A 217,110-nucleotide genomic window follows, 5' to 3' on the forward strand; every position below is an offset into this window, starting at 1 on the left:
CCATGCTGAAACATGAGGTGATGGCAGCAGATGCAAGGCATGAAAATGGGCCTCAGGATCTCATCATGGTATCTCTGTGCATTCAAATTTCCATCAATAAATGCAGTTGTGTTCATTGTCCGTAGCTTATACCTGCCCATACCAAAACCCCACCACCACCATAAGGCACTTTGTTCACTACGTAGACATCAGCAAACTGCTCAACCACAGGACGCCATACACGTTGTCTGTCATCTGCCGGTACAGTTGAAACCGGGATTCATCCGCGAAGAGCACACTTCTCAAGCGTGACAGTGGCCATCAATGGTGAGAATTTGCCCACTGTAGTTGGTTACGAAGCCAAACTGCAGTCAGGTCAAGATCCTGGTGAGGAAGACGAGCGCACAGATGAGCTTCCCTGAGACGGTTTCTGACAGTTTGTGCAAACTAACAGTTTCATCAATTGTCCGGGTGGCTGGGCTCAGACAAAGCAGCCGGATGTGGAGGTCCTAGGTTAGCATGGTTACACGTGGTCTGCGGTTGTGAAGTAAGTTGAGCGTACTGCCAACTTCTCTAAAACAACGTTGGAGCTTATGGTAGGGAAATTAACATTCAATTCTCTGGCAACAGCTCTGGTGGACATTTTAGACATCTGTGGTATTGTTTTTTGTGACAAAACTGCACATTTTAGAGTGGGCTTTTATTGTCCCCAGCACAAGGTGCACTTGTGTAATGATCGTGCTGTTTAATCAGCTTCTTGATATGCCTCACCTGTCAGGTGGATGGGTTATATTGGCAAAGGACAACTTTTCACTAACAGGGTTGTAAATCAAATTTGTACACAAATAAAATGTTGTGTGTGTACAGAACGCAGTAATTGCAGAATAACTGCAGTAAAAAAACAGTGTTATTTTGGATGCCGTATTTGCAGCATACTGCAAATGGATGTCGATTAAGGCAGCCCTCCACACCTCTCTGATTCAGAGGGGTTGGGTTAAATGCAGAAGAGACATTTCAGTTGAATGCATTCAGATGTACAACTAACTAGGTGTCCCCCGTTCCCTTATACTGCGCTCTGACTGCAATCTTTTTTCGTAAGGGCATGTGCACATTTGTTAATATTCTTTGCCAGTTAGCGAGTTAATAGGACAGCTATAGATAGGTATAGATCAGCAATGGGTAGTTATTGCTTCCTACAAGAGCACAAAACATGTAGGCTACATTTCGAGCTGTCTTTGAAAAGCCAGTCAGGTAAAAAGTGTATGTCTTAATTAAAGGGCCAGATCGTTCTTCAAGATGTTGAAACGTTTATAGATTATAGACCAGAAGAGTCAAATAATAGAGGGTGCAACAGGTCAGCACCCCGGGAGTAAATGAGAGAGAGAGAGAGAGAGAGAGAGAGAGATCCTGAGTCCTCTTGAAAAAATATAGAGTTGGATAAATGTAGATAAACTACCATTTTTTTCACAAGGAATTATAAAGAGTATTTCTTAATTAAAGGGGCAGTGTTGTATTTTGAGACAGGTTTGAATATGTAAATAACCCAATAGGCAGAGTGGTAGCCTATGTTGTCTAATTCTCTGTATGGTAATAATAAAACTTTAAGTGTACAGCCTGTGTTCACTGTAAACGCCCATGAAATTCTCAGAATGTTCAAGTGTCCTCTCACAAGACTTGGCCATTAAGGCCAGATCGTCCTTCAAGATGTTGAAATGTTTATAGATTACCAGAAAGGTCAAATAATAGAGGGTGCAAAATTTCAGCACCCCGGGAGTAAATGAGAGAGAGAAAAAGCTAGAGAGAGAGAGAGAAATACATTTTTTCACAAGGATTTATGCAGGATACTAACCTCAACTTCAAATCACAATTCCAGACCTTAAAGCTTGATTTTGGACTATTACTACCAAAACCTGCAAAAGAAACAGCAAAACCTGGAAATACCATCCGCAACAAAACTGAGTGAGCAATATTCAGTCTGCACCTACTTCTGAAGACTAAAAGCAAAAGACAATAATCTCTAGGGAATTATGTTATATAAAGTTTGATAAATAAATTTCCAAAGCACCAAGCTGCTAGGAAAGAAACTGACCTGATCAATTAGCACTGAAGTGTGAAGAGAGAAGTGTGAACAATCTTGAGCCTAACAATGGCAGGAGATTTAAAAAAAGAACCTCAAGGACAATCCAGAGACACTGCTTGCTGACAGCTACAAAGAGGGGAATGTAAGCAATTTCATTTTCCACACAGACCATTCCCTGGCATGGCACAGTGCTATAAGAGCACACTACCCCTATGTCAAGAGAGAGGGTATTGGCCCAGGGTGGAAACTCAGAACACTAGACATTGAGGAAATTGAAACAACCTATGTCAACCTCTACAAGTCTGGGACAGTAATGGTGCAGGGCATCTTCATGCAGTTCCAGCAGGATTTTTATGGGATCAAAGACAGAAAACAGCAGGAAAAGATCTCTTTCTGTGACAACTCCTCCATCCTGAGTGAGTCTGATCACACCTCTTCAACCTGAACTGCAGACGAGGATCGCCCCCCCAGCACTGAACACAACCAGGTCCACAACTGCCCTGCTCCTCCATCATAGAGAGGGATACATTCACAGAGCTGGAGAGAGACTTGGTGGAGCTCAGAGAGCTAGTCCACACAATACAGAGAGAACAAACCCACAAAACAGACCAGCACAACAAACCCCCACAAGACCCGGAGGGCAGAGGGTGGAGATGGACGGCTGTCTGAGAGAGCTGGCTCCTCTACGGACTGAGGTGAGAGAACTTAAAGAGGCGCACATGGCACTGAAGGAGGAGGTAACAACGCTGAGGTGTGACAGAGAGCAGGACACTCCCCCAGAGAAGCCAGCAGAACAGCCCACCCGGACCCGGACCCCAACAAAACAATGGGACTGGACCCACCAACCCAACTGACACCACCCCCTCCTAACAGCCCCCCTGTCAGCTCCTCTGATGGCTCTCTTGACAAACCCCACACATCTACTGAGGACACAAAAAAGCCAGAGGTTGTGCTCCTCATTGACTCAAATGGCAAATACATTCAAGAGGAAAAACTTTTTCCCAAACACAAAGTGGCTAAACTCTGGTGCCCAAACACTAGGCATGCCCTGGAGCTGTTGTCATACGACAAACTAGGGTCCCTCAGCCACATCATAATTCACACAGGCACAAATGACCTGAGGGCCCACTAGGAAAGGGCGGCCACAGCACTCAAGGGAGTGCTTGAAAAAGCTTCTTCCACTTTCCCCAACACACAAGTGGTTATCTCCACCCTGCTACCATGAACATACATTCATTTCGCAAGACTGTGCCCCAAAACCTAATGTCTACCTGGCCCACCACTCCACCCTGGACTTAAACAGCCTTTACGACCAGGTTCACCTCTACAAGGCAGAAATCCCAACTTTTGCCAAGACCCTAAAGGATGTCACCCTCAATTGTAGCCCCAGCACCTCACACAGGAGCAACAGAGCAACGGACACACCGCCCAGACCAGCGAGACACCCTCCCAGACCTGCAAGACCCCCTCCTGAAGGACCTGCACCGAGAGAACCCACGCCAAGAGAACCTACACCCAGACCACAGCATCACCAGCCACACCCCAACCAGCTAAGACCACCCCAAGAAAACCCTGGCCACACCCTATATAGGCCCCCCCATATCAGACTATGCCCCTTCTGCCTACCCCATGCCCCCTGCCCCTGTGGCAAGGACCTCAACATGACAGCGGGACATATGCCCAGGCTGTGAGTAGAGCAACAGGCCCAACCCCCACTATTATACCCACCCAAGCCCCATCCTGAGACCTAAGAGGTATGTATCAGATGCTCAACATGCTCTGTTCACACCTTCTGTGATGGTCCGGACCTAAACCACACAAAAACAACACTAGACAATATGGAGGTCATCTGTCTTTGGCCTAAAGAGCAGGAACTCAAACTTCATCAAATAAATTGGAAATGCAGACATTGTCATCCGACAAGAAACCTGGTATAGAGGAGACGGACCCCTGGTTGCCCTCTAGATTACAGAGAGCTGGTAGTCCCATCCACAAAACTACCAGGTGTGAAACAGGGAAGAAACTCAGGGGGTATTCTCATTTGGTATAGAGCAGACCTAACTCACTCCATTACATTTATCAAAACAGGAGCATTTTACATTTGGCTGGAAATGATCTCAACAGAGACACATGTCCTCATGTGTGCTACCTATATCACCCCAATAGAATCCCCATACTTAAAAGATGACAGCTTCTCCATCCTATCAGGGGAGATCAACAATTTCCAGGCACAGGGACATGTACTAGTCTGTGGCGACCTAAATGCCAGAACTGGACAAGAACTTGACACACTCAGCACACAGAGGGACAAACACCTACCTGGATTGGACAGCATTCTGTCCTCCCCGTATGCCCCCCTAGGCACAACTACGACAACATAACCAACAAAAAACGTTTCACAACTCCTGCAGCTCTGTCGCACGCTGGGTATGTACATAATCTATGGTAGGCTTTGAGGGGACTTTTATGGTAGTTACACACATAGTTAATCTCTTGGCATTAGTACTGTAGACTACTTTATCACTGACCTCAACCTAGAGTCTCTCAGAGCATTCACAGTCAGTCCACTGACACCCCTATCAGATCACAGCAAAATAAAACTACTTGAACAGAGCATTGATCAATCATCAGGCATCAAAGCCAAAGGAGCTGAATAATATTAAGAAATGCTATAGATGGAAGGAGAGTAGAGTGGAAATCTACCTAAAAACAATTGGGCAACAACACATTCAATCCCTTCTAGACGATTTCCTGGACAAAATGTTTTACTGTAATAGTGAAGGTGTAAACCTGGCAGTAGAAAAGTATATTTGACCTCCCAGCTTCCCTATCAAATCTAAACATTTCAAACAGAAACCGAAGAATACAACAGAATGCAAAAACCTAAGAAAGAAATTGAGAAACCTGTCCAACCAAAAACATAGAGACCCAGAAAACCTGAGTCTACACCTTCACTATGGTGAATCACTAAAACAGTACAGAAATACACTACGGAAAAAGAAGGAGCAGCACATCAGGAATCAGCTCAACATAATTGAAAAATCTGTAGACTCTAACCACGTCTGGGAAAATTGGAAAACACTAAACGAATAACAACATGAAGAATTACAGTGCCTTGCGAAAGTATTCGGCCCCCTTGAACTTTGTGACCTTTTGCCACATTTCAGGCTTCAAACATAAAGATATAAAACTGTATTTTTTTGTGAAGAATCAACAACAAGTGGGACACAATCATGAAGTGGAACGACATTTATTGGATATTTCAAACTTTTTTAACAAATCAAAAACTGAAAAATTGGGCGTGCAAAATTATTCAGCCCCCTTAAGTTAATAGTTTATAGCGCCACCTTTTGCTGCGATTACAGCTGTAAGTCGCTTGGGGTATGTCTCTATCAGTTTTGCACATCGAGAGACTGAAATTTTTTCCCATTCCTCCTTGCAACACAGCTCGAGCTCAGTGAGGTTAGATGGAGAGCATTTGTGAACAGCAGTTTTCAGTTCTTTCCACAGATTCTCGATTGGATTCAGGTCTGGACTTTGACTTGGTCATTCTACCACCTGGATATGTTTATTTTTGAACCATTCCATTGTAGATTTTGCTTTATGTTTTGGATCATTGTCTTGTTGGAAGACAAATCTCCGTCCCAGTCTCAGGTCTTTTGCAGACTCCATCAGGTTTTCTTCCAGAATGGTCCTGTATTTGGCTCCATCCATCTTCCCATCATTTTTAACCATCTTCCATGTCCCTGCAGAAGAAAATCAGGCCCAAACCATGATGCTGCCACCACCATGTTTGACAGTGGGTATGGTGTGTTCAGGGTGATGAGCTGTGTTGCTTTTACGCCAAACATAACGTTTTGCATTGTTGCCAAAAAGTTCCATTTTGGTTTCATCTGACCAGAGCACCTTCTTCCACATGTTTGGTGTGTCTCCCAGGTGGCTTGTGGCAAACTTTAAAACGACACCTTTTATGTATATCTTTAAGAAATGGCTTTCTTCTTGCCACTCTTCCATAAAGGCCAGATTTGTGCAATATACGACTGATTGTTGTCCTATGGACAGAGTCTCCCACCTCAGCTGTAGATCTCTGCAGTTCATCCAGAGTGATCATGGGCCTCTTGGCTGCATCTCTGATCAGTCTTCTCCTTGTATGAGCTGAAAGTTTAGAGGGACGGCCAGGTCTTGGTAGATTTGCAGTGGTCTGATACTCCTTCCATTTCAATATTATCGCTTGCACAGTGCTCCTTGGGATGTTTAAAGCTTGGGAAATCTTTTTGTATCCAAATCCGTCTTTAAACTTCTTCACAACAGTATCTAGGACCTGCCTGGTGTGTTCCTTGTTCTTCATGATGCTCTCTGCGCTTTTAACGGACCTCTGAGACTATCACAGTGCAGGTGCATTTATACGGAGACTTGATTACACACAGGTGGATTGTATTTATCATCATTAGTCATTTAGGTCAACATTGGATCATTCAGAGATCCTCACTGAACTTCTGGAGAGAGTTTGCTGCACTGAAAGTAAAGGGGCTGAATAATTTTGCACGCCCATTTTTTCAGTTTTTGATTTGTTAAAAAAGTTTGAAATATCCAATAAATGTCGTTCCACTTGTTGTTGATTCTTCACAAAAAAATACAGTTTTATATCTTTATGTTTGAAGCCTGAAATGTGGCAAAAGGTCGCAAAGTTCAAGGGGGCCGAATACTTTCGCAAGGCACTGTATCTATTCAAATGGAGATGTAAACCACTTCTCCAATCTTCTTGGCTCTATAACGATCAAACAGCAAAAACATATACATGATCAAATACAAATCTTAGAATCAACTATTAAAGACTATCAGAACCCACTGGATTCTCCAATTACCTTGAACTACAGGACAAAATAAAAACCCTCCAACCCAAAAAGGCCTGTGGTGTTGATGGTATCCTCAATGAAATTATCAAAAATACAGCCAACAAATTCCAATTGGCTATACTAAAACTCTTTAACATCATCCTTAGCTCTGGCATCTTCCCTGCTCTGGCATCTTCCCAAATATTTGGAACCAAGGACTGATCACCCCAATCCACAAGAGTGGAGAAAAATTTGAACCCAATAACTACATTGGGATATGCGTCAACAGCAAACTTGGGAAATCCTCCACATTATCATTAACAGCAGCCTCGTACATTTCCTCAGTGAAAACAATGTACTGAGCAAATGTCAAATTGCCTTTTTACCAAATGTTCGTACGACAGACCACGTATTCACCCTGCACACCCTAATTGACAAACAAGCAAACCAAAACAAAGGCGTCTCATAATTTGTTGATTTCATAAAAGCTTTCGACTCAATTTGGCATGAGGGTCTGCTATACAAATTGATGGAAAGTGGTGTTGGGGAAAAACATACGGCATTATAAGATCCATGTACACAAACAACAAGTGTGCAGTTAAAATAGGAAAATGGCCATGGGGTGAGACAGGGATACAGCTTAAGCCCCACCCTCTTCATCACATATATCAACGAATTGGTGAGGGCACTAGAACAGTCTGCATCACCCGGCCTCACCCTGCTAGATCCTGAAGTCAAATGTCTACTGCTGATGATCTGGTGCTTCTGTCACCAACCAAGGAGGACCTACAACAGCACCTAGATCTTCTGCACAGATTCTGCCAGACCTGGGCACTGACAGTAAATCTCAGTAAGACCAAAATAATGGTGTTCCAAAAAAGGTCCACTTTTGCCCTAGAGCACACAAAAAATGACACATACCTAAACATCAACTCCACAGGTAACGACCATATTCGAAACACATATTTCCCTCAGATTACACAGATACACAAAGAATTTGAAAACAAAACCGATTCTGATGAACTCCCATATCTACTGGGTGAAATACCACAGTATGCCAACACAACAGCAATATTTGTGACCCGTTGCCAAAAGAAAAGAGCAACCGGTGAAGAACAAACACCATTGTAAATACAACCCATGTTTATTTTTTCCCCTTTTGTACTTTAACCATTTGCACATTGTTACAACACTGTAAATACTGTTTACATAATATGACATTTGTCATGTCTTTATTCTTTGGGAACTTCTATGAGTGTAATGTTTACTGTTCATTTTTATTGTTTATATCACTTTTGTGTATTATCTACTTCACTTGCTTTGGTAATGTTAACATGTGTTTCCCATGCCAATAAAGCCCATTGAGTTGGAGAGAGAGAGAGAGAGAGAGAGAGAGAGAGAGAGAGAGAGAGAGAGAGAGAGAGAGAGAGAGAGAGAGAGAAAGAGTCCTGAGTCCTCTTGACAAAATGTACACAGATGGTCTGGGACATGGTAGACTAATTTGATCACTCTTTTGTTGCTGAGAATGCATATGAGCTTTGTGATTGACCTAAATTCATTGAAAAACCAACACTAACACATGGTTATATTAACAGTATTGCATTTTTCATGTAGCCTACTTTTGGCCAACTAACAACCTAACCACCAATCCAGCAACAATATTTGCTAAATGTTCAGAATTATTTAGCTGTGACAATATAGATCAATACCACCTCACTGTATTGTGATAACATTCAAAGCTATTGAAGTCAATGCTTTCACCTTTGAATGTGAGTGCCTCAAGCAGGTCCTCTGTTGTAACACAGCTGGATCACCCTGTGTGTGCTGGTATTGCATCACACTGTAATCATCGTCACTGACCTGCAATAAAAAGGTGACTATACGTGGCAATCACCTTATACAGACTTATACTGTAGGAGTACATTGTATGTACTGTCTATGGGTATTGATTCATTGAGGTAAGTGATGGTGACTGATGAACATCTATGGCATAATGATAATGTAATATGCTTTCTATTGTAGGCCACCAGGATTCAGCATCACATGCTTTTGTCCCAAATGGCAACTGATTCCCTACTTAGTACACTACTTTTGACCAGGACCCATAGGGAATAGGGTGTCATTTGAGACACAGCATGTCTTGTGATGAGTCATGGGTTCCTCCAAAGAGGTCATTGTGATGTCAGAGCGCTCTGACAGTCAGGGCAAGTTCACACACGTTGCCGATCACCTGGCTTTGGTCTACGTCCGTGATCTATCTCTGAGTTGTTGCTCTGGGCTAGGAAACAACTGTCAATTGGTCGAGGGGGTGATAGGTTGCAGAGAAGACATACAACTTTGCTTACATCACAGGTTGAATCATGTGATTAAAAGAAAGGAGGACTTGCCCTTGGGTATGTATTTTTGATGGGAAAATCCAAATCTGGGCTATACAGATGCATAATGTTGGGTGATCTTGTTTGATTGTACAGCTTGGTTCTAAAGAGTGGATACTAAATGATGAAAGATAACGATATCAACTTCAGAAATAAGTCTAGCTGTCATTCATGCCAAATCAAATCAAATTGTATTGGTCACATACACATGGTTAGCAGATGTTAATGCGAGTGTAGCAAAATGTGCTTGTGCTTCTAGTTCAGACAATGCAGTAATATGTAACAAGTAATCTAACAATTTCACAACAACTACCTTATACACACATGTGTAAAGGAATGAATAAGAATATTTACATACATATAAATATATGGATGAGCGATGGCCGAACGGCATAGGCAAGATGTAGTAGATGGCACAGAGTACAGTACATACATATACGATGAGTAGCGTAGTTTATGTAAACATTATATCAAGTGGCATTGTTTAAAGTGACTATTGATATATATATTACAACCAATTTTTAATGATTAAAGTGGCTAGAGATTTGAGTCAGTATGTTGGCAGCAGCCACTCAATGTTAGTGATGACTGTTGAACAGTCTGATGGCCTTGAGATAGAAGCTGTTTTGAGAGTGAGGTTATTTTCCTGACACCACACTCCGAGAGCCCTCACCTCCTCCCTGTAGGCCATCTCGATGTTGATGGTAAGCAAGCCTACCATTGTAGTGTCGTCTGCAAACTTGATGATTGAGTTGTAGGTGTGCATGGCCACGCAGTCATGGGTGAACAGGGAGTACAGGAGAGGGATGAGAACACACCCTTGTGGGGCCCCAGTGTTGAGGATCAGCGGGGTGGAGATGTTTCCTACCCTCACCACCTGGGGTGGCCCGTCAGAAAGTCCAGGACCCAGTTGCACAGGGCAGGGTTGAGAACCATGAACAGCATTCTTACATAGGTATTCCTCTTGTCCAGATGGGTTAGGGCAGTGTGCAGTGTGATTGCGATTATGTTTTCTGTTGACCTATTGGGGCGGTAAGCAAATTGGAGTGGGTCTAGGGTGTCAGGTAGGGTGGAGGTGATATGATCCTTGACAAATCTCTCAAAGCACTTCATGATGACGGAAGTGAGTGCTATGGGGCGATTGTCATTTAGCTCATTTACCTTAGCTTTCTTGGGAACAGGAACAATGGTGGCCCTCTTGAAGCATGTGGGAACAGCAGACTGTTATAAGGATTGATTGTATATGTCCGTAAACACACCAGCCAGCTGGTCTGTTCATGCTCTGAGGACGCAGCTGGGGATGCCGTTTGGGCCGACAGCCTTGCGAGGGTTGACATGTTGAAATGTTTTACTCACGTTGGCTGCGGTGAAGGAGAGTCCGTAGGTTTTGGTAACGGGCCGTGTCGGTGGCACTGTATTGTTCTCAAAGTGTTCAAAGAAGTTGTTTAGTTTGTCTGGGAGCAAGACATCGTGGTCAGCGACGGGGCTGGTTTTCTTTTTGTAGTCCGTGATTGACTGTAGACCCTGCCACATACCTCTCGTGTCTGATCCGTTGAATTGCCACTCTACTTTGTCTCTATACTGACGCTTAGCTTGTTTTATTGCCTTGTATAGCGAATAGCTACACGGTTTGTATTCGGTCATGTTTCCGGTTGCCTTGCCCTGATTAAAAAGCAGTGCTTTCAGTTTTGTGTGAATGATGCCATCAATCCACGGTTTCTGGTTGGGGAAGGTTTTAATTGTCGCCGTGGATACAACATCACAGATGCACTTGATAATTAACTCGCTCACAGAATCAGCATATACATCAATGTTGTTGTTCAACGCTATCCGGAACATATCCAAGTCCACGTGATCGAAGCAATCTTGAAGAGTGAGATGAGATTGGTCGGACCAGCGTTGAACAGACCTGAGCACGGGCGTTTCCTGTTTTAGTTTCTGTCTGTAGGCTATATGTTGGTTGCATATATGATGGTTGCATATAGGCTGACCGAAAATAGTATCGACACAGGGACCAGTTACACTGCATCTCACCTTACCGTTGGAAGGATTAAATAGTTATTTTACACATACACACACACAGTCTTATGCAATTAACCTTGTGGGGACACACAATTCAATCCCATTCAAAATCCTATCTGCCCTAACCCTAACCCTAACCCATACCCTTACCCTAACCCGAAAACCTAACCCTAGCACTAAACCTAATTCTAACCCTAACACTAACTCTAACCTTAAGCCTAAAAATAGCATTGACCTTGTTGGGACCAACACATTTTTTTTGTTGGTTTTACTATTCTTGTGGGCACTTCTGGTCCCCAAAAGTATCATTAAACATGTCCACACAAACACACACACACAGTGCCCCCAACAAAATTATAATGAAAGATACTGCACTTTTGTCATTGAACCATATGTGACTGTATTAGATTACATCTCTAGGCTGTGGTGGAAGAGAGTATGACCTTTCCAAAGTCTCTGTGGCTGCATGAGTTTCATAAAAGTTATATGAGCAGTGGTATGAAACTGGATATGGACTGGACTGTGGGCATTGAGCATTCATGTCAGCTACCTCTAACACTGGGTGTGTCCCAAATTACAACCTAATCCCTATAAAGTGCACTACTTTTGACCGGCTCTGGTCAAAAGTAGTGCACTAAATAGGGAATGGGGTGCCATTTGGGAAGTAACCACTGACAGAATTTACCACTGTTTTATGACAATGATATTCCATTCCAAACAATTCAAATGTAGTTCCACCATTCAGGCATTCAATTCAGGCCAAATTAGGAAAGTATCTAGAATGTATCAAGGCACAAGGTGAGTCCCAGATGCAGACACAGGAGGCAGATGGTTGGAGCCTTACAATGTTTAATAATCCAAAGGGGTAGGCAAGAGGTCAAAACCAGAGATTGAATCCAGGAGGTACAGAGTGGCAGACAGGCTTGTGGTCAGAAAGGCGGGTACAGATTCCAGAACAGGCAAGGGTCAAAACCGGGAGGACTGGAAAAAGGAGAATAGCGAAAGGACTCCGGGGAAAACCACACTGGTTGACTTGACTAAACATACAAGACAAACTGGCACAGAGAGACAGGAAACACAGGGATAAATACACTGGGGAAAATAAGCGACACCTGGAGGGGGTGGAGACAATCACAGGAACAGGTGAAATAGATCAGGGGGTGACAGAATGTCAATGTATACTGAAACTGTAGCCTGGTCACAGATGTATTTTGTAATGTATAGCCAACTCCTAATGTTGCTGTCATGTTGTCATGTTTGGCATGAAAGGACCATAGAAGTTGGCAAGACAGCACAAAACAGATCTGGGATCAGGCCATTGAACCTGTATCAGATTCACCCACAACTCACCCTACTAAACACATGTAATCTCTCTATCTCACTCTCTCTCTCCCTCCTAGGCATACAGCAGTGACAACAATAAACAAGCTCTATCCACTGTGATATGATGTGATATGAGCATCTTGTTGCCACTGAAACACCCCCATTGAGGGAGGTTGAAAAGAGTAGCCAATGCTAGCTCACCTATGACCTCTGGCTTTCACAGAGGGAATATCCTACAGTACCTGGGAATACTATTCCACCATTGGCAGAGAGAGGAGGAGCTGGCATACTGTACAGTACCAACTACATCATGTTGTATACCAACAACACACCAGCAGAGAGAGGAGGAGCAGGCATACTGTACAGTATCAACTACATAATTTTGTATACCAACAACACACCAGCAGGCATACTGTACAGTATCAACTACATCATGTAGTATACCAACAACACACCAGCAGAGGGAGGGGGAGCAGGCATACTGTACAGTATCAACTACATCATGTTGTATACCAACAACACACCAGCAGAGGGAGGGGGAGCAGGCATACTGTACAGTATCAACTACATCATGTTGTATACCAACAACACACCAGCAGAGGGAGGGGGAGCAGGCATACTGTACCAACAACACACAGCAGAGGGAGGGGGACAGTACTGTACCAACTACATCATGTTGTATACCAACAACACACCAGCAGAGGGAGGGGGAGCAGGCATACTGTACAGTACCAACTACATCATGTTGTATACCAACAACACACCAGCAGAGGGAGGGGGAGCAGACATACTGTACAGTATCAACTACATCATACATTGTATACCAACAACACACCAGCAGAGGGAGGGGGAGCAGGCATACTGTACAGTATCAACTACATCATGTTGTATACCAACAACACACCAGCAGAGGGAGGGGGAGCAGGCATACTGTACAGTACCAACTACATCATGTTGTATACCAACAACACACCAGCAGAGGGAGGGGGAGCAGGCATACTGTACAGTATCAACTACATCATGTTGTATACCAACAACTCACCATTTCTCTGTTCAGCATTTCACAAAAACATCAACTATACAACTGAGTCAGCTTTCGAGACAGTCAAATTACAGCTCTGTGATATAACGCCTGAAATAAGTGTTGCCTTTTGTCAGTTTTCCCTCCTCTCAGTCTGAGTATAGTGGAGTATAGTCTATAGGCTGTGCTGACCACGGGAGAGGTCAACAAGTCACTTCTGGAGTAATTTTGGAGAATATTTTCTGAGGGGCAACATTACCAAGATTTACGAGGGATTTTGTGTGTGTCTGCACTTCTTAGCATTCCGTCCTGATATTTAGCAGTTTTATTTTTATAGTCTAGACCAGGCCTGAACAAAGGCAGGCCCGGAGGCCGTAGGCGGCCTGCGACCTAATTCAATACAACCCGCGGAATAATGCTCAGATCACACAAAGAATTTGTGATAGTAAAGTTTTGAAAAACATATTTGTTATTCAAATGAAAAGCCCAATGAATACTCACCTTTGTGTAATGATTTAACTTCCACCGCCTGTGGGACATTTATTTTGAAGGCACGTATAAATAACAACTGCACAAGGACAGACAGTGACTGACAATCTTTTTCAAAGATTTCTAAGAAAAGGAAAGTAAACAAAGAATGTAGGGTGTTCCAGCAAGAGTGGACATCGACATATTTCTTTATTGATTTATCAGGGAAAGCTGTGTGCTTAGGGTGCAAAGAAAACATCGCTGTCTTGAAAGACTACAACTTGTCCCGACACTTACAGTCGAAGCAGAGAAACATAGGAATATGTCTTCTGAGCAGAGGGAAAGTGCATCGAGAGAGTTTTTCTCAGTTATAAAAGCAGAAAGGACTTTTGACAAAACTGCATTCAGTGAACGACCGAAACGCAAGAGCTAGCTAGATATGTACTGTCTCACAAGATTGCTAAACATAGCAAGCCATTCACTGAGGGCAAATTCATGAAATAATGTTTAATTGACTCTGCAGCAATACTTTTCCCCAACAAGAAAGAGTTGTTTGATGTCACACATCGCACAGAATATGGAACAAGGTAAAGGATTGCACCTATTTCTCCTTGGCCCTGGATGAGAGCAGTGATGCACGTGACACGGCCGAAGTTGTGGATATCTATCAAAATCTGTAAACATAGATATCATCCTGACCAACCTGCCCTTTAAATACACCTCTGCTGTCTTCAACCAGGATCTCAGCGATCACTGCCTCATTGCCTGCGTCTGCGGTCAAATGACCAGCCCTCATCACTGTCAAACGCTCCCCAAAACACTTCAGCAAGCAGGCCTTTCTAATCAACCTGGCCTGTGTATCCTGGAAGGATATTGACCTCATTCAGTCAGTAGAGGATGCCTGGTTGTTCTTTAGAAGTGCTTTCCTTACCATCTTAAATAAGCATACCCCATTCAAAAAATGTAGAACCAGGAACAGATATAGCCCTTGGTTCACTCCAGACCTAACTGCCCTTGATCAGCACAAAAACATCCTGTGGTGTACTGCATTAGCATCGATTAGCCCCCACGATATGCAACTTTTCAGGGAAGTTTAGGAACCAATATACACAGGCAGTTAGGAAAGCAAAGGCTATTTTTTTCAAACAGAAATTTGCATCCTGTAGCACAAACTCCAAAAAGTTCTGGGACACTGTAAAGTCCATGGAGAATAAGAGCACCTCCTCCCAGCTGCCCACTGCACTGAGGCTAGGAAACACTGTCACCACCGATAAATCCACGATAATTGAAAATTTCAATAAGCATTTTTCTACGGCTGGCCATGCTTTCCACCTGGCTAACCCTACCCTGGTCAACAGTCATGCACCCTCAACAGCAACTTGCCCAAACCTCCCCCATTTCTCCTTCACCCAAATCCAGATAGCTGATCTTCTGAAAGAGTTGCAAAATCTGTACCCCTTAAAATCAGCCGGGCTAGACCATCTGGAACATCTCTTTCTAAAATTATCCGCCAAAATTGTTCCAACCCCTATTACCAGCCTGTTCAACCTCTCTCAATCTCTCTTTCTAAGGTCTTCGAAAGCCAAGTTTGCAAACAGATCACCGAGCATTTTGAATCCCAAGTTTCCGAGCTGGTCATGGGTGCACCTCAGCCACGCTTAAGGTCCTAAACAATATCATAACTGCCATCGATAAAAGACATTACTGTGCAGCCGTATTTATCGACCTTGCCAAGCCTTTCGACTCTGTCAATCACCACATTCTTATTGGCAGACTCAGCAGCCTTGGTTTCTCAGTTGACTTCCTCGCCTGGTTCACCAACAACTTCTCAGACAGAGATCAGTGTGTCAAATGGGAGGGCCTGTTGTCCGGACCTCTGGCAGTCTCTATGGGGGTGCCACTGGGTTCAATTCTCGGGCCGACTATTTTCTCTGTAAACATCAATGATATCGCTCTTGCTGCTGGTGATGCTCTGATCCACCTCTACGCAGATGACACCATTCTGTATACTTCTGGCCCTTCTTGGACACTGTGTTAACTAACCTCCAGACAAGCTTCAATGCCATACAACTCTCCTTCCGTGGCCTCCAACTGCTCTTAAATTCAAGTAAAACTAAATGCATGCTCTTCAACCGATCTCTGCCCGCACCTGCCCAGCATCACTACTCTAGACGGTTCTGACTTAGAATATGTGGACAATTACAAAAATCTAGGTGTCTGGTTAGACTGTAAACTCTCCTTCCAGACTCACATTAATTATCTCCAATCCAAAAATTAAATCTAGAATCGGCTTCCTACTTCGCAACAAAGCATCCTACACTCATGCTGCCAAACATGCCCTCGTAAAACTAACTATCCTACCGATCCTCGACTTCGGCGATGTCATTTACAAAATAGCTTCCAACACTCTACTCAGCAAATTGGATGCAGTCTATCACAGTGGCATCCTTTTTGTCACCAAAGCCTCATATACTACCCACCACTGCGACTTGTATGCTCTCGTTGGCTGGCCCTCGCTACATATTCGTCGCCAAACCCACTGGCTCCAGGTCATCTATAAGTCTTTGCTAGGTAAAGCCCCGCCTTATCTCAGCTCACTGGTAGCAGCACCAACCCTTAGCATGTGCTCCATTAGGTATATTTCACTGGTCACCCCCAAAGCCAATTCCTCCTTTGGCAGCCTTTCCTTCCAGTTCTCTGCTGCCAATGACTGGAAAGAATTGCAAAAATCACTGAAGCTGGAGACTCATATCTCCCTCACCAATTTTAAACATCAGCTGTCAGAGCAGCTCACAGATCATTTCACCTGTGCATAGTCTGTATATAGCCCATCCAACTACCTCATCCCCATAATGTTGTTTATATTTTTTGCTCCTTTGCACCCCAGTATCTCTACTTGCACATTCATCTTCTGCACATCTATCACCCCGGTGTTTAATTGCTAAATTGTAATTACTTCACCACTACAGCCTATTTATTGCCTTAACTCCCTAATCTTACCCCATTTGCACACACTGAATATAGATTTTTTCTATTGTGTTATTGACTGTACATTTGTTTATTCCATGTGTATCTCTGTGTTGTTGTTTGTGTCGCACTGCTTTGCTTTATCCTGGCCAGGTCAAGTTGTAAATGAGAACTTGTTCTCAACTGGCCTACCTGGTTAAATAAAGGTGAAATAAATAAAAAACATTTTTTAAACTTGACCAGATTTTTGTTTTTGAAAAGGACGCAAGATCAAGCAGCTGAGCTGAACCCAGATCAGAGAAGTATTTTCCTGCATTGCATTATTCATCAGGAGGTCCTCTGTAAAAGTGTTCTGAAAATGAGCCATGTTGTGGATACAGTCACTAAATTGGTAAACATCATAAGAGGAAAATCTATAAACCACAGGCAGTTTGTCTCACTGTTGGAAGAGACAGAGTCGGGTCATGCAGATCTCCCCTACCATACAAATGTGAGATGGCTGAGTTTGGGGAAGGTGCTGAAAGGGTGTGGGACCTGAAGTCGGAGATTGCTAATGAAAGAAAGATATGTGGATTTCCTCAACTGCAATATAAAGAATGGTTGGCTGATTTTGCCTTCACCATGGACATCATGGCCCTCATGAATGAACTGAATTCCAAACTACAAGGGAAGGGCCTTTTAGCACATCAGATGTACAGCCTTGTCAAAATTACTCCTCCTGACCCGCCAAGTAGAAGCCAACCATCTCACCCACCTTCCGACACTACTAGTCTGTTCCCTATCAGATGACCAGCAGGAGAAGTATACATTGCTGCTGCGTGCTTTGAACACTGACTTTTCTCGCGTCTTGAGGATTTCAAAGTGTAAAAGTGAAAATGACATGCTGTTGGTTTCCTCTCCTTTCACCTTCAATGTGGATAACGCTTCCACTGACCTGCAACTTGAACTTATCGATCTTAAGTCTGATGCAGTGATTGGAGAACTATTCAAAACAATGTCACTGTTACGCACGCCTCTATGAAGAGGGAACGCAACACCCTGCTCTCCGAGAAGTGAAAAAGGTATGGACTGTAGGTGCAAGAAAGAATGACAACAGGCAGAATGTGGTACCGTTTACCAGGACTTTATTCATTCACACTGTAATATGGGGAAAAGGGGCTGGACGGAACCAAAGCAAAGAAAGTAAATCTCAAAGCCTCTCCTGTCTCACCTGCCTACCCACTACTTACCTAATTTAGGTAACCAAAATACAAGGGGGTGGTCCGCCCAGGTCTTACCTAGTGTGTAACAATCTATCTGAGCAACAAACTCACAAAACATACCAACTCTCAGCCCAGCAAAATCTCTAGCAAAATCTCTCTAGCAAAATCTCTCTAGCAAAATCTCTCTAGCAAAATCTCTCTAGCAAAATCTCCCAGCAAATCTCTCTCTCCTGAACAGAACACTGGCATTTATATAGCTTCAGAATGAATGGGTAATTGGAGACAGCTGCGTCTTGACGAGGGGGTGGGGTCAGCTCTCCAATTAGCCATGAGTCGACCAATCAGCTGCTTGAGGGATTTCAGGAAGCCATTTCCTAAAATAAACACATGCAAATACACAAACTACAACACATAAACTGGGGAACGTAACACGCCCACCACAAAAATTGCAAACCTAGTTTTGCAATAACAAAAGCCAACGCATCCCCAGTTAGTAAACCCGTGATAGAGAGTCAGCAACTACATTCGCCGAGCCCTTCACATAAGCTATCTGTACATTATGTTAGTAGGAACTGGTTACCTGACCTGGTTTTCGGCAATGGACCTACACAATCAATTATCACTCTTTCAAACGGTTCCCCCACCACAGGAATCGGGCAGAGCGGCGCTCGTGGAACTGTTTGATTCACTTTCCCAGTGAGTTGACATATGTGACATGTTTTACAAAATTGGACCACGTCAGACTTCAAACCTGGCCAGAAGAAATGATGAAGGACCCGGTTATAATTCTTTGTGATCCCCAAATGTCCAGACCACGCCTGGTCATGGGCGAGTGACAGCACCTGCTGTCGGAACAGTGTAGGAACAACCACTTGACACACTTCACTCCAGTCATTAATGGTGTCATGAGATGCCCATTTCCGCATCAAAACTCCTGCTTCCATAAAGTAGGCGGTCTCTCTAGTTTTAGCTTCCTCAATGGAAATTACCGAAGCAAAACACTTGCGAAGACTGGTGTCTTCTTTTTGACATTCAATCACCTTCTCGGGGGTGACAGACAAAAGAATGTCATGTAATTGGGGCGCGATTTCGTTTTCCCCTGCCTTAGTTTTTACGGGGGTAAAAACTGTCGGCATTGCAGAAGGCATACTCGGGGCATTGTCTTCTACCTCAACGTTCTCAAAAATGGAACTAGCCAAATCCACCACATCTCCTAGCTTGCGAGATTGTGCCCTCGTTAACACACAAGCAGGAAAAACATGTGGAAATGCTTGAACCAATTTCTCATCTGTAGTTCTGATTTCTGGGTTGTCTACTACCTCTAACACAGGAGTGACATTACCACCAGCAATATCATTCCCTAGTAGCAATTTGACTCCTGATACTGGCAGTGTAGACACTACACCAACACGGAAACGTCCTGATACCAAGTCTGACACTAAGTGGACCCAGTGTAATGGTACAGGTACGGTTTGTCTCTCTATCCCCTGTAATATGACATGCGAGCCACAATAGGTTTCAGGAGACCAGGGTAAAGCATCAGTAACAATAACTGACTGCGCCGCCCCGTTGTCTCGTAGGACTTGTCTGGGCTTTTGATCAGCTTGTTCTCCTGTTAAGGAAACACAACCGGCAGAGATAAACGGAGCATAGACAGGATCCGGTTTCTCAAATGCTGAATCAATAACTCGATCCAAGGGACGAGCCAAAGACTTGACTAAACCCAAACTTTTCATTTTTGGGGACGGTGACTGGGACTGTTGCGGTTTATTTTTCAAAACTGGGCAGTCCGCAATCATGTGACCCTTTTGGTGACAGTAAAAACATTCACGGATTTCATGAAAAGGCTTAGGGTTGTTAGAGGAAAAGCGACCTGAACGAGGAACTGATGACGTAATCGTCCGGCCTTCAAAACGTGGTGCATCAAAGACAGTCTTGTGTGTCAAAGCGTACTCATCTGCCAACACTGCTGCTTGGGCCAATGTCGCCACTTTCTGTTCATTTAAATGAACTACAATTCTATCTGGGAGGTTGCTTTTAAAGTCCTCCAACAGCACCAACTCCCGAATATCAGCAAAGGTGTTAGCTGCCTATAAGCTTCAGGCACCAACTCATAAGCCCGCAACACGGTAGTTTTAACTGTATCGTAGTGTAAACTGTCTTCCAGGGAGAGAGCAGCTACTACTTCCTGGGCTTTCCCAGACAATTTACATTGTAACAGGAGCGGCCAAACCTCAAGTGGCCAATGCAGCACAGTGGCCACACGCTCAAACGCAGAGAAATAAGAATCAACTTCCGAATCTCGGAATGGAGTGACTAAAGCTATGTTTTTACTCACATCGAAGTGGGCTTGATGATGAGCAGCTTGTGGAGTCGCACTGGAGGCAGCGTCTAGCTCCAGTTGTCGGATCCTCACCTCCTTGTCAGCTTCTATTTTCCTAATTACAAGTTCAAAATTCATCTGTCTCTCTTTATCTTTTTGCTCCATTTCTAACCGAGCCAGCCTCACCTTCAGCCTAGCAGTCCCATCTGAACGACCCGAAGCAGAAGATAAAGGATCAAATCGGGGCAATGTAAAAGGCGTACGAGGAACCCCTTCCTCCGCCCTGTCCTCCGACTTGGCATCAGATGGTCTACCATCTCCTCTCCTTGCAATGAGAGAATCCGTTCTCTCACTAAACCCTCCCTGACTAGCACCAAAAGCTCAGCCTTTAGGGCTTTCTCAGGGACAACAAATCCATAATGGTTAGCTATAGCTATAAGATCTACTTTACGAAACCTCACCAAACAATCAATAGAGGGCGCTTCAAAAAACTGAGGCAGCCATCTTATACAATGCAGTCTCCTGAACACACTAACTAAACAAGTCATCCAAACTCACAACCTACCATCACACCTCAATCACTAACCACAGAGAGCTCAGAGCAGCAGGGTTCGGTGGGTTTAATGGAAAAATCCCGGATGAGCCCCCCATTATGTTATGCACGCCTCTATGAAGAGGGAACGCAACACCCTGCTACAACTAAACTCTCCGTGAAGTGAAAAAGGTATGGACTGTAGGTGCAAGAAAGAATGACAACAGGCAGAATGTGAGACAGCTGCGTCTTGACAAGGGGGTGGGGTCAGCTCTCCAATTAGCCATGGAGTCGACCAATCAGCTGCTTGAGGGATTTCAGGAAGCCATTTCCTAAAATAAACACATGCAAATACACAAACTACAACACATAAACTGGGGAACGTAACAGTCACTGACGAGGTTCTATGCATCTGTCACATATACTCCCTCTCCGGACTCTAGGTCATCAGGCTGCTGATTATCCCACACACCTGTCACCATTGTCTCGCGCACCTGCACCTCATGACACTCACCTGGACTCCATCACCTCCTTTATATCTGTCCCTCCCCTTGGTTCATTCCTCAGGTGTTAACGACTCTGTTTTCATGTTGGTGCATTGTTTGTGTTTGGTGTTCATTGTTTCTTTTATATATTAAAACACTCACTCCTTGAACTTGCTTCCCAACTCATTACAGAATAACACCTCACCTAAGGGAAGCATCAGGGAGTTTTTTTATTTTATGTGTCAGATTAATGACGTTGGGTCCGGGAACTGCTACAGGCTCTCATGCCTCAACCAGATTGCCAGGCTTCCCTGCCTCAGCCGGCTCGCCAGGCTCAGTCGGCTCGTTGGGCTTTCATGCCTCCACCGGATCGCCAGGCTCCCTTGCTTCCACCGGCTCGTCAGGTTCTCATGCCTCAGCCGGATCGCCAGGCTCCCCTGCTTCCACCGGCTCGTCAGGTTCTCATGCCTCAGCCAGATCGCCAGGCTCCCATGCCTCAACCGATCTGGCAGGTTCCTGCCCCCCAGCTGACTCAACAGGTTTACATGCCTCTGCTGGCGTGACAGGTTCTCGCACATCAGCAGGGGTGATCGGTCCGCTCCTGATCTCTGGGTTCGTCCCCTTTGTTGACGTTCTGCGACTGGAGCCACGCGTCGGGGAGGGGGTACTGTCATGTATACTCCCTCTCCAGCCTCTAGGTTATCAGGCTGCTGATTATCCCACACACCTGTCACCATCGTCTCGCGCACCTGCGCCTCATGATACTCACCAGGACTCCATCACCTTCCCTATATCTGTCACTCCCATTGGTTCTTTCCTCAGGTGTAATTGACTAGGTATTCATGTCGGTGCGTGTTTTGTGTTTATTTTATTTATTCAAACATTCACTTCCTGAACTTGCTTCCCGACTCTCAGCGCACTCGTTACAGCATCTCTCGATGAAAAAACCTTCCCAAGATTAGACGTCGTGCTCAGAAGATGTTTGTACTGTTTGGGTCAACCTATGAAGGTGAACATGTTCAGTGATGAAATATAACAAGTCAAGGCACAGATCATCTCTTACTGACTCTCACCTCTCAGTAATCCTGCGCATAGCGACATCAGAAACTATACCTGACTTCACTGCTCTAGTCAATGCCTATCAGAGACTTCACTCCTCACACTGACTAAGTAGTTCAAATGTAATGTTGAGCTCTCTCTCTTTCTTGTGTTTTTGTGCATACCTGTTATGTTCTGTCCATGGTGCTGGATGCACAGTGTACTTTTCCCTCTGTGTAGTTCATTGCATGTTTAATTATGAAAATACCTTCCAAAAGGAGAACATAGATGTAGTTTATTTCTGTGCATGTTGAAAATGTCAAATAAGTAGCTAATCTGGACGTGATTTATAATGTATAATCCTGTTAAATGATTCTGGCTTGTGATGGCAAAAATATATTCTAATGTGGTCCTCCATGGAAAATAATTCCCCAGGCCTGGTCTAGGCCATAGTGCCTTAGTGCCTCCTAACATGAGGTAAGAAGTGTGTGTTAATTCTTAATGCACACCATAACATGAGGTAAGAAGTGTGCGGTAATTCTTAATGCACACCCTAACATGAGGTAAGAAGTGTGCGGTAATTCTTAATGCACACCATAACATGAGGTAAGAAGTGTGCGGTAATTCTTAATGCACACCATAACATGAGGTAAGAAGTGTGCGGTAATTCTTAATGCACACCCTAACATGAGGTAATGTAATTCTTAATGCACACCTAACATGAGGTAAGAAGTGTGCGGTAATTCTTAATGCACACCATAACATGAGGTAAGAAGTGTGCGGTAATTCTTAATGCACACCTAACTAAGAAGTGTGCGGTAATTCTTAATGCACACCCTAACATGAGGTAAGAAGTGTGCGGTAATTCTTAATGCACACCTAACATGAGGTAAGAAGTGTGCGGTAATTCTTAATGCACACCCTAACATGAGGTAAGAAGTGTGCGGTAATTCTTAATGCACACCCTAACATGAGGTAAGAAGTGTGCGGTAATTCTTAATGCACACCCTAACATGAGGTAAGAAGTGTGCGGTAATTCTTAATGCACACCCTAACATGAGGTAAGAAGTGTGCGGTAATTCTTAATGCACACCATAACATGCGTTATTGCTAACACGCCGAAATGTGACTCAGGATCATTGTGGGGTGGCAGGTAGACTTGTTTGTTGGAGAGGCGAGCCAGCAACCGGAGGGTTGCCAATTTGAATCCGTGGTCTGTCGGGAAGTGAGCTTGTAATTGGAGGGTTGTTGGTATAAAATCCTAGATGCCATTTCATGCTGTTTTGCTCTTGAGCAAGGCTCTAAACCCCCCACAACAACAGTTCCCAGAGTGCCTAGTATGGCAGCTCCACACGCCTCTCTCCAAAAGCTGTATGTGTTTGTAAATTCAAATGTAAAATGTGTATGCATGTGTCTTTCGGAGAGGTTGGGTTCAAATCGACAATCCCATTTTGGTTGTACCTTGTGTGCAATTGACCTATAATTGTTTTATTTTACCTTTATTTAACCAGGCAAGTCAGTTAAGAACAAATTCTTATTTTCAATGACGGCCTAGGAACAGTGGGTTAACTGCCTGTTCAGGGGCAGAACGACAGATTTGTACCTTGTCAGCTCGGGGGTTTTGAATTCGCAAACTTCCGGTTAAGATCAATAAAATGATCTTAATCTGAAATTGCAGATCAGAAGATCAGAACAGGCTGCCTGTGTGAACACAGCCTAAGTGCCTCTTTTTGCACTTTTTCTGAGATGGTGTCTGGGGTTAAATGGCTTTAAGGCCCAGAGTGCTCTTCATGCACATGGCTTATGATTATTTATAGGGTTTGTGTTTATGTTTATCTATAGGGTAAGCATGACAGACACTGAACTGGTCCTCAGGATCCTCAGACATCCTCACCTCTGGAAGCTTCTAGAAGCCAGCCTCAGTCACCTCACTGTTGGGTCAGAGGTCAACCATGTAACCTGACCTTGTCATGACAGGAGCGATTCTTTGGGACCATCCTGAGGAGAAATAATCCTCCAACACTCTTTTTTAGTATATCCCCACCCTACCCCAGCCTGTGTACAGGTGTTGTGATGTTAGGGCCATTAGGTACAGGGTATTATTGTAAAGAGTAGGAGTAAAGGCCTATGTGAGTTTGTGAGGACTGAGACTGTATTGGGCTAGTGAGACTAAGATGGGGGCATATGAACAGAACAGCAGAAAGAGAAGTGAAGCCTAGTAAGAGAGTGGAAAAGACAGGTATTGTAGATACTAGGGCTAAAGAGCAGCAGTATAAGCCTAGGGAGAGAGCGGGATATTGTAGTCCTGTCCTGGTCTACCCCCCAGCAGTTGGTCATGGGTATGAAATGGGCTGCTGCATGGCAGAATTGGCAAGGTTGGCTGTCATGAGGGCGCTCCATTTGTGATTGGACTGGGAACAGAGGCATAGCGTGCAAGACTGCCGCAGGCAGCCAGGGAGGGAGCACACTCCACACAAAACAACCAGTGCAGCACAAATGGCCCCGAAGCTGTGAAATATCTAAGGCCTGGCACCCTTCTCTCATGTAAAAAAAGAATCCTCAGTGTGCCAAAAGGCAAGCCGAGAAAATAAACAAAACACCCAAAGCCTTTCTCTCCAGCTCTGGGTTTGAGTTTACTACCTACAGGTTTAGATGATACTGGAGATACTGAGGAGTCCAAAACCTGAGCTGGTAAAGCAGCAGACATTAAAAAAAGCAAAAGCGAACTTGACAGGTAGCAAGGGGAGGTTCTGGTTAAGTTAGTGGCGGTGTAGAGGGGAAGACACAGCAGTCAGCTAAATTTTACTGCCTTGTGAGGAAATGTAAAACCTTTTATTGGCATTTAAAAGGAGATAGCACAAATGAGGGCCTATTGTGAGTGCCCCTATGGAAGGGTTGGGGGGTGGGAGGGGGATTGTGCACAGCTCAGTTGGCTTTGGAACCCAGGGATTTGGGATCAGCCCGCCCGGCAGCTATAAAAAACATGAAGGCCAAAGCCTGTTTTTTTCCACCGTTAAAACAGCTAGTTGCAAAGCACTGTTTATTCAAATACCTGTTATTCAAAGTTACCGAACTAGTACTGATGATATCATGAAAGTCCAAGAATTATAAAAAAAAAAATCTGCTTATAAATTGCATGGTCCTAAATGTTAACTTTTAGTGTGCTGCCACTGCCAGGCTGAATAACAGCAGAAGGATTTTAAAGCTGTTGTTTATGAGTTAGACTATAAAAATAAATCTGCTTAATATCAGGACGGAATGCTCAGAAGTGCAGACACACACAACATCCCTCGTAAATCTTGGTAATGTTACCACTCAGAAAATATTCCTCAAAACGATTCCAGAAGTGAATTGTTGACCTCACTCTTGGTCAACACAGCCTACAGACTATACTCAGACTGAGTCCTTGGGCAGAGGGGATAAAATTGCCAAAAGGAAACAGCTATTTCAGGCTTCAAATCCCAATGCTGTGATTATGTCCGTCTCAAAGGCTGACTCAGCTGTACAGTTATGTGACGGTTAATGTTTTTGCCAAAGGCCTAAAGTATAGTATAGTTGTCTAATGATACTTATTTAGGCTACACATTCCATAGGTAGACTATCTTTGGTTAACTTAGAACTCACATGTGAAACTACTTTATCATATAACGTTAGTCAAGCCTTGTACTGGACATATGTACATATTTACATTCACAATCCCTGATAACGGAAACTGATAACTCTTGAGCCTGAAATAAAACCTGTGTGAGTGACTTGTCCTATAGCTTATAAGATAAAAATGACATTTATCAACTCTTGCCACTTACTGCCTCCACAATCATGTGCCAGAGCAGGAAAATGCTACTGTATAGCCCCAAAGACTGGGTATGCAATGTGCTCCTAATCTATAGCTTGTAGATAACCATTGTTGTGTCCAAGGACAGTGTTACTATTAATCTAAACTTGTTTTATTTAAAAAAACAATATAACATTATGCAATATATAATATACCCAGGATTAAGCTGTACTTTACAGGTTTGAGACTGCAACTATTTCGTTTCAACTTCTTTCATTTTCTAAAGCATTGTCTAATATTATGTAATAGGTATATCAAATGTAACATAAGAATCATTGTTTGTGCTGGCTGGTATAGCTCAATATACTGTATGTGTAGCTGTATAGTCCAGAGAGAAGCTGTCCTTCTGCAGGTCATAGAATCAGAGAGTGGGCTGGGAAACTGAAGACCTTGAAGCATCCACACCGTAACGTTACTCCCTAACGCAACAGACAGCCCTGGCCGCCTCTCTCTCCCTATTGGTGCTTGGTTACTATCTTTTGGATACTTTTTGCTCGAGCTGATTACAAGAAAACAGGAAACAGTGAATAATAACATTTTCCATGGGATTTCACTTGCAACTACCTCTGAGAAAACAAATCAATACTTGCCAGCTTGTCATCTATATTTTCAACTATCAGTGTTGACAGAGATGGGCAGTATTTCAGTATTACATGTATTTGAAAAACGTATTTGAATTATTTTTAATTACACTGGGCTGAATTACACTCCAATGTATTGTGTATTTGTTATTTTCAAAATACAAAATACTTTTCTATATCATTGTCACGCCCTGATCTGTTTCACCTGTCCTTGTGCTTGTCTCCACCCCCCTCGAGGTGTCGCTTATTATTCCTGGTGTATTTATCCCTGTGTTTCCTGTCTCTCTGTGCCAGTTTGTCTTATTTTGTCAAGTCAACCAGAGTTTTTCCTAGCTCCTTTTTCCCAGTCTCTATTTTTTCTTAGCACTCCTGGTTTTGAACCTTGTCTGTCCTGATTCCAAACCCGTCTGCCTGACCAGCCTGCCTTGATCTCGAGCCTGATCTCACTTGGTACTGTTTGGACTCTGATCTGGTTTATGAACTCTCACCTGTCCCCGACCTGCATTTTGCCTACCCCTTTTGTTATATTAAATATCGGAGGTCAACCATCTGCCTGCTGTGTCTGCATTTGGGTCTCGCCTTGTGCCCTTATAATCATTTTTATAGCGGTTCACATTTTGTGACCCCCTTTCACAGTACATTGGTATCAGATGTCTGATATCAGGTGTGATAAGAGTGTCTGCTAAGTGATCTAAATGGAAATGTGTATTTAAAAAATAAACAATTGCAAATGATGAGCTCTGCCCTTGAAACAAGGCCAATAATAATACCCACTGTGCTTTGCAATTCATTTTGGTATGTTCATTTTCACATATACATTTACATTTTGGTAATTTAGCAGACATTATTATCCAGAGTTGTTCAGGCTGGCTACTGTAATTTAAAATACAAAATACATGCATTTTAATTCAATAGTTTATGTTGATACATTCATTTATCTTTATGGTATTTTGTATCTGTCTTTAACAATTTCATTTGAAAATGTTGCCCATCCCTGAGTGCTGCTAGTGTTAAACCATAATTCAGTGAGAGGCATGCAGCACCCAACATATTAAAGGCAATATCTGTCCAAGCTTGTGTGACTGCATGCTTTAACTCTCTTTCCCCCGTTTACAGTATAATCAGGGTGACTGCCAGGCAGGAGTGGCCAGTACAGAGTACGGACAGGGCAAGTATGGGCCACAGCTGGGACTGTTCACTGCTTAAGGCTAGTCAGCTACCCCAATACACTTAAACAGAGAGGAACTGCCAGGAACCAGGACACAACTTCAAAGGCAACGGATACATTTCAACTGCTTTCAGGAAGTAAACCAATTGTGATGCAGCCATTCCAAATTCCATAAACAAGTACCATGTTCCTTTCCTGGGTCATATGTTGCATGGGCTTTAGGCAGGAATGGGAAGCAGAAGAAGCACAATTTATGGTAACACAAGTCTCTGCCTGTGACTGGGAGAGAATTCATGCCAGTAGTCTGCTGCCTGGTGCCAATGTCTTGGTGAGTTTTGGTGTCTTGGAGATATTTTATAAAGTATTTTACAGAGAAATCCGTAACAAACCCAGTAAGCAAAATTATGTTGAAAATATATTTTTTGGATGTCTTTTCAGAAGTTGATGTCACGTGCATTTCAGGTGCTGAATGAAAGGTGAAAATATGTATTTTCCAGACATTGAAAATACCTATTTTCCAAACATTGAAAATATGTAATTTCCAGATGTTGAAAATACATATTTTTTGGTCATTGATTCTATGGGCAAATGTCAGTTGCTATACATTCTCAATTACAGTAAGTAAGCATTATATCACAATAATAATTGTTCACACCTCTTAATAAAAGAGGAGCCAACTGAAGACTGGAACAAAAAATGTATTATTTCTATTTCTATCACATCCACTTCTGTTGGCTTCTTCAAAAGCTTTAAAACTGGCAGCAATGATGTTCAAGGAGACTAGCATACAGAATAAACCAACAGACCACCAACTACATTAACATTCTGAGTAACGGTTACAGTTGAATGCACTGACTGTCGGTCAATATGGATAAGAGTGTTTGCTGAATGACCAAAATGTAAATGTATAAACAAACACTGGCAAAGCATGCTGGGTATTATTCAAATGAGCTCTGCAGGTTTTATTCTAATGAATCATAGACGTCTAGGCTATGTTTCACAAATTTGAACATCCCAGTACAGTACGGCACAGTTTAGTACAGTAGAGCACAGTAGAACACAGAAGAGTAGTACAGTACAATACGGTACGTTATGGTATCATACAGGACAGTAGAGTTTTATTCAGTATATTACAGTACAGTACGGTCCAGTACAGAATACAGTAGAGTACAGTAAAGTACAGTACAGTAGAGTAAAGTACAGTACGGACCAAAAATCTACATCTGTGGATGTTGAAATCAAAGCTGGTCTGAACTGCACCAAAGAAAACACCCAAAAAAGACAGAGGACCAAATGTTTAGTGGGAACTAAGAATTCAACCCAACGTGTTGAGAAAGCTGGACCTGAAGGGCATTCCATATACCGTAGAGTATCTGGAAGAGTCAGCCAAAGTTACGTTGCATTTACACTGAAACCCTGACAGAAACCATCACAGTAAGATTACCGTGAAAGAGTCTCTTTAACCTCTACACGATAGGTGTCCCCCCCGCACGGGACAGTTGATCTAACGTAGGCTAATGTGATTAGCATGAGGTTGTAAGTAACAAGAACATTTCCCAGGACATAGACATAGCTGATAATGGCAGAACGCTTCAATTATTCACAAATTATTGCTAATCTAACTACACTGTCCAATTTACAGAAGCTATTACAGTGAAAGAATACCATGCTATTGTTTGAGGAGAGTACACAGTTATTGTCATGCCCTGACCTTAGTTATCTTTGTTTTCTTTATTATTTTGGTTAGGTCAGGGTGTGACGAGGGTGATATATGTGTTTTGTCCTGTCTAGGGTTTTTGTATGTTTATGGGGGTTTTCCAGTCTAGGTGTTTTTATGTCTGTTTATAGCTGTTTATCGTTGTCTCTGATTGGGGAACATATTTAGGTAGCCATATGCCTTGGACAGTTTGTGGGTTATTGTCTATGTGGAGTTGCCTGTGTCTGCACTCATTGTTCATAAGGGCACGGTTGTTTTAGTGTTCTTCGTTTATTAAAAGAAGAATTTATTCTCATCACGCTGCGCCTTGGTCTCCTCACTATGACGAACGTGACAGAATAACCCACCAAACCAGGACCAAGCAGCGTGAAAAGGAGGAACAGCGATTAATGGGGAAATGAACCTAGGAGGAGGACCCTGGACACAGCTGGGAGAGTATCACCGTCCTATGAAGGAATTAGAGGCAGCGAAAGCGGAACGGCGATACTACGAGGAGAAATACAGGAGAATAGAGGAACAGCGACGATATGAAGGTACACGGCTAGCACGGAAGCCCGAAAGGCAGCTCCAAGATAGTTTTTGGGGGGGCACACGAGGAGATTGGCTGAGTCAGGTAGGAGACCTGAGCCAACTCCTCGTGCTTACCGTGGGGAGCGTGTAACTGGTGTGCTTACCGTGGGGAGCGTGTAACTGGTCAGGCACCGTGTTATGCAGAGATACGCACAGTGTCTCCAGTGCACTTTTCTAGCCCGGTGCGCTCTATTCCAGCTCCTCTCATTTGCCGGGCTAGATTGGGCATCCAGCCAGGACGTATTGAGCCAGCTCTATGTTCTGGATCTCCAATGAGTCTCCAAGGTCCAGTGTATACTGTGCCTCCTCCCCGCATTCACCCTGAGGTGTGTGTCACCAGCCCAGTACCACCAGTGCCAACACCACTCACCAGGCCTCCAGTGCGCCTCCAGGGTCCAGTACGCCCTGTTCCTGCTCCTCGCACTCGCCCTGAGGTGCGTGTCCCCAGCCCGGTACCACCAGTGCCGGCACCACACACCAGGCCTACAGTGCACCTCGGCAGTCCAGTACGCCCTATTCCTACTCCCCGCACTCGCCCTGAGGTGCGTGTCACCAGCCCAGTACCACCAGTGCCGGCACCACGCACCAGGCTTCCAGTGCGGCTCCAGGCAGTCCAGTACGCCCTGTTCCTGCTCCTCGCATTCGCCCTGAGATGCGTGTCCCCAGCCCGGTACCACCAGTGCCGGCACCACGCACCGCCTCGGCAGTCCAGAGCTTCCGGCGACAGTACCCAGTCCAGAGCGACCGGCGACAGTACACAGACCTCCAACCTCCAACGACGGGCCACAGTCCGGAACCTCAAACGACGGTCCCCAGCCTGGAGCCTCCAACGACGGGCCACAGCCAGGAACCTCCAACGACGGGCCCCAGCCTGGGGTATCCAGCGACAGTCCCCAGCCCGGGGTCTACAGCGACGGTCCCCAGTCCAGAACATTCAGTGATGATCCACGCAGCGAGGGTCCCCACGAAGATCTGCAGTCCAGAGCCTCCGACGATGATCCATGGGTCGGTGCTACAAGAGCGGACTCGGAGTAAAGAAGGGGGGCGGCGTCCAGAACCAGAGCCGCCACCGAGGTTAGATGCCCACCCAGACCATTTCATATAGGTTTAGGTTTGCGGCCGGGAATCCGCACCTTTGGGGGGGGGGGGGGGTACTGTCACGCCCTGACCTTAGTTATATTTGTTTTCTTTATGATTTTGTTTAGGTCAGGGTGTGACCTGTGTTTTTGTCCTGTCTAGGGTTTTTGTATGTTTATGGGGTTTTTCCAGTCTAGGTGTTTTTATGTCTATTGTTGCCTAGATTGGTTCTCAATCAGAGACAGCTGTTTATTGTTGTCTCTGATTGGGGACCATATTTAGGTAGCCATATGCCTTGGATAGTTTGTGGGTTATTGTCTATGTGTAGTTGCCTGTGTCTGCACCCGTTGTTCACAGCTTCACGTTCGTTTTGTTGTTTTGGTTAGTTTGTTTTAGTGTTCTTCGTTTTATTAAAAGAAGAATGTATTCTCATCACGCTGCGCCCTGGTCTCCTCACTATGACAAACATGACAGTTATGAACGTGAAAATGTATTAATAAAACAATTAGGCACATTTGGGCAGTCTTGATGCAACATTTTGAGCAGAAATACAATGGTTCATTGGATCAGTTGAAAACTTTGCACATACACTGTTGCCATCTAGTGGCCAAAATCAGAATTGCGAGCTAACCTGGAATATCTAATGTGTTATTCTCCTACATTCATTTCACATTTCCACAAACTTCAAAGTGTTTCCTTTCAAATGATATCAGTAATATGCATATCCTTGCTTCTGGTCCTGAGCTACAGGCAGTTAGATTTGGGTATGTCATTTTAGGCGGAAATTGAAAAAAAGGGGACTGATCCTTAAGATTAAGGAGCTGGAAGCCCCCCAAGCCAAATCACTGTAGCTCTTTGGGAGAAACCAGAGAAATGGCAAATCCCACGAGAACAGACACTGAGCCAGAGATGCAAAGACACCCTGGCTATTGCCTACTTACACTTCAACAAGAAAAAAAACCCATTGGAAATAACTTGAATATTCTTCATCCAAAATTAAAGAGATTTTAAAGATAAACATGGCTCATGATTTAATTACTGTAATGTATCACATTAAGAACACACATCAGGACACAGAAACAAAATACAAGACCCTAATTCAGCAAATAAAATACAATTGTAGTTATCCAACTGCTACATCAGAATGTGTCTTCTGCACGACTGAATCTCAACACCCTCACATGTAACTTGTTGAAGAGAGCCATTAGCACAATGAGTGGTCCCTGTGCTTTATACTGAGTTGGAGCACCAGTTTACCGTGGAGAACGTTTGTGTTGTGACATGGTCTAAAGGCTCTCCTGCCTGCTTCCAGTGTCCCGCTATTCTTCAGGAGAGAGAGAGACCTCAGTGGTCTAACCTCACTGGCCCCACTGCTCACCCCACACTCCCCTCTGAGCAGAGAATCATACATAAATGAATATTCATATTTACACAGACTAACTTTCTTCCTTCTTTTCTACCTGTGTCTGTCTCTCTGTCTCTGTTTCTCTCTGTCTCTCTCTGTCAATTCAATTCAAGGACTTTAGTGGCATGGGAAACACATGTTAACATTGCCAAAGCAAGTTAAGTAGATAATAAACAAAGTGAAATAAACAATACAAATGAACAGTAAACAATACACACACAGAAATTTCAAAAGAAAAAAAGAAATTTCAAATGTCATATTATGTTTATATACAGTGTGGTAACGATGTGCAAATAGTTAAAGTACACAAGGGAAAATAAATAAACATAAATATGGGTTGTATTTACAATGATGTTTGTTCTTCACTGGTTGCCCTTTTCTTGAGGCAACAGGTAATAAATATTGCTGCTGTGATGGCACACTGGAATTTCACCTAATAGATATAGGAGTTTATCAAAATTGGATTTGTTTTCAAATTCTTTGTGGATCTGTGTAATCTGAGGGAAATATGTGTCTCTAATATGGTCATACATTTGGCAGGAGGTTAGGAAGTGCAGCCCAGGTCTGCCTACGGCAGCCTTTCTCAATGGTCTGTAAATAGTCAAAGTTGTCCTTAAGTTTGGGTCAGTCACAGTGGTGAGGTATTCTGCTACTGTGTACTCTCTGTTTTGGGCCAAACAGAATTCTAGTTTGCTCAGTTTGTTGGTTAATTCCTTCCAATTTGTTGAGTAATTATCTTTTTGTTTTCTCATGATTTGGTTGGGTCTAATTGTGTTGCTGTCCTGGGCTCTGTGGGGTCTGTTTGTATTTGTGAACAGCGCCCCAGGAACAGCTTGCTTAGGGGACTCCTCTCCAGGTTAGTCTCTCTGTAGGTGATGGCTTTGTCATGGAAGGTTTGTGAATTGCTTCCTTTTAGGTGATTGTAGAAGTTAACAACTATTTTCTGGATTGTGATCATTATCGGGTATCGGCCTAATTCTTTTCTGCATGCATTATTAGGTGTTTTACGTTGTACATAAAATATATTTTTTGCAGAATTCTGCATGCAGAGTCTCAATTTGGTGTTTGTCCCATTTTGTGAATTCTTGGTTGATGAGCGAACCACAAACCTCACAAGTATAAAGGGCAATGGGTTCTATAACTGATTCAAGTATTTTTAGCCAGATCCTAATTGGTATGTCGAATTTTATGTTCCTTTTGGTGGCATAGAAGTTCCTTGCTCATTTCTGATGACTGCATTTCTGTGCATCTTTAAATTAAAGTTTGTATGTGGGGGGTGTAATTTTGGGGATGGGGGGGTATGGGGGAGGAAGGGGAGTTGCCACAGCACAGTGGGCTTAGTGGCAGCTGCTTGGAGTGACTGCAGGAGTGGGAAGGGGGAGAGGGAGGGAGCGAAGGGAGGTACGGCTGGCAGGAGGGCGGGTGGGAAAATGGAATGGAGGGTGGGATGGATGGTGGGAACGCGGAAGAGGGAAGGGGAGAGGATGGGAGGGAGGGTGCGCAGGGAGGGAGGGAGGACGGGCTGGAAAAGGGAGCAAGAGGGTGCAGGAGGGAGTGCAGGAGCGAGTATGTGGCGTTAGGGAAGGAGGCTAATGAGGGATTGAGCATGGAGAGTGGGAGTGCAGAAGCGGAAGGGAGAGGGTGGAAAGAAGTATTGCAAGTGCAGGAGCAAATACGGAGCGGTAGAGATGGAGGCTAGCGAGGGAGTGTGGGGGAGGGAGCGCAGGGGAGGGAGGGCTGGAGGAGTGGGTATGTGGTGTGCGAGCTAGGGCCCCAGCTGCCTGAGTGTCAGGGTTAGTGAGTCTTGAGCCGTAAAGATAATCAGCTTTATTAGCACTGCCTGCCACTAAAACCAATTTACCAACAGACTGAGGGATCAGACGGACCAGCTGGCCGGGCCATCGCCTCCCCTACGGCGGGCACACACACACACACACACACACACACACACACACACACACACACACACACACACACACACACACACACTCTCCACCCTACACTCTAGCCCACCACACAAAATCCCACAAAAAACAGCATTAGTTGTCATTTAACCAAATCATTAAGTACATGTTACGGTAGATACCAAACACAAACACTAGTAATGATAATTACACATATCAATTTATTTGAATGATGGCGATTTACTTGTAGAGTTTTGAATATAGTGTTCCTCAAATTCATTGTCATGCGACACGTTTCATTGTTATTTCATTGAATATGTATGTAAATCATGAATTTATAGCCTATATTCAATTGTCATTATGAAGTGAGTCATGGCCATCACCAATAATATGTTTGGGAATAATAGATAGCCTTGTCTTCATTCAAGCCCCCTCGCTGCCACTAAGTGATTCTAGGTCCATGCAGTGCTCCCTTTTGACCAAAAAAACAAACACAAACACCTAAAGGTAATAAGCCCATGATCCTGACAGTTGCCCCACGTGGGATGACCTCACATTGTTTCCTTGAGCGCTCCCAGCCACGTAACACCACAGTGGAGAAAGGAGGCTAACCCCATATTGGAGAGAGAGCCCGGTAGGTAGACAATACGACAGTGGCCCAGAACTTTCCTGTCTGAGAGAGAGAGAAGGAGAGAGAGAGAGGCAGAGAGAGAGACAGGGAGCGAGAGACATAGAGAGAGAGACAGAGAGAGAGAGAGAGAGAGAGGGAGAGGGAAAGAGAGAGAGAGAGGCAGAGAGAGAGGCAGAGAGAGAGACAGAGAGAGAGAGAGGCAGAGAGAGAGACAGGGAGCGAGAGACATAGAGAGAGAGACAGGGAGAGAGAGAGAAGGAGAGAGAGAGAAGGAGAGAGAGAGAGAGGAAGAGAGAGAGACAGGGAGCGAGAGACATAGAGAGAGAGACAGGGAGAGGGAGAGAGAGAGAGAGAGAGAAGGAGAGAGAGAGAGGCAGAGAGAGAGACAGGGAGCGAGAGACATAGAGAGAGAGACAGGGAGAGGGAGAGAGAGAGAGAGAGAGAGAGACATAGAGAGAGAGAGAAGGAGAGAGAGAGAGGCAGAGAGAGAGACAGGGAGCGAGAGACATAGAGAGAGAGACAGGGAGAGGGAGAGAGAGAGAGAACAATTATTCAAGGTTTCAAAGACCTCTCTGATGAGGATAGGCTACTCGTCCTATTGGGGGAGGACGCAGAGAGCTGTGGGTTGGCAGCGCACTACATTGCTGCCTGCCATAAATTGAGGGACAGAGTCTGAGAGACCAATCAACCTGCACATGTACTCTACTGTATGCTTATTGTTATTGTTGAATGTATGGTTATTTTGACCCTTGTTTATTGTTGTTCCTGTTGTCCCGTTGACAATTTTGATTCTCATTTTTATTTATTTTTATATTGTATATATCCAAAATAAGCTTTGGCAATATGTACATTGTTAAGTCATGCAAATAAAGCGAATTGAATTGAATTGAAAGAGAGAGAGAGAGAGAGAGAGAGAGAGAGAGAGAGAGAGAGACAGAGAGAGAGAGAGACAGAGAGAGAGAGAAAGAGATTAATCTCTCTTACTGCTGCTCTGCTACCTCAGCTTCAGCCTCAACATTCAGATACAGACCTCTCCTCTCCCTACTGGGCTGCAAGGCCAGATTAGCGAGAAAGGCCACACATGATCATTCTGTAATGGACTGTCTGGGACGTCTCAGATAGTGTGTCTGGACTCTCACCCTGAAGTTTCAATTTGTTATGATTCTATTTTGTCAAAATATAATCCACATTTTAAGGACATCAAGTTCCCAACCCCAACTTTGTGAAGCAGTATACTGTTGCAAATCTTGAATGCATTCCTGCACAGCTCTGTGTGTGTGTGTGTGCGCTCATGTGCCTGCGCGTGTGTGTGCATACAGGTCATGTCAGGATTAGACGTCGATTCACGTGGATCCATGAGGACGTTAGAAGATGACGTAAAAACTGGACACTAGGGGCAACAGTGAGCACTGTTATCTTCAAGCAGGTTTCAGTTTTGCTAGAGCGTTGTGAAGGAGGATGTTTGCTAGGGCGTTGTGCAGGAGGATGTTCGCTAGGGCGTTGTGCAGGAGGATGTTTGCTAGGGTGTTGTGCAGGAGGATGTTTGCTAGGGCGTTGTGCAGGAGGATGTTTGCTAGGGTGTTGTGCAGGAGGATGTTTGCTAGGGCGTTGTGCAGGAGGATGTTTGCTAGGGCGTTGTGCAGGAGGATGTTTGCTGGGGCGTTGTGCAGGAGGATGTTTGCTAGAGCATTGTGCAGGAAGGTGTTTGCTAGGGCGTTGTGCAGGAGGATGGTTGCTAGGGCATTGTGCAGGAGATGTTTGCTAGGGAATTGTGCAAGAGTATGTTTTCTAGGGCGTTGTGCAGGAGGATGTTCGCTAGGGCGTTGTGAAGGAGGATGTTCGCTAGGGCATTGTGCAGGAGGATGTTTGCTAGAGCGTTGTGCAGGAAGATGTTTGCTAGGGCGTTGTGCAGGAGGATGTTTGCTAGGGCGTTGTGCAGGAGATGTTTGCTAGGGCGTTGTGCAAGAGGATGTTTGCTAGAGCGTTGTGCAGGAAGATGTTTGCTAGAGCGTTGTGCAGGAAGGTGTTTGCTAGGGCGTTGTGCAGGAAGGTGTTTGCTAGGGTGTTGTGCAGGAGGATGTTTGCTAGGGCGTTGTGCAGGAGGATGTTTGCTAGGGCGTTGTGCAGGAAGATGTTTGCTAGAGCGTTGTGCAGGAAGATGTTTGCTAGGGCGTTGTGCAGGAGGATGTTTGCTAGGGTGTTGTGCAGGAGGATGTTTTCTAGGGCGTTGTGCAGGAGGATGTTTGCTAGGGCGTTGTGCAGGAGGATGTTTTCTAGGGCGTTGTGCAGGAGGATGTTTGCTAGGGCGTTGTGCAGGAGGATGTTTGCTAGGGCGTTGTGCAGGAGGATGTTTGCTAGGGCGTTGTGCAGGAGGATGTTTGCTAGGGCGTTGTGCAGGAGGATGTTTGCTAGGGCGTTGTGCAAGAGGATGTTTGCTAGAGCGTTGTGCAAGAGGATGTTTGCTAGGGTGTTGTGCAGGAGGATGTTTGCTAGGGCGTTGTGCAGGAGGATGTTTGCTAGGGTGTTGTGCAGGAGGATGTTCGCTAGAGCGTTGTGCAAGAGGATGTTTGCTAGGGTGTTGTGCAGGAGGATGTTCGCTAGAGCGTTGTGCAAGAGGATGTTTGCTAGGGTGTTGTGCAGGAGGATGTTCGCTAGAGCGTTGTGCAAGAGGATGTTTGCTAGGGTGTTGTGCAGGAGGATGTTTGCTAGGGCGTTGTGCAGGAGGATGTTCGCTAGGGCATTGTGCAGGAGGATGTTTGCTAGGGCGTTGTGCAGGAGGATGTTTGCTAGGGCGTTGTGCAGGAGGATGTTTGCTAGGGCGTTGTGCAGGAGGATGTTTGCTAGGGTGTTGTGAAGGAGGATGTTTGCTAGAGCGTTGTGCAGGAGGATGTTTGCTAGGGTGTTGTGAAGGAGGATGTTTGCTAGGGCGTTATGGACGGGGATGGTAGGTGATGTTTGAGAAACATGGGTGAACGTCTAATTCTGACGTAAGACCGTGAGAGCTTGTAGTTGTGTGTATGCGAGGATACACATATGTGTGTGTGTGTGTATGTGTGTGTGTGTGTGTGTGTGTGTGTGTGTGTGTAAAAACCCTCGCAGACAAGGCTCTAACTGCAGAACAGAGATCCTTTAGGTCTTGTGGAGACCAGATCCCACTTAATCCACAGTTCACGGCTGTTTAAACAACCTCCATAAATGTTAACTGGGCTGACTAGGACTGTTTCAATGGGAGGCATTTAGTTCATGCAAAAACAGGCCATGTGTGAGAGCCTCGGGGGTCTTTGAGAGGGGCATTTAACGTATGTAAGAAGTCAGCCATTATCAGCAAGAGCACAATGGCACAATTCACACTGCAGCCACACTGGCTTCTGTTATCCCAGTTGGTTCACATCAGCACCAGTCTATGTGCTGCTTGCTGATGGATATCCCAAAGTTTTCCAGTCAGATGAACACTGTATGTGCACAATATGTGAGCACAAAAAGAGAAATGTTTGTGTGTGTTTGTGTGCATGTGTGCATGTGTGGATGCGTGTGTGCGTGCGTGTGCTTGCGTGTGCGCAGGTGGGTGCGTGTGTGTGTGTGCGTGTAAACAAGCTCTCACAGTCTCACTGCAGAATCAGATGTTCAAACCCTTGTCCATGAACGTTGGTGTGTGTGTGAGTGTGTGTGTGTGTGTCTGCGTGTTACTCACTAACCCACTCAGAACAACCCTCTGTGTCTACCATCCTGGCGCTGTGTGGGGTCCAACCATGACAGCAGCTAGGCCTTGTCTACCATCCTGATGCAGTGTGGGGTCCAACCATGGCAGCAGCTAGGCCTTGTCTACCATCCTGGTGCTGTGTGGGGTCCAACCATGGCAGCAGCTAGGCCTTGTCTACCATCCTGGTGCAGCGTGGGGTCCAACCATGGCAGCAGCTAGGCCTTGGAGGAGACCAGAAGGAATGACTGCAGCCATAGCAGACACATTAACACATGGGGGAGCAAACACAACACTCTAATAGTCTGTAACAGACACACACATAAAATGAAACGCACACACACAGGGCTGGACAGACAGACACACACGCGTACACACTGTGTAACAGGGCAGGGCTGACTGCTAGTTTACAGCGCTCATGGGAACAGAGTGATTTAGTGTTCCTCTCAGCTACATTATAAACACCAGGCCTGATTTAATGAGCCAACGACATGCTGCATGTTCCTACAGTGTTTTCCTTTATTTCAGGAACAGAACTCACTGATTGCTGCACATTAAGAGAACATTCACACTCGCATGAACACAAACACACCCTCAGCCCCTCAGCCTCACACACACACACACACACACACACACACACACACACACACACACACACACACACACACACACACACACACACACACACACACACACACACACACACACACACACACACACACACACATTCGCTCTCAGCCCTCTCAATCAGGTAGTAGGGTGAATTCGTGGGACACTTTTTGCATTTCTGTCTTCTTTAACCTCTTTCAACATCTATCCAACATATTAGCCCAACCAACACATGACACATTTCTGAAGTTCTCAAAATGTTTCCTAATCACACATGAAAAAACAAATGTTGATTTCATATTCACAGGAGTCAAAACAATATTTAGTTCACATTTGGTAGATGGACAGCAGGTTAGATAAACTGGGACACCATTATTATAGACAATTCTATTCAATTTTGTGTGATTTAGAAACATCTGAAGATTTCAGAAATGTATCATGTGCTGGGCTAATACACTGAGTGTACAAAACATTTGGAACAACTTCCTAATATTGAGTTGCACCACCTTTTGCCCTCAGAACAGCCTCAATTTGTTGGGGCCATGGACTTTACAAGGTGTAGAAAGCCTCAGGGACGCTGGCCCATGTTGACTTCCAATGCTTCCCACAGTTGTGTCAAGTTGGCTGGATTAATGAATTTTGTCAGCTGGTTATTGTCATGCAAAAGCAGCTGGTCTTAGTAATTGACCATTATTAACATAAACATGTTTAGCATCTCCAGGCCTCCACACATACAGGCCATACAAATCAAATCAAATCAAATTTTATTTGTCACATACACATGGTTAGCAGATGTTAATGCGAGTGTAGCGAAATGCTTGTGCTTCTAGTTCCGACAATGCAGTAATAACCAACAAGTAATCTAACTAACAATTCCTAAACTACTGTCTTATACACAGTGTAAGGGGATAAAGAATATGTACATAAGGATATATGAATGAGTGATGGTACAGAGCAGCATAGGCAAGATACAGTAGATGGTATCGAGTACAGTATATACATATGAGATGAGTATGTAAACAAAGTGGCATAGTTAAAGTGGCTAGTGATACATGTATTACATAAGGATGCAGTCGATGATAGAGTACAGTATATACGTATGCATATGAGATTCATAATGTAGGGTAAGTAACATTATATAAGGTAGCATTGTTTAAAGTGGCTAGTGATATATTTACATCATTTCCCATCAATTCCCATTATTAAAGTGGCTGGAGTTGAGTCAGTGTCAGTGTGTTGGCTGCAGCCACTCAATGTTAGTGGTGGCTGTTTAACAGTCTGATGGCCTTGAGATAGAAGCTGTTTTTCAGTCTCTCGGTCCCAGCTTTGATGCACCTGTACTGACCTCGCCTTCTGGATGATAGCGGGGTGAACAGGCAGTGGCTCGGGTGGTTGATGTCCTTGATGATCTTTATGGCCTTCCTGTAACATCGGGTGGTGTAGGTGTCCTGGAGGGCAGGTAGTTTGCCCCTGGTGATACGTTGTGCAGACCTCACTACCCTCTGGAGAGCCTTACGGTTGAGGGCGGAGCAGTTGCCGTACCAGGCGGTGATACAGCCCGCCAGGATGCTCTCGATTGTGCATCTGTAGAAGTTTGTGAGTGCTTTTGGTGACAAGCCGAATTTCTTCAGCCTCCTGAGGTTGAAGAGGCGCTGCTGCGCCTTCTTCACGATGCTGTCTGTGTGAGTGGACCAATTCAGTTTGTCTGTGATGTGTATGCCGAGGAACTTAACACTTGCAAGCCACTGATGCATGCCTTTGGAAAATCTACACGTTAAAAAAGTCTAATAAATCAATTGAATATAAACCATCACAATAAATCCATGATTTATTTTAGTCAGATCTAAAGAAACATTATGATATAAAGAAAAATGTATTTCAGAAGAACAGAATATGAGTTGGCCTACTGTATGTTATCTGGCTAAGTGCCATTCCATAGGCTGTAGGCTTGTTCATTTAGCAGACAAGATATGCTTATAAGTCCCAAGCCATTATTTTATATTAGATGATTTTATAGTAAGAACAATATAATTGAACTTAGCTGAATAAAATAGAAAGGATTTTTTCCCCATTCCAATGTTGAGGTAAGTGTTATCATTTGAGACAGGTCCTAAATGCTAGATTTATACTTATTCTGCAACTGTAGTAGTGAATGATAAACACCTTAGAACACCTTAGAAATCAAAATAATTGGGGGAAAGAAATGGGCCGCATGATGCGACTAAAGGCTATTGAAGATTTGAGAAAGTTGCAAAAAAAAATCTGTTCCTTGCCTCAAGCTGCACACGCGGATCATATTTTCACCCATCAGACTATTCTCAATTTAATCTTGTCTTTACTAATATGTAAGATGAGTTGATATTTTGAATGGCCATTATCAAACGGGCAGGATCAGGGGCAAGACAAAAAAGACACTGGAATAGGGAATGGAGGCCACTTTCCCGCAGGAACATTTATCACTCATGTAAAGTAGGCTACTCCGGTAATTTCGCTGTTTTCTTTAGGCGAAGGAGAGTCGGACCAAAATGCAGCGTGGCTATTTAGATTCATGTTTAATAAAACAACTAAACACTACAAAACAAGAAACGTACCATGAAAACCAAACCAGCCTAAACTGGTGCAAACTAACACATGAACAGGAACAATAACCCACAACACACTCAAAGAATATGGCTGCCTAAATATGGTTCCCAATCAGAGACAATGATAAACACCTGCCTCTGATTGAGAACCACTTCAGACAGCCATAGACTAAGCTAGAAAACCCCACTAAGCCACAATCCCAAAACCCATGTCACACCCTGGCCTGACCAAATAAATAAAGAAAACACAAAATACTAAGACCAGGGCATGACACATCATCTCTATGGGTGTTTTGAATTAATCATAAACCTTAGAATTTGCTGTCCATTTTGTTGTGTTAGGCTTTGAAACGACATCCACAAATACCATGTTTTCAACCTGTTGTTGAAGTTCTTTCTTCAAATTTATCTATGACAGTGAGGTGAGTTTTAAAGCATATACTGTTTTGATGAAAAGTGTTTGATGTGATTTTAGATTGTATTTGCGTTGATGTCAGAGTGGTTAGATGAACAATAGAGCCCTGAGTACCAGGCCATTAAGTCCTGATGGTCGTTAGTGAGTTTGGGTACTACTAACACATGTCCAGAATGCATAAAAAGAGAATGCATCTTTATTTAGAATTTTACCACGGTCATGCCTCATGACTTTGGTGTGGTGGTAATACACCACAATAGCTCTAGCCTGGATGTATTTTGGGTGGTGTACTATTCATGATACACACAGGAAACTGTTGAGTGTGAAAATCCCATCAGCGTTGCAGTTCTTGTCACAGTCAAACCGGTGCGCCTGGCACATACTACCATACCCTGTTCAAAGGAACTTACAGTAAAGATTTTGTCTTGCCCTGTCACGCCCTGGTCTGTTTCACCTGTTCCTGTGATTGTCTCCACCCCCTCCAGGTGTCGCTTATTTTCCCCAGTGTATTTATCCCTGTGTTTCCTGTCTCTCTGTGCCAGTTCGTCTTGTATGTTTAGTCAAGTCAACCAGCGTGTTTTTCCCGTACCTCTTTTGCTATTCTCCTTTTTCTAGTCCTCCTGGTTTTGACCTTTCCTGTTTCTGGACTCTGTACCTGCCTGCCTGATCATTCTGCCTGCCTTGACCACGGACCTGCCTGTCACTCTGTACCTGCCTGCCTGACCATTCTGCCTGCCTTGACCACGGACCTGCCTGCCTGACCACTCTGCCTGCCTGACCACTCTGCCTGCCTTGACCACGGACCTGCCTGTCACTCTGTACCTGCCTGCCTGATCATTCTGCCTGCCTTGACCATGAACCTGCCTGCCTGACCATTCTGCCTGCCTTGACCATGAACCTGCCTGCCGGACCATTCTGCCTGCCTTGACCATGAACCTGCCTGCCGGACCATTCTGCCTGCCTTGACCATGAACCTGCCTGCCTGACCATTCTGCCTGCCTTGACCATGAACCTGTCTGCTCATTCACCCTCTGAATGGCACACATACACAATCCATGTCTCAATTGCCTCAAGGCTTAAAAATCCTTCTTTAACCATCTACACTGATTGAAGTAGATTTAACAAGTGACATCAATAAGGTATCATAGCTTTCACCTGGATTCACCTGATCAATCTATTACATGGAAAGAGCAGGTGTTCCTAATATTTTCTACACTAAGTGTATGTTGGATACATGTCTGAAGAGGTTACCTGAGACGGAAATTCCAAAAGTGTCCCACATTTTCTGAATTCCTAGCCACCGTGCTTCTACACCTGCATTGCTTGCTGTTTGGGGTTTTAGGCTGCGTTTCTGTACAGCACTTTGAGATATCAGCTGATGTACGAAGGGCTTTATAAATACATTTGATTTGATTTGAATAATGGTACTAACTACAGTACCACAATAAAACAAGTTAACAGGACATACAGTAATACTACAAGAATCAGAGCCCTGCCTAACCTAAGTACAGGGGTCCCTAATGTAAACTGGATCTTTTTCCGCCATTGGAAAAGCCTATAAGACTGTCCCACTTTAGCTACTACTTCTTGTCCTCTTTTTAACTAGCTATGGTTGGTAAAGCAGGTTAACAGCAAAAATTACTGAATTACAACATTTAAACATAATATGGCAATATTTATATGTATTTTGATGCACCATTACATAATATGCACATTTAAATCACAATTTGGCACAGTGCATTGTTTATGACAGTTTTATAACATTCATATTAAAACAGAAAACAAGCTATGTAACTGATCTTACCGTGTGCTTCGCAGTGTGAGCTTCCTGTTTGAAGCTTGCCCTGCCCCCTCTATGATGTCACACCAATGAAATGCTGTGATTTTGATAATGTGGTTTCTCTGTAAAGGCTATATTACACTGCCAAGAAATAAAAGGCTCAGGATTAAGCCGTCCCAGTTTCTATGATGTCTCAGTCTATCCGAATTCACCCTACGTAAGCACCTGCTGCTGCTCAACCAGGTTGTAAACACACAAGCATCCACACACACATACACAAACACACACACACATACACAAACACACACATACACAAGCACACGCATACACACAAATGCACGCAGGCATGCACACATATATATGAACACACAAACTCACTTATGTATAGCAGTTGAATTATACCGTTCCATATGCCCAAGCATTTCAGAGCTTTAGTAAGGTATGCACACTCACCCTAAGCAGGTGATCAGATCCTGCCGACAGCCACTCAGATTCATTTGTCAGATGCAATAAATCTTAAATACCCTTCCATAAAATCCCATCCCTGTAATACCAGGAACATATAGGGAACGTATTGGTAGCTCTAGCATGTACAGTACATCCAGTCCATGCAGCACGTCCAGTGTTGGTGAGTTACTTAGGTGACTGACAGCTTTCAACAGCTCCACAGCCGACACTGAACGGCTACCCAGCTGCACACTGGTTGCATCTGGACCAATGGGACACGGTGGAAACCCAGACTGGGTTGGCTCCGTCGAAGACGGCCCTTAGATGGACCAGACCAGAAGGTCCCAGTCGGAGTGTTCCAGTTTCCTGTCTATCTGGACTGCAGTGACCGGGTAGTCTGCAGGCACGTCATACACCTCAGTCTCAGTCAACCAAGGCTGGATTACTACCACCAATTAGGTTTATTGAAGTACATTGAAGGCATAGAAACACAACACTGATAACAGTATGCAGCATACAGCACAGACACATAATACAGTAAAGAGTCCACACTATTCAGGGTGTCAGTGGGCAAGACCAAATCAAATCAAATCAAATGTATTTGTCACATACACATGGTTAGCAGATGTTAATGGGAGTGTTGCGAAATGTTTGTGCTTCTAGTTCCGACAATGCAGTAATAACCAACAAGTAATCTAAGCTAACAATTCCAAAACTACTACCTTATACACACAAGTGTAAAGGGATAAACAATATGTACATAAAGATATGAATGAGTGATGGTACAGAACGGCATAGGCAAGATGCAGTAGATGGTATCGAGTTCAGTATATACATATGAGATGAGTAATGTAGGGTATGTAAACATTATATTAAGTAGCATTGTTTAAAGTGGCTAGTGATATATTTTACATCAATTTCCATCAATTTCCATTATTAAAGTGGCTGGAGTTGAGTCAGTATGTTGACAGCAGCCACTCAATGTTAGTGATGGCTGTTTAACAGTCTGATGACCTTGAGATAGAAGCTGTTTTTCAGTCTCTCGGTCCCTGCTTTGATACACCTGTACTGACCTCGCCTTCTGGATGATAGCGGGTGAACAGGCAGTGGCTCGGGTGGTTGTTGTCCTTGATGATCTCTATGGCCTTCCTGTGACATCGGGTGGTGTAGGTGTCCTGGAGGGCAGGTAGTTTGCCCCCGGTGATGCGTTGTGCAGACCTCACTACCCTCTGGAGAGCCTTACGAATGTGGGCGGAGCAGTTGCCGTACCAGGCGGTGATACAACCCGACAGGATGATCTCGATTTGGTGACAAGCCAAATTTCTTCAGCCTCCTGAGGTTGAAGAGGCGCCGCTGCTCCTTCTTCACGATGCTGTCTGTGTGGGTGGACCAATTCAGTTTGTCTGTGATGTGTACGCCGAGGAACTTAAAACTTACTACCCTCTCCACTACTGTCCCGTCGATGTGGATAGGGTGGTGCTCCCTCTGCTGTTTCCTGAAGTCCACAATCATCTGCTTTGTTTTGTTGACATTGAGTGTGAGGTTATTTTCCTGACACCACACTCCGAGGGCCCTCACCTCCTCCCTGTAGGCCGTCTCATCATTGTTGGTAATCAAGCCTACCACTGTAGTGTCGTCCGCAAACTTGATGACTGAGTTGGAGGCGTGCATGGCCACACAGTCGTGGGTGAACAGGGAGTACAGGAGAGGGCTCAGAACACACCCTTGTGGGGCCCCAGTGTTGCGGATCAGCGGGGTGGAGATGTTGTTACCTACCCTCACCACCTGGGGGCGGCCCGTCAGGAAGTCCAGTACCCAGTTACACAGGGCGGGGTCGAGACCCAGGGTCTCGAACTTGATGACGAGTTTGGAGGGTACTATGGTGTTAAATGCTGAGCTGCAGTCGATGAACAGCCTTCTCACATAGGTATTCCTCTTGTCCAGATGGGTTAGGGCAGTGTGCAGTGTGGTTGCGATTGCGTCTTCTGTGGACCTATTTGGGCGGTAAGCAAATTGGAGTGGGTCTAGGGTGTCAGGTAGGATGGAGGTGATATGATCCTTGACTAGTCTCTCAAAGCACTTCATGATGACGGAAGTGAGTGCTACGGGACGGTAGTCGTTTAGCTCAGTTACCTTAGCTTTCTTGGTAACAGGGACAATGGTGGCCCTCTTGAAGCATGTGGGAACAGCAGACTGGGATAAGGATTGATTGAATATGTCCGTAAACACACCAGCCAGCTGGTCTGCGCATGCTCTGAGGACGCGACTGGGGATGCCGTCTGGTCCTGCAGCCTTGCGAGAGTTAACACGTTTAAATGTTTTACTGACATCTGACATCGGCTGCAGTGAAGGAGAGTCCGCAGGTTTTGGTTGCGGGCCGTGTCAGTGGCACTGTATTGTCCTCAAAGCGGGCAAAAAAGTGATTTAGTCTGTCTGGGAGCAAGACATCCTGGTCCGCGACGGGGCTGCTTTTCTTTTTGTAATCCGTGATTGACTGTAGACCCTGCCTCATACCTCTTGTGTCTGAGCCGTTGAATTGCGACCCTACTTTGGCTCTATACTGGCGCTTAGCTTGTTTGATTGCCTTGCGGAGGGAATAGCTACACTGTTTGTATTCGGTCCTGTTTCCGGTCACCTTGCCCTGGTTAAAAGTGGTTTGGGCTTTCAGTTTCACTCGAATGCTGCCATCAATCCACAGTTTCTGGTTTGGGAATGTTTTAATCGTTGCTATGGGTACGACATCGTCAATGCACTTTCTAATGAACTCACTCACCGAATCAATATTGTTGTTGGACGCAATACAGAACATATCCCAATCCACATGATTGAAGAAGTCTTGAAGCGTGGAATCAGATTGGTCGGACCAGCGTTGAACAGACCTGAGCGCGGGAGCTTCTTGTTTTAGTTTCTGTCTGTAGGCAGTGAGCAACAAAATAGAGTCATGGTCAGCTTTTCTGGAAGGAGGGCGGGAGAGGGCCTTATATGCATTATATGATCCAGGGTTTTACCAGCCCTGGTTGCGCAATCGATATGCTGATACAATTTAGGGAGTCTTGTTTTCAGATTAGCTTTGTGAAAATCCTCAGCTACAATGAATGCAGCCTCAGGATATGTGGTTTCCAGTTTGCATAGAGTCAAATAAAGTTTGTTCAGGGCCATCGATGTGTCTGCTTGGGGGGGAATATATACGGCTGTGATTATAATCAAAGATAATTTCCTTGGTAGGTAATGCGGTCAACATTTGATTGTGAGGACTTCTAAGTCAGGTGAACAGAAGGACTTGAGTTCCTGTATGTTGTTGTGATCACACTACGTCTCGTTAATCATAAGGCAAACCCCCTCGCCCCTCTTCTTACCAGAAAGATGCTTGTTTCTATTGGCGCGATGTGTGAAGAAACCAGCTGGCTGCACCGACTCTGTTAGCGTCTCTCGAGTGAGCCATGTTTCTGTGAAGCAAGGAACGTTACAGTCTCTGATGTCTCTCTGGAATGCTACCCTTGCTCGGATTTCATCAACCTTGTTGTCAAGAGACTGGACATTGGCGAGTAGTATGCTAGGCGCGATGTGGCCGTCTCCGGAGCCTGACCAGAAGATCGCCTCGTTTGCCTCTTTTACAACGTCGTTGTTTTGGGTCGCCGGCTGGCATCCAATCCGTTGTCCTGGGTGGAAGGCAGAACACAGGATCCGCTTCGGGAAAGTCATATTCCTGGTCGTAATGATGGTGAGTTGCTCTTATATTTAGAAGTTCCTCCCGACTGCATGTAATAAAACCTAAGATTACCTGGGGTACCAATGTAAGAAATAACACGTAAAAAAACAAAATACTGCATAGTTTCCTAGGAATGCGAAGCAAGGCGGCCATCTCTGTTTATATCTTACAGATATGGATCTTCTGATGTCCCCATAAGATAACCTTTTTGGTTCCAGGTAGAACCCTTTTGGGTTCCATGTTGAACTCTCTGCGGAAAGAGTTCTATATGGAACCCAAAAGGGTTCGACATGGAACCAATTTAGTTCTACTTGGAACCAAAAATAGTTATTCAAAGGGTTCTTCTATGAGGATAGCCGAAGAACCCTTCTAGGTTCTAGATTTTCTAGACCTTTTTTTTCTAAGATTGCATAACTGACCGGCAGTATATATTATGTGACTGATGCATCTGTCCACAGCTCTCCCTTCACCCCAGCCTGTCCTACATCTGGCAGTATATGTTGACTATGCATCTTTTCCCTTCACCCCAGCCTGTCCTACATCTGGCAGTATATGTTATGTGACTGATGCATTTTCTCCCTTCACCCCAGCCTGATCTGTATTCAGTATGTTAACTGATGACTGTCCACAGCTCTCCCTTCACCCCAGCCTGTCCTACATATATTATGTGACTGATGCATCTGTCCACAGCTCTCCCTTCACCCCAGCCTGTCCTACATCTGGCAGTATATGTTATGTGACTGATGCATCTGTCCACAGCTCTCCCTTCACCCCAGCCTGTCCCACATCTGGCAGTATTCAGTATGTTATGTGACTGATGCATCTGTCCACAGCTCTCCCTTCACCCAGCCTGTCACACATCTTTCTCATACGAAGGGCCAAGTTGGACACATGAGTGACAGGTAGGCTATAGTACACTGCCAAGAAATAAAAGGCTCAGGGTTAAGCTGTCCCAGTTTATATGATGTCCCAGTCTATCTGAATTCACCCTGCGTAAGCACCTTTATAGGGTTTTTCTCTGCCTCTTGTTCTCATTACACAACAAGTGAGATTTCCTGCTTACCAGGTAATAAGGGTTTGGTCAAGTTTCCCATTATAATAACTTTGTAAAGGGATGAGAGTGTAGCCTATATAAAGCTGAATGAAAGACAAGTGACCCATTCCATTCACAGATGGCACAGTCTCAGGCTCCTCTTCTCTCCTGCACCAAGAGATCGATGTCAACAACATTAGCCCACAATGGGAGTCCACCCCATTGTATAACACTGTTTCCTGAACACTCTCTGCATCCCAAATGTCACCCTATTCCTTATATAATGCACTACTTTTGACCAGAGCCGTATTGGCCCATAGGGCTCTGGTCAAAATATAGAACTATATGTAGTGCACTTTACAGGGAATAGGGTGCCATTTGGGAAGCAAACACTGTTTCGTGGATAGAAGGTGACCTGTGCTGTGTCAACTCAGTCTTGTGTTTGTGTGTAAAGTGATACCCCCATGTCCTCGGGGAGGTAACACACACTAGCATGACACATCTCTCTGAGGAGTTGCGGAGTTATTGAAATCTGAAATATGCAGCGTGTCATAAGTAAAACGCGGGACAATATGTTTATAACTCACATGTTATCGATACGACAGGGGAACACAATGGGATGAGAGGCCAAATCACAATATACGGGACACAGTATAAGCTGGTTCTCTGCAGGGAACACTTTTGGCCTCTTGTACCATTGGAGTAGAGCAGAGAAAGAACACAGTTACTAGAACATTTTCACTTTTTTTTCCACTTGATAATTTCTTAGAACCTCTTGGGGGCAGAGAAGTCAAACTGCCTATGGCTACACTTTAATTGATCTCCCTGTTGTGGATGTGAAACACAAAAAAACACAGAAACAGTGTAGCTGTACCCCACTATCAATGACAGGGTTAATAGATGGCAGGTGAGATGGAGCTCTCAACATTGCAATAAGAGCCCACTTCTGGAAGCTGGTCAGATCCCTCTCTTCAGTCCCCACTCTGCAAATAAATTGGTGATACTTTAGTACTCTGCAATGCAAACACTACGGGCATCTGGAAAATGATCGAGGGCCAGGGATACCCCTCCGGTCTGTTATCAGCTGTCAATTGTTTTAAAAGAGTTTTGATGAACAGCAAACTCATAAACATGTAAAGACAATGAATATAAATACTTTAGGCCTACTTGTTATGTTGTGAGATATTTTGGCTACAACTTCTGACTGCCTCTGTAGCCTATATCACCATGCCTTATTAGTGCTGTCAGTGCTTCATTTATTCACTCTTATTTTACCAGGTAAGTTGACTGAGAACATATAATCTTTTATAGCAATGACCTGGGGAAGAGTAACAGTGGGGAGGAGAGGGGATGAACAAGCTAATTGGAAGCTGGGGATTGAGAATTTAACTACAACACCAGGTTTAAGTGCAACGGGATCTTTAGTAACCAGGTCACCCATTCTAAAGTCCCATCTGAAAGATGGCATCATTCGCAGGGAAATGTCCCCTTCACTGCCCTGGGATCTCCAACACCTCTTCCAGCAGCATCAGGTCTTCCATCCAGAAGCCGACCAGGACGGAACATGCTTAGCTTCAGAGGCAAGCCAGCAGTGGAATGCAGGGTGATATGCTGATGTCATGAGAACCATTTTAGAGTGCTCTCAAATGAGTACCGTTGTGTACTTCTTTGTGCAGGGGTTCATAGGTGAAAGTTTAAAAAAATATTATTTGTAAATGTTGGAATTAAGGGAGTATCCATGAACAATTATGTTTGTTGAAAATAGCAAGGTAGAGTTACATTTCAACCTATTTCTGAGTTCCTAGGTCAAGCCATGTTGTAACTAGCATCTTAATTTGCATTGGGGGGTTGGGTTGTCACATGGAATGGTTATCACTATCAACTCCACTATAATCCCAAACTCTTTTGTTCTTCTGCTATTAGGAGTTCCCTTTGTTGCCTCACTCACACACACATTTTCTTCTGTCACACACCCACACACGCATGTGCAAACACACGCATACACAAAAAAACTGTCATATGTTATTCTCACAGCATAAAATGCTGAATTGTGTTAGGAATATTGTTGGATCATTTCCTGTTACAAAATAAATAAGCTACTAAGAAACATTGTGATATCCAACTGTACGATGGGTCTGGTTGTCACAAGTGAACAGAGTGTGTTTGATGGCTTATGCTGCCATGTTGGAATAAGATCTGAGGATAAAATGGGGTTCCCATTTCAACCCAAGACCTTGTAAGATATAGGAAAGCCTAGTCAGTCAACTGAAAAGTGTCTTTCGCATTTAACCCTCTGAATCAGAGAGGTGCGGGGGCTGCCTTAATCCACGTCATCGGCGACAGTTGTTGTGGGTTAACTGCCTTACTCAAGAGCAGAAAAGCAGATTTTTCCACCTTTCAAGCTTAACCGCTAGGCTACCTGCCACTGGTGCTGAGAAATACACACAAGAATAAAAAGACATCCAACACTGGTATCCCCTACCTTTACAGATGAGATCATTGTTTGTGGTCATCATGAGGACAGCACCATTGCCCTCAGTTTGGAGGCACAAACATGTTCTATTTAATCCTCATATTCCTGTCTGGAACATAGTCTTCCTCATAAACCAGACTCTACTTTTCATACAAATCAATCAGCTTTGCTCAGAAACAAGGGCCGGGAACACAGAAAAATGAAAGTGCAACTAAATCCAGTAAATAAACAAGGCAGGGCGTACACACATAAATACCAGAATATGAAACAGCTTAGCAGACTTCCAGTCTTTCATAGTATTTTTAGAAAGATTACAAATCCCTGTCCGGCCGGCAGCAGGCTGACGTTCCGCACAGATTATAGCAGTGATTTTATTTTTGTGGGATTAAGCGTTGGATGGCGTTGAAACTGTTGTTTGTGTGAGTGGTGAGCAGTCACACACAAACACACACGAGTGAAGGCACCCACACACACACATGTAGAGAGATCACTAAGTCTGTCTAGACTCTGGTACTGCTATAATGGGATTTACTGTCACTAATAAAGTACTTATGATAAAGGGCTACTCTATCTGGGCAGCTTGGTCAACAGTATAAACGTTTCATTTCTTCCAACAGGAACCAAGACATCGGTTGTGTCCAAAATGGCACCCTATTTCCTATATTTCCCGATATAGTACAGTATATTAATATAAACTACATGACCAAATGTATGAGGACACCTGCATCTCATTCCAAAATCATGAGCATTCATATGGAGTTGGTCCCCCCTTTGCTGCTATAACAGCCTCCACTCTTCTGGGAAGGCTTTCCACTAGATGTTGGAACATTTCTGCGGGGACTTGCTTCCATTCAGCCACAAGAGCATTAGTGAGGTCTGGCACTCATGTTGGACAATTAGGCAGCTGGCTCGCAGTCGGCGTTCCAATTTATCCCAAAGGTGTTCGATGGAGTTGAGCTCAGGTTTCTGATGCAGGACTGTCAAGTTCTTCCACAACGATCTCGACAAATCATTTCTGTATAGACCTCGCTTTGTGCATGGGGGGGCATTGTCATGCTGAAACATGACAATGTTGCATCAAAGTTGAAAGCACAGAATCGTCTAGAATGTCATTGTACGCTGAAGCATTAACATTTCCCTTCACTGGAACTAAGGGGCCCAGCCCGAACCATGAAAAACCTCCCTAGACCATTATTCCTCCTCCACCAAACTTTACAGGAGCAGGTGCAAAGCTGTCATCATGGCAAAGGGTGGCTACTTGAAGAATCTCAAATATAAAATATATTTAGATTTGTTTAACACTTTTTTGGTTACTACATGATTCCATATGTGTTATTTCATAGTTTTGATGTATTCACTAATATTCAACAATGTAGAGAATTTTTAGAATAAAGAAAACCCTTGAATGAGACGGTGTGTCCAATCTTTTGACTGGTACTGTATATCGTTTTGTTAATCCATCTAGTGTCTAAATGACAGCACAGGTTTCAAGTATCATGCAAGCTTGACTTGGGTGTCAACCTGGGATAAGTTACAGGAGAGACGGGTGGCACAAAAGTAACACAATATAAACTGATGACCTGGAATATATTTTTTAACAAAAATTAAGCACAGGCCATTTGTCTCTTTTATTTAATATTGCTTTTATAATGTTGGCAAAAAATCAACAAGTGACTGAATGATTGGAAATGATATATAACATAGTTAGAATGATGCCTTAATCAATTGAATTGATGGATCAGCTTCTCACAAGCTTTTATCAACAGATTAGTTGGTTTAAAAAATATATATATATTTATGATTCTGGTGGACAATTATATTATGTCAAGCCATGGAAATGTGAAAAGTATGATGAGTTTGCCATTTGTGAAGAGAATAAAGCTGGTTATTCTTTCAAGACACGAGGTGCGCGCATGACAATGACAGCTTGATTGCACCTGATTGGTAGGGCTAAGTATGAATAGTCATTGAATATGGTGAAAAACAAATCCTACAACATTCCCATTAAAGTGATATGAGAAAATTATCCTTAATATAGTTATTATGTGATCCATTTAAGTAATAATGATAGACAAAATAATTTTGTTGTGCAACATTGCGATGTTGACCCATGGTTCATTTTCAGAAATTACAAACATATAGCATTAATTGTGTCAAATCGACACAAACACGTAATTATGTCTGATAGTACATTTGTTGAAAGTAACGAGCATTACAAACCAGAAACATGGAGATAAGACAGATATTGTGCACTTTTCGCCAGCTATTACTTCCGTCTCAAGGCTGTGTTACTCCCGCCCCGCTGGCAGGTAAAAAAAGTAATGTTGTGGTATTTCAATTAATTTACCCGAGAAATGAAATCACAGTTGGAAGAGGACATGTATAAGTTGTTTGTCATAAAATATGGTGTTTCTATTGATCTCAGAGAAATGAGTAAAAAACAAAAAGTGTTACTTTCGTCTCGGTTCTCCCCTACTTTTGACCAGGGCCCATATGAGGTTCTAGAGGGTTGGGAATGGAATTAATTATATTATTTTTCTTCCGGGGGGTGGGGGGGTGGGGCTATGGAAGCGGTCTCGAATAGTTGAGGGACAGCTATTGGGGAACAGTGGGGTGATCTTGGAGGGTTCGGGTTTCACAGGATTGTGATCATGAAAAAGAAAACTCTGACATATATTTTATATCACATGCACAAGCACACTCACACATGAGGATGGATCTGTTGCAGAAAGACTGATACATGTTTGATAGTGTCTTGATGCTGTATTGTTTGTCCTTCATGTTCTAATACTTTAACATTACCCCTTCCTTGTGTTTTTTTGTAATCAATAATTATAAAAAAATATATTTTTTAAAGAAATATATATATATATATTATAATATTACAAAATCATTAAAATCAATGTTGACAGCATGGCATGGCGATGGCTTCTCGAGTAGAGGGGTTAAATAAATTCCTGCTGTGTTTGATCCTTACAACAGGATGTCACCATGAGCCACTGAGTTGATCTTAGAGCACCAGAACGTGTGTGAAAGAAAGTGTGTGGCTGACATGTACAGTTAAAGTCAGAAGTTTACATACACCTTAGCCAAATACATTTTAACTCACTTTTTTTACAATTCCTGACATTTAATCCTAGCACAAATTCCCTGTCTTCGGTCTGTTAGGATCACCACTTTATTTTAATACTTTGAAGTGTCAGAATAATAGTAGAGAGAATTATTTATTTCAGCTTTTATTTCTTTCATCACATTCCCAGTGGTTCAGAAATGTACATACACTCAATTAGTATTTGGTAGCATTGCCTTTAAATTGTTTAACTTGGGTCAAACTTTTCAGGTAGCCTTCCACAACCTTCCCACAATAAGTTGGGTGAATTTTGGCCCATTCCTCCTGACAGAGCTGGTGTAACTGAATCAGGTTTGTAGGCCTCCTTGCTCGCACAGTTCTGCCCACACATTTTCTATAGGATTGAGGTCAGGGTTTTGTGATGGCCACTCCAATGCCTTGACTTTGTTGTCCTTAAGCCATTTTTCCACAACTTTGGAAGTATGCTTGGGGTCATTGTCCTGATTTATGTCTTGAGATGTTGCTTTAATATCTCTACATCATTTTCCATCCTCATGTTGCCATCTATTTTGTGAAGTGCACCAGTCCCTCCTGCAGCAAAGCACCCCCACAACTTGATGCTGCCACCCCCGTGCTTCACGGTTGGGATGGTGTTCCTCGGCTTGCAAACCTCCCCCTTTTTCCTCCAAGCATAGCAATGGTCATTATGGCCAAAAATTCTATTTTTGTTTCATCAGACCAGAGGACATTTCTCCAAAAAGTACGATCTTTGTCCCCATGTTCAGTTGCAAACCGTAGTGTGGCTTTTTTTATGGCCGTTTTGGAGCAGTAGCTTCTTTCTTTCTGGGCGGCCTTTCAGATTATGTCGATATAGGACCCGTTTTACTGTGGATATGGATACTTTTGTACAAGTTTCCTCCAGAATCCTCACAAGGTCCTTTGCTGTTGTTCTGTGATTGATTTGCACTTTTCTCACCAAAGTATATTAATCTCTAGGAGACGCGTCTCCATCCTGGTCAGTATGACAGATGAACGTGGTATCTTCAGGCGTTTGGAAATTGCATCCAAGGATGAACAAGACCTGTGGAGGTCTACAATTTTATTTCCGGGGTCTTGACTGACTTCTTTTGATTTTCCCATGATGTCAGGCAAAGAGGCACTGAGTTTGAAGGTAGGCCTTGAAATACATCCACAGGTACACCTCCAATTGACTCAAATGATGTCAATTAGCCTATCAGACGCTTCAAAATCGATTACATAATTTTTTTGAATTTTCCAAGCTGTTTAAAGGCACAGTCAACTTAGTGTGTGAAAACGTCTGACCCATTGGAATTGTGATACAATGAATTATAAGTGAAATAATCTGTCTGTAAACAATTGTTGGAAAAATTACTTGTGTCATGCACAAAGTAGATGTCCTAACCGACTTGCCAAAACTATAGTTTGTTAAAAATAAATTTGTAGAGTGGTTGAAAAACGAGTTTTAATGACTCCAACCTAAGTGTATGTAATATTCTGACTTCAACTGTATGTTGTGGTGTGTGAGAGTCATTTAGTCAGTTTCAATGGCTCCCTTACACTAAAGATCTCTTCAAAGGCTAAATATTACGCCAATCTTTTCAAAGGAATTGTTTCACGTCTAAAAAAGAAAAAAGCTTCTTTGTCCTCTTTTTGTCCATCAACTACCCAGTTACACACAAAGCAAAAACAGGCAGGCAGCATGTGTACTGAGGTAACCAGATAGGTAGGGTTCCTGTTGTTTTCTGTGGGTATGTATATCAGATATCCATGGGGACAACTACCTCAATTACTACTTGTAAATCTACTAGATTCATCAATCAGAACAAGCCCTGAAGATGTTTTTCCACCTAGAAGTGACAAAGGAGACATCAATCATGTAACAATGTTACATGGAATAGTGGAATTAAAGCACAAGCACAGCACGGACATCTGGGGATTCAATCCCATACAAAGTCTTAAATGCATTCTAGGAAGCAAAGCTCTTTATTGTACGTTCAAAACAATTCAAGACAAAAGAGACTTATATATCTTGAAAACTTGATTGCTGACATGCAAAACATTTTGGGACAATATCAACAATAGACTAATTAAACAAACATCAAATGATAGCTTGTTTGAAGATTTTCTTTCAGGAAGGTGGGTGGGTTCTAAGATATGGCAACTGGATCATATCCGAGAGAGTGAATACAACAGGATACTCTCAGGACCTTACACACTTGGGCTCTCTGATGAAAAAATAACGGGACACAGAGTCAGTCTCAATTCCTCATCTGTCGCAGACAAAGGCTTTCAAGACGTATCGCAGGCTAATATAATGACAGGAGATGGAGGGAGCAGGATAGCCAGGTATGTCTAAGGGGAAATGCCTTGATCCTTAACATCTGCATAATGTTGTTTTGGTAACACTTTACTTGACACCCAGTGTCATAACCATATCTTAAGAGCTGACATAACTTGTCAAAACCGCTCATAATATGGTCATAACACTGTCATGACCTATAACACTGTCATGACCTATAAGGTGGTCATGACACTGGGCTCTCCTTCTCTGTGGCCAACGTGAGTAAGACATTTAAGCGTCTTAACCCTCGCAATGCTGCCGGCCCAGAAGGCATCCCTAGCCGCGTCCTCAGAGCATGCGCAGACCAGCTGGCTGGAGTGTGTACAGACATATTCCCTATCCCAGTCTGCTGTCCCCACATGCTTCAAGATGTCTGCCATTGTTCCTGTATCCAAGAAAGCTAAGGTAACTGAATTAAATGACTATTGCCCCGTAGCACTCACTTCTGTCATCATGAAGTGCTTTGAGAGATTAGCAAGGATCATATCACCTCCACCCTACCTGATACCCTAGACCCACTCCAATTTGCTTACCGCCCCAATATATTTACAGACGATGCAATCACCATCGCACTGCACACTGCACAAACCCATCTGGACAAGAGGAATATCTATGTAAGAATGCTGTTCATTGACTATAGGTCAGCATTCAACAGCATAGTACCCTCCATGCTCATGATTAAGCTAGGGGCCTTGGGTCGGAACCCTGCCCTGTGCAACTGCCTCCTGGACTTCCTGACGGGCCGCCCCCAGGTGGTGAAGGTGGGAAACAACACCTCCACTTCACTGATCCTCACACTGGGGCCCCACAAGGGTGCGTGCTCAGCCCCCTCCTCTACTCCCTGTTCACCCATGACTGCGTGGCCACTCACACGCCTCCAAATCAATCATTAAGTTTGCAGACGACACAACAGTATTAGGCCTGATTACCAACAACGATGAGACAGTCTGGAAGTGTGGTGCCAGGAAAATAACTTCTCACTCAATGTCAACAAAACAAAGGAGCTGATCGTGGACTTCAGGAAACAGCAGAGGGAGCACCCCCCCATCCACATCAACAGGACCGCAGTGGCGAAGGTGGAAAGCTTCAAGATCCTCGCCGTACACATCACTGACAAACTGAAATTATCCACCCACACAGACAGTGTGGTGAAGAAGGCTCAACAGTGCCTCTTCAACCTCAGGTGGCTGAAGAAATTTGGCTTGGCACCTAAAACCCTCACAAACTTTTACAGATGCACAATTGAGAGCATCCTGTTGGGCTGGGGATGCGTTGGGCCCAACGCATCCCCAGAGGCAAACTACCTGTTCTCCAGGACACCTACAGCACCCGATGTCACAGGAAGGCCAAAAAGATCATCAAGGACAACAACCACCCGAGCCACTGCCTGTTCACCCTGCTATCATCCAGAAGGTGAGATCAGTACAGGTGAATCAAAGCTGGGACCGAGAGACTGAGAAACAGCTTTTATCTCAAAGCCATCAGACTGTTAAATAGCCATCACTAGCACCTTAGAGGCTGCTGCATAAACTTGAAATCACTGGCCAATTTAATAATGGAGCACGAGTCACTTTAACAATGTTTACATATTTTGCATTACTCATCTCATATGTCTGTACTGTATTCTATTATACAGTATTTTAGTCTATGCCACTCTGACATTGCCAGTCCAAATAGTTATATAGTCTTAATCCCATTCTTTTACTTCAGATTTGTGTGTATTCTGTGTATTGATGTGAAATTGTTAGATGTTACTTGTTAGATGTTACTGCACTGTTGGAGCTAGAAAAACAAGCATTTCATTACGCCCGCAGTAACATCTGCTAAACATGTGTATGTGACCAATAAAACTTGATTTGATATTTACTCCTCTTGTGACATGTATTGCATTATTTTATAGCTGGTTAGGACACCTACATAAGAGAGTCAAAACCCACATTTATTCAAATAATTTTTGTCCCTGTTTCTAAATCATTTGTTGTTGTTCTAATGAATTCTCTACAGTCAGGTTTTTTTAAATAAATTGTACAAAATGCACTTTATGTCACTGTCATGAAGCATTATGCCCATCCTGTGTCACTTTAATTGGACTTAGAAAATACACTTTATGTCACTGTCAAGAAGCATTATGACCATCATAATCATGTAAGCTAGATAGGCCTCTCACGTTCATGCCCTTATGATAGTCATCAGTCAAAACATGGTGTCTTGTCCTGCTCCTAAAATCTGCTCCTACATTCATCCCAGTCATCAGCAACAGAGCATTGGGATACAGTAGGTGAGTGTCTGATATCCACGTGTGCGCAATTACAATGATTAAATATGGTAAATGTAATATATATATATATATATATATAACATAAACACACTGTTGACACATAGGCTATGGTGTATGGAAAGTTTCTCCTTATGTGGAGGTTATGTGGGTTTTCACACTCTTATGTAGGTGTCATAACCAGCCATAAAATAATGCAATATATGTCACAACAGGTCTAAATATATGTATCATGACAGCGGTATGACCATATTAAAACAGGTTATGACAAGTTATATCAGCTGTTATGACATATTATGACATGGTTATGACTGTGTCATAACGTGCTATGACGCTAGGTGTCAAGTAAAGTGTTACCGCTGTTTTAAACTGACCCAGAGTCAGACATGTATGCAGGTATCTACAGACATAGTGACCAACAAACAACTGAACAGGACTAAGGATGTTTAGTAAGAGATTGAAGGAGGGAAAAAAGGAAGACATCAATGATCATTAAATAAAAATGTCTTGCATTTCTTAATTCATTTTGACAGAAGAGCTTTTTACTCTGAAGGGAGAGAGAGGGAGAGAGAGAGAGAGAGAGAGAGAGAGAGAGAGAGAGAGAGAGAGAGAGAGAGAGAGAGAGAGAGAGAGAGAGAGAGAGAGAGAGAGAGAGAGACAGAGAGAGGCAGAGAGACCCGAGAGAGAGTATACAGGAGAGTTGGGAGGGAGAAAGGTACGCAAAACTTACACTCAGTGTTAGAACCACCTTGAGAGAGGGAGAGCGAGGGAAGGTTTTCCTCTCCATAGACCTGCTAGCGATGTATATTAGTATGTATCTGCCAGGGATGGCTATCGAGATGGAGCTCTCCTAGGGGTTCCTCTAGCTTTCCCCAGTGTTTGGGTCTGCTTCAAAGATACCAGATAGTATCCAAAGTGCCATGACAAGTGAGTGACACTAAGTCGCTGCTCTTTATCTCGGCAACAGCAGCTGGGAGTGTGGCTCTAACACATGCCCATTGGCTCATAGCTGTAGGACTCACAATATTGGCCACATAACCTCATCACATAATCTCACCTTACGCACCGTATTACTGAAGACATACAGTAGGTCAATGAATGGGGACTCAATAAGATCTGTATATTTCTAGAGTGAGAAACTTGATATGGGTTTGAAATACTAGCAACAAAAATGATTTAGACTTTTCATGAAGGACAACAAAGAGACATATCAAGTGTGAGCCAATGCATGTCATTGAGAGAGAAAAGTTTAGTTTGGAAATACTAGAAAGAAATATCCAGACTTTGCTATCCAAGTCTAGACCCTAGACTTTTTGTCCTTGAACAACAAATACATCATGCTCTTTCGGGATTTACAGTAAATTACATTCAAATTGAAAATGTACTTTATGAGAAGCCCTTGCCCTGAGGTAGTCAGCTGATTACATGAATTGTCTTAATGTGTTTAAGTGGTTAAGAAGATAATTTCAAACAGATCTGCAGTTAGAAAACAGGATACATGCAATAATTGAGCCCTGGCCGACTAAAGGGTATTTTCCTGTGGTAAGGTAGTATCGGGCTCTTTGTGCATGCGACCACTAAGGATATTGGGTGAACGTTGCTCTGAGGGCTTTCCTGCTCTCCTCTGACAGAGAGAGATTGATAGAGAGAGAAAGGGAGACTGAAAGAGAGAGGGGGGACTAAAAGAGAGAGAGAGAGAGGGAGACTGAAAGAGAGAGAGAGACTGAAAGAGAGAGAGGGAGACTAAAAGAGAGAGAGAGAGAGAGAGGGAGAGAGAGAGAGAGAGAGAGGGAGACTGAAAGAGAGAGAGAGAGAGAGAGAGAGAGAGGGAGAGAGAGAGAGAGAAAGGGAGACTGAAAGAGAGAGGGGGAGACTAAAAGAGAGAGAGAGGGAGAGGGAGACTGAAAGAGAGAGAGAGAGAGATAGAGAGAGGGAGAGAAAGTGAGAGAGAGAGGGAGAGAGAGAGAGAGAGAGAGAGGGAGGGAGAGAGCGAGAGCGAGACAGAGAGAGAGATAGAGAGAGAGAGAGAGAGAGAGAGAGAGAGAGAGAGAGAGAGAGAGAGAGAGAGAGAGAGAGGGGGAGAGAGAAGGGGGAGAGAGAAGGGGACTGAAAGAGAGAGAGAGAGGGAGAGAGAGAGAGAGAGAGAGAGAGAGCGAGAGAGAGAGACTGCGAGACAGAAAGAGAGAGAGAGGGAGAGAGAGAGAGGGGGGAGACAGAGAGAGAGAGAGGGAGACTGAGAGAGAGAGAGAGCGAGAGAGAGGGAGAGCGAGAGAGAGAGAGAGGGAGACAGAGACAGAAAGAGAGAGAGAGAGAGAGAGAGAGAGAGAGAGAGAGAGAGAGAGAGAGAGAGAGAGAGAGAGAGAGAGGGAGAGAGCGAGAGCAAGAGAGGGAGACTGAGAGAGAGAGGGAGATTCCTCTGACATAGCAAGTCTCAGAGAATAAAAGTCGACGTGAGCAAGATGCAGAAGGAATGGGTTAGGATAGGCTGTAGCATCGGCTGTGGTTATCCCATTCTCTCTCTTGCAGTCTCCCCATTTTCTTAACATTGTGCCCATTTCTAACTAGTTTTCAACCTTTAATAAGCTGTGTTGAGAGAAGAGAGAATGCCCCTCTTAAAGAATCCTATGCAATACTGAGGAACAGGTAGGTTCTATTTTGGGCCTGAGGGGAGATGGAGTCAAAGGTTAGGGGCGTGACACACACACGCACACATGCATGCCAGAGGAGAATGCTTCCCATACAGGGTGAGGAGGAGGTAGGGGGGTGTAATCATGAGGGCAGGAGGGCTTGTTGTAACTCGCACACCTGTCAGGGGGTGAGCAAGGAGGAGGTACAGGCCATGCAATCTGTTCAGCTGTAGTTCGGTTTCCGACAATACTGGGTCAAGGTGCAAGGCCGTTTCCCTTTTTGTGACAGTCAGCTCTCTGCCCTGCTCTGTCTGTCTGTCTGTCTGTCTGTCTGTCTGTCTGTCTGTCTGTCTGTCTGTCTGTCTGTCTGTCTGTCTGTCTGTCTGTCTGTCTGTCTGTCTGTCTGTCTGTCTGTCTGCCTGCCTGCCTGCCTGCCTGCCTGCCTGCCTGCCTGCCTGCCTGCCTGCCTGTCTGTCTGTCTGTCTGTCTGCCTGCGTGCGTGTGTGTGTGTGTCTGTGTGTCATCAGATATTTATTAGATGATCAACTATCATCTATCAAAAATGAAAAGCAGTCAGTTTGATCAGAGTAAATCAAAACAACAGAAAAAGTGTACTTGTATGACAATGATAGGCCTCTAAGTATCAAACAACTCATTGCTGCCACCTGGTGTTTTTTACCAGACTACCAACACACTTGTTGACCTCTGTTGACAATGAATCAGTGGATATCTAACTTTGGCAACAAAGCAATAAAACATCATTACCATCACAGCTCTAAAAACAACCATGATTCAAAAGCCAACCCCTAATGATGCCATGCTTTACTGGAACGCAGGGTACAGTTTACTGGTTCATTGCCAGACTTCACAGAGTTCTGTATAGACTTCTCTCTCCTCTCAGAAAGACCCGGTTGGTCATTAGTGGGGAGGATGTATGGTCACGTCTCATAATGTTACATGGGTCTGTAGAAAGGCTCTGCACGATACCAGGGGGCAATAACAGATGATTAGGATGTGAGTCAGCGAGAGAGAAAGAAAGAGAGGCAGAGACAGAAAGAGCTAGAGCGAGAGAGAGAGAGAGAGACAGAGAGAAAGAGCTAGAGAGAGAGACAAAAAGAGAGACAGTGACAGAAAGAGCTAGAGAGAGAGAGAGAGAGAGAGAGAGAGAGGAAAAAAAGATAGAGACAGAAAGAGGTAGAGAGAGAGACAGAGACAAAGAGCTAGAGAGAGAGAAAGAGAGACAGAAAGAGATATATAGAGAGAGACAAAGAGCTAGAGAGAGACAGAGACAGAAAGAGCTAGAGAGAGAGACAGAGAGTGACAGAAAGAGCTAGAGAGAGAGAGAGAGAGAGAGAGAGACAAATAGCTAGAGAGAGAGACAGACAAATAGCTAGAGAGAGAGAGAAAGACAGACAGAAAGAGGTAGAGAGAGAGACAGAGAGAAAGAGCTAGAGAGAGACAAAAAGAGAGACAGTGACAGAAAGAGCTAGAGAGAGAGAGAGAGAGAGAGAGAGGAAAAAAGATAGAGACAGAAAGAGGTGGAGAGAGAGAGCTAGAGACAAAGAGCTAGAGAGAGAGAAAGAGAGACAGAAAGAGATATAGAGAGAGAGACAAAGAGCTAGAGAGAGACAGAGACAGAAAGAGCTAGAGAGAGAGACAGAGAGTGACAGAAAGAGCTAGAGAGAGAGAGAGAGAGAGACAGAGACAAATAGCTAGAGAGAGAGACAGACAAATAGCTAGAGAGAGAGAGAAAGACAGACAGAAAGAGGTAGAGAGAGAGACAGAGACAGAGAGCTAGAGACAGAGACAGAAAGAGGTAGAGATAGAGACAGAGATAGAGAGCTAGAGAGACAGAGACAGAAAGAGCTAGAGAGAGAGAGATAGAGAGACAGAAAGAGCTGGAGAGAGAGAGACAAATAGCTAGAGAGAGAGAGAGAGAGAGAAACAAAGAGCTAGAGAAAGAGAGAGAGAAAAAGACAGAGACAGAAAGAGGTAGAGAGAGAGACAGAGACAGAGAGCTAGAGAGACAGAGACAGAAAGAGGTAGAGATAGAGACAGAGACAGAGAGAGAGAGAGAGAGAGAGAGAGAGGGGAGAGAGAGAGAGAGATAGAGCGTTACCTTTGCCAGCTCAATTCATCCCAAGATGACTCTAGGACCCAGTTGCAGGGTGACTGCTACTGTTATTGTACTGAACCTGCAGTGTTGGCAGCATGCGGCCGGCTGACTGGGTCTTCAATCCCCACATGACTAGGCTAAGGGGGGAGAGAAGGGGGATAAAAGGGAGTGTCACATCCTGCTCCTTATTTAGTAGATGGTGAGTCAACTGAGGGGACAACACCCTCCCTCCATCTTCTCTCCCTCCATCCCTCCCTTTGAAGTGGTGGCAGTCCACAAACAACATAAACTCTTCCCACGATAAACGCTGTGATTTTCCACCTGCAGCAAGGATCCAGGAAATGGCCTCAAACCCTGTTAAGTCTAGTTCATTCCACTCAGTTTATTGGAGCGTTTCGTAGCACTCTCTTTTGTGATAGTAGCTTAAATCCTCAGTTTGAAATAAACTGGTCTTTCAAATGTTCATTTGAAGGCTTCATGTAATATAACGGACCCTTACCACCAGCCAAAGGAGGTTAAAGGCAGGCATGCAAAAATGTCTTTAAGGTCAAAAATCAAGGCCACTGGCCACTTAGCCACTAAGCAACATAAGAGTTGATTGTTAGGAACTCAATTGGGGTCTAAACTTACTGTTGAGAGTTAGAATGGTAGAATACGTAAGGTGCAATTTCGAAATGTTGTTTGTTCATCAGCAGTTTTTCTCTTGTTATGTCAATGACAGTCAAAAAAACTAAATTAGCCCATGTCAGATAATAGTTTTTAAAGTGGTAAGTTAGCTGGCTAGACTATCTAAACTTGTTGTAATCTTGGCCAAATTACTGACCGGGCACACAGGCACATGCCCAGGGGCCTTGACCTCCAGGAGGCCCCCATTGATTTTGTTAGTCATTCTCACTCAGATATCATATTAACATGGCATAAGCCATAGCAAAATGTGTAGAATTGCTGGAAAGCAGCTTTAAAACTGCCAAAATGTCTCTCCACCCCAAAACAAAATGGGTAGAATTGCAGTAAATTGGAATTGGCTACAGCCATCTGGGAGAGAGGAGAGGAAGAGCCTGAGTCTTATGAGGGGTTCATGGCTCTATTTTAAATGTATTTTCGATCATCCCGCGGAGGGCAGAGAGGGAGGTGAGCGTCTGCTTCAGCTCCAGCAGGGAAATCAGACGGCTGCTGAGTTACTTACCTTCCGGACAGTAGCAGCTTCCAGTGGCTGGAATGAGCCTGGTCCAGATGGAACTGTCCTGCCGAGATGACAACCTCACCCTGGACGCACTCGTTGCGATGGCCATCTGTCTGGATAACCTCCTCCGGGAGCGTCGGCATCTACATCGCATCTCTCCCTCCTTCGGCGAGTGTTCGGGATCAGAGCCTGAACCCGTAGATTTAGGGGTCACACGCAGACGGATGCAGCTGGGGCTCTGTCTTTACTGTGGCCACAAGCGCCAGCGGTGTCCATTACTTCAGAATCCGGGATCAACTAGAGCAAATGGACGGTCACGTGATGTTACATCCCCTGGACCAGGAGTGATTATTCCATCTAGTGCTCTTCCTGTTACTCTTTTTAGTACCCATCACTCTGGCTGACTGTCCCTCATGCCCCGTGTCTACAGCTTTAGAGGATTCCGGCACCGCGGGGAACTTTATGGATCAGACCCTTTCCTCCTATCTCAATATTACTACCTACCCGCTCTCCTCTCCTTTTCCGGTTCAAGGTCTCGACTGCCTCTAGGATCGGGAACCATCACACACATCACCAAACCACTCACCCTCACTGTGGAGCCCAATCACCAGGAAAACATCCCCTTCTTCTTCACCAGTGCACAAGTTCACAAGATCATCCTTGGTCTACCTTGGCTTCAGCGCCATAACCCTACCATCTCATGGTCGAGGGTGTGAATCCTCGACTGGTCACCTGAATGCCAGAAGACCTGCTTTCCTGTCCTCTGTGGTTCCACGTCAGTTGAGAGTCCTGTGGTTTCCTTCCAGCCCGGAGGAATATTAGGATCTAAGGGAGATATTCTCAGAGACCTGCACTATCTGTCTCCCTCCTCATCGCCCCTGGGACTGTGCCATTTACCTGTTTTCCGGTGCTACACCTCTGTGCAGACGCATCTACCTTCTGTCAGTGGCTGAGACACAGACCATGGAGGACTACATTCAAGAGGCGCTCCAACAGTGTTTCATCCGCAGGTCCATGTCTCCTGCGTCAGCTGGTTTCTTCTTTGTGGCCAAGAAGGAGGGAGGATTATGCCCTTGTATCGATTTATCGTGGACTCAATGACATCACCACAAAGTATCGGTACCCTCTCCTGCTGGTACCGTCAGCCATCGAGCAGCTCCGCGGGGCCCGGTTCTTCACCAAACTGGACCTGAGGCGTGCCTACAATCTCATTCACATCCGGAAGTTGGATGAGTGGAAGATGGTGATCAGCACAATGTCTGGTCACTACAAGTACTTGGTTATGCCCTTTGGCTTAGCCAATGCTCTGTCAGTTTTCCAGGCATTCAACAACAAGTTGTTCAGGGACATGCTCGGACGTCAGGTGATTGTGTACATCGATGACATCCTGATCTTCTCGACCAACCTGGAGGATCACATCACTCACATTCAAACAGTCCTGGAACGCCTCTTGGCTAACCACCTGTTCGCCAAGGCAGTGAAGTACCAATTCCACCAGAGGGCTGTCTCCTTCTTGGGCTACCAAATCAGCCCGCAGGGAGTGGGGATGGAAGACAAGAAGGTAGATGTGGTAAGGTCATGGCCAGTTCCAACCACCATCAAGGGGTTACAACAGTTTTTGGAGTTAGACAACTTTTACCGCTGCTTCATCAGGAACTTCAGTGCAGTCACCACCCCTCTCACCTCCCTCCTCAAGGGTGGGCCTCGTAGGTTGGTTTGGTCTCCAGCGGCCGACGAGGCCTTTTGTCTCCTCAAGAGGCTTTTCACATCTGCCCCCTTACTAAAACACCCAGATCCCCGCTACCTTTTGTGGTTGAGGTAGACGCATCAGAGGTGGGTGTGGGGGCAGTTTTGTCACAAAGACAGGTGGACCCACTAAAATTGTATCCTTGTACTTTCTTCTCCAAGAAACTGTCCCCCGCAGAGAGGAATTATAACATCGGCGATCGGGAGCTCTTGGTGGTGATGTTGTCATTAGAGGAGTGAAGACACTGGTTGGAGGGTGCCAAGGAACTTTCCATCATCCTCATCGACCATCGGGACCTTGAGTACATACAGCGAGGAGTGGGCCCTCTTCTTCACTAGGTTCGACTTCATACTGACCTATAGCCCAGGTTCTAAGAAACATCAAGGCCGATGCCCTGTCCTGTATCAACGATTCGGGAGAGGCTACTGTCCAGAGGGCACCCATAATCCCATCCTACCGAGCCGTGGGTTCAGTGGTTTGGGACGTAGATGTGGACATCCGCCAGGCTCTAGAGAGGGAGCCCGCACCCCGGAATTGTCCTCCTGCGCGCATCTATGTTCCCACAGGGTTAAGGGATCGGCTACTGACCTGGGCACACACATCTATGTTCCCACAGGGTTAAGGGATCGGCTGCTGACCTGGGCACACACATCTATGTTCCCACAGGGTTAAGGGATCGGCTGCTGACCTGGGCACACACATCTATGTTCCCACAGGGTTAAGGGATCGGCTGCTGACCTGGGCACACACACATCTATGTTCCCACAGGGTTAAGGGATCGGCTGCTGACCTGGGCACACACATATGTGTTCCCACAGGGTTAAGGGATCAGCTGCTGACCTGGGCACACACATCTATGTTCCCACAGGGATAAGGGATCGGCTGCTGACCTGGACACACACATCTATGTTCCCACAGGGTTGAGGGATCGGCTGCTGACCTGGGCACACACATCTACGTTCCCACAGGGTTAAGGGATCGGCTGCTGACCTGGGCACACAGCTGTCATCGCTGGACATCCAGGTATTTCTCACACCATCCATTTCCATTACTGAGAACCAAGGTGGTCCACCTGGTGCAGGATGTTACACAGTGTGCCAACAACTGTTCCGTGTGTGCTCAAAACAAGCCCCCCCGGAATGCTCCAGCAGGGAAGCTCCTGCTGCTTCTCGTGCCTCAGCGACCTTGGTCCCATCTTGGTCCCATCCATTAACTTTGTTACTGATCTGCCCCCTTCTGATGGTTTCACCACCATTCTGGTGGTAGTGGATAGATTCTCCAAGTCAAATCAAATCAAATTTATTTATATAGCCCTTCGTACATCAGCTGATATCTCAAAGTGCTGTACAGAAACCCAGCCTAAAACCCCAAACAGCAAGCAATGCAGGTGTAGATGCACGGTGGCTAGGAAAAACTCCATAGAAAGGCCAAAACCTAGGAAGAAACCTAGAGAGGAACCAGGCTATGTGGGGTGGCCAGTCCTCTTCTGGCTGTGCAGGGTGGAGATTATAACAGAACATGGCCAAGATGTTCAAATGTTTATAAATGACCATCATGGTCAAATAATAATAATCACAGGCAGAACAGTTGAAACTGGAGCAGCAGCACGGCCAGGTGGACTGGGGACAGCAATGAGTCATCATGTCAGGTAGTCCTGAGGCATGGTCCTCGGGCTCATGTCCTCCGAGAGAGAAAGAAAGAAAGAAATAAAGAAAGAAAGAAAGAAAGAAAGAAAGAAAGAAAGAAAGAAAGAAAGAAAGAAAGAGAATTAGAGAGAGCATACTTAAATTCACACAGGACACTGGATAGGACAGGAGAAGTACTCCAGATATAACAAACTGACCCTAGCCCCCCGACACATAAACTACTGCAGCATAAATACTGGAGGCTGAGACAGGAGGGGTCAGGAGACACTGTGGGCCCATCCGATGACACCCCCGGACAGGGCCAAACACAGCCCCCACACCACTAGAGGGATGTCTTCAACCACCAACTTACCAAGGCCGAGTATAGCCCACAAAGATCTCCGCCACGGCACAACCCAAGGGGGGGCGCCAACCCAGACAGAAACTTCACATCAGTGACTCAACCCACTCAAATGACGCACCCCTCCTCGGGACAGTTTGAAAGAGCCCTAGTAAGCCAGTGACTCAGCCCCTGTAATAGGGTTAGAGGCAGAGAATCCCAGTGGAAAGAGGGGAACCAGCCAGGCAGAGACAGCAAGGGTGGTTCGTTGCTCCAGAGCCTTTCTGTTCACCTTCACACTCCTGGGCCAGACTACACTCAATCATATGACCCACTGAAGAGATGAGTCTTCAGTAAAGACTTAAAGGTTGAGACCGAGTTTGCGTCTCTCACATGGGTAGGCAGACCATTCCATAAAAATGGAGCTCTATAGGAGAAAGCCCTGCCTCCAGCTGTTTGCTTAGAAATTCTAGGGACAATTAGGAGGCCTGTGTCTTGTGACCGTAGCGTACGTGTAGCTATGTACGGCAGGACCAAATCAGAGAGACAGGTAGGAGCAAGCCCATGTAATGCTTTGTAGGTTAGCAGTAAAACCTTGAAATCAGCCCTTGCCTTGACAGGAAGCCAGTGTAAGGAGGCTAGCACTGGAGTAATATGATCAAATTTTTTGGTTCTTGTCAGGATTCTAGCAGCCGTATTTAGCACAAACTGAAGTTTATTTAGTGCTTTATCCGGGTAGCCGGAAAGTAGAGCATTGCAGTAGTCTAACCAAGAAGTGACAGAAGCATGGATTAATTTTTCTGCATCATTTTTGGACAGAAAGTTTCTGATTTTTGCAATGTTACGTAGATGGAAAAAAGCTGTCCTTGAAACGGTCCAGAGTAACGCCGAGGTCCTTCGCAGTTTTATTTGAGACGACTGTACAACCATTAAGATTGATTGTCAGATTCAACAGAAGATCTCTTTGTTCCGACTCACCAACCCATCATTACAATGTTTCAACTTAATATTCATAATCTCCAGCACCACCCCAACATCAACATACAATATATGAAAATGGTGTGTATCTATGTTTTGTAGTAAAAAAGAGAAAGATAAGTGTTTCCAATGATATCCTCAACTAATTAGTAGTAATTGGTTATAAATCACATGATGCATACCAATGATGTCATTGGAAACACTTATATTACTCTTTTTTTACTACAAAACATAACGTTGCAACTTTCATATACATTGGGGTGGTGCTGGAGTCTAACAAACTTTTCGCAGGCAGGCCTCAGTATTTCAATGATAAACATTTAATCATTAACAGGAATCCTCCATTTCCAGGAAATATTTAGACCTTAAGTATTCATATTTAGCAACACACACATTAATAAACATAGGCTAATTGAATCTTTGGCAAAATGCTATTCCCAATGAACTTCACTACCAATAATAATGTGTACCTCTGGCCAAGGACGCTGTTTGACCGAGCGCTTCATGACAGTGACATAAAGTGTATTTTCTAAATCCAAGTAAAGTGACACAGGGAGGTCATAATGCTTCATGACAGTGACATAAAGTGTATTTTCTAAATCCAAGTAAAGTGACACAGGGTGGGCATAATGCTTCATGACAGTGACATAAAGTGTATTTTCTAAATCCAAGTAAAGTGACACAGGGAGGTCATAATGCTTCATGACAGTGACATAAAGTGTATTTTCTAAATCCAAGTAAAGTGACACAGGGTGGGCATAATGCTTCATGACAGTGACATAATGTGTATTTTCTTAGTCCAATTAAAGTGACACAGGATGGGCATAATGCTTCATGACAGTGTCATAAAGTGTATTTTCTTAGTCCAGGTAAAGTAACACAGGGAGGTCATAATGCTTCTTGACAGTGACATAAAGTGTATTTTCTAAATCCAAGTAAAGTGACACAGGGTGGGCATAATGCTTCATGACAGTGACATAAAGTGTATTTTCTTAGTCCAAGTAAAGTGACACAGGATGGGCATAATGCTTCATGACAGTGTCATAAAGTGTATTTTCTTAGTCCAAGTAAAGTGACACAGGATGGGCATAATGCTACATGACAGTGTCATAAAGTGTATTTTCTTAGTCCAGGTAAAGTGACACAGGGAGGTCATAATGCTTCTTGACAGTGACATAAAGTGTAATTTCTTAGTCCAGGTAAAGTGACACAGGGAGGTCATAATGCTGCTTGAAAGTGTCATAAAGCACATTTTCTACAATTCTACAGAATGTTCTTGGCAGGAAAAAACACATTTGAATAAATGTGGGTTTGTCACACTTATGTAGGTATCATAACCAGCCATAAAATAACACGATATATGTCACAACAGTGGCAAGAAAACAACAATAGACAAAGATAATGTGCTTAAACTAATAACACACAAATTATTGTATTTTTCTTGAAATCATAATTTAAACATTTACAGTGTAGATTGGAAAAAGTATGTGAACTCCTAGGCTAATGACTAGCAACACACAAAATCTAATTGGAGTCAGGAGTCAGCTAACCTGGAGTCCAATCAATGAGACGAGATTGGAGATTTTGGTTAGAGTTGCCTTGCCCTATAAAACACTCACAATATCAGGTGTGAAGGTAAGAACCAGATGCAGACACGTCGAATTAACAGTGGTTTAATAATCCAACAGGGGTTATTAATCCAGCAATAGACATGTCAAGGCAGGCAGGGGTCAGTCAGTAAACCAGAGGTGGGGCAACGGTACCGGACGGCAGGCAGGCTCAGGGTCAGGGCAGGCAGAGGTCAATAATCCAGAGGTGGGTCAAAGGTACAGGTCGGCAGGCAGGCTCAGGGTCCGGTGCAGGCAGAGTGGTCAGGCAGGCAGGCTCAGAGTCAGGACAGGCAAGGGTCAAAACCAGGAGGGCGAGAAAAAGTGTGATAACCCTCCCAGTCAACCAGGTACTGGAAACTCCTGCTCCGTGGTCGAACACTCAGGAGGCGTCTCACCGTGCACACCAGATGGCCATCGATGACATGGGGAGGAGGGGTGAGCCTGTGAGACAGGCTTAATCCTAGACATATGAAAAGTAGGGTGAATACGGAGGGTACGGGGTAACAAAAGATGAACAGCAGTGGGGATAATGACTCTAGAGATGGGGAAAAGGCAGATGAAATCGGGGGAAAGTTTACAGGACTCCACACGGAAGGGTAGGTCCTGGGTGGAGGGCCATTCCCTCTGCCCGAGCTGATTTCCTCTGCCCAAGCGATTCGCTTGACGCCTATACCTGGAAGTGGTCTTCAACAGAGCAGCCTGGGCTCTCCTCCAGGTATGGCAACAGTGGCGGATGAACATCTGGGCAGAGGGATTGCTGACTTCCTCCTCTTGCTCGGGGAAGAGCAGAGGCTGATATCCCAAGGAACACTTCAAGGGCGAGAGACCCGTTGTGGAGCAAGGAAGGGTGTTGTGGACGTACTCAACCCATACCAGTTGCTGACTCCAGGTGGTAGGGTTGGTGGAAACTAGGCAGCGAAGAGATGTCTCTAAGTCCTGTTGGCTCGCTCCGACTGTCTGTTGGACTGGGGGTGGAATCCGGAGGACAGACTGGCCGACGACCCAATGAGCGTGCAGAACGCATTCCAGAACCGGGACGAGAACTGCGGACCCTGGTCGGAGACCATGTCCACCGGGAGTCCATGAATCCGGAAGACGTGCTGCACCATAAGCTGGGCCGTCTCCTTGGCTGAGGATAGTTTGGGGAGAGGAATGAAGTGGGCGGCTTTGGAAAACCGGTCGACCATCGCCAGGATGGCGGTGTTGCCCTCAGACAGGGGGAGACCCATGGCGAAATCCAGGGATACATGGGACCAGGGACAGTGAGGGACAGGCAGTGGTTGGAGAAGACCAGCCGGAGCTTGCCGAGGAGTCTTGTTTTGTGTGCAGACCGTGCAGGCGGTGAAAAATGTGGTAACATCCAGAACCATAGTAGGCCACCAAAAGTGTTGTCGCACGAAGGCCAGGGTCCAATGGGAGTCCGGGTGACAGGCTAGCCTGGAGGAGTGGGCCCACTCCAGGACCACAGAGCAGACAGCGTCAGGCACAAACCTCCGGTTATCTGGGCCCACCCAAGGGTTTGGTTGGGACTGCTGCGCCTCCCAGACATGTTTCCCTATACCCCAGCTGAGTTCTGTTGCCAGGCACGAGGTGGGAAGGATGGTCTCAGGCTCCGGGGAGGTAACCATGAGGTTATATTGGCGGGACAGGGCATCCAGCTTGATGTTCTTGGACCCGAGCCAGTAGGAGAGGGAAACGTTTAACCAGGTAAACAAGAGGGCCCATCTCGCTTGCCTGGAGTTGAGGTGCTTGGCGGTGCGGAGATACTCCAGGTTTTTGTGGTCGGCCCACACAATGAACGGATGTTCTGCCCCTTCTAGCCAGTGCCTCAATTCCTCCAATGTCATCTTCACCGCGAGGAGCTCCCGATTCCTCACATCGTAGTTCCTCTCCATGGTGTTGAGGCGGTGTGAGAAGAAGGCACAGGGATGCAGCTTAAGGTCCAGGGCAGAACGTTGGGACAGGACAGCTCCCACTCCGACATCTGAAGCATCGACCTTCACCACGAACTGACAGGAAGGGCCAGGATAGGAGTAGCGGTGAAGCTGTGTTTAAGGTCCCGGAGCGCCAGGTCAGTGGCAGATGACCACATGAACAGAACCTTGGTAGAGGTGAGTATAGACAAGGGGGAGGCCAGGGTGCTGTAACTCCGGACGAAGCGCCAATAAAAGTTGGCGAACCCCAGGATGTGCACAATGGACGTAGGCTAAGGCCAATCTACCACCTTCTCTGGATCCATCTGGACACTCCCAGCAGAGATGATGGGAGATGATCACGTGTTCTTGGGGGGAGCGGGAGAAGATGAGGATGTCATCAATGTAGACGAAGACGAACCGGTTCAACATATCGCGGAGAACATCATTCACCAGAGCCTGGAACAAGGCAGGGGCATTGGCAAGGCCAAAGGGCATGACCAGATATTTGTAGTGGCCGCCTCTCATATCTGAACCATTGTGGTAGACCTTTCGTAGATCCAGCTTAGAGAACACAGTGACCCCCTGGAGCGGCTTGAAGGCTGAGGAAATGAGTGGTAGCGGATAACGATTTTTCACTGTAACGCAGGGTCTTGTCCTTTATCTCCACAAAGAAGAACCCTCTGCCAGTGGGAGAGGAAGAGGGACGGATCAATCCTGTAGCTAGGGAGTCCCCAATGTAGGTCTCCTTAGCCTTGGTCTCTGGTGCTAGGGAGAATGTCAATCCCACAGTCATAAATCTAGCAATACAGACAGCTCCTTGTGTTGATCATATGTTGCCATTCCACTGGCAACAGCCCAGCTCTGCCTAGTTGCATAGGCTCATGAAACAGTGCCTGGGTCATCTTCAGTGACTCTCAAGGAAGGTCTGGACACCTCGGGTGCTCTCAGCAACGGGACCGTCGGGGACTTCCAGGATGACTCGGAGGCGAGGTGGAATCCCTGGACGTGCAAGCGAAATCGAATTTCCTCTCCATCCGTCATTCCCGAAATCGTCCATCGATGCGGATGGTCAAAGCGTTGAGGGAGTTTAAACCTCTTAAGGATCCACCCATTTTTTACAATTTTCTCCTAAAATGACATACCCCAATCTAACTGCATGTAGCTCAGGCCCTGAAGCAAAGATATGCATATTCTTGGTACCATTTGAAAGGAAACCCTTTGAAGTTTGTGGAAATGTGAAAGGAATGTAGGAACAATAGATCTGGTAAAAGATAACACAAAGATATTTTTTTTGTACCATCATCTCTGAAATGCAAGAGAAAGGTCATAGTTTATTATTCCAGCCCAGGTGCTATTTAGATTTCGGCCACTAGATAGCAGCAGTGTAATAAAAGGTTTTAGACTGATCCAATGAACCATTGCATTACTGTTCAAATATTTTGTATATAATATTTTGTGTCCAGACTGCCCTAATGTGCCTTATTTGTTTATTAATAACTTTTCATGTTCAAAATTGTGCACTCTCCTCAAACAATAGCATGGTATTATTTCACTGTAATAGCTACTGTAAATTGGACAGTGCAGTTAGATTAACAAGAATTTAACCTTTCTGCCAAAATCAGATATGTCTATGTGCTGGGAAATGTTCTTGTTACTTACAACCTCATGCTAATTGCATTAGCCTATGTTTGCTCAGCCATCCCATGGAAGGGACACCAATCCCTACGAAGTTGTAAAGATTTGTGGGTAACTCCCAAGCAGCAAGCTTGTCCTTAACCTCCTCCGAGACGCTGTGCTGGAACATGTCGAACAGTGCTTCCTGGTTCTACGCACTCTCCGCTGCCAACGTGCAGAAATCCACCGCATACTCGGTCACTCAGCGGGGGTCCTGCCGGAGTTGGATTAGCTTCCGGGCAGCTTCTCCACTCACACACATGGCTGGGCTGTTGTTCCCATACAGCGGTAGCCCAGATGAGAGCCCTCCCAGACAACAGAGTGATGAGGTAGGCTATCTGAAGCTCAAAATCGAGGGCATACTGAGCTAAAAATAGGTGCTCGGTTCTCAGGTGCTCGGCTCTCCATTAAAGAGTTCCGGGGGAGGTAACCAGGGCTCCTGGGAAGGTGGAGTGGCCGGTTGGGCGGCGCTGCTAACTGCCGAGTTACTAAGGGGCGGTGAGGTTACCACCGTGGCAGGCTGCCCCCCAGACAACCCGCGGAATTGCTAAAGCAGCATGTCCAACGCCCGGCCATGGCGCTCAACCAATGTTTGGACCCCCTTCATAAGACCACGAAGCAATTCCTCGTGCCTACCAATGGAGGCTCCTTGGGAGGAGATGGTGTTGCGCAGCTGGTCCGGGTCTGCTGGGTCAGTCATGGCCAGTTCGTACTATCAGGTGTGAAGGTGAGACCCAGATGCAGACAGGTCGAATTAACAATGGCTTAATAATCCAACAGTGGCAGGCAATAGACAGGTCAAGGCAGCCAGGGGTCCGTAAACCAGGGGTGGGGCAACGGTACCGGACGGCAAGCAGGCTCAGGGTAGGCAGAAGGTCAATAATCCAGAGGTGGGGCAAAGGTACAGTTCAACAGGCAGGCTCAGGGTCAGGCAGAATGGTCAGGCAGACAGGCTCAGAGTCAGGACAGGCAACGGTCAAAACCAGGAGGGTGAGAAAAAGGGACTGAATAAAGAAGACAAACTGGCAACAGACAAACAGAGAACACTGTAAAATGGGCGGCACCTGGAAGGGGGTGGAGACAATCACAAAGACAGATGAAACAGATCAGGGTGTGACACACAAAACTTGAGTTTGCTATTCACAAGAAGCATTGCCTGATGTGAACCATGCCTCGAACAAAAGAGATCTCAGAAGACCTCAAATTAAGAATTGTTGACTTGCATAAATCTGGAAAGGGTTACAAAAGTATGTCTAAAGGCATTGATGTTCATCGGTCCATGGATAAGACAAATTGTCTATAAATGAAGAAAGTTCAGCAATGTTGCTACTCTCCCTAGGAGTGGCCATCCTGCAAAGATAACTGCAAGAGCACAGCGCAGAATGCTCAATGAGGTTAAGAAGAATCCTGGAGTGACAGCGGAAGACTTATAGAAATCAGTTTTTGATTTGTTAAAAAAGTTTGAAATATCCAATAAATGTCGTTCCACTTCATGATTGTGTCCCACTTGTTGTTGATTCTTCACTAAAAAATACAGTTTTATATCTTTATGTTTGAAGCCTGAAATGTGGCAAAAGGTCGCAAAGTTCTAGGGGGCTGAATACTTTCGCAAGGCACTGTATGTCACTCACAGTGGAAGTCGAAGAAAGCGTCCTCTGGCAATGGGGGTCTCCATTGGGATGTTGAGCCCAGAACAGACACAGACCAGAAACAGCTTTGCCGCCCTAGATCCAGAGGTTCTGACGCCTTCTTCCTTGGTGGCTTCCCAATCCAGATCGGATCCAGATCGGATCCGGAGGTACCTGCATCTTCGTCCTCGGTTATGTCTCCCTCTCCGGTGGCTTCTAGCTCGGGTTCAGATCCTCGGAACTCTCAGCCTCACCAGCTCTCATCATAGGCAGCTCTATGGTGAGAAACATCTCGGTCCCCAAGGCAAAAACCCTGTGCTACCCAGGAGCACGAGTACAGGACATAACAAGGCTGCTTCTGTGTGTTCTAACACAGATGCCGGGAAATGACACTGTCATAGTCCATGTGGGGTCAAACGACATCAGGAGGGCTAGCTCGGAACATTTGAAAATGGAATTTAATTAAGTGATTTTAGCATTAAAAGACTCCAAAAATGGCCAATAATTTCAGGTCCAGTATCATCGTTGGGTGTGAAAGATTCAGCAGACTGCTGGAATTACACATCTGGCTAAAATACTACTGTAGCTCTGCTGGAGTCACTTTTATTGATAACTTTGACACATTCTGGAAACATAAGATACTCTACAAGAATGACGGAGTCCATCCAAATCATCTTGGCTCCTGGACTCTGTCCTCGCATTTCAAGGCTGCGTTGAAACAATGACTGGTAAATGACCCAAGACCAGCTCAGTTAATCCCTACCATTGTGACAATGAGTCGTCATAATGCTGCATCAAATGCACATGATCTTAGGGGCATTGGCAAACACAATGCAAGTAACTTAATTTATGTACCCCTAATTGCACCGAATTCCTCTGTTTATCCTACAGCTATTGTATGCAGTAATCATGAGCCTATGAACCAGAGTTACACTGTTATCATTGAGATGGTGTACAATAGTAGGAAGATCACTTTATGCAGCTCACCCTGCACTATCAGCTCCAATATAAATAACATAAGCAAGTCTACCTCTGATAAGCTTCCCAGAAAAGCATTAAAAACAATCAAGCATCCCAGAAAAGTGCTAAAAGATTGCCCATATTAACATATGTAGCCTAAGAAACAAGTTCCATGAAGTCAGTAACTTGCTTGTAAACAGATGATATTCATATTCTGACTATCTCTGAAACTCACTCAGATAATACCTTTGATGATACACTAGTAGCAATACATGGTTATAACATCTTCCCGAAAAGACAGAAATGCCAACAGAGGCCGTGTTGCCGTCTATATTCAGAACCTTATTCCTGTAAAGCTTAGAGACGATCTAATATTAAATACTGTTGAAGTAATATGGCTACAGGTTCATCTGCCTCACCTAAAGCCCATTCTTGTGGGAAGCTGCTATAGACCACCAAGTGCTAACAGTCAGAATCTGGATAATATGTGGGAAATGCTTGAAAATATATGTGATATCAACAGAGAGGTATATTTTCTGAGTGATTTAAATATTGACTGGCTATCATCAAGTTGCCCACTCAGGAAAAAACTTATGTAACCAGTGCCTGCAACCTGGATCAGGTAATCAGTCAACCTACCAGGGTAATTACAAACAGATCAGGAATTAAATCATCAACATGTATTGATCACATTTTTACTAATGCTGCAGATATTTGCTTTAAACCAGTATCCAAATCCATATGATGTAGTGATCGCAATATAATAGCCATATCTATGAAAACCAGAGTTCCAAAGGCTGGGCCTAATATAGTGTATAAGAGGTTGTCATGACGTTGGCCTGGGGATAGGTTTATGACAGTCATAAATACCTCTTCCCCCATTTTCCTCTCTCTACCCTACTGATGTGAAATTTGCAAAACCCTTGGTTAACATAGAGATTCTGGGAACATCAGAAGGTGGGGGGAAAATAACTATACTCTGGTAATCCGACCAATTGAACATATGCGGTGGTACTTAATGAATATGATGTCAGTTCGGTTGTCATTTGAGACATTCTCATCAATGATAATATGACATAAACTCTACAGTGGAAAGTCTACACAGAGATATCGGATTCACATGGAATTGTTGTTCAATTTAAATGTTTGAATATGAAATTATTCATGATGGGATGAAATGTGATTTTAGCTTCTAAAATTTGAGATTTGGGCTCTGCTCAATCAGTGGCCCGCCCCTGTGAAGGGACATGGGCTATAAAACTGGGCTATAAAATTGAGCGTCTATGTATGAGGATGACTCAACACTATACACGTCAGCTACTACAGCAACTGAAATGACTGCAACACTCAACAAAGAGCTGCAGTTAGTTCCAGAGTGGGTGGCAAGGAATACGTTAGCCCTAAATATTTCTAAAGGTAAAAGCATTGTATTTGGAACAAAACATTCACTAAACCCTAAAACTCAACGAAAGTTGAGATGACTAAACTGCTTTGTCACGGCTTTTGTTGTGGGAAGGAGGAGCGGACCAAAATGCAGCGTAGTTGTGATTCATTTTATTAAATAAGGAAACTATACACGACAAACTAACAAAATAACAAACGTACGAAAACCGAAACAGCCCTATCTGGTGCAAAACACAGAGACAGGAACAATCACCCACGAAACACTCAAAGAATATGGCTGCCTAAATATGGTTCCCAATCAGAGACAATGATAATCACCTGACTCTGATTGAGAACCGCCTTAGGCAGCCATAGACTATGCTAGACACCCCACAAAACCCCAAGACAAAAACACACCACAATAACCCATGTCACACCCTGGCCTGACCAAATAAATGAAGATAAACATAATATATTTCGACCAGGGCATGACAGAACCCCACCCCCCCTAAGGTGCGGACTCCCGGACGCACATCAAAACAATAGGGAGGGTCCGGGGGGGTATCTGTCCATGGTGGCGGCTCCGGTGCTGGACGTGGCCCCCACTTCGCCGTAGTCCTCCCCACCTTGTCCGCTTCCATGACCTCCTAGCCACGGCAACCCTGCTAAATAAAACGGGACAGAGGGGCAGCTCGGGACAGAGGGGCAGCTCGGGACAGAGGGGCTCCTCAGACTCCGGCAGCAGCGCCGGACAGGCGGGAGACTCTGGCAGCAGCGCCGGACAGGCGGGAGACTCCGGCAGCAGCGCCGGACAGGCGGGAGACTCCGGCAGCAGCGCCGGACAGGCGGGAGACTCCGGCAGCAGTGGAGAGGAGGAAGGCTCTGGCAGATCCTAGCTGACTGGCGGATCTGGAAGAGTCTGGCTGACTGGCAGATCTGGAAGAGTCTGGCTGACTGGCAGATCTGGAAGAGTCTGGCTGACTGGCAGATCTGGAAGAGTCTGGTTGACTGGCAGATCTGGAAGAGTCTGGCTGACTGGCAGATCTGGAAGACTCTGGCTGACTGGCAGATCTGGAAGACTCTGGCTGACTGGCAGATCTGGAAGACTCTGGCTGACTGGCAGATCTGGAAGACTCTGGCTGACTGGCAGATCTGGCTGACTGGCAGATCTGGAAGAGTCTGGCTGACTGGCAGATCTGGAAGAGTCTGGCTGACTGGCAGATCTGGAAGAGTCTGGCTGACTGGCAGATCTAGAAGAGTCTGGCTGACTGGCAGATCTGGAAGAGTCTGGCTGACTGGCAGATCTAGAAGAGTCTGATTGACTGGCAGATCTGGACGAGTCTGGCTGACTGGCAGATCTGGAAGAGTCTGGCTGACTGGCAGATCTGGAAGAGTCTGGTTGACTGGCAGATCTGGAAGAGTATGGCTGACTGGCAGATCTGGAAGAGTCTGGTTGACTGGCAGATCTGGAAGAGTCTGGCAGATCTAGAAGAGTCTGATTGACTGGCAGATCTGGACGAGTCTGGCTGACTGGCAGATCTGGAAGAGTCTGGCTGACTGGCAGATCTGGAAGAGTCTGGCTGACTGGCAGATCTGGAAGAGTCTGGCTGACTGGCAGATCTGGAAGAGTCTGGCTGACTGGCAGATCTGGAAGAGTCTGGCTGACTGGCGGATCTGGACAGACTGACGGCTCTGGCTGCTCCAAGCTGACTGGCAGCTCTGGCTGCTCCATGCACAATGACAGCTCTTTGCAGACTGGCAGCTCCTTGCAGACTGGCAGCTCCTTGCAGACTGGCAGCTCCTTGCAGACTGGCAGCTCCTTGCAGACTGGCAGCTCCTTGCAGACTGGCAGCTCCTTGCAGACTGGCAGATCCGGCTGCTCCATGCAGACTGACAGCTCTGGCTGCTCCATGCAGACTGACAGCTCTGGCTGCTTCATGCAGACTGGCAGCTCTGGCTGCTTCATGCAGACTGGCAGCTCTGGCTGCTTCATGCAGACTGGCAGCTCTGGCTGCTCCATGCAGGCTGGCAGCTCTGGCTGCGCTAAACAGTCAGGAGACTCCGGCAACGCTGTAGAGGCGGAAGGCTCTAGCAGCGCTAAACAGGCGGGAGACTCCAGCAGCACAGGAGAGGAGGAAGGCTCTGGCTGCGCTGAACAGGCGGGAGACTCTGTCAGCGCTGTAGAGGAGGAAGGCTCTGACTGCGCTGAACAGGCGGGAGACTCCGGCAGCGCAGGAGAGGAGGAAGGCTCCGGCAGCGCTGGAGAGGCAAGGCGCACTGTAGGCCTGATGAGTGGTGCTGGCACTGGTGGTACTGGGCCGAGGACACGCACAGGAAGCCTGGTGCGGGGAGCTGCCATCGGAGGGCTGGTGTGTGGAGGTGGCACAGGATGGGCTAAACCGTGAAGGCGTACTGGAGATCTTGAAAGCAGTGCTGGCACAGGACATGCAAGGCTAGGGAGGTGCACAGGAGGCCTGGTGCGTGAGGCTGGCACCAACGTCACCAGCCGACAAGCACGCACCTCAGGACGAGTATGGAGGGCTGACCCAGGTGTCATCAAATCCCCGACACACTCCTTCGGGCGAATTCCATATTTAAAGCACCAACACAGCAACTCCCTCATTACTCTCTCCTCCAATTTCACCATTAACTCCTTCACAGTCTCTGTTTTGCTCACCTCCAACACCGGCTCTGGTTCTGGTCTCCTCCTTTGCTCCTCACGATAAACAGGAAGAGTGGACTCAGGTCTGACTCCTGACTCTGCCACACAATTGGCTCCCTGAGCCCCCCAATACATGTCAATTTTGGGGCTGACTCTCTGGCTTCCATCCTAAACTACTGGTACACGCTCGTGCTGCCTCCTCATACCAGGCGCCTCTCCATGACTACATTCTCGCCTCCAGTTCTTCCTTGGGGTGGCGATATTCTCCAGCCTGAGCCCAGGGTCCTTCTCCATCTAATTCGTCCTCCCATGTCCAATCCTTCCTTTGTTGCTCCTGCTGTTTCTTTTGCCTGTTACCACGCCGCTTTGTCCTGTTGTGGTGGGTGATTCTGTCATGGCTTTCGTTGTGGGAAGGAGGAGCGGACCAAAATGCAGCGTAGTTGTGATTCATTTTATTAAATATGGAAACTATACACGACAAACTAACAAAATAACAAACGTAGGTAAACCGAAACATCCCTATCTGGTGCAAAACACAGAGACAGGAACAATCACCCACAAAACACTCAAAGAATATGGCTGCCTAAATATGGTTCCCAATCAGAGACAATGATAATCACCTGACTCTGATTGAGAACCGCCTCAGGCAGCCATAGACTATGCTAGACACCCCACAAAACCCCAAGACAAAAACACACCACAATAACCCATGTCACACCCTGGCCTGACCAAATAAATGAAGATAAACATAATATATTTCGACCAGGGCGTGACATGCTTAGAGTAACCCTAGATTGTAAACTGTCATGGTCAAAACATATTGATGCAGTAGTAGCTAAGGTGGGGAGAAGTCTGTCTATAATAAAGCGATGCTCTGTTTTAACAACACTATAAACAAGGCAGGTCCTACAGGTCCTAGTTTTGTCGCACCTTGACTACTGTTCAGTCGAGTGGTCAGGTGCCACAAAAGAGGACTTCGGAAAATTGCAATTGGCTCAGAACAGGGCAGCACGGCTGGCTCTTGGATGTACACTGAGAGCTAATATTAATAATATGCATGTCAATCTCTCCTGGGTGAAATTGGAGGAGAGATTAACTTCATCACTACTTTTATTTATGAGAGGTACTGACATGTTGAATGCACCGAACTGTCTGTCTAAACTACTGGTACACAGCTCGGACACCCATACATACCCCACAAGACATGCCAGAAGAGGTCTCTTCACAGTCCCAAAGTCCAGAACAGACTATGGGAGACACACAGTACTACATTGAGCCATGACTACATGGGACTCCATTCCACAACATGTAACAGACGCAAGCAGTAAAATTAGATTTAAAACACCTTATGGAACAGAGGGACTGTGAAGCAACACAAACATTGGCACAGACACATGCATACACACACACACAATAACATATACACTATGCATACACATGTAGATATGTGGTATGTGGTGGAGGAGGGGCCTGAGGGCACACAGTGTGTTGTGAAATCTGTGAATGTATTGTAACATTTTTTAAATTGTATTAACTGCCTTAATTTTGCTGGACCACAGGAAGAGTAGCTGTTTCCAAGGAGATCCATAATAAATACAAAAATACAAACATCAAAAAACCTCATTCCAGCTGTAAAGTATGGTGGTGGGAGCAACATGGTTTAGAGCTGCTTTGCTGCCTGAGGACCTGGACAGCTTGCTATCATCAACGGAAAAATTAATTCCCAAGTTTATCAAGACATTTTGCAGGAGAATATCTGTCCACCAATTGAAGCTCAACAGAAGTTGGGTGATGCAACAGGACAACGACCCAAAACACAGAAGTAAATCAACAGAATGGCTTCAACAGAAGAAAATACACTTTCTGGAGTATATGGGTCATGACAGTGTTATGACCATATTATGACAGGTTATGACAAGTTATGTCAGCTGTTATGACATATTATGACATGTTTATGACCGTGCCATAATGTGTTAGGATGCTGGGTGTCAAGTAAAGTGTTAACCAGTTGTGATAGCTTGGATTGACAACAAAATGTGTGTGTGTGTGTGTGTGCGTGTGTGTGCGTGTGTGTGTGTGTGTGCATGTGTGTGTGTGTGTGTGCATGTGTGTGTGTGTCCGTGACTGTCCTTGGGTCTGTTTAAGAGACACAAGCCGCTGTTTTCCTTCAACTTGACCATAAAGATAGAGCAGCCAGAGGGGTGAGTATCCTCAGTTTATAATGCATTGTAAACTGCTTTGTACAGGCCAATACCCTGGTGATAAGAACCAACACTGTGATGCCACTTTACACCACTTGATGGAAGTGTTTTCATACAAATTAACTTTTGCCAGCAAGCGTCTCAAATTCTTTCAAAGTTTACGCCTACAGAACAATTTCATCCAGAGTAAGTATTCTACATCAAGTACACCAGATAAGAGTATGGAGTTGGTGTGCAATTTGTTTAATCATGTTGCTTTTCAATACTGTAAGGTGCAAGTGTGTGTGTGCGTGGGTGTGTGTTTTTTGGTTTTGGATACACAGTGGACCCCAGAGATGATTTGGAGATAATCTGAAAACACAGGATATATACTCCAGCAGAAGGCGAACTAACTGGACAAACTGAGTCATCACACAGAGAGGGTTGACCTCACACGCCAGGTCAGGGATGGGATATAACAAATGTATGCTTTCAGACACGTCTTGTCGGTCCTCAGTTGTAAATACAAAGAATCATACTGTGAACAAAACACAGTAAACTGTCGTTCATATGCAAACTTTCTGTAGCATGTAGGCTATAGCAGCCAGCACCATCCCTACTGTCCTGTTATTAAATAGATCAACAGAACAGAAAAATGGATAGGTGGTAATTTATTGTTGTAGATTTAATTAAATGAGGAAAGACTATATCAATAACTTGGAAAAACAATGAATACTTGATTCATAGCCAAAAACATAAACCAGCACAAACACTTTTGATTGATTATGTTTTGGTTAGATCTGCACCTTGAGGTGAGGGTTGTGTAATGCTGAAAGTATGCATGAGATCATGTGACCAGGTCGTAAGCAACAGGTGATCTCACTCACTATCAAAACTGCTGTAGTCTCATTTGTGAAGCATCTAAATTGTGCTTATGAACGTTTTGTTATGAAGCATCTACATAGTGCTTTTGAAGACTTTATGAAGGATCTAGGTAGTGCTTTTGAAGACTTTATGAAGGATCTAGGTAGTGCTTTTGAAGACTTTATGAAGGATCTAGGTAGTGCTTATGAAGACTTTATGAAGCATCTAGGTAATGCTTATGAAGACTTTATGAAGCATCTAGGTAATGCTTATGAAGACTTTATGAAGGATCTAGGTAGTGCTTTTGAAGACTTTATGAAGGATCTAGGTAGTAGTGCTTTATGAAGACTTTATGAAGCATCTAGGTAGTGCTTATGAAGACTTTATGAAGCATCTAGGTAGTGCTTATGAAGACTTTATGAAGCATCTAGGTATGCTTATGAAGACTTTATGAAGACTTATGAAGATGAAGCATCTAGGTAATGCTTATGAAGCATCTAGGACTTTATGAAGCATCTAGGTAATGCTTATGAAGACTTTATGAAGCATCTAGGTAATGCTTATGAAGACTTTATGAAGCATCTAGGTAGTGCTTATGAAGACTTTATGAAGCATCTAGGTAATGCTTATGAAGACTTTATGAAGGATCTAAGCATCTTTATGAAGGATCTAGGTAGTGCTTATGAAGACTTTATGAAGCATCTAGGTAATGCTTATGAAGACTTTATGAAGCATCTAGGTAATGCTTATGAAGACTTTATGAAGCATCTAGGTAATGCTTATGAAGACTTTATGAAGCATCTAGGTAAGGTGACTTTATGAAGGTAATGCTTATGAAGACTTTATGAAGCATCTAGGTAATGTTGCATCTTATGAAGACTTTATGAAGCATCTAGGTAGTGCTTATGAAGACTTTATGAAGCATCTAGGTAGTGCTTATGAAGACTTTATGAAGCATCTAGGTAATGCTTATGAAGACTTTATGAATGGTCTCTCTTCCTTGCCTCGCTCCTGTTTTGCTCCTGAAATCAGAAACCCAACATGCTCATTAAAATTCCAGGCTGTAGGATCCGCTGGCAGAAGAGAAATGCAAACGGCCTGACACTGGCGTTCACCCCCTTTTATACAGACAAGCAGAGGCACAGAGTGGGCTCATGTGCACGGCCTGGTTTTGAGAGGGGGCATCCAGGCATGCTATGCCCACAGAGAGATTAACAATAGGTGGATGCAGCCAGGCCTGACACTCTCTTTCTCCCTCATTTTCTCTTGCATTCTTTCTCTGTTTCTGTCTCTCTCTCGCCCCCCACTATTTGTCTCCCCCTCTTTCTACCCACCTCTCTCTCTTCATGTTCCTCCCTCTGTCTTTATCTCTCTTTCACATACACACACAACCTATGAATGAACGCAACGGTTGTATCTCGATGTCCACAAGAAGTCACTGTTTCCCTCAATATCCGCTGAATTGGTGATCATGGGTCAAATCCAAACTCCAAGATGTTTCAAAGGTTAAAAGTTGTCACATGCACAGGATACAGCAGGAGTAAAACAGTTCAGTGAAATGCTTAACTTGTGAGCTCTTTCCCAATAATGCAGAATAAACATAATATTATATAGATGTTTTTTTAAACACACAAGGAGTGAGAGAAGAAAAAAACGCGGGTAAACAACACGAACACAAGCTTTTGAGTAGTTGTCTGATAAATAGGTAAAGACTGTCATGACTATTCTGTTATTTTTCTTTTTGAGAATCATGAGACTTTTACTGACGACACAAAACAGAGGTACCTTCAAATAGTCCAGAAAACAGCTTTTGTTTGGACTACTCTATTATCCACACAAACCGTTATTCAACTCACAGACCTCATGTTGCTCAGATACATTAATCAGAAAGGCCTGATATACATATACCCACATCCGCATTCCAAGTGTTAAAGTCTGACACATCCTGTAACTTGCTAGTACCAGGCACTGTTGATAATGGCGGAAAGTATGCCTGATGATGTGCTTTGTGTAGGCTATGTGGAAGGCTCCAAATTGATTTCATCAGTGTTGCTGCTGTGAGGATATGCCAAGACAAATGGAGACGGGGAAGAAGATATCAATTCCCAAAAAATATGTTATGGCCAAAAAATACCTTTATATGGGAGGGGGGGGGGGATTTCCTAGTCAGTTGCAATGATGCTCCTATTATCAATTGAATAGCCCATGTGTATCTGACAAAATTATCTCCCAGTAACGTTCCTGCCTGAAGTCTGTGAAATCGAACAATAATTAAACTTTATCTAACTTGTACCTGAGTCCAACTGCTGGAATGAGTTAGTCCGGCCCATCTGGAGCAGCAAATGGCTCAACTCAACAGGGAGCACGGAGGAGGTGGAGGGTAGAGAGGGGGAGAGAAAGAGGGGATCGGATTGAAAACAGATCAGCTTGAAGATCTCACCACCGCATGTCTAGAACAACTTTCGATTAAAATCTAGTTTTAGTTTACATTTTCAGCCACGTATTCTGGCGAAAACATGTCATGCGCTTTCTTATGTAAAAACTCAAAGGTGAGTGAGAAAACGTTACCGCTTGAAGATGGTGGATTGTAAAAGTTAGATGCGAGTAATTGCGCTCCTCCGTGTTAAATGAGTTATCCGAGGGATGCCGTAGAGTAGACTTTCAAACTTGTCTTAAAGTACATAGCCGGCCTCGGCTGTTTTCATTGAACAAGTACACTTAAGCCTAATTCTCGAAATACTTGCAGAGTCGTCGGACAAAGTGAGAAAAAAACAGCATCGGGGTCTAAAGAGAAACTATTCAAGGTAAGGAAAGTTTTTGTTGTGGTGTAGACTAGCCTAGATGACAAGCTTGGAGACATTTTAAAACAAATAATTAATTTCTTATTTGAAACCTCTTGATGCTGAATGTAATAGACAAGCTATATCTTTTTAAATGTAAACCACTATCCTGCAGTCACATTGAATAATCTTGCGCGTCAAGGACAGATGGGGTTTGGGTAACTCCACATCACATTTGCACTTTGAACTTAACTGACATTGGAATCCAAAACATTCTGTCTTGCAACTTGATCCATATGCGAAGAGATGTGATCCGAAAGCCGCGGCGTCAACTCTTCTACTGACTTCCAAATAGCCAGCAGAGTAGTAGCCTAGACCTATCGTGATTCACTGCATCTTTAAATATGATCCTAAAAATGTGTGCAAAGTTCGATGTAAACAGTAACTTTTATTTTTCAATACATTTTGTGCAATATTTCTGGAAGTTTTAACTTCTATAGAAGGTTTAGTGACATGTTGTTGTCTTGTCTATCATCATTTTGAATGGTTTCAGATTGACACATTTCATAGGCTACATTCCAATTTAATTGTGCTTTTCACACTAACGTTTGTGGCAGACTGGCTGTAGGCCTATACACAGTGGCTACAAGTTGACGTAAAAGAAAGTGATTGGTGCTCAAGTGTGCACTCACTTCACTCCATGTACTGATTATTTCAAGATCCCTCTCATTTAAAAACTTGCAATAAATGTTTGAAGTGCTTGACATGCTGTGGAATTAAGGGCACCTCCTTGAATCTCCTATGTCAGTAGGAGTTGTGTACTTATTGTTGACAAATTCTCAGTTGTTTGCGTGTTTGCACTGTAGCCTGAGTAATCAACAAACACTTGATGCTTTTGTGCAGGTAAAAACAGCTGTATTTACTGTTGGCTTTTACCCATCTAGAGTGTGTTAATAATCCCTCACGCCTGAACTAATAATATCGACAACATTTTCATCCTCGTTTTGGTCTCAGATCAGTTATAGAACTACAAATAAAAAAAGAATAGACATGGTTTTAGGATTGTATATCAATTCAAAGGATATAGTTTAAATGTCAAACGCATTCCTTAAATCAGTGATATTCATCAACTCAAATGTAAAACTGATGAAAGGAATGGTTCAAGTTATTTGATGTCATGGGCTTACTGAAGAATGTTAAAACGGCAGGATTTTACAAAGGAACAATAGTATGTTCTCTAGAGAATAAAGTGAAAAGAAAACAGTGAAAAGAAAGAAATGAAAAGTAAGAATAGACAAATGCTCAAGGAAAAAGCTCTGACTCTTGCAAAAAAGCCTCCGTGGTGGTATGCATTTCTGTGTTGCGCATGGTGGATACATCTCTGTGTCCACCATGAGTGTGATTTTAATTTAATGCGTTGATGCCCATGCAGTTGCGGGAACATTAGCATAAGAAAAAAGTTTTAGTGCATTTGCCATTGTGCTCAATGAAGAGTTCCAGCAGTCAGGCCTGGGGAGAGTGAAAGAATGTAAAGAAATGATGGGGCTATTCAGCCTATTCAAGCTCTGCTTGGGGTTCTTTTCTCTAGGCTCTGAAACCCATGGTGGCGATGTCACTTTCATCTCCCAAGCCAGAGCCAGCCTCTCTCTCTTTTCTATGTTCCCCTTACCCTCTGTTTCTCTCTTTCACACATCCCTCCACAGCTCTCCCTACTTTATTGATCTGGCGTTTTTCTTCTCTGGAAGTCTGCAGAAATGTAATGAACCGAATACTGGAAAAGGGAAAGGAGGAGAGGTGGGGGGACTTAAAAACACACATTCTGATGAGGTCCAGTATGCAGGAGGGTCAGTTTGAATGACTCTGAGAAGGACAGGATGAGGACAGACCTCCCCCTATAGAGAGGACAACATTTTTTTGAAAAGAACAGCGTTTTCTTCTCGCTCACTCTTTCTCTCTCTCCTCTCACACCTCAGTGAGCTAAGATAATATACTGTTCTGATAAAGCCATTTACTACAGCATGGCATTCCTAGATTGCAGTCCCTTTAAGCTCTGTCCCCTTAAACTGCTCAGAGATTCTACCAGGAGAAAAGCCAATGTTGCGGGTATACAGTTGAGAAAGTTGTGTTTAGAAATCTACTTGATGTAAAAGAAAGAACTACAGCTGCTGTATCTCTATAGTTTACATGTTTCCCAGAACGGCTGATTTCCCACAGTTATGTTTCTGTTCTGATGGCCGTATTACGTGGTTATATTAGGCCATTATGATTACAAACCACACCGTTTTAATATAGGTAAATTGTTGATGGTTGAATCATATCCAAAATGCCCTAGAGCGCATTTAAACTATATTTTCATATTTCCATTGCTGTAAAAGAAAATTAACATGTCACCTTCCCACCAGTGTTGTTAAGCCTGCTGTATGTTTTGCAACACGTTGTTGAGCACAACACTGTTTATCTACTATCTAGATGACGTATACCTCTGACGTTGTGTACAACGAGTGGTTGCCATCGAGTGAAAAGAGCATTATCATTCTGGACCCGTCGGAGACACCACTTTGAGAGTGTTTGACAATACTGGGTGTCTAGCAGGACCTTGCAGCCTTCCTTCAGCGCAGGCCGGGGGGAGCTGTGTGGGGGTGGAGGGTGGCTGAAGTACACTCATGTCTGGAGCTCAATTGATGGGCATTTAATGGCCATTTAGGGAGCTGTAAAAAGACATCTATGTGTTGAACTATTCTAGTCCGCCACGGCGCTCTCTTCTTACAGCGAGGCTGTACTTGAGATGAGGGGGAAGGTGGAGGGAAGGGGAAAACACAGGGACCAGTGAAGTGACGGCAGTCGGCAGAGAAGCTACATTCATTTGTTTTCAGGGTCCCTCTTTGAGTTTCTCTCTGCATTGGCTTGGGATGGCAAGTGGACACAATCAAGGCTTTTTAGTGTCTGTTATACCATACCCTCGAGGCATCTGGCTCATTCTCTTTCAAGTGTCTGGGGTTAAATAGGATCACATCATATCCGGTCTGGAAGAGGGAGAGTAGCAACCTGCCCTGCCTGGCCTTGTCCCCTCTCATTCCCCACTCCATCATTCCCCACTCCATCTCTCACAGGGCCAGCTAGGCCTAGGAGTGAGTACTTAGACCCCACCTCACCCCCCTCTCCATCTCTCACAGGGCCAGCTAGGCCTAGGAGTGAGTACTTAGACCCCACCTCACCCCCCTCTCCATCTCTCACAGGGCCAGCTAGGCTTAGGAGTGAGTACTTAGACCCCACCTCACCCCCCTCTCCATCTCTCACAAGGCCAGCTAGGCCTAGGAGTGAGTACTTAGACCCCACCTCACCCCCCTCTCCATCTCTCACAGGGCCAGCCACGAGAACGAGTCCTTACTAAGACACACAGTGCCATGGAATGTGAGGTTGAGAGAATTTACATCTGTTGTTATCGAAAGAAAATGGGAAACCATGTATGGCCTCCTCTGTAAAAAAACACGTAATTGTAAAAGTAAAGGAGAGAGTCCAATGTGGTTTTAACTAGCCATTTAAGCGCTGTATGGTAAAATCACTGACAACCTCATTACATCATGATTGATGTCATCAATCTTTGGAGGCGGGAGGCACAGTGAGTCGCCCTCATCAAAAAGCAAGAAGCTAGGCTACAATTACGGAGGACATGGTTTCTCTCGAGGAAACACTATTTCCAGGTTTCTGTAAGTCACGCAACAACGCCTAATGATCTATTTCCTCTAGACCTACCCATTTATTTAACAAAATTCTCCCAGTCAGTCACAATCACAGGCACCAAAGTGGGGATATTTTGGGGGCCTTGGACTCCAGGGTTGTATCCGGAATGACACCTTATTCTCTTTATAGTGCATTCGTTTTAACAATGGTCCGAATCAAAAGAAGTGCACTACATAGGGAGTAGGGTACGACTTTGGGGCCTCTGGACTTCATAACTCTGTAGTCCCAGCCTGCCTTCACACTGTTCTCTGAGGGAGGAAGGAATGAAACTTCAACAGATTAAATCATGTATACAATTTACATTGTGTTATATATGATGTGTCAACACCATGACATCTTGAAACGATACCCAGCCCCACGGCCAGAGTTCTCCAAACACAGGCTTTTAGCAGTGATTCTATAGGTCAAAGCAAGTTAGCCAGTTGGAGTGGTGGACACAACATTTATTTCATTACTTCACCCTAAAATAAACCATTGGGTTTAAGCTGCAGAGCTCTGTGCTAACACAGAGATAACCACAACTGGACCGGCCCACTTTGCTCAACCAGCTAAATGCCTTGAGAAAAAAACATGGGTTGTGTTTGGTTTCCAGTACACTACCAGTCAAGCTTTTCCAGTCCACTGGCACCAAGATATATATATATATATATATATATATATATATATATATATATATATATATATATATATATATATATATATATAATTAATAATATATAGCCAAATGTAGCCAAACCATGTGCCTGGTTCTCCTTACTTCTTGTTTGTCCTAACGCTCTGAACCAACACCAAGCCTGGCGGACACTGGAGAGATCTGAGCTCAGCATGTGGTTAATCTGAGAGGGTTGCCTTGATCCTACTGCTAATCACCTCCTATAGCGGGTTAGCCAGGGTAACAAGATGATCTGCGGTTCCATCACGGAAACTTTCCTTTCACAGCAGCTGGCAGCAGCCCAGACAGAGTATCATTATTAACACCACTGTGTCTTCTCCTATCTTACTCACCATTGTCAATGAATGACCAGATTCACTGTGTTGGTTGTTCCTAAGACTGACATGGACTCCCAGACAATGGTTTATTGTCTTCAGTGTTTGCCGTGGGCTTTAATCTGATGCAGAGCGTCAGGTCTATAGAGAGGCCGCTTGCAGAACACGCAGCATATTCAACAGTGTGTGTGTGAGTGTGTGTGGCGTGTGTGCATGCTCTGTTTGTGCTTCCAACACTGGGGTTTTGAGAAAGGGGAGAGGCCTCAGATGTAAGTTATGATTTATCCAAAGGCCTCCCGTAGCTACAAAGCAAAGTTGACTTGCTGACTTGCCCATAGGGGCTGAATGTAATCGTATTCCATTCCATATGATGAGAAATATTAAGTGCCTTACTTTGTGCCAGGCCACAGACTCCTCTGTGTTAGACTAGGAGACGAGGGGAGCGCATTGAAAGCATTTAGCTGCTTGCAAAGAAACCATTTGGTTCTTCTACACCAGGGCTGTCCAACCCTGTTCATGGAGAGCTACGCTCCTGTAGGTTTTTCTTTCAACCCCAGTTGTAACTAACTTGATTCAGCTTATCAACCAGCTAATTATTAGAATCAGGTGTGCTAGATTAGGGTTGGAGCTAAAACCTACATTGAGGTGGTTTGTTTTGGAATCCTCTCATTAGATGGGAGAACCTGGCGGGACGAGGATCGTATGTGGATGCATGCTGCATTTGTCTTCTCTGAGTAACTTGAACCATGTAAGACTTTTCAAATATAATGCAACAAATATGTTGCGCAATGTGTGTTCAGAGTAGAATCGGCATGAATGCGGTCATGGCAGAACTGTAACAGTATCCCCAAGCTCCTTATCCTCAGTGTTGAGAAAAGTGTGGAACTTCCTTAAAAGAGACAGATTGGAAAAGACCATTAAGAACTCTTGTGGTTTTAACGTACCTATTACTAACATCTCATGTGTGGGTGGCCGGTCTTTACACCTTTTGTTATCATTCTCAGAGTCGCTAGGTGTCAATGCTTCTGAATCATCGCTTGTAAAAGACGGACATGTTCCAACAATTGAAGTACAGGCTAGGCTGATTGCTTAACCAGGCATATTTGGCTCAGTGTGGCTTCCAGGTTGTCATCGCACCTCTTGGTGTGCTTGCGGCAGCTGGTAGGACATTGACCCCCCACACACAAGGGCCTCAGACAACAGCTAGGGCTGTCCCCTTGTCACCAAGGCGTCCGAGCTGAGGAACAGCTGACAGACTGCCGGCACACACACACACACACACACACACACACACACACACACACACACACACACACACACACACACACACACACACACACACACACACACACACACACACACACACACACACACACACACATCAGAGATAAAGTCTGCTTTCAAAAGCACTTGTATTAGAATGATAATCTCTTGTAATATCAATGTGGATGTGTCATCATGAAATAGATAAACTTGGAAGAACAAATGACAACTGTAGATTATTGCCTTTGATTCAAAGGGATGCACACATATGTGCACACCATACCACCCACACCACCCGCTGTTGCCTAAGGGGCCTGGTGAGGATATTGACAGCTGTTACTGTTGAGAATGAGTTGTAACAACACATTTAGGATAAATGGCCCCAAATGCTACTGAAAGAACGAAGCCGACTCTGCAATGTGGCACAAATGACAGCTGATCTGAGCTGAGAGTTTCTCCCATATGATCATCTATAGGTTCTCCTCTCCTGAGCAGATGGCAACTTATTTGACCATACATGCCATAACTTGATCAAGTGCTTGTATGATTTTCGTTTTTAGCACCATGATTTGCTTGTTACTGCACGGACATAACATAACAAAACTCCCCAACACACAAACCCCTATGTATTACATAGTAAGAAATTGAAATGATCACAGTTAGAACATTTATATATGTGGATGTGTATGTATGACTTTTTACACATTTTGTTAGGTTACAGCCTTATTTTAAAATTGATTTTTTCCCCTCATCAATCTACACATAATACCCCATAATGACAAAGCAGAAACAGGTTTTTAGAATTGTTTGCTAATTTATTACAAATAAAAACAGAAATATTACATTTACATAAGTATTCAGACCCTTTACTCAGTACTTTGTTGAAGCTCCTTTGGCAGCAGTTACAGCCTTGAGTCTTCTTGGGTATGACACTACAAGCTTGGCACACCTGTATTTGGGGAGTTTCTCCCATTCTTCTCTGCAGAGCCCCTCAAGCTCTGTCAGGTTGTATGGGGAGCGTTGCTGCACAACTATTTTCAGGTCTCTCCAGAGATGTTCAATCTGGCCACTCAAGGACATTCAGAGACTTGTCCCGGAGCCATTCCTGCGTTTTCTTGCTGTGTGCTTAGGGTCGTTGTCCTGTTAGGGTCGTTGTCCAGTCTGAAGTTCCTGAGCACTCTGGGGCAGGCTTTCATTAAGAGTCTCTCTGTACTTTTTTCCATTCATCTTTCCCTCGATCCTGACTAGTCTCCCAGTCCCTGCTGCTGAAAAACACCCCCACAGCATGATGCTGCCACCACCATGCTTCACCGTAGGGATGGTGCCATGTTTCCTCTAGACATGACGCTTGGTATTCAGGCCAAAGAGTTCAATCTTTGTTTCATCAGACCAGAGAATCTTGTTTCTCATGGTCTGTCCTTTATGTGCCTTTTGGCAAACTCCAAGCGGGCTGTCATGTGCCTTTTACTGAGGAGTGGCTTTCGTCTGGCCACTCTACCATAAAGACCCGATTGGTGGAGTGCTGCAGAGATGGTTGTCCTTCTGGAAGGTTCTCCCATCACCACAGAGGAATTCTAGGAACTTGGGTTCCTGGTCACCTCCCTGACCAAGGCCCTTCTCCCCTGATTGCTCAGTTTGGCTGGGCGGCCAGATCTAGGAAGAGTCTTGGTGGTTCCAAACGTCTTCCATTTAAAAAATGATGGAGGCCACTGTGTTCTTGGTGACCTTCAATGCTGCAAACATTTTTTGGTACCCTTCCACAGATCTGTGCCTCGACACATTCCTGTCTCTGAGCTCTACGGACAATTGCTTCGACCTCATGGCTTGGTTTTTGCTCTGACATGCACTGTCAACTGTGGGACCTTAAATAGACAGGTGTGTGCCTTTCTAAATCATGTCCAAATTGAATTTACCACAGGTGGACTCAATTTCGAGTCTCATAGCAAAGGGTCTGAATACTTATGTAAATTAGGTATTTCTGTTATTTCTCTCACTTTGCCATTATGGGGTATTGTGTGTAGATTGCTGAGGATTCTTTTTATTTAATACATTTTAGAATAAGGCTGTAACGTATCAAATGAAAATGATGCAGACAATCTATCTGCAATATTAAAGCTGATCTACCCCCTCAAAACAGTTATGACATTTCTCAGGCGATTGTGTTTGAGTCTTTACATCTGTTTTATATAAAGAGATCGACCACAGGATATTGCATGTACTAGCAGCGAGTGGTGGTCTGGGTACATCTGTTCATTCTGGGGATCATTGGAAGAACATGGCCTCTGAGTGACTGACTGATTGCCTCCCAGCTACTAAGAACAGGACACGGGATCTAGTGTACCTTACTCAGTGAATGTACAGTGTGTACTCAAAAGTATTTTTTTCATAGTCAAAATCCGAAAATGGCATCCTATTCCGTATTTAGTGCACTACTTTTGACCTGGCTCTGGATAAAAGTAGTGCACTTATAGCAAATAAGGTTTATAGTCAAGTGCCAGTTCTCTCAGGCTTCCTTTGTGAACTTGTTAAGACAGTAATAGTAGTACTTTCCTTGCTTTTGAATCCATGTTAAGGCAGTAATAGTAGTACCCTCCTAGCCTGGGCAATGGGCATACAGTATATACCGTAGCACCTTTCACTATTCCTCTTCACTGTTAGAGTCTGATCTTCCTCTAATATGAGTGCTCAAATTTCAGATAGTCTACTGTCAGTTGACTCAAGCTTCCTTTGTAAACATGTTAGGGCAATAGTTTCCTTTCTCGGTTCACTGACCAGGAGGACACCTATCTGTATGACAAGTCATACAACAGATATTCCTTCCTGCGTCTGAGTCACGCAAATGATTAATGAATGCTGCCAGTTCCTGTTCCACCATATATTTTAACCTGTGCCCTTTTTAAACCAGGGCGTCAAAGGTTTTCAGGGGTGGATGTGGTCTGAGACAGTGATTCCCCCATCTAGAATGTGCCCTTGTCTTAAAGCATCCACATGCTTCCCAGACAAAACAGTTCGGAAATAGTTTGTGCATATATTATGACAACATTTTGTTCGGGCACACAACATTTTATGGTCCGTAGCATAAACTACGGACAACAAATACATTGGCATTTTATCAATGGCAATTTGAATGCACGGAGAGACCATCACGAGATCCTGAGACCCATTGTTCATCCGCCACCATAACCTCATGTTTCAGCATGATAATGCACGATCCAATGTCGCAAGGATCTGTACACAATTCCTGGAAGCTGAACATTTTCCAGTTCTTCCATGGCCTGCATACTCACCAGACATGTCACCCATTGAGCATGTTTGGGATGCTCTGGATCAACGTGTACGACAGAGTGTTCCAGTTAGGGCTGTGGCGTTCATGACATTTTGTCAGCCTGTTATTGTCATGCAAATTTAGCATCTCCACGCATACAAGCCATACAAGCCATACAAGCCACTGATGCGCTGCTTTTGGAACATCTACGTTTTAAAAAAGTCTAATAAATCAATTGAATATACACCATCACAATAAATCCATTATTTATTTTAATAAGGTCTAAAGAAACAATATGTTATGAACATTTATTTCAGATAACAGAATATGAGTTGGCCTACTGTATGTTATCTGGCTAAGTGCCATTCCAGAGGCTGTAGGCTTGTTCATTTAGAAGACAAGATATGCTTATAAGTCCCTTGCCATTATTTTATATTAGATGATTTCCCATTCCAGAACGAGTGCGCATATTTGACTAAGTCGCTCTGGATAAGAGCGTCTGCTAAATGACTTAAATGTAAATGTAATTTCAGGAAACTAATGACTACTTCACAGGAGAGCCATTTGAACGTACATTTTTTTATCAACGTTTTTTTGGCAGAAATGCCTTCTGGAACATGTGAACTTTCATGTGCCTTAATAACAAACTTGTATGCCATCTGTAAATATGAATAAAATTGTTCAATGACGAGCCTAGTTGATTTATCCACAGAAAAAGCTAGCCTTCCCGCTAACCATGATTGGCTGAGATAATGGGTAGGCTGGACATGCCGAGAGATGAGTTTGGATTGGTCTGCCATGTCGCACACTTCTGTCTATAACATGAGCTGGTCAGTATTTGTAGGTAATCCTTTCTAACATGTCTTTTTTGAAAGATACTGCAAAGGTGTTGTTCTCCACTTTCTGGAGGACCGAGTTTTGAAATCAGTGTAATGCACAGTGGAATTAGAATATGATAGCTAAGGAGATGGAGAAAATCCTGGCGTTTTATTGCAAATATGCAGACGGAGTCGAAAAGAGAACAAACAGAAGGCTGTTGTATAAAACACCTGTCTCCGGATTACATCTTCAAACTATGGGCAACCGTGGCATTTGTGATAGAGAGGGAGAAGCTTCCATCCATGTATACGGGTAAGATAGTCTAGCTAGCTACATTTTCAGATATTACACATATCTAATTCAGTCAAAAAGTTGTTTTCATTTTAAGTTAGTGTACTGTTAGCTAGCTAGCTAATGTTAGCTGTCTGGCTCGCTAGATAGCGTTATGTGTAGGATCTGTGTAGTAATATTATTCGTATCTCAGAGCCATATGCATTGCAAGTTATAGCCTAATGTTAGCTAGCTAACATTGAACCTGGTTGGTTAGCTACCTGCAGATTCATGCAGGGTAGTAAAGGTATGAGTTGAGATTATGGTTAACTGTTTAGCTAACTAGCTACATGTCTAAACAAAAGACTCCTCTATGCAAGTAACCATTTCAATAGAATCTTTATGATGTCACTGCGACAACTGTCGATAGACGTAGCTGGTAAATTCTCTCTGGCTATCTACTCCGATTTCAGAGCATTCATCTGAGTGTGCCAGTGCTCAGAATAACTGACAAATTTACAACGCTCAACACCCGTTGAATATGGCCGGTGTCAGTAAACGTTGTCAAAAGAATTGTAATTAAATTGTTGCCAGCAGCACAGTTGCAGTCAACAATGCTCTGAATATGTCAAGATGTGTATGAAGGTGAAGTCAGGTGCAGGAGAGCAGAGTATGATTAAATAAAGTGCAGTTCCAAACTGGGAGAACAACAAAACAAACGCGCTCAAAAAAACAGAACAATAAAGTAAAAGCGCTTAACGAATATCACTAGACATGTGTAATATGCGGTAGGCAATGTATTATAAAGGGACACTCATATTTAAAAAAAATCGGGCTTGAGGTCATAATTGGGCCTGTATGTATCCATAAGCTCTAATATGCATATGGGTGTTTTGAATGAATCGTCACAGTAGAAAGCACTGTCCATTTAGTTGTGTTAGGCCTTGAAACAACACCCACAACCATCATGTTTTCCACTCAGTTTAAACTGGTTTTTGAACTTCTTTCTTCAAATTGTTCAATCACAGTGAGTTTTAAAGCACATACTGTTTTGATAATAAGTGTTTGATGTGATTTTTGATTGTGTTTGCATTGATGTCAGAGTGGTTAGAGGGACAATACAGCCTTGACTACGAGGCCATTAGGACCTGATGGAGGGACAATAGAGCCCTAGGTACCAGGCCATTAGGGCCTGATGGAGGGACAATAGAGCCCTGGGTACCAGGCCATTAGGACCTGATGGAGGGACAATAGAGCCCTGGGTACCAGGCCATTAGGACCTGATGGAGGGACAATAGAGCCCTGGGTACCAGGCCATTAGGGCCTGATGGAGGGACAATAGAACCCTGGGTACATGGCCATTAGGACCTGATGGAGGGACAATAGAGCCCTGGGTACCAGGCCATTAGGACCTGATGGAGGGACAATAGAGCCCTGGGTACCAGGCCATTAGGACCTGATGGGGGGACAATAGAGCCCTGGGTACCAGGCCATTAGTGACCTGATGATCATTAGAGAGTTGGGTACTACTAACACATGTCCAGAGTGCATAAGAGGAGATTACCGTGACTCAACGGTCATGTAGAATATTTCTGCGGTCATGACGCATGACTGTCGGAGCTCTAGTTCCAGTTTCCGACAATATCCAGCAACTACGCACAGCCATTGAAGAGGAGTGGGACAACATTCCACAGGCCACAATCAACAGCCTGATCAACTTTATGCAAAGAAGATGTGTCGCACTGCATGAGGAAAATGGTGGTCACACCAGATACTGACTGGTTTTCTGATAGATGCCCCTACCTTTTTTTAATGTATCTGTGACCAACAGATGCATATCTGTATTCCCAGTCATGTGAAATCCATAGATTAGGGCCTAATGAATTTATTTCAATTGACTGATTTGCTTATATGAACTGTAACTCAGTAAAATCTTTTAATTTGTTGCATGTTTTATGTTTTTCTTTAATGTATATATGGAAGAATACACATTTAAACATTTCTACCAATACTCTTTTTGGTGTCGGGGATAGCCCTAACCTAGGCTGTATATTTGAGATCCTGTAAGCCACCAACAGACAGCAGTTAGGATAGTGATTGGTGAAGGGATTTCAGTGCTCCGACATCAATGCTGGAAGTTAACAGAAACGGGCATGTATTTCCTGAAAGCCAGACTAACGAGGGGAGGTGAACATCTTGACTATAAGAAGTACATCAGAACAGTGCATGGAGGATCTCTGTACATGCAGAGAGACCGTAGTCAGCAATCTGCAGTTAGGCCATATACAGTAAAGTATTCGCAGGAAAAATAACAAAACTCATTACAGATATACAGTGGGGTATGAAATTATTGGCACCCCTAAAGATTCTTATCAATTAAAATCAAAAAAATTATACATTTGATCTTATATTCATAGCACGCAATGACCACATCAAGCTTCTGACTACAAACTTGTTGGATGCGTTTGCAGTTTGTTTTGATTGTGTTTCAGATTATGTTGTGGTAATAAATTGCCTAGTTAAATAAAGGTTCAATAAAAAATATATAAACTCAGCAAAAAAAGAAAGTGCCCTTTTCAGGATCCTGTCTTTCAAAGACAATTCGTAAAAATCGAAATAACTTCACAGATCTTCATTGTAAAGGGTTTAAACACTGTTTCCCATGATTGTTCAACAAACCATAAACGAATAATGAACATGCACCTGTGGAATGGTGGTTAAGACACCAACAGCTTGCAGTTCTGAAAACTTAGGACACTAAAGGGGCCTTTCTACTGACTCTGAAAAACACAAACGAAAGATTCCCAGGGTCCCTGCTCATCTGCGTGAACGTGCCTTAGGCATGCTGCAAGGACTGCAAATGTGGCCAGGGCAATAAATTGCAATGTCCGTACTGTGAGACGCCTAAGACAGCACTACAGGGAGACAGGACGGACAGCTTATCATCCTCACAGTGGCAGACCACGTGTAACAACACCTGCACAGGATCGATACATCCGAACATCACACCTGTGGGACAGGTAATGGATGGCAACAACAACTGCCCGAGATACACCAGGTACATACAATCCCTCATCAGTGCTCAGACTGTCCGCAATAGGCTGAGAGAGGCTGGACTGAGGACTTATAGGCCTGTTGTAGTAAGGCAGGTCCTCACCAGACATCACCGGCAACAACGTCGCCTATGGACACAAACCCACCGTCGCTGGAACAGACAGGACTGACAAAAAGTGCTCTTCCTTGACTTGTCGCGGTTTTGTTTCACCATGGGTGATGGTCAGATTCGCGTTTATCATCAAAAGAATGAGCCAGTACTCTGGAGGCCTGTACTCTGGAGCGGGATCGATATGGAGGTGGCGGGTCCGTCATGGTCTGGGGCGGTGTGTCACAGCATCATCGGACTGAGCTTGCAGGCAATCTCAATATTGTGCGTTGCAGGGAAGACATCTTCCTCCATCATGTGGTACCCATCCTGCAGGCTCATCCTGACATGACCCTCCAGCATGACAATGCCACCAGCCATACTGCTCGTTCTGTGCGTGATTTCCTGCAAGACAGGAATGTCAGTCTTCTGCCATGGCTAGCGAAGAGCCCGGATATCAATTCCATTGAGCACGTCTGGGACCTGTTGCATCGGAGGGTGAGGGCTAGGAACATTCCCCCCCCAGAAATGTCCGGGAACTTGCAGGTGCCTTTGTGGAAGAGAGTGGTAACACTGGTGCAGTCCATGAGTAAGACTGTTACTTTTGATTTTGACCCCTTTGTTCAGGGACACAATATTCAATTTGTTAGTCACATGTCTGTGGAACTTGTTCAGTTTATGTCTCAGTTGTTGAATCTTGTTATGTTCATACAAATATTTACAAGAATATAATATGTTTCTAAACACTTCCATGTTAATGTTTATGCTACCATGATTATGGATACTCCTGAATTAATGGTGAATGGTGATGAGTGAGAATGTTACAGAGCATCAAAGATCATACCCCCAAGACCTGCTAACCTCTCACCATTACCAGGGGAGGTAAGCATGTCTTGGGGGTATGATCTTTGACCCTCTGTAGCTTTTACCGCTCATCATTATTCAGGATTCATTCAGGATTATCCATCATTTTCAGATAATAATGTCTGTCTTTCTCTAAACAATTGTATTAGTATAAAATGTATGCTCTATTTTTTGGAGCATACAATATAGCTCCGTGTTTATATTGACTTGAAAGACACAAAAACCCTATGAAGTAGACCCCATTTTGCTGGTGGTGATAACTCACCTGACGACCACCACACATCTGAAACCTAAGCGGGTTCAACACCGGCCCAGACATCTGAGGGTGGAATAGGGGCGTCAAACCCCTATATATCACACTACACCAGGGTAAAGAGAGGGTTGGATTGCATGAGGGCAGGCAGGAGAGAAAGAGAGGTGGGGGGATGAGAGAGAGAAAGATCTTACCAGCATCAGTATCATCATCCTGAGATAGGAAGAAAGGGGCGGAAGAGGAGTCTGCAAATCTTCATAGATGATGACTGTCTTTGATATCTGTTTTCATTCCTTTCAGTGTTAGTGAAAGGGGATATGTTGAATGTTAAGTGAGACAGAGAAAGCGAGAACTACATGCCACATTGGAAAGAATCAACCAAAAAACAGCAAATTAGAATGCTACCTTGCACTAGACAGAGAGTACACAGTGGCAGATTACCTGAGCACTGTGACTGACCCGAAAGTAAGAAAATCATTGACTATGTACAGACTCAGTGAGCATCAAATCAAATCAAATTTTATTTGTCACATACACATGGTTAGCAGATGTTAATGCGAGTGTAGCGAAATGCTTGTGCTTCTAGTTACGACAATGCAGTAATAACCAACAAGTAATCTAACTAACAATTCCTAAACTACTGTCTTATACACAGTGTAAGGGGATAAAGAATATGTACATAAGGATATATGAATGAGTGATGGTACAGAGCAGCATAGGCAAGATACAGTAGATGGTATCGAGTACAGTATATACATATGAGATGAGTATGTAAACAAAGTGGCATAGTTAAAGTGGCTAGTGATACATGTATTACATAAGGATGCAGTCGATGATATAGAGTACAGTATATACGTATGCATATGAGATGAATAATGTAGGGTAAGTAACATTATATAAGGTAGCATTGTTTAAAGTGGCTAGTGATATATTTACATAATTTCCCATCAATTCCCATTATTAAAGTGGCTGGAGTTGAGTCAGTGTCAGTGTGTTGGCAGCAGCCACTCAATGTTAGTGGTGGCTGTTTAACAGTCTGATGGCCTTGAGAAATGACTTAAATGTAATGTAAATGTAAATGAGATAGAAGCTGTTTTTCAGTCTCTCGGTCCCAGCTTTGATGCACCTGTACTGACCTCGCCTTCTGGATGATAGCGGGGTGAACAGGCAGTGGCTCGGGTGGTTGATGTCCTTGATGATCTTTATGGCCTTCCTGTAACATCGGGTGGTGTAGGTGTCCTGGAGGGCAGGTAGTTTGCCCCCGGTGATACGTTGTGCAGACCTCACTACCCTCTGGAGAGCCTTACGGTTGAGGGCGGAGCAGTTGCCGTACCAGGCGGTGATACAGCCCGCCAGGATGCTCTCGATTGTGCATCTGTAGAAGTTTGTGAGTGCTTTCGGTGACAAGCCGAATTTCTTCAGCCTCCTGAGGTTGAAGAGGCGCTGCTGCGCCTTCTTCACGATGCTGTCTGTGTGAGTGGACCAATTCAGTTTGTCTGTGATGTGTATGCCGAGGAACTTAAAACTTGCTACTCTCTCCACTACTGTTCCATCGATGTGGATAGGGGGTGTTCCCTCTGCTGTTTCCTGAAGTCCACAATCATCTCCTTAGTTTTGTTGACGTTGAGTGTGAGGTTATTTTCCTGACACCACACTCCGAGGGCCCTCACCTCCTCCCTGTAGGCCGTCTCGTCGTTGTTGGTAATCAAGCCTACCACTGTTGTGTCGTCCGCAAACTTGATGATTGAGTTGGAGGCGTGCGTGGCCACACAGTCGTGGGTGAACAGGGAGTACAGGAGAGGGCTCAGAATGCACCCTTGTGGGGCCCCAGTGTTGAGGATCAGTGGGGAGGAGATGTTGTTACCTACCCTCACCACCTGGGGGCGGCCCGTCAGGAAGTCCAGTACCCAGTTGCACAGGGCGGGGTCGAGACCCAGGGTCTCGAGCTTGATGATGAGCTTGGAGGGTACTATGGTGTTGAATGCCGAGCTGTAGTCGATGAACAGCATTCTCACATAGGTATTCCTCTTGTCCAGATGGGTTAGGGCAGTGTGCAGTGTGGTTGAGATTGCATCGTCTGTGGACCTATTTGAGCGGTAAGCAAATTGGAGTGGGTCTAGGGTGTCGGGTAGGGTGGAGGTGATATGGTCCTTGACTAGTCTCTCAAAGCACTTCATGATGACAGAAGTGAGTGCTACGGGGCGGTAGTCGTTTAGCTCAGTTACCTTAGCTTTCTTGGGAACAGGAACAATGGTGGCCCTCTTGAAGCATGTGGGAACAGCAGACTGGTATAGGGATTGATTGAATATGTCCGTAAACACACCAGCCAGCTGGTCTGCGCATGCTCTGAGGGCGCGGCTGGGGATGCCGTCTGGGCCTGCAGCCCTGCGAGGGTTAACACGTTTAAATAGACTTGTTATTGAGAGACCCAGGAAGCAGTTGTTGTTGGGGGTTAATTCCCTTGCTTAAGGGCAGAACGACACATTTTTCATCCTTGTCGGCTCAAGGAATCGAACAAGCGACCTTGCGGTTACTTGGCCAACACTCGTAACCACTGGGATACCTGCCGCCCCAATGTTTACATATGTTTCCCATGCAGAAATATGGAATTTCAAAAGTAGTGCACTATATAGGGAATAGGGTGCCATTTGGAACACAATATCAGATAACCACCAACCAGGGGAAAGAAGGGTTTATAATGGGGTATAACTGAACTGCTAAAACATCTGGGTCTCCTCTCACTTGTGTATAGTCATTGCTACCCTCCTATCCCTCCGTCCTCACGCTTCTCTCTACTCTCTAATGGGCTCGTACACAGGCTTACACATGCCTTTTATTTCCTGTTGATTGTCTCACTCAGACATACAACTTGTTTATGGCTTTAATCAGTGTAAAAATAAAGTTGTGTAACGCAGTATGATAAAAACAGGACCAGAATACCTTAAGAAGAGACGGAGAATGACAACACAAAAAGCTTTTTTACTATCCCAGGACCCAGACTGTGGCTTGCTCACTGAGAGGTGGGGTATTGGGTATGGGGCAGCAGAGGGACAAATCCAAGAAAGGAGTCTGGGAGTCCTGTAAAGGGGATTATCCCACCAACACCCAGCACCATAGAGTCCCCTGCCTGTGGTCACGTGGACTGGGGGTCAGTGGGGGGGGCTGGGGGAGCCACGATCCTGTTCGCTCACTGCACTCGGCTGACCAGCCAACCAGAAGAAGGGAAGAAGGAGAAATGAAGAAGAAGAAATGGCCTCTTGTTGTTTGTTCTCCTCATCCACCATCTGTCTGTTCAGTTCCTGACACCTGTACTGTCCCGTCAGAGCCTGACACCCCTGTCTTCAGGGACGGTGAGTGGAGGGGAGGGAGGGAGGAATGGGGCAGAGAGAGGCTCCAAAGACCTGCATGGTGGAGCTGTGGGGGGATGGGGGTGAAGTTGGGGCCACTTCTATCCAAGCAACACACTTTACCTGAGTCCTTTACCTGAGCCTACAGTACCCTGAGATCCAAGCCACACATTTTTAATAATGGACTTAACAGAACAAGCTTGTGTCTGTTTAATATACAACTAAGGGCTTAATGTATATTTGTGATTATTGTGGGGCGATGTTACATTTTGTGTAAAATGTAAATCTCCCTACCATCATTTCTAAGCCTATATGACACCAATTTCAAGGACATTTGACAAATCAACTTGATTGGACGTACACATACCGGATTGTTTAACAGAGTGTTGGCAATTGAGTTTTCAGAGTATTTGCTGTGCCTGCCTAGCTCAAATTCAGATTAAAATGAGACTATAGTGTCCATAAAGTGACCATTGGACACTATATTTATTGACTATATTTGTAGGTGAAACAGTTTTTATTACATCTCTAATTTTTTGCTCTCGCGTGCTAATTTCTGTCCATTAAGAACCAACAATGTGCTATATTTTTGTTGCATTTCTGACAACACTAACATCTTTCCAGCCGAATCTCAGAGTTCTAAAACCAGGAGCAGAAACTCAATTGCTGCACAACAACAGCAGCAGCTGGCTTGTAGCAGGCTAGCAGCTGTAGCTAGTCAGCTAACACCAGTCGGATGAGAAGCAAGCGACAAGGAAAGGAAGCTAGCTAGGTATATTTAGCTATGGAAAGATTTTCATATGGCTGAAGTCATCTGTGTAAACTAAATCCGAGCACAAACAAATAAACTAGCAAACATCCCTGGCTGCTATTACAGCCAGTTAGCTAGCCAACTAGCCAGTAGCTACAAGCCAACACGACTGTACTATATGAACCACAACTCAATGTTGACAATAGATCCTAGCCAACTAAGTGATATTCTTCCATAAAGCATAGCTAGAGGGGTGGGTCTGGGGTATGTAGATTGATGAGGGGAAAAAACGATCTGAATAGTTTCCGAAGACACTGTTTACATCATTAGGTTGTATGTATTTTTTGATATAGGCCTATTGTAAATGTGTATTATTGTAGCATCACCATCTTTAAAATAAAGGTTTAAGGAAATACAAGCAGGCACCATATTACTAGAAGAAGCTTGCTTTCATATAATAAATAAAAAAATCTTGAAATGGTAGTGGAATGGGATTAGTGTGGTGTGTGAAGAATCCAATACTTTAACTTCTATGTGGTACAAATCACATTATTGTGGGAGCACCTCTAAGAGTATGAATTAGGCTGTTTGAGAAGGTTTGAATCCTAAGCAAACTGCATACACATTGTTTGAAGTACAATAGACAAATATCTCTACTGTGGTAGGTCAAGCTGTGTTCTGGAAAACCTTGGTAGATTATGGGTAGAGTAGACATTGTAGTGCTCATGTGAATTTATTTTCTTTTCCGGCATTAGACCAATGCTTCCTTATCACTTTAAACATAGCTTTTTGTTTTTAGTAGTAAAAAAACAATACTTTGCTTGAATTATAGCAGGAAACAACAGCTATTAATGTGTTGCAAGCCAGATGTACATATTAAACATGATGTTATCAAGAAGACATTCTCTCTTCTTCAGGGGTCAAGTCACTAGGAAGACAGATAGACTGATGTTTAGGGTTTACTATGTGCTCTAGGGTTGGGCATACCTTCGTTGATCCAAGAGCCTTTGATTGTAAAAAATATATATATAATTTGTTGCTAATGTCATACAACCATTGGAATCAGCTGAAACAGATAATGAAACACTTCTTACTGCTTTGGATTGTGATCGTAAAAGGAAATGTCTTATGAATGAGTTGTCAGCCTCAGTGACAAGATGGCTAGAGGGAAAACAACTTTTATTTGCTTTTGGCAAGACAATAAATAAACAGGTGCCTTTTAAACCGGTTAGCTGCCCACTTCTTAATCGGCTTACCTTGGCACAGGGACGGGCAGCAGGACAGGCGACTAGTACCTCTGAAGGGTCATACCAATGGCCACTGTTCCGCCATACCTCCAATAGAACACAAGATGTTGGAGGACCACAGGAAACCTAAAAGGATGCTTCAGACATGAGCACACATTGAATGACTTGATAGTGATCTGTGACTACTGTTCATAGTGGCTAGTGTAAAAGCCTAGAGAAACAGAACATATTTAATCAATATATTACAGTAGCATATAAACTAATTATTGGAAAGACATTGTATAATCAGTTGAGATAATGTCCTATTTGGTCTCGAGAACACCAACATGCTGCAAATACTGTGTATGCCATACCTAAAGGCCTGTGGTGTTAAAATGTTAATAGTGACAGAGGACTCCCTAATTCAGAAATTATTTGCAAGTGCTGTTTGTCAAGTCATTGAAAAAATGTTTGTATATGAGTTCAGCAATATAAACAGTGTAAAACATAGTCTATGTTGCATTCATTTAAAGTTCTGACTGCCAAGTGCCCACGTCTGTCAACAAGTGTGTGGAAACTGTATGTCACTTCACTTTGACACTCCAGTAGAGCTGTTTTTGGTGTTTCACTACATTGAAGAGTGAAGAGTAGAATCATCCTAACCAGCAAAATAGTCAAGTTATCCTTCCGAGTTTGTACTTATGTGGCAAATAACGATTAATAAAATCATAATGAATAAACATATATTCAACCAATGAATCAACCAATAAATCACAATGAATCAAATCTGTGCATACAGGTCAGATTAGACAATGTCAACAACGAAACCCTCATATTGACACATTAAAAGGGGTAAAACCAGTATTGATAACCATGACAACAAGCTGGTGCCTAGTGACAGTGGGTCATCACTAGCTTCCACACCCATAAACCCTCCTTATTTCTACAATTTCTCTTCTTAAAATGTGATTTTAAATTTGAGAGTGTGGAGTGACCTCCCCTCTTAGCTTTAGACTGCTACTTGTTTGCACTTAGCCGAAGATAATCATCTAGGTTCCACAAACTCAAACAAGTCATTTGCTGCCAAGTCTACTGCCATTCAAACAAGCATGTGAATGTGGTGTAATGATGATGTCATAGTGGCTAAAAGACAGACTGCTGAGTGTGTCACATTTTTACTATGAAGGACATTAGGAACGCATTACACTGAACAACTGAAAAACCTGTATCTATTTAAGTGTACGTTTTCATATTGAGTGACGCCTTAAAATTATGTAGCCTATATACATGGTAGTTACAGTACATTCATGTATTATTTGTGGACTATATTATGAGGGATACTGTTTTAATTCTCTGACAAAAAATTAAATATCTAAATTTCGTTTGACTGTGTAAGAGAGGAGGCTGTGACCAGACACACCATGTGATATAATATGGTACAATAATGTGTCCTTTTGTGTCTTTCTCTGTGCCTCAGACGGTGCCTGGCAACCAGCAACACTCTGCATTATCTCAGAGAAGTCTGCTTCATGTCAGGACACTGAATAGTTCTTAGGTTCTTTCTTATTCATTTCATATTTTATACACAGTGCTGGAATGTAATACGGAGTGTATGATCTGTAGAACTCCCTCTGTTGGCAACTCGGGCACTGCTACAGCCAGTGAGTATGTGTGTGTGTTGTGACAAAATCTACCTCCACGTTCCAAAATATCCTTTGTCAACAACATTCGTATTGCCTTTATACATGTTTTGCTTTAATCTGTCCTTTTCCCTCTCTGTGTCGCCAGGTTGACTCGGACTCCCTGCTGTCCACCATGGAGACCTCTGCCCTTACAGCCACTGAGAAGAAGGAGCACACAGGATCAGGTCTGGATGGAGGCAGCTTCTCAGACTGGACAAAGAAACCGTCTCCTACTACAGTTACCAGAGGTATGACCAGTCTAAGAGCTGCCACCTTCAACTACATCTCTCCAGTCCAAACCTCCCAATGTTTCCCTCTCTCCACTCTCTGTCTGTACCTTATAGCAATGCTCCCAGTCATAAAGTAGTGTCTTTAATACCCACATCAAATACATTATAGGAGTCCCCCTGTCGTACGGTATCTCTCATACTGAAAATATTTTCAATATAAAATACTTCTTGACTTAATTGATCGTGCAGAAGGTAAAATGCATGAATTTAAAAATAATTCAGATATTGACTTTAAGTCGTGTTTTTGTTTCGGTGGTCTGTCTTGGTGTATGCTTTCATATTGGCTTATTCCCCCGCTCAGTGGCACATGAAAGAGATAGATGGCGAGGGACTGCATGATTCAAAGATGTCAGAGACTGGGAGATGAAAAAACACTATAATGAGGTTGAAAGACCTTGTTCTTACCTCCTGAGTATAAATGTTATGAATTACTAAAGCTGTCTGTGGTAACAGTGGACGACAGTGCATCAGAGTCCTCTGACACCGGCGAGGACCGGGAAGTACCTTTGATATGCTAATGAGCTTTTATCTGATAGTGTGGCATTGGTTAGTTATGTTTATTGATAAGCTTGGTGGCCTGCCATAAGCAAAGCTATATGAGTATTAATTGTTTAGAGAAATACATGAAAAATAGGACGTTTCTCTCTGTCCACACTGGCGCCTCTACAAAGAAATGGTCAAAGATTGTTTCCAAAAATATAAATTATATTTATTGTCTTGGAATCTACTGTGGCCTATATCGGACACTTGCAATTCTTCAAACCACATAGACAAACGAAGTATGATGGTTGTAAATTATGTTGTAAGTAAAATTGCATAGCATATGACTGAAATGGAAAGTAACACGCAGGCAACTCTTAGTGGGTCAGTCCGGTCTGAGGAGAAAAAAGAGAGAGAGAGAGAGAAAGAAAGAAAGAAACTGAGAGGGAGAAAGAGTCAGAGAGAGAGAGAGAGAGAGAGAGAGAGAGAGAGAGAGAGAGAGAGAGAGAGAAGAAAGAAAGAAAAGTCAGAGAGAGAAAGAGAGAGAGGGAGAAAGAGAAAGAGTCAGAGAGAGAGAGAGAGAGAGAGAGAGAGAGAGAGAGAGAGAGAGAGAGAGAGAAAGAAAGAAAGAAACTGAGAGGGAGAGAGAGAGAGAGAGAGAGAGAGAGAGAGAGAGAGAGAGAGAGAGAGAGAGAGAGAACCCATGCCAAGAGGACCTACGACCTCAACATGCTCTGCTCACACCTACTGTGATGGTCCAGGCCTAAACCACACAAAACAATACTAGACAATATGGAACACAACGCTTTTACTATCTCATCCTGGAATATACAAGATCTGAGGTCATCTGCCTTTGGCCTAAAGAGCAGGAACCCAGACTTCATCAAAGAAATTGGAAATACAGACATTGTCATCCTACAAGAAAACAATTAGGCAACAACAAATTCAATCCCTTCTAGACAATTTCCTGGACAAAAGGTGTCACTGTAATAGTGAATGTGTAAACTTGGCAGTAGAAAACCTAAACAGTATATTTTACCTCTCAGCTTCCATATAAAACCTAAACAGTATATTTTACCTCTCAGCTTCCCTATAAAACCTAAACAGTATATTTTACCTCTCAGCTTCCCTATAAAACCTAAACAGTTCAAGCAAACAACCTAAGACAATTAACAGCAATGACACATGGTTTGATGAAGAATGCAAAAAGCTAACAAGGAAATTGAGAAATGTATCCAACCAAAAACAGAGACCCAGAAAACCTGAGCCTACGCCTACACTATGGTGAATCACTAAAACAATACAGAAATACACTACGGAAAAAGAAGGAACAGCACATCAGAAATCAGCTCAATGAATTGAAGAATCCATAGAATCTAAACAAACAACAACACAAAGAGTTATCTATCCAAAACGGCGATGGATAAACCACTTCTCTAATCTTTTTGGCTCTATAACAAAGAACAAACAGCAAACACATACATGATCAAATATAAATTGTACAATCAACTACTAAACTACTAAATACTATACATTCATGTACATACTACCTCGATTGGCCGACCAACCAGTGCTTCCGCACATTGGCTAACTGGGCAATCTGCATTGTATCCCACCACCCGCCAACCCCTCTTTTACGCTACTGCTACTCTCTGTTCATCATATATGCATAGTCACTTTAACCATATCTACATACTACCTCAACCAGCCTGACTAATCGTTGTCTGTATGTAGCCTCGCTACTTTTATAGCCTCGCTACTGTATGTAGCCTGTCTTCTTACTGTTGTTTTATTTCTTTACTTACCTGTTGTTCACCTAACACCTTTTTTGCACTATTGGTTAGAGCCTGTAAGTAAGCATTTCACTGTAAGGTCTACTACACCTGTTGTATTCGGTGCTCGTGACAAATGAACTGTGATTTGATTCGATTTAAAGACTACCAGAATGCACTGGATTCTCCAAATACAGTGAATGAACTACAGGACAAAATAGAAACCCTCCAATCTAAAAAGGCATGTGGGGCTTATGGTATCCTCAATGAAATGATCAAATATACAGACCACAAATAACAATGGGCTGTACTTAAACTCTTTAACATCACCCTCAGCTCTGGCATCTTCCCCAATATTTGGAACCAAGGACTGATCACCCCAATCCACAAATGTGGAGACAAATTTAACCCCAATAACTACCGGGGGATATGCGTCAACAGCAGCCTTAGGAAAATCCTCTGCATTATCATTAACAGCTGACTCATACATTTCCTCAATGAAAACAATGTACTGAGCAATTGTCAAATCTACTTTTTACCAAATGACTGTAACGACAGTCCACGTATTTACCACGCACACCCTAAATGACAAACAAACAAACAAAACAAAGGCAAAGTCTTCCATGCTTTTTTTAAAGGCTTTTGTCTCAATTTGGCATGAGGGTCTGCTATACAACTTGATGGAAAGTGGTGTTGGGGGAAAAACATACAACATTATAAAATCTATGTACACAAACAACAAGTGTGCGGTTAAAATTGGCAAAAAAACACACACATTTCTTTCCACGGGGCCGTGGGGTGAAACAGAGCTTAAGCTCCACCCTCTTCAACATATACAGTGCCTTGCGAAAGTATTCGGCCCCCTTGACCTTTGCGATCTTTTGCCACATTTCAGGCTTCAAACATAAAGATATAAAACTGTATTTTTTGTGAAGAATCAACAAGTGGGACACAATCATGAAGTGGAACGACATTTATTGGATATTTCAAACTTTTGTAACAAATCAAAAACTGAAAAATTGGGCGTGCAAAATTATTCAGCCCCCTTAAGTTAATACTTTGTAGCGCCACCTTTTGCTGCGATTACAGCTGTAAGTCGCTTGGGGTATGTCTCTATCAGTTTTGCACATCGAGAGAAATTTTTTCCCATTCCTCCTTGCAAAACAGCTCGAGCTCAGTGAGGTTGGATGGAGAGCATTTGTGAACAGCAGTTTTCAGTTCTTTCCACATATTCTCGATTGGATTCAGGTCTGGACTTTGACTTGGCCATTCTAACACCTGGATATGTTTATTTTTGAACCATTCCATTGTAGATTTTGCTTTATGTTTTGGATCATTGATCAATCTCCGTCCCAGTCTCAGGTCTTTTGCAGACTCAGGTTTTCTTCCAGAATGGTCCTGTATTTGGCTCCATCCATCTTCCCATCAATTTTAACCATCTTCCCTGTCCCTGCTGAAGAAAAGCAGGCCCAAACCATGATGCTGCCACCACCATGTTTGACTGTGGGTATGGTGTGGTCAGGGTGATGAGCTGTCTTGCTTTTACGCCAAACATAACGTTTTGCATTGTTGCCAAAAAGTTCAATTTTGGTTTCATCTGACCAGAGCACCTTCTTCCACATGTTTGGTGTGTCTCCCAGGTGGCTTGTGGCAAACTTTAAATGACACTTTTTATGGCTATCTTTAAGAAATGGCTTTCTTCTTGCCACTCTTCCATAAAGGTCAGATTTGTGCAATATACGACTGATTGTTGTCCTATGGACAGAGTCTCCCACCTCAGCTGTAGATCTCTGCAGTTCATCCAGAGTGATCATGGGCCTCTTGGCTGCATCTCTGATCAGTCTTCTCCTTGTATGAGCTGAAAGTTTAGAGGGACGGCCAGGTCTTGGTAGATTTGCAGTGGTCTGATACTCCTTCCATTTCAATATTATCGCTTGCACAGTGCTCCTTGGGATGTTTAAAGCTTGGGAAATCTTTTTGTATCCAAATCCAGCTTTAAACTTCTTCACAACAGTATCTCGGACCTGCCTGGTGTGTTCCTTGTTCTTCATGATGCTCTCTGCGCTTTTAGCAGACCTCTGAGACTATCACAGTGCAGGTGCATTTATACGGAGACTTGATTACACACAGGTGGATTGTATTTATCATCATTAGTCATTTAGGTCAACATTGGATCATTCAGAGATCCTCACTGAACTTCTGGAGAGAGTTTGCTGCACTGAAAGTAAAGGGGCTGAATAATTTTCGCCCAATTTTTCAGTTTTTGATTTGTTAAAAAAGTTTGAAATATCCAATAAATGTCGTTCCACTTCATGATTGTGTCCCACTTGTTGTTGATTCTTCACAAAAAAATACAGTTTTATATCTTTATGTTTGAAGCCTGAAATGTGGCAAAAGGTCGCAAAGTTCAAGGGGGCCGAATACTTTTGCAAGGCACTGTATACAGTGGGGAGAATAAGTATTTGATACACTGCCGATTTTGCAGGTTTTCCTACTTACAAAGCATGTAGAGGTCTGTAATTCTTATCATTGGTACACCTTAACTGCGAGAGACGGAATCTAAAAAAATCCAGAAAATCACATTGTATGATTTTTAAGTAATTAATTAGCATTTGTCCCATTAATTTTAATTTTATTTTTAATTTATTTTTTAATTAATGACATTTTTGACTATGTATAGAGTGAGCATAGCCTTGCTATTGAGAAAGGCCGCCGTAGGCAAACCTGGCTCTCAAGAGAAGACAGGCTATGTGCACACTGCCCACAAAATGAGGTGGAAACTGAACTGCTCTTCCTAACCTCCTGCCAAATATATGACCATATTAGAGACACATATTTCCCTCAGATTACACAGATCCACAAAGAATTCAAAAACAAATCCAATTTTGATAAACTCACATATCTTTTGGGTGACATTCCACAGCAGCAAGATGTGTGACCTGTTGCCAGGTGAAGTGAAGAACAAACACCATTGTATATACAACTTACATTTATGTTGATTTCTTTCCCCTTTTGTACTTTAACTAGTTGCACATCATTACAACACTGTATATAGACATAATATTACATTTTAAATGTCTTTATTCTTTTGGAACTTTTGTGAGTGTAATTTTTGCTATACATTTTTTATTGTTTATTTCACTTTAGTTTATTATCTATTTCACTTGCTTTGGCAATGTAAACATGTGTTTCCCGTGCCAATAAATCCCCTTAAAAATAGAATAGAATTGAAATTGAAATAGAATTGAGAGAGAGAGAGAGAGAGAGAGAGAGAGAGAGAGGCAGACCCTCTCATATATAAAAAATGAGACCTCCTGTTTTCATCAGTGATTATATGTGTGATGACAACGCCTCATAACGAGGTCTGAGGACCTTGTTCTTGGCTCCAGAGGTTCAACGTTATAAATAAGTTAGAACTGCATAGTGGAGCGGTTCTGCGGTCCATCCTTCTGAGATGCACAAAGACATCTAGCAAGGGCCCACCACTGAAACCTTAATAGAACTTATCAGTGGGATATTTTTACTGTTTAATGAAGGGCTTGGTGGCCTGCCCTCAACCAACTATAATCACCATACATTCTCTATTCACTCATTGGCAACAGTGAAAGTAGAACATTTACAGCCATACTGACTTGGTTACATAGTTATAGCCCTAGTTTTTATCTTCTTATCGACACCTTTTCACTGATTCTGCAATTAACATGCAGATCATAACAGGAATATGAATATAGGGCATAGCGTGAATACATCAATATGACAGTGTATTATTCTTAGTACATTTCTCAAAGTAGCCAAAACGAATGGCCTCATTCCCTCAACTCTATTGAAAACTACTGTAAAGTCAAAGGCTAACTAACTGAAGCATCGTCAGACCATTCTCAGTGAAAGTGCTAAGAAAAGCACTCAAATGTTTGTATAAGATATATTGGTAAAACATCCAAGTCATTTCAAATGAATAAAGTTCTACCAGCTATGTTTTTTCTCTTCGCCGGCCTGGTCGAGACTCATTGGCAGTTAGAACATCAGCATCTTACGAACAAAACTCCATTTCAGTTGGGTTTCATTGAGACATGGAGACTTGACCAGTTACATTTGAGCCCATGATTCTTAATCCATAATGGAAGTATGTCTGGTATTTATAGCTCTTAGTGCAAGAGGCCATGGCTAGATGGGGACGGGGCCATGGCTAGACGGGGCCGTGGCTAGATGGGGACGGGGCCGTGGCTAGATGGGGACGGGGCCGTGGCTAGATGGGGACGGGGCCGTGGCTAGATGGGAACGGGGCCGTGGCTAGACGGGGCCGTGGCTAGATGGGAACGGGGCCGTGGCTAGACGGGGCCGTGGCTAGATGGGGACGGGGCCGTGGCTAGATGGGGACGGGGCCGTGGCTAGATGGGGACGGGGCCGTGGCTAGACGGGGCCGTGGCTAGATGGGAACGGGGCCGTGGCTAGACGGGGACGGTGCCGTGGCTAGACGGGGACGGGGCCGTGGCTAGACGGGGACGGGGCCGTGGCTAGACAGGGCCGTGGCTAGATGGGAACGGGGCCGTGGCTAGACGGGGACGGGGCCGTGGCTAGACGGGGACGGGGCCGTGGCTAGACGGGGACGTGGCTAGGCGGGGACGGGGCCGTGGCTAGGCGGGGACGGGGCCGTGGCTAGACGGGGACGGGGCCGTGGCTAGACGGGGACGGGGCCGTGGCTAGATGGGGCCGTGGCTAGATGGGAACGGGGCCGTGGCTAGACGGGGCCGTGGCTAGACGGGGCCGTGGCTAGATGGGAACGGGGCCGTGGCTAGACGGGGCCGTGGCTAGATGGGAACGGGGCCGTGGCTAGACGGGGCTGTGGCTAGATGGGGACGGGGCCGTGGCTAGATGGGGACGGGGCCGTGGCTAGATGGGGACGGGGCCGTGGCTAGACGGGGCCGTGGCTAGATGGGAACGGGGCCGTGGGACGGGGACGGGCCGTGGCTAGACGGGGACGGGGCCGTGGCTAGACGGGGACGGGGCCGTGGCTAGACAGGGCCGTGGCTAGATGGGAACGGGGCCGTGGCTAGACGGGGACGGGGCCGTGGCTAGCGGGGACGGGGCCGTGGCTAGGCGGGGACGGGCCGTGGCTAGGCGGGGACGGGGCCGTGGCTAGGCGGGGACGGGGCCGTGGCTAGACGGGGACGGGGCCGTGGCTAGATGGGGACGGGGCCGTGGCTAGATGGGGACGGGCCCGTGGCTAGATGGGGACGGGGCCGTGGCTAGACGGGGACGGGGCCGTGGCTAGATGGGGCCGTGGCTAGACGGGGACGGGGCCGTGGCTAGATGGGGACGGGGCCGTGGCTAGATGGGGACGGGCCCGTAGCTAGACGGGGACGGGGCCGTGGCTAGATGGGGCCGTGGCTAGACGGGGACGGGGCCGTGGCTAGATGGGGACGGGGCCGTGGCTAGATGGGGACGGGGCCGTGGCTAGATGGGGACAGGGCCGTGGCTAGACAGGGCCGTGGCTAGATGGGGACGTGGCCGTGGCTAGATGGGGACGGGTCCGTGGCTAGACGGGGACGGGCCCGTAGCTAGACGGGGACGGGGCCGTGGCTAGATGGGGCCGTGGCTAGACGGGGACGGGGCCGTGGCTAGATGGGGACGGGGCCGTGGCTAGATGGGGACGGGGCCGTGGCTAGATGGGGACGGGGCCGTGGCTAGATGGGGACAGGGCCGTGGCTAGACAGGGCCGTGGCTAGACGGGGACGTGGCCGTGGCTAGATGGGGACGGGTCCGTGGCTAGACGGGGACGGGGCCGTGGCTAGATGGGGACTTGTCCAGATGGGGACATGGCTAGATGGGGACGTGGCTAGATGGGGACGTGGCTAGATGGGGACGTGGCCGGGGCTAGACGGGGACGGGGCCGTGGCTAGACGGGGATGGGGCCGTGGCCGGGGACGGGGCCGTGGCTAGATGGGGACGTGGCCAGATGGGGACGTGGCTAGATGGGGACGTGGCCGGGGCTAGATGGGGACGGGGCTGTGGGACAGGGATGGGGCCGTGGCTAGATGGGGACGGGGCCGTGGGCGGGGACAGGGCCGTGGCTAGATGGGGACGGGGCCGTGGCTAGATGGGGACGGGGCCGTGGCTAGATGGGACGGGGCCGTGGCTAGATGGGGACAGGGCCGTGGCTAGACAGGGCCGTGGCTAGACGGGGACGTGGCCGTGGCTAGATGGGGACGGGTCCGTGGCTAGACGGGGACGGGGCCGTGGCTAGATGGGGACTTGTCCAGATGGGGACATGGCTAGATGGGGACGTGGCTAGATGGGGACGTGGCTAGATGGGGACGTGGCCGGGGCTAGACGGGGACGGGGCCGTGGCTAGACGGGGATGGGGCCGTGGCTAGACGGGGACGGGGCCGTGGCTAGATGGGGACGTGGCCAGATGGGGACGTGGCTAGATGGGGACGTGGCTAGATGGGGACGTGGCCGGGGCTAGATGGGGACGGGGCTGTGGCTAGACAGGGATGGGGCCGTGGCTAGATGGGGACGGGGCCGTGGCTAGACAGGGACGGGGCCTTGGCCGTGGCTAGATGGGGACGGGGCCGTGGCTAGATGGGAACGGGGCCGTGGCTAGACGGGGCCGTGGCTAGATGGGAACGGGGCCGTGGCTAGACGGGGACGGGGCCGTGGGACGGGGACAGGGCCGTGGCTAGACAGGGCCGTGGCTAGATGGGGATGGGGCCGTGGCTAGATGGGGACGGGGCCGTGGCTAGACGGGGACGGGGCCGTGGCTAGTTGGGGACGTGGCTAGATGGGGACGTGGCCGTGGCTAGATGGGGACGTGGCCGTGGCTAGATGGGGCCGTGGCTAGATGGGGACGTGGCTAGATGGGGACGGGGCCGTGGCTAGACAGGGCCGTGGCTAGATGGGGACGGGGCCGTAGCTAGACGGGGACATGGCCGTGGCTAGATGGGGACGGGGCCGTGGCTAGACGGGGCCGTGGCTAGATGGGGACGGGGCCGTGGCTAGATGGGGACGGTGCCGTGGCTAGATGGGGACGGGGCCGTGGCTAGATGGGGACGGGGCCGTGGCTAGATGGTGACGGGGCCGTGGCTAGACGGGGACATGGCCGTGGCTAGATGGGGACAGGGCCGTGGCTAGACAGGGCCGTGGCTAGACGGGGACGTGGCCGTGGCTAGATGGGGACGGGGCCGTGGCTAGACGGGGACGGGGCCGTGGCTAGATGGGGACTTGTCCAGATGGGGACGTGGCTAGATGGGGACGTGGCTAGATGGGGACGTGGCTAGATGGGGACGTGGCCGGGGCTAGACGGGGACGGGGCCGTGGCTAGACGGGGATGGGGCCGTGGCTAGACGGGGACGGGGCCGTGGCTAGATGGGGACGTGGCCAGATGGGGACGTGGCTAGATGGGGACGTGGCTAGATGGGGACGTGGCCGGGGCTAGATGGGGACGGGGCCGTGGCTAGACAGGGATGGGGCCGTGGCTAGATGGGGACGGGGCCGTGGCTAGACGGGGACGGGGCCTTGGCCGTGGCTAGATGGGGACGGGGCCGTGGCTAGATGGGACGGGGCCGTGGCTAGACGGGGCCGTGGCTAGATGGGAACGGGGCCGTGGCTAGACGGGGACGGGGCCGTGGATAGACGGGGACAGGGCCCTGGCTAGACAGGGCCGTGGCTAGATGGGGATGGGGCCGTGGCTAGATGGGGACGGGGCCGTGGCTAGACGGGGACGGGGCCGTGGCTAGTTGGGGACGTGGCTAGATGGGGACGTGGCCGGGGCTAGATGGGGCCGTGGCTAGATGGGGACGTGGCTAGATGGGGACAGGGCCGTGGCTAGACCGGGCCGTGGCTAGATGGGGACGGGGCCGTAGCTAGACGGGGACATGGCCGTGGCTAGATGGGGACGGGGCCGTGGCTAGACAGGGCCGTGGCTAGATGGGGACGGGCCCGTGGCTAGATGGGGACGGGCCCGTGGCTAGACAGGGCCGTGGCTAGATGGGGACGGGCCCGTGGCTAGATGGGGACGGGGCCGTGGCTAGATGGGGACGTGGCTAGATGGGGACGTGGCCTTGGCTAGATGGGGATGGGGCCGTGGCTAGACTGGGATGGGGCCGTGACTAGATGGGGACGGGGCCGTGGCTAGACGGGGACGGGGCCGTGGCTAGACAGTGCCGTGGCTAGATGGGGACGGGGCCGTGGCTAGATGGGAACGGGGCCGTGGCTAGACGGGGCCGTGGCTAGATGGGAACGGGGCCGTGGCTAGACGGGGACGGGGCCGTGGATAGACGGGGACAGGGCCGTGGCTAGATGGGGACGGGGCCGTGGCTAGATGGGGACGGGGCCGTGGCTAGATGGTGACGGGGCCGTGGCTAGATGGGGACAGGGCCGTGGCTAGACAGGGCCGTGGCTAGACGGGGACGTGGCCGTGGCTAGACGGGGATGGGGCCGTGGCTAGACGGGGACGGGGCCATGGCTAGATGGGGACGTGGCCATATGGGGACGTGGCTAGATGGGGACGTGGCTAGATGGGGACGTGGCCGGGGCTAGATGGGGACGGGGCCGTGGCTAGACAGGGATGGGGCCGTGGCTAGATGGGGACGGGGCCGTGGCTAGACGGGGACGGGGCCTTGGCTAGACGGGGACGGGGCCGTGGCTAGACAGGGCCGTGGCTAGATGGGGATGGGGCCGTTGCTAGATGGGGACGGGGCCGTGGCTAGACGGGGACGGGGCCGTGGCTAGTTGGGGACGTGGCTAGATGGGGACGTGGCCGTGGCTAGATGGGGCCGTGGCTAGATGGGGACGTGGCTAGATGGGGACGGGGCCGTGGCTGGACGGGGACGGAACCGTGGCTAGACTGGGACGGGGCCGTGGCTAGACAGGGCCGTGGCTAGGACAGGGCCGTGGCTAGATGGGGACGGGCCCGTGGCTAGATGGGGACGGGGCCGTGGCTAGATGGGGACGGGGCCGTGGCTAGATGGGGACGTGGCTAGATGGGGACGTGGCCTTGGCTAGATGGGGACGGGGCCGTGGCTAGACGGGGATGGGGCCGTGACTAGATGGGGACGGGGCCGTGGCTAGACGGGGACGGGGCCGTGGCTAGACAGTGCCGTGGCTAGATGGGGACGGGGCCGTGGCTAGATGGGAACGGGGCCGTGGCTAGACGGGGCCGTGGCTAGATGGGACGGGGCCGTGGCTAGATGGGGACGGGGCCGTGGCTAGATGGGGACGGGGCCGTGGCTAGATGGGAACGGGGCCGTGGCTAGACGGGGACGGGGCCGTGGCTAGACGGGGACGGGGCCGTGGCTAGACGGGGACGGGGCCGTGGCTGGGGACAGGGCCGTGGCTAGACGGGGACGGGGCCGTGGCTAGACGGGGACGGGGCCGTGGCTAGACGGGGACGGGGCCGTGGCTAGGCGGGGACGGGGCCGTGGCTAGACGGGGACGGGGCCGTGGCTAGACGGGGACGGGGCCGTGGCTAGACGGGGACGGGGCCGGGCTAGATGGGGACGGGCCCGTGGCTAGATGGGGACGGGGCCGTGGGACGGGGACGGGGCCGTGGCTAGATGGGGCCGTGGCTAGACGGGGACGGGGCCGTGGCTAGATGGGGACGGGGCCGTGGCTAGATGGGGACGGGGCCGTGGCAAGACAGGGCCGTGGCTAGATGGGGACGGGGCCGTGGCTAGATGGGGACGTGGCTAGATGGGGATGGGGCCGTGGCTAGACAGGGCCGTGGCTAGATGGGGACGGGGCCGTAGCTAGACGGGGACATGGCCGTGGCTAGATGGGGACGGGCCGTGGCGGGGCCGTGGCTAGTTGGGGACGGGGCCGTGGCTAGATGGGGACGGGGCCGTGGCTAGTGCGGGGACGGGGCCGTGGCTAGACGGGGACGGGGCCGTGGCTAGACGGGGACGTGGGCGGGGAAGGGGCCGTGGCTAGACGGGGACGGGGCCGTGGCTAGACGGGGACGGTTGCTGGGACGGGGACGGGGCCGTGGCTAGATGGGGACGGAGCCGTGGCTAGACTGGGACGGGGCCGTGGCTAGACAGTGCCGTGGCTAGATGGGGACGGGCCCGTGGCTAGACAGGGCCGTGGCTAGATGGGGACGGGCCCGTGGCTAGATGGGGACGGGCCCGTGGGGACAGGGCCGTGGCTAGATGGGGACGGGGCCCGTGGCTAGATGGGGACGGGGCCGTGGCTAGATGGGGACGGGGCCGTGGCTAGACGGGGACGGGGCCGTGGCTAGATGGGGGACGGGGCCGTGGCTAGATGGGGACGGGGCCGTGGCTAGACAGGGCCGTGGCTAGATGGGGACGGGGCCGTGGCTAGATGGGGACGTGGCTAGATGGGGATGGGGCCGTGGCTAGACAGGGCCGTGGCTAGATGGGGACGGGGCCGTAGCTAGACGGGGACATGGCCGTGGCTAGATGGGGACGGGGCCGTGGCTAGACGGGGCCGTGGCTAGTTGGGGACGGGGCCGTGGCTAGATGGGGACGGGGCCGTGGCTAGTACGGGGCCGTGGCTAGACGGGGACGGGGCCGTGGCTAGACGGGGACGGGGCCGTGGCTAGACGGGGAAGGGGCCATGGCTAGACGGGGACGGGGCCGTGGCTAGACGGGGACGGTTGCTGTAGCTAGACGGGGACGGGGCCGTGGCTGGACGGGGACGGAGCCGTGGCTAGACTGGGACGGGGCCGTGGCTAGACAGGGCCGTGGCTAGATGGGGACGGGCCCGTGGCTAGACAGGGCCGTGGCTAGATGGGGACGGGCCCGTGGCTAGATGGGGACGGGCCCGTGGCTAGACAGGGCCGTGGCTAGATGGGGACGGGCCCGTGGCTAGATGGGGACGGGGCCGTGGCTAGATGGGGACGGGGCCGTGGCTAGATGGGGACGTGGCTAGATGGGGACGTGGCCTTGGCTAGATGGGGACGGGGCCGTGGCTAGACGGGGATGGGGCCGTGGCTAGATGGGGACGGGGCCATGGCTAGACGGGGCCGTGGCTAGACAGTGCCGTGGCTAGATGGGGACGGGGCCGTGGCTAGATGGGGACGGGGCCGTGGCTAGACGGGGACGGGGCCGTGGCTAGACGGGGACGGGGCCGTGGCTAGACGGGGACGGGGCAGTGGCTAGACGAGGCCGTGGCTAGATGGGGACGGGGCCGTGGCTAGATGGGGACTGGGCCGTGGCTAGATGGGGACGGGGCCGTGGCTAGACGGGGACGGGGCCGTGGCTAGACGGGAACGGGGCCGTGGCTAGATGGGGACGTGGCCAGATGGGGACGGGGCTAGATGGGAACGTGGCTAGATGGGGACGTGGCCATGGCTAGATGGGGCCGTGACTAGATGGGGACGTGGCTAGATGGGGACGGGGCCGTGGCTAGATGGGGACGGGGCCGTGGCTAGACGGGGACGGGGCCGTGGCTAGACGGGGACGGGGCCGTGGCTGGCTAGACGGGGCCGTGGCTAGACGGGGACGGAGCCGTGGCTAGACGGGGACGGGGCCGTGGCTAGATGGGGACGGGGCCGTGGCTAGATGGGAACGGGGCCGTGGCTAGACGGGCGCGGGGCCGTGGCTGGAAGGGGACGGAGCCGTGGCTAGACGTGGCCGTGGCTAGACGGGGACGGGGCTGTGGCTAGACGGGGACGTGGCTAGACGGGGACGGGGCCGTGGCTAGACTGGGACGGGGCTGTGGCTAGACGGGGACGTGGCTAGACGTTGACGTGGCTAGACGGGGACGGGGCCGTGGCTAGATGGGGATGGGGCCGTGGCTAGACGTGGCCGTGGCTAGACTGGGACGGGGCTGTGGCTAGACGGGGACGTGGCTAGACGGGGACGGGGCCGTGGCTAGATGGGGACGGGGCCGTGGCTAGACGGGGCCGTGGCTAGACGGGGCCGTGGCTAGACGGGGCTGTGGCTAGACGGGGCCGTGGCTAGACGGGGACGGGGCCGTGGCTAGATGGGGATGGGGCCGTGGCTAGACTGGGAAGGATGATGTTGGTTTGGCATGACTCCACCTGTTCCTTGATATGCATCAGGCTGTTTCTCTAGCTGGGCCTTGTTAATGATTTTAAATGGGCACCCGCAGTCTCAGTGACAGCCCGCATCTGTCTGGCAGGGAAGACTCTTGCAGGCTGGTGTGTGTGTGTGTGTGTGTGTGTGTGTGTGTGTGTGTGTGTGTGTGTGTGTGTGTGTGTGCGTGCGTGCGTGCGTGCGTGCGTGCGTGCGTGCGTGCGTGCGTGCGTGTGTGTTCTGGTATAGGCTGTAGCACACAGCAACACAAACCTCAGTCTGTAGGGTTTATTGGTCTGTCTCTCTGGTTGTAAATAGCCAGATCAGGTTCCTCGTATAGGACAGACAACATCTCAGTATTTCAAAGCAGATCTCTGAGCTGAATCGTAATGTTTGTGATCTTTCCCATCGCAGGATTTCATGACGTTTCACATGTGAAAGATGTGAAAATGTGTGTTTTTGTAACACTTCACATGTGATCACATGTTTTCACAGGTGTAGTTTCATGCTATCACAGGTTGCTTCAAATGTTGTCACATGTTATCACATTAACTTCACATAAGATCACGTGATCACGTGAAATTCATGGTCTAAAACTGTTTATGAAACAGTTTTAGACAGCCTACACACCCTGTCTTTATCTAACACCTCAGATTGTAGTATTGTTCAAATGGCAACATTCACAAATCTAAGTCCAATATACCGCTATTGTGCCTTGTGCCTCCCCCCCACCGTCCCGTCCCCCCACCTCTCTCCTGCTCCCCCACTCCTTATGCTCCTTATGTACAGATGTGGTGTTACACCGAGCCTAAACTCTGTGTGACTGGTGACTACACAAGATGAATGGAGCAGGCGCGTGCAGTGTAATTCATTGTTTTAAGAGAGTGGCGAGTTGGTGATATGGACAGAGCAGCGTGTTAATCACAGCAGCCGTGGTCTCCGTAGCGAGGGTAAGTGAGTAATGGTCAAGATAAGAGCGGTTCCGAGAGGTGATAGGGGATTAGAAGGGTGTGTGAAGTGTCTCTTTCCACCACGCCTCTCTCCTCGTCCCTGGGCTGCTCTGCTCTGGGGAAGGTGCTTTGGAGTCATGCTGCTGGCAGAGAAAAATGTGACCAGAAAAAGAAGGCAGGAACACGCCAAAGGGACATCCACTAATCTTCCTGAGAAAGGAGACAGGGATTTCTGCTCTTTCTTTCTTTCTCTCCCTCGAAATAAGGCCCTTGCACTGTTGTGGTTCTGTGGGCCCGTGAATGGCAGGGTGAGAATAGGGGATGTGTGACTCCCTCATATGTTTAAATAACTCCATGGCCCTCCACCTGTGTTTTAAACTGATTAAAGAATAAATATCCTCATGAGTGGAATATTCTGTGTAGGCAGAAGTACTTTTGAAGATATTTAGAACATTGCTCTAACTCCACAACATGTGGATGAGTGCCTCAGTATTCATTCCCCATGTCTTAAAGAAGAGGAGACAAGGCAGTGCAAGAGATAAATAGTTATGGTATCTGTGTTGCACAAGACACCACCTCGCCTGGACCTACTACTTAGAAAACAGCATGACACACACAGCTGAGAAGCCCTGAGTATATTGATTTATTTCATATCCCCAGTAGAAAGAAATGACCAGCTGTATCCAGTGCCATGTACAGTATTTCACAATCACAACAACGTATCAGTAATGCCTTAACTGACCATATACATGAGAAGACCTCATGTTTTGCAGGAAGGTGAAGCTATTGACTGGCTCGGCCCAATCCTGCTTTCCTCTCGGGGCGATCCGATCCTCCACACACTAGCAGGAACTGACTGTTGTTCTTTATAACTGAATAAGACAGAGACAGATATCATTATAGAGCGGAATGGACTTCCATTTTATTGTTATGGTCAGCTTCCGTTAAACTATATAGATCCTCCTATAATTCTGCATTATTTTACAGTAAATTGGTTATATTTAATATCTAATGTTTGAAAATAGGTTCCTACAGAGTCTGTCCTGGGCAGTCAGCTCAATACATGTCTTTATACTTATACATACCCTTGACTCTACATCTAGATCAGATATTCATAAGCGTATATTAAGTCATTCCATTACACTATTACACCCTAGCTGCCACAATAATCTGGTTTGTTGGAACTCTGGTCTGGTGTTTGTGTTATAGCCACAATGGACTCCCGTTAGATCTGACCCCGAATCTGATCCATGGGCATGGAATCTCTCTCTCTCTCTCTCTCTCTCTCTCTCTCTCTCTCTCTCTCTCTCTCTCTCTCTCTCTCTCTCTCTCTCTCTCTCTCTCTCTCTCTCTCTCTCTCTCTCTCTCTCTCTCTCTCTCTCTCTCTCTCTCTCTCTCTCTCTCTCTCTCTCTCTCTCTCTCTCTCTCTCTCTCTCTCTCTCTCTCTCTCTCTCTCTAGCTCTCTCTCTCTCTCTCTCTCTCTCTCTCTCTCTCTCTCTCTCTCTCTCTCTCAATATATGGATCCTTTAGGGCCTTCAAACTCAACTTGAAGCCAGTTCCACTTCCACTGGTATGTTCCTATAGCTGGGGTAGACAGGCTACAGCCTATTCCTATAGTCTAGGCTGAGGCCAGGGGAGTCCATCCTGCCCATGTGTCTCCCCCCTCCCTCAGGGCCTGCACACACAGCTGGTGAAAACAGTGTCAGCCAGACAGTCAGCCAGTCAGTTAATCAGTCAGCAAATGAGTCAGCCACCAGTCATCTAGGTGTCTGTATTCACATACTCAAAGTTTTTCTAGAGAATGTTGTAGGGAAAAGTAATTCCATTAATGCCTCAATTGACAAAGTCACAGTTCCTTACTGCTCTAAGCTACTTTGACACTCTACCTGACCATAGCCTTCCCCATCCCTGGTATTAGAGGCCTTTGTGACTGCAGTTGCAGCACTGTTGGCCCATAGCCTTCCCCATCCCTGGTATTAGAGGCCTTTGTGACTGCAGTTGCAGCACTGTTGGCCCATAGCCTTCCCCATCCCTGGTATTAGAGGCCTTTGTGACTGCAGTTGCAGCACTGTTGGCCCATAGCCTTCCCCATCCCTGGTATTAGAGGCCTTTGTGACTGCAGTTGCAGCACTGTTGGCCCATAGCCTTCCCCATCCCTGGTATTAGAGGCCTTTGTGACTGCAGTTGCAGCATTGTTGGCCCATAGCCTTCCCCATCCCTGGTATTAGAGGCCTTTGTGACTGCAGTTGCAGCTCTGTTAGGCTCACAGGATATTGATTTGTAGCGACACTAGAATTCCTCCTTAGGCTGAGGGAGTTGGTTTGCTAGTAATTACAGATCTAAAGTTACACTGCTGAAACAGGCTGGTAATACCACAGCATTAGCTATTAGCAATTAGCCTCATTATGGAGGGCTTATAATAGAGACAGAGTGTCACATACCACATGTTCAATCACCCGCACCTGTAAGTTAGTCAGACATTTAGTCAAAATAAACCTAGTCAAATAAACATTTATAAGAAATCATTTTTCGTTTGGTAAAAAAAAAAAAAAAAAAAAAAAGGGGTTTAAAGTTTTTCTTATTTTATGTTTGTTTTTGGTCAGCTTCGTCCAAAATAAGAGTCAGGTCAGCAGCTAAGCTTGAAAAGGAGGAAGAGTAGGAGGAGAAATTCCATAAACATTTAGTGACATTCAACTTTTCCAGTATTTGTGTGGTCAGTGCAGCAGGGAAAATCCTGTCTGAAACAAGACAGTAGGTATGTTCCAAATGGCACTGTTTTCCCTATATAGTGCACTACTTTTCACCAGGGCCAACAGGGAATATGATGCAGTTTGGGATGTACCCAGTGCAGCCCACAACCCTGACACCAGTGCTGGCTACTGGCCTTTCTCTCAGGATAAAATGCAGGCAGGCAGACGGCAGGGCTACAGTAAACTGTGAGACCAGCAAAATAAGCAGACAGGTTCGCCTGAGTAAATGCAGCAGACCCAGGGACAACAAACAGAGGCATCCCAGACCACAACTCTGTCCTGGCCGGCGGGTTGTGGGCTGGGAACAACCAATCCAACCAAGCCTTTATGTTTTCTGGACTGTAACATTGAAGTCCCTTGCATGTTTCTTTTTCCATAAATAGTTCTGTTCTGTACCGGTCCCATGCAATAGCTAGACAGGCATGTCATTTTGGTGTTTCACTTTTGGCCATGGTTAAATACAGGCTCTTCAGAATGGTGGAGTGTATTTTCCTCACTGAGAAAGTACTTTCTAGCACTACTTAAAGATGCAGTCCGGTATCTTCAGAACATTTTACACAAATTGCACAATAACAACATCTGCAGGATGTAACATATCATATGAAATGGATAACGTAGTACACAATTGGATGAAGTAGTACACCAAAAAAGGGGACTTGTTTTGAGCACCACTTTCAAAACTACTGACTGAAATTATACAAACGTTCTGGATCATCACTTTAAAGGATTTCAGTAGATAGGCCTACAGTACACCCTGTGATTACAGTACAGGCTCTGAGACCGATGTTACTTCAATGTATGGTTGTCATGGTCCCCAGAAACATGTAAACAGGCCTGCTACCAGCCTCATGGAAAACTAGTTTGTGATGTCATATGCCAGACAGCTCTGGGAGAAGAAGAGATGTGGGGGAAATAAATAGTAATTTTCATAACAACTGGGTAGAAATGGAGTGAGTGATGAGTAAGTGAAATCCCTTCATGTGAGCTCTTTGGTTAGAAAGTATGTAGATTTTCCTTTAGAGAGCATTCCCTCTTTTTGAATGACAAAAAAGTGTAGGATTTAAATGAATCATTTCCTTGTTTCATAGTCCTGAGAAAGACATGGTGGCTGTGACCTTGAATCATAGTCATGCTCCATGTCCTCTTTGTGCTTTTCTGAAAGCACATCCCCACCCCCACTATGTTGCTGAGATCAGTTCCGCTGAATAAGGGGATAGTTAGCAGCCAAATTTAACCCTAACCCAGATTAGCCACAGCCAAACTTAACCCTAACCCAGATTAACCACAGCCAAACTTAACCCTAACACAGTTTAACCTCAGCCAAACTTAACCCTAACCCAGATTAGCCACAGCCAAACTTAACCCCCTAAGCCACAGCCAAACTTAACCCTAACCCAGATTAACCACAGCCAAACTTAACCCTAACACAGTTTAACCACAGCCAAACTTAACCTTAACCCAGATTAGCCACAGCCAAACTTAACCCTAACCCAGATTAACCACAGCCAAACTTAACCCTAACACAGTTTAACCTCAGCCAAACTTAACCTTAACACAGTTTAACCACAGCCAAACTTAACCCTAAGCCAGATGTCCAGTTCCTTCCTGCGTGTTGTGACTCATGTAAAACATCTGTAATAACAGTATACACTCAGTATACAAAACATTAAGAACACTTGCTCTGACCATGTGAATCCAGGTGAAAGCTATGCTCCCTTATTGATGTCACTTGTTAAATCCACTTCAATCAGTGTAGATGAAAGGGAGGAGACAGATTAAATATTTTTAAGCCTTGAGCCATGGATTGTGAAGGTCTGCCATTCAGAGGATGAATGGGCAAGACAAAATATTGAAGTGCTTTTGAACAGGGTATGGTAGTAGGTGTCAAGGTCACCAGTTTGTGTCAAGAACTGCAACTCCGCTGGGTTTTTCACACAACAGTTTCCCGTGTGCATCAAGAATAGTCCACCACCCAAAGGACATCCAGCCAACTTGACACAACAGTGGGAAGCATTGGAGTCAACATGGGCCAGCATCCCTGTGGAATGTTTTCGACACCTTGTAGAGTCCATGACCCAACGAATTGAGGCTGAGCTGAGGGCAAAATGGGGGGGGGGGGTGCAACTGAAGATGAGGAAGATATTCCTAATGTTTGGTATACTCAGTGTAGTCTAGGATTGTAGGTAGATTCCCTCAATAGGAAGTGTGCGTGTGCATTCTTAGCCCAGGCTTCAGAGGATCATCAGGGTCATGCCACTGCTGCCGCAGATACAGACTTGTCTCTCTCTGTCTTTCACCCCAAGATGCCCCTCACCTTCACCTCTCCCATACACACCTCCACCTGGTCCCTCTGCTTGATCATAAGACACGGAACAGTTCCTTACCTCCTTATCAATGATAGTGAGGATGGCCATCAAACTGCCATGGTAAACTTGATGCATTTCATTTCGTTATATCCTAAATACAGACACCAAACACATGTTGAATCCTAAACAATGAGAGCCTACTGACTCAATCTATAACAGAGTAGAATCCCTCTACAGTAGTAGAAATGTAAAGTACATTTGCAGGAATGTATGTGTGTGTATTGTATATACATTATATGTCCTATAGATGTGGACATTCTCCAAGTGTAATTTCTCCATGTGTACATTCTCCAAGTGTACATTCTCCAAGTGTTAGCTTTGACTCTGAGAGGGTTGGTGTACTTAAGAGTCAAAGAGCTCAGTAAGTCCTTATTATTCAACACAGTTGTAGTTGTAGAAGGTTCCTACTCGCTCTGAAATTCCCATGGCTGTACTCGCCACACAGTGTACTTAACAGAAGAGGGGGGGACGACTGTTTACAATTCAAGCGTCCGCTTCTTTAAACTTCCCTGAATAACAATAATTTAGCTGGTGAGTTTTTACAGTTTAATTTCTTCATTGTGAGGGGATAAACCTTTAATTGTGACTGAGGAAGTTGCTTAATCCAGACAGAAGGAAGCTGAGCTCAGAGGCTGAGAGGTGTCAGGGATTTTACTTCCTGAGGCCACAGTTTAGTTCACCCTTCTCTCTCTCTCTCTCTCTCTCTCTCTCTCTCTCTCTCTCTCTCTCTCTCTCTCTCTCTCATCGCTCTCTCTCTTACTCTCTGTCATCGCTCTCTCTCTTACTCTCTCTCATCGCTCTCTCTCTCTTACTCTCTCTCATCTCTCTCTCTCTCTCTCTTACTCTCTCTCACCGCTCTCTCTCTTACTCTCTCTCATCACTCTCTCTCTTACTCTCTCTCATCTCTCTCTCTCTCTCTCTCTCTCTCTCTCTCTTAATCTCTCTCATCGCTCTCTCTTACTCTCTCTCATCTCTCTCTCTCTCTCTCTCTCTCTCTCTCTCTTACTCTCTCTCATCTCTCTCTCTCTCTCTCTCTCTCTTACTCTCTCTCTCTCTCTCTCTCTCTCTCTTACTCTCTCTCTCTCTCTCTCTCTCTCTCTCTTACTCTCTCTCATCTCTCTCTCTCTCTCTCTCTCTCTCTCTCTCTCTCTCATCGCTCTCTCTCTTACTCTCTGTCATCGCTCTCTCTCATCGCTCTCTCTCATCTCACTCTCTCTCTCTCTTACTCTCTCTCACCGCTCTCTCTCTTACTCTCTCTCATCACTCTCTCTCTTACTCTCTCTCTCTCTCTCTTAATCTCTCTCATCGCTCTCTCTTACTCTCTCTCATCTCTCTCTCTTACTCTCTCTCATCTCTCTCTCATCTCTCTCTCTCTCTCTCTCTCTCTCTCTCTTACTCTCTCTCATCGCTCTCTCTCTTACTCTCTCTCATCTCTCTCTCTCTCTCTCTCATCTCTCTCTCTCTCTCTCTCTCTTACTCTCTCTCATTGCTTTCTCTCTTACTCTCTCTCATCTCTCTCTCTCTCTCTCTCTCATCTCTCTCTCTCTCTCTCTCTCTCTACTCTCTCTCATCTCTCTCTCTCTCTCTCTCTCTCTCTTACTCTCTCTCTTACTCTCTCTCTTACTCTCTCATCTCTCATCTACAGTGGCTTGCGAAAGTATTCACCTTCCTTGGCAGTTTTCCTATTTTGTTGCCTTACAACCTGGAATTAAAATAGTTTTTTGGGGGGGTTGTATCATTTGATTTACACAACATGCCTACCATTTTGGAGATGCAAAATATTTTTTATTGTGAAACAAACAAGAAATAAGACAAGAAAACTGAAAACCTGAGCATGCATAACTATTCACCCCCCAAAAGTCAATATTTCATAGAGCAAGTCTCTTGGGGTATGTTTCTGGGGTGGCAGGGTAGCCTAGTGGTTAGAGCGTTGCAAGTTCAAATCCTAGAGCTGACAAGGTACAAATATGTCGTTTCTGCCCTGAACAGGCAGTTAACCCACTGTTCCTAGGCTGTCATTGAAAATGAGAATTTGTTCTTAACTGACTTGCCTAGTTAAATAAAGGTAAAATAAAAATATAAGCTTGGTACATCTAGCCACTGGGATTTCTGCCCATTCTTCAAGGCAAAACTGCTCCAGCCATTTCAAATAGGATGGGTTCTGCAAGTGTACAGCAATCTTTAAGTCATACCACAGATTCTCAATTGGAATGAGGTCTGGGCTTTGACTAGGCCTTTCCAAGACATTTAAATGTTTCCCCTTAAACCACTTAAGTGTTGCCTTAGCAGTATGCTTAGGGTCATTGTCCTGCTGGAAAGGGAACCTCTGTCTCAAATCTCTGGAAGACTGAAACAGATTTCCCTCAAGAATTTCCCTGTATTTAGGGCCATCCATCATTCCTTCAATTCTGACCAATTTCCCAGTTTCTGCCGATATAAACCATCCCCACAGCATGATGCTGCCACCACCATGCTTCACTGTGGGGATCGTGTTCTCGTTGTGATGAGAGGTGCTGGGTTTGCGCCAGACAGCATTTTCCTTGATGGCCAAAAAGCAACATTTTTGTCTCATCTTTTGGCAAACACCAAACGCGTTTGCTTATTTCTTCTTTAAGCAATGGCTTTTTTCTGGCCACTCTTCTGTAAAGCCCAGCTCTGTGGAGTGTACAGCTAAAGTGGTCCTATGGACAGATACTCCAATCTCCGCTGTGGAGCTTTGCAGCTCCTCCTTCTTGGCAGGTTTGTTGCAGTGACATATTCTTTCCATTGTTTAATAATGGATTTAATGGTGCTCTGTGGGATGTTCAAAGTTTCAGATATTTTTTTATAACCCAACCCTGATCTGTACTTCTCCACATCTTTGTCCCTAACCTGTTTGGAGAGCTCCTTGGTCTTCATGGTGCCACTTGCTTGATGGTGCCCCTTGCTTTGTGGTGTTGCAGACTCTGGGGACTTTCAGATCCGGTGTATATATACTGAGATCATGTGACAGATCATGAGACACTTAAATAAAGTCCACCTGTGTGCAATCTAACTAATTATGTGACTTCTGAAGGTCATTGGTTGCACCAGATCTTATTTAGGGTTTCATAGAAGGGGCTGAATACGCACCGCTTTTCTTTTTTTCTTTTTTGGGGGAAACATTAATTTTTTTCATTTCACTTCACCAATTTGGACTATTTTGTGTATGTCCATTACATGAAATCCAAATAAAAATCGATTTAAATTAAAGGTTGTAATGCAATAAAATAGGAAAAACGCCAAGGGGATGAATACTTTTGCAAGGCACTGTATCTCATCTCTCTATGCTCCAGGTAATATGTCCTCTAGGCCAGTCAGGCCAGTCTCTCTCTGCTGGTGGAGACAGGGAGGCGTCTGGGCCTGGAGGACCGTGAGGGAGTCAGTCAGGGGCTGCCAACAGCCGAGCAAACAACATGCATGCAGCCTGTAGGAACATAGAGCCAGAGCTATCCCAATACTACTCCATGGCTGATCACGCCATTACCACATACTGGACTGTCCAGTGCAGGATTCTATTTCAGTTCAAGCCTCAAGGACAATTCGAATTGGAGGTGGACTTTCAGTCTTATTCGTTCTGACTGAATTGACCCCAACTCTGATCTACTGTGTTCACTGTCCATATGAAGACCAGTGTCACCCTAACAACTTACAAAAGTAGTTTATCCTCCCATTCTGCAAACTCCTATTGGTTTAAAGTACAACTTTCATTCTGGGGTTAGCTAATTCAAGCTCTAACTGTTATGGGAATAGTGTTTCAGAGGAGTGGGTATGCATTTAAATATCCACTGGATAAATAAATATATTTTATTTTGACAATTTCTTATGAGTGATATTGAATAAATGTGTGAAGAACATCTGTGGAAAATTGTAGGAACAGACCCCGCCACAGGGTTGTGACTTGCAGTATCCCAATTTGTCATTCTTTCTTTGTACATTACAGCAGCTGCAAATGACTTACTACACATGATATCTGACATTTAGCAAGGTTCCCTCTGAAGTATCAAAGACTTTCGTTCTTGTCTGCCTGCCAGAAAGCAAAAAGTATCATTTTTGTTCACTTTAAAGGTCTTACACAGATTTATTTCATATAGCCTCTAATGGTTTTGTCAGAAAATATAACTTTTAGCAAGTAAAAAGAAAGTGTGAATAGTGTTTTTGCAGGTGTGCATGCACAGACTAACACGAGACAAGGCTTTGTATGATTCTCTAAATAGGGCCTTGTGTGCCTGTCTGTCTGTTTAGTTAGCTCATGTTCAGGGCAACTCGACACGGCAGCTTGTCAGACCTGTAGAGCAGAGACACTGTAATTGCCCTCAACTCCCTAAGAAAACCACGTTTGACTCAATACGAAACGTTTTCAATTGACACAACTCAGCTCCAATGAGGCCTGAAAACCACAACAGTGCAGCTACAAATCGAGCCTTGTTTACGAAATTTCACAAGCTGTTCCATTAAAGTAAAATACCTGTGAAAGAGCCGAAATTGTGTTGGTATTTAAAAGAAATCCCTTACGCTTTCAGAAACTGGCGCCTTGTTGTCCTTCACCAGTTACCATACTGCTCATATAAGAAAATAGGACAGACTGTTAGGCAATAACGGGTGGTTCTGTATTCTCAAGTTCTACATAAACCGTTTAATGGAATATTTTCCCTCATTAACACTGTAAAAGGGTATGGAATCTGAATGGGCCAGTTCTAGTTACTCTCCTACAGGACCAATGGAAAGAGCCAAGTCCCAATTTACCAGGTTCTTGTTTGTCACGGTTTGCAGCACAGGTGTGGACAGGTCACACCTTGAACAGGAACAAGGCCCTTTATTTGTTAAGGACTGTTATTCAGGATTATTGTCAGCACCAGGATTTTAAATGTACAGTAGCATGCAGCCTGACAGGCATTTTCCCTGTTGTGAGGCGGAGCATTGGGAAGCATCTATTAAATAATCTGGATCTTAATCACATCAAGTTTTTGGGGATGCTATAATTGTGTAGGTATTTTATAGATCAGTAATTATGTGTAACGTCTTACTTATGCCCATCCACTCAAACGTGCTGAATTTATTTTCGGTTGGCAAAAACACTATCGTTTCTACTGGTCTCGCTCTCTCTGCCTCCACCCAGTTAATAGATCAATTAGCTTGTCATAATACAACCTCAGGTGATCCCAGGATTCAGTTCATGTAAAGTCTCCTGAGGTAGGGGGGGGCTGTTATGGGAGGGCGGGGGTAGAGACGTGTGGCTGGTGTAGTGGCTCAGTAACCCATGGTTAGGTGATAGATACCACATGTAAGCTGTGCCAAGTTGTAGTCCTAATAGGAGCTGACAAGTGGCGGTCTACAGGTCTGACAGGGCAGATCATATTTCTGCTGGCTGCAGACATGGTTTCAGACATGGTCCTGTTCAGGCCCAGTTTTAGAGCAACTGACACTCTAAAAGAGACTCTTTGCAACTGGATAATGAGTGAAGTAGGTCCTACACACACCACTGCTCCACCACACATTTTATTGGGCTGGTAAATGCACAAAGTTTCGATCTGGATCATACAAACTATTTCAACAGGTTAAGGCTCCACTAGCTCCCTACTCACTCCCCACTCGCTCCCCTGTACGTCCCACCCTACTTCACCCCAGCTATGGCAAAAGCTCAGGCCTAACAGGCCTAAGTGTAAGGGGAAAAGAGGCAGAGGTCAGACAAACAGAGTAGCTCTTGAGTGAGGTGGTGGTGGAGCTTAGCTGTGTGGAGCTCTGGCAATAGATTACGCCTTGAAGGAAAATATGATATATGAAACTATCAAAGCAACCAGTTGATTTCTGCGTCGTCGTCATTAATTTCCCACATCCAGCAGCTATGATGACTTCACGGTCACAAGAGAGCTCCTCTCTGTCTGTCAAGAGAGCAGAATATGGTCTGCCTATTTAAAATGAGGAGAATTAAAAATAACACAGGGGGGCAACGTGTGGCACCCAGTACGACCCACAGTACAACCCACTGTACGACCCACAAGAAGAACAAGACTTGGGTTGCATCCCAAATTGCACCCTATTCCACCTACTGTATATCATGCACTACTTTGGACCAGGGCCCATTGGACTTTGGTCCAAAGTAGGGCACTTCATAGGGGATAAATTTGGGATGGATACTTGGATTAGTTAGGGGACATCTGTGGCACATGTGGATCATCTCATCATCAAGGCGGAAGGGGTGATTGTTAAACTTCAATGTGCTGCTCTTAGATTGGGGGCTTTCTTTGCTTTGATGGGAAGGAAAAATGCTTTGTAATCAGAGTCTTGGAAAAACAAGCACTGTGCTGTTTTAACCCCGTCAGAACCATCTTTACCGACCAGCCAATGTCAGGAGGCCAGAGGTTTGCCTTACTTTATCTATGCATTATTTTAGATCTCAAGTACAGTATGTCAGTGTACAGTATAGTACTTCTACATTGGATTGCTCTAAGGTAAGGACACACCAAAAAGATGGGGAGACAGTCAGGTGATGGTTGGCCTCTGACCAATCGTTAGTTCTGTGTGTTCTTTACTTTAGTGACTGGACCTCGAACCATTGATAACAACATGGTGTCATCCATGTTGTCAAACCATATACACACAAACAGTCTTGACTAAGATCCACTGCTGTATTCCTTTCCTCCTCATCTCAACATTAACACTAATGACAGTCCTTTTAAGTCTTGATAGGAAACATAAAACCTCTTCGTGCTCTTTGATATGTTCCCTAAACGTCTCATTACAACAGTGGTAGAGTAGAGAGTCACCATCTGCTAGTGATTTAGATGTGGTCTAAAACCTTAATGACATAGTCCTCAGTCACACTGCTGCTCTATCATTGGTGGGGGGGTATTACAAAGTGCATTAATCACTTTTTCTCAAAGCAACCATGTGCCATTCCTGTCATTTACATTACTCTTGGGTATTATTCTTATTTATTTTTTTACATTCATATGTTTAGAGACATATTCTAATCATAAGGTGTAATGGTATATCTTCACAGTATATAGTAAATATCACAGGAGGCCGGTGGCCCCTTAATTGAGAGGACGGGCTCATAATAATGGCTGGAATGGAGTGAATGGAATGGTATCAAACACATGGATGTGTATCAAACTCAAATCAAATGTATTTATATAGCCCTTCGTACATCAGCTGATATCTCAAAGTGCTGTACAGAAACTAAGCCTAAAACCCCAAACCGTAAGCAATGCAGGTATTGAAGCACATTGGCTTGGAAAAACTCCCCAGAAAGGCCAAAACCAAGGAAGAAACCTAGAGAGGAACCAGGCTATGAGGGGTGGCCAGTCCTCTTCTGGCTGTGCCGGGTGGAGATTATAACAGAACTGGGCCAGGATGTTCAAATGTTCATAAATGACCAGCATGGTCAAATAATAGGTCTGGGACAGGTAGCACGTCCGGTGAACAGGTCAGGACTCCAAAGCCGCAGGCAGAACAGTTGAAACTGGAGCAGTAGCACGGCCCGGTGGACTGGGGACAGCAAGGAGTCTTCATGCCAGGTAGTCCTGAGGCATGGTGCTAGGGCTCAGGTCCTCCGAGAGAGAGAAAGAGAGAATTAGAGAGAGCATGCTTAAATTCACACAGGACACCGGATAAGACAGAAGTACTCCAGATATAACAAACTGACCCTAGCCCCCCTATTTTTTATTTTTTTATTTGTTCACCTTTATTTAACCAGGTAGGCTAGTTGAGAACAAGTTCTCATTTGCAACTGCGACCTGGACAAGATAAAGCATAGCAGTGTGAACAGACAACACAGAGTTACACATGGAGTAAACAATTAACAAGTCAATAACACAGTAGAAAAAAAAGAGTCTATATACATTGCGTGCAAAAGGCATGAGGAGGTAGGCGAATAATTACAATTTTGCAGATTAACAGTGATAAATGATCAGATGGTCATGTACAGGTAGAGATATTGGTGTGCAAAAAAGCAGAAAAGTAAATAAATATAAACAGTATGGGGATGAGGTAGGTAAAATTGGGTGGGCTATTTACCGATAGACTATGTACAGCTGCAGCGATCGGTTAGCTGCTCAGATAGCAGATGTTTGAAGTTGGTGAGGGAGATAAAAGTCTCCAACTTCAGCGATTTTTGCAATTCGTTCCAATCACACGAAAGGCGGCCAAATGAGGTGTTGGCTTTAGGGATGATCAGTGAGATACACCTGCTGGAGCGCGTGCTACGGGTGGGTGTTGCCATCGTGACCAGTGAACTGAGATTAGGCAGAGCTTTACCTAGCATGGACTTGTAGATGACCTGGAGCCAGTGGGTCTGGCGACGAATATGTAGTGAGGGCCAGCCGACTAGAGCATACAGTTCGCAGTGGTGGGTGGTATAAGGTGCTTTAGTAACAAAACGGATGGCACTGTGATAAACTGCATCCAGTTTGCTGAGTAGAGTGTTTGAAGCTATTTTGTAGATGACATCGCCGAAGTTGAGGATCGGTAAGATAGTCAGTTTTACTAGGGTAAGTTTGGCGGCGTGAGTGAAGGAGGATTTTGTTGCGGAATAGAAAGCCGACTCTAGATTTGATTTTAGATTGGAGATGTTTGATATGAGTCTAGAAGGAGAGTTTACAGTCTAGCCAGACACCTAGGTACTTATAGATGTCCACATATTCTAGGTCGGAACCATCCAGGGTGGTGATGCTAGTCGGGCGTGCGGGTACAGGCAGCGAACGGTTGAAAAGCATGCATTTGGTTTTACTAGCGTTTAAGAGCAGTTGGAGGCCAAGGAAGGAACGCTGTATGGCATTGAAGCTCGTTTGGAGGTTAGATAGCACAGTGTCCAAGGACGGGCCGGAAGTATACAGAATGGTGTCGTCTGCGTAGAGGTGGATCAGGGAATCGCCCGCAGCAAGAGCAACATCATTGATATATACAGAGAAAAGAGTTGGCCCGAGAATTGAACCCTGTGGCACCCCCATAGAGACTGCCAGAGGACCGCACAGCATGCCCTCCGATTTGACAGACTGAACTCTGTCTGCAAAGTAGTTGGTGAACCAGGCAAGGCAGTCATCCGAAAAACCGAGGCTACTTCGTCTGCCGATAAGAATATGGTGATTGACAGAGTTGAAAGCCTTGGCAAGGTCGATGAAGCCGGCTGCACAGTACTGTCTTTTATCGATGGCGGTTATGATATCGTTTAGTACCTTGAGCGTGGCTGAGGTGCACCCGTGACCGGCTCGGAAACCTGATTGCACAGCGGAGAAGGCACGGTGGGATTCGAGATGGTCAGTGACCTGTTTGTTGACTTGGCATTCGAAAACCATAGATAGGCAGGGAAGGATGGATACAGGTCTGTAACAGTTTGGGTCCAGGGTGTCTCCCCCTTTGAAGAGGGGGATGACTGCGGCAGCTTTCCAATCCTTGGGGATCTCAGACGATATGAAAGAGAGGTTGAACAGGCTGGTAATAGGGGTTGCGACAATGGCGGCGGATAGTTTCAGAAATAGAGGGTCCAGATTGTCAAACCCAGCTGATTTGTACGGGTCCAGGTTTTGCAGCTCTTTCAGAACATCTGCTATCTGGATTTGGGTAAAGGAGAACCTGGAGAGGCTTGGGCGAGTAGCTGCGGGGGGGGGGGGGGGCAGAGCTGTTGGCCGAGGTTGGAGTAGCCAGGAGGAAGGCATGGGAAGCCGTTGAGAAATGCTTGTTGAAGTTTTCGATAATCATGGATTTATCGGTGGTGACCGTGTTACCTAGCCTCAGTGCAGTGGGCAGCTGGGAGAAGGTGCTCTTGTTCTCCATGGACTTCACAGTGTCCCAGAACTTTTTGGAGTTAGAGCTACAGGATGCAAATTTCTGCCTGAAGAAGCTGGCCTTTGCTTTCCTGACTGACTGCGTGTATTGGTTCCTGACTTCCCTGAAAAGTTGCATACCTACACATAAACTACTGCAGCATAAATACTGGAGACTGAGACAAACCATTTTATCAAACCATTCCATTCACTCCATTCCAGCCATTATTATGAGCCGTCCTCCCTCAGCAGCCTCCCTTGTCTTTTTCTGGTGTTGTCTTTGCCTCTGTTCGCACTTAGTCTCTGAATGGAAGGGGGTACACAGACGATAGCCCACTCTGAGCTGTGTGCATGCATATGTGTGTGTGTGTGCGTGTGTGTGTGTGTCTAGGACACATTTAGGGTGTTTACCCAGGCCCATCTGTTCCTCCCCCCTCATCAAACCACACACACACACGACAGCCTCCTTCCCCAGCCCCAGTCCACTCTAAGATCAATATGACACTTATTTGCAGAGCTAGCACTCTGAGAAGGACTGCGAGAAGAGAGAGAGAGACACTCATGCCATGCCCTCGTCTGACAATATTTACCATGGTGTTGAGGAAGCATAAAGGAGTGTGTGAACAGAACTTAGTGGACTCACAATTGACTCCTGGGCTTGACTCCAAACGCACTCCAACACATGGCCTTTATGAGGGGACTTTGTACACTATTTTATTGATTACTGCATTGTTGGGTTTGTAGATTGCAATAAAGGCATTTCACTGTACATGTGCACGTTACATTACAACTTGAAACAAACTTTGGGAAGATAAAGAAGATACCGCAAGACACGTTCTGAGGTGAACAAACTCGTCTCCCATCTGGGTCACACACACTAAGGACGTAGCAGCTAATTTTATCACACAATGTAGCATCTAGCTATTGTCACTCGACTCATGGTGATGGATGATTAGTTATCATGAGGTTTGTTGTTGTGGCTGAGTAATGTCCCAGACACTCTCTCTCCATTTCTCTCTCTCTGTTTCTTTCTTTGTCTCTCGTCTCATGAGGTATGGCTCTTTCTTTCACCTGCCTTTTTGTGAGAAGCTGCATTGCAACAAACATGGATGGTGCTTATCAAGTAAGCAAACATCTAAACAAAATCGTTCCTTGAGTTGTAAATGGACTCCCCCAGTTCTACATGGCCTCACCCTGGACCTTGTACCACCCTACACATCAGCCCATATCCCCAGTAATAGTAGTGGCTGTGTGTGTGCCTACGGTGTCTGAAACAACCATATTGTTATTACGCTTTACTCAAGTCACTCACAATGTTGTATGAACTCTCCAGTGTTTGATTTGCCTGCCCACTCTAACTATACGAAGAGTAATTAAGATGGACATGTAGATGAACACAGATCAACCTCTCCCTCTCTTCTACCGAGTAAATCCACCGGTGAACGTGTCGACCTCTCTGCCAGCTATGCAGGAAGGGGCTGAAGAAAGCAACATGTGTTACTCATAGATCCCTGTTTATTTTACTTTCATACTTGCATTACAGCCAAGTAAACATTTCAACTGCGCTCGGTACACGAAGCCACCAAAAAGATGCTGGCTTCTGAACTAGGGCGACATGGCTTATTGCATTCCCCATGACCCTCTCAATGCTAAAGTTTACTCAAGGGAATCACGATGTATTACCTTTGATGGGATTAAAAACATTCATGTAAATCAACACAATGTCGTCTGATTCTAACTGAGTAAAATGCCCACAATTTTGGTTACATTTACCATAAATCCACTAAAAGTTGTATTATGGGCTGTCCACATACCTCTCCACATCTGGTAAACACTATAGTTTCCAAAACATTTTGTCACAATTGATATGGGTGCCATATACCATATGCTTTGAAAAGTGTAGACAGTGTGTTGATGCATTGAGCTGTCAGCTCTTAGCTCTCTCTCTGTAGTGTTTGAGTAAGGAGAGCTCTTCTGCCTGAAGGGTTGGTCTAGTTACACAAGCACTCCATGACAGACGACAAAAAGAAAAAGACCATGTTTACGTGGCCGATCCTAAGGTTAGCCTTTTAATTCATGCCATTGTTGACTGTGCCCCCCTCTATCTCTCCATCCCACTCCACTCCTCCTCTACTCCAGCGTGAAGCCAGTCCATCTGTTTATTATTATCTTGCTGGACCAAGAACATTGCGAGAGGATGGCGAGCTACCATTTGAATCAGTGATTGCCCGGCCGCATCGCCCCTCCCTCTCCCCCTAACCCGCGAAACATCTAACATTTCTGTACCTAACTATTCCTCCCTCTAACTAGCGTAACCCAGCCATACAAACACCACTATTGTCCAGGGAGAAAGGTGCTCCCCTCCTCCTCCCCACCCCCCTGTCCCCCTTTGAGACCAGGCCCTTCCATGCTGTGCTATTGGACATTCCCTTGGTTTCTCCCCCACCCCTGACTGCCTCACTATAAACCAACCCGGATGCTCCAATTAAGACTCTTAATCTCTAACTGGGTCCTCAGAGAAAGGGGGAGAGAGAGAGAAGGGGGATAGAGGGGGGAGGGATAGGTGGAGGGTAAAGGTAGAGAGAGAGTGAGAGAGGGGGGTGGAAGGAAGTGAAATGTCTCCCCACAGTTCATTATCTTTATGGCTAAGGGGCTTTCACACTGGCTGCTCGGGTCTGTGCTGTAATAATAATGCTATAAAATGAAGGCTGGTGATAAATCATCTCACTTTCTCTGTGTGGGATGGAACTGTAGCCAACACTACAGACCCTACACTACACTACACTACACTACACTACACTACACTACACTACACTACACTACACTACACTACAGACACTACACTACACTACAGACACTACACTACACTACACTACACTACACTACACTACAGACACTACACTACACTACACTACACTACACTACACTACACTACAGACACTACACTACAATACACTACACTACACTACACTACACTACAGACACTACACTACACTACACTACACTACAGACACTACACTACACTACACTACACTACACTACACTACACTACACTACACTACAGACACTACACTACACTACACTACACTACACTACACTACACTACACTACACTACAGACACTACACTACACTACACTACACTACAGACCCTACACTACACTACACTGCAGACCCTACACTACACTACACTACAATAAACTGCAGACCCTGCTTGTTGTTTTTAATGTAAATGTGAGTTTGATTCATTTAGTTGACGTAGCCTGGCTAGCTGACGCAAGAACCAATGAAAGGTTGATAGGCTCTGAGTTACATCCCATAAAGCCACTAGACTTGAATTAGTGTAGGAATATGAATGACTTGTCTATCCAATGATGGGTATTAATCATTATTGCAAGCGTTTCTCGTGGTGACAGTACGCAGGATAGCAATTCCCAAAATAATGTTTTTATGAAGAGACAAGGTCGGAGCCTGACCAGTCAGCCTCTCTGAATTATCAGACCTCAAACAAAGCACCTGAGAACTAGGATCTCTGACCCTTAAACCAATCACACGACCGTCTCAGACCCTCCACAGCTGTTTGCCATTGGTGTTTTTAAAACCAATTATCTGAGTGAGATAGTTTCCCCAAGACCAGAAGTCCCAGGACAGTGATCACCAGACCAGACTGTGTCTGTGAGGAGGTGAGTCAGGTTGTTGTTCTGTATTCTTATCTTATCCAACTAGATGACCTGGGGCCTGCACTTAAACTGAAGATGCTCTGCCCGGTGTCAGAACTCCACTGACAGTTAGTTGAGCTCTGTTTTAGCCAGGGCAGACATACTGGATGTTTGAGGCCCAGAGAGCATATCTCTCAGAGGATGGCGTTTAAAGAATTAGAGATGCTGGTGAGCCAAAATTGATGATGATCCCTAATATCCACCAGATTTCCCCTAAGGTGTCTATACTTTTCATATGAACACAAAATATAGAAAATCAATCCTCAATAACTGTCTCCTGAGTCTTCTACTCTGAGAACAAATGAGCTGCCGTTGAGCCAAAACATTGGCGCTGCAGTCATTGCATGAAATAAACATGTTGTGCATCATCACAGTGTTGTTTTTATAGACCCTCAGTGGCAGTTTGATAGAGTCCAGAATATGTCTCTCTCTTTGAGAAACTCCCCAGACCCTCTAGTTCCCTTCGACCTGAAAAGGCCCAGAACCCAGGTACCCCAGGAGGCCCTCACCTAGGGGTGACCCCCAGCCACGGCACCCCCACCCCCTAGATCAGGGATGTGCAACTCTCCTTGGGGGCCAGAGAGTCTAAACCGAAGATCATGATTAGTGGATTATTGGTGTCGAGTGTGTTAGCTGGGGCTGGGGCAAAAGTGTGACACCAGTCAGGTCCTAGAGCTGCCCATCCCTGCCCTAGATTGACGTTCCTGCCTGCTGCTCCCACGCATTGTCTGGTTATGAAGTGTACTTCCTGTTCCTTCCCCTCTCGCTCCCTGTTCCTGTTAAAAAAGTCCCTTTTACGAAGGGGGAGGGGGATGTGCTAAGCCAGTGTAGAACCATGCCGTCATCGGGCTGTTAAGGTCGTGAGGATGTGAGGACGCTCTGTGTGTGAGCTGGCAGCTTTTCTATTAGCTGTGATGCTAGGGGTCAGATGCACAACACAACACAAGCTGTTATGGCCTGAGTTCCCGCTCTGGGTTTGAAGTGAGAATGAAGTGAGTATCAGTGTGTTAAGAACAGCCTAAAAAGTGTTAAAACAAGATAAATTTAATCACCGTGACGACAAGTTTCATTCACATTATCTTCATTCACCAGACAACAGAACCCTTTTTTATCCTGGTCTATTCTAATAGAGATAATATACTTTTTCTGCTCTGAGGAAATTTGTGAACCAAGCCCACACCTGGGTGAGTTAACCAGGGTTACGTCAGCTGATCTGGTGATCCATCAGAGTCTGGTCAGGTAGCTGATTACCCAGACACCTCATCAGTCTTACAGAGATCTTCGCTCGGCTCGCTGGTCCCCAAAGCTACTCTGACAGCATGCTAATGCTAACAGGCTAATCACAGGCCAGTGAGGGCAAACGGTGGCTGCCCCCCTCCAACTTCTTCTCTTTAAATGTAATGTGAATGCGTGTCCCACCACAGTGCAGCCCTGCTCCCACCCTGCTCCCACTCTGCTCCCAGCCTGCTCCCAGCCTGCTCCCAGCCTGCTCCCAGCCTGCCCTGCTCCCACCCTGCTCCCAGCCTCTCCCACCCTGCTCCCAGCTCCCACCCTGCTCCCAGCCTTCTCCCACCCTGCTCCCAGCCTTCTCCCACCCTGCTCCCAGCCTGCTCCCACCCTGCTCCCACCCTGCTCCCAGCCTGCTCCCACCCTGCTCCCAGCCTGCTCCCACCCTGCTCCCACCCTGCTCCCAGCCTGCTCCCACCCTGCTCTCACCATGCTCCCAGCCTGCTCCCACCCTGCTCCCAGCCTGCTCCCAGCTGGGTGAAGCACAGCAGTCATTAGCCCCCAAGACACATCTACTCAACACAGATAGCTGTATTCTCCTTACGACCATGTCCCCTGGCCCCCACACTAGAATAGGACCCTTACTGTGATGTTAGAGAGGTGAGGTCCTAGTACCCTAAAGACAATTAAGAGAACCAGTACCCCACCTTACCTCAGCTATAGGTAATGCGTCATGCTGACTGCAGTCAAAGAGCAGGTTGGGGTTTGCAGATTTTGGGTTCAGTGAGACTGGGAGTGTATAGTTAGTTGGGAGTGATTGGGTGGATTAGGCCTGTTGTTTGATGGAGATGGATGATGGTAGAGAAAAGACCGTTTGGGAGAGGGAGAGAGAAGGGAGGGAGAGAGAGAGGGGGGGTGATGTGAGCGTGTTGGCCGCTAAGACCCGTCATGCAGGCTGTGTTTAGGGCTGGTTGCCATGGGCACCCACAGATGTGTCCGATCTTCATCAGGCGTTGTGTAGCGGTGTCCTGAGTGCCTTTCCTGTTCATGTTTACACAACTCTCTCTGTTTCTCTCTCTCTCACACACACACACACACACACACACACACACACACACACACACACACACACACACACACACACACACACACACACATACACACATACATATAATTCAACTCCATTTATATACAGTGCTTCTCAAACACAGCTTCCCTGCCTGATATGATTTAATGAACACCTTCCAAAAACATTTTCCAATAACCTTCTCCCATTCTCCCCAGCATGGTCCCTCTTCAGCCACCTCAGTCTTACTGTTTAAGATGGCATACGGATGTCATTGCCAAGCTGTCACCTAATGGACAGTGTACTGCTTGAGATGTAAACATCTTATTTCCTAATGTACTATAAAAGGAACCGGACTTCAAATATGTAATATAACCCCATCATTTCCCTGAGCCAACAATGTTCCTTTTCTATACTGTATGTTTATTTGAATATGAAAGTGAACTTCCTCTGCTTCTTAGTCAGACTTCAAACCAGTCAAAGAAAGTAAAAACAGGCTCTATGATGAACATCAATTCTACCTGTCACGTGTTGCTATGGAGCCAGGCCCTGACTTAATCTACTTACCTTCAGTCCCAAATCACCCTATCAATAAAACATGTAGCATTTTAACTTGTCCCAGAGTGAGGGGTATGAAGAGAAGCACATACTCTCTCTTTCACACACACACACACACACACACAGAGGGGGTGTGGTTGTTCCGTGCTCTCCTGTAAAGCCCCTAATCCTTCTGTCGCCATGGCGAGCCCACGCCTCAGTAGGAGTCAGCACCGCAGACTAAACCTGGGGCTGTGAACGTTAAACTGGTTCAAATGGATTTTAATACATTGGCCTATTAACCTGCTGTGTGTGTGTGTGTGTGTGTGTGTGTGTGTGTGTGTGTGTGTGTGTGTGTGTGTGTGTGTGTGTGTGTGTGTGTGTGTGTGTGTGTGTGTGTGTGTGTGTGTGTGTGTGTGTGTGTGTGTGTGTGTGTGTGTGTGTGTGTGTGTGTGTGTGTGTGTGTTGAATTCGACTTACCACACTGGCTTATTAGCCTGGCTGGTTCATGCTGTGTCATAATGGTCCTAGATCATTCTACATACACAATACTCTTAATGACCAATCAAATAGGGGCTAAACTGTTGTGGTTGGATGGATGTACAATACTATAGAAGTCTAAGAAAAGGCCTCCCTCTCTGTATTTCTCCTCGCTTGGCGGTAACAAATTGCACGCTAGCTACCCAAAGCTTTTCCCCAGCCAGTTGAAGCCTCAGGCCGGTCAGACTGTTGCTTTACTACCCATAGTACAGGGCGAGAAGGGACAAGGCCATTCGTTCGTTGTGTGTAGCCGTTGGCATGGTGCTGTGTCGTTAGGACCACAGCCAACATATCCTACTGGAATTTCCTGTCTGAATGGCGCCCCCTCCTCCTCCTCTCCTTCTTCCCTTGCACCCTTCCTCTCATATCCCCCTCACCTAGCTCACTCCCTCATTATCTTTCGGAGAGAGAGACAGAAAGAAAAGCTGTTTTAATTACCCTGTCCAGGGCCCTCTCTCTCTCTGTCTATCCCTCTCTCCCTCCCTCTCTCTCTCTCTCTCTCTCTCTCTCTCTCTCTCTCTCTCTCTCTCTCTCTCTCTCTCTCTCAGGATGTTATTATCACTGAGTACTTCCTTAAAGGATGAGCCCCTGGGTCTGTCTCAAATTGCACCCTATTCCCTATTCATTGCACTACTTTTGACCACAGCTCTAAGGGTCCCGGTCAAAAGCAGTGCACTATATAGGGAATTGGATGCTATTTAGGATGAACCCCTCAACCTCTTCTGATCTGATCTTGGCTGCTGCGTTGGGACATGAAAAGCGAATGTTTTCCCTTCGCTCGGAAACCTCGTACACTCAAATACACACACACACACACCAGTGCCCATTGTTAATGTGGAACACCTGTCTTTGTCTTTGGGGTGAGATCAAACCCGGCTTAAGACCAAAACAAAAAGAAAAGAGAATGGGGTTGTTTCTCACCCGCTCTCTGACAGGATGTTTGGCACTTCTGAGAACATTATTATGGGGGTTGGGAAGCAATATTATTAAAGACATTTAAGCAAACATGTTATGATGATGGAACATCTAAAAGGATAGAGAGCAGACAGACATGTATATATGTACCTGAACACAAACAAAGCTAACGCAGCTCAAGAAGCACGTTCCCATGAGGTGGGTGGATCAACTCCAATCCGAGATCCATACAGAGATAAAAGCAAGGTGGTTTTGAAGTGACACTTTCAGCCGTGTCCTGCCAGATGAGAGTGAGAGTGTCAGGGTGCCAAAGGCTGGGGCAATGTGTCCCTACATTGCTGCACACCCAGAGGACAGCTGACAGTCCAGTGCCTGTGGACCCTCCCCTGTAACATATACAGTGGGGCAAAAAAGTATTTAGTCAGCCAACAATTGTGCAAGTTCTCCCACTTAAAAAGATGGGAGAGGCCTGTAATTTTCATCATAGGTACACTTCAACTATGACAGACAAAATGTGGGGGAAAAAATCCAGAAAATCAAATTGTAGGATTTTTAATGAATTTATTTGCAAATTATGGTGGAAAATAAGTATGGTGTAGAACATTACAGAGACTGAGGTTCTCTAGGATTCTAGAGAGGTGGAGCGGAGCGCGAGGGAGGGATGTTCAGTTACACTGACTTGATGTCATGATAAACACTTGTAAACAATTCTATGTAAGTCAACCATTTCTAACAACAATCACAGTTGTTGGGACAGTGCATACCTCAAACCATGCATTTTAATGTCCCAATAAGGGTACTGTACAATAAAGACAATCATGACAAGAATGAGTTCAATCACGTCTAAGTTCCAGTAATGTCTTGCTTTGTGTTTGCAAAGAAAAACACTGAAACGTTCCTGTTTGGCCTCCAGGCAGAGTTGAGTTACAGTGGCATGTTTTCTTAGACATGACATCAGGAGTCTTTGTGCAGTAATGACGCTAAGTACATCTCAAACAGAGAGGTGCCAAGGAAGGAGCCATCAGGCTCAGAAGAAAGTTGAAGAAAGTTTCCCGACATGTCTTTAAACACCACCGCTTGGAGGCAAGCTCTGTGGTGGGCTTAGCCTGGGTCCTTTTCCTACCCGATGAGCTATAAGGCCACAACAATCGCTGTCTTTTGCCTCAGTTTGTGTTCTGATCGTGGGCTGAGCTTTGTAGTGTGGCGGCTGTCAATCAAAGTGACAGGGGACTCTGTTGGGCTTTAGTGGCTTTAGCGATGACCCAGGAATGCGGACTCATGCAGGTAGAACTTCTCCTTAAAATCACACACACACACACATCGGCTACTCCCCTACTTCCTTCCTCCCCCAATCCCCCTCACAAAAGGAGATAATGATCTGTGCCACCTCTGACCCCCAGGTCATCTCTGACTCACTGGAGCGCATGATGCTGCCCAAAGAATCTTAATACAGAGATCCCAGAGATCAACCAGCCAACCCAAGTGAGCTGACCTGGCCTCCTCCTTCTCCTCCTTCTCTTTCTCCTTCTCCTCACTGCAATGCACACACACACTAGCTTGGATTCAGTACAAAAGACTCAGATGCTTTTACTTACGTAAACCAGTGCCATTGTTGGGGTGGGATGTTGTGCTGAATATCCACGCTTTGATTTTATTCTGAATACATTTAAAAGGGGATGATGTTAAAGGAGGAAAAAACGGAACTGGTTATAACTTAGAAAGTGTTTAATGGGAGCAGAGCACTTCTGCTGTACTGTAACTTCATACAGAGAACTAGAGGGAGAGGTTAGAGGCTTAGACTGAGAGGTTGTAATCATCACACTAATTAATGAAGGTCTGTTGTTTTTAACAAGACGTTCCCCGAGCTATGAACCTTTTTATGGCAGGAAATTGTTGATTTGTGCATTTTGAGTATTTCACATAAAAAAACACACTCATGGTGAAATAGCTCTGTTTCGCCCCCATTACAGATAGAGAGCTATTAATGGACACAAAGTACCCAGACCAGACTGTCTGTAACTTAAGGTTTCAATTACTGGGGTATTATGGGAATTGTAAATATTACAGTTACACCCCATGCTAAGGAGGTAAGGATGGAGCAGGAGCACAGCATCCTTAGCTCAGCCTGATCACTAGAAATATCCTTCGTTTTCTGACGTTTGAAAGGGCTAGAGAAAGTCAATATATGCCTTCCTTGGCAATCCCTCCCAAAAAGATGTGTGTAGAGTAATAACCACTGCTAGTGTGTAGAGTAATAACCACTGCTAGTGTGTAGAGTAATAACCACTGCTAGTTTGTAGGATAATAACCACTGCTAGTTTGTAGAGTAATAACCACTGCTAGTTTGTAGAGTAATAACCACTGCTAGTTTGTAGGATAATAACCACTGCTAGTTTGTAGGATAATAACCACTGCTCGTGTGTAGTGTAATAACCACTGCTAGTGTGTAGTGTAATAACCACTGCTAGTGTGTAGTGTAATAACCACTGCTAGTTTGTAGAGTAATAACCACTGCTAGTTTGTAGGATAATAACCACTGCTAGTTTGTAGGATAATAACCACTGCTCGTGTGTAGAGTAATAACCACTGCTAGTTTGTAGTGTAATAACCACTGCTAGTTTGTAGGATAATAACCACTGCTAGTTTGTAGGATAATAACCACTGCTAGTTTGTAGAGTAATAACCACTGCTAGTTTGTAGGATAATAACCACTGCTAGTTTGTAGGATAATAACCACTGCTAGTGTGTAGAGTAATAACCACTGCTAGTTTGTAGGATAATAACCACTGCTAGTTTGTAGAGTAATAACCACTGCTAGTTTGTAGAGTAATAACCACTGCTAGTTTGTAGAGTAATAACCACTGCTAGTGTGTAGGATAATAACCACTGCTAGTTTGTAGAGTAATAACCACTGCTCGTGTGTAGTGTAATAACCACTGCTAGTTTGTAGGATAATAACCACTGCTAGTTTGTAGGATAATAACCACTGCTAGTGTGTAGAGTAATAACCACTGCTAGTTTGTAGGATAATAACCACTGCTAGTTTGTAGGATAATAACCACTGCTAGTGTGTAGAGTAATAACCACTGCTAGTTTGTAGGATAATAACCACTGCTAGTTTGTAGGATAATAACCACTGCTAGTTTGTAGAGTAATAACCACTGCTAGTTTGTAGTGTAATAACCACTGCTAGTTTGTAGAGTAATAACCACTGCTAGTTTGTAGTGTAATAACCACTGCTAGTTTGTAGAGTAATAACCACTGCGAGTTTGTAGGATAATAACCACTGCTAGTGTGTAGGATAATAACCACTGCTAGTTTGTAGAGTAATAACCACTGCTCGTGTGTAGTGTAATAACCACTGCTAGTTTGTAGGATAATAACCACTGCTAGTTTGTAGGATAATAACCACTGCTAGTGTGTAGAGTAATAACCACTGCTCGTGTGTAGTGTAATAACCACTGCTAGTTTGTAGGATAATAACCACTGCTAGTTTGTAGAGTAATAACCACTGCTCGTGTGTAGTGTAATAACCACTGCTAGTTTGTAGGATAATAACCACTGCTAGTTTGTAGGATAATAACCACTGCTAGATTTTAGGATAATAACCACTGCTAGTGTGTAGAGTAATAACCACTGCTAGTGTGTAGAGTAATAACCACTGCTAGTTTGTAGGATAATAACCACTGCTAGTTTGTAGGATAATAACCACTGCTAGTGTGTAGAGTAATAACCACTGCTAGTGTGTAGAGTAATAACCACTGCTAGTTTGTAGGATAATAACCACTGCTAGTTTGTAGGATAATAACCACTGCTAGTGTGTAGAGTAATAACCACTGCTAGTTTGTAGGATAATAACCACTGCGAGTGTGTAGTGTAATAACCACTGCTAGATTTTAGGATAATAACCACTGCTAGTGTGTAGAGTAATAACCACTGCTAGTTTGTAGGATAATAACCACTGCTAGTGTGTAGAGTAATAACCACTGCGAGTTTGTAGGATAATAACCACTGCTAGTTTGTAGAGTAATAACCACTGCTAGTTTGTAGAGTAATAACCACTGCTAGTTTGTAGAGTAATAACCACTGCGAGTTTGTAGGATAATAACCACTGCTAGTTTGTAGAGTAATAACCACTGCTAGTTTGTAGAGTAATAACCACTGCTAGTTTGTAGAGTAATAACCACTGCTAGTTTGTAGAGTAATAACCACTGCGAGTTTGTAGGATAATAACCACTGCTAGTTTGTAGAGTAATAACCACTGCTAGTTTGTAGGATAATAACAACTGCGAGTTTGTAGGATAATAACCACTGCTAGTTTGTAGGATAATAACCACTGCTAGTGTGTAGAGTAATAACCACTGCTAGTTTGTAGGATAATAACCACTGCGAGTTTGTAGGATAATAACCACTACTAGTTTGTAGGATAATAACCACTGCTAGTTTGTAGAGTAATAACCACTGCGAGTTTGTAGGATAATAACCACTGCGAGTGTGTTGTGTAATAACCACTGCTAGATTTTAGGATAATAACCACTGCTAGTGTGTAGAGTAATAACCACTGCTAGTTTGTAGGATAATAACCACTGCTAGTGTGTAGAGTAATAACCACTGCTAGTTTGTAGGATAATAACAACTGCTAGCTTGTAGGATAATAACCACTGCGAGTTTGTAGGATAATAACCACTGCGAGTTTGTAGGATAATAACAACTGCTAGTGTGTAGAGTAATAACCACTGCTAGTTTGTAGGATAATAACCACTGCTAGTTTGTAGGATAATAACCACTGCTAGTGTGTAGGATAATAACCACTGCTAGTGTGTAGAGTAATAACCACTGCTAGTTTGTAGAGTAATAACCACTGCGAGTTTGTAGGATAATAACCACTGCTAGTGTGTAGAGTAATAACCACTGCTAGTGTGTAGAGTAATAACCACTGCTAGTTTGTAGAGTAATAACCACTGCTAGTTTGTAGAGTAATAACCACTGCGAGTTTGTAGAGTAATAACCACTGCTAGTTTGTAGAGTAATAACCACTGCGAGTTTGTAGGATAATAACCACTGCGAGTTTGTAGGATAATAACCACTGCTAGTGTGTAGAGTAATAACCACTGCTAGTGTGTAGAGTAACAACCACTGCTAGTTTGTAGAGTAATAACCACTGCTAGTTTGTAGAGTAATAACCACTGCTAGTTTGTAGAGTAATAACCACTGCTAGTTTGTAGAGTAATAACCACTGCTAGTTTGTAGAGTAATAACCACTGCTAGTTTGTAGAGTAATAACCACTGCTAGTTTGTAGAGTAATAACCACTGCTAGTTTGTAGAGTAATAACCACTGCGAGTTTGTAGGATAATAACCACTGCTAGTGTGTAGAGTAATAACCACTGCTAGTTTGTAGAGTAATAACCACTACTAGTTTGTAGGATAATAACCAATACCAGTTTGCAGGATAATAATGGTTTAGCTGCTGCTTATAGCCGCTGCTTGCTGCCAGTAAGGTGAAGTGAGGTGAGCATCTCAAGTGTAGTGTGAGTCAGAGGTTTTCCTCTCACGACTGTTGTTCCTTGTTTATGTCCAGACTGTATCTCTCCTTCAAATGGGCACCTCCACACACGCACACACACAAACCACACACGCACACATGAACACACACACATACACTAAGTTCAAAGGGCTGGATCGCAGCAGGTCTTTGTCAAAGGCCCAATGTGATCTTTCTCATCTCTCTTGTTTGAGATGTAGTAGGACTCCTCAGGACCTCTTTGATTATTTATTTAGCCTTCTGCCTGTGTGATAGGGCCAATATTTAACACGAAAATGCTCAGCCAGCTGTTTGAGGTGGTTCATGTTTGCAGCATTGTAGCTTTAGGTTTTTACCCTTTTAAATATTTCACTTGAAAGTCTTTATAGAAGTGCCCATATCTTTCTTATCTCTCCTCCCTCTCTTTCTTCTCACAGGTCCTCACCATCTCTTCCCCACGTTTCACACACCAATCCCGATCGACATGCGTCACCATGAGGGGAGGTACCATTACGAGCCACACCCCCTCCACACCATGCATGGGTAATTAAGACTAACTTATTAAGTTCAGATTCACACCACTTGTGTTGCAGAGCAGGGCAGAATGGGAGTGTTCATGACAATGGCATCTAGCTGGAGCGTTGGGCCCTTGTGTCAGAGTCTATCTAGAAGATAGCGAAGGAGTCAGGCGCAGGACACGGGTAAGAGTAAATAAACCACTGTATTTACTCCATCCAAGAACGTAACAAAAATCCCGTTATCAAACAAGGACAAAACTCCAACACACGAAAGACAATCACGCACAAACAGAAAGGGAAACCAGAGGGTTAAATAAGGAACATAATTATGAGATGGGAACCAGGTGTGTAAACAGACAAAACAAAAGGAAAAGTGAAACATGGATCGGTGGCAGCTAGAAAGTCGATGACGTCGACCGCCGAACGCCGCCCGAACAAGGAGAGGGATCAACTTTGGTGGAAGTCGTGACACCTTGCTTGTTTGTTTAACCTTATCTTCAATTAAATGAAATAATCAACTTTGTTTTTAAGTGCATCCCATTCTTTACAAGAATGTGAATGAGCAGGTCAGTCATCACCCTGTTGTGATTCACCCTCGGTGATCCCTCCATCCGAGCCTGAGAGAGAGAGAAGCCTTTCCAAATGGAGAGAGAGAAAGCCAGGTCCATATCAGAGACAGATGATACTGAGAGAGAAAAGAAAGAACCAGCCAGTTTAGCATCAACAACATCTCCCCTCCTTACGTTTCATGGTGTGGGACTTGGAAAGCTCTGTGGTCCTTTTGGAATGGTGTGCTGCAACACTAGGGAGCAAACTGCCAGGGAAACATCCTCTTCACATTAGAGGAGATTCACGGAAAGGGATCTGTCAGACAGACAAATAGGGAGACAGGCAGAGAGGCAGGCAAGGAAGATAGAGAGACAGACAGAACTTTGGCTCAATTGTGTTTATTTTTGTCCTTCAGTCTCCAACCACACTGACATTTCTTTCCATTCCACAACTTTTTATTTGTTGTCCGTCCCAGAAAACGTTTAGTCTGCTCAACATTGCCAGCCTTCCTCTCCCTCCTCTGCTTAACATTACCAGCCTTCCTCTCCCTCCTCTGCTCAACATTGCCAGCCTTCCTCTCCCTCATCTGCTTAACATTGCCAGCCTTCCTCTCCCTCCTCTGCTTAACATTGCCAGCCTTCCTCTCCCTCCTCTGCTCAACATTGCCAGCCTTCCTCTCCCTCCTCTGCTTAACATTGCCAGCCTTCCTCTCCCTCCTCTGCTTAACATTGCCAGCCTTCCTCTCCCTCCTCTGCTCAACATTGCCAGCCTTCCTCTCCCTCCTCTGCTCAACATTGCCAGCCTTCCTCTCCCTCCTCTGCTTAACATTACCAGCCTTCCTCTCCCTCCTCTGCTTAACATTGCCAGCCTTCCTCTCCCTCCTCTGCTTAACATTGCCAGCCTTCCTCTCCCTCCTCTGCTTAACATTGCCAGCCTTCCTCTCCCTCCTCTGCTTAACATTGCCAGCCTTCCTCTCCCTCCTCTGCTTAACATTGCCAGCCTTCCTCTCCCTCCTCTGCTCAACATTGCCAGCCTTCCTCTCCCTCCTCCGCTTAACATTACCAGCCTTCCTCTCCCTCCTGTGCATAACATTGCCAGCCTTCCTCTCCCTCCTCTGCTCAACATTGCCAGCCTTCCTCTCCCTCCTCTGCTCAACATTGCCAGCCTTCCTCTCCCTCCTCTGCTTAACATTGCCAGCCTTCCTCTCCCTCCTCTGCTCAACATTGCCAGCCTTCCTCTCCCTCCTCTGCTTAACATTGCCAGCCTTCCTCTCCCTCCTCTGCTCAACATTGCCAGCCTTCCTCTCCCTCCTCTGCTCAACATTGCCAGCCTTCCTCTCCCTCCTCTGCTTAACATTGCCAGCCTTCCTCTCCCTCCTGTGCATAACATTGCCAGCCTTCCTCTCCCTCCTCTGCTTAACATTGCCAGCCTTCCTCTCCCTCCTCTGCTTAACATTGCCAGCCTTCCTCTCCCTCCTCTGCTCAACATTGCCAGCCTTCCTCTCCCTCCTCTGCTTAACATTGCCAGCCTTCCTCTCCCTCCTCTGCTCAACATTGCCAGCCTTCCTCTCCCTCCTCTGCTCAACATTGCCAGCCTTCCTCTCCCTCCTCTGCTTAACATTGCCAGCCTTCCTCTCCCTCCTCTGCTTAACATTGCCAACCTTCCTCTCCCTCCTCTGCTCAACATTGCCAGCCTTCCTCTCCCTCCTCTGCTTAACATTGCCAGCCTTCCTCTCCCTCCTCTGCTCAACATTGCCAGCCTTCCTCTCCCTCCTCTGCTCAACATTGCCAGCCTTCCTCTCCCTCCTCTGCTCAACATTGCCAGCCTTCCTCTCCCTCCTCTGCTTAACATTGCCAGCCTTCCTCTCCCTCCTCTGCTTAACATTGCCAGCCTTCCTCTCCCTCCTCTGCTTAACATTGCCAGCCTTCCTCTGCTTAACATTGCCAGCCTTCCTCTCCCTCCTCTGCTTAACATTGCCAGCCTTCCTCTCCCTCCTCTGCTTATCTTAAAAAACACAAACAGATGGATAAAACAAATAAATAGGTTTGTGGGACTTGTCCTTCCAATTATATTCACATATCTGATGTTGATGGTGATACAATATTTTTTTCCTGCAGCAGAGAAGCTATTCATCACTAAACAAACCAGGAAGGAGTAGTGGGGATGAAAACCGAGTCTGTACTCCGACTGCAATGATTAACGTGATTTGATCTTGACAGTGCTCCCCTAATTCATCAAGCCCCTAATCTTCCTCCGGCTGTGCCAAAATCACCCAAATTGCGTAACATTGCTCTGCAAATTAAGTGGTGGTTTCATATGTCGGTGTTGTGTCGCTTTGTTACCCACGCTACAGTATGTCAGGGGTTCTGCTTCCTGTCTGCCTAAGCATGACACCTCCACACTGAGACCCTTCATCACTGTTTGCATGGAACAAAAAAAATAGAAAATGATATATCATACACCACAGTAGAGGAACAATGGTAAAGTAATTCTGCTTTGAAAGTTGATAAACCTGTAACCTCACTTTTGAGAAAATGGCCCTTGAATGTTTTTGTAAACCTACAGGAGAGATCTTTTTTGTCTACACCCATCCGGCTTTGTTCGTCTCTACTTTGGTCAAGAAGAAGAGTGATGGAGTGCCTCCACAATCACCCGACCTCAACCCAAATGAGATGGTTTGGGATGAGTTGGACCACAGGGTGAAGGAAAAGCAGCCAACAAGTGCTCAGCATATGTGGGAACTCCTTCAAGGCTGTTGGAAAAACATTCCAGGTGAAGCTGGTTGAGAGAATGCCAAGAGTGTGTAAAGCTGTCATCAAGGCAAAGGGTGGCTACTTCTATTATTCTACAATGTAGAAAATAGTAAAAACAAAGAAAAACCCTTGAATGAGTAGGTGTGTCCAAACTTTGACTGGTACTGTAAATGTAGCTAGCTAGACTATCTTACCCGTATACATGAATGGACGTTTCTACCACTCTTTCACAGATGTCAAGTTTGCCCATTTGAATATGTAATACAACAGCCTTCTCTGTGTTCTCTTTCCAACTCCGTCTGCATATTTGCAATCAAACGCGATAATTTTCTCCATCTCCTTAGCTATCATACTTTAATTCCAAAGGGCATTTCACTGATTTCAAAACTCGGTCCTCCAGAAAGTGGAGAACAACACCTTTGCAGTATCTTTCAAAAAAGACGCATTAGAAAGGTTTACCTACACAAACTGACCAGCTCATGTTATAGACAGAAGCATGCTACATATCAGACAAATCCAAACTCATCTCTCGGCATATCCAGCCCATCCATTATCTCTGCCAACATGGCTCGCGGGAAGGTTACTCACTTTGTCCATGGCTAAAACAACTAGGCTCGTAATTGAATCATTTTATTCGTATTTTCAGATGGCATACATGTTTGTTATTAAGGTACATGGAAGTTCACTTGTTCCAGAAGGGATTTCTGCCAAGAAATGCATTGTTATAAAAAAATAAGTTCACGTTCAAATGCCTCTCCTGTGAAGTATGGACGTGCAACAAATGCCTAGTTTCCTGAAATGAGTCACATATTATCACAATACTTTGGTGCCAATAGGATATGTATTGTGATTCTCACGATTCTACATGTATTGTGATTCGATACTGTGAATTTATTGTGATTCGATGTTCCAAACCATAATGCCTGCTGCAGAGGGACAAGAGAGAGAGATGAGAAAACAAGTTTTGATCAGTCATGGAAATAAAAGTGCTAAAAACAAATATGGCTCCCTGTTTAAAAATAAGTTGGAGAACAAGCTATGAAGGACAATTATTGCCGTTTTGGTGCAGGTACAGCCATACGGCGCACAAATAATATTGCGGTATTGTCAAAACGATTCGATATATCGTCAAAAATGTTATCCCAATATGTAACTATATCCATGGCTGACAGTGACTCCGTAAAGAGCTAGCTAAACTCAGCAAAAAAATAAACGTCCTCTCACTGTCAACTGCGTTTATTTTCAGCAAACTTAACATGTGTAAATATTTCTATGAACATAACAAGATTCAACCACTGAGACATACACTAAACAAGTTCCACAGACGTGACTAACATAAATTGAATAATGTGTCCCTGAACAAAGGGAAGGGGGATCGAAATCAAAAGTAACAGTCAGCATCTGGTGTGGCCACCAGCTGCATTAAGTACTGCAGTGCATCTCCTTCTCATGGACTGCACCAGATTGGCCAGTTCTTGCTGTGAGATGTTACTCCTCTTTTCCACCAAGGCACCTGCAAGTTCCCAGACATTTCTGGGGGGAACGGCCCTAGCCCTCACACTCTGATCCAACAGGTCCCAGACATGCTCAATGGGATTGAGATACGGGCTCTTCGTTGGTCATGGCAGAACACTGATATTCCTGTCTTGCAGGAAATCATACACAGAACGAGCAGTATGGCTGGTGGCATTGTCATGCTGCAGGGTCATGTCAGGATGAGCCTGCAGGAAGGGCACCAAATGAGGGAGGAGGATGTCTTCCCTGTAACGCACAGCGTTGAGATTGCCTGCAATGACAACAAGGTCAGTCAGATTATGCTGGGACACATCGCCCCAGATCATGACAGTCCTTCCAACTCCAAATCGATCCCGCTCTAGAGTACAGGCCTCGGTGTAACGCTCATTCCTTCAACGATGAACGCAAATCCGACCATCACCCCTGGTGAGACGAAACCGCAACTCTTCAGTGAAGAGCACTTTTTGCCAGTCCTGTCTGGTCCCGCGACAGTGGGTTTGTGCCCATAGGCGACGTGTATCTCGGGCAGTTGTTGTTGCTATCCTTTACCTGTCCCGCAGGTGTGATGTTCGGATGTACCAATCCTGTGCAGGTGTTGTTACACGTGGTCTGCCACTGCGAGAATGATCAGCTGTCCATCCTGTCTCCCTGTAGTGCTGTCTTAGGCGTCTCATAGTACGGACATTACAATTTATTGCCCTGGCCACATCTGCAGTCCTCATGCCTCCTTGCAGCATGCCTAAGGCACGTTCACGCAGATGAACAGGGACCCTGGGCATCTTTCTTTTGGTGTTTTTCAGAGTCAGTAGAAAGGCCTCTTTAGTGTCCTGGGTTTTCATAACTGTGACCTTAATTGCCTACCGTCTGTACGCTGTTAGTGTCTTAACGACCGTTCCACATGTGCATGTTCATTAATTGCATGGGAAATGCATGTTCATTGAACAAGCATGGGAAACAGTGTTTAAACCCATTACAATGAAGATATGTGAAGTTATTTGGAGTTTTACGAATTATTTTTGAAAGACAGGGTCCTGAAAAAGAGATGTTTCTTTTTTTGTTGAGTTTATATGACTGTTCCCATTCGGTTAATGACTCGCTTGCTCTGAGACAGTGCTAAAGTACAGCATTTTGTTTTGAGACAGTGCTTATAATGTGCAGTGTACAGCGGATTATGGCAATGTGGAAATGGGCATCCTCTGTGTGAACCCACAAGTCTGGTAAGAGGGAAGACAAGTCTGTTAGAAGGGGTTACTAATTAGTATCTAAAAATCCAGCCTTCTGTTCCCAGAACCTCAACGGCAACACAACAAGAGGAAAAGAAAAACAGATCCCCACTCATTCCAGACCAGCAGGACAGCTATTTATTATGTTTGATAGAGTGAGGCAGTAAATTGCAGCATTGAGCTGACGAGGATTCTGCCCCAAGGTTTTGTGTGGTGGAGCTGTGGGGCTGGAGCCTGCACCACCCTTTTACACAAACAGATGTGGTCCAGTTTACCAGGCAATCAGTCTGGGCTTGGAATGTGTTGATTAAATGGATTTTACAGATCAGCCATTTGTTTTTTTCTTTGTTTGGTTAGCGGTGCTGTTCCCGAGTGTGCTGATTGGTTAGCGTTAGAAGGGAGGCCGATCCTGAGCATGCTGATTGTGGAAAGATGGGTTTGTTCCCAAGTGTGCTGATTGGGTGCATTTTGTTGGTTCAAGTCTTCACTCTGGTTATGGGAGGATTTAACAGTTCCTGTGAATTATTGTAAGGAATGAATTCATGAAAGGACAGAGGCAGCCATCGGTCAAATTAAAGGCTGTTGCAAATGAACGGCTTAAAAGTGTCAAGATTTATCTGATGCCCTTTAAATAATTTGCACTTGGTTTGAAGGACTGCGGAAGTCACCAAGTTGAATCAGAATAAAATATGTGTCTCTTTGCATACTAGCTACTGTCCTATGTTTCTAGGTCATCCTCATCCCGTTGTCTGCTATACAGAAAGAATAATATATCTTTCAAAGTTTGAGGCCAAATCCTCAGCATCCTGATGAAGGGTCCCAAACACAACTACAGTAGGATCTCACTGCAGCGCCAGCCCCTGTGGGGTAACATGGCCTGTGTCCCAAATGGCGCCCCATTCCCTTTATAGTACTATACTTTTGACCAAAGCCCTATGGACCCTGGTCAAAATAGTGCATATAGGACATAGGGTGCCATTTGAGATGCAGACACAGTGATTTATCTCAATGGGAGCACCTTCCCAGATGTACAGACGAGTGTCTCACGTCGTAATTTGTCCGCTGAGCCAGTAGGGAACAACATGCCAGAGAGGCAAATACTAACTTATTGGCGATTCCAGCCAGCCAGGCAGAGAGAGTAGAAAGATCCACTGAAACAGGATGCCTGAATTCAAGTGTTGAGAAAGAGAGGTAAAGGCTTCTGTCTGTCCGTCAGTCCAGACAAAGGCTTCCTTTACTACCTGTTTCCCATCCCTGGAGTTAAAGAAAATAACTAAGAGTACTTCAGAAGAGGTGTTGAATAGGTACAGGTGGCCCTAACCAGCCTCTGTCCGTCTACTGCTCTGCCCCACACCAAAAGGACCGCACAGAAATGTGCCCTCTCCCCTTTCCCATGTAGTTGACGTGCATACACAAAGGTATGCACTTACTCATAGGCTTTTGAAGCGAAAACAAGCAATCCCTTGTCCAAATGCACTTCTTCTCACACTAGGAATCCCACAATGGGATGACAGTGTAGCTAGCTACAAGCTTGTAATCATCTAGTGAAGCAACCAACTATTACCTGAATTGGAAATGTAATGTAGTTTGTGTGTCCTCACTTTCTTGAATCATTCTCTCCCCCTTCTACTCATCTGTGGTGAACTTATCATTAGGCAGAAGAGGCATTTGCCTCAGGCCTCACATCATCAAGGGACATAATACAAACAATTATACTGGTAATCATTTTTTTTAATGTAATTTCTCTGCTGTAACTAAGACATGTCTGTGGAAAATCAGTTCAGGTAACATCTTGTCAGAAAGAGGGTGTTTTAACAAGACTTTAGTAGCTGTCAGAGAGGTCTCCTTTTTGTTGTCCCCTGACAGGCCGAGGTAGTACATTTCACCTTACTATCGCGGACTCAAACACGCACATGGGAGTTTGCATTATTTATGTCCTGTATGTGTTAACGTGTTCTAGTATCATACTGTGACAGGCAAATCATATTTTGTTGATTGAGACGATGTGCATTGTGTTACTGGGGGTATTTTGAAGCTCAGAGAAACCCATGCAAAATGTTTTTTATCTGAAATGTTTCCCATTGAAACAAAGGAATTGAAGGACTTTAAGAAATATATACGTGTCCATTATATGTCATGTTTCCATTTGAGCTCTGACAAAATAAATCATTTGAGTCTGGGAGCCAGGGCTCCCCAATTCATTTTGAACCAGTCAGGTTAGTTGTGGTTCACCATTTTTGCACTTCCATAAGGGAGAGCATTCACAGCCTCCACAAACTTAACAATTTCAATTTCACAGTTTCAATTAGCATTCACAGCCTCCACTTGTGTACTCTGTGTGTTGATCTTCTGTGGCTGCGGTCAGGACCACAGGAGAGTCTGTCAGCTCTAAATGCTCTTTGGAGTCATCTCACCACAGATCCCAGATCCCACCGCTCCACCAAATGACATTCTCCCCACAGCACAGTGGTAACAGGGAACACTGGGGCTAAACATGAAGGACGGTGACCAACCAGTACGGTCCGTAAAAAATTGCCCAAACAGATAAGAGCGGTCTCGTGACAGTTTTGCGAAACCCGGAGCGTCAGCAAAGCCGGATGCTAATCTCTGGAACTCGCGCAGGGCTCTCTAACTCTGTGTTGTGTGTGGACGCACCAAGGGGAGGGAAACGGCGTCTGTTTCTTCTCAGTTCCCCCAGAACAGAAACCTCTTTATGGGCCGTCCATTGGAAGGGGTTTGGCTTCTCAAGGCTGGTTGTTCCTCAGCAACCAGGCCTGTGCTGGGTTGGGGCAGGTTGGCTCCAATACAGAGGGGTATAAATGAGAGACTGAGGTGAATCCAGGCCTTTCCAAGAACGCTAACATCTCAGACCCACCTTTCAGACCTGCAACCAGCCTCATTCAGTCTGTCATCCCTGTGGATTTCAGTGATTTAGAGATGAGTATACCCAAATCCACAGATTTTACAGGAAGAAACCTTATCAGTATTTTAACCGTTTTTTACCTTGTGCTCTTGGCACATATCAGAATTTACTATCCTTGAGATACAGAACTATGTGTTTTAAATCCAAAGTCCTAGTTGTATCTAATATGAATTATTATCATTATAACTAATGGATGTTAAAACATCTTTGTGTATACTAGCTTATTTATGATTTTTCAAAGCCAGAGCATTTTGGTAGTTTTTTGTATGTTTGCCTGCCTGCCCTGCAACTCATCAGTTGAGCAGACTCAAGTCTTGTACTCTGAGCCCACAACCTTACCATCCCCACTCTCTCCTATCCTCCCCCACCTCACTGTCCCACCCTCTCCCACTCTCCCCTACCCTCCCCCACCTCAATGTCCCACTCTCCCCCACCTCACTGTCCCACCCTCTCCCACTCTCCCCTGTCCTCCCCCACCTCACTGTCCCACTCTCCCCTATCCTCCCCCACCTCACTGTCCCACTCTCCCCTATCCTCCCCCACCTCACTGTCCCACTCTCCCCTATCCTCCCCCACCTCACTGTCCCACCCTCTCCCACTCTCCTCCCCCATCTCACTGTCCCACCCTCTCCCACTCTCCTCCCCCACCTCACTGTCCCACCCTCTCCCACTCTCCTCCCCCATCTCACTGTCCCACCCTCTCCCACTCTCCTCCCCCACCTCACTGTCCCACCCTCTCCCCTATCCTCCCCCACCTCACTGTCCCACCCTCTCCCACTCTCCTCCCCCACCTCACTGTCCCACCTTCTCCCCTATCCTCCCCCACCTCACTGTCCCACTCTCCCCTATCTCCCCCACCTCACTGTCCCACCCTCTCCCCTATCCTCCCCCACCTCACTGTCCCACTCTCCCCTATCTTCCCCCACCTCACTGTCCCACCCTCTCCCACTCTCCCCTCCTCCCCCACCTCACTGTCCCACCCTCTCCCACTCTCCCTCCCACCTCACTGTCCCACCCTCTCCCACTCTCCCCTATCCTCCCCCACCTCACTGTCCCACTCTCCCCTATCCTCCCCCACCTCACTGTCCCACCCTCTCCCACTCTCCCACTCTCCTCCCCCACCTCACTGTCCCACTCTCCCCTATCCTCCCCCACCTCACTGTCCCACTCTCTCCCCTATCCTCCCCACCTCCTGTCCCTCCCCTCCCATCTCCTCCCCCACCTCACTGTCCCACCCTCTCCCCTATCTTCCCCCACCTCACTGTCCCACATTCTCCCACTCTCCTCCCCCACCTCACCCCACTCTCCCTTACTGTCCCCCACCCTCTCCCCTATCCTCCCCCACCTCACTGTCCCACCCTCTCCCACTCTCCTCCCCCACCTCACTGTCCCACTCTCCCTTATCCTCCCCCACCCTCTCCTCCCCCACCTCACTGTCCCACCCTCTCCCACTCTCCCCCACCTCATTAGTGGTCATTTCCTCCTGCTTGGAAAGTGACTGCAGACTAATGAAGTGTGAGGACGTGGTACTGCTTTGTTTAAAAACGACTCCTGACACATCGACTCCTCAGTTAGGAGGAGCAGCCTGCATGTCTCAATAACAACAGACAGACCTTGGAGGGGTGTGGATGAATTGCAGCATAAAAATGTGTGTCTTTTGGCTTCTAGCAAAATACATTCTAGTCTCTAGGCTTCTACCTTTCACTGTTGTTTTTGCAAGAGGATAGAGTTGAACAAGTTCTTCATCTGAATGTAAGTACAGTAGCCTACAGAGCTCTTGAGTGCTGTCCAGCAGTCTTTCTTCCTCAGAGATGTGGCAGTCACTCCCTGGTTCCAGGTGCTCTACTGTCTGGCCCACCACACATTATGGTTTCAATTAGACCCATTTGAAAATGTAATGGCACAACAACCAGATTCATAGGAGGAGTAGCATGCCACTACAAAGAACTAGCTTTGCCAAAGACATTTCAAAGAACTGTGCCAGCGGTCAGCAGACAGACTGTACTGTATTCAGTGTTCAGTTCTGGCTTCAGGGGGCAGCTATCAGGAGTTACAGCAACCTGGCTGTGCTTCTACAAGCAGACTTGCTAGTTAACAAATGACAAATATATATCCCACTGACGGTGACCTGTGGACTATATCACCTCTGACTCCACTTCCATCATTGTATCTTGTTTTATTAATATGCTAGCCTGAAGGTGGCTGGCGAGATGCCTCTGTTTTACAGTAACGTCTGGAGAATATGTTGTCTTGTAAAAGCGTTAAGTACCAATATGAGAGACACCTTGGCTGAGCCCACCAAAACAGTAGGCTTTTTCATAGCCTCAGTCTCAACTTTTTCACTGCCTGAAGCCTTACTCTGAGTAGCGGTAAAAGAGGAGATCCCTGTGACACATCGGGAATCCCTGTGACACATCGGGAATCCCTGTGACACATCGGGAATCCCTGTGACACATCAGGAATCCCTGTGACACATCGGGAATCCCTGTGACACATCAGGAATCCCTGTGACACATCGGGAATCCCTGTGACACATCAGGAATAGGGAGAAAGAACAGTAGTAGAGGAACTGGTTTCAGGGACAGACCTGACTGGTACCCACACATAAACCACAATTCACAAAAATCCTGTTTTACTTCACAGTTTTGCATTACTCTTTCAAGGTCTTCACTTTAAACAACAATGTGCTTGTCGATGGTTGATGGTCTCGTTCACTCTCTATTTCTGTCATTAACTATAATTCTCCAACTCTTTTCTCTCACGCCAGACCTCAAGGCCTAGCCAGCAGCCCAGTCATCTCAGACTGCGTCTCTCTGATCCGTCTGTCCCCTCAGGCAGCAGGGACGGGGGAGTCCCCCTTCAGCCCCCCCCACCCCTACATCAACCACCACATGGAGCACTACCTCCGCTCCATGCACAGCAGCCCTACCCTGTCTATGATCTCAGCTGCCCGTGGACTCAGCCCCGCAGAAGGTGAGACACACACACACACACAGACACGCATGCAATCTCCTGGCAGTTATAGGGGATCTTACAACAAGAGAGCATTAAAACAAATGAAAAATGTAAAAAGTCCAGATAAAACTACATTTTCTACATCAAATCACAGCACATATCTGTCAGATTATAAATTATATTTATACAAATGCTAACGATAAGGCAGAAATATAGTTGGTTGATTTACAAACATATTTGTTTCAGCATGAAGGTGAGATGAGAGGAGCAGACTGCATTTGAGGCACATAAGAATAATATATAAGACAAACATCTTGCACACAAGATCTCCCAGAACACACCTGGGTATATGTTGTTAAGTTGTTTACACACTACATTACCCACCATACTGTGATAATTAGTCTAACACCTAATACACTCTGATACATAAAAACATTCTCCTTTCATCCTCTCATGTAATGGGATGTGTATGATGTATATAGTGTGTGTTTGCATAGGTGTACGTGTGTGCGTCCTTGAGTGTGTGTGAGAGAGTGAGAGTGTATGTCTACCCATGCACACAATAGAATGTGTGTATAAGTGTGTGAACGAATGTTTGGGTATCGGAAACCATGGAAATTAGCAAAGACAAACAAAGCCCATTTCCTTCCCCTGTATGGAGTTCATATGATGACAGGCCTGTCCTCACAAACCTCTTATGACAACAGGTTGAAGAGACTAGAGAGAGCTGCCTGAGAGGATAAAAGGTTATCCACTACCCTCCACCATCTTTAGTGTGTCTGTCCTATCCACTACCCTCCACCATCTTTAGTGTGTCTGTCCTATCCACTACCCTCCACCATCTTTAGTGTGTCTGTCCTATCCACTACCCTCCACCATCTGTCCTATCCACTACCCTCCACCATCTTTAGTGTGTCTGTCCTATCCACTACCCTCCACCATCTTTAGTGTGTCTGTCCTATCCACTACCCTCCACCATCTTTAGTGTGTCTGTCCTTTATCCACTACCCTCCACCATCTTTAGTGTGTCTGTCCTATCCACTACCCTCCACCATCTTTAGTGTGTCTGTCCTATCCACTACCCTCCACCATCTTTAGTGTGTCTGTCCTATCCACTACCCTCCACCATCTTTAGTGTGTCTGTCCTATCCACTACCCTCCACCATCTTTAGTGTGTCTGTCCTATCCACTACCCTCCACCATCTTTAGTGTGTCTCCTATCCACTATCCACTACCCTCCACCATCTTTAGTGTGTCTGACCTATCCACTACCCTCCACCATCTTTCTTTACCCCACCATCTTTAGTGTGTCTGTCCTATCCACTACCCTCCACCATCTTTAGTGTGTCTGTCCTATCCACTACCCTCCACCATCTTTAGTGTGTCTGTCCTATCCACTACCCTCCACCATCTTTAGTGTGTCTGTCCTATCCACTACCCTCCACCATCTTTACTCCACCACCCTCCACCATCTTTAGTGTGTCTGTCCTATCCACTACCCTCCACCATCTTTAGTGTGTCTGTCCTATCCACTACCCTCCACCATCTTTAGTGTGTCTGTCCTATCCACTACCCTCCACCATCTTTAGTGTGTCTGTCCTATCCACTACCCTCCACCATCTTTAGTGTGTCTCCTATCCATCTTTATCCACCATCTTTAGTGTGTCTGTCCTATCCACTACCCTCCACCATCTTTAGTGGCTGACCTATCCACTACCCTCCACCATCTTTAGTGTGTCTGTCCTATCCACTACCCTCCACCATCTTTAGTGTGTCTGTCCTATCCACTACCCTCCACCATCTTTAGTGTGTCTGTCCTATCCACTACCCTCCACCATCTTTAGTGTGTCTGTCCTATCCACTACCCTAGTGTGTCCCTCCACCATCTTTAGTGTGTCTGTCCTATCCACTACCCTCCACCATCTTTACCCTACCCTCCACCATCTTTAGTGTCCTATCCACTACCCTCCACCATCTTTAGTGGCTTTGTCTGTCCCTACCCTCCACCATCTTTAGTGTGTCTGTCCTATCCACTACCCTCCACCATCTTTAGTGTGTCTGTCCTATCCACTACCCTCCACCATCTTTAGTGTGTCTGTCCTATCCACTACCCTCCACCATCTTTAGTGTGTCTGTCCTATCCACTACCCTCCACCATCTTTAGTGTGTCTGTCCTATCCACTATCCACTCCACCATCTTTAGTGTGTCTGTCCTATCCACCATCTTTACCCTATCCCACCCTCCATCTTTAGTGTGTCTGTCCTATCCACTACCCTCCACCATCTTTAGTGTGTCCACTGTCCACCATCTTTATCCACTACCCTCCACCATCTTTAGTGTGTCTGTCCTATCCACTACCCTCCACCATCTTTAGTGTGTCTGTCCTATCCACTACCCTCCACCATCTTTAGTGTGTCTCCTATCCACTACCCTCCACCATCTTTAGTGTCTGTCCTATCCACTCTCCACCATCTTTAGTGTGTCTGACCTATCCACTACCCTCCACCATCTTTAGTGTGTCTGTCCTATCCACTATACCCTCCACCATCTTTAGTGTGTCTGACCTATCCACTACCCTCCACCATCTTTAGTGTGTCTGTCCTATCCACTACCCTCCACCATCTTTAGTGTGTCTGTCCTATCCACTACCCTCCACCATCTTTAGTGTGTCTGTCCTATCCACTACCCTCCACCATCTTTAGTGTGTCTGTCCTATCCACTACCCTCCACCATCTGTCCTATCCACTACCCTCCACCATCTTTAGTGTGTCTGTCCTATCCACTACCCTCCACCATCTTTAGTGTGTCTGTCCTATCCACTACCCTCCACCATCTTTGTGTCTGTCCTATCCACTACCCTCCACCATCTTTAGTGTGTCTGTCCTATCCACTACCCTCCACCATCTTTAGTGTGTCTGTCCTATCCACTACCCTCCACCATCTTTAGTGTGTCTGTCCTATCCACTACCCTCCACCATCTTTAGTGTGTCTGTCCTATCCACTATCCATCTTTACCCTATCCACTACCCTCCACCATCTTTAGTGTCTGTCCTATCCACTACCCTCCACCATCTGTCTCCTATCCACTACCCTCCACCATCTTTAGTGTGTCTGTCCTATCCACTACCCTCCACCATCTTTGTCTGTCCTATCCACTACCCTCCACCATCTTTAGTGTGTCTGTCCTATCCACTACCCTCCACCATCTTTAGTGTGTCTGACCTATCCACTACCCTCCACCATCTTTAGTGTGTCTGTCCTATCCACTACCCTCCACCATCTTTAGTGTGTCTGTCCTATCCACTACCCTCCACCATCTTTAGTGTGTCCACCATCTTTAGTGTGTCCTGTCCTATCCACTACCCTCCACCATCTTTAGTGTGTCTGTCCTATCCACTACCCTCCACCATCAGTGTGTCTGTCCTATCCCCTCCACCATCTTTAGTGTGTCTGTCCTATCCACTACCCTCCACCATCCTATCCACTACCCTCCACCATCTTTAGTGTGTCTGTCCTATCCACTACCCTCCACCATCTTTGTGTGTCTGTCCTATCCACTACCCTCCACCCATCTTTAGTGTGTGTCCTATCCACTACCCTCCACCATCTTTAGTGTGTCTGTCCTATCCACTACCCTCCACCATCTTTAGTGTCTCCTATCCACTACCCTCCACCATCTTTAGTGTGTCTGTCCTATCCACTACCCTCCACCATCTTTAGTGTGTCTGTCCTATCCACTACCCTCCACCATCTTTAGTGTGTCTGTCCTATCCACTACCCTCCACCATCTTTAGTGTGTCTGACCTATCCACTACCCTCCACCATCTTTGTGTCTGTCCTATCCACTACCCTCCACCATCTTTAGTGTGTCTGTCCTATCCACTACCCTCCACCATCTTTAGTGTGTCTGTCCTATCCACTATACCCTCCACCATCTTTAGTGTGTCTGTCCTATCCACTACCCTCCACCATCTTTAGTGTGTCTGACCTATCCACTACCCTCCACCATCTTTAGTGTGTCTGTCCTATCCACTACCCTCCACCATCTTTAGTGGCTGTCCTATCCACTACCCTCCACCATCTTTAGTGTGTCTGTCCTACCATCTTTAGTGTCCTATCCACTACCCTCCACCATCTTTAGTGTGTCTGTCCTATCCACTACCCTCCACCATCTGTCCTATCCACTACCCTCCACCATCTTTAGTGTGTCTGTCCTATCCACTACCCTCCACCATCTGTCCTATCCACTACCCTCCACCATCTTTAGTGTGTCTGTCCTATCCACTACCCTCCACCATCTTTAGTGTGTCTGTCCTATCCACTACCCTCCACCATCTTTAGTGTGTGTCCTATCCACTACCCTCCACCATCTGTCCACCATCTTTAGTGTGTCTGTCCTATCCACTACCCTCCACCATCTTTAGTGTGTCTGTCCTATCCACTACCCTCCACCATCTTTAGTGTGTCTGTCCTATCCACTACCCTCCACCATCTTTAGTGTGTCTGTCCTATCCACTACCCTCCACCATCTTTAGTGTGTCTGTCCTATCCACTACCCTCCACCATCTGTCCTATCCACTACCCTCCACCATCTTTAGTGTGTCTGTCCTATCCACTACCCTCCACCATCTTTAGTGTGTCTGTCCTATCCACTACCCTCCACCATCTTTAGTGTGTCTGTCCTATCCCTATCCACATCTTTAGTGTGTCTCCACCCTCCACCATCTATCCACTACACTCCACCATCTTTAGTGTGTCTGTCCTATCCACTACCCTCCACCATCTTTAGTGTGTCCTATCCACTACCCTCCACCATCTAGTGTGTCTGTCCTATCCACTACCCTCCACCATCTTTAGTGTCTGTCTGTCATCTTTATTCACTACCCTCCACCATCTTTAGTGTGTCTGTCCTATCCACTACCCTCCACCATCTTTAGTGTGTCTGTCCTATCCACTACACTCCACCATCTTTAGTGTGTCTGTCCAGTCCAAACAAAGCTGGAAGTGGTTATCCACTGATCATGGCAGGTCTGAGGAGAACCATCTGAAGCCTCCACTCTGTCCACCATCCTGTTCTGTCTTACTTAAAAAAACAACATATTTCTCTGTTTCTTTTGTTTTTCATGAAATACAATCATTTGTTTGCATCATTTCTAATTTATTTTAATTTTTTGGGGTTGCTTTTTTTCGTACAGGTGATTTGCCCATAGTCTTTTTACGAGTTGTTCACATTCTGATATTGCAAGATTACATTTTAAAATGGGTCAATGTCTATAAGCTCTTTCAGACAAAATTATTATGCAAAAAATATCAGACTTTGTTTTTAAAAGTATCTCAATCTTCTCCTTCCTATTTCTACTCGACTGAATATCACATCAATTATACATCAATATGTTATTGGTCCTGATAGGACCGTTTTGGTGTGGCCCGTGGCTTTGGCAACGCAGAGGAAAGGGTCTCAAACCTCCCCCTCTCTCTTTTCTCCACAGTTTCACTGACTAACAGTAGAGACATTCAGCCCTTTGATGGAGCTCAAACCTCCCCCTCTCTTTTCTCCACAGTTTCACTGACTACCAGTAGAGACATTCAGCCCTTTGATGGAGCTCAAACCTCCCCCTCTCTCTTTTCTCCACAGTTTCACTGACTAACAGTAGAGACATTCAGCCCTTTGATGGAGCTCAAACCTCCCCCTCTCTCTTTTCTCCACAGTTTCACTGACTAACAGTAGAGACATTCAGCCCTTTGATGGAGCTCAAACCTCCCCCTCTCTCTTTTCTCCACAGTTTCACTGACTAACAGTAGAGACATTCAGCCCTTTGATGGAGCTCAAACCTCCCCCTCTCTCTTTTCTCCACAGTTTCACTGACTACCAGTAGAGACATTCAGCCCTTTGATGGAGCTCAAACCTCCCCCCTCTCTTTTCTCCACAGTTTCACTGACTACCAGTAGAGACATTCAGCCCTTTGATGGAGCTCAAACCTCCCCCTCTCTCTTTTCTCCACAGTTTCACTGACTAACAGTAGAGACATTCAGCCCTTTGATGGAGCTCAAACCTCCCCCTCTCTTTTCTCCACAGTTTCACTGACTAACAGTAGAGACATTCAGCCCTTTGATGGAGCTCAAACCTCCCCCTCTCTCTTTTCTCCACAGTTTCACTGACTAACAGTAGAGACATTCAGCCCTTTGATGGAGCTCAAACCTCCCCCTCTCTCTTTTCTCCACAGTTTCACTGACTAACAGTAGAGACATTCAGCCCTTTGATGGAGCTCAAACCTCCCCCTCTCTCTTTTCTCCACAGTTTCACTGACTAACAGTAGAGACATTCAGCCCTTTGATGGAGCTCAAACCTCCCCCTCTCTTTTCTCCACAGTTTCACTGACTAACAGTAGAGACATTCAGCCCTTTGATGGAGCTCAAACCTCCCCCTCTCTTTTCTCCACAGTTTCACTGACTAACAGTAGAGACATTCAGCCCTTTGATGGAGCTCAAACCTCCCCCTATCTCTTTTCTCCACAGTTTCACTGACTAACAGTAGAGACATTTCTTTGATGGAGCTCAAACCTCCTCTTTTCTCCACAGTTTCACTGACTAACAGTAGAGACACAGCCCTTGATGGAGCTCAAACCTCCCCTCTCTCTTTTCTCCACAGTTTCACTGACTAACAGTAGAGACATTGTTTGATGGATCAAAGGTTTTTCTCCACAGTTTCACTGACTAACAGTAGAGACATTCAGCCCTTTGATGGACTCAAACCTATGTTTTTCTCCACAGTTTCACTGACTACCAGTAGAGACATTCAGCCCTTTGATGGAGCTCAAATATGTTTTTCTCCACAGTTTCACTAACTAACAGTAGAGACATTCAGCCCTTTGATGGAGCTCAAATATGTTTTTCTCCACAGTTTCACTGACTAACAGTAGAGACATTCAGCCCTTTGATGGAGCTCAAACCTATGTTTTTCTAAGTTTTGACTATAGAGACATTCAGCCCTTTGATGGAGCTCAAACTATCCCTCCATAGGACTCCTTTGTTTTGATAATCATAGGTTTGTATCACACCTCGTGTAGCCTCGCCCATAGGACTATATGTTTTGATAAGGTTTGTATCACACCTCGTGTAGCCTCGCCCATAGGACTATATGTTTTGATAAGGTTTGTATCACACCTCGTGTAGCCTCGCCCATAGGACTATATGTTTTGATAAGGTTTGTATCACACCTCGTGTAGCCTAGCCCATAGGACTATATGTTTTGATAAGGTTTGTATCACACCTCGTGTAGCCTCGCCCATAGGACTATATGTTTTGATAAGGTTTGTATCACACCTCGTGTAGCCTCGTCCATAGGACTATATGTTTTGATAAGGTTTGTATCACACCTCGTGTAGCCTCGCCCATAGGACTATATGTTTTGATAAGGTTTGTATCACACCTCGTGTAGCCTCGTCCATAGGACTATATGTTTTGATAAGGTTTGTATCACACCTCGTGTAGCCTCGCCCATAGGACTATATGTTTTGATAAGGTTTGTATCACACCTCGTGTAGCCTAGCCCATAGGACTATATGTTTTGATAAGGTTTGTATCACACCTCGTGTAGCCTCGCCCATAGGACTATATGTTTTGATAAGGTTTGTATCACACCTCGTGTAGCCTCGCCCATAGGACTATATGTTTTGATAAGGTTTGTATCACACCTCGTGTAGCCTAGCCCATAGGACTATATGTTTTGATAAGGTTTGTATCACACCTCGTGTAGCCTCGCCCATAGGACTATATGTTTTGATAAGGTTTGTATCATAACTAAATAGCTTCTTAAAATGAAGGGTTAGAGCCTAACTGATATACATAAACAGCACATGAGTTTCAACTTTGGGGAAGAACATTTTCACCATAAAAATGCACCTTTATAATTAAAGCATTACATGCATAATTGCATTTGTGGTCACTTTTGATAATGGTGTTTTCCTGCTAATAGAACATTTGATCTTATAGCCTAGTACCATGTGTGCATTGCTACGCCTATAATGTGAAGAAATAGCCTAATAGTTGACCAACATTTTAAGCTGAACGTTCTGACCTGTTGTGTCAGCCATATTGCGTAAACAAATGAGGGATGCTAGTGGTTGTATTCATTTGGGATCTATTGCACCCCACAATTTTCCCAGACTATGTTTGGAATATTTACAGTATTTATTGCACAGAATAGAATAGTACTCAGGGAGAAGGTCACAACGCCGATCTCTGGGCCGCAAAAGGCATGGTTTTTTAGGGTGCATTCCGGCCACAAAGGTGAGGCATTATCAAGTGCTTCGAGGCATTATCAAGTGCTTGTTAAATTGTTGATGAGAGACTATTGAAGTGTGTAAAGCCTGCACAAAAAAAAAAACTGAGTTCGAGCCTTTCAAGCGACTATTTTTCAAATCCTCTTTAGTCTCATCATGCAGCCTTACAATGTATTAAAAATCCAAACATATAGCCCAACATTTGTAGAACAACTAAAGTTACATTAATAACTCTAAATTAAGCATATAGGAATACCTACTGTATTTCTTTGTTAAAAGGATTAGCCCCTTTTTTTCCATTTGCGCCTAAAATGACATTTCCAAATCTAACTGCCTGTAGCTGAAGCAAGGATATGCATATTATTGGTACCATTTGAAAGGAAACACTTTGAAGTTTATGGAAATGTGAAAGGAACGTAGTAGAATATACAACCTCATGCTAATCGCATTAGCCTACATTAGCTCAACTGTCCCGTGGAAGGGACACCGATCCAAAGAAGTTTTAATCGCTCAACACAGAATAGCCACATGTGCACACTCCCTCAAATCGTCTGGAGAAAATATTTATATTTTTTCAGCTTTGTTCAGTTGAATTTTTTATACTATAAAATAATGCCATGGAATTCTAAGCAAATCTTGTCTGCGAAATGAACTAGTAGTAGCCCACAGCCATATGGCATAGCCAGACATAGCCAGACATAGCCTAACATCAGGACAACTCAGAGTATGCTACTCTGTTCTTCTGAAATAGACTACATTTTGTTCATATCATGTTTCTTTAGACCTGTCTAAAATAAGGGATGTATTGTGATGGTGTAGGCTATATTACCTGGATTTATTAGACATTTTAAAATGTAGATGTTCCAAAGGTCTGCATCAGTGTCTTGTAGGTTATGTGTGGAAGCCAGGAGATGCTAAATGTGTTTAGGTTAATAAACTGTCAATTACCGTGAGACTGACAGTTATTTGCTTGACAATCACCGGCTGACGAAATTTCGTGACCGCCACAGCCCTATATGTGACCAATAAATTGGATTTGATGATTTGAGACATTAGCCCCTGACATATCCACAGGGACAAACGGAGAGCAGGAAACAGGGGGAGGAGGCCACAGTAATGGCTTTAGCCCACAGTGGCTCGCTGTGAATGAAAGGAAAGGAAGAAAAAACAAATCCATCTTTCACTCTTATTGCTTGTGACACTTTTAAATGTGGGTTTACTGTGTGCAGGTGTTAACATGTTTTACATCAATATTACTGTGGTGCAAAAGGGTTTCCCTGCTACTCACTATGGAGTGTGTGTGTGTGTGTGTGTGTGTGTGTGTGTGTGTGTGTGTGTGTGTGTGTGTGTGTGTGTGTGTGTGTGTGTGTGTGTGTGTGTGTGTGTGTGTGTGTGTGTGTGTGTGTGTGTGTGTGTGTGTGTGTGTGTGTGTGTGTGTGTGTGTGTGTGTGTGTGTGTGTGTGTGTGTGTGTGTGTGTGTGTGTGTGTGTGTGCAGATAGTCTGTCACGGTTAATTTATGTATGAGACATGAGAAAAACAGGAATGTGTCATCCCTTCTTTCTTTTTCTCCTTCTTTGTCTTCTTCCTTTACTCCCCAGGGTCATTCACACACCCCATCAAACCTCAGACATCACCCATCGCTTACCAAAAGCCTTTTTGCCTCCAGTCATGTGCTGTAGCAAATATCTTCAAACCTGTGAAGCAATGCACACACTCTGTGTCTGTCTGTCTCTTTGCCTACTCACTCTTTTTTGTCTCTGTCTGTCTGTCCCTCTACGTCCTCTCATTTCTCTCTCTCTCTCTCTCTCTCTCTCTGTGTCTCTGTCTCTCTTTGTCTCTGTCTCTGTCTCTTTGTCTATCTTTACCTCTCTCGCTGTCAGTCTGTCCCTCTACGTCCTTTGTCTATCTTTCCTCTCTCTCTGTCCTCTCTCTCTCTCTCTCTGTGTCTCTGTGTCTCTTTCTCTCTCTCTTTGTCTATCTTTACCTCTCTCTCTGTCAGTCTGTCCTTTGTCTCTCTCTCTCTCTCTCTCTCTCTCTCTCTGTGTCTCTGTCTCTCTTTGTCTATCTTTACCTCTCTCTCTGTCAGTCTGTCTCCTTTGTCTATCTTTCCTCTCTCTCTCTCTCTCTCTCTCTCTCTCTCTCTCTCTCTGTGTCTCTGTCTCTCTTTGTCTATCTTTACCTCTCTCGCTGTCTGTCTGTCCCTCTACGTCCTCTCATTTCCTCTCTCTGTCTCTCTCTCTCTCTGTGTCTCTCTCTCTCTTTGTCTATCTTTACCTCTCTCTCTCTCTCTCTCTCTCTCTCTCTCTGTCTCTGTCTCTCTTTGTCTATCTTTACCTCTCTCTCAGTCTCTCTCTCTTTCTCTCTCTCTGTCTCTCTTTGTCTCTTTTCTCTGTGTCTCTGTCTCTCTTCTGTCTCTCTGTCTCTCTCTCTCTCTCTCTCTCTCTCTCTCTCTCTCTCTGTGTCTCTGTCTCTCTTTGTCTATCTTTACCTCTCTCTCTGTCTGTCTCTCTGTGTCTCTGTCTCTTTGTCTCACCTCTCTCTCTCTCTCTCTTTACTCTCTCTCTCTCTCTCTCTCTCTGTGTCTCTGTGTCTCTCTCTTTGTCTATCTTTACTCTCTCTCTCTCTCTCTCTCTCTCTCTGTGTCTCTGTCTCTCTTTGTCTATCTTTACCTCTCTCTCTCTCTCTCTCTCTCTCTCTCTCTCTCTGTGTCTCTGTCTCTCTTTGTCTATCTTTACCTCTCTCGCTGTCAGTCTGTTCCTCTATGTCTCTCTTTGTCTCATTTCTCTCTCTCTCTCTCTCTCTCTCTGTGTCTCTGCTCTCTCTTTGTCTATCTTTACCTCTCTCGCTGTCTGTCTGTCCCTCTACGTCCTCTCTCTTCTCTCTCTCTCTCTCTCTCTCTGTGTCTCTGTCTCTCTTTGTCTATCTTTACCTCTCTCTCTCTCTCTCTCTCTCTCTCTCTCTCTCTGTGTCTCTGTCTCTCTTTGTCTCTCTTTACCTCTCTCGCTGTCAGTCTGTTCCTGTGTCAATTGTTGGTTAGTTAACAGGTGCCTCTCATCTCACCCCTTTCTCCCTCTCTCTGTCCTACAGTGACCCATGAGCACCTGAAAGAGCGTGGTCTGTTCAGCCTGCCCCCTCCCCCTCCAGGGGCCAACCCTACACAGTACTACCACCTCATGGCCAGTGGCAGAAGCACCTACGGAGACCTCCTCTTGCAGACCGGTGCAGCCGCGGCAGCAGCCGCCGCAGCAGCACACCTGCCCGACTACATCAGCCCTGTGGACGGTGAGTTACCCTGAAATCACACCCACCAGGGTTGTATTGCAAATGACACCCAATTCTCTAGAACAGGGGTATGAAACCCTGGTCCTGGAGTGCAACAACCACTGCAGGATTCTTTCCCAACCAGACACCAAACCTGACTATACCAATCACCTCACCAACCTTAATGAGCTAAACTCTTCACCTGGTCTCACATATCTAAAGCGACACTAAACGACCAGTGTTTCCTACACGTTATAGTTTCTACTCACCTCACTGCTAGTTGTATCATATATTCCTTTTTATTTTAAAACCTTTATTTAACGAGGCAAGTCAGTTAAGAACAAATTCTTATTTACAATGACGGCCTACCCCAGTCAAACCCGGACGACGTTGGGCCAATTGTGCACCGCCCTATGGGACTCCCGATCACGGCCTGTTGTGAAACAGCCTGGAATCGAACCAGGGTCTGTAGTGATGACTCTAGCACTGAGATGCAGTGCCTTAGACCACTGTGCCACTCAGGAGCATCTTATAAACTGTGTGGGTCGAGCCCTAAATGCTGGTTGGCTGAACGCCGTGGTATATCAGACTGTATTCTACGGGTATGACAAAACATGTATTTTTACTGCTCTAATTACATTGGTAACCAGTTTATAATAGCAATAAGGCTCCTCTGGGGTTGGTGATACTGTTACCAGTGCATTCGGGAACGTATTCAGACGCCTTGACCTTTTCTACATTTTGTTACGTTACAGCTTTTTTTTTCATAAATCGACACACAATTCCCCATAATGACAAACCAAAACAGGTTTTTAGACATTTTTGCAAATGTATTAAAAATATGATAACACATTTGCATAAGTATTCAGACCCTTTACTCAGTACTTTGTTGAAGCACCTTTGGCAATGATTACAGCTTTGCGTCCTCTTGGGTATGACACTACAAGCTTGACACACCTGTATTTGGGGAGTTTCTCCCATTCTTCACTACAGATCTTCTCAAGCTCTGTCAGATTGGATGGGGAGCGTCGCTGCACAGCTATTTTCAGGTCTCTCCAAAGATGTTAGACCGGGTTCAAGTCCGGGCTCTGGCTGGGCCACTCAAGGACATTCAGAGACTTGTCCCGAAGCCTCTCATGCGTTGTCTTTTCTTGGTCACCTCCCTGACCAACACCCTTCTCCCTCGATTGCGCAATTTGGCAGGACGGCCGGAACAGTCTTGGTGGTTCCAAACTGTGGGACCTTATATAGACAGGTGTGTGCCTTTCCAAATTATGTTCAATCACTTGAATGTACCACAGGTGTACTCCAATCAAGTTGTAGAAACATCTCAATGATGATCAATGGAAACAGGATGCACCTGAGCTCAATTATGATTTTATTGGGCTAAGGGCTGTGTCCAGGCACTCCACATTGTGTCGGGCTTAAAAACAGCCCTTAGCTGTGGTATATTGGCCATATACCACACCCCCCGTGCCTTATTGCTTAGTTATCCATATACCACACTACTAAATACTTACAGCTTAGTTATCCATATACCACACTACTAAATACTAACAGCCTTGTCGCCCTTTGTGCTGATCTCCAGGTATGTGGATGTGGTGCTGTGCTTTTCATAGATGCCTTTTCTTCTTGTGGTTTTCTGTGTGTAAGACTTCCCACATCAAAGTGAGAGTTGTGGGGTCTTATATAAACACAGAAAGGCCTGAGGCTGGGGACTCGTAAAACCCCTACTGTTCTCCCAGCACAGGCTTCTTATTCACACAGCCAGTCATATGGTGTTTTAGGTGTGTTACACTGTTATCAGTAACATCCTGTAAATTCACAGTGGTAACCTTAAAAGGGCAACCATCGAGACAGGGGGGGCAGTGGATGTACTATATTGCAGGCAGCAGCAGATGCCAGAGCTTCTATATCTGTCTCTTCTCTTTTTCAGTTAGTGTTATGGCAGGTATACTATAAATCTGTGGTTCCCGCTCTGCTCTCTACAGCTAATGGCAAAGACAGAGGCTAGATGCAGGCAGGGGTCATTCAGTGACAGTGTGACAGAAGAGAAGTGGCGAACAACCCTGCTTTTCACAGAAGTCAGACATATGGTGAGGGACCAAAGCCTTGCTGCCAGTCTGCTTCACTCGCCTGTTATTGCATTGTTATAGGACCCAGAACTACAGATGTAGGATCTGAATTTGATCACCCTGTTGCAGGAGAACTTTCCTTCAATTTAAAACGTATAGTGTATTTGAGGTTTAAAAAGGCTTCTGAAGTTTGTAATTTTCACTTTGTCATTTCAGACTTGATTTTCCCTTACACAAAAATGTATCAACCCCTACAAAAATGTCTATTAATTCACATAATAATTCCCATTTCCTGTTTATTTTCCTGCTGTAGCAAACTGACTAAAATTAATATCCTATAGCTGTATGAGCAGAGTGATAGTAAGTACGTTCGAACATTGCTGCAAGTACCTGGACCAAGACTTTTGGATTCAACTTAAGTTAAATGAACCCAGGAACCTTCCAGTAAGCTGTATGAAAGGGCAATATAGTCCTGAGTGGAAAACTAAACTAAACTGTCCATGAAAGTAAGCCTTTCGATGCCTTTCGACAATCAAAGAAATGCAGTCGCTGCCTGCCAGGCACAGACTCCCGGTGTTGTATCCATATCACTTTCATCCTGTCTCAACCCACCCAAGGAAAATGAGCGAGAGCGAGCCATCTAACAGTGTTTCCACCTCATCTGTCACGCTCCCGGTCCACCCTGCGTGACGCTTACGCATCAATCCTCACACGCACGCGCTAGGAAAACAGGACCGCCGTTGAAATGAACCTTAAATTACCCCTAAATCACATAATCAAACATGAAGAGGGAGGGAGGGTGGAGAACGGGCGGCTAGTTTGGGGCATAGATGTTGTTGCCTTCCCCCTCCATTCCTCCATCCACTTCTCTCTCCCGGTGTGACCGCCACTGCTGTTGGCTGCCCACAGTTGTTTGGGGAGGCTGTTTGCTCAGACACCCACAGACACCGACTCACACAACACAGCACTGGGCCTTCTCCTTCTCCACGCTGGGTTTGATGTGGTCAACGTCCGGGCACTCTCGGACCTGTGGCTCTCTGTTAGTGCGGTTAGCGAGGCTAGCAGCCCCACACACACAGCCTCTGTATTGACCAAGCCAGCCATCTAATGGCTCAGGGGCTCAGCAGACAGCCTGGCGAATAAAGAGACTCATTTAACAGCAGAGAGGGCGATACATATGCATCGAGAACCCAACGTTTGTTTTGGAAGCTTTGCTCTGATAAAATAAAATTTATATGCATATTTCAAAATGAGTTTATGCTCTAATAAACTCATTGGACCTACCACAAGGGCAGAGTCCTCAGTGAACCCAAAGTTAAATTATGGCTGGTTATTTTCCCTTCCAGTTATTCCTATTAGTATTGCAGACATGAGAGAGTGGGCTTAGAGGTTAAAGGTTGAACTATAAAATAGTGATCGTTGTTAATAAAAGAGAGAAATGTGTTTATGTAAAATTCTGCCGTGTCAGTGAGTAGAGTAAAGGTTTAAGACAGTCTGGTATCCTCGTATCTCCATAGTGCTAAATGTATGGATTTACTGTCAATTGTACAGCTTGCCATTAAGCAGATCTATAAACAAAACACTCTCTTTTTCTCAGGAACATGGTTAAATTACACTAAACATGTCACCCTAATTCTGTCTAGTTCAGTCTACCAGAGCTAACTGCTCAGGAAAGACCATGCAACCCTGTCTCCATGCATGGTACTGTATTCTGTACGTTGACAACTGGAACGAATTGCAAAAATCGCTGAAGTTGGAGACTTTTATCTCCCTCACCAACTTCAAACATCTGCTATCTGAGCAGCTAACCGATCGCTGCAGCTGTACATAGTCTATCGGTAAATAGCCCACCCATTTTTACCTACCTCATCCCCATACTGTTTTTATTTATTTACTTCTCTGCTCTTTTGCACACCAGTATCTCTACCTGTACATGACCATCTGATCATTTATCACTCCAGTGTTAATCTGCAAAATTGTAATTATTCGCCCACCTCCTCATGCCTTTTGCACACAATGTATATAGACTCTCTTTTTTTCTACTGTGTTATTGACTTGTTAATTGTTTACTCCATGTGTAACTGTGTTGTCTGTTCACACTGCTATGCTTTATCTTGGCCAGGTCGCAGTTGCAAATGAGAACTTGTTCTCAACTAGCCTACCTGGTTAAATAAAGGTGTTCTCAACTAGCCTACCTGGTTAAATAAAGGTGTTCTCAACTAGCCTACCTGGTTAAATAAAGGTGTTCTCAACTAGCCTACCTGGTTAAATAAAGGTGTTCTCAACTAGCCTACCTGGTTAAATAAAGGTGTTCTCAACTAGCCTACCTGGTTAAATAAAGGTGTTCTCAACTAGACTACCTGGTTAAATAAAGGTGAAATAAAATCAAATAAAAAAGTATACTGTGTAAAACAATTGATGAGAACAGTCAATAATCTGAACAATAATTTGTGTGAGGATCCTTTAACATTGTTGGGTCCCTTTGTTAAGGGTGAAGGTGAGTAGCTAAGTAAGTAGTAATGCTTTCTCTGAGAGCACATTATGGGCCCTGGTCAAAAGTAGTGCACTATACAGTATCGGGGAGCGGTTTGGGACGCAGACAGTAGCTTTCTGCTCCTCTCCTCCACCTACTGTGTGACTGACTGAGACATGGGTGCCATGTAAGTCTACATGCAGTCTGCTTTGACAGGCCTACAAAACAAACACCGGCAGGCGGTCAGCCGGTTAGTGTGGGCCGTGCCGAAACGCTCTTCTTCACTGCCGTGCCAAATGCGTGTCCATGCCAATGTGTGCTCTGACACGTTCATGTGACGGGCGGGCCGACACGCAGGCTGAAAGAACAGTCTCCACTAAACCAACAAAGACCAATTACCCCCTCTAGTAGCAGACACTTCCAGCAGACCAGGCAGAGGCCAGTTGGGCCTTGTTCCCTAAAGCCCCTTGTAAACCTAAAGTAAATCTATTGCACGTGATATGTTATGAGTGATCTCTGATAGATAAAGGGGAAGAGATGGGCCCCTGGGTGGATGAACATGCAAATAAATACATCTGTCAGTATATCTGTCAGTAACTAACCGCAGGCTTCGACGACACAGCCTAATGCAAACACAGCACACAGCGTATCACGTATCAATATTCTGTTACACAGTGTGATAGTGGACCAAACCAAAAGGGAATATTATGCTGTTACACAGCCTGATGGTGGGCCAAACCAAGGGGGAATATTATGTTGTTACACAGCCTGATGGTGGGCCAAACCAAGTGGGAATATTATGCTGTTACACAGCCTGATGGTGGGCCAAACCAAGGGGGAATATTATGCTGTTACACAGCCTGATGGTGGGCCAAACCAAGTGGGAATATTATGCTGTTACACAGCCTGATGGTGGGCCAAACCAAGGGGGAATATTATGCTGTTACACAGCCTGATGGTGGGCCAAACCAAGGGGGAATATTATGCTGTTACACAGCCTGATGGTGGGCCAAACCAAGGGGGAATATTATGCTGTTACACAGCCTGATGGTGGGCCAAACCAGGGGGGAATATTATGCTGTTACACAGCCTGATGGTGGGCCAAACCAGGGGGGAATATTATGCTGTTACACAGCCTGATGGTGGGCCAAACCAAGAGGGAATATTATGCTGTTACACTTGCGGATGGTGGGCCAAACCTAGGGGGAATATTATGCTGTTACACAGCCTGATGGTGGGCCAAACCAGGGGGGGGAATATTATGCTGTTACACAGCCGGATGGTGGGCCAAACCAAGGGGGAATATTATGCTGTTACACAGCCTGATGGTGGGCCAAACCAGGGGGAATATTATGCTGTTACACAGCCTGATGGTGGGCCAAACCAGGGGGGATATTATGCTGTTACACAGCCTGATGGTGGGCCAAACCAAGGGGGAATATTATGCTGTTACACAGCCTGATGGTGGGCCAAACCAGGGGGAATATTATGCTGTTACACAGCCTGATGGTGGGCCAAACCAGGGGGAATATTATGCTGTTACACAGCCTGATGGTGGGCCAAACCAAGGGGGAATATTATGCTGTTACACAGCCGGATGGTGGGCCAAACCAAGTGGGAATATTATGCTGTTACACAGCCTGATGGTGGGCCAAACCAAGGGGGAATATTATGCTGTTACACAGCCTGATGGTGGGCCAAACCAAGGGGGAATATTATGCTGTTACACAGCCTGATGGTGGGCCAAACCAGGGGGGGGGATATTATGCTGTTACACAGCCTGATGGTGGGCCAAACCAAGGGGGAATATTATGCTGTTACACAGCCTGATGGTGGGCCAAACCAGGGAGGGATATTATGCTGTTACACAGCCTGATGGTGGGCCAAACCAGGGAGGGATATTATGCTGTTACACAGCCTGATGGTGGGCCAAACCAAGTGGGAATATTATGCTGTTACACAGCCTGATGGTGGGCCAAACCAAGTGGGAATATTATGCTGTTACACAGCCTGATGGTGGGCCAAACCAAGGGGGAATATTATGCTGTTACACAGCCTGATGGTGGGCCAAACCAGGGAGGGAATATTATGCTGTTACACAGCCTGATGGTGGGCCAAACCAGGGGGGGATATTATGCTGTTACACAGCCTGATGGTGGGCCAAACCAAGGGGGGAATATTATGCTGTTACACAGCCTGATGGTGGGCCAAACCAGGGGGAATATTATGCTGTTACACAGCCTGATGGTGGGCCAAACCAAGGGGGAATATTATGCTGTTACACAGCCTGATGGTGGGCCAAACCAAATTATGCTGTTACACAGCCTGATGGTGGGCCAAACCAAGGGGGAATATTATGCTGTTACACAGCCGGATGGTGGGCCAAACCAGGGGGGGGTATTATGCTGTTACACAGCCTGATGGTGGGCCAAACCTAGGGGGAATATTATGCTGTTACACAGCCTGATGGTGGGCCAAACCAAGGGGAATATTATGCTGTTACACAACCTGATGGTGGGCCAAACCAGGGGGGGGAATATTATGCTGTTACACAGCCTGATGGTGGGCCAAACAGGGGGGGGGGGTATTATGCTGGATGGATGGTGGGCCAAACCAAGGGGGCACTCAGCAGAACACATACATGTACATAACCAAACTGAGGGGACGAGGATAAGCTTTCTCAGTTGTCTAAACAATCTGTCTCCTCACTTCTCCTTTATTGCACTGACCTGAAAGAACTGACTAGGTTCTTTAAACATGTTTAAAAAGTCCTACAGATTACAGTACATGATGCACAGTCTTGATAATGGGGGTGGGGGTGTCATAGAGAACTAACTGTAGAGGAACCTGCTGGCGGGAAAATAAACTGAAGATCCTATGACAATAGCTGCTGCCAAAGTAAATATCTTCCATCTAGTCAGAGGAAAAATACATCTGGGGATGAGGGAGGGACAGAGAAGGAGGGGGGGTCTTGTCCCCCTGGTTTGACTACATACACAAACACTTACTGTATGAACACCCAGCAGACATGTGCTCACACACACACGTCTGGCTTTAGCACGACACTAGGGGCTCACAGGGGAATCATCGCAGCGAGCCTCCTCTAATAAAATGTGCAGTGATGGTATTAGAGAGATTTACCAGGGAAAATAAACATTCCTCACCACTCGGAGGAGAGAAGGCGGAGCTGGGGTGGCTGGGCTGGGGCAGATTGGCTGGCTGGTACCCAGGCTGGGGTGGCTAGGCTGGGGCCTTGGCTGGCTGGTACCCAGGCTGGGGTGGCTGGGCTGGGGCTCTTGGCTGGCTGGTACCCAGGCTGGGGTGGCTGGGCTGGGGCTCTTGCCTGGCTGGTACCCAGGCTGGGGTGGCTGGGCTGGGGCTCTTGGCTGGCTGGTACCCAGGCTGGGGTGGCTGGGCTGGGGCTCTTGGCTGGCTGGTACCCAGGCTGGGGTGGCTGGGCTGGGGCTCTTGGCTGGCTGGTACCCAGGCTGGGGTGGCTGGGCTGGGGCTCTTGGCTGGGCTGGGGCTCTTGGCTGGCTGGTGCCCAGGCTGGGGTGGCTGGGCTGGGGCTCTTGGCTGGCTAGTACCCAGGCTGGGGCTCTTGGCTGGGCTGGGGCTCTTGGCTGGATGGTACCCAGGCTGGGGTGGCTGGGCTGGGGCTCTTGGCTGGCTGGTACCCAGGCTGGGGTGGCTGGGCTGGGGCTCTTGGCTGGCTGGTACCCAGGCTGGGGTGGCTGGGCTGGGGCTCTTGGCTGGCTGGTACCCAGGCTGGGGTGGCTGGGCTGGGGCTCTTGGCTGGCTGGTACCCAGGCTGGGGTGGCTGGGCTGGGGCTCTTGGCTGGCTGGTACCCAGGCTGGGGTGGCTGGGCTGGGGCTCTTGGCTGGCTGGTACCCAGGCTGGGGTGGCTGGGCTGGGGCTCTTGGCTGGCTGGTACCCAGGCTGGGGTGGCTGGGCTGGGGCTCTTGGCTGGCTGGTACCCAGGCTGAGGTGGCTGGGCTGGGGCTCTTGGCTGGCTGGTACCCAGGCTGGGGTGGCTGGGCTGGGGCTCTTGGCTGGCTGGTACCCAGGCTGAGGTGGCTGGGCTGGGGCTCTTGGCTGGCTGGTACCCAGGCTGGGGTGGCTGGGCTGGGGCTCTTGGCTGGCTGGTACCCAGGCTGGGGTGGCTGGGCTTCTCCCGCTGGGCCTCTCCCTCGCCTCGCAGGATCAACGCCTGGGCCTGCATGCTTCACCTCAGTCTAGGGTCACCTGAGAGAGAGGAGAGCAGTGGATGTAGTGGAACCACTGTATAGCAACTATACTAGAGAAAGAGAGTCCAGAGAGTAGTTCTGAGCGATTAACCAAAATGTTGGTTATTTTTCGTTTTTTAGAAAACTAATTGACTGATGTCTGTTACATTTTATTGGATTCCATTTTGTTCCGTTTTGTGAACTGTTGTTTCTCTAGCGATAAATCAGATCATGACCGAACTGTACAATGTAGTAGGGAGTTGTAGTTTCCAACAGGCCAATGTTATACATATTTTAGCGCAGAAAACATGATTTTTAATGGCAATGACTATAATCCATAGCGCAGCAGCTACTTGTCCAGTCTGTGTTTATTTCACGTCTGTTATGTAAGAGAACAAAGAATGCGCGATGAAGAGGGGATACAGAGCAGTTGCTTCGCAAGGTATTGGTATTCAGCAGACATAAAAGTATGCCTTATTTACTTTGAAGAACTACTCAAATTGGGATTTTTGTCCAACAGCATAGGAAGCAGCTCTATAGCGATGAGATGATGACTTGGAATGAAATATTCAAGTAATCAAGTAACACAAATGTAATATACACAACAACTGAAATATTTGATTAAAGTAAAGTACTGTGAATAACTGATGGTTACTCACACATGGTCCGTCACACCATCATGGAACTTAAATGTTTTATTCTGTGTTGTAACAGCATTCAACCCACATAATGCATAGTGCATTTAATGTTTTAAAAAATCATCAAAACCAAAATCATGCAAAAATATATATAATAAGTGAGAGAGACCAGATAGACCAGAGAAAGAGAGACCAGAGAAAGAGAGAGACCAGAGAGAGAGAGAGAGACTAAAGAAAGAGAGACCAGAGATAGAGAGAGACCAGAGAAAGCAGGACCAGAGAAAGAGAGAGAGACCAGAGAGAGCGACCAGAGAGAGACCAGTGAGAGAGAGACCAATGAGAGACCAGAGAGAGAGACCAGTGAGAGACCATAGAGAGAGACCAGAGAGAGAGACCAGTGAGAGACCAGAGAGAGAGACAAGAGAGAGAGAGACCAGAGAGAGAGAGAGACCAGAGAGAGATGGAGACAGACCAGAGAGAGAGAGTCAGAGCCAGAAAGCAGCGGATGTAGTGAATCAACACTCCTAACTAATGACCCAACAAAGCCAGGCCCTCCACAGGTTTCCACTGGCTCTCCTGGTCTCATGCAAACTGTTACACTGAACAAAGGGAGACTACCTTTGTGTGCTGTGCTGTGTGTGGAACCTGTGCCAACTCTTATTCGGGGGGCTTTGGTTTAGGGCTGTACTGGGGTTGGTGGGGAGGGACGGGGGGTAAAGTATAACTACCAATTAGAGTTTTCCGATTTTCCACAAAGCCATTTCAATTAAAACAGCAAGGCAGATGCTTAAAATAATCACTCTGCCCCCTTTTCGTTTTTGGTGAATGTGCACTGAAGTGCCTGTAATTATGAGCCCAGATCCCCCAATTATAGCCAACCCTCCCCGTGCTCTGCTCTCCTCTGCTCCCACAGAGAGAGTCCTAAAGAACAGGACATATCTCTCCGCCAGCGCGGCGTATCCCGTCTCATAGAACATCTGGTTTCTCACTCTCCGCTGCCGGAACCTGGCGTATCCCTAAATTAGAGCCCCGCCACCTATAAAACACTCCATCGCCGTGTGAGTGTTGCCTGAGTGACCTCTAGCAGAGCAGACGCAGCAATGACCTTGTACGTTGTATCTCTAACACGGGGGCCCGGGAGGAGTGTATCCTTGGTGTGCCAGATCCAGGCTAGAGGAGTGAACACTGTTCCCATGCACACACTGTTGACTAACACATTAGCTAGGGACTCTTAATGGGAAAATGAAATTGTATTGAATTGCATAGGGAGAGACTACAGTTTGTCTAGGGGTGGATACGGAGGGGGATTTGGGGGTTGGAGGTATAAGGTATGAGAGGGTTTGACATCCTGTCTGAGGGTAGGAGTGTGTGGTGGTGGGTTTGGGGGGTTATGACTACAGTTTGTTCAGGGGTATAGGGGTGGGGTTTGGGGGAGGTTGTAGGTATGAAGCAGTCTTTTGGAAAGGGGTTGGGACCATGTCTGGGTAATGGGGGTTGGAGGGTAGGTGGAATGAGGTAGTCTTTTGGGATAGGAGCCAAGGGGGTGAGGCAGGCGCCAGCCTTGCCAGGCTGCGAGTGGTACCCTGTTTTCTTTCCTGATTTATTAAGTGGCACATTAATAAGCATCTCCCCTGAGGTTCAGTTCTGAAGCAAGCAGAGATTAATAGGACCACTGCACCGCACACACACACACACACACACACGTCTCCACACAATGGGCCAGCCCAGTCCCAGGCAGAGAGAAAGAGCCATTAAATCCACCTCAAACTTTTCTAGAGAACTGTAAACCCACCACTGTATTCGGGTATCAACCCTCTCCCCACTCCCCCCCCTCTACTCCCTCTCTTCCCCTCTCCCCTGAGACAAACCCCCCTCTTTCTTAACACGCCTAATGATACATGACACATTTATTTATTAGCTTCATAGAGGAACATTCCTAAGGACCGTTTGTTGTTTTTGCCAACTCTTTCATAAATATCTCTTACATCTCTACAACTCGTTTTCATAGAGCAGCCAGAGTCCTGAGTCCTGCAGCTCTTTATTCACATATGCCTTTACAACGTAATAGTTTGAAAACGTAAGACTTAAGTTTTTACACACACAGCAGGTTGACAGTGGTGTGTTTGACATGTTGGCGGCTGGTGTGTGTGCGTGTCTGTGTGTGACGGGGCATGTGTTTTGGCGAGGTGGGATGAGAGCTATCAAGAACTTCCTGTTGCCAGAACCTCTGATGATGCTCCCTGTTAGGCCTGATAACCCTACAGACGAGTACTACCCTCAGTCCTCTGCCCTGGTCTGTGTCCTGTCCCCTCACACCAGAGCTAATGCTCAGCACCTGTTGACCCACAGCAGCTGGCCAACACTCCCCTCTACCCTTACCCTGTATTCCGTTAGCCACTCTCCTCTACCCTTACCCTGTATTCCGTTAGCCACTCCCTACCCTTACCCTGTATTCCGTTAGCCACTCCCCCGTACGGTTACCCTGTATTCCGTTAGCCACTCCCCTCTACCCTTAGCCACTCCCCTCTACCGATACCCTGTATTCCGTTAGCCACTCCCCTCTACCGATACCCTGTATTCCGTTAGCCACTCTCCTCTACCCTTACCCTATTCCGTTAGCCACTCCCCTCTACCCTTACCCTGTATTCCGTTAGCCACTACCCCTCTACCCTCCTCTACCTTACCCTGTATTCCATTAGTATTACCCCTTAGCCACTCCCCTCTACCCTTACCCTGTATTCCGTTAGCCACTCCCCTCTACCCTTACCCTGTATTCCTGTTAGCCACTCCCTCTACCCTTACCCTGTTAGCCACCCTCACTCCCTCTACCCCTCTACTCCCCTCTACCCTGTATTCCTAGCCACTCTCCTCTACCCTTACCCTGTATTCCGTTAGTTAGCCACTCTCCTCTACCCTTACCCTGTATTCCATTAGCCACTCCCCTCTACCCTTACCCTGTATTCCATTAGCCACTCCCCTCTACCCTTACCCTGTATTCCGTTAGCCACTCCCCTCTACCCTTACCCTGTATTCCGTTAGCCACTCCCCTCTACCCTTACCCTGTATTCTGTTAGCCACTCCCCTCTACCCTTACCCTGTATTCCGTTAGCCACTCACCCTGTATTCCCTCCCCTACCCTTACCCTGTATTCTGTTAGCCACTCCCCTGTATTCTACCCTTACCCTGTATTCTGTTAGCCACTCCCCTCTACCCTTACCCTGTATTCCGTTAGCCACTCACCCTGTATTCTGTTAGCCACCCTCTACCCTTACCCTGTATTCCGTTAGCCACTCTCCTCTACCCTTACCCTGTATTCCGTTAGCCACTCTCCTCTACCCTTACCTTACCTTGAACTTCGTGCTCAATTCAGGTCAGATTGACATACACAGAACTAGGTGGTTTTAGTATGTCTACATGCATTCTTATATAATAAGGGTTAGTATCAAGCACAACCTGAGGGAATTAGTGCTAAAAGGGTTGAAGTTAACACAAAGTACCAAAACAACAGTTCATGGGCAAAAAAAGTCAAAAAAATATATATTTTACTGTAATGTTCATGCTCCAAAAACAGCTTAGGAAAAGCCCTCCACAACTCTCTAGGTTGACTTCTGCCCTTTGTAGCTATGCCTCATTCTTTTAATGCTATTCTCAAATAAATGTGTTTAAATTGCCTCCATTTAACTTGCTGAAATGCAACTGACTGGGTGAGATTCTTATCACGGTAATTACAGAAATGATTGCAAGTGATTAATTATGCATAAGAGGATGTGAACTTTAAGGGGAGAAGGAGGGTTGTATGAGAGAGATGCTGGAGAGAGATAGTGTGTGTCCCAAATGGCACCTTATTCCCTATACAGTGCACCACTTTTGATCAGAGCCCTATGCCAGAGCCCAGTCAAATGTAGTGCACTATAGGGTGGCGCAGTGGTCGAGGGCGCTGCTTCGCAGTACTAGCTGTGCCACCAGAGACTCTGGGTGGCACAGCTACTAAATACTAACAATTGGATACCACGAAAAGAAGGAAAAAAAGTAGTGCACTATATAGGGAATAGGGTGCCATTTGGAGCACAACCATTAACAGACTGATGGGGGACTGTACTGTAGTCTAGACCAGACTAGCAGCACAATGACCTCTACTAGAACGCCTCTGGAGAAAATATTTGTGCTGCTTTCATCTAAAAACAGACGATGACTAGTGACAACAGTTAAACAGTTATCAAATACATTTGATTGATTGATTGTGTTCATTCTCTGCAGTGTCCAGGTTCTCCAGCCCCAGACTGACCCCCAGGCTGAACAGGAAGCGAGCCCTGTCCATCTCCCCTCTCTCAGACGCCAGCATCGACCTGCAGACCATGATCCGCTGAAATGCAACTGACTGGGTGAGATTCCCAACAGAAATGATTCTCTGGTGGCTTACATCAACAACTCACGCATTAACAGACTGATGGGGGACTGTCAGAGACCAGCTCTGCAGCCAGCAGCTCCAGAGACTCTGGGTGGCACAGCTACCTACGGACACCTGTCAGTCAGCGGCATCAGGTGCAGGACATACACACACGCATTCACACACATACTGTACATACATACATACATACATAGCCCTGTCCACAGACACACACAGACCATGACACACCCAACTGGTGGCTTACATCAACAACTCATTCAGCTCTGCAGCCACATACTGTCAGTCAGCGGCACAGGTACACACACACACACACACACACACACACACACACACACACACACACACACACACACACACACACACACACACACACACACACACACACACACACACACACACACAGGGCTCAACACAAGGCATTACACCAGTCACCCACTCAAAGACTTACACGGTATCCTAACTTTCCTCATCTCTATGTGTTAAAGTATTTATTACTTTCACATATCTATACATCTATTGAAGGGCTCCACGTACACTAGTCACTCGCTCACTCAATCGCCACAGCATTCAACCTTATGTCCAGGCCTATAGCGGAGTTATGTCTGTCTCTTGCTGTTGTAAATGGAGTGGATCTGCTACTAAGTGTCCTTCCCTTGCCTCTCCCAGTCCGTCGTTCACCTTCCCTCACTCCATCAACCCCATGGCCTACCAGCAGTTGTTCAACCAACAGAGAGGCCTGAGTGCGTTCGGCCATACCCCTCCCCTCATCCAGCCCTCGCCCTCCTTCGCTGCCCGCCAGCATGCCCACGCCATTGCAGCCTCCGCCCTCAACACCACCCACAACACCTCCAGCTCTGAGTCCAACCAGGTGAGTCTCCTAAACCAGGGATGCAAACTGCAGAGGGCCCAAATAGGTGACTTTTTTTGTTGTTGCACTGAAACAGGCAAAACATTCCTGCTAGGGGAATGCAGGTTTTAACTAATTAAACCACCAAGAATATGATCTACATGATCAGTCTCTGTGTGTAAAATAAAGTGGTTAATGTGAACCTAACTCACAGCTAAAAAAAAAATTGAAAAGCAATCCATTGTTTTTTGTTGCCTAGACTTGATTGCAAATGACACTCTTGAGAAAGAACAATACACTAATATTGCAGTTAGCCATGATGGCCTTTATAATAGAGTGCTTGTGACCACACACACACATCTATATATTGCACTTGGGAAAAAAAAACATCTTAAAGTAGAAATAGAATGAAACAAAAAGGCATTCTATTTTTGCTTTATTATATTGGCCACTACAACAGACATGGATCAGGTGCACAAGGCTACATGTGTGCAAAAATAACATTCACTGAGTAAAACAAATTTTAATCTGCCCATCACTCACACATGTTACTGTCAAATTCAACACAACAAAAACAAATTATTTGGCCTACACTGCACATTATTACATTGTACACTTTCTGCCTGTGGACATCTGTTCTACAATGTCCCAGAAAAAGTGAGAAAGCAGGAAAGTGTGTGGTGTTCCTATCACCTCTATAGTGGCATCCAGCTTAAACAGGGCCCAGCTCCAGCTCCACTTGATCCCTGAATCCACTTGTTTAACAAGCAATGCCTCATAGTTAGTTAGCTAGTTAACATTTCACACAGAATGTCAGGGTCCAGTAAGCAACTAACGCGCTATAACTTGAGGAACGACAAGGAGTCATATATGTTACCAGTTAATAATGATCATAAAGGAACAATTGTCCAGACAGAGGATTGAGTTTACGAATGTACGGTTTATTAACCCAACTTCTCACAGGCTACTGTTTGGCCGTAGCCCACGCCAAATACACGAAGGATACCCTATGAACCAACCGTGACCTTCTCTTGTGAAGGCCAGAACTAAGAGAGAGAACAATGTCTGAACCTGGTGTTAACTTCCAACGCTCCCTGCCCAACCCCCCTCCTACTCCACCAACCACCAGGATGCCCGGCTTCAGAACACTCCAGGCATTCCCGTGATTGGCAGATAGCAGGTTGATTGGCATGTCGGACCCCGCGAACACTGGGTACTGGCAAATACAACACAACCAACTAATAGCCTAACACAACACATGGGTCACTGTCTTCCCAGAGCGCTGATGTTTGTCTGTTCTCTCTTCAGTCGCTTGTTGCTCTGATTTCTGTTGTTATGTAAACGATTGGCTGTGCCTTGGATACAGCCAGTATTGCTCCAAACGCGCATCGCTCGTTCGCTTACAGCCAGTAGTGATCCAACCCCAACCACTCAAAACGGCGAATTTTGCTGAAAGGAGACATGTTTGCATCCCTGCTAAACAGACAGACAGGGGTAATATAATAGTAGTCTACATCTGTCATCTCACAGATTCTGGGGTCATGTTCAGATGACACAAAACACAAGATGTACTGAAATGAAGTGAAGATGCCCTAACGAACACCCAGAACTCTCTAACATGAATGATATGTATATTGTGTACAAGTTATGTTATTGGTAAAATTATGTCATGCTAAATTAATCCAGCCCAAGATTCTCATAAACTGTCAAGTGTTTTTGGTGAGAGATGTTTCAGCTGGAGGATGACTCCCTCCCACTAGCAGCTGTTTTTATCTGTCTCAGTTCTTAGAAGTGTTTCCTCTGTCTCCTTTATCAACATATTGTATACAATATGGTCTCTATGAATGTAAACTTCCCCCTCATTTACCATCTCCCCCTCAGACACACACAGACACGCATACATTCCATCACTATGTCTATTTTAGTACACCAATGTGTGCACACACACACACAGACACACTCACACACAGGCAGAGAGAGCTGAATTCCCCCTCAGCTTGACAGTGAACAGAACCACATTTCCCCTGGTTTCCAGCCAAAGAAGTCAGTGTTAGTGAGATCCCAGAAGCACAGTCAGCGCGGTACTGTACTGTAGTGTAGTGTAGTGGCTGGGTGAGATTTGGAGATTAGAGAGACCCCTCCTCACTGACTCCGAACCCTCCCTTCATATATTTTCTTACGATGGTTAAACACACACACACACACACACACACACTGAGTGTCTCCTTCTCAGAGCCTGTGACTGAGGCTTTAAAAGGCTGTTTCTGCCTGTCGTGTTAAGAGTTGGCAGGAGGATCAAAGCTCTGAGCGCTGCAGTGTGGGTAATAATTTCTTTCTTTTCATATTTCCACTGGCTGACTCTCATAAAGCAGTCTGAACTGTTTCTCTGTGGTGGGTCGCTATACGAGTTATGTGCCCTGAGCCTGGTGCTTGGCAGGCTCAGGTTGTCTCTGGAACCAACCAACCCTCCCATCATCATGTTGCCATAGAACAGAGCCAGTCAGCCAGAACCACCCTGGGTTATCTTCACGCTGCCTCCATCTCTTCACACCAGAGCACCGTAACTCTCCGACTCTTTCTATTTGGCCACTTGGCAGACATTTTTGTATGTAATCCCTGTGTGAATTGAACTCAACACTCTTACCAACTGAGCCACAAAGGACCACTCCCTATCTGAACTCTACCTCTCCCTCTATAGTATGTCCTTCAGAAGGCTGGTATAGCCTGTGTCTCTCTAACTCCCAACTCTTTCTCTCTCCTGCAGAATGCTGGTAGCGACCCGGCGGTGAGCAGCACAGTCAACCCCATGATCACCAAGAGGCACAAGGTCAAGACAGAAGCAGAGGGACCCCGGTCCATATCACCGTGCTCTCAGGTATGGGACCCCACGACCCCTCACTTAATTGATCTTTATAAATGGCATACAGAAGTATAAAATTACCGGGGACTTTTACACTAGATCAATAAGACAAACTGTGTTGTTGCTTTTTCTTATCTTTACAGCGAGTTGTGCAAAAGCAATCTTAGATCATCATGAAGCAGATAAGCAATTGCAGAATAGTGCATTATAGTTGGTAGCGATATGCTATTGTCATTTACACACACTTAACATACTGTGTGCGTGCATGCACGTCAGACACAGTCATGAACCCCTCTCTAACTGAGTCCTCTGGTCCACAGGAGCATGTTCTGGACCTGAGTGAGGAGCGGGATAAAGATGAGTGGAAGCAGGAGCCAGAGGCTGTCTACGAGACCAACTGTCACTGGGACGGCTGCACCAAGGAGTACGACACTCAGGACCAGCTCGTTCACGTGAGTTATTATAAATTATACAACAGGTGGGTCTAATCCTGGATGCTGATTCGTTAAAACCACATTGCAGCTGGTGTCTATTCCACAAGTTACCACCGGCTAACGCTTTGACGTTGAAATGCCTATTTACTCTGTTCCATCTCCCTGGCAATCCATCAGCCCAGCCAGACAATTTATAAACTTGATCTCCAATGTAAAAAGCATCTAGACATTAACTCCCATTTCTTTTAGACTAACATTTAGTTTTCAACAGTGGAGATTGTATGAACCTTGCTGTCTGTCTCTCTATCATTTGAGTATTGAAACAATGTTTCAGTATTCGATCTCCAGCTGTACCATAGTAATGAACATGTAGGGGTCAGGAGTCGCGATGAGACAGACAGGCAGGCAGGCATCTTTTCTCAGCCAGTCGAAATCATGAATCAACATCATTTTTATGGATATACAGCGTATACAAATAAATGTCAGTAGAAAACAGGCAAAACGAAAACAAAGTGCAGCAAGTTTGCAGTCTTTCCAGCTTCAGTTTGAAGTGATTGTGTTAGCTGTGTTGTTGGCTAGCTCCACCGAACAACAGTGTCCTAACGAGAGGGCACATTTTCTATGCCAAGTGAAATCGCATATCATTAGCTCATCTTTATGGATATATCCAAATAAATGTTACTAGAAACAAACGCAAATGCAGCTACTTTGCTATTATTCTGGCAGCGCTGTTTAAAGTGACTGTAAGTTAGCCGTAGTCTGCTAGCTAGCAAGAAAGGACTATATCTTGTGCAGGGATGAAATAGTATGAATAAATTCATCAAAATAATGTTTTTAATGATAATATAAAAGTGATAATGCCCTCGAAGCCGGTGTTTGGGGGATGTATTGGCACAGTTTGCCAGCCCTCGACTTCATCTCGGGCCTATCAACACCTGTGCCAGTATATCCTCCAAGCACTGGCTTCGAGGGCATTATCACTTAAGTGATCTTTAGTTACCGCAGAGAGTTAGGACATCTGTGAGTAGTGAGCTGCTGGTGCCATTACAGCCAGGGGTATGCCTCTGACTCTCAGTACTGTTTCATCTAGCTTAAGGGACAGTATGACAACACTCTTCACCAAATTAACTATTCTCCTCTATTACAATGACATGGGGTGCCAGTCAGATGAGGCTGGTGAAAGGAGGATAATGGCTGGAATGGAGTGAAGGGAATGGTATCAAACATGGAAACCATGTTTTTGAGAGAGAGAGAGAGAGAGAGAGAGAGAGAGAGAGAGAGACACACATAGAGAGGCACAGAGAGTCACACAGAGAGTCACACACAGAGAGAGGCACAGAGAGAGAGTCACACAGAGAGAGGCACACGCAGAGAGAGGCACACAGAGAGAGGCACACAGAGAGGCACACAGAGAGAGGCACGCAGAGAGAGGCACGCAGAGAGATTCAGGTAGAGAGAGTCACAGAGAGAGGCACACAGAGAGAGGCACACAGAGAGAGACACACAGATACAGGAAAAAGTCCAAAAGACCTCACATTTAAAAAATAAAAATAAATAAAGTTCAAAACGGCCTCCTCTGATCATCCTTGAAGTATGCAGGGTTAGAGTCAGTGCGTCAGGTTTAAGATTTAACCAGTCAGTGCCGGGTCAGAGCCAGGGGTTGGGGGTCACAGCTGTTGATCCTTTCCTGTAGTGGACACGCGCAGGGTTAATGAAGCCTGTTGATTGTGACTGAGGAGACATAGGTACACTAATGGCCCTGCAGCTGTAACCCCGAACCCCTGGCTCTAACCTCTGACCTTTGAACTTTGTTCTATTCCTTTCTTGTCCACTAAACTCCCGACGCAGCCTTCTCTGCTGCTCCACTCCCATAGGCTGTGATTAACAATTGGGTTTCCCCAACCTGACAGACAGGTGGCAGGGGGCATGTGTCAGCCCAGTACCCAGACTGGGAGTCTCTGAGCTGAGCCTGCAATGGTCTGGAGTCTCCCAGTGTTACGGGTCAGGAGTGGATTCACCTTGGAGCCCCTTTCTCCCCCCTTTCCACCCTCTCAGCACCCCGGTCCCAGACTGTCCTGACAAGGCAAGTCAAGGAGGAGAGCAAACTAAGAACCCCCTTTACCCCATCTTTCCCCCTTTCACTCACCTCTCCTCCCCAATCCTCTCACTTCTCCCCCTCCTCCTGCCACCCAGCCCCTCAGCCCCATTCTGTCCTGACAGAGGGCTAGTCCAGACCAACCCAAGTTAGTTCCAGCATCCATCCCCCTACTATGCTGCTCTGTCAGGGGCTGAGGGGATCAGAAAAGAGAAATAGGACCTGCTGGTGTGGATTGTAGGGTGTGGATTGTAGGGCGTGGGGTGTGGATTGTAGGGTGTAGATTGTAGGGCGTGAGGTGTGGATTGTAGGGTGTAGATTGTAGGGTGTGGATTGTAGGGTGTAGATTGTAGGGCATCGGGTGTGGATTGTAGGGCGTGGGGTGTGGATTGTAAGGGTGTAGATTGTAGGGTGTGGGGCGTGGATTGTAGGGTGTAGATTGTAGGGCATGGGGTGTGGATTGTAGGGTGTAGATTGTAGGGCGTGGGGTGTGGATTGTAGGGTGTAGATTGTAGGGCGTGGGGTGTGGATTGTAGGGTGTAGATTGTAGGGCGTGGGGTGTGGATTGTAGGGTGTAGATTGTAGGGCGTGGGGTGTGGATTGTAGGGTGTAGATTGTAGGGCGTGGGGTGTGGATTGTAGGGTGTAGATTGTAGGGCGTGGGGTGTGGATTGTAGGGTGTAGATTGTAGGGCGTGGGGTGTGGATTGTAGGGTGTAGATTGTAGGGCGTGGGGTGTGGATTGTAGGGTGTAGATTGTAGGGCGTGGGGTGTGGATTGTAGGGTGTAGATTGTAGTGCGTGGGGTGTGGATTGTAGGGTGTAGATTGTGTAGGGTAGTGGGGTGTGGATTGTAGGGTGTAGATTGTAGGGTGTAGATTGTAGGGCGTGGGGTGTGGATTGTAGGGTGTAGATTGTAGGGCGTGGGGTGTGGATTGTAGGGTGTAGATTGTAGGGCGTGGGGTGTGGATTGCAGGGTGTAGATTGTAGGGCGTGGGGTGTGGATTGTAGGGTGTAGATTGTAGGGCGTGGGGTGTGGATTGTAGGGTGTAGATTGTAGGGCGTGGGGTGTGGATTGTAGGGTGTAGATTGTGGATTGTAGGGTGTAGATTGTAGGGTGTAGATTGTAGGGCGTGGTGTGTGGATTGTAGGGTGTAGATTTTAGGGCGTGGGTTGTGGATTGCAGGGTGTAGATTGTAGGGCGTGGGGTGTGGATTGTAGGGTGTAGATTGTAGGGCGTGGGGTGTGGATTGTAGGGTGTAGATTGTAGGGCGTGGGGTGTGGATTGTAGGGTGTAGATTGTAGATTGTAGGGTGTAGATTGTAGGGTGTAGATTGTAGGGCGTGGGGTGTGGATTGTAGGGTGTAGATTGTAGGGCGTGGGGTGTGGATTGTAGGGTGTAGATTGTAGGGCGTGGGGTGTGGATTGTAGGGTGTAGATTGTAGGGCGTGGGGTGTGGATTGTAGGGTGTAGATTGTAGGGCGTGGGGTGTGGATTGTAGGGTGTAGATTGTAGGGCGTGGGGTGTGGATTGTAGGGTGTAGATTGTAGGGCGTGGGGTGTGGATTGTAGGGTGTAGATTGTAGGGCGTGGGGTGTGGATGGACAAGGTGAAGCAAAGAACATACCACAACTCTCTGGAACAACGGTTAGGCAGCCAGGAAGGAAAATACTACCAGCATATGTCAATACAGTGTAAATACAGTGTTATAAAATAATGTATTTATGAATGAGTCTCTTGTTACAGTAACTTCTAATTATATATCTCGGTAGATATAGTTGTAATAGCTGAGAGTCTGCTGCTAAGAGTTTGATTGGACTTTATACCTTCATCTACATTTCTGTTGTCACGCCTTGGTCTTAGTATTTTGTGTTTTAGTTAATTAGTTGGTCAGGCCAGGGTGTGACATGGGTTTATTGTTTGTTGTATTTCTTAGTGGGGTTTTTTAGTTATTGGGATTGTGGCTGATTAGGGGTGTGTGTTGCATAGGTTTGGCTGCCTGAGGCGGTTCTCAATCAGAGTCAGGTGATTCTCGTTGTCTCTGATTGGGAACCGTATTTAGGTAGCCTGGTTTTCACTTTGTATTTCGTGGGTGATTGTTCCTGTCTCTATGTTATTGTTCACCAGACAGGCTGTATAGGTTTTTCACGTTCCGTTTGTTGTTTTTGTTATTTCATGTATCGTCATTTGTTCTATTAAAAACATGAGTAACCAACACGCTGCATTTCGGTCCGACTCTCTTTCGGCAAACGAAGAACGCCGTTACAGAATCACCCACCACACACGGACCGAGCAGCGTGTTAACAGGCAGGAGCTACACGAGAGGCAACAGAAGCAGCTTCAGTGGGAGAGGCTACACCATTTGGAGAATTGGCATGGGAGGAAGAACTGGACGGAAAAGGACCCTGGGCTCAGCCTGGTGAATATCGCCGCCCCAAGGAGGAACTAGAAGCGGCTAAAGCGGAGAGGCGCTGGTATGAGGAGGCAGCACGGCGACGTGGATGGAAGCCCGGGAATCAGCCCCAAAAAATTATTGGGGGGGGGGCTATCAGGGAGTATGGCTACGCCAGGTAAGAGACCTGCGCAAACTCCCTGTGCTTACCGGGGGGCTAGAGAGACCGGGCAGGCACCGTGTTATGCAGTGGTGCGCACGGTGTCCCCAGTGCGGGTGCATAGCCCGGCGCGGTATATTTCAGCTCCGCGTATCGGCCGGGCTAGATTGAGCGTCGAGCCAAATGCCATGAAGCCGGCTCTACGCATCTGGTCCCCAGTGCGTCTCCTTGGGCCGGCTTACATGGCACCAGCCTTGCGCTCGGTGTCTCCGGTTCGCCTACATAGCCCAGTGCGGGCTATTCCACCTCGCAGCACTGGTAGGGCAACCGAGAGTATTCAACCAGGTAAGGTTGGGCAGGCTCGGTGCTCAAGAGCTCCAGTGCGCCTGCACGGTCCGGTCTATCCAGTACCACCTTCACACCCCAGCCCTCCGGTAGCAGCTCCCCGCACTAGGCTTCCTGTGCGTGTCCTCGGCCCAATACCACCAGTGCCAGCACCACGCATCAGGCCTACAGTGCGCCTCGCCTCTCCTGCCCTGTCGGAGCCTTTCTCCTCTCCAGCGCTGCCGAAGCCTCCTGTCTGTTCGGAGCAGCCTGAGCTGCTAGTCTGCATGGAGCAGCTAGAGCTGCCAGTCTGCAAGGAGCTGCCAGTCTGCATGGAGCAGCCTGAGCTGCTAGTCTGCATGGAGCAGCTAGAGCTGCCAGTCTGCAAGGAGCTGCCAGTCTGCATGGAGCAGCCAGAGCTGCCAGTCTGCATGGAGCAGCTAGAGCTGTGAGTCTGCAAGGAGCTGCCAGTCTGCATGGAGCAGCTAGAGCTGTCAGTCTGCAAGGAGCTGCCAGTCTGCATGGAGCAGCTAGAGCTGCCAGTCTGCAAGGAGCTGCCAGTCTGCAAGGAGCTGCCAGTCTGCATGGAGTTGCCAGTCTGCATGGAGTTGCAAGTCTGCATGGAACAGTCAGAGCTGTCAGTCTGCAAGAAGCCGCCAGAGCTGTCAATCCGCATGGAGCAGCCAGAGCCGCCAGTCAGCATGGAGCAGCCAGAGCCGTCAGTCAGCATGAAGCAGCCAGAGCCGTCAGTCTGCCAGGATCTGCCAGTCAGCCAGACTCTTCCAGATCTGCCAGTCAGCCAGACTCTTCCAGATCTGCCAGTCAGCCAGACTCTTCCAGATCTGCCAGTCAGCCAGACTCTTCCAGATCTTCCAGACAGCCAGACTCTTCCAGATCTGCCAGTCAGCCAGACTCTTCCAGATCTGCCAGTCAGCCAGACTCTTCCAGATCTGCCAGTCAGCCAGACTCTTCCAGATCTGCCAGATCTGCCAGTCAGCCAGACTCTTCCAGATCTGCCAGTCAGCCAGACTCTTCCAGATCTGCCAGTCAGCCAGGATCTGCCGGATTCAACTGCCTGGCTGGGCTTCATCTCAGTACTGGGCTGCCCCTCAGTCCCGAGCTGCCCCTCAGTCCCGAGCTGCTCCTCATTTCAGTGGGGTTCTGGGTGAGGACTATTCGGCCATGGTCGGCCGCGAGGGTGGATCATCCCAGGACGCGAAGGGGAGGAACTATGACATTTATGGAGTGGGGTCCACGTCCCAAGCCGGAACCGCCACCATGGACAGACGCCCACCCGGACCCTCCCTATGGTTTTGAGGTGCGTTCGGGAGTCCGCACCTTAGGGGGGGTTCTGTCACGCCTTGGTCTTAGTATTTTGTGTTTTAGTTTATTAGTTGGTCAGGCCAGGGTGTGACATGGGTTTATTGTTTGTTGTATTTCTTAGTGGGGTTTTTTAGTTATTGGGATTGTGGCTGATTAGGGGTGTGTGTTGCATAGGTTTGGCTGCCTGAGGCGGTTCTCAATCAGAGTCAGGTGATTCTCGTTGTCTCTGATTGGGAACCGTATTTAGGTAGCCTGGTTTTCACTTTGTATTTCGTGGGTGATTGTTCCTGTCTCTGTGTTAGTGTTCACCAGACAGGCTGTATAGGTTTTTCACGTTCCGTTTGTTGTTTTTGTTATTTCATGTATCGTCATTTGTTCTATTAAAAACATGAGTAACCAACACGCTGCATTTCGGTCCGACTCTCTTTCGACAAACGAAGAACGCCGTTACATCTGTACACATGCCCCTGTAATGTAGATCCAAGGTTTCACACAATGTTCTCTCAAGTGAAATCACACACCATGAAAAAATACTAAATTATGGCATAGCGCTTCTAGGTTCTATTTACCCAAACTAATCCTTCCTGAGTAGCCCCATATTATGTTTTCACTATGGTAGTGTTACGTGCGGTGGAGCAGGTGAACCCAAGTGCAGACTCAAACGAGGAGACAGGGATAAGGTAACCAAGGTATTTTTTGAAAACCGGGGGGAAATGGGGTGCAGGCCAGGGGGAGCTCTGGCGGGTAGCAGGGAACCAGGAACTGAGGCTACGGCTTAGGCAAGGGAGGTAGGGGCAGGGTAAGCAGGTCCGGAGCGGAATCCAAGGGAGCAGGGGTCCAGGGCTGGGAAGCAGGACTTACGAGACGAGGGACTGGAGACAGGGACCAGAGTCAGAGCGGACGGAACTGTAGCGGAGATAAGAGCAGTGTCAGGCTAGGGAAAACAGGCACCACAGGATAGGTATTTTCATGATTAAACATGCAATGAACTACAGAGGGAAAAGTACACTGCATTCAGCACCATGGACAGAACTCTTGTTAACGGGTATGCACAAAAAACACAAGAAAGAGAGAGAGCTCAACATTACATTTAAACTATTCAATCAGTGTGAGGAGTGAAGTCTCTGATGGGCATTGACTAGAGCAGTGAAGTCAGATACAGTTTCTGATGTCGCTATGTGCAGGATTGCTGAGAGGTGAGAGTCGGTAAGAGATAATCTGTGCCTTGACTTGTTATATTTCATCACTGAAAATGTCTGTTCACATACATAGGTTGACCCAAACAGTGCAAACATCTTCTGAGCATGACTCTTCATCTTTGGAAAGTTTTGTCGTCGAGAGATGCATATAACCTTGTCAGTGACATTGTTTTGAATCGTTATCCAATCACTGCATCAGACTGAAGATCAATAAGCTCAAGTTGCTGGTCAATGAGAGCGTTATCCACATTGAAGGTGAAAGGAGAGGAAACCAACAGCATGTCATTTTCTAACTCTTTGAAATCCTCAAATGACGAGAACTCAGCGTTCAAAGCACGCAGCAGTGATGTATACTTCTCCCGCTGGTCATCTGATAGGGAACAGGCTAGTAGTGTCGGAAGGTGGGTGAGATTTTTGGCTTCTACTTGGCGGGTCAGGAGGAGTAATTGTCCCTTGAAGGCTTTGACAAGGCTGTACATCTGATGTGCTAAAAGGCCCTTCCCTTGTAGTTTGGAATTCAGTTCATTCATGAGGGCCATGATGTCCACAGTGAAGGCAAAATCAGCCAACCATTCTTTATCTTGCAGTTGAGGGAAATCATAATTTTCCTTTCATTTGCAAAAACTCAGCAATCTCCGACTTCAGGTCCCAGACCTGTTTGTGTGGTAGGGGAGATCTGCATGACCCGACTCAGTCTGTTCCAACAGTGAGACAAACTGCCTGTGGTTTAGATTTTGCTCTTATGAAGTTTACCACTTTAGTGACTGTATCCACAACATGGCTCATTTCAGAACAGATTTACAGAGCACCTCCTGATGAATAATGCAATGTAGGAAAATAATTTCTGATCTGGGTTCAGCTAAGCTACTTGATCTTGTGTCCTTTTCAAAAGGTCAACGTTTTTTCCTGTCAAGTTTGGGCACAGTCACACTGGATAACTTTTCAAAACTCAGTCCCAGCTTTGCTACAGACTTATTAACCTCTTCCAATAAATCTTTCCCTGTGGTTGTGCTCTTCATTGACTGCACTGAAGCAAGCTCTTCTGTCATTTCAAAGTTTGGTTCTGCCTCGTAAGAATATCCACAACTGCTCCGTGTCACGTGCATCACTGCTCTCATCCAAGGCCAAGGAGAAATAGGTGAAATCCTTTACCGTGTCTTTCAACTGTTGTTCCATATTCTCTGCGATGTCCTCAACATGCCGTGTCACTGTTCGTCTTGACAGGGAAACATTTTCAAACAGCTCTTTCTTGTCGGGGGAAGATATTGCTGCAGAGTCAATTAAACATTCTTTAATGAATTTGCCCTCAGTGAATGGCTTGCTATGTTTAGCAATCTTGTGGGACAGTACATATCTAGCTTTCGCAATTCTGTCATTTGCTGAATGCAGTTTTGTGAAAAGTACTTGCTACTTTTGAAACTGAGAAAGCAACTCTTTCGATGCACTTGCCCTCTGCTCAGAAGATATATTCCTATATTTCTCTGCATGCTTCGTCTGGAAGTGTTGGAACAAGTTATAGTCTTTCAAGACAGTGATGCTGTCACGGCTGGCTGAAGGACTGGACCAGCATGGTAAGCGTACATTTTCTCTTTATTAAAAATGACGCCAAAAAACAAAGAACAAAACCAAACCGTGAAGCTTTGGGCTATGTGCCCTGAACAAAGTCAAAGTCAACATCCCACAAAACAGGTGGGGGGAAAAGGGTACCTAAGTATGGTTCTCAATCAGAGACAACGATAGACAGCTGTCCCTGATTGAGAACCATACCAGGCCATGACATAGAAATACAAAACATAGAAAAAAGGACATAGAATGCCCACCCTAGTCACACCCTGGCCTAACCAAAATAGAGAATAAAAAGCCTCTCTATGGACAGGGTGTGACAGATGCTCTCTTTGCACACTAAGCACACAGCTTTCCCTGATACTTCAGTAAATCAATATTTCAATGTCCACTCTTGCTGGAACACCCTAAATTCAGTGTATACTTTCCTTTTCTTTGAAATCTTTGAAAAACACATTTTTGTGCATTTTCTAGCGAGCTACTGTTTGTAACTGTGACGTGTGTGTCAGCTTGTCAATCACTGTCTGTCCTCGTGTAGTTGTTATTTATACGGGCCTTCAAAATAAATTTCCCACAAGTGGTGGGAGTTAAATCATTACACAAAGGCGAGTATTCATTGGGCTTTTCATTTGAATAACAAATATGTTTTTCAAAACTTTACTATCGTAAATTCTTTATGTGATCTGAGCATGATTCCGCAGGCCATATTGAATCAGGTCCGCGGGCCATATTGAATCAGGTCCGCGGGCCATATTGAATCAGGTTCGAGGGCCATATTGAATCAGGTTCACGGGCCACATTGAATCAGGTTCACGGGCCATATTGAATCAGGTCCGCGGGCCATATTGAATCAGGTTCACGGGCCACATTGAATCAGGTTCACGGGCCACATTGAATCAGGTTCGCAGGCCATATTGAATCAGGTTCACGGGCCACATTGAATCAGGTTCACGGGCCAAGTACGGCCCCCGGGTCGGCCTTTGCCCAGGCCTGGTGTAGATGAAGGGGAGGAGTCAGGTTAAACAAGGATTTTTAAGCCTTGAGATAATTGAGACATGTATTGTGTATGTGTGCCATTCAGAGAGTAAATGGGCAAGACAAAAGATTGAAGTACCTTTGAACCAGGTGCCAGGCGCAGCGGTTTGTGTTAAGAACTGCAACGCTGCTGGGTTTTTCACACTTAGCAGTTTCCGTGTGGATCAAGAATGGTCCACCACCTAAAGGACATCCAGCGAACTTGACAACTGTGGGAGGCATTGGAGTCAATATGAGCCAGTGTCCCCGTAGAACACTTTCGACACTTTGTAGAGTCCAAGACCCAACGTATTGAGGTTATTCTGAGGGCAAAATGAGGGTGGGGGGGGTGCAACGTGTTCTTTGGGAGGGTGCACTGTGTTCCTCGAAGAATATAATCAGCTGTTGAAGCATGTGCATCTGAGGGAGAGAGAGGAGGAGATGTGTGTAAATCTCAGGTGTGACTGTCCCACAACTAATTCCTCTTCCGGTTAGTTATTAAGGAAGTCCCCTCCCTCTGACGCATATAGGGCCTGAGAAAACATTGTGTGTGTGTGAAACACAGGACCTGACAAAACAGTCACAACCCTTTGTCTACAACGTGAGTTGTAGACAAACTGTTAGCCATGACGGATGGCGTTGTCACTCGTGGTCTGGCTTGGGGAAGGGAAGGGATCTCAGAGAGGGAAGTTTGGGAGGCCTGCTCTCACAAGCTCTTTGCTGACTAAACGTCTCACTTTTCCACACACACACACACACACACACACACACACACACACACACACACACACACACACCTCGAATGCTTTAAAGACCGTCTGACAGTTGATTGAGAAGATCATATCCTGAACCAAGTTGAGATACATGGATGTGTCGGCTGTGTTTTACTCCCATGTAACCCCATGTTCCCCTGTTCTCTCTTCAGCACATCAACAACGACCACATCCATGGGGAGAAGAAAGAGTTTGTGTGTCATTGGGATGAGTGCTCGAGAGAACAGAAGCCCTTCAAAGCTCAGTACATGCTGGTGGTCCACATGAGGAGACACACGGGGGAGAAGCCACACAAATGCACAGTAAGAACTCCAACTCCCATCTAGCACCTGGGCATGTACACATTATTTCAATAAGCCCAGAGTCTTCTATTATAGGTCATGGATAAGCCACTCACATAACTATCTCTCCTTGTATTAAACACATTTCTGCACAAGTCCTACCTCTAGATAGGGTTATGCTTTGCACCCTATAATAACTATTGACCGTAACTTTACTGTATTTCTTCACTCCAAGCCTATTTCTTACCAGTAGTGATCCTTCCTCTCCATCTAGATGAGTTTTCCGGGAATTCCTACGGGCTTCATCTGTAGCATGCAGTCCACTCATGATGATCACATTCAGAGTGTAGTTTCCTCAGCTTCAAAGCCCATTGATGAGGCCTTGTGAGTCCAGTCCATTAAAATACTTCTGACTAGAGACTTCACAAGGCTGATTGACAGGAGGGGAGGATATTAGTTATTAAAGTGTAAAGAGTTTAGTTTTAAATCCCACATGCATCTCATTCACCCCCAGCTATCTCCCTCTCTAGCAAGTCTTGTGTTTTTGAAGGGAGGATCTTAGGTCTTTTATGTCCCCTTTTGAGCAAATATAGTTTGATACCATCTCACCCAAACTGTCAATTACCCACAGTGCCCAGCACAGTATGTCGCTCTGAAGGAATACCAAATCAATGCATAGCCTATTGTAGCATACCAAAGCTAAACACAGACCAGCTTTGATGCTTTGTTTCAACAAAGCTGTCCATGGTCTCTTACTTAGCTTAAATACGTGTAGTAGTCATTTTTCTCTAAGAGCAAATCCTTTTGTGTGATACTTGTAAGAGTCTCTGAGGCTACGTCTAACTTACCTTTGTCTCCCTCCCTCCCTCTCTTCAGTTTGAAGGTTGCTGTAAGGCCTACTCTCGCCTGGAGAACCTGAAGACCCACCTGAGGTCCCACACAGGGGAGAAGCCGTACGTCTGTGAACATGAGGGCTGCAACAAAGCCTTCTCCAACGCCTCAGACAGAGCCAAGCACCAGAACCGCACACACTCCAATGAGGTAAGGCTCTTATAGACAATCACCTCAAAGACATACTTTGAGCTACATCAGTATATACCCACTGCCATTATTTAAATCAACTAATGTGCGTTTAAATTAATTTTGTTTTTATATATTGCATTTTCAGAAGACAATGAAAGAAATCAGTAATCAACATAAGCATGATAAGGTAATAAGACGTCTTTTTAAATTATTTTTCCCAGAAACCCTACATCTGTAAGATCCCTGGGTGCACTAAACGCTACACAGACCCCAGCTCTCTCAGGAAGCATGTGAAGACGGTTCACGGACCAGAGGCCCACGTCACCAAGAAACAACGTGGCGATGTGCCTCCCAGGGGTCCTCCCAAGGGAAATGGAGAGAACGAGGCAAATGCCAAACAGAGTGATAGAGGGATAGATGGAAAGATGGAGGCCAACAGCATTACTAGAGGAGTGGAGGACTGCCTGCAGGTCAAGTCAATCAAGACCGAGAACTCAATGGTAAGACTGGGTGTGACATTCCAATGTGTCATCACCACTAATTATTTAACAAAGCATTGACTTTCACTATTGTCAAAATCCTCTCAACTACTAACTACTTAAACTATCAATGCAAATCCTATCAGTACCATTCATACATATTCTATGTTATTTGAGTCTTGTGACTCAAATGCAGGCATTTCACCATCTATCCCATGACCTTTCACGCTAACTGTGATGGACAATTGACCTGCTGATGGTCTACCCTTCTCCTAATCCAACTCACCTCTCTGGTCACTACTTGAATGTGCTTCTCTTTCTTTAACACTTTCCCTAACGGACAGGCATCTCTGAGGTAAGCACCACCACTTTTTCTCTTTCATTTCAATGCTTTCTAACTCTGCATGTCAATTTTGCATCTGTACATTTGAAATTGCACTACTCTGTTCCTTTATGTATGAAAGAATAGAGGATTACACCAAGCACTTTCCAAGCGTTTCTGGTTTTAAAAGTCTACACTGTACTGTCTACAGTTGGATGTTTTTGCATAAGTTTATTCAGTTATATTCCTCTGTGGCCTACGTGATCTGACGGTAATGTCTGTCGGGCCATGATAAAAGTCATTATCAAATTAATATTCAAAGAACGGGACTGTTCAGCATGTGTGTGGAACAAATAGTGTCAGCAATCAAGCTGTGATCAAGACTCTTTCTAGTTCAGTCTGTGTCAGAATTCATCACTATCAACACTTGACTGTGATTAGACTCACAGTATCCCTCCATCGCTCCACAATATACTTGTTTCCTTTGTAAATGAATCCAACACATTTATGATAAATACGATTATGAAACTATAGCTATGCTACATCATTTATTTAATTTGTGGTTTGGCAAAGAGTTTAAATACTTGATTAATCGGAATTGTGCAACTGTATTCAAGTATTTTATATTTTAACCAATACAGATGTTTTTTTCTCAATATCAAATCATTTCTGGGTAACAATTAAGTACCTTACTGTGATCCTTTTCAATTAAAATGGTAAAAAATAAACAAAAATAGGTTCTTAGCAAATAGCAATTTCTCAAGCAAGAATTTTGCTAGGACTGTCTGGGAGTGGTCTGTGTGGGGAGGGGAAACTGAACACTAGCTGTTATTGGCAGAGAGGTTTGGAACGCTTTCTTATTGGTCTAAAAACAAATGTACTACCTGGTGATGTCACCAGGAAAGCCATAACTCCATCCCACCAAAACAGGCTGAAATTTCAGGCCTTACACTAAAAGTGCATTAACATATTTTTCACAATTTCACAGTATTATTCTAACCTCATAGTGTGTTTTTATATTATATTTAGATATTGCAGATAGATTGTAGCTTCCATCAATGTAATTGTCTACATAATTTCCAATCCCCCATATTTATTTTGTAAATATATATATATATACATACACACCCATATATATATATATATACATAAATGTGTATATATATATATCTTTAATATTATATTTTCCTTTATTATTTCCCGCAAACCCTACCCCCTAATTGGAGTAAGAAACAACAACACTTAGGCTTCTACATCCAGCTTGTACATACTTTAAGCATATTTTTACAATGACCATGCCCTGAATTGGTCTGACTGTGGTACCCTTTTCACACTAACATGCCAACCTGAACAAAATCACTCAGTAGAGCTTGGTTTGGCTCAGCTCAGTTCAACTTAGTAATATGAAAAGCCCTTGATAGGCTTGATCTGGTGTCTAACATAAACCATATATCCTGTCCTCCTCTCCAGACGTATCAATCCAGCCCTGGCGGTCACTCGTCATGTAGCAGTGAGCCATCGCCACTTGGCAGTGCCCACAACATTGACAGTGGAGTAGAGATGGCCCTGCACAGCGGGGGAAGCTTTGGGGAGCTGAGTGCACTGGATGACGCTCCCATGGTGGACTCCTCCACCCTCTCCCACGGCAACTCAGCAGGGGTGGGGCTTGGGCTCCGTAAAGGGGGAGGAGTCACCATCAAGCTGGAGAACATCAAGAAGGAGAGGCTGAAGAATGTGAGGGATTCGTGTCCCTGGGCCAACTCTGGTCCACAGATCCGGAACACCAACACCAAGCTGCCTCCTATTCCTGCTGTTGGTAAGAGTTTTATATAGAGTTTTTGATAACTGTTGTTAAGAACTGTCCAATGCTGAAAGTTTAATTTAAAATATATTATCTTGTAAAAACATTCTAGGGCCTCCCGAGTGGCACAGCGGTCTAAAGCACTGTATCACAGTGCTTGACGGATCACTACAGATCCAGAATAGATCCTGGGCTGTGTCGCAGCCGGCCATGACTGGGAGAGCCATGAGGCAACACACAATTGGCACAGGGCCGTCGGGGTTAGGGGAGGGTTTGGCCGGCCGGGATGTCCTTGTCCCATCGCGCTCTAGTGACTCCTGTTGTGGGCCAGGCGCATGCACGCTGACATGGTCGCCAGTTGTACGGCGTTTCCTCCGACACATTGGTGCGGCTGGCTTCCGGGTTAAGTGAACAGTGTGTCAAGAAGCAGTGTGTGTTTCAGAGGATGCATGGCTCTCGATCTTTGCCTCTCCCAAGTCCGCATGGGAATTGCAGCAATGGGACAAGATCGTAACTACCAATTGGATATCACAAAATTGGAGAGAAAAGGGGTACAAATGACCAAATAACAAACTTTATTTTTTTTGCGTTCATCCACAATCGGAGAGATGGAGTTGGGAGGAATTTGTGAAGCAGCCTTAGATACCAAGAAAGGTGTTTTGCCCTATATATTCTAATGTGGTTCCTCTTGTTGGTTCCTCAGGTTCCCTTCTGGAGAACTCCAATATGATCGCTTCACCCGGGCCCTACCCTGGTCAGCGTCTTGGTGACCTGTCATCATGCGAGGTGACCATGCTAAACCAGCTGAATGAGCAGGGCCGCCGGTACAGCAACACCAGCACTGCCAGTTCAGCCTACACCAGCCGCCGCTCCTCGGGCATCTCCCCCTGCTACTCCAGCCGCCGCTCTTCCGAAGCTTCGCAGTTCAGCAACCGCCACAACAACATCAGTTCAGCCGACTCCTACGACCCCATCTCCACAGACCTGTCCCGGAGATCCAGCGAGGCCAGCCAGTGTGGTGGGGGTGGTGGAAATGGCCCTAGTTTACTCAGCCTCACCCCGGCTCAGCACTACCATCTTAAGGCCAAGTATGCTGCCGCAACCGGGGGAGCTCCACCCACACCTCTGCCCAACATGGAGCGCATGAGCCTCAGGACCAGGATGGCCCTGTACGGGGACCACTCCCAGGAGAGGGAGAGCTCCTCCAATTCCAACCTGTTCCAGCCCCCTGCTGGAGCAGTGCCCAGACGCTGCAGCGACATTGGCTACAGTAACCATAGTATGATGCCCCACGAGGTCCCTGGTAACCTGCCACGGCGAGCCAGCGATCCCGTCCGCAGACCTACCTTGGACCCACTGTCCCTGCCCAGGGTCCAGCGCTACAACAGCATGAACAGTATGAACCCCAACTCCATGATGCCTCCTCCCTCTACTGATCGCCGGGGCCTGGCCATGCAGGGCTACACACGATCCGACGGAAGTCTGCACCGCCACCCTTTCGCCCCGCGGCCCCCCAGCATCTCAGAGAATGTGGTGATGGAGACCATGGCTGTGGACGGGCTGGACCATGCAGGGGACGAGGACATGGTGCTGCCTGATGATGTCGTACAGTATCTCAGGTCTCAGAACACTGGCGCCGGCCAATCAGCAGGCCCCGTCGACTACACCAACAGCCAATCACACGGCTTCCAGGTCCAAGGGAATATGACCTCCTCCCAGCAGCCCCAGCAGCAGTTCTATGGGCAAAGGAGGATGGCCATGGTGGATACCAACATGCCCCTGTCTGAGTCAGGCCAGGCCCCCCTAACGCTCTACAAGATGAGCCCTGGTTCTGGATCACAGCAACAGCAGTACCCAACCTCACCCCGTATGAACAACAAAAACAACATGCCAGTGCAGTGGAATGAGGTCAGCTCAGGGACTGTGGACGCCACAGGCACCTCAAGACTCACCAAGCAGAACCTCCTCAGAAACAACAACCTGGCAGTGGTTCAGCAGAGACAGAACTGTGGGCCTTTCCAGGGTAGTATGGGTAGTAACAGTAACCAGCAGGTGATGCCTATGAGCCAGAACATGGAGCTACAAGGCTACACTCAAAGAAGCAATGCCCAAAGGATCAACTCTGTCCAACAGCAACAGAGGCAGCCATGCAGCATGAATTATACTGAGCAGATGAGTCCCCAGCAGGGATACGGCCAAGACATTGTCCCCATCCCTAACTCTGGATCTGGGAATGGCAGCCTACGACCCAACTACAACGGCATGGCACTGCCCAATAGCAGAGTAATGGCAACACATAATCCAGATATTCAAAACTACAGATCAAGGACTCAGGTTGAAAGCTATCCCCCTCACATGAATCAGGTTGAAAGCTATCCCCCTCACATGAATCAGGTTGAGCAGCTGAACTACAGTAGTACGCCTCAGCAGCAAGCCGTCCATACTGGGACCAGAGATGGGATGCAGCCCAGGCTTCCCATGGAGACCAAGTCTATGTCCAGACAACATGTAAGATCCAGCAGTACGATGCAGAACCGTTTCCTTCAGTCTGACATCAGTCACAACACCTCTGAGGCCAGTCCAAAGAAGCCAGGCCACACCGCAGCACATAACGTCGGACAAAAGGGAAACTCCAACTCTAACGCTCCAATGTTATACACTGGCCAGATACACATGTTCGAGTCCAACAACAACCTGAGTTTCGACTCCCCCATGTCCCCCTGCACACCCCAGGCACTGGTAGGCACTGCCGTGACCATGGCATCCCCAGGGGTCAACCAGGTAACCAGCACTGTGGACTCCTCTGGTGTGGAGCACGCCCAGATTGACTTTGATGCCATGTTGGATGATGGTGACCACTCCAGCCTGATGTCGGGGACCCTCAGCCCCGGGCTCCTCACAAGTCTGTCCCAGAACTCCTCCAGGCTCACCACCCCCCGTAGCTCTGTGACCCTGGCCTCTGTGCCAGCAGGGATCGGTAACATGGCCATCGGCGATATGAACTCCATGTTGACCGCCCTGGCTGAGGAGAGTAAGTTCCTCAACATGATGAGCTAATGCCTTGGCTGCATCGCAATAGTTTTTCTCCCAAAGTGTTCACGTGTTCACTTCCTTTCATGAATTTCAAAGGAAATGATTGGTGAATGGAAACTTCCCCTGGCCCATGCCTACACCAATCCAATACTTTTACATTTGTGGGGAGTAGTGCACACTTCAGGAGAAAGGAGAGATTATTGGGACGCCCCCTTGTATATTCAGACCATTTCAAGAAAGCATCAGGAAAATTGTAGTATAAAAGCTCTGATTATATGTAACAATACCTTATGGAAATAGTGACTTATCAGGACAATGTCGATCTCCACCGGCCTGAAAAGAGACTTTGCTTATCCAGTTATATGTAATATTTGCTCAAGTACATTTTAAGTAATGTTTATGTTGATAAAGTAAGTGTAGTAAAGACATAAGGGGTATTTGTATCACTGTTTTAAAAAGCCATACTTTGTATCTATGAATAAAAATAGACAAGGGTATAAAAATACATTGGCAAATGTGTCCATTGCTCAGTATTTGTTGATGTTTGTTACCTTTTAAAAACCAGTGCACTGAAAGCAGTTCACCAAGTGCCTTGATAAAAAGATCAAGTTTGAGTAATATGTGAACTCATAAAACGTACATACATAGAACAATGTTGCCAAGAAAAAATGCGTATGAAAATATTAGAATATCATTTCTCATTACAACCTTCCATCATGTTTATAAATATACTGTAAGGTACGTGGTTTAAATTATGTTGAAGAGACGTAATTATTGCAAGCCTATTACAGTATGATGCCACTATTTAACATTGCGATGCTACATTGTTTTCATCTATCCGTGTATAGAGGAGCTTGCAGTGGAACAGGTTCCCTTGCCAAGCTCTTAGGGCCGGTTTCCCGGACAAAGATTAAGCCTAGTGCTGGACTACAACCCATGCTTAGTGGAGATTATCCATTGAAAATGATTTTTAGTCCAGGACTAGGCTTAATCTGTATCTGGGAAACCAGACCCTGGCGTACAGCAGGAGATGCCCCCTTTCAGTCATACTGTATAAAAGATCCTCCAAGTGCCCTCTAAAAAATGTCTAACCCTCTATGGACCCTCCTCCTTGTCAGACTGACTGTATGATTGAAAAGAGATCTGAGATCAGAGATCTGCCTGTGTCAGTCAGTCTGTGAAGATACACACAGATCCCCATGCCTCGCAACGTCTTGGAGGAATCTGATCTCTAAAGGAATATGCAAGTACTCCATGTGTTCTCTGTGGACATGATCACACAGTAATTAGTGGATTCATTACCCCTCCCTCTTGCCTGAGTTCTGAGCTGGACATGGACTATATGGAGATTCAAATAAGGAATGTATTACTCTGATTACGAATCATATCAAAGACAATGAGATACCGCAACTCCTACGTTTTTATTTAGTTTGTTTCCTGGAGTTAAAGTAGCCTGCTCATTTAGTACTGCTCATTCATTTGGCTATTCTCAGTGAAAGTGTGTGTGTGTGTGTTGTATATAGCTTTTGTACATTTCAAATACAGTATCCACGTTTTTTCTTTTTTAACCAAAGTCTTGTTTTGTGTCTCCTTTGAAATCACATGGTCTCGTCCCTCTGGGACACATGAAAGCAAAGTGTTGTTACCTAAACTCTTCAGCACCCACCCTAATGAAATCTACACACCATGAAAACCATCCTCAGTCAAAAAACTATAGAGCGAGGCAATGTTCCCGCTGTTGCAGAGACGTCGACTCAACTTGAAATTAACGTGACATTTTATTGCAGATCTTACGCGATACTTCAGCAATACAGATTGATATACTCTACCAGTCAAAAGTTTGGATACACCTACTCATTCAATGTTTTTTCTTTATTTTTTCAAGAACTTTGAAGGTTTCTTCAAGTGCAGTTGCGAAAACCATCAAGGGCTATGATGAAACCGGCTCTCATGAGGACTGCCACAGGAAAGGAAGACCCAGAGTTACCTCTGCTGCAGATGATAAGTTCATTAGAGTTCAAGTAACAGACACATCCCAACATCAACAGTTCAGAGGAGACTGCGTGACTCACTCCTTCATGGTCAAATTGCTGCAAAGAAACCACTACTAAAGAACACCAATAAGAAGAAGAGATTTGCTTGAGCCAAGAAACACGAGCAATGGACATTAGACCTGTGGAAATACATTCTTTGGTCTGATGACACTGGCGTGTCTTTGTGAGACGCAGGGTAAGTGAAAGGATGATCTCTGCATGTGTGGTGAACCATGGAGGAGGAGGTACGATGTTTTGGGGGTGCTTTGCTGATGACACTGTCTGATTTATTCAGAATTCAAGGCACACTTAACCAGCATGTCTACCACAGCATTCTGCAGCGATACACCATCCCATCTGGTTTGCGGTTAGTGGGATTATCATTTGTTTTTCAACAGGACAATGACCCAACACACCTCCAGGCTGTGTAAGGGATATTGGACCAAGGAGAATGATGGAGTGCTGCATCAGATGACCTGGCCTCCACAATCACCCGACTTCAACCCAATTGAGATGGTTTGGGATGAGTTCAACCGCAGAGTGAAGGAAAAGCAGCCAACAAGTGCTCAGCATATGTGGGAACTCCTTCAAAACTGTTGGAAAAACATTCCAGGTGAATCTGGTTGAGAGAATGCCAAGAGTGCAAAGTTGTCATCAAGGCAAAGAGTGGCTACCTTGAAGGATCTAAAATATATCTTCATTTGTTTAACACTTTCATTGGTTACTACATGATTCCATATGTGTTATTTCATCGTTTTGATGTCCTCACTATTAGTCTACAATGTCAAAAATAGTACAAATAAAGAAAAACCCTTGAATGAGTAGATGTGTCCAAACATTTGACTGGTACTGTAAATACATAATTGCAGCTAGCAAAATAACATCTACCTACAGTATATTTTATGTTTAGCTGCAAAGTATGCCTTTTGTTTTGGGGGGTGATTTTATCATAGATTAAGTTGAGGTGGTTAGAAAAATAGGAATAGAAGAAAATAACATAACAGGTTACTACAGATGTAGGATCTTAATTTGATCACCCTGTTGCAGGACAACTTTCCACTTCTTAAAGTTCAAAAAGGCTTCTGAAGTTTGTAATTTCCACTTTGAAATTTCATACTTGATTTTCTCTTATGAAAAATGTATCAACCCATCAACAAAGATGTCCATTAATTATAACCTACATAATAATTCACATTTCCTGTTGCTGCAGGATTATTTTCCTGCTGCAGCAAACTGGCTCAAATTAAGATCCTATATCTGTAGTAAATAATCTAGGGAAAACTATAGAATTAGGAATTAGAACGTGTTATAGGATCTCTATGGGGAAAACTTTGTTTTCTCTTTTATCCCTTCTTTTTCTCTTTCATCCATTACTTCACAATACATATTTACTTCAACAAATGAAGACATCTTTAAATGTGAATCTTCTTAGTTGTGTTGCTCTTTCAGTTTTTTTAAACAACGTCATTAAAGGCATAAAATTCTACCTGAAAACCAGGCTAAAAAGGATTCTTCCAGAAAAACAAAATGCATACATAGCAGTTTCTAAAGTTAGGCATTTTGTCCAAAATG

At 45.9% G+C, this 217,110-nt stretch overlaps 2 protein-coding genes across 3 annotated transcripts; both read left to right on the forward strand.

Moving 5' to 3' along the window:
* The first annotated feature begins 87,939 nt into the window (after positions 1–87,939).
* Positions 87,940–191,545, forward strand: LOC135546850 (zinc finger protein GLI2-like). Its single transcript, XM_064975421.1, has 7 exons — positions 87,940–88,032; positions 88,230–88,287; positions 109,980–110,121; positions 154,222–154,327; positions 166,033–166,238; positions 177,592–177,786; positions 191,436–191,545. Exons 3-7 carry the CDS (start codon positions 110,007–110,009, stop codon positions 191,543–191,545), a joined length of 732 nt encoding a protein of 243 aa, XP_064831493.1. The 5' UTR covers positions 87,940–88,032; positions 88,230–88,287; positions 109,980–110,006.
* Positions 191,546–191,695: 150 nt separating this feature from the next.
* LOC135547576 (zinc finger protein GLI2-like) lies at positions 191,696–216,354 on the forward strand. Of its 2 annotated transcripts, XM_064976694.1 has the most exons (9): positions 191,696–191,720; positions 192,253–192,454; positions 195,198–195,308; positions 195,614–195,745; positions 206,719–206,868; positions 207,724–207,888; positions 208,092–208,370; positions 210,142–210,487; positions 211,176–216,354. In XM_064976694.1, the coding sequence occupies exons 2-9, from the start codon at positions 192,287–192,289 to the stop codon at positions 213,527–213,529; spliced, it is 3,705 nt and encodes a 1,234-aa protein (XP_064832766.1). In that variant the 5' UTR covers positions 191,696–191,720; positions 192,253–192,286; the 3' UTR covers positions 213,530–216,354. The 2 variants fall into 2 exon arrangements, with proteins under 2 accessions (XP_064832766.1, XP_064832765.1); XM_064976693.1 differs by lacking the exon at positions 191,696–191,720 and having other exon boundaries at positions 191,929–192,454.
* Positions 216,355–217,110: the final 756 nt, after the last annotated feature.

Source organism: Oncorhynchus masou, chromosome 10 (assembly GCF_036934945.1).
Source record: "Oncorhynchus masou masou isolate Uvic2021 chromosome 10, UVic_Omas_1.1, whole genome shotgun sequence".
NCBI lineage: Eukaryota > Metazoa > Chordata > Actinopteri > Salmoniformes > Salmonidae > Oncorhynchus > Oncorhynchus masou.

Coding starts and splice junctions, on each gene's coding strand:
- LOC135546850 (XM_064975421.1), top strand. CDS start 110,007: ATGGAGACCTCTGCCCTTACAGCCACTGAGAAGAAGGAGCACACAGGA. Junction 110,122..154,221: donor TCCTACTACAGTTACCAGAG/GTATGACCAGTC, acceptor TTCTTCTCACAG/GTCCTCACCATCTCTTCCCC. Junction 166,239..177,591: donor TGGACTCAGCCCCGCAGAAG/GTGAGACACACA, acceptor TCTGTCCTACAG/TGACCCATGAGCACCTGAAA.
- LOC135547576 (XM_064976693.1), top strand. CDS start 192,185: ATGTCTGTCTCTTGCTGTTGTAAATGGAGTGGATCTGCTACTAAGTGT. Junction 195,309..195,613: donor CCATATCACCGTGCTCTCAG/GTATGGGACCCC, acceptor TCTGGTCCACAG/GAGCATGTTCTGGACCTGAG. Junction 208,371..210,141: donor TCAAGACCGAGAACTCAATG/GTAAGACTGGGT, acceptor CCTCCTCTCCAG/ACGTATCAATCCAGCCCTGG.